The following is a 243,793-nucleotide window of genomic DNA, read 5'->3' as shown; positions in this document are numbered from 1 at the left end:
TCTGGGACCCCACTGCCCCGCCCTGGAAAGGGGACTCTACCTGAGCACAGAACTCCTCCTCGGCATGAGGCACATGGAGCATGCGCACCAGCGGCACGTGCCAACAGGGTTTACACACGCGCAACGCCGGAGGGCACTCTGCGCAGGTGCACAGCCAGTTAGGCGGGTTCAGTTTGCACGGCGCAGGAGGTCCAGTTGTCTATGCTCCTAGGGGCGGGTAGAGCGTCGTCTTGGCACTGAGGCAAAGAGCAGGCCTCTATGACTGGAGGCGGGGGAGCGTGGGCTCCCCCCCACCGAGGCGGAAGTGACGGCAGACGCACAGCGCCGTGGAGGCGGTGGTTCCCGTGTGCGTCGGGGTCGGTGTGCAGAGTAGCTCCAAGAGAGGCGGAGAGCGAGCCGCGGGACTCAGGTGGGGGCGGCTCCCCTGTCCCTCAGGAGTGGGCAGCGCGGGGCGGGCACGGCCTCGGCCTCGGCCTGTGGGGCGCCAGCCGCGCCGGCAAGGAGGGGGGAGGCTCCGGGGGAGGAGCTGGGGCTCCAGCAGGGGCGGTCCGTGGGAGGGGCCCCACTGAGATGCATGGGGGAGGGGGACCCCCATTCCTGGGCAGTTCCCCATCCCGACTCTGCCCCCGTGCACGGGCGCAGCCCCCTTCTTTAATTCGTTCTCCTCGTGGCTCTTCTCCCTGTCAAGGAGTCGGACAACCTGGTGCATTTCAGCGGGGCAGCTGTTCTGCCTCCCCCTCCCTTTCGCCTCAGCAGCCCCAGAGCTGCTGCTCCGGGGGCGGGGGGGAGTTGAGTCCCTTTTCCTGTTTTTGATGAGCGCCGAAGGCTCCTGTATTTCCCCGTGCCCGTTTGAAATCTCCCACCATCATAGATCCGGGCCTGAGTGCATTTTTTTGCTTTCAAGGGAGAGTGATTAAAAACAGGCCTGTCTTCTCCTGGATGAAGATGTAAGTAAGCATCCACCCATGGGATCCTAGTCCTCCATACTCATAACACACACATAATGAGGTATCCTGAAAGCAAACCATCTCCGTTAATGAGAAGCACTGTTCTTTAACCTTTGCAAGCAAACTGGAGCAGAGTTCGTGTCTTGCTATGCACTTGTATAGTGGCTTGTGCAATGAATTCCTGCTCCTGATTGGGCTCTCTTGCCATTACCACAATAAGAATAATAAATAGAAACTTTGCTGTTTCATCTGGTAGGCTGTTCTCCTGAATGCTAGGAGTAACTGTGTTCCCTTGACGACCACAAGACTGTGTCTACACTGGCACAAATTGCCTTTTGAACATCTTTGGGAAAAAGGCAGGACATTTCGATGTGAGTTTTGGATGAGGCCAAGAGTGTAACAAGATTAAAAAAGGGATTGGATATTTATAGATATCAGGAATATCCAGAATTGTTCTAATTATTACCATGATTTTGGAAGGCATATTAAACTGCATGCTTCAGGGTTTATCCCAGTGCCTGACTATTAGGTCTCATCCTGATCTTTATGTAGGGGACAGGTTATTCCCCACCTACCTACTGTGCAGTTCTTACACCTGCTGTAGCATCTGGTACAGATCGCTGTCGGAGACAGGATATTATACCAGATGGACTTTGAGCCTGATCCAGTATTGCAGTTCCTATAAGCTTAGATTTACAAGTATTATTCTTGTTCTAAAATAATAGGGTGGAGTAGACCAGTGGTTTTCAGATTGCGGGTCGCAACCCAGTACTGGTTCGCGGAATGGAAGACACTGGGTCTCGGCGGCTCTGGTCAGCACTGCTGACTGGGCTGTTAAAAGTCCCGTTGGTGGTGCTGCCTGGCTAAGGCAGGCTAGTTCCCACATGTTCTGACACTGCGCTGCGCCCTGGAAGTGGCTAGCAGCAGATCTGGCTCCTATGCAGCGGGGGCAATGGGAGCTGGGAGGGATCGGTGCCTGTGGGCGAGAGCTATGTGAAGCCGCTTGCATGCCTCTGCCTAAGAGCTGGACCTGCTGCTGGCCACTTCTGGGGCACAGCGTGGTCCATGGTGCCAGGACAGGCAGGAAGCCTGCCTTAGTACTCTCGCGCTGCTGATCGGGAGCTGCCCAAGGTAAGCCCGAGCCCCTTCCTGCACCCTAAACCTCTCATCCCTGGCCTCAGCCCAGAGCCTTGACCCCCTCCCACACTCCAACCCCTTGCCCCAGCCCTGAGCCCCCCCAAACCCAGAGCCCTCTTCTGCACCCCAAACTCCTCATTGCCAGCCCATAGCCCCCTCCCACACACTGAACCACTCATTCCCGGCCCCGCCCCATGCCCCAACCCTCGGCCCCAGACCTGAGCCCGTACCACACCCCGAGCCCCTCATCCCCAGCTCCGTTGGATTGTGGGCATTAACAATTTTCTTCAACTGGGTTGCCAGAAAAAAAGTTTGAAAACCACTATAGTAGACACTTGAGCCCTACTTATAATGGGAAAATGAGCTGTTGCGGAAAATAACTTTGTGATGGGTCCCCCTGAACTGGTATTGGAAACTGCTTTAGTGTGAGTTTAGACCACAAAAAAACACTTCCAGATTTATTTTTGAAAGCTGATTGAGGCTTGGAATTTTATCCTAGTCTTTAAACTGTTTTCAGTTCCAGTTGAAAGAGAGTTCTTTGCCTAAAATCATTTGTAGCAACAGTTCAACTTCCACCTCTAGACAGGGCAGCGAGTGGCTTTGGTGCATCTACACCGCACCTGGGAGCGAGCCTCCCAGCCAGGGTCCACAGACTTGTGCTAGTAGTCTAAAAATAGCTGTGTAGACGTTGCGGCTTGCGCTATCAAGCTCATGCCCCAGGAGTCAGAGCCCAAGCTGCAGCGTCTATACATCAATTTCTAGAGTGCTGGTATGAGCCCCACAAGTACTAGTTTGTAGACCTGGGCTGTGCGTGTTGCTCCCAGATGCAGTGTAGAAATGCCCTTAGTGGCTCTTTTTCTCAAAAGAGCTCAAAGTGCACAGCAAAGATTTTTTTTTTTCCCCATGTGATAATTTAGCATTTAAAAAATATTTATGTACTAATCGCCTAATGTTTTTTGCCAGCTCAGAGCACTGTATAAACATTAAGTAAACTAATCTGCCAGACCAACCTGATCTCCTTCTTTGAGAAGATAACTGATTTTTTTAGATAGAGGGAATGCAGTAGATCTGATCTACCTGGGTTTCAACAAGGAATTTGATACAGGTCCACTTGGGAATTAGTTGAATTAGTTAAATTAGTTTGAAGAAGGTGGGGATTAATATGACAATTGAAAGATGGATAAGGAACTGGTTAAAGGGGAGACTACAATGGGTCGTGCTGAAAGGTGAACTGTCACGCTGGAGGGAGGTTCCTAGTTGAGTTCCTCAGGGAACGGTCTTGGGGCCAATCTTATTTAACATTTTTATTAGGGCTGTCGATTAATCGCAGTTAACTCATGCAATTAACTCAAAAAATTAATCGCGATTAATCGCAGTTTTAATCACACTGTTAAACAATAGAGTACCCATTGACATTTATTAAATATTTTTGGATGTTTTTCTACATTTTCAAATATATTGATTTCAATTACAACACAGAATACAAAGTGTACACTGCTCACTTTATATTATTATATTTGATTACAAATATTTGTACCGTAAAAATGATAAACAAAAGAAACAGTATTTTTCAGTTCACCTCATACAAGTACTGTAGTGCAGTCTCTTTATGGTGAAAATGCAACGTACAAATGTAGATTTTTTTTTGTTACATAACTGCACTCAATAACAAAACAACTCAAAAGTTTACAGTCTACACATCTACTCAGTCCTACTTCTCCTTCAGTCAATCACTAAGACAAACAAGTTTGTTTACATTTATGGGAGATACTGCTGCCCACTTCTTATTTACAGTGTCACCAGAAAGTAAAAACAGGCATTTGCATGGGACTTTTTTAGTTGGTATTGCAAGGTATCTACGTGCCAGATATGCTAAACATTCATATGCCCCTTCATGCTTCAGCCACCATTCCAGAGGACATGCTTCCATGCTGATGACGCTCGTTTAAAAAAATAAGGCGTTAATTAAATTTGTGACTGAACTCCTTGGGGGAGAATTGTATGTCTCCAGCTCTATTTTACCCACATTCTGCCATATTTTTCATGTTATGGTCGTCACAGATGATGACTCGGCACATTGTTCATTTTAAGAACACATTTGCTGCAGATTTGACAAAATGCAAAGAAGGTATCAATGTGAGATTTCTAACGATAGCTACAGCACTAGACCCAAGGTTTAAGAATCTGAAGTGCCTTCCAAAATCTGAGAGGGATGAGGTGTGGAGCATGCTTTCAGAAGTCTTAAAAGAGCAACCCTCTGATGCAGAAACTACAGAACCCAAATCACCAAGAAAGAAAATCAACCTTCTGCTGGTGGTATCTGACTCAGATGATGAACATGAACATGCGTCGGTCCGCTCTGCTTTGGATCGTTATCGAGTAGAACCCATCATCAGCATGGAAGCATATCCTCTGGGATGGTGGTTGAAGCATGAAGGGACATATGAATCTTTAGTGCATCTGGCATGTAAATATCTTGCAACGCCGGCTACAGCAGTGCCATGCGAACACCTGTAATCACTTTCAGGTGATATTGTGAACAAGAAATAGGACTGAATGGATTTATAGGCTCTAAAGTTTTACACTGTTTTATTTTTGAATGCAGGTTTTTTGTACACTATTCTACATTTATAAGTTGCACTTTCGTGATAAAGAGATTGCACTACCGTACTTAGGTGAATTGAAAAATACTATCTTTTTTTACAGTGCAAATATTTGTAATCATAAGTAAATATAAAGTGAGCACTGTACACTGTATTCTGTTATAACTGAAATCAATATATTTGAAAATGTGGAAAACATCCAAAATATTTAAATAAATGGTATTCTATTATTAACAGTGTGATTAATCATGAATAATTTTTTTAATCACTTGACAACCCTAATTTTTATTGATGATCTTGGAACAAAATGTGGGAGCATGCTAATAACATTTATGGGTGACACACAGTTGGGAGGTATTGCCAATACAGAGGAGGACCGGAATATCACACAAGAAAATCTGGATGACCTTGAAAACTGGAGTAATAGAAATGGGATGAAATTTAATAGTCCAAAGTGCATGGTCATGCACTTAAGGACTAACAACAAGAATTTTTGCTATAAGCTGGGGACTTATCAGTTGGAAGCGACAAAGGAGGAGAAAGACCTGAGTGTATTGGTTGATCACAGGATGACTATGAGCGGTTAATGTGTTGCAGGTGTGAAAAAGGCTAATGCAGTCCCAAGTGAGGTATTTTCAGTAGAGACAAAGAAGCGTTAGTACCAGTATACAAAGCACTGGTGAGACCTCATGTGGAATACTATGTGCAGTTCTGGTCTTCCATGTTTAAGAAAGATGAATTGAAAGTGGAACAGCTGCAAAGAAGGGCTACTAGGATGATCTTAGGAATGAAAAACCTTCTTTATGAGGGGAGACTCAAAGAGCTTGGCTTGTTTAGCCTAACCAAGAGAAGGCTGAGGGGAGATATGATTGCTCTCTATAAATACATCAGAGGGATCAATACCAGGGAGGGAGAGGAATTATTTAAGTTAAGCACCAATGTGGACACAAAAACAAATGGATATAAACTGGACATCAACAAGTTTAGCCTTGAAATTAGACGAAGGTTTCTAACGATCAGAGGAGTGAAGTTTTGGGACAGTCTTCCAAGGGGAGCAGTGGGGGTAAAAAACCTAATTCACTTCAAGACTGAGCGTGATAAGTTTATGGGGGGGGGGGGATGGTATGATGGGACTGCCTACAATGGCATGTAACTGATCTGCAACTGCTAGCAACAAATATCTCCAATGGCCAGTGATGGGATGCTAGATAGGGAGGGCTCTGAGTTACTTCAGAGAATTCTTTCCCAGGTGTCTGGCTGGTGGGTTTTTCCCAGATGCTCAGGGTCCAACGAATCACCATATTTGGGGTCGGGAAGGAATCTTCCCCCAGGTTAGATTGTCAGAGACCCTGGGGGGTTTTGCCTCTGCAGCATTGGGCAGGTCACTTTGCAGGTTTAAACTAGTGTAAATGGCAGATTCTGTTACTTGAAGACTTTAAATCATGATTTAAAGACTTCAGGTAACTCAGCTGGAGGTTAGGGGTCTCACATCTCCACACATGGAAAGGCATGCACAGTTACTTCAATGTGTTGATTGAAAGTTGCACTTCCCTGAGACTCTAGAATTATGAATTGAGGGGAGACTCATGGATCAAGTGTTTAAATAAACACACTGTTTGTATTTATGAGAATGTTTACCCTTTGAAATATACGCAGTAACTGTCAAACAAAGTAACTTACTAGTTACTTTTGAACTTTGTTTTATGTTAAAACTTATCAATTAGCTAATTGTGGGATTGATAATAGTATTTTATGGTGAAATTCTGGCTTTAGTGAGGTCAGGATTTTACCCTATATAGCTATAGCTCCATCCTTCTGTTCCACTATCACTACTCAAGTGTTTAGAATGGGAAGTGAAGACAAACTTATGTGACTGAAGCTCCAGGGAGAATGTAGGCTGGCGGAGCTAGATTCTTGAACTGGAATTTAACCAGAATACCCCTGGAAAAGTAGTTAGGGTTGGAATGCGTTACAGAAAATTACTGGTGTTTTTAGATTACAGCATTATATGGAATCTGGTTGTGTGAGACTAAGTTTTAGCAAGTATTATTTATGTAGGAACAAAACTGTGCTAGGTTCTTTACAAACAAGCCTACAGGCATGGTCTCTTTTAAAGGGTCTTACAATCTAAATAGGATCTTAAAGTACGTATAGGTATTATCCCTGTCCCACTATGAAAAGACAGGCCACCAAAGTAAGGGCCTAAGATGTGGTCTAGGACCATGGCATGGGGGGATATAGCTGATGCTAATTAGGTTTGTCAATCTCCTGATTTCTTTTTTTCCACCTAATCCTGTCTTCATTTTACAGTGATCACTTGTCAGAAATATGGCTACAGACTGGCTTGGAAGCATTGTGTCCATTAACTGTGGAGACAGCCTGGGAGTCTATCAGGGACGAGTGTCAGCTGTGGATCAGATCAGCCAGACCATCTCCCTGACGCGGCCTTTCCATAATGGGGTCAAGTGCCTTGTGCCAGAGGTCACCTTCAGGTAAGTGTCTGCTTCTTCCAGGCAAACTTTACATATGACTGAAATTGGAGCATTTTGCTTCAAACCTCATTACTGCTTATCCTTGGCTGTAAAGTGCCTCTATTGTTAGGCTCTATACAGAAAGCAAGAGATGCTGTCTTTTGGGCTTTTTTTTGTCTGGGTTACGATGTGAACACAGATGTTGATCACAATTGGAACACATTGGTAGGAGCAAAGAAAATGGTCACTGTGTATTACCTGTCATCCAGTTTACGGTTAGATCAGACATTTGGCAGGAATTTTTGCCAATGGCAAGTTTAATGTTTGTGTTTGCTAAAGCATGATTGAAGTGAAAGTGGAGCTGTTAATCATTTAAATTAGATCCTTGCCCTGAATAAATCCGTTTTATGGCTCCAACTGCATATTTATCTTCAGATCTGTCTTATCTTCTACCACTTTCTTTTCCTCCATCTAGATAGCTCTTGATATTCGTCTGGCAAGATCTCTTTTCTCTTTGGCACAATAATCTTGTTCTATAATTCTGAAGCCAATTGGTGCAGATTGGCCTTGGAGACACATACCAACAGCATCCGAAACTTCCTACACAGCAGTAGGCTTGTTAGTATTGCTGTTCTTGTACTAAATTAGCTGCCCTCCAGCTCTGCCCCCAACTCCCCTGTTACGTTATTGGAGAAGAGTAAAGATTAGTCACCAAATATTTTTTCTATCATCAGTGCAAATGGGCAAAGTTAATACACAGATTTAAATGATTTCCACAAATACACAGATTTAACTATTTTATTACTAAACAAAGGTTAAATAGCTACCTTAGGGAGTCTCTCTTCCTTAGGGCTTGTCTACATTATTCGCTGGATCAACGGGCAGCTATCGATCCAGCAGGTGTTGATTTATCGTGTCTAGTCTAGACTAGATGCAATAAATCGACCGCTGAGCGCTCTCCTGTCGACCTTGGTACGCGAGAGGCTCAGGCGGAGTCAACGGGAGAGTGTCAGGCATCGACTTACCGCAGTGAAGACGCCGCGATAAGTAGATCTAAGTACGTCGACTTCAGCTACGTTATTCATGTAGCTGAAGTTGTGTAACTTAGATCAATCCCACCCCCAGTGTAGACCAGGCCTTAGAGAGTTGAAACAAGGGGCGGAGGGGGAGAAATAGAGAAGGAAGGATTCATGTAATGCTGATAAAGGTATTGAGGTCCATGATGCATTCAGTCTTGGTAACAACATTATTTTTATATCCCAGTATAATAGATTCATTCTGAAGTTTGATTATTCTTCATAAATCTAAAGTCAAAGACTGTATCTTATAACCACTCTTTCCAGAGTGACTAGTTTACAGCTTGCACCCACTCCTTTATTACATGAAAGTGTGGATTATTTCCAGTACTGCACTGTAGTTTTCATGACCTTCAAAGGAGCCTTTAAGTGCCATCTCTCTGAGTTTCGTTATTTTAGCGATTGCTCTCAATAGAAACAGACTATGGTAAAGGGAAGTCACCTGAAAAATAAGATTAGTCATAGCACCTATACTCTTCTAGAATCTATTAACTCAAGCAGATTTCTACCCAACCATTTCCCCCCCACACTTCTGACTAAGCACAGAGCCAGTGGGATAAATTGCTATTTGGGGTTCAGTTCTTTCCAGGACCAGAAGAGTCAGATGTATTGTCTGAGGAACATTGCCTTTAAGTGTGTGTGTTCCTAATAGGCACTGTAATCCATGTTAGTGGGTTTTTTTCCCCCTTGGATTCCAGTGAATTAAGAGAAAAATGTCATTCTGATGCTGCTTTAGTCTCTAACATACTAGGGGCTTGATTTCTGTAGAGCTGGGTGCCAATGTTGAATCCCACTTTGTTTTGTTCTCTTTCCTGTCTTTAGGGCAGGTGATATTACTGAGCTAAAGATTCTGCAGATCCCAGGTCCTGGGGACAGCAAACAGAGTGGGGACCTGCAGCATACCGAACTGGGCATTCCTGGCGTTGGGTGCCAAGTGGGTACCAATCAAAACGGCACTGGCAAATTGCTAAAGAAGCCTACCTCTTCCAGCAGTGCCCCCCAGGCTATCCCAAGGAGAACGGACATGAAAAATCAGGAAGTTGTCATCTCCCCACAACAGCAACAGTGCTCTAAGAGCTACATGGACCGACATTTGGAATCTGTGAATCAGTCCAAAGGTTTCCGTCGTAGACACAACTCCTGTGAGTATATTGCCCATTCAGCAGCTTTCCCTTCTCTTTAGCCCGATGTTCGTGGGCTCTGTCAGTCTAGTCCACTGCTTCATTGACTGCTGTTCTCAAATGGGTATTTAATATAGCAATTAAAATGGTGCTGGAAAGACTTTAAAAAATAGTTTGTTACTGGTATTCTTGTTTCCACACCATTAATTTCTCCACCCTGTTAAGATATTTGGGAAAATGCTACAAGCTGTCAAATATTTTTTTACCCCAAAAAGTTTGATTAAATGTAGATCTTAAAACTGCCAGCCACTTGTCTTAAATCAAGTGTGATTTAGTGATGGCTTTTAGCTATATCAGGGGTCGGCAACCTTTCAGAAGTGGGGTGCCGAGTCTTCATTTATTCACTTTAATTTAAGGTTTTGTGTACCAATAATACATTTTAACGTTTTTTAGAGGGTCTCTCTCTCTGAGTCTCTATATTATATAACTAAACTATTGTCGTATGTAAAGTAAACAAGGTTTTCAAAATGTTTAAGAAGCTTCATTGAAAATTAAATTAAAATGCTGATCTTATGCTGCCAGCCTGCTGCCAGCCTAGGGTTCCGTTCACCTAGGCTGGCAGCAGACTGAGTGGTGCCGGCGACCGGGACCCCAGACTGGCAGGGGGCTGAGCGGCTCAGCCCGCTGCCAGTCTGGGATTCAGTCCACCGGTTCTGGTCTGGGATCCCGGCCCTGCCCACTTAGAGTAGGTATCTACCTTCTCTCTGGTTCTAGCCCACTCTCTTCCCATCTCTCTCTCTCTGCACTGAGCTGAGGGTGGGAGTGCACTGAGCACAGGGCTGGGGGTTGGGGTGCAGGGTCTGGCCAGGAGCTAGAATGAGGGAGGGGGTTCAAGGTTGGAGCAAGAGGTTTGGGTGTGGAGTGCTTACCTGGGCTGCTCCCATTTGGTGTGAGGCATGCAGGTGGGAACGTGGGAGGGTGCAGGAGCTCCTGTTAGGTGTTCAGGGTGGGGGTGGGAATGTGGGGGGTGCAAGAGTCAGGGCATGGGGTGTGGGGAGTACTGGAGTCAGGGCTGTGGTCGTGCAGGGGTCAGGGCAGAGGGCTGGGTGTGTGTGAGCGGGGTGCAGGGCTCAGGGCAGGGGGCTGAGGTATGGGAGGGATGTAAGGTGCAGGGATCAGGGCAGAGGGTTGGGGTGTGTGTGAGGGGGGTGCAGGGATCAAGGCAGAAGGCTGGGGTGTGTGGGGGGGCAGGGATCGGGGCAGGGGGCTGGGGTGTGCGGGGGGGGCAGGGATCGGGGCTGGGGTGTGCGGGAGAGGGGGGGCAGGGAGCTGGGGTGTGCGGGAGGGGGGGGCAGGGATCGGGGCAGGGGGCTGGGGTGTGCGGGAGAGGGGGGGGCAGGGATCGGGGCAGGGGGCTGGAGGGGATATGCCCTGATTCCACCCCCCTTCCCCAAGGTCCCATCCCCACCTCGTCTCCGGCTCCTCCCCGGAGCAGTGAGCGCACTGCACCTCCTCTTCTCCCCCCCCCACCCCCCAATAAGGGCTATCAGCTGATCGGCAGCAGGGAGGGGAGGAGGATGGGTAGGAACGAAGCATGCTGGGGGAAGAGGCGGGGGAGGGGAGAGCTTGCCTGCCCTGCAGCAGGAGCCGGCAGGACCAAGCTTCTTCATCCTTCCCCCGGGGAGAGGGGGGAGCGGGCCAGGGCTGGCAGGATTTTTAATGGCACACTGCTGCCTGCCGGGGTCCTGGCCTGGGTTCGGCAGCGGGCTGAGCGGGGCTGGTGGCTGGAACCCAGCAGGCAGCAGTGTGCCATTAAAATCGGCTCGCGTGCCATCGGTTGCCCTGAGCTATATTAATAACAACATGAAAAACTGATGACAAAATCTAAATCCGTAGTTTCTCTGAGTGGACAACTGCTGTTATGGCATATCTAATTCAGGATTCATTTTGGTCAATTTCACACTCAGAGGATTTTAAAAATTGTAAATGATTTCAGATATTTAAATCTGACATTTCACGGTGTTGTAATTGTAGAGATCCTGCCCCAAAAAGAAGTTGTTGGGGGTTGCCAGGTTATTGTGGGGCGAGTTGCGGTACTGCTACCCTTACTTCTGCGCTGTTGCTTGTGGGGTGCTGCCTTCAGAGCTGGGCACCTGGCCAACATCTGCCACTTTCTGGCTGCCCAGCTCTGAGGGCAGCACAGAAGTAAGGGTGGCAATACTGTGACCCCTCCTTGCGATTCCCCTGCAACTCTCTCAAATTGGGGGTCCTGACCCAAAAGGAACACAGGTCTCCTCCCATGAAATCTGTGGAGTATAGGGTAAAAGCACACAAAAGATCAGATTTCATGGGAGGAGACCAGATTTCATGGTCCATGATGCATTTTTCATGGCTGTGAATTTGGTAGGGTCCTTACTGATGGGAGAGATCATGCACATCCCACTCAGGACTGGCTTCGCTCTGAGTATTCTGCACTGGGGTATAAAATGCTGTTACGCTGGCCCTTGGGTTGTTGGGTGGAAGGGACTGGATGACCTAATCTGTCACTTCCATTTCTAACTTTTTTCCCCCCTGAAAGTAAGGTTTTATTGCTCTTTCTATGAGTGTCTGGGATACACTGGCAAAAAGCCAGGTGCGTAATGTATATTCTACACAAAATAGCTTCACATTATGATATTATCCAACAGCATAGACAAAAAAGTCTTTCCATCAAATCAATGCAGGTAACTGGGAACTCTTTTAAATAAATTCCAGGTCCCTTCCATCTTTAACTTCTTTTCAGTGGGCATATTTCTTAGCTACAGTTTAGAATTCCTAACTGTGTCGGATTAGAGCCCTGCAGTGAGACTGGGATCCAGTAGATCTCTGAGAACCGGCCCCCATAATGGGGGGGTAAAAATTCAACAAACAATGCGGGTGGGAGTGGGTGTTGCAGGATGTGACAGAAGCAGATTAAAACAATAGTCCTGCACTAGGTTCTGTGTCAGACTTCTAAGTTCTCCATGTTTGGATCTCTCTTAATTGCTTTTGCTGTGCTGATGATTGTGTATAATGGCTATCTAATGTAGGTGACTGTGTGTATCTTGGATAGAGATTAGCAAGATCAGGCAGCATGTCTGATTTCAGATTGCTAGATGTAGCCTTTTTATGAGGTCATCTGTAACTAAGAAGTGCATTAACGCACTCATATCCAGGTACGACATTTCTGATTGCAGCATAGGGAAAAGTGTGTGTTTATATATGCATAACTGCTTAATTGTGGGTGAATAAATATTTTCTCCAAATCCTCAAAAAAAAAAAATCACCTCCAAGCTGAGGGAAAGCTTGGAAAATTTCAACCTGAAAAGAATTAGTTTTATTAAGTAACAAATACCAGAAATAAGTGAATTAGAATGGGTATCTTAAACCAGTGGTTCTTAACCAGGGTACGCAGAGGTATTCCGGGAGGTAATCAACTCATCTAGATATTTGCCTAGGTTTACAACAGGCTTCGTAAAAAGCACTAGTAAGTCAGTACAAACTAAAATTTCGTACAGACAATGACTTGTTTGTACTGCTCTATATACTGTACACTGAAATGTAAGTACACTATTTATATTCCAATTGATTTATTTTATAATTATATGGTAAAAATGAGAAAGGAAGCAATTTTTCAGTAATAGTGTGCTGTGACACTTTTGTATTTTGTAAGCAAGTAATTTTTAAGTGAGGTGAAATTTGGGTTATGCAAGACAAATCAGACTCTTGAAGGGTACAGTAGTCTGGAGAGGTTGAGAGCCACTGTCTTAAACTATAGTATGTGCTATCCTCACATGCTGCTATAAAGCATTAGAGGGAACAATAGGATGCAGACATTCTTAGAATAAAAATCTGGGGCCTGCTACGTTTAGCAGAGTTCTTAAACACATGCTTAACTTTAAGCATGTGCGTAGCCGTATTGATTTCTGCGGGGCTGCTTATATACTTAAAAGTTAAGCATGTGCTTTGTGAAATCTAGGTCTGAAAGGCTGCTTGTATGGCTATTAGTATTTACACAATACAACCAATAAAGTTTAAGTCTGTAGGCATCCTTTGAGCTGGCTTTTATGATGTCATTGTTTGACCATAAAGGCTTACTAACACTTACAGGGGTTGTGGGCAGACATTTCTGTTTTCAAAGTGCAACTGCCCAGAGCAGCTTTCAGAATCTACATTGGCATAGATGAGAAGAGGCTAAGTATGAAGTTTTATGAACTATATGCTACAGTGCAGGACAACTTCTTATGGAATGGTGGTAGCCTCCCTAGAGTTAAGGTTGAAACTAGCTTCTTGCTATAAATCTGACTTTAAATCTTTTCTCCAAAAGAGTGCAAAAAGAAACCCGTGTCTCTAAAACTTTTAAATGCTGCATCTCGTCTCAAGCTTTTCTTGTAGTCTTAGTAGAATTCAGAAAAGTTAAAAATAATTTTCCTGTCATTCACTTGCAATCACCCAAAAGTAGTTAGAGATTTTTTATTTTCAAGATGGTTTGGGCTACATCAAATTCATTTTGATTTTTGTTCACATTGTTGACAAATGCCAATTTTGCGTGGGGGGGAGTGTACCATAGGGGGAGCATTTCACTGAAATAGTTATTTTTAAGTGTATATAGAGCAATATTTTAAAAAGTAGACTGACCTCATCCTGGCTTCAGGTTCTGCTGCTGTTGTCACTGACCTTAGCCAGAGGTGAGAGGTAGGACAGGGATGAGAATTTAGGAGGTGGCATGGAGGTGTACCTGCAATGAGTATGGGGAGAAAAGGAGCAGCAAATGGCAAGTTGAAAGCAGGGAAGAGTTATGTAGGGGTACTAAGACACAAGTGTTGTGTGTGTAAGGATCTGGAAGACGTATGAGGGGGCTTGTGCAGGGGACTATGGAGGTGATGGAGAATTCTGGGGAAGATAAAGGGGTATGGAAATGAGTGCAAGGTGTTGGAGGGCATGGAAAGCAGGGTCCACGTATGTGCAGGGGACTGGGTTGAAGTTATTCTGATTGAGCTATAATTCCTCTACATTCCACTTTTTAAATATAAGTACTGTATTTGCCCTTCTCCAGTACTCTGGATTTCACCCATCCTCCATGAGTTCTTGAAGATAGTAGCTAATGGTTCTGAGATTGCTTCATTTGGTTCCTTAAGTACCCTAGGATGAATTTCATCAGGCCCTGCCAACTTGAATACATCTCACATATTCTTTAATCTGTTCTTTCCCTATTTTGGCTTGTGTGTTCCTTCCTCTTTTTTGATAATATTAATTGTGTATCTAGTCACCATTAACCTTTTTAGTGAAGACTGAAGCAAAATAGGCATTAAGCGCCTCAGCCTTCTTAAGTAGAGGATCTTTGCTTTCCTTCGTCTTTCCGTTGCTACTAGTGTATTTAAAGAACCTCTTCTTATTGTCTTGTATGTCCCTTGCTAGGTGTAACTCATTTTTTCCCTTAGCCTTTCTGATTTTGTCCCTACATGCTTGTGCTATTCTTTTGAACTCCTCCTTAGCAATTTGTCTGTTTCCTTTTGATTTTAAGGTAAGTAGAGCACTCCTAATGGAGCCATATTGGCTTCTTACTATTCTTCCTATCTTTCCTTCACTTTGGGATAGTTTGCAGTTGTGCCTTTAATATTGTCTCCTAGTGAAACTGCCAGCTCTCCTGAACACCTTTATCCCTTAGATTTTCTTCCTATAGGACCTTACTCTGACGGGTTGGACCCCTGGGATGTCACCTGGTGTGCTGGGCTAGGCACACTGAGGTAGACTATTCTGCCAGCCTGGGCCCCCTTTTATCTGGTGTTGCTCAGCTAGGCTTTCCAGCCAAGCACACAGTCAGCACAGAGAGACAGAGATCCGCTCTGAGAAGGCTCAGCCTAAGGGGCTTGCCACAGCACCCAGATGTCTACTCCACCTTGGAATACAAACCCAAAATTATATGAAATGCGCCTTTTCCCTCGATGTGGAGGAGGGTATGCACAACTTCTTCCCCCCCATTAGAAATCACATAAACTGGGTTATATTGTAAACCAGAAATAAATGTATTAACTATAACAGGTGTATTTTAAGTAGTTAAGGAGGTAGCAGACAGAACAAGGCAGATTAGTAAGAAAATAAAACAGAGCACGCAAACTAAGCTTAATACGTACACTAAAGAAACTGGTTAAATGTAACTTCTCACCCTAAATGTGGTTCTAATAATCTTCTTCACAGGCCAGATGTGCTTCCAGCATGGGTCCAGTTCTTTCCCCCAGTTCAGTCTTAGTTGTTTCCAGCAGTCATCTGGGGTGGGGTAGGAGGGGAGAACTGATGACCTGGATTACCTCACTCCCCACCCTTAAATAGGATTTGCATAAGGCGGGAGTCCTTTTTTCCCTAATTTGACATGCTCCCCCCCCCCCCCCGCCCTTGTGGAAAAGTACAGAATTCAAGATAAGTTCCAGTATCAGGTGACATGGTCACATGCTTCTGTAGGCGCCCCCACCCCCAGCCATTCTTCACAGGTTAACCAGCACATGCGCAGGAAGACTAAGCTCTTTTACACTCCATTGTCTCTTGCTGATGGGCTATCAGCAGTGTCAGGCTTGTTTGTTGTTGTTGTCCCTGAAGTGTTAGCAGGGGGGCTTCACCCAAAGAAACATAGTTGAAATATAGATACATAGTCAATATTACTAGCTTCAGATACAGAAATGATACATGCATACAAATTGGATAATCACATTCAGTAAATCATAACCTTTCCAGTGATATCTCACATGAGCCATCTTGCATAAATTATGTCTGTTATGTCATATTCATATCATAAGCATATTTTCATAAAGAATATGGAGTATAATGTCACACTTACAGTTCTGAGTTTTAGTCTGCTTTTTTGAAGTCCATTGTCCTTATTCTGTTGTTTTTACTCCTTCCTTTCCTTAGAATAATGAAATCATTTCATGATCACTTTAACCCAAATTGCCTTCCACCTTCAGATTCACAACCAATTCCACCCTGTTGATCAGAATCAAGTCTCAAAAGGCTGTCCCCATGGTTACTTGCTCCACTTTCTGAAACAAAAAGTTGTCCCCAATAATTTCCAATAAATTCTTGAAATGTGTGTGTAAAGTCCCAAATTACTACCAGGTCTTGTGTTTTGGGTATTTGTTGTTTGTTCTAGAAATGCCTCATCTGCCTCTTCTTCCTGACATCACTCTGTCTCTCACCCCCGCTTTTTTTTCTTTTCTTTCTTGACCCAGACTTCCAACTTGCCTGTCTCTTGCCTTCTTTTGGACTTCAGCGCAAGTGTATATTTTCTTGGTGTATAATGCAACACCATCTTTCTTTTTTCCCTGCCTGTCCTTCCTGAACAAGCTCTATCCCCTATAGCAATATTCCAGTCATGAGATTTCTCCCACCAAGTCTCTGATGTCAATTAAGTCATAATTTAGCTTGTGTACTAATACTTTCAGTCAGGGTTGGCAATTTCCCAGGAAAAAACTAGTTTAGTTCAGAGTGCTGGTAATCGTGGTTTAATCCGGGAAAGTGGAAAGAATAAAATTATTATTAAAATAAACTAATGAAAATTAGGGACAAATATTGAGCAATTTGATATTAGTTTTGCAGTAATATGGTCCTTCTAATTTTAATTAAAGGAAATAAAATAAAAACAAAATAGAAGCTGTATGCTGTTGCCTTGGCTACCTCAAACAGAAACTGAAACTTTGGAACTGGGGAATTCCCCTTCTTTGTTCAGCAGTGAAAATGAAGTTTGTTTAGCAAACAATGAAGGGGAATTCCCAGATTCAGAAGTTTGTTTCTGTTTGAGGTAAACTGCCAAATAAACTGTCCAGTCCGATACTTGATCTGATTGGCTGGAGTGGCAACTGAACTCAGTGTCTCAAGTCAAAATATTTCAATATGAACAAATGTGAAAAACCACTTGATCCAATTCATGGCTATTTTGAGAAAGGTTTCAGAGTAACAGCCGTGTTAGTCTGTATTCGCAAAAAGAAAAGGAGTACTTGTGGCGCCTTAGAGACTAACCAATTTATTTGAGCATAAACTTTCATGAGCTACACCTCACTTCATCGGATGCATACTGTGGAAAATACAGATGTTCTTATACATACAAACCATGAAAAAATGGGTGTTTACCACTACAGGAGAGTGATCACTTTAGATAAGCTATTACCAACAGGAGAGTGGGTTTGTGGCGGGGGGTGGGGAGAAAACCTGGATTTGTGCTGGAAATGGCCCAACTTGATTATCATACACATTGTAAGGAAAGTGATCACTTTAGATAAGCTATTACCAGCAGGAGAGTGGGCTGGGAAGAGAGAAAACCTTTTGTAGTGGTAAACACCCATTTTTTCATGGTTTGTATGTATAAGAACATCTTCAGTATTTTCCACAGTATGCATCCGATGAAGTGAGCTGTAGCTGACGAAAGCTTATGCTCAGATAAATTGGTTAGTCTCTAAGGTGCCACAAGTACTCCTTTTATTTTGAGAAAGTTCATGAAGATGGCAAAGAGAGTCTTAGATGCAGAAGTTGCAAAGAAAAAGTAAGTGGGAAGGCAGACTGTATGAGGAAACATTTTGCAAAATGCCGTGAAAAGAGCAAAGAGACACCGGAACCACTGACTTTGGCTAGATGTATGTGAGTATTAGAATCAGACTGAAGATGAAGGTACTTGCCATTGCCAAGAACGTCAAAAGAAAGCCGCACCCAGGTCAGCCAAAGACAACGAGGAGGAAATGTCACAGTTTTTCATCCACAAATGGGTGTGTGTGTAACAAAAGCAACTCCAGAATTGAAACAAAATGTAGACTTAAAAATTGCAGCATTTTTTTTTATGGATGTAAAATTCCCTTTTCTGTTATCAAGCATCCAGTTTTTCAAGCAATGATCATCTTCCTAAGGCCAGACTAGAAAGCACCCGTCGAAAGCAGGCAGCAGGTGAACAGTTAGATTCAGTTACTAATGGTTTAAAGGTGGAAGCACTCAACAGATTACATGGAAAAGCAGTTACATTACTTCAGTCATCTAGTATTAATATGCACAATGATCCAGTGATAGCTAACTGTGTTTTCTGTATCAGTGATTGATATTGGAAGCAGTAAGAAAACTGGGAAGTACCATGCTACACTGGAAACAGAAGCCAAAGCATTAGCAAATGAACTGTCATTGTGTTAAGAGCTACCTGACCGACAATGAGAAAAAGATGCGAAGTATGAGAAGTGATTTGGAACAAGATGGCAACACTTAGATTATGTATGTATGGATGTGCATCGCATTTGTCGAGGTAGATTTAGCCAGACCTTTCATGAAGTGCTTTGATGAAACATGCTATAAATTTGCAAAGTATTTTCGTAATACTGGTTAAAAGAATGCCAGGTTCTGTTAAGACTCAAATCATGGTGACAGACAATGGAAAAGTCAAATAACATGTCTGGAAACACAGAATTGTAGGACTGGAAGGGACTTCGAGAGGTCATCTATTCCAGTCCCCCACACTCATGGCGGGACTAAGTATTATCTAGACCAGGGATGGGCAAACTTTTTGGCCCAAGGGCCACATCGGGGTTGCAAAACTGTATGGAGGGCCAGGTAGGGAAGGCTGTGCCTCCCCAAACAGCCTGGCCCATGCCCTCTATCTGCCCCCTCCAACTTCCTGCCCCCTCAGAACCCCCGACCCATCCAACTCCCCCTGCTCCTTGTCCTCTGACTGCCTCCCCTGGGACCCCACCCCCTATCCAACTCCGCCGCTCCCCGCACCCTGTCCGTCCTGACCCCATACAGGCCCCCTGGGACTCCACCTGTCCAACCCTCCCCCCCGCCCCAAATCTCTGCCCCATCCAACCCCCAGCCCCTTACCATGCCGCTCAGAGTGGCAGGAGCTCGCAGCTGCCTGGCCGGAGCCAGCCATGCCACCCAGAGTACTGGTGGCGCAGTGAGCTGAGGCTGCGGCGGGGAGAGGGGACAGCAGGGGTGGGGTTGGGGGCTAGCCTCCTTGGCAGGAGCTCAGGGGCCGGGCAGTACAGTCCCATGGGCCGGATGTGGGCCTTAGTTTGCCCACCTCTGATCTAGACCATCCCTGACAGGGACGACTGTTCCTTCATATTTAGCTTGTGATCCACTATCACCCCCAGATCCCCTTCCGCAGGACTCCTTCCTAGGCAGTCATTTCCCATTTTGTGTATGTGCAACTGATTGTTCCTTCCTAAGCAGAGTACTTTGCATTTGTCCTTATTGAATTTCATTCTATGTACTTCAGACCATTTCTCCAGTTTGTCCAGACCATTTTGAATTTTAATCCTATCCTCCAAAATACTTGCAATCCTTCCCAGCTAGGTATTGCCGTAAACTTCATACATGTACTCTCTATGCCATTATCTAAATCATTGATGAAGATATTGAACAGAACTGGACCCAGAACTGATCCCTGTGGTTCCCCACTTGATATGCCCTTCCAGCTTGACTGTGAATCACTGATAACTACTCTCTGGGAACAGTTTTCCAACCAGTTATACACCCACCTGATAGTATCTCCAGTTGTATCTAGGTTGTATTTCCTTAGTTTGTTTATGAGAAGGTCGTGCGAGACAGTATCAAAAGTCTTAAGCCCTGTCTACAGTGGCAAGTTTCTGCACAGTAAAGCCCCTTTCTGCGCTGTAACTCCCAAGGTGTACACACTGCCAAGTTGCAGCGCTTTAAAAAAACCACCCCAACGAGAGGCGTAGAGCTTTCTGCTCCAGGGCTACAGTGCTGCGGTGCCAGTGTAGACACTGTGGTGATTCCAGCGCTGGGATTGGCCTCTGGGAGGTGTCCCACAATGCCTGTTCTCGCCTCTCTGGTCATCGGTTTGAACTCTACTGCCCTGCCCTCAGGTGACCAACCATCATCCACATCCTGTAAATTCCTTTGGAAATTTGAAACTCCCCTTCCTGTTTGCTCGGTGACGTGTGCAGTGGTCTCAACGAATCTTTCCAGGTGGCCAGGCCTGCTCCACACACCAGGTGATCCCCCGTTAAGAGCAATGTCGAGCTGCTTGACTTCATCAGCGTTTGAGGAGAGGAGGCTGCCCAGTCCCAGCTGCACTCCAGCTGTAGGAATTATGATACCTACAGACAGATTTCACAATGCATGACCAAAAGGGGCCATGACCGGGACACACTGCAGCGCAGGGTCAAAGTGAAGGAGCTGTCGAACTCCTACCACAAGGCGCAGGAGGCAAACCGCTGCTCCGGTGCTGCCCCCACGAGCTGCCGGTTCTACAAAGAGCTGGACGCGATATTCAGTAGTGACTCCACCTCCGCTGCGAAGATCGCTGTGGATACTTCGGTGGCTTGCGTGCCACTCGAGAGTGGACTGAGCCAGGAGGAGGAAATCTTGGACAAGGATGTGGAGGGGGAGGGGAACCCAGAGGCAGAGGATGACTCAGAGGCCGGAGATACATGCAGCCAGGAGCTCTTTTCTGCCCCAGAGGAGGCTGGTCAGTCACAGCTGTCAGAGTTTGGCGAAGCGCAAAAAGGAAGGGAGGCCCCTGGTAAGTGGATCTGATTTTGGGAATCGGTGAAGTGAGTTGTTGGGGGCGGGAAGGCTGCAGAAAGCAGGCTTGTCCCCCACCGCGTGCCTAGTCTGAGCAGTGGAACAGGCTGTTGATTGACTCCCTCACTTCATGGGAATCTCCCTCAGAGATCTCCAGGAGACTCTCATGGAGATACTGGGCAATCTGCTGTCGCATGTTCTTCAGCAGAGCTGCTTTGTTTCTTGCCCCATTAATGGTAACTTTCCCGCGCCACTGTGCTGTCATGCGTGGGGGGGGGGGGCATTGCTGCACAAAGGCGAGCAGCATAGGGGCCAGGGCAGAAGCCACAGATTTGGAGAAGACCCTCCCTTGATTCCCTGCTCACCCTCAGCAGTGAGATATCTTCCATAAGGATCATATCCTGTGGAAAGTGTGGGGACAGGAATGATTATCAGGCCCCACCTGCGGTGCTGGCTCTCCCCAAGAGCCATGTGCCCAGTGTACAGCAGGGTCAGAGAAGAGTGATTTACCCTGCCCCTGCATCTGCTCACCATTCTGGGGGTCTTGTGGCTCGTGTGCTTGCCTGGGGTCAGCCAGTTCGTAACAGGTGTATGAGTACTGGCTGTGTTTTAAATCACTGAATCAGTGTTCTGTGTTGCAAACAATACTGCTTCTGTAAAATGTTGCGTTTAAACTTCACAGAGATGATCTTCGGAGCCCAGCCTCCCCTTTTTTTATTGGCAGCCGAACAGCTGCACAGAATTAGAAAGCTACCATAAAGAACTAAGGAGGACTTTCTGCGTGAGGTTATGATGCACTCAGCCACTGAGAAACAGGAATTGAAAGAGTGGTGGGACAGCGAGAAGAGAGACCGAAAGGAGTATGCAGCACGCCAGAATGAAGCCATGAAGTGGCACTTAAAGATTATGGAGCGCCAAGCAGACACGCTCCAGGTGATACTAGCTCTTCAAACCGAGCAGCTCTGCGCCCACCCTCCCCTGCAGCCACTGTTGCAAAACTGTTTCCCATGTGCCCCCCAGACGCATCCAACACACTCTTATTAACCTCCTGGCTCCAGTCTATACCAGCGACATTCCACTCCTCCCCCCTCACAGTCCAGCACTGTGGACTCCCACTACCGACTGCACTCAATACCCATCCCTCTGCAGTTTGGCCCTCCTGAAGTACAGTACCCACTGCACTGTACTCCAAAGGAGAAGGTTGGATATAATCCCTGGACATACACAAATCTTTAGCTGTCCTGGAACCCCTCCTCCTCCTGAGACCTTCCCATCCCCCTCACTGCTGATGGTTTTTTTATTTGACACTCTCCTCCGGTTGTCATCTTTTTAATGAAAGAATTGTGTTGGTTTGAAAGCAATCTTCATTCTATTAACTGAAAGCAAAAAGAGCCCTGCAAAGCAACATACAATTATGTTAAACCCACTTATTGCACTGTCTGCACCAATCACCTCCTAGTATTACAAGCACTGCACTCCCAAGCATAGCAAAAATATTAGTGGCTTTCAGCTTCAACTTGCTGCCTCAAGGCATTCCTGATCCTTATGGCCCCACTCTGTGCCCCTCTAGTAGCCCTGATCTCTGGCTGTTCACACTCAGCCTCCAGGTGCTGAACCTCTGAGGTCCAGGCCTGAGCGAAGCTTCACCTTTCCCTTCACGAATATTATGGACCATATAGCACATGGTTATAAGTATAAGAACGTCATCATTGGCCAGGTCCAGCTTCCCATGGAAGCAACGCCAGCGGGCCTTTAAATGGCCAAAAGCACACTCAACAGTTATTCCGCACTTGCTCAGCCTGTTGTTGAACCACTCCTTGCTGCTGTCAAGCTGACCCGTGTATGACTTCATAAGCCACGGCATTAAGGGATAGGCGGGGTCTCCCAGGATCACAATGGGCATTTCCCCTACAGTCTGGGAAGAAAGTCCCTGCTTGCAGCTTCCTGAACAGGCCAGTGTTCCGAAAGACGCGTGCATCATGCACCTTTCTGGACCAACCTGCGTTAATGTCTGTGAAAAGCCCACAGTGATCCACAAGCGCATGGAGAACCATTGAGAAATACCCCTTGCGATTATTGTACTTGGTGGCTAGGTGGCCCGGTGCCAGAATTGGAATATGCATGCCATCTATCGCCCCTCCACAGTTAGGGAAGCGCATTTGTGCAAAGCCATCCACAGTGTCATGAATGTTGCCCAGAGTCAGGGTCTTTCAGAACAGGATGCGATTAATGGCCCTGCTCACTTCCGTCAACACGAGTCCAATGGTAGTCTTTCCCACTCCGAACTGATTAGCGACCGATCGGTAGCAGTCTGGGGTAGCCAGCTTCCACAGTGCAGTCACCACGCGCTTCTCCAACATCAGGGCAGCTCTCATTCTCATGTCCTTGTGCCGCAGGGCTGGGGCGAGCTCATCACACAGTCCCATGAATGTGGCTTTCCTCATCCGAAAGTTCTGCAGCCACTGCTCGTCATCCCAGACATGCATGACTATGTGATCCCACCACTCAGTGCTTGTTTCCTGAGCCCAATAGCAGCGTTCCACTATGGTCAGCACATCTGTGAATATCACAAGCAATCTCGTGTCGTAGCTGCTACGTGTGGTGAGATCAATGTCACACTCCTCTTGCCTTTGCAGTTTAAGGAATAACTCTGCTGCCACTCATGACGTGTTAGTGAGAGTGAGCAGCATATTGGTCAACCGTTCGGGATCCATTCCTGCAGCCCGAAGAGGCAGGGCACGCAGTACACAAATGGTTGAAAGATGGTGCCAAACGTGGATGGAAGATTGCTGCAATGTGAAGCAATGCATCACGGGGCATTGGGACAAGACCCAGGGTGCCCCGCAACCGCTTCTGCTTTCCCACAAGTCAGTGGCAGAAGAGAAAGAGGTGCTCTGTGGGACAGCTGTCCAGAGTGCACCACTCCGAATACCGCTGCAAGTGCCACAAGTGTGAACATGCTATTGCATGGGCAGCTGACAGTGTGAACACCCAACAGTGATTTCTCTTCAATGCTCTCTGAGCGGCGCTGTAACTTTGCCAGCGTAGATGTGCCCTTACTAAAGACAAGATATACCACATCTATCGCTTCCCCCCATCCACAAGGCTTGTTATTCCTGTCAAAGAAAGCTATTAGGTTGGTTTGAGAGGATTTGTTCTTGACAAATCTATGCTGACTGTTACTTATCACCTTATTCTAAGTATTTGCAAATTGCTTAATTATTTGCTCCATTATCTTTCTGGGTATTGAAGTTAAGCTGACTGGTCTGTAATTCCTGGGATTGTCTTTATTTCCCTTTTTATAGATTGGTGCTATATTTGCCCTTTTCCAGTCCTCAGGAAACTCTCCTGTCTTCCATGACTTTTGAGAGATAATCACTAATGGCTCAGCTGTCTTTTCAGTCAGTTCCATGAGTATTCTAGGATGTATTTCATCAGGCCCTGGTGACTTGGTGATATGTTTAATAATCAGCCACGTTATCTCAGGATTGTGAGTGATCATGAGGCAGAACCTGAAGATAGGGTGGTCAGTATAATTGATGATCAAAGTATTTACCAAGAGGGAAATAACTTAAGTCAATTGAAACCAGTTGCAGTGGCGCTTGACGGACTCCAAAGGAACACATCAATAATTGCTGCAGTGTGCAAAGTATAGCTGGGTCTCCTGATAAATGAAGATGTTGCACCATGCAAAGTAAAAGTGCAAAAGAGATTTCCTGAGGCATGGCCAACCTCCTTCATGCAAAATATGCAGGAAAGAAATTTGTCAGCTGAACAAGAAGAAATTGCAAGACAGTGGTTGCTCAGCAAAAATCCTGACTTTCTGCCATATTTACTTGCATTTAAAATAGAAGAATTGCTGTATCCAAAATCAATGTTTTCTTCCGCCATCAAGGAAAAAGCTTTCCCTTTAATATAGTGGGGAAAAATCTAAAGAATGCTGATATTCCATCTGACTTCATAAAACTGGTAGTACAATTGCATGTGTCTCAACTTCAGCAAGCATAAAACAAATCTTTTCAACTTTGGATACATCAATGGGCGGGGGAGGGATAACTCAGTGGTTTGAGCATTGGCCTGCTAAACCCAGGGTTGTGAGTTCAATCCTTGAGGGGGCCATTTGGGATCTGGGGCAAAAACTGGGGATTGGTCCTGCTTTGAGCAGGGGGCTGGACTAGATGACCTCCTGAGGTCTCCTCCAACCCTGATATTCTATGAATTCAAAACTGAGGAATCGGCTCAGGCTATCTGCTTCATCAAATTTGGTCTTCTGCTACAGAATGCTGTGTGGCCAAATGGACCTGGACTTGTAGTCTACAACTCTGCATGTTTCTGATTGCTTAATGCTTCAAACCTACTGCTCTGGATTATTGTCATTTTCATATAATTGAATGCTTTTGACTTTTGTTTACATAATATTGAAAATATGAAGTGAGTCATGACGTGCGACTTCCTTGGAAAAATATCCAACCAAAATGTATACAGACATCCTGACATTCAATATTATAACAACATACATTAGTATCACGCTCACTGCAGTTTTACTTTTTATTTGTACAACGCTGAATTAATCTCTTGATCTATTGCCAGGTAACCACAACTTGAATATGTAACTAAAACTAAGTGTAATGTGTGTGTGCATTAATGTAACAATTTTTAAACTGGAAAATGCCTTAAACTGGGACTAGCTGGTTTTTCCTGAGGTGGTAAAAACCACCTCTGGAAAATACCATGCCACCCTTGTTTCCAGTTCTTCCTGTTTGTTCCCAGTACTCCTTGCATTTGGGTATAAACATTTGCCATCTTAATCCTGTCTAGTTTTTAAATGTTTCATTTGTTGGTACTTCCATCACGTCCCTTCCATAGTCTCTTAAATCTCACTTAATAAGTTTCCTGAATTTTCCTTAATTACATCCAACCACTCCAAGTTATATCCCCTTGGGCATCTCTCTCTGAAAGTCCTTCTTTGAACTTCCCAAATATAGATTTATCCAGCTGTAATCTGAGATCTGCTTTGCTTTGATCTCACTGACTGAAGCCTGTGTGCCAGTTGCACTAGTTAACAGCACTTCACTAGCCTTTTGGTAGATCTGTAATTAGCAGAGTGCTTTAAACCCCTCCAATTAGTCTTTAAACACAAGAGACAGAAAACAGTTATTTTGGGGTTTTTTTCAGAGTATGTCACTGATTTGACTTAAAACTGTCTGAAATCTTTGGAAACCAATGAAACATATGGCAGGCTTGAGTTTGAGAAATCTACAGGTATTGGATCTACGACTTTATTCAGTCATCTTCTCAGTCCCCCACAGTTTTGGTGGAGAGGTCTTGGACCCTCTCTATTAAATGTTTGTGAGTCCAGTGCATGACAACTTGGATTGCAAACAGGTCAAAACTCCTAACCTCTCTGAAATGTGTAGGTTTGGGGGATGTGTGAATCTATCAGCAGTGGGATGCAAGAGATGCAGGGTGTGGGGGGGCGATTAAGAAGTCCATGGAGGAATGATGGAGCTTTCTCTCATAAAGTATAGTGGCTGGGGTTAAAGCAGCTGCAACTGACCTTTCAATGACCTTTAGCGTGTTAAGTCAGGGACATAGTTCTCCCTTTACAGTGCTTGTGTGACAGCAATCAATAAGCAACAAATGGCAGTGTGGGTTACACAACAATGAGTTATGTGCAATGGTGGCACTGTGCTCATGCATGCTAGGGTTGGTAGTAAAAGCTCCCCGAGGGATCTTACAGGAAGGCAGCCAACCCACTGGAGACTTTATACTTGCTTGAGTGTTTATAATTGAAAGGTAAAGAAGTTTGGGAATTATTGTTTCTTTTCCAAAGGAAGTGCTTTTTTTGTATGTGTGTGCCATGGCAAACTCCCAAGTTGATGCCAAGCCACACATCTTTCACTTTAATAAGCTGAACAGACAGACACAGGAGGCTGGCTAGCAATGACTTTTCTGGTGTGTTGGGAGAATGAATGGGCTGGGAGTGGAGAATTTGCTTGTGTGTGTGTGTGCACGTGTGACAAGAGTGAGAGAATTGTATGCTCATGAATGAGCTGGATTGAAAGCCCTGAACACGCTGTCTTCTGATTATCCACAGAACAGGTATAGCAAAGGCAACAGCAGTATATGTACCGCCATCAGTTAGGGATCTCGGGCACTACTGATCTGCATTAGATTCAAGCCAGTGCCCTAGAGGGGAACAGCTCTGCATCCTATTAGTCTTCTGAGTTAACCATTTCCCTCACCTCATCTTTACTTTTTTTTTTTCTTATACTCTCTCCTTGTTTTCTTTCTTTTCCCCTAGTCTGTGTGGTTTATTACCCTTTTGCTTTATTCAGATCACAAACCATCCACAGAAAAGGCTCTGAACAACTCTGTGACTGAAGGTCCTGTAAAGACACAACTCTGATCTGCTTTGGCGACCATGAATTATGCAAGTTTTGTTGTTGGGGTTGTAACGGACTCATTACACAAGAGCTAACTCTGGTGGTCAGCAGTATTTCAGAGCTGGTGACCATCAGTGTGGATTAAAGGGCTGCCCTCCACAATTGTGTGTGTTTAATTTTGACGGGGCATGGTCTTGGCTCCCATTCAATATGACTGCAGGGGAGCCTGGGGGAGCTTTCCCATCATTGTTCTCTCTACTTCTCTAATGCAGTTTTCTATTCTGTCAGCATTTACACTCCATTCACTTCAGTGCGCTCTATCCCCTGGAACCACCACATGGGGATGCTTCTATGTCCATGTTTGTTTTTCAGGGCAACTGAAGAGTAGAATGCCGTTGTTTTCAGAAGAATCTGGCAATGAGTGTAAAAACACTCATTTGGTAACAGGAACAGACTGGATTGGAGTAACAGCTGACACTGACGTGAAAGGCAGACTTCTCTTGACACTGTTCAGCGTAGGCTCTGTGGCTTATTGAGCTAGGCTCTTCAGGAGTGCTGCAGGGAATTATTTGCCTAGTTTTGGGTCTTTGAATGCTTTCCTGGAAGCTCTCTGCAATGTTACTGTATTGATCTAAGCAGAGAGATTGGAAGTGAGGTGTAACTGAAACCTTTCCCTCCCCCACAAAACTATACAGATAAATGACTGCTGAGGGGGTTGGCATGCACATTCTGTATGTTGCAGTTCCAGGTGTTACAGTTCTTCTTGCTTGAATTCCTTATTTATTCCTGTTTCCTAATCTTTTGCATTTGCATGTCATCTGCCAATTTTTTTGATTCCTTTATCAGTGTGAAAAATATATTCCTCCTCTCTGTGTAGCTTCTTTAATGTAGAAAAATCTCTTGGTTCATCTCATTTTCATCTTCCAATTGCAGTAAGATGACAGCTTTAAAGGACACTATCAACTTGAAAGTCACACTTGTGTCTAAAAATCAACTGCCTGCTCTAGTTACAGATAATCTTGGATAGCTATACTGGAAAGAAATTGAGTAGAAAAATCTTTTTTTTTTTGTACAGGTAACACTGTGTATAATCAATTTCACTGTCCCTAGTGAGCACCTGTATACCATTATGCATCCATGCTGTGTGTTGTGTTTGTACAGTTCCATTAAAAAAATCATATCCCTAACCAAAATGTCTATAACTGTACAAGAATTGTGTATAGGTCTGACCTTAGATTTTGCTGGAGCTGCCATATAAGTAATAGTATTATGTAATTAATCCTTTCCCTCTAGTGTGGCATACAATTTTTTACTTGCCCAAGATGAAGAGAACTTTTTTGACAAGTTAATAAATTTCCATTAGTCTCCATCTGGACAGGCAACTAGATTTTGTGCTTTAGCTGGTAAACTTTCGTGGCAAGTTTCCACAGCTGTGTGGCAGTGTCAGGCTAGAAGAAGTCTTGTGGGTGGGGCAAACGAGACTTAAGTGCTCTGATTTTATAGAAACCTTTTAACAATCATGCCGTTTCCACAATCACTTGTTCAGAATGGCTTTTATAATACAAAGAAATAAATGCATTTCATTTAAAAACAAAACAGGTTCTTCTCTGACAGTAAAATTCTCTTACGTCATCGCCACTTTTGAATTTTTTAAAGACAACCTATAATGGAAAAAAATAGTGCCCTTTTCCCTTGTTTGACTAATGAAGAAAATTCAAGGGTATCTGCTTGTTTTTTTTAATTTTAGAAATACCAGGCCTTGACTTTCCTGTGTTTGCGGGAGAGGTAGTGTGTTCAATGGGATACTGGAAGCTGAGCAATTGTGGAGAAGAGCCTTTTAGTCAGAATGCTTAAAACTATTTGGTTTAACTCAAACATCTGACACATACTTAAGAGGAAAGTTTTGTGAAAGAGTCAGCATCCCTTTCAGTGGAGGGCTGGGAAAGCACTCTCACTCAATCATTTAGACTAGTCCTCCAGCAAAAACAAGGAACACACAGATTTCTAAAATAAAAAGTAAGCGAGAACCTGTCTCAGGGTATGTGCCTTTTTACATAAACAAAGGGCAAAATCAAATGACGCCTATCACCACTAGCACCCCCCAATAAGTCAGACTTGTTATTCAGTGAGCTCGTTTGTTTTCTAGAGAAAACTGTTTAAGACGCAGCTGTCTGGCATGTGTGTCTCAGCAGAACTTTCTCTATCCAGAAAAGGAGTACTTGTGGCACCTTAGAGACTAACCAATTTATTTGAGCATAAGCATCCGATGCATCCGATGAAGTGAGCTGTAGCTCACAAAAGCTTATGCTCAAATAAATTGGTTAGTCTCTAAGGTGCCACAAGTACTCCTTTTCTGGATAGAGAAAGTTCTGCTGAGACACACATGCCAGACAGCTGCGTCTTAAACAGTTTTCTCTAGAAAACAAACGAGCTCACTGAATAACAAGTCTGACTTATTGGGGGGTGCTAGTGGTGATAGGCGTCATTTGATTTTGCCCTTTGTTTATGTAAAAAGGCACATACCCTGAGACAGGTTCTCGCTTACAGATTTCTAAAATAAAAAGTAAGTGAGAACCTGTCTCAGGGTATGTGCCTTTTTACATAAACAAAGGGCAAAATCAAATGACGCCTATCACCACTAGCACCCCCCAATAAGTCAGACTTGTTATTCAGTGAGCTCGTTTGTTTTCTAGAGAAAACTGTTTAAGACGCAGCTGTCTGGCATGTGTGTCTCAGCAGAACTTTCTCTATCCAGAAAAGGAGTACTTGTGGCACCTTAGAGACTAACCAATTTATTTGAGCATAAGCTTTTGTGAGCTACAGCTCACTTCATCGGATGCATCGGATGCTTATGCTCAAATAAATTGGTTAGTCTCTAAGGTGCCACAAGTCCTCCTTTTCTTTTTGTGAATACAGACTAACACGGCTGCTACGCTGAAACCTTTCTCTATCCAGTGAGCCTATTGCCAGGGAGGGAAAGGGGATAGTTTGCTTTATGGCCATCTATCTTACTGGAGGCTATTCTGGGATTAGCCACTGGAGCTTAAATTGTAAACAGGTTGAGGCACTTACACAGATCTCTCCATAGATATTAACTTCGCCTTCTGAATTTATGGATTCTGTTCATTGCTAGCTTGGCTAAAAATGGCTCGATGTTCTTAGCTGCTTCTGAGTAAATATAGCAGTTGACAGCTGTAGTGAATTAATGCACATGTAGAATCAGCTTAAAATTTGATGTTCTTCCTCTGCTAAACAGGAACCTGTACTTTTTAACGGAAGTGTTTAGTGCTATGGTAGGGGAGTGGGATTTCTGTGAAGGGAGTAGAGGATCCAACACACAGCACGCACAGAGACTTTAAGAAAGTTCAAACTTTCTGCAGATTGACCTTGTCAGGTAGAGCTTGACAAAGTCTTTGATCCCAGGTGACTAATTTGTCTGTCCAGACAGAAAGAACTTGCCTAGACAAGTCTGGGGACAAGTAGCTTTGCAACAGCTCGCAACAGCTTTGCAACAGCAGAAAATTCTGGCAGTTCTGTAAATCCTGTTACCTCTGTAACAGAATCATAGTTATTCGTAGCTTGTCTTGTATTTCCTGCTAGTTGCAAATGGGAATTGGGGTACAATAGGGTAATAGCCAACTTTATAATTGGCTATTCAAGGGTTAATATATTGTATATTTTCATAGCACTTCTCGCCCCAAAGGTTACAACAGCAGCTTACAAGATACAGTGATGTATGCACATACAGCACCCCTGAAATGTGGACACATTTGTCTTAGAAAGCAACAACCACCTCAGCAACTAGTATACTGCACAGCAGTATGCAAGGATGAAAACGGGTTGACTGAGGAAAGCAGGACAAAGCCCTCTTCTCTTAAAATGCCTTGGCATCCTTTGTGTCCACACAGACCAGACTGGAATTCCTGTTTTGTTTTTGGGGTTTTTTTTGTAAATCTTTCTGAAAGCTCCCCTGCACTCGCGTTCTGTCAAGTTTTTAATGTTGTGGCTGGAGCATGTTTAGACTAATCTGTAAGTGAAGGGATTTTAAATTCATAAACAGTGGAACCATAAATTTCATAACATGATGGAAGAAAATAATTGTGAGAATATGGCATTTTGGAAAGTGTTCCATGGAGTCTGATCGGTACAAGTGTACAATCTGGGGGCTGGACTTTGCCCACAAAGACCAGCACATACAAGTCCTATTAACAGTAATTATGGCACTTTGGGGTGCTTGTTCCAGTGGGTTGCAGTAGTTCTGTGAACTACCATTTCCAAGTGTCTCATACAGTGAATTTTTCTTCATACAAGAGCACATAGTGTCAATCACTCTTGTCATCTTGGATGTGGTTGCAGTGCTACTTCCAAATAGGAAGAGATTCCCAAAGCAGGACAGACAGTCTAGAAGGGAACTGGAATGAGCTACCACTAGCTTATTCAAATAAACAAGTAACTCTCCTGTGAGCAAGCCAGGTATGGTCTGAGTTTGCCACTTCCCTGCAAAGAAAGCACTGCTTTACAGATTAGTTAACCTCTGTAACTAATTGGCAGTGGTGATGTCAGCATGTCTCTTTGCCAACTTGGAATCCCAACTTGTCCCTATCAATTGATTATTTTCTGTTTCTGTAAGGACTCAGAGGGGTGGTAGCTGTGGCTAATATCATGATTGTGTTGAGCACCGGTAGCATGCTTAGAATTGTCCAAACATAAGATGCTCCTGTCTCATAGAGTGTGCAGTGAACTAGCCTGTTCAATGAATAAGTGTGAGGCCATTGATGATAGGGGTTTAATGCAAACCTTTTTCCAGATCTGAAACTCTAGCTTCAAATCAGTCTGGTCACAGTGCAGGGGTGCAGTTGAAACTTTTGAGCTGAGGGTCACTGTACTTTCTCTTGCTGGAAACAGTGATAAAAATGGAGGGATGTCTTTTTGTGGGTGGGGCAGCAGGAGATAAAGGGGGAAATGAAATAGCAATCTGAGGTACTGTTTCAAGCTTTACAATGTAAATGCAGAGGATAACATTTTGTCTGCCATTTTGAATACCTTACATACGGACATACGGAAAGCCCCACTTTAAATGCTCTTTATGTGACTCTTGCTGCCCGTCAGCAGCTCAGTAATACTTCTTAACCCTTAACTTTTTCACTCTGTCCAGGCCAACTTTCCAGTTCAGCCATGTGGAGCCAGAAGCCTTTGATCAGATCAGAGATGAACACCCAAATTCCCTGTATTGGTGGCTACATTGCTTTCAAGGAGGCATGTAGTCACCAGCACAAGGAATTCTGAGGTACTTTTGTGATGGGAAGTCTTGGTGTTGCTCTGTGGGAAAGAATTTCTACCCACAGACATAAGGGATAACGGGGAGGCAACCTAGATGAGGCTTAAACGATTTTCAAGGGGCCGTACAATAAATGTACGCACACTACTGCTGCATAGCTTGATTCTTCCTTAGAACTGGGTGAATGGGAGCGTCTGCCTAGTCTCCAGTGGATTTTTGTCTACTGCACAACTTGCTATTGTTGGCAGTCTGTTTGTAAGAGGGAGTAGCAGGTCAGCAGGATTTGGAGGTGCACTAAAAGTGCTGTGTGGGAAAGCCAGCACTATGCCTGTCTACACCACCTGGCAACATGCACTTTTGCTAATCATTCAGTATCTTGAACACCCAACTTAGATAATTGTACAAAAGGAGGCATCTGAATGAATGTTTGTGCCACTTGTGACTTGGTTTCAACCTGTTTTATTTTTTGTTTAGGGTCATCCAGTAGCCGCCACCCAAACCAGGTGACTCCAAAGAAGAGTGGCCTGAAGAACGGTCAGATGAAGAGTAAAGACGATGAGTGTTTTGGAGATGACATTGAGGAAATCCCAGATACAGATTTTGATTTTGAAGGGAATCTGGCTCTTTTTGATAAGGCAGCAGTGTTTGAAGAGATTGACACTTATGAGAGGAGGAGTGGCACTCGCTCCAGGGGTACCCCCAACGAGAGGCCAGCTCGCTACCGGCATGACGAGAATATCCTGGAATCAGAGCCCGTCGTCTACAGACGGATCGTCGTACCCCAAAATACTAACAAGGAATTCTGCACTGGTATGCTGGTCCTTTTACTTCTGAGGATGCTTATTCCATGGCTCCTCCAGGAGATAACTGGGAAGTGTTCCCACAGGGGGCATCTGTCACCTTAGTGCAACAAGCATGGCTATTCATTTACAGAGACTTGGATCCATGCACTTTACCACAGTATTTACATTATAACCCTCTTTATCTGCCATGTTTCAGACATCAAAAGCATAAAGGTAAAAGGGGATAAGCTTACAGTAGGGAACAAGGCCAGGATTTGGAGAAAAGGAGTTACAGTGGAACAGAGTTGTCTTGTGAACTATCAGACTAGGTTCATGTGACTTGTGACAATTGGAACCAAGGCTTAGCTCTCAGTAGCGTGGAGAGCCTGTGTGGATTGACCCCTAACTCTCAAGAGGGTTTGTCTCAGGATTCAGTACATGTGACCATCTTGGCACTTTTGGTATGTTGCTTGTGATATGAGGCAGTACAGTTCATGAGCTTCTGATGTTCTGCCTGGGTTTGAATAGCATCTGCCAGTAAAGCTGCTAACATGCTTTATTGTTTAAAATTTGAAATCTAGTCAATTTAAAATGGTGAGTTGAAAGTAGTTTAAGGTACTACATGTATTCCTGAATGTCCATGTCCAAATGTTGTAGTTTTACAGTCATTCTCTTTTTTTAACCACTTTTGCCTGTTGCTGTGTGAAAGGTCCAGACAAACAGGAAACTGCATGTAGTGCTGTTAGGGGCACAAAACACATTTTGATAACTAGGGAGATACATCCCTCCCCGCTCACGTCCTCCCCGTTCTGTTTAAAGTAATCTGAGCTGTTACAAGAATGTAAAACTTGATTTTTTTTTTTTTTAAGCGGTGACTGTTCCTTTAACTTGAAGTTTTCATCATGTAAAATCCTGTTGACGAACCTATTAATTCCTTAAGTGGCCCAAACAGTGGATCTCAAAACTGCCTGCAGCACTCCTACGCTTTCCGGTCCTGTGCAGCGGTTAATAGCACTGTTTAGTGCAAAGCATAGTATAAGCAGTTATTGTGCAAGTTTTCCCCAACTTGTGAATGCACCCCTGCAATTCCAGTACCAATGCCTTCCTAGCAGACAGCAAGCTGTCAGACTGAGGGGTTGGTCATGTATGGGTCAGTGAGTTATATTTGATTGTTAGTAGTTGTGGAATCTAAATATAGAAAATGTTTGTGTTAGGCCATCTAGTCCATCTCCCTGAGGCAAGTGTAGGATTGTTCCCTACTGCACAAAGCACTAGTAAGTGTTCAACTGGTTTTAAATACCGCAAGTGACGGTACTTCCAGCACTACCTCTGGGAACCAATTCCTCAGGCTAAGAGATTTCACTATTGGGAAGCTTTCCTGATAATCTACCCTTATTTAGCGATAATTTCAACCCATTGCCACTCTTAGTTATACCCCCTTTTACTTATATTAAATAGTTTCTTTCCCTTTTTGAGTGTACACGCTTCAAACGTGTGCGGACAGAGTCTTCTATACCCTTAATTGATGCTTAGCTAAATGATACATAGTTATAAACGTCTTAATCTTATTTCCTCCAACCTCCTAATCATTCTTGTAGTTCTTCCTTAAGTACATTGGTATTTTTCTGGTGACGTGTTTAACAGAACTGAACACAATATTCAGAGCCCCCTAGACTATTACTTTCCTGTTGTTTGCCATGCCTTTGGATTTGTGGCCCAAAATTTCATTGGCCTATCTTTGTTTTGCTATCGTGTTACCCTCCAGATAAACTCTGTCCGTGTGTCGTGTCCCCCCCCCCCCCCCCGAGTATTTGTTTTTAGGGATATCAGGAGCAGGCCACCTTCTGCTTCCATGTAGGGAGTCAGTTGTTGGGGATGGAGAGATTACATGCAAGAGCAGTGTTAGGTGGGAGGTGCCATGGCCTGAATCACTTCTTGCTGCTGGGAATGAGTCTGCCAAACCTTATCTCTTTGTCTGCCTAATATAAACAAGTGGAGAGATGGAGAGAATTTTCTCTTTGCCTGATCAAACTGCTGACACATCAGCTAGCCCTCACCTCTAGCATGAAACCAGTTAATCACAGAATTCAGTTTCAATCAACAAACTTGTGGTTTTAAAAAAAAAAAAGAAGCCTGAAATGAATGTGCTGGACCTCAGCCAAGAAATTGGATCAGAGTTTATTTTGGAGCTGTAACCTAATGTGAAAGTTAAGCAGGAGTATGTATAAGAGACATATAATCTAAAGGCCTGAATTTGAAATTGACAAAGGTTGGATAAACAGTTATTCTAACATACAGAGCTTCTAGTACAGGAGGTCCTTGTTTCTTGTTGTGCTGTTTATTTCCTTCCTTATTTCTACTAAGATGTGTACAAACAAGACTTGTATTTATATTTGTCCTGGTGACATCTTTTAATTCAACTAATGAGGTAAATCTCCCACATCTTTTGTAAGAATTGTATCTCCTAGAAGGCTATATCTTCATAACCTAATACTCGAGGGAGAAGGGTGGGGCGGGTAAAAAGAGAGCAAAGCCAGAGTTTGGAAATGAAATCCTCTTCTCAACTTGGCACTCTCCTACCTCAGAACTGTTTTTGGCTCGTCAAGTGCTCAGTATGTTAAACTAAGTAATGACTGAAAGGGGATCAGAGCAGTAAATTAGCTGCTCTTTTTGTTGCAATGTTGGGCAGGGGAGAGGATAAGTAATTCTTGTCTGTATAGTTTCCATAACGCCTTAAAGTCTAGGATGAAAAGTAGTGTATAAAGCTAAGGGATGGATCGTTCTGCAGGGTCTTCCTAGCCTATATAGCTAACTTTCTGATGAGTCTTCCAGATGGAATTCTACCTTTGTTTGCAAAAAAAAAAAAAAAAAAACTGTCACTATACAGTAGGAAATCAATCAGACATTGAATTCCCTGTTTGTGCTTACTAGGGCACATCTGCAGTCCCTTGGGGGGTGATAGAAAAGTTCCACTTCTCAGGGGTGGCAGGTTTGTAGAAATTTTGGTGGTGCCCAGAACCCGCCCCCCACCTGCCTAGGGCTCTGGGAGGGAGTTTGGGTGGGGGGAGGAGGTCTAGGGTGCAGGCCTTGGGCTGGGGCAGGGGATTGGGGTGCGGGCTGTGGGAGGGAGTTTGGGTGCAGAAGGGGTGAGAGGTTGGGCTCTGGGAGGGAGTTTGGGTGGGGGGCGGGGTATGGGATGCAGGCTCTGGGATGGAGTTTGGTTGCTGGGTGCAGGCTCTGGACTGGGGCAGCAGGTGGGGGTGCAGGAGGGGGTGAGGGGCGCAGGCTCTGGGGCGGAGTTTGGGTGTAGGCTCCAGGCTGGGATGAGGGGTGCAAGCTCTGGGAGGGAGTTTGGGTGTGGGAGGGGGTGCAGGGGTGAGGGTTGTGGGGTGGGGCTGGGGATGAGGGATTCATGATGCAGGAGGGGGCTCAGGGCTGGGGCGGAGGGTTAGGGTGCAGGTGCTGGGGAATGAGGGCTCTGGCTGGGATGAGGGGTTTAGGAGGGGCTCAGGGCTAAGGCAGAGGGTAGGGATGCGGGGGGGGGGTGAGGGCTCTGTCTGGGGCTGGGGATGAGGGGTTTGGGGTGTTGGAGAGGTTCAGGGCTGGGGCAGAGAGTTGCGGTGCGGGGGGCAGGTGGAGGGCTCTGGCTGGGGTTGCAGGCTCTGGGGTGGGGCAGGGCTGGGGATGAGTTTGGGGTGCAGGCAGGTTGCCCCGGGGCCAGAAAGGAGGACTCCCCTCAGCCCTCTCCCCACTGGCAGCAGTGAGCTCTGCCTACAATCCTACAATTCCCCTTCTCCCCCACCCAGCAGCACACTCACCCCACACCACTGTCACTGCACATGCTCCTAGGGCCCCTTTCAGGCCCAGGAAGCCCCCTTGCCTCCCCTCTGGTGGGTGCCGGGCAGGGGCAGGGGGGCTGCCATCACATGTGCACTTACTCCCCTGCTGCTGCCCCTCACTGTAGCCTCACTGGGGTGGGGGGTGGGGCTGCCCCTTGCCCAGTGTGGGCAGGAGTGGTGACTGCGGGCAGGGGGGCGCCCTGTGCTGGTGGAGGGTCCCACCGGAAAAAGGAAGGGTCCGAGGCAGAAGGGCAGGGTCAGGGCAGGGCAGGCTGGAGGGGGGCGCACTAGGGCTCTGCAGCGCAGCTTGGAGCTGCAAGGGAGAGGCAGGATGCTCCGGGACCCGGGGGAGGCACGTGGGAGCAGCAAGTGGGGGCCGGGGGACACTCGGGGGAGGAGTGGGGGGCGGCAGGCGGGGCTGGGGGAGAGACCTGGCCCCAAACATTGGTGGAGCTGGGCCTCCGGGCCCTGAATATTGCTGGAGCCAGTAGCATAGCTGGGGGGGAGCAGGGCAGCGGCCGCTCTCCCACAGAGCAGAAGTGGCGCCTTTCAAATTTTTTGGTGCCTTTTTAATTTTTAGTCACCTGGCAGCTCTCCGGGTCTTCAGCAGCAGCTCAGGCGGAGTCATATGGGTCCTTGGTGCCTGGGCTCCAGCCAGTGGCATAGCCAGGTGGAGAAAACGGGGGGAGCGGAGATAAAAAAAAGGCGCCACCCGCTTGGACTCACCCGGCGGCTCTCCGGGTCCTTCACTCGCTCTAGTCTTCGGCAGCATTTCAGTGGCGGGGGGTCCTTCAATGCCCCCGAAGACCAGAGGGTCAACCCTCTTGATCTTTCTGCAAGAACAGTGGATTTAGTATCTTTGGCCTCTTCCCCTCTCTCTCGGCACAGATACAGAGTGCTCTGTGGGTAATAATTATCTATTTAAATGATTGTGATTTCCTTCTGTTTAACTTGGTAACTTCTTTCTAACGATTAAAGGGTAGCAGCTGCTGGAATAACAGGAAGGGAGGGAAGGTTCAGAGTGACAAACCCCTCATTAGTGTTAATGGGACTGAAATCTATTATTTCTGGATATCTGTAACAAAGAGAACCCGAGTCGTCGTCATTTTCTCTCATAAAGGCTCTGTCTGAACTCATTAGTGAATCTCTAGTTGGGAAAGCAAACTTTCTAGTTATACAGGAAACCGCTACTTTTTAGTCATTTCTTTAATCTAGTCCTGTCTGTCTTGGCTACGGATTGCCTTGTCAGAGCTCAGCATTGACTGACAGTGATTGGTCTGTCTGATGAATGTAATAAGAACACAGTCACAGTTGCTGTGTTGATTGACAAGTAGTTAATGTCCAGCTCTTGCCATGCCTGAAGCCGGGAAGCTCAGCCATTTGGGTGTGAATCCCTGCAGGCTCCTGCCTCTTACTCTGACACATGGCCCAGGGAATAACTTGGAGTTTTTTGAAGTGGTATCATGACCGCAAAGATCAGGGGACTGGACAGCTGTGTGATGGCACTAATTCTTCAAAAGAAACTCTAGGTCTGTCAGTGCATTTTATTGCCCATTAAATCAGTTCATCTATATAATGGGGGTGGTTAAGCACTGGAATAAATTGCCTAGGGAAGTTGTGGAATCTCCATCATTGGAGATCTTTAAGAGCAGGTTAGACAAACACCTGTCAGGAATGGTCTAGAATAGATAATACTTAGTCCTGCCATGAGTACGGGGGACTGGATTAGATGACCTCTCGAGGTCCCTTTCAGTCCTATGGTTCTGTAATGAACACAAGGCTGGACAAATCCATTTGTAGCAAAGCAACCCAATGGACTACTAGGAAGTATTGTTTGGTAGCCCAACTATTATTATAGTCAACTGTATGTTTCAGATAAATAGTCTTAAATCGACCCATGACTCCTAGATCTTTTATTGCCTTTGATTCAAAATCCAATACCCCGAAGGCTAGATGAAAGTGGCTGATGTTCCATTGTCAGTTCTGGTCTCTCCTCCACGGTTATGCTCACCTATTTTTTTTAAAAGGTTAATTCTATTAACCTGTCTCACTAAAGGACAGGAGGATGCTCTGAATCTAGCAACCTTCACCCAACAGAGAGGAGCTTTTGAGATTGTTAGGGCCCAGCTCTCCAAACACTGTTCTCTTAGGGACTTGCAATATTTTATTCACTGGTTGTTCCCTGACCATTCATGTTCTGCTGAGTTTCTTCTTCATTTCTGCCCTCTTTGATTAGACAGCAGGTGAAATGAACAGATTGGGTTTTCTCCTTTGTCTCCTAAGTGACCATCTCTGTAGACTTTGGTTAAAGTAATTGTTTTGAAATGCAAAATACCCTGGCAGCTGTTTGCCTCCTGTATCTCATAAATTGTTGAAGTGAGACCTAAAGGCGGTCAGGTTGTCATCTGAGGTCAGAGGAGAAGATGATGGACTTCCTGGGTTCTTCCACCTCCACTCCCAAAACAAAGATGGTCAGGCTTGCAGAAAGAACACCAAGCATGGACATGGGTGTCATTTTGTGATTGTTAGTGTGAAAATCTGATTCAGTTCAATTCAAGGGGACTTTTTTGGCATGACAAGCTATACTAATATGACTAAAGTATAAGAAAAACACTGACTGTTAGAGGCGGCTGTGCTGTGTTTTATTATAACTTGTGCTTTTATAGAGGCAGTAGGACTTCTGGGGGGGGGGGACCAAGAATGATAGTGGTGAAGAGGTGGTATATTTTCTTGTAAGCTCTTCAGAAATGTAGCAGGAGCATTAGAGTGGAGAAGGCAGACTGCAAAACTGGGTCTGTTCCAGAGGAAAAACGAACACTGAAGCTAGTACAGTGCTTATCATGTCTTCGATCATCACTTATTTGAATCCATCCCTGGGGCTCTGCATGTGAATTACCCCCCAAATATATAATTAGCATTCACTCCTTCTGGCTGGCTTCTGTTGATCTTCCTCCTTTTGTTCCCAATTATACAATACTTAAAAAGAAAAGTTAAGTGTTGACAACAACAAAAATCTTGACTACCAAGAAAGCCTAGATGCCCTATTTATGAGAACAACAGGGGAGCAATTTGCGTGCTTTCTACCACACCTGCCCATCTGGAGAACTGAAGTGCACCAAGAATTTGGAGACCACTGTCATGTCCCCCCTCCTTAATCTCTTCTTTTCCAAATTTAATGTACCCAGTTCCTTCAGCCTTTGCTCATATGGCTTGAATTCCATCCCTTTGATCATCTTTGTCACTTACTTCTGGATTCTTTCCAGTTTCTCTATATCCTTTGTATACAGTGGCGGCCTAAAATTGGACACAGTACTCCAGCTGAGGCGTAACCAGTACTGAATAGAATGGTACTATCACCTCTGTTAATGCAACCCAAAATTGCATTTGCTTTTTTTTGCAACAGCATCACATTAGCTATCCTCTAGTCACCTGATAAAGAGGCTGATTTGAGTGATGATAGGTTATATACCACAGTTAGCTCTGCAGTTTCATATCTGAGTTCCTTAAGAACTCTTGGGTGAATACCATCTGGTCCTAGTGACTTATTGCTGTTTAATTTATCAATTTGTTACAAAACCTCCTCTATCAACACCTCAATCTGGCAAAGTTCCTCAGATCTGTCACCTAAAAAGAATGGCTCAGGTGTGGGAATCCCCCTCACATCCTCTGTGAGGATGAAGACGGATGCAAAGAATTCCTTTAGCTTCTCCGCAATGGCGTTGTCTTCCTGAGTGCTCCTTTAGCACCTCAATTGTCTAGTGGTCTCATTGATTTGTTTGTCAGGTGTCCTGCTTCTGATGTAGTTAAAAATGTTTTTGCTGTTAGTTTTTATGTAGAATTTAAGCTTTAATTTGTAGAAGAATTAAGGTGTTTGTTTTTTTTTTTTTAGTTAAGGTTCTGAATCAAGTGTAAACCAATGTAGTACTGTCTTCCTGAGTCTACAGACAGATGTCTTGAGAGCCTCTGTCCCTGTTCATAGCTTTACCAGCAGCAGAATGAAAAACAGAGTCTGGTCAGTTTCACGTTTGCTACTCACAATCCTTGTGTCCTACGTGAAACTGACAAGAATTATACAGATTTCCTAAAGCTGCTCCTGCTTAGGAAAGCTGAGCAGCAACAGAGGTGGAAACTGAAGCGATTCATGGCGGTGGAGGAGCTAAAAGTAGAAGCTCCGGAGAAGGAATAGAACAAGACACAATGCGCTCTCCGTTGCAGTTGTCAGAGGCTCTGGAAAGGGGCAGAGAATTAGAGAATTTCCCTGCGCACCCCTGACTGCAGCCAAAAGGCTGTGGATTTTGGGGGTGGGGAAGAGACAGCTCGTCTTTTGCTTTCCAAGAGCTAGACTCTAGAGGGTGTGTGTGAAATTTCATATGTCAGACCTCTACTAGCCAGAGGCCTGTACAAAAGGTAGGGCCCAGGAACAGCACTCTGGTAGCAATCCCATCACCCTCCGCCCTTCTCAGCAGTTGAGTAGTAGAGGTTGGGTAGTAGGACTTCTCATCTGGACATTGCTCCTGGACCTTGCTTTTTAAAGCCACCATCCTCATTTCTTGTATGTACTTCTGATTAGTGAGCTTAGCCCTTTGGGTAGTGGATATCAGGTTTTTTCCAGCCCTGTGTATCCTTTGCATATGCTGTGTGGTATAGTAATTGATTTGAATGGGTAACTTGTTCATAGGTCTGTGCCCAGTATGGAGTGTACTTTAGAAATTATTTCTACATTCCTTGGGTTAATGAGGATTTAGTGCTGCTGTGCATGTTAAGGAATAGTTAATTATATCTGTCTTTTTTTCATGGGCAGCTATAAAATATATATTAATATTAAGGCTTAAGCTGACCTATTTTATTATCTTGATCGCTGAACAATAAAGATCCACCTTCCAACCCAAACATAATTAAGCTTGGCTGGAGTTCAATTCTGGTTACAGTAGTGTTATTGTTTGTGGGTTTACACGCTATCTCCTTGATTGCTTTCCTCCAGAGTTTGTTTATCTCCATCAGCTTGTTTTAGATAAACCAGTCTGACTGGTTGGACCTTGCGTGAGTGCTAAGAAGGGAAATTTTCTTGGTGCTTGCACGCTCCGAGAAAGAGCAATTAGGACAAAGTGTAATACTGGTTCAGGCCTTGCTGTTTGCATGCTATGATGCTGTGTAATCTTACCATACCTTTCTGTCAGCTCCAAGTAATGTCCCTTGCATTAACCCATTAAGGGTATGTCTACACAACAATAAAAACCCCAAAGCACTGAGTCTCAGAGCCCACTTCAATTGACTCAGGCTTATGGAGCTCGGGCTGGAGAGCTAAAAATTGCAGTGTAGATGCCAGGCTGGAGCCCAGGCTCTGAGAACTATCCACCTTGGAGGATCTCAGAGCCCGCATTCCAGCCCAGGCCTTAATGTCTATGCTGCGATTTTTAACCCTGTGCGCCCAAGCCCCACTAGCCTGAATCAGCTGACCTGGGCCAGCTGCAGCTGTGTCACAAGTCTTGTATTGCAGTGTAGATGTACCCTAAGTGTTGATGGTTGCCAGAGCTATCAGACTGATGGAGTAGGCACGCATTGTAACTTCCAGCATCTGGAGAGGGTGCTGCTGGCTTAGCACCTCTTTGGTTGTAATATGCCAAACTAGGTTGGTGTGAAATGCAGACCTGGTGTCCCAGCCCTCTGGTTAGTGAGAACGTTGTGTAAACAGGGAATCCAAGGACCCTGTCCTCCAGCTTAAAAAGATCTGCATTGTTTAAAAGCAATTTGGGAGTCACAAGCCCCAGGTCAGAGAGGGGAGTGTATGTGAAATAACAAGTTTGGAGAGACCCTGAACTGAGGTCACTCAATCCTACCTCAGGCTAGAGAAACAAGATCTGATGAATGAGCAAAGATATGAATGGGAATGAGCTGTGGCTGAACCTTGTATGACTTTGGAGGGAAAGAGGGTGTGTGAACACTGACAGGTGCGTGACTAGTTTGACAGGTTTAAGATCGTTAGTGGCTTAGGACTCTGAACGTTCAGCTTTTTGAAGTTGCTGCTATCAACTGTTTAATTACTTCTGATAATACACATGTTTGCATATATGCTGCATATAATAAAAGCTTGATTACAGAAAAGTCTTTTAATCAGCTGTTAACATGCAAGGTCAAGTGGTCAAAACTGTTTCACGTCTCTGTAGGAGTAATGTGTCTAGTTTGTTTCAACACATTCCTAGATGTTAAGGCCGGAAAGGACCATTAGATCATCTAGCCTGACCACACAGGCCATTGAATTTCACCAAGTTACTCCAGCATTGAGCCCAATAATTTGTTTGACTAAAGCATATCTTCCTGAAAGGCATCTGGGCTTGAAGATCTTGAGAGATGGAGAATCCACCTCTTCTGATGGTTTGTTCCAGTGGTCCATGACAAGGGCTCGTGGATGCTACAGGAATACAAATGATCACCTGCACTGTTAACAAATTGTGTCTTGTTTCTAATTTGAATTTGGCTTTAACATCAAGCCATTGGTTCTTGTTTTTCCTCTCCACTAGATTAGAGCCTTTTAGTAGCTGGTATTTTCTTCCTTTGAGAAGGCACTTACTTATAGACCGTGATCGAGACACCTCTTGAGCTTCATTTTGAGCTCGACCTGTTTAGGTTAAGTCTCTCACTGTAAGGCATCTTCTCCAGCCCTCAAATAGTTTTTGTGGCTCTCTTTGCACCCTGTTTTTCAACTTTTCAACATCCTGTTTATAATGTGGACATCAGAACTGTACATAATATTCCAGTCCCCTCTTCGTATATCTACGAATTGCATTTGTCAGTTTTGTCATAGCATCGTACTGGGAGTTCATGTTGAGTTGCTTGGCTACTGTGACGCCTACATCCTTTTCAGAGTCACTGCTGTCTAGGAGATAGTTCCCCATTCTGTAGGTATGGCCTGCATTCCTTGTTCCTTGCAGCTGTGGCTATATTGAAACCATTTTCTTTGCATGAGCCCAGCCCACCCAGGAATCCAGATGACTCTGTATGATTGCCCCATCGTCATTATTTACCACTCCACCAGTGTTTGTGATCTGCAACTCCTTAAGGATAGACAAGGGCAAACCAGGGGGTTTACATTGATTGAGCTAAGGGGAACCTGAACTAGCTTTCTTGGCGCAAACTCTGACTTGCCCTTGTTGGTGCTTGGGAGTCGGCACCAGTGCAGCTGCACCACTAGCTGAATTGATGCTGTTCCTGAGTTCATATGTAGCCTGCATCTGTAACTGATACATGTGTGAAAATGAATCAGGATTGATGTTTGTGACTGATGCAGAAGTAGGACAACATTAATGAAAGTACCAGATTTTTTGGCACTTTAGTCAGGCCCTCTGCCTGGCACTTCATGCCATGCCTAAGCTGTGAAACAGAGCTTCATCTTCTCGTGAGCGATGTACATTTTTTTTATCTGTAATGTATCCTCAACATGCTTCCTGTGGCTCTCACCTGCCAGTCCCACAAAGTGACAACAGACAGAATGTTCAACAATAAATCCCAAAGCCTTCACCCATTTGGAGGCTGCTGATTGTTCCTGAATGCCTCTGGGCACTGCTTGTTCAGTTCAGAGCAGTGTATCTGAATTAGCCAAACAGAAGTGAGCCAAGAACTTGCCTGCCTGCAGTCATTCCCCCTCAAGCTGTGATTATCAAATATCACGAGCTAAGCAGAATTGAGCTGTGCTGGTATGTGGATAGGAGACCTCTAGGGAAATCCGGGTACTGCAGGGTGGAATATTGAATGAAGAGTATCCTATATCCCTAGAAAAACAACAAGGAGTCTGGTGGCACCTGAAAGACTAACAGATTTATTTGGGCATAAGTTTTTGTGGGTAAAACACCACTTCTTCAGATGCACGGAGTGAAAATTACAGATGCAGGCATTATATAATGACACATGAAGGGAAAGGAGTTACCTCACAAGTGGAGAATCAGTGCTAACAGGGCCAATTCAATCAGGGTTGATGTAGTCCACTCCCAATAATAGATGAGGAGGTGTAAATTCCAGGAGAGGCAAAGCTGCTTTTGTAATGAGCCAGCCACTCCCAGTCCCTATTCAAGCCCAAATTATTGGTGTTAAATTCGCAAATGAATTTTAGTTCTGCTGCTTTGAAGTCTGTTTCTGAAGTTATTTTGTTCAAGTATAGCTACTTTTAAATCTGTTATAGAATGTCCAGGAAGATGGAAGTGTTCTCCTACTGGCTTTTGTTTGTTACCAGTCCTGATGTCCGATTTGTGTCCATTTATTCTTTTATGTAGGGACTGTCCAGTCTGGCCAATGTACATGGCAGAGGGGCATTGCTGGCATATGATGGCATATATCACATTAGTAGATATGCATGTGAATGAACCTCTGATGGTGTCACTAGAGTAAATATGGGGACAGAGTAGGCAACGAGGTTTGCTATAGGGATTGGTTCCTGGATTACTGTTTCTGTGGTATGGTGTGCTGTTGCTTGTGAGTATTTGCTTCAGGTTTGGGGGCTATCTGTAAGCGAGGACTGGCTTGCCTCCCAAGCTCTGTGAGAGTGAGGGATCGTTTTCCAGGATAGGTTGTAGATCGTTGATAATGTGCTGGAGAAGTTTTAGCTGGGGGCTGTACGTGATGGCCAGTGGTGGTCTGTTGTTTTCCTTGTTGGGCCTATTCTGTAGTAGGTGATTTCTGGGTACCCATCTCACTCTGTCAGTCTGTTTCCTCACTTCCCCAGGTGGGTATTGTAGTTTTAACAATGCTTGATAAAGATCTTGTAGGTGTTTGTCTCTGTCCGAGGGATTGAAGCAAATTCGATTGTATCTTAGGGCTTGGCTATAGACAATGGATTGTGTGATGTGTCCTGGATGGAAGCTGGAGGCATGTAGGTAAGTATAGCGATCAGCAGGTTTCCGGTATAGGGTGGTGTTTATGTGACCATCACTTATTTGCACTGTAGTGTCCAGGAAGTGGATCTCTTGTGTGGACTGGTCCAGGCGGAGGTTGATGGTGGGGTGGAAATTGTTGAAAACCAGGTGGAATTCTTCAAGGGCCTCCTTCCCGTGGGTCCATATGATGAAGATGTCATCAATGTAGCGCAAGTAGAGGAGCGGCGCTAGGGGACGAGAGCTGAGGAAGCGTTGTTCTAAGTCAGCCATAAAAATGTTGGCATTCTGTGGGGCCATGCGGGTACCCATAGCAGTGCCACTGACTTGAAGGTATACGTCGTCCCCAAATCTGAAATGGTTGTGGGTGAGGACAAAGTCACAAAGCTCAGCCATGAGGTGTGCCGTGGCCTCATCAGGGCTACTGTTCTTAACAGCTTGTAGTCCATCCTCATGTGGAATATTGATGTAAAGAGCTTCTACATCCATGGTGGCCAGGATGGTGTTTTCAGGAAGATTACCAATGAATGCATTGTAGTTTTCTCAGGAAGTCGGTGGTGTCTCGAAGATTGCGAGGAGCGCTGGTAGCATAGGGTCTGAGGAGAGAGTCCAAATAGCCAGATAATCCTGCTGTAAGAGTGTGGATGCCTGAGATGATGGGGTGTCCAGGGTTTCCAGGTTTATGGATCTTGGGTAGCAGATAGAATACCCGGGGTTGGGGCTCTGTGGGTGTGTCCGTGTAGATTTGTTCCCGTGCTGTAGCAGGGAGTTTCTTGAGCAGATGGTGTAATTTCTTTTGGTGGCACTCAGTGGGATCAGAGGATAGTGGCCTGTAGAATGTGATGTTGGAGAGTTGCCTGGCAGCCTTCTGTTCATAATCTGACCTGTTCATTATGACTACAGCACCTCCTTTCTCAGCCCCTTTGATTATAATGTCAGAGTTGTTTCTGAGGCTGTGGGTGGCATTGTGTTCTGTACGGCTGACGTTATGGGGCAAGTGATACTGTTTGTTCACAATTTCAGCCTGTGCACGTCTGCGGAAGCACTCTATGTAGAAGTCCAGTCTGTCATTTCGACTGTCAGGAGGATACTTGATACCATATATCCCCAGAGTTTGTACTGAGCCGTTATTCTAGCACAGCGCTAGAAGGTGCTGTATTATTTGAGAACTTTTGGTTGAGATGTTAAAGGTCTTGACCTGTGTGGTCAAAGATCCAATGATATTTTGCAAGCACCTTCTTCCTACCTGATTATCCATTCCAAACTTCCTATCCTAAACAGTTATGCATTGCTGTTGTGTGCCGTTTTATAGCTGTTGTGTTCCAACTCAAAGGGGTTTGCCTTTCTGTGGCAGGGAAGTGGATTTTCCAAAATTAGTAAAGACTGTAAAATTCTAGGGGTTCATTACATGAAAGGTGCCCCATTAGTGCAAGATAATTCTTGCTTAGAGTTGGAGAGGGGTAGAGAATTGGGTAGTCATAGCTCCAAATACTTCAAATAAAGAATCTGGCTTGTTTTACCTGTTGACTTCTTGGGATCTCACTGTAGAAGTGAGAAAACATCTCTGCGCTGCCAGCAGGGTGTTATTTTCAACACTCCAGTCCTGCTGATCCAGTCTTTTTTTCCACTCGAGAGTTGGAGCAAGTCCTGGTGTGTTAGAGAATGGTGTTGCCAAACAACACACAAGTGTCTGAGAAACTCTGAGAAATATATATTATTCTTGTGCCCAGGTGATCCTGGCAGAAGTTCTGTCCCTCTGGGATTTTGCTGTGTGGAGAACTAGAGCAGATCCTGTAATGATACAGTTCTTGTTGGGCCTTGGTGTTCTGTGACCAGATTTCTAGAGCCCTGCATGGATACAAAATTTGTATCCGCATCCAATCCGCAAAAATTGTTCTCGGATATCCTCATTTGCGGATATCTGCATATTTGCAGGGCACTACAGATTTCCCACAAAGGGCATAGCTGAAGTGACTGTGACAGCTATCCTCCATTAGCTCAAAGATATTTGTTTTTATGTGACTTGTGTTAGGGATAATGAACTTTAACAGATAGTGAGGATGGATTGAGCAAAATGTGTAGAGGTTGGTGGTCTCATCCTTTGGAGCCTCAGGATCCTTTAATCTGGCTGGTCATTATTGTCAGGTGAAGGTATAATACCTTACCTCTCTGTGGGGTGCTTCTAGGTCACAGTTTCTGTTCCCTGGCTTCCAGTGCCACTAAAGTCTGTCACAGCCATGTGCACATCCCTTGTAATGAGTTTGGAGGTGGTTTCTTTGTGTTCAGTGTGTCATGGAAGCCCCTGGTAAAGAATCCAAGTAATCTAAAGAATAAGAATGGAGTTTGCAGACTATAAGATCTTTTCCCCGTAAAGGAGTTCTCTCTGGCCAGAGAAACCTAAGGTTCGTATGATCCTTCCCACATTTATGATGATCCTCAAAGCCATGGGCTGCCCTTTGGATGGATGTCTGCAGTATTATTCTAAGCCCAGATGCCCTGTGGGCTGTCTGGTGCTGTGTAAGTACTTGAAGGATGGCTCTCATGGACTTGCAGAAGATGAGAGCTGTTAATAAACAGAACTAAAATAACTGCAGAATGCAATTGAACCATTTAAATTTCTCAGCCACACTCTGCAAAGGGCTGGTTCTTAGATTGAGATGTGCCATGGTAAAACTGCCAGTCACCAATCAGAAGCCTTTGAGCTGTTTGCTGCCTGATCTATGGCTGGATTATTCAAAGGGTCTGGCAGGAGGTAGGTCCACAAATACCATTGCAAAAACTCTTGAGAATCCCACCCTATATAGTTACAGGGCTTTAGTTGCTATCTTTCTGAGTTTAGAGGTATGGATTCCTGGCCAGGAAGCCAGCACCGCCTGCTGAGTTCAGATCACTTCAGCCAGAGAAGACATTTGGGGTCTTTTGGAGGTTGCATAAAGTCTGAGTTGGGGTGGCACAGTAGAGTGGGATTGTGGGAGACACCCTTTCATTTCTTCTGGTGGTGATGTGAAGCCGCTAAGATTTAGGGGATTATAGGTGATGTGAGTAACATGGTGCCCTTGCCAGCTATATGAATAAGAAGTTAGGTTGATGGAGGAAGAAAGCTTTGTTTTGAGACTTGTGAAGTAGGTAAACTGGCTGGCTTTTATACACTATTTGCCCTCACCAATTTATCTATCCATGTATTCCACTCGCTGCACGGGGCGATTCCACCCTGTGATTCCAGGGCAGTCTTCAGGCTCTGGGGCACTTTATCCTAGAGAGTCTGTTTAGAAACAATGGGTTTCAGAGTAGCAGCCGTGTTAGTCTGTATCTGCAAAAAGAAAAGGAAGACTTGTGGCACCTTAGAGACGAACCAATTTATTTGAGCATAAGCTTTCGTGAGCTACAGCTCACTTCATGCATCTGATGAAGTGAGCTGTAGCTCACAAAAGCTTATGCTCAAATAAATTGGTTCGTCTCTAAGGTGCCACAAGTCCTCCTTTTCTTTTTTTAGAACCAATGTAACTGCTGTCTCATTAAAGAGGGAAATGCTAGTGCTTGTGGTAGTGGTAATCAGATAGCACTGGGTAGGACATGGAGTAAGCAGGAGTTTGGGGAAACCTCCTTCCCAAAGACTCCTCCATCTAGAATTCCCACGCTCCCCTTGCTATCCTGTTCTTGAACGGAGGTTGCTAGTTGGCGAGGAGAGGGGTCTGCTAAGACGAGGTCACTTCTGCTGTTGAGCTTCCAGGATTAAGCTACTTTCGAAGAAACCTCTTTTTTTTTTTTTTTTCCTTTTCCCCCACGTTCTGGGCATGCTTGCAGTAATAACTAAAGCCAGGAGGCCCCTTTCCCAATTAGTAATTGTGGTTTGTCCTCCAAATTTGTTTCTTAGGAGCCTAGAGGAGAATGCAGGCTGTAGTGCAGCAGCCATTCTCACACCCCTTAAAGAAATAGTTTCTGTGGCAGCATGTGGAGTAAGTGCCGCAGATGTAGCTAGCTAGTTGAGAGTCAAATGGCTGCCTCTTGAAGGGAGCTGGAGCCTGCTGGGAGCACAGTTGCTGATCCAGCCTTTAGAGATAAGGGGACCTCCTGTAGAGGCAAGTAGCCTCTTCGTTATATTCATTTAGGAGCAGTCTGTCATTTAGTTTAGAACAGATCTTAACCCTCTGGATGTGAATGATTATTCTGTCCTTCCTTCCCCTTCTCTTTGAATTGCAGACTCTGGGCTAGTCGTCCCAAGCGTTTCTTATGAACTGCACAAAAAGGTGCTTTCAGTAGCTGAGAAACACGGCCTGACTCTGGAGCGCAGACTGGAGATGACTGGGGTGTGCGCCAGCCAGATGGCATTGAGTCTGCTCGGAGGACCCAACAGGTAAACAACCCCTGCTGTGAATCTCCCCATTTGCCTTGTGAATGGAGTTTACAGAAACCAGCTTGTTCATCAAAGATGTGGCCAAATTAAATTGTATAAAATAATCTCCAGTGAAAATCTTTGTAACTGTCACAGTTCAGGACACTGCACCTGTCCAGCAAGGGCACCTGCTCTCAGGTGTCTGGCTCCCAGCCAGTGCCTTTCTTTGGTAGAGCCTCCCTTCTGACCCAGGTGCATCCAGGCTGCACTGTTCCCTGCCTTCATTGTTCTCCCCAGCAGAGACAGGCTGCCCAAGCAGACAGTTGACAGGTGTAATTGTTAACAGCTATGAGGTACCACGCAGCATTTCCTATGCAGGCCTACTTTATTCTTAAGATAAAACTCATTAAAGAGAAAACATTAAATGTAATAGAAGAACCTATACAAATGCTAATAAATTTACCAGAGTTAACCCCAACTCTAACATGGAGTAGTCCTTCAGCCCCCGCTTCCTCCCTCCCCAATCCAAGGATTATAAATTCATCACAGCTTCAGCTCAGAACAAACACTGTCATAGCATTTTTAGTCTACCCTCTGTACAGTTCAGGGGTCTTTGATTTGGAGTTTCCAGGAGCAGGTAATTAGCAGACAATGGGTTTTCCCCTCCGGGCATAATTTGAAAAGGGAGGATTTGAAGTGGGTCATTTGCATTCCCTAGGTACTTCCTAGGAAATCCACTTCACACCTATTTTTCCCAAAAATCCTTTGAAATTCCTAATACCTTTCAGAGATTGCATTGGTCTGTCTCCTAAAGAAGGTACACACATAGGGCCTGTCTACACCGGCAACGTTAAAATGTTCTACAAAACCCCACCTCCATGAGGGGCGTAGCTCCCAGTGGTTGGGCACGGTCTATACTGGCATGTTACAGCACTGAAACTTGCAGCGCTCGGGTGTTTTTTCACACCCCTGAGAGAGAAAGTTGCAGTGCTGTAAAGACAAGCCCATACAGTTCCATGATAATACATACACCGTTGCATGTTTAATATAATGGACCCCAATAATGTTAAACTTAATTCTATAAAGTTTCATTTAATTCAGAAAATTCATTCAGGATATTGCAGGGTATTGTCAATTTATCACAGTAACTACTATGTAGTACATATAGGGCCCTGCTAATCCAGATGGCCAGATGTGGCTTTGTCTCAATGCTTGCCCTCCTACTCTGGACATAGAAGCACTATTCTAGCCTGTTATGCAAACCCCACACTGTATTCATGAGTCAGTCCTCAAATGACCATGAAAATGAGAGAGTAATCCAAATTACCTAAATGCCAACCAAAGGAAGAGTTTTGCCTATAGTCTCACTTCCTTATTGTCTCTCCCTCTACATTGTATGTATATAGAGAATCAGGAAGCCCTCTTGGAGAGACTGTCCTTGTTCCAGTACTCTGGATGTATTGATTTACTCATGGCTTCGCCTGGGTTTCTATATCCCAGAACCAGTAATGTCCCTCGGTCAAATACAAAATCAACAGAGGAGGGAATAAAGAATAACTCAATTCCTGGTGGAAACTTTTTCAGAGATCTTGGGGAAGATGTAACCCAAGAAAGATGAAAACACTTTATAATTTTGGATTAGCTGATCCTTTGCATGAATAACTAAACCCTTCTTTTGGTATGTATTTTAAATGTAATATTTTTGAAGGCAGATGCCAATAAAAACAAAACTCAAGAACTAAGAGGAATTGCACCATCTAGTCACAATGTCACTTAGATTTTTTTTTTTTTATACTTAAATCCCATTTGGAAGTCTTAATCTTTTCCTGGGGCCTGATTTGACAAGAGGTCTGATATGCAGTTGGTCCTGTGTGCATGCACACACCCCTTGTGTGAGCAAAAACCTGCCTTCAGTGTGCAGTCACTAACTAGTCAAGTAGACGCACAATTGCGATACACTTTTAAGCCTGATTTACCTGACCCTAATATTTTAAGGTATCTTCATCCCACTGGAGAGAGAGAGCATTAACTCCCTCTTCTGTTGTGTAGATAGTACTGCACTTCAATCCAATGTCTCACAAAACATTGTCTACACAGCAGCAGCGCTTTCCCTAACAATTTCTTTTGATGCTTGCTTATGCCTTGAGATAATTCATGAGGCTGCCTTGCTGGATAGAAAGTAGACGCAGCCACTTAATCTGTTATTGTATGTGAAACTGGTGGTGCATGGAGGTAATGGGAGGGCTTTAAAAATACAGTAGTATGAATTGTTTTCTACCTTTAAATGTATCTGATCGGTCTGAGGTGAACCCTAAGTTCATGGTGGTATTACTATGCTTTAAAAAGCTCTTATTCATTCATTCCTTTCTTGGGTTCAAAACAAGACCATTGGAGAGGAGCAAAATGACTCTTTTAGAATCATAGACTTTAAGGTCAGAAGGGGCCATTATGATCATCTAGTCTGACCTGCACAACGCAGGCCACAGAATCTCAGCCACCTACTCTTGTAACAAACCTCTAACCTATGTCTTAACTACTGAAGTCCTCAAATCGTGGTTTAAAGACTTCAAGGTGCAGAGAATCCTCCAGCAAGTGACCTGTCCCCCATGCTGCAGAGGAAGGCGAAAAACCCCCAGGGCCTCTGCCAATCTGCCCTGGAGGAAAATTCCTTTCTAACCCCAGATATGGCAATCAGCTAAACCCTGAGCATGTGGGCAAGACTCACCAGCCAGACACCCAGGAAAGAAATCTCTGTAGTAACTCAGATCCCACCCCATCTAACATCCCATCACAGGCCATTGGGCATATCTACTGCAAATAGTTGAAGATCAATTAATTGCCAAAATTAGGCCATCCCATCATATCATCCCCTCCATAAACTTATCAAGCTTAGTCTTGAAGCCAGATATGTCTTTTGCCCCACTGCTTTCCTTGGAAGGCTGTTCCAGAACTTCACTCCTCTGATGGTTAGAAATCTTCGTCTAATTTCAAGTCTAAACTTCCTGATGGCCAGTTTATATCCATTTGTTCTTGTGTCCACATTGGTACTGAGCTTAAACAATTCTTCTCCCTCCGTGGTATTTATCCCTCTGATATATTTATAGAGAGCAATCATATCTCCCCTCAACTTTCTTTTAGTTAGGCTAAACAAGCCAAACTCCCTGAGTCTCCTTTCATCAGACAAGTTTTCCATTCCTCAGATCATCCTAGTAGCCCTTCTCTGTACCTGTTCCAGTTTGAATTCATCCTTCTTAAACATGGGAGACTAGAACTGCACACACTGTTCCAGATGAGGTCTCTCCAGTGCCTTGTATAACAGTACTAACACCTCCTTATCTCTACTGGAAATACCTTGCCTGATGCATTAGCTTTTTTCACAGCTGTATCATATTGGCAGCTCATAGTCCTCCTGTGATCAACCAATACTCCGAGGTCCTTCTCCTCCTCTGTTACTTCCAAGTGATGTGTCCCCAGTTTATAACAAAAATTCTTGTTGTTAATTCTTAAATGCATGACCTTGCACCAGATCTTCCTGTATGATATCCTGGTCATTCTCTGTATTGGCAATGCCTCCCAGCTTTGTGTCATCTGCAAACTTTATTAGCGCATTCCTGCTGTTTGTGCCAAGGTCAGTAATAAAAAGATTAAGATTGGTCCCAAAACCGATCTCTGAGGAACTCCACTAGTAACCTCCTGACAGTTCACCTTTCAGTGTGACCCGTTGCAGTCTCGCCTCTAACCAGTTCCTTATCCATCTTTCAGTTTTCATACTGATCCCCATCTTTTCCAATTTAGCTAATTCCCCATGTAGAACAGTATCAAATGTCTTACTGAAATCGAGGTACATTAGATCCACTGCATTTCCTTTATCTAAAAAATCTGTTACCTTCTCAAAGAAGGAGATCAGGTTGGTTTGACACGATCTACCTTTTGTAAAACCATGTTGTATTTTGTCCCAATTACCATTGACCTCAATGTCCTTAACTCCTTTCTCCTTCAAAATTTTTTCCAAGATCTTGCATACTACAGATGTCAAACTAACAGGCCTGTAGTTACCTGGATCACACTTTTTTCCCTTTCTTAAAAATAGGAACTATGTTAGCAATTCTCCAGTCATACGGTACAACCCCTAAGTTTAGATTCATTAACGCTTTTATTCTCGCTGTGTTGCATTGTATGCTACTATAGACCAATGGTCTCACAGCAAAGCCTCAGAAAAAGAGAGCCAAACAAAGAAAAAGGTGAAACCATAGAACTCAAACCTGCTTGAACTGCAACACCTTCTAAGCATCCAGTGGAAGTGCCCCTTGTTTTGAAACAGAGCCCGTGTGGACAAACGTATTGATGAGATGAATAGAATAGTGCTGCAAGGTTCCAGAGTTTTGCTGTCTGTTTTACCTTTTGAGGGAAACCCTGAAGTGGAGCAGGTAGGTCATCAGTAATTTCCCAGTGCTTAAGTGCTGGACAGATTGAGATGCTGTCACCGCATATATACGTGTCTTTCCAGAGCAGGAGGACTCTGGGTTCCTCATCTTCAGATTGTTAAACAGCTTAGGGAGATTTCTGGGACCTCCATGCTTTAGATTCCATTGTCATCACCTTCCCACGGAAAGAATGCAGAAGACGCTTGGGTTTTAATGGTTTCCCCCTCTCTGTGTTTCAGGTTGAATCCTAAAAATGTTCACCAGCGACCCACGGTGGCTCTGCTGTGCGGCCCCCACGTGAAGGGGGCCCAGGGAATCAGTTGTGGACGGCATCTTTCCAACCATGACGTTCATGTCATTCTCTTCCTGCCCAACTTTGTCAAGATGCTGGAATCCATCACTAATGAGCTGAACCTCTTCAGCAAGACCCAAGGCCAGCAGGTGTCCAGTGTCAAAGGTAAGCAGTGTTAGGCTTTGGTGAAAGCTGGGTCTGAGCTGAGACGCTGAGCAACGTGCAGAAGCTCATGCTGAAACGGGTCCCACTTATGAGAGCAGCACTGAAGGCCTGCACCATTGTAGCATCAAGTTTTCCTTCGAGTGATTGTGCACAGAAATGTTCCGCTGTAGGGGTGTGTGCATACAATGCACTCACGTCTCAGTGGAAAGTATATGTGCACAACACATCCCGAAGAACAATGGTAACTGTACAGGTGAGTAACCCATTTTTCCTGTCTGTCTAATTGAGCGTGTTTATTCTAACACTGTCGTGTATTCTTAGTTCAGTGGCACCACTTGGTGGTCACCAGTGGCATTCCCTCCTTTTACATACCTATGGATTATTTGTAGGGCTGTTGATTAATCGCAATTAACTCACGCGATTAACTCAAAAAAATTAACTGCGATTAAAAAAATTAATTGCGATAAATCGCACTGTTAAACAATAGAATACCAATTGAAATTTATTAAATATTTTTGAATGTTTTTCTACATTTTCAAATATATTGATTTCTATTACAACACATAAAGTGAGCAGTGTACACTTTGTATTCTATTATTTTTATTACAAATATTTGCACTGTAAAAATGATTAAAAAAATCGTATTTTTCCATTCACCTCATACAAGTATTGTAGTGCAATCTCTATCATGAACGTGTAATTTACAAATGTAGATAATTTTTGTTTGTTACAGAACTGCACTCAAAAACAAAACAATGTAAAACTTTAGAGCCTACAAGTCCACTCAGTCCTTACTTCTCGTTCAGTCAATCGCTAAGACTAACAAGTTTGTTTACATTTATGGGAGATACTGCTGCCTGCTTCTTATTTACAACGTCACCTGAAAACGAGAACAGGTGTTTGCATGGCACTTTTGTACCTGGCGTTGCAAGGTATTTACCTGCCAGATATGCTACACATTCGTATGCCCCTTCATGCTTCAGCCATCGTTCTGGAGGACATGCTTCCATGTTGATGTTTGTTAAGAAAATTATGTGTTTATTAAATTTGTGACTGAACTCCTTGGGGGAGAATTGTATGTCCCCTGCTCTGTTTTACCTGCATTGTGCCATCTATTTCATGTTACAGCAGTTTCGGAGGATGACCCAGCACATGTTGTTTGATTTACGAACACTGTCACTGCAGATTTGACAAAATGCAAAGAAGGTACCAATGTGAGATTTCTAACAATAGCCACAGCACTAGACCCAAGGTTTAAGAATCTGAAGTGCCGTCCAAAATCTGAGAGGGACGAGGTGTGGAGCATGCTTTCAGTAATCTTAAAAGAGCAACACTCTGATGCGGAAACTACAGAACCCGAACCACCAAAAAAAAAAAAAAATCAACCTTCTGCTGGTGGCATCTGACTCAGATGATGAAAATGAACATGCGTCGGTCCGCTCTGCTTTGGATCGTTATTGAGCAGAACCAGTCATCAGCACGGACACGTCCTCTGGGATGGTGGTTGAAGCATGAAGGGATGCATGAATCTTTAATGCATCTGGCATGTAAATATCTTGCGACGCCGGTTACAAGGGTGCCATGCGAACGCCTGTTCTCACTTTCTGGTGACGTTGTAAACAAGAAGCGGGCACTATTATCTCCTGCAAATGTAACCAGACTTGTTTGTCTGAGCAATATGCTGAAGGAGGACTGAGTGGACTTGTAGGCGCTAAAGTTTTACATTGTTTTATTTTTGAATGCAGTTATTTTTTTGTTCATAATTCTACATTTGTAAATTGCACTTTCATGATAGAGATTGCATTACAGTACTTGTATGAGGTACATTGAAATATACTATTTATTTTGTTTTTTACAGTGCAAATATTTGTATTAAAAATAAAGTGAGCACTGTACACTATATTCTGTGTTGAAATTGAAATCAAAGTATTTGAAAATGTAGAAAACATTCAAAAATATTTAAATAAATGGTATTCTGTTATTATTTAACTGCACAATTAATCGTGTGATTCATTTTTTTGATTATTTGCCTTAGAGCCTGTCCTGTTGATATTGGACTGATGCATCTATGTCAGCGTAACTATGCTGGTACAAATATCACCAGTATAGGCATGCCCTTACTAGAGTCATTGCGAATCTGCATCAAATCTTTAGTTCACTTCAGATCATCATCTTTTTCTTATTCATTACACCAAAGTTGCAAATAACTGAAAATAAAGTTAGCCTGAGTGTTGGTCGTAACAACTGGAAGCTGAATGGTCTCAATCATCTTACCCCTGATGTCAGCTAAGTGCAGGCCTTTTAGTTTCCTCTGATGTCAGCTAAGTGCAGGCCTTTTAGTTTCCTCTAATATTATCTAGGGCTGTCAAGCGATTAAAAAATTAATGGTGATTAATCGTGCAATTAACAAAATTAATTGCAATAAATCACATTGTTAAACAATAATAGAATACCATTTATTTAAATATTTTTGGATGTTTTCTACATTTTCAAATATATTGATTTCAAATTACAACACAATACAAAGTATAAAGTACTTTGTATTTATTTTTTATTACAAGTATTTGCACTGTAAAAAACAAAAAAAATAGTATTTTTCAATTCACTAATACAAGTACTGTAGTGCAATCTCTTTAGCATGGAAGTTGAACTTACAAAAAACTGCATTCAAAATAAAACTGTAAAATTTTAGAGCCTGCAAGTCCACTCAGTCTTATTTCTTGTTCAGCCAATCACTCAGACAAACAAGTTTGGTTACACTTGAAGGAGATAATGTTGCCCGCTTCTTGTTTACAATGTCACCTGAAAGTGAGAACAGGCGTTCGCATGGCACTGTTGTAGCCGGCGTAGCAAGATATTTACATGCCAGATGCGCTAAAGATTCATATGTCACTTCATGCTTCTACCACCATTCCAGGGGACATGCGTCCATGCTTTTGACGGGTTCTGCTTGATAACGATCCAAAGTAGAGCAGACTGATGCATGTTCATTTTCATCCTCTGAGTCACCAGCAAAAAGTTTTGTTTTGGTTTGGTTTTTTTTGGGGGGGCGGGGTTAGGTGGTGGTTCGGGTTCTGTAGTTTCCGCATCAGAGTGTTGCTCTTTTAAGATTACTGAAAGCATGCTCCACACCTCATCCCTCTCAGATTTTGGATGGCACTTCAGATTCTTAAATCTTGGGTCAACTGCTGTAGCTATTGTTAGAAATCTCACATTGGTACCTTCTTTGCGTTTTGTCAAGTCTGCAGTGACAGTGTTCGTAAATCAAACAACCATGTGCTGGGTCATTCTCCGAGACTGCTGTAACATGAAATAGATTGCATAATGCAGGTAAAACAGAGCAGGGGACATACAATTCTCCCTCAAGGAGTTCAGTCAGAAATTTAATTCATTATTTATTTAATGATCATCATCAGCATGGAAGCATGTCCTCTGGAATGGTGGCTGAAGCATGAAGGTGCATACAAATGTTTAGCATATCTGGCATGTAAATACCTTGCAATGCTGCCTACGAAAGTGGCATGCAAATGCCTGTTCTCACTTTCTGGTGACATTGTAAATAAGAAGCAGGCAGCAGTATCTCCCATAAATGTGAACAAACTTGTTTATCTTAGCAATTGGCTGAACAAGAAGTAGGACTGAGTGGATTTATAGGCTCTATAAAGTTTTACATTGTTTTGTTGTTGAGTTATGTTATGTAACAAAAAAAAAATCTACATTTGTAAATTGCACTTTCAGGACAGAGATTGCACTACAGTACTTTTTCATAGATAGATTCATAGATATTTAGGTCAGAAGGGACCATTATGATCATCTAGTCCGACCTCCTGCACAATGCAGGCCACAAAATTTCACCCACCACTCCTAAAAAAGACCTCACACCTATATCTGTGCTATTGAAGTCCTCAAATTGTAGTCTGAAGACCTCAAGGAGCAGAGAATCCTCCAGCAAGTGACCCGTGCCCCATGCTACAGAGGAAGGCGAAAAACCTCCAGGGCCTTCCAATCTGCCCTGGAGGAAAATTCCTTCCCGACCCCAAATATGGCGATCAGCTAAACCCTGAGCATATGGGCAAGATTCATCAGCCAGATACTACAGAAAATTCTTTCCCGGGTAACTTGGATCTTACCCCATCTAAAAACCCATCACAGGCCATTAGGCCTATTTACCATGAATATTTAATTACCAAAACCATGTTATCCCATCATACCATCTCCTCCATAAACTTATCGAGTTTAATCTTAAAGCAAGATAGATCTTTTGCCCCCACTACTTCCCTCGGAAGGCTATTCCAAAACTTCACTCCTCTGATGGTTAGAAACCTTCGTCTAATTTCTAATCTAAATTTCCTAGTGGCCAGTTTATATCCATTTGTTCTTGTGTCCACATTGGTACTGAGTTTAAATAATTCCTCTCCCTCTCTGGTATTTATCCCTCTGATATATTTATAGAGAGCAATCATATCTCCCCTCAACCTTCTTTTAGTTAGGCTAAACAAGCCAAGCTCCCTGAGTCTCCTTTCATAAGACAAGTTTTCCATTCCTCGGATCATCCTAGTAGCCCTTCTCTGTACCTGTTCCAGTTTGAATTCATCCTTCTTAAACATGGGAGACCAGAACTGCACACAGTATTCCAGGTGAGGTCTCACCAGTGCCTTATATAACGGTACTAAAACCTCCTTATCCCTACTGGAAATACCTCTCCTGATGCATCCCAAGACGACATTAGCTTTTTTCACAGCCATATCACATTGGCAGCTCATAGTCATCCTATGATCAACCAATACTCCAAGGTCCTTTTCCTCCTCCGTTACTTCTAGTTGATGCGTCCCTAGCTTATAACTAAAATTCTTGTTATTAATCCCTAAATGCATGACCTTGCACTTCTCACTATTAAATTTCATCCTATTCCTATTACTCCAGTTTACAAGGTCATCCAGATCCTCCTGTAGGGTATCCCTGTCCTTCTCTAAATTAGCAATACCTCCCAGCTTTGTATCATCTGCAAACTTTATTAGCACACTCCCACTTTTTGTGCCCAGGTCAGTAATAAAAAGATTAAATAAGATTGGTCCCAAAACTGATCCTTGAGGAACTCCACTGGTAACCTCCCTCCAACTTGACAGTTCACCTTTCAGTAGGACCCGTTGTAGTCTCCCCTTTAACCAATTCCCTATCCACCTTTCAATTTTCCTATTGATGCCCATCTTATCCAATTTAACTAATAATTCCCCATGTGGCACAGTATCAAACGCCTTACTAAAATCTAAGTAAATTAGATCCACTGCGTTTCCTTTATCTAAAAAATCTGTTACTCTCTCAAAGAAGGAGATCAGGTTGGTTTGGCACGATCTACCTTTTGTAAAACCATGTTGTATTTTGTCCCATTTACCATTGACTTCAATGTCCTTAACTACCTTCTCCTTCAAAATTTTTTCCAAGACCTTGCATACTACAGATGTCAAACTAACAGGCCTATAATTACTTGGATCACTTTTTTCCCCTTTCTTAAAAATAGGAACTATGTTAGCAATTCTCCAATCATACGGTACAACCCCTGAGTTTACAGATTCATTAAAAATTCTTGCTAATGGGCTTGCAATTTCTTGTGCCAATTCTTTTAATATTCTTGGATGAAGATTATCTGGGCCCCCCGATTTAGTCCCATTAAGCTGTTTGAGTTTCGCTTCTACCTCAGATATGGTGATGTCTACCTCCATATCCTCATTCCCATTTATCATGCTACCATTATCCCTAAGATCCTCTTTAGTCTTATTAAAGACTGAGGCAAAGTATTTGTTTAGATATTGGGCCATGCCTAGATTATCCTTGACCTCCACTCCATCCTCAGTTTTTAGCGGTCCCACTTCTTCTTTCTTTGTTTTCTTCCTATTTATATGACTATAGAACCTTTTACTATTGGTTTTAATTCCCTTTGCAAGGTCCAACTCTACTTGACTTTTAGCCTGTCTCACTTTATCCCTACATATTCTGACCTCAATAAGGTAGCTTTCCTTACTGATCCCTCCCTTCTTCCACTCCCTATATGCTTTCTGCTTTTTCTTAATTACCTCTCTAAGATGCTTGCTCATCCAGCTTGGTCTACAACTCCTGCCTATGAATTTTTTCCCCTTTCTTGGGATGCAGGCTTCCGATAGCTTCTGCAGCTTTAATTTAAAATAATCCCAGGCCTCCTCTACCTTTAAACCCATAAATTCTTCAGTCCAATCCACTTCCCTAACTAATTTCCTTAATTTTTGAAAGTCAGCCCTTTTGAAATCAAAAACCCTAGTTGCAGATTTATTTTTGTTAATCCTTCCATTCAGTTTGAACTGAATTAGCTCATGATCACTTGAGCCAAGATTATCCCCTACAACCATTTCCTCTATGAGGTCCTCATTACTCACCAAGACCAAATCTAAAATGGCATCCCCTCTAGTCGGTTCAGCAACTACTTGCTGAAGGAATCCATCAGCTATCGCATCTAGGAAAATCTGAGCCCTATTATTATTACTAGCACTCGTCCTCCAGTCTATATCTGGGAAGTTAAAGTCTCCCATGATCACACAGTTTCCATTAGTATTTACTTTATTAAAAACATTAAAAAGGGCTCTATCCATATCCAAATTAGATCCCGGCGGTCTATAGCACACCCCAAGCACTATCCCAGGGGAGGCTCTAATAGTAATCTTCCCCAATTTAATTGTTGCCCAGACAGACTCAGTCATATCCATTTCATCGCTTCTTATTTCTTTACATTCTATCTCATCATTGATATATAGTGCTACTCCACCACCTTTACCTTTATTTCGGTCTTTCCTAAACAGCACATACCCTTCAATACCTGTAGCCCAGTCATGACTACTATTCCACCAGGTCTCTGTTATGTTACTTGTATGAGGTGAATCGAAAAATACTATTTCTTTTGTTTATCATTTTTACAGTGCAAATATATGTAATAAAAATAATATACACTTCGATTTCAGTTACAGCATGGAATACAATATATGAGAAAATGTAGAAAAACATCCAAAATATTTAATAAATTTCAATTGGTATTCTGTTTAACAGGGTGATTAAAACTGCGATTAATCACGATTTAATTATTTTTAGTTAATCGCATGAGTTAACTGCGATTAATCGACAGCCCTAATATTAACTGCTTCAACATATTGTTTCAGGGATCTGCTCGAATCTAGTGGGGGGAAATTGGATTTTCAGTGGTATTGGCTCTAAGGACACAAGTTTTTAAAATTTATTGTGTGGTGTTTTTTTTCCTCTTCTGGAAGAAACAAACCCTAGAACGAAAACCATCTGTGAAATTATTTATATTACTATAGCACCTAGGGACCCCTGCCATGGATCAGGTCTCCACTGGGTGCGTTCAGCACCTAACGCACACATGTAACAAAGAGTTTGCAATCCAAGTTTAAGATGAGACAACAGGTCAATACAACAAACAGATGATGTGGGAGAAGTACAAGAAAACGACGAGGCAGTACTGATCAGCGTGACAAGCAGCGGTTGCACCACACCTGCTGCCTAACCAATGGCAGATTCTCCAAAATGCCCTGTCCTTCCCTGTTTTCTACTTCTCTGGCTGGTAAACCAACCTCCCCCCGCCCCCCCCAGTTTTTTAATGGATCGTTAGTGACAATGACATACCACTGATACCTGCAGAGCTGTGGTGGCTCAGCTGAGCAAATCATATTTTTGGGGTAGGGTTTACAAAAGCGTTGGTGGTTTTATAAGATTTCCTGGCAGTAGTTTCAATTAGAATCCAGGGAACTTTCCCCACCAAATTAAAGCATGTTTAGAGCTTGACAAAGGTTAGACCTAAAACTCATTATGTGGGGCCCTAGCGGGCAGGAGGAGAGGAATAGTGGCACACCAGTCCCCAGGCCAGGCTTTACACAACAAGACACTCCACATTAGAACCTGGTGTTACACTGCAGGTACTACCATGTAATCAGACGTTCAGTGATAGAGCTGTTCTGGAAGGTGGCCTCTTCAGAGGGCCAGCTGGTTCATTGAAGTGATGTCTCTCCGGAGGCCTGGGTTCAAAACTGATCAGTCTCAACCACGTCCATCCCAAAAGTGCCACACTTCAGCATGATGAGCAGAAATTGCCAACCTGCAACTCAAGCCTTTGAGTTCCATTGGCAGACGGCTATGGGAGAGTCTATATCTAACTGGCAAAGTCTGTTGTTACAGTGCTGCTTCTGAGCGCTAAAATGGGCCACCTCTAGGCCTCTTGCTCTGTAGGGAGATTGGAAGAATTCTCCTGGAGATGCAGGGCGGGAGGTAGGAGTACGGTTCTTTGTAGGCCGCTGCAGTTTCTGTGGAGGGGAGGTTCTCTCTTACGCTGGTCCTGGATGCACATTAAAACACGCATGTTTCTTTCAGATCTCCCAGATACCCCTGTTGACCTGGTGATAAACTGCCTGGATTGTCATGAAAATGCTTTCCTGAGAGATCAGCCTTGGTACAAAGCAGCTGTGGACTGGGCCAACCAGAACCGAGCCCCTGTCCTCAGCATAGACCCTCCTATGAGTGAAATGGAGCAGGGCATTGATGCCAAGTGGTCACTGGCCTTGGGCCTGCCCCTGCCCCTGGGTGAGAGGGCAGGGCGAGTATATCTGTGCGACATTGGCATTCCGCAGAAAGTCTTTCAGGAAGTGGGAATAAACTACCACTCACCCTTTGGCTGCAAATTTGTCATTCCATTGCATTCAACATAGAGCAGACCCTGCAGTGTATCAGCCCTGGAGGGGGAGATGGGGCGGAGTCCTGCCTAGCAAGCTGTATAAAGGATCCTGACAAGTAAACTCTTGACGCCTTAAGGATGTGAAGTGCTGGAGTTTTCTTCCAGAAGAAATATGCGTATTAAAAACAAAAAAAAACTAAGGGAGCAAATGTTACTGCAAGATGCTTTCTCTCTCTCCCTCATGCCATTGGATGAAGGAATGTGGAAGAAGCTGGTATCTAACACTGGGAAAGGCAGCGCCTGCTGCCCAGCACCTGGTCACCAGCCAGAGAATGGTTAAAGTGGGTGAGAGGGTTTGTTTACAGATGCAAGCGACTGTCCGACAGCTTGGAGGTTTACAAGATGATGCTCTGTTTTTTTTAGTACTTCTTTGGGGAGGGGGGGGAATTTGTGCCCAGCAAGGGGCCCCTTTCAGGAGCAGTACCCCTCAATGATAATGTAGAAATGTCTTTGTTGCAGTTTTACTGTTTTGATTTTGTTCTTTATTTTCTTTTATGTTTATGAGAGCAATTATAGTTAAATCTCTTCCTGGAGCTGCCCGGCCCTTGTGGATGGGGCTCCCTATTTAGAAAGCGGGTGTAAAGCTTTTGTTCCTTGACTGCTTGCTGAGTGAATGCTGCCCGGAGTGAGGTGTTTACCATGGTGTCCTTCCACCAGACAGTGCTTTGGGAAGGGCATTTTCCTAAGGTGGGTTTTATTTCTCCAGCGAGCTGAGTAACCGCAGTGATTCGGAGAAGATGCGAGGGGAACAGGCAGATGTTACCCTCTTTTCTTTAATACCTTGTGCTCAGCACAGGTAGTGTTTGGATATATTATTGTAGAGCCTCAGTGGCCACCCGCAGCACACCCTGCACCTGAATGCCATGCTTCACAAGACATATAATATTCCAGTCCCTTTGGGAGCAACAGCCACGTCTGGGGGAGGATTCTCCCTCCTAAAAAGCATATGTGCTTTGTTCTAATGCACTGTTCCACATGGATCTCAATGGAGTCAGTGGAAATCATAGGGCACTTGCCTCCCCTGGTTATGCAAACTGTAAAGATGAGTCAAATGCTGTTTGTCTTAGTATACAAAGACAGCCGCGCGCGCGCTCTGCGTTAGGGGTGTTATGGAAGGCTTATGTTAACTCGTTCCTCCAGGCCCGCTTGTCAGCTCCGTGTAGCACTACTAACTGTAGGGCCTCCTGGGCCCAGATGATGATGGTAGTACTACAGTGAATGCTACTGTGCTTGGCAAGCTGCTGTGTTAGGCTGTATTGCCCCTGCATGCACTAGTGCACTGAAAGCTGGGCCCCTATACCCCAGGCATCACCACTGGTAGTGACCACTGTTGTAGCATGCGGCTTTCAGAAAGCTTTAAGCTTTCCAGTGACATCACACTTGAGGGGAAGGTCAGAAAACTCTGACCTGAATTACTGTAGGTAGTCTCACCCTGTTTAGTTTGCTAGCTGGTTTTGGGCGGCTGATTTTTTTTTCCTATATGCTGCAAGGAAAGCATTTGTCTTCATGGCACTGCCTCGAGTAAGAAGTGATTTGATGAAGCTTTGGGTGGCTCTGTAGATCTATCACGCTGGACCTTTTCTTGTCTCTAAAAGTGCCAAACTATCAGGGGCTAGTGATGAGAAATATTAAACTTGGACCAAAACAGTGCTCTCTGCCTGAGGGTTTCCTGTAGAGGCAGAGAAGAGAGAGGTGAGGAATCCTTGAGCCCTGTCCTAGCAAAACAGAGCTAAGTTCCTCTGCTACTGTTTGCTGGGAGCATAGGCTGTGCTTAAAGTTCAAAGTTCTGCCTTCAGCATGGGACTCTACTGGTGTGGTAGGTCTGTCTGGCACTGACAGACTTCAAAGCTTCTGCTGGTGCCTTTCCCAGGGGAGGGAGATCTTCTTTTGCTGAAGTGTAGAGCAGCTGTTCTGTGTGAAACAATTGCAGCTGCTGCTTGGGTATTCAGTAACTGAACTCATGAAGAAACTGCATGCAGAGCACCCTATTCAACCAGCTGGGTTATGGGGGGATACAAGTCTGGCACTTGAATAGTGACAGGATTTTTAACATAAATCATAGAATAGCTGAGTGCACCAAGCAAGGTAAAAAAAGAGGGTGGCTGGGAAGAGACTTCCAAAGGAAATAAGATTGTTTACCTGAGCAGTGTTCCAAGTTACTGAAGTATGAGAAAATACACCAGCCTAATCTGCAAAGCACTATTGAATGGACCCTGGGGGAGGTGGCAAGCTTTCATTTCATCCCACAGGGTTTGGGCAGGGGCCTCGGAGAATAGCCCTGCTCTTATTCCCTGGTACATTTGGTATCTAGGCAGCTCTCTGCTGTATAAGGTCTTGTTAAAGGACTTCCCATGCCAAACAGCACAGAACTCATCTACCTCATGAGGATAAAGGGCCTGTGGTTCAGCACATTTCTCAATGCGGAGGGTTAGACTACTAAACTGTGTCCACTGGTTTATGCTTAATGGCCTTAGTGCTAACACAGATTCTCAATGACTAAACTCTTCCCTAACATAATTGGGTGTAACAGGCTGTGGTTGTGTGGGTTTCTCTGCAAGGCTTCGAGCACCTATGCCTTAGGTAAAACACTAGTTTCAGCTTAATGCAACAGCATTTAATAAGGGATGGCACTTGCCTAGCAAGCAGTGCTGGTTAGTGACAGCATGGTGAGGGGTTATCCTTTTAAAATAAACACAACCCAAGGTTTTTCTCTGCCTTTCTCCTGTAGATCAAAGAGCTGCTGCAGCCAGCTTTAGTTTAAGGTACTGAGGAGGTAGCAACTGCCTAATCCCTGTACCTGTAACTAACTGCCTTGTTTTCACTTTCCTTTATAAAAGCAGAGCTATCACCTGTAAGAAAACAGCCTGCTGTTTGTCTCCTCTCCTATATTAAACTTGTCCAGCTTGAAGGCTGGTTATTCAACTCTGTCCTTTGTGAGCAGGGTATAAGTTTTGAAGGGGGTAAGAAGCACTTAATTTTTTCTTACAAGTGTGCATCAGTGGCTAAGGTCCTACCAGCCATATTAGAAGGGGTAGCAAGAATTGCTCAAAGGTTATTTTTTAAATAAAGAATTAAAGTAGTCATTGTTATTACTGCCACAGCACTTGATGCCTCTGGGCAAGCGACAGGATTTTAAGTAAGGGTGCGGGCATTGACAGATTCTAGATTGACTCATCTCAAGCACAACTAAGCAGCTTTGGGACAAGTTTTGTGTGTTACTATGCTAAACTTAATAATACATTCTCCCTTTTAAGTAGCACAAGGTAAGGGTGCTTGCTTTTCTTCTGACAAGCAGAGCTGTATTCTTGCTCGAGGAATGAAATCACTGGCCTTGTCCTAGACCAGATGCATTTTGTTGCACATCCATGTGATCAAGTCTTTAGGATTCTTGGCCCTTTTATTGTCACACAGCTACTGCAGACCTGGATGCAACAGACAACAGCAGGAAGGGATACAGCCTCCCCTTGCCCTATTTGTCAGAGCTCTTTGTTAAGATGCAGGCTTTAAGGGATGTTAACTTTTAGTGTTTGTCACGATGTGACCATTTCCACCAGTGTGTCAGGACTCAGTGGAGTAAATACTCAGGAGCTCACTTCCCAGGGCCCAGGAAAAGCAGCTGCCTGTAAATAAGCACTGGAATGGACTTTGCTTTTCCAGAAAGCAGAAATGCAACTTTCACTGCTCTGTAGTAACCAGCAGTAGATTTAAGTTCTGCATCATTCCCTCACAGCTTGTCATAAGAAAACATGCACCCTCTTTTCAGCAGCCATGGAAAAAGCCCTGGCTTCAGGCACCCAGTTCAAAGACAACTGCACCCTAACTCTGTGTAATCGAGTCAATGCTTCAGTCATATCATCATTACAAACACTGTTGTTTCATAATTCATGCAGCAGCTGGGGTAATACCAGCCTTGAAATAAAGTGCAACTATTCCCATGTGTTCTGTGACTTATGTATATGGGAAAGGTTTGCCCCCACCTGTAAGAAAGAGCCATTCTGCACAATTAAGCCAAACCCAACATGCATTCTACTAGTTACTTCTGAGTAAGGTGCTTCAGGACTCCAGCCAAGCACAACAGAAGTTACAAGTGTTTTGAAAAGGGATTTATATTTCCCTGGCAGTTACTGAAGGACTAGCAAACCATCAAAAAGTTGCCCAAATCCTCCCCTCCAATACCACAGCCAGATGTGAGATTAACAGTGCAGTACCTCTTTCTTACAACCTGCTACACACTTGCTAATGGAGGAGAAGACAAAGCAAGGTTAGTCCAATCCATGCTTGGAAATGGACTACCTAGAGCCAGCAAAGCAGTAATGTCACATTCATAACAATGCCATTTTGTGGAGAAATATAAAACCACTTTTTATTTAACAGAAAAAATCTGGCAGGGTGGGATCAAAAAAATAGCTGGACACATTCATACAAGTAAATTATCAAACAATAAGAAACACTTTATTTTAACTTTACAACATATAAATATGAGACATCTGTGCTTTCCTTGTAGCTTTCTCCTCCCCCCTCCCATGCCCAGGGTCCATATCACATTGCACCAGTACCTCTGAACTCTCCGCTACAGGAGGGCTGCGTGGTGCCTCTACAGCAGAGGTCAAACTGATCCAGGAATATGTTCAAATCCAGCAGGCCTCACCACCCACCCATCTGTCATCTGCTCAGGTCACGGTTTGAGACTCGACTACACAGCAGCCTTTCCTCTGGAGACAGGCCGCTAAAGAACGGATGCAGCAGAGCATCAGAGAATGTGATCCTCTTGGAAGGATCAAACTCTAACATCCTTCTCATCAAGTCAAACAGCTGCACATGGTCCGGTGAGTCATACAGCATGTAGCTCTGAAATAGAATAGTACAGATTCAGCTGTGGAAAAATGCAGGCAAACATCTGGCAAAAACTAGACACGACCCTCCACACTATGTATCTTGAGAGCTGGCAACACTGCTACAGATAGGGCAGGGTGCTACACCATCAGACCTTTATTCCTGAAAAAAAGCCAAGGGAAGTTAAGAGATTTTGGGCATTTGAAGAAAGTTTCAAAGGTTGTCCTTTACTTCCTCCGCGAGCAGACAAAGCTAGGGATGGTAGAACCCTGTGGCAGTGGCGAGTGTCTCCTCTATTGGCTACAGCAGCAGCTCGAAGAGAATGCCGAGGGAAGTGTCACTGTTCCCCTATCAACAGTCCCACGTTTTTTACGGGGGGAAAGGAACAGACTCATGTGATTGTCTGCCAAACTGCAGGCCCTCCTTGCAACATCTGTTGAGGTGAGAGCCACCTCTGGCCTGATGTGGCCAATCTTGAAGCCCCTTCCATCTCTCCCACATTCCTGCTGCATCCTTGTCTATTAGATTAATTGTTATCCAGTAAAAACACCAGGCAAATCTCTGATGGTCTCCCCTGGGTGAGAAGTCATAGGATGCCCAGTCCCGCATACATACTACTTCCCCCTTGTAGGGAGAAATCCTTGGAGTGGAGGCTCCATGTAAGGGTACATATGATGGCTCCCATCACCACAGTATCTGAGCATCTCACAATCTGTACTGTATTTATCATCACACCTCTTGGGAGGTAGGGCAGAGCTATCACCCTCATTGGGCAGAAGGAGGAACTGGGGCACAGTGAGGCTAAGTGACTTCTCCATGTCACACAGGAAGTCAATAGCTGAGCAGAGAATGGAATCCAGCTCTCCTGAGTCCCTGTCTATGGAACCAATCTTCCTCTGCCCTGTGATGGAAGGTTGGGGTCCAGCTTGTGCCCACAACAGACAAAGCCAAGGCTGCCATGCCCAGATGCAGTCCTGCACGGATCCCCTCAGCCTTCCCTGCCTGGAACAGTTTGGAAGATTAGATTCCCTGTAAGCTGAGGGTTCTCCCCAAGTCCTTTCAGTGAGCAGCAGCCACATGAGAGGGTTCCCTGTCCTGCCTCAAAGGATAAAACTAACCAGACATGAGACAGACATGTCCACAGCTTCCCTTAAGAATAAAGGCAGAGTAAAAGTAACCAGCACATCTTTCTATGATGATTTTCACCATCCCGGTCCCTATTTCACAGCTGGGGAATTGGAGGCACCCAAAGAGACTTGCCCCAGGCCACAGCAATCCAGTCACAGATCCAGTACAGAACCCAAGGCCCGAGTTTCAGAAGCGAAGCGCATCCACAGCTCACACTGAAGTCAACTGAAGCTGGAGTGCTCAGCACTGTTAGAGATCAGGCTCCCACTCCTCATCCCATCTATGGGACTGTGCTACCACCATGGAATTCTAGGGGCTTGCTCATCTATAGAACACAGCGTATGGAGCAGTGCTGAACTGGCTGGAGGAGGAGCTACGTGGCCTAACAATTCCATCCCTAATTTCTGATTCTTACCAAGCCACAGTGACACAAAGTGAAGTCTTTACTAACTGCGACTACAGCGGATTTGGGAACAGGATCTGGACTGATTGTAAAGCATTGGTTAATAGGCTCTGTAAAAGCTAATACAGCTTAAAACAATTCTGTTGGGACAGACCAGTCACTCTAGTCTCGGCAAGGTTTTGTTTTTGTGCCAAGGTGCTCCCTGCATATACGGAATGAAGCTATGTGTCTCCCATGTCATTTAGATACTGACAGCAGCACCCCCATTTCCATCCAGTGTCATCTCACTCCAAGAACGTGCCAGGTGACACTGTGGAAGCTAGGAATCTCAGCATCCACTGCAGAGCCACCTAAGCTTTCTGTATAAATCAGAGCAGCGTCTCATACCCGCAGTGGTTTGCAGTTCTCTTGGACGTATCTTCCATCTGATGTGTTCTCATCCCATACCAGTCCCCCCTTGTGGAAGTACTTCTGTTTCCTGTACAATAAAAGGAACTATTCAAGAGTCCTATCTGCAAGAGACATCTGGGGGCACACACGTATGGGGTACGCGTAGCCTCACTGCAAGGCAAGACATTGGTACTAGGACTCAACTACATTACATATAAGCCAGCCAGTGCTATCAGAGGACGCTGTACCTCTTTTCCAAAGCACTTCAGAAAACTATATGCTGGGTATTCTTACCAGCCCAACCAGCAATCAAGGTGGTCTTTAAAAGCTGAGCCTGGTTAAAGCCAAGCTAGATGATTTCTAGCAGCCAATACTTGGGGTTTGAATATAAATCTCGTATATAGCACTTTTCATCCACGGAATTTCAAAGCACTTTACAAAGATACTGAAGTATCATTCCCATTTCACAGATGGGAAAAACAGGCACAGAGAAGAGAAGTGACTTGCCCAAGGTCAAATATTAGGGTCAACGGCAGAGCAGGGAACAGAACCCAGGTCACCTGACTCCCACTGTAGTGCCTTAGCCACTGAACCATGCTGCCAGAAAACGACAGACATTTCAGATTTTGATGCTGTTTGCATGAAAGTTCACTGTCAGGAACGGTGGCCCTGTCTCTGCAAAAGCATGGAAGAAATCCTAGGCAAGGCCCTCTTAGTGGTATAGAACAACAGGGTTCCATTATCTGTAGGCTGCTTGGCCAATTTTCCCAGCACCTGTACTCAACATTACTTTTATTTCAAGTTCAAGTCTTTTCTTGACCCTACGACCTCCACCCAGAACTACAACCCTAGCATTAGGATTCTGATGCATGGCCTCTCTGCATCAGAAATGGTATCCCGCCTACTCCACCATCACCAGAACAATGCAACAGCCAAGTCAGCTGCTCAGAGCTCAGAATCTGGTTCTTACCGGGTTTTGTGGATCATCTGAGATGGGATTGGCCCAAGGATTTTTTCCATCATTACAAGGTGCTCACGATTCTCATGAGTCTGCAGAGGAAGAGCGACTAGGTTATTTTCTTAGCCTTGAAACAGTTACACAATGAAGACAGGAAGGTCTAAACCCACCCTTCCAAGGATGGACTAGTAGGATAGTCTCCTCATGGTACCCAGAAAAATGTAGGCCCAAATCTACAAAGGTATTTGGGCTCCTAACTTCCAATGAGTTCAATGAAAATTAGGAGCATAAATTCCATTGTCGATTTGGGCTTCACAATTTAAAAAGGAAGGCTAAAGCTTACACAGTTCAGTCAAGGGCATAAAGGCATTACAAAAGTGTACCTGAAAGAGTGTGAAGCCACGGTAATACTCAAATAGAATGCAGCCAATACTCCAGACATCACATGGCTGTGCCCAGCCCAGCTCTGCAATGAAGAGGAGAAAAAATGACAGCTTCCAGTGACAAACGTGGAGCTTGCACAAATTCCTTGCTGGTGGCCTCTAGTTTCCTTTAAAACTGGAGAGACCTAAAACTCAACTACACGCCCAGTGGATTTCTGTGGTGAGATGACTGCTTAGTCCTCTGGGAGTCAGAGTCCCGGAACAGAAAGATGCCCCCTTTTCAGTCTGTGCGCTGAAGTGGTTATTCTCTGATTAACTCAACTGCGATACCTCACACAAGCATCTCAGATCTCTGCCATCCCACATCTCTGGGCCGAGCACTCCCCCAAAGTTCTGGGCACGTATTTACAGACAATATTTTGCATATAAGAAAGCGTCGTCTTTGTTCCAGGCTTTGGACGTGATGCAGACCAGGTGTGCTGCCTCAGCAGTCCTAATGCCCCATCTGCAGCACCATCCAAACCTTTGCTCCCAAGAGACCCATCACAGCAGCAGGTTTAACTTTTTGTCTAAATAGGCCAGTGTAGATTGTCCCCTTTCTCCACTCCAGAATCAGAGATTTTTCCAGTCTGTTCTCTCTTGTGAAGCCCAATTCTTACCCTAATGCATCCCGTGGCCCATGCCCCACAAAGCCATCAGTAAAGACAGAAACGTAACTCCACTCACCCAGAATCACCTCTGGCGGGCGGTAATGCCGAGTAGCAACAATAGTAGTGTGATGCTCATGGTCAAAAGTGGCACTTCCAAAGTCGGCCACACGGATGTTTGTGTTCCTAATAGATTTCTCCTCACAGTTCTGCAACACAAGAAATAGCTATAAGGAACCTGGAGAGGGGGTTTCAGAATAGAGAGGGGTTCCAACAGGATCCCTCTATCCCAATAAGATTTCCTTGCCCATGTCATTAGCAGTAAAAATGGCCACAAAATACAGAAACATTGCACTTGTATAGCACCTTCCATCACAGATCTCAAAGCTCTTTAACCCAGGTAGCCAAGTACTCTTCGGGGTTTTATAGATTGGAAAAGTCAGGAATAGAATGCAGGCCTCCTGACTTTGTCTCCCATGTCCAAGCCACTGGAGATGATGGCCCTCATGCTCAACCAGAGAATGGGAAAAAGGAAAATCTTTTTCTTGCAGAAAGAGGCAAGGAGGTCAATCATTTCACCCTCTTTCTCAGAGGCACAACCTACCTTGGTCTCATTGTACATGGTGTCGAAATCAGAATTCACAAAGAGGATGTTTTCAGGTTTGAGGTCAGTGTGAGTCAGCTGGTTGTCATGTAAAACTGCGGAGAGGGGTGGGGAGAGAAGAGAGAAAAGTTTAAGAATCAAGCGCTGGACCTTCCGTACAGTTATGTCTGTTACATAGGCCCCCTGCGAACACATGCTCCCTTGCCCCAAAGGATGGTACTTTGAACCAGAGTGCAAGGTGCTGCACCATGGCCCATGTCAACTGTGTATCAAACAGCTTCATTAAGCTACACAGAATTATCTTATTTGAAGCCAGGTTCTTCACTATATGTCATCACATTTTAACTGTTAAATATACATTTCAGTCACCCCATCGCGTTCGCCACATACAGGCAGTAAGTCTCGTCTGTGTGAAGCTTACAAGGTTTAGTTTCCCCCCTCTTTCAGGAGGAAACTGAGGTGAATCTAGAAGCCATGTCCTCAATCCACCTCCCTTCACTGTTCTCCAAAAACATCGGAATCGCTCACCTGATTTTAAACTCTTCAGACTGTGAAAAGTGAGACTAGCCAAAATGTTCAGACACTATTAACATGCATGTAAAAACAAACTGACATTTCTCAAAGAAAACACTAGCTGGCGAGTAGAACTCACCTCATTGCTGCAGACAACCGTGGCAAAGGAATCTGGGTAACTTACATCTCAAGGCATGGCAGAGCTGGTATGCCATGTGCCGGATCTGGGGGAGGGGATATGGCTGAAAGTTATTCTCCTTCAGGAATTCAAAAGTGTTCTTGCCCAGAAGCTCAAAGGCGATGCACATGTGGCCATGGAAATTGAACCAGTCGGACATCAGGACACACAAACTGGACAGAATGGATAATAAGAATGTTATTGGCCACACAACAATCTTCCAAGGAAGTAGTATTTCCATCCCTCCTTCTCCTCAAGTGACTAGCACACACACACACTCAGTTTTCAGACACAGCCCAGCCATGCTTCTCCCTAAGCAACCTGGGATTCACCTGCTCAATCATCCAGAGATGCCAAGGACATAGATATCCTAGTGTAAGCAGCAAAATTCTTACACTGAAGGGGGTGAGAAGCGGGGAATGTTTCACTATAAAGAACTGTGTTTAGTTAATAGGGAAAGCTAAATTAACCCAATTCCCAGATATTTAAATGGTCAATAATTACATATTCAGGGACCTAGGAATAAGTCACAATTCATACTAAAAAAAGCCCCTCTATATTCCCAATCCCAGAGGGTGGACGAAGGAGAAGACAACACCATTTTCTAGGTAGACGGAAAAGACAGGCATTACGTTTTCATGCTCTTATCTCAGGCTCTCCCTCACACTACCTTGCACCGACCACCCTCCTCTCCGAGTAGATACGTTGACAGCACTAAGCAGCAACAGCTTCTATGCAAGATATCAAACTTACTATTTGTTGTCCTTGTCTCTCTCTCTAATTTTCTTTAGGACATTAATTTCCAGTCTGGCTGCTTCTCGGTACTTTCCCACATTTCTAATAATTTTCAGCGCCACCTGGGATTTACCTCTGCAGAGGGGAAGATGACACAGGAATGGGTCAGAGGTGGAGTGGCCCAGACCACCTCAACAAATAATTGTCCCTAGGCAAAAAACAATTCCCAGTTTCTGAGATTCTTAACCCAATTTCTTTTTGGATGGAGAATGAGAAAATGTCTCTACAATAAATCCTGGGATGAGGTAGGAGACGCTGACCATTTTTCATCCCCTCCCCAAATTGGCCATACAGTGGGAGCAAACCACAGCTGCCTATCACTGTATTAGTAAGCTATGCCCTGCTGTTGACTGCAGCATGAAACTGGGAAATGCAGCTTGGGAAAAGCCAGGATCAAGGAGAATCCATCACCCTCGCTTCATCTGCATATTCTTCCACCAGAGGCAACTAAAACCACTTTGTAGGAATGGTCCCCAGTCACCATCCCAAGGCTTGCTGGGGGCTAAGGCACTTATCCAAGTGACACCTTACTCCGCAAGTACTAAGGACTGGGGAGCCCCTCATATATCCACAGGATGGGAGAGGTGGAAATAATCCCCATATGTACTGCTGGCCACACCCCTTTGCTTTCCTCATCCTCCTCACTGGCCTCTGAGGGATTATCTCCAGTGCACCTCCAAAGGACTTAAGGAGTGGGATTTCCCTTCTCCATATTTTACAGTGCACAAGAGAGGGACTCCACCCCCACAGACCTCAGGAAGGGGAAGAATGCTTTCCTCCTAAAGTCCTGTGCTCTCTTCAGCCCCATTTATGACTAAGCTCTTTGAGGCAAGGACTGTAGTTCAGAGAAGTTTCTAAGTAAACACAGGGCAGTCATATAGCAGAAACACTGACAGAAAGAGGATAATATCACTTTGGCAAACCCAGGATGGGCATATAATTGAGTGGAAAACAAGGCCAGCAAAGTAACAGCTTGGAATTTGATGATCTGCCCATTCTTGTCTATAGCAAAAGATGATACTGAGTGGAATCCAAGCTGAGGCAAACTAATACTGAATAACTGTTTCTAACAGAACTGCAGAAAGCCACAGAATACAATGGCCTCATGTTGTAACCAAGAAGGTCACTCAAGCATCTCTCTTCTCTCCCCTCCCACTTTGCTAGGAACTTTTTTTTGAAGGGATAGGAAGAGCACCAGGTAGCGATCAACAGCTCCATGTCTAGTTGGCAGCCGGTATCAAGTGGAGTGCCCCAAGGATCGGTCCTGGGGCTGGTTTTGTTCAATATCTTCATTAATGATCTGGAGGATGGAGTGGACTGCACCCTCAGCAAGTTCGAAGACAACACTAAACTGGGAGGAGTGGTAGATACGCTGGAGGGTAGGGATAGGATACAGAGGGCCCTAGACAAATTAGAGTATTAGACCAAAAGAAATCTGATGAGGTTCAACAAGGACAAGTGCAGAGTCCTGCACTTAGGATGGAAGAATCCCATGCACCGTTACAGACTAGGGACCGAATGGCTAGGCAGCAGTTCTGCAGAAAAGGACCTAGGGGTGACAGTGGACGAGAAGCTGGATATGAGTCAGCAGTGTGCCCTTGTTGCCAAGAAGACCAATGGCATTTTGGGCTGTGTAAGTAGGGGCACTGCCACCAGATTGAGGGACGTGATTGTTCCCCACTATTCAACGTTGGTGAGGCCTCATCTGGAGTACTGTGTCCAGGTTTGGGCCCCACACTACAAGAAGGATGTGAAAAAATTGGAAAGCGTCCAGCGGAGGGCAACAAAAATGATTAGGGGACTGGAACACACGACTTCTGAGGAGAGGCTGAGGGAACTGGGATTGTTTAGCCTGCGGAAAAGAATGAGGGGGATTTGATAGCTGCTTTCAACTACCTGAAAGGGGGTTCCAAAGAAAATGGATCTAGACTGTTCTTGGTGGTAGCAGATGACAGAACGAGGAGTAATAGTCTCAAGTTGCAGTGGGGGAGGGTTAGGTTGGATATTAGGAAAAACTTTTTTCACTAGGAGGGTGGTGAAGCACTGGAATGCATTACCTAGGGAGGTGGTGGAATCTCCTCCCTTTGAAGTTTTTAAGATCAGGCGTGACAAAGCCCTGGCTGGGATGATTTAGTTGGGGATAGGTCCTGCTTTGAGCAGGGAGTTGGACTAGATGACCTCCTGAGGTCCCTTCCAACCCTGATATTCTATGATTCTACCTAGACTAAAACAGGCCCACAGACTCAGCACCAGATGCTGAGTGTGGAAGAGCTGGGGAATGTGTATCAGCATCTAAGAGAAAAGCGACAGCAACATCTGAAGAGGACAGGACAAATCCACCCCACCTCATCCATGTCTGAACTGACTGGTACATGATAGGTAAATCACTTGGAGACCAAGGATAGCATACCTGGCATGGTCCACACACTCCACAACTTTGCCAAAAGTGCCTTCACCTAGGCTGCCGACAATCTCATCTAGGAGAGAAAACAAGAGCTGATGTGAGCTTCGAGAACCTGAAGGGCATGAGGTCCTGCAATTTCACAGCATTCACATCTCAAAAAGGTATCTCCCTGCTACACTCTTTAAAACAGAAATGTCTATTGTCTGCTTCAGGCAATTACTGGTCAGCCCATTTATAAGCAATAAACACTAGAGACCCCTCCAGTACAATAAGAGAGATCTTGTCTAACATGGGGATAGAAAGTAGAGAGGTAAAGTTTTACGAAAGGTGGCTGTACATCGCTCTTGGAGCCAATCGCCGATTCTGCACACCAGGTGACCTTCCTTGTCATCTTCCACGCTCCTGCTGCGTTTACTGCTCTGTTGGCTTCTCTGCACACACCGCCCCCCGAAACGCCATCCGACCAATCGCACACAGCGGGCAGTTCCGATTGGCAGATTGAGTTGTCATTCAAAGGTGGAGACGACGATGCGTCGGTGGTTGGATTTTCCAGATCCCCGCATTTCATAAGGCACACAGCATATATAACGATAGGGATATTGCAAGGGACACGTCAAGACACAAACTAACTTCAAAACAGAAAAGTAAAAACAGCTACAGGTATGTAAAGAACTGTCTCATTAGCTACAGTGTCTGATGAAGCTGCCTCTTAGCGGGAAGTGCCACCCTCTTCTCTGGCAGGGAGCAGCAGCTGGGATGCTCCAGTCACTGGGTTCGTACAAGCATTCCCCCCATGTTTTGCCACAGAGGAGCAGATTCCTCTATGTGAATAGAGGATGCTGCCAGTAGCGCAAGAAGAGCGAGTGCTTTGCCAGTCACGTCACTTTCTCCAGTGGCAAGTGTGCCGATGGGTAGAGTACACAAGTCAGGTTGGTCAGGCTGTCCAGTAGAAGCCAGATTAGCAGTTCCCCCTTTGTGGAGTCTGGCCCGCTTTCCTTTGTATGTTTATTAATAAACACCTCCAGGTATCCCATGGTCTTGTCCCACCCTTGACTCGATACTACTCAGCCCTTCCCATCCTGATGGAACCAACAACAGAATTGATCCTATATCTGCAAGCCTGATTGGACCCATATAGGGCCAGTGTCATCGTCCTTCTTCTGCACAGATTTAAAACTTGAAAGAATTCTAGGAGCAGGAGAGTTAAGTCCCTCGAGAGCCTTATAGCTCATAGCTCCAGGTGTGCTATAGGTAAGAGCTCACAATCAAGCCCATTGCTACTAGCTTCTACTGGAAAACCAGCCAAACATTCCTGGAGGTTCCTTCCCGCTAGCAGAAACACCCCCACCAAAGCCAACAACTCTTCTGTCCAGTGACTGAACTTTTCTATTTAGTCCCTCAAACAAAACAAAGTGTAAAATTAGTTACATTCTATCTAGTGAGAGATTCCGTAACAGGGCTCTACAGTTCCATGTCTGAACTTCCTAATATGTGCTGCGCCATATTCCTTTCCCCAACAAGTCAAGAAGAATGAACTACAGACAAAGTTTAAGAGATCGTCTGAACGGAGAAAAAGTTTCAGAGAGCACTTGAGATAGCTGCGGTGAGACTTCACAACACAGAGTAGAGATCACAACAACCAAAACCTGCACAGTACCACCACACGCACAGTTGTTATTGGAGCATTTCAATCATTTAACCGTGGCATTAAAACTCAGATAAATTCGGCTGGAAAAAAAAGAAGGAAAGTGATGGGCCATTAAGAGTTCCAAACCATGCAAGTATCCAGTATAACCACAGGGGTTAGGAATCAATCACTTTGTTTAAACTATATGAAAGCAACAAACTTGAGAACTGTGAATAGTAACGGATCCTTACTACAGTATGACAGAGGCGGTAAAGTTAAGACATTTGGATGAGTACCTCACAACACTTCCAAGTCACTCCATTGTCCTGGGATAACCCACCTCCCTTTTGCCACAAGTTGATTATTAATCATCACTAACTAGGAGAGGGAGGTTGTAGTTCACTCCAGTCAGAGAGAGAACAAGGACATTCTCAAACAAAACTTCAGTCCAAGGAAACTAGTGACAACAGGGCACCTCTCCCGAGTATTGTGGGGAAGTGGTTGATAACCAGAGTGCTAACAGTTCTGAAGAATGGATTTGACACAGCTGACTCGTCCTAAAGGGTACAAGATACTGACACAACAAACATGGAGTATCTACATTGGAGTATCTTATGCTGTCACAATGTAGCAGTAACAACTCAGGCAGAAGTTTCAATACGCAGCAGAAGTGGAACCTTCAAGCGAATAAAAGAGGAGGACACACAACCACAGTGGATGCTGCAACAGTGCAGGCCTGCATCCAGGAGTTCCCCTTGTAATTGTGCAGACAAGCATTCCATCTGGTTTCGCTGCACTCCCCCTGCACCCCCCATGCCTTGGGAAGCTAGGCTTTATTTCCAGGTGCTAGGAATCGTCTGTCAAAATTAACAACTATTAATGCTTCCAGTTTAAAGAGACAGTGAAGTGGAACAAAATCAAGAACAAAACAGAAGAGGGATTAGAGGTACTCACCCAGTGTATTCAGAGCTACAGAAAGTAAAAAGTTAAAACCTGAACAATCCTGAACTCATCTGGATGCTACTCACCGATGAGGCACTGCTACAAGACCTGGTCTTGCGCTTCCGGCAGCGATGCTGGTGCTTCCTTGTTCGGTGGTGCTCTCTGTCCCGTGATCTCCGGCAGTGGTGTGAGCGGGTGGAGTAATAATCCTCTCCAAAAGAGGGGCTTCTGTCTTCAAACCTGTAGTTATCACTCTCCCGTCTGTCTCTATACCTCCTTTGGTAAGGCATCCTCTCGTGGCTGCATTACAAATAAGAACCCACTTATAAACCTGGGAAGGCAGAGCACACTGCACAAACAACAGAGCACTGCTGCACGCAAAGGCAGCCTGACTACACATGTTCTTGTGCCCTCTGCAGGGCAGCGAGGAACAATGGCAGCAGATCTAGTTCTGAACTGAATCCTGATCTGGGAGTTTGCACCATATCACAGGACTTTTGGCCAAGTAGTTCAAACGGATCAAATGGAAGGGATGTCAAAATATGTGGTATTCTCTCCTTTATGGGAAAGGAGGCTTAACGTGCAAATTTAGATCTGGGAAGGACTAGATTCTATCTTTGTGCCTCATCACCACAGTATGCAAGTACTTTCCTCACAACCCCTCACTTCCCCTATGCAGCACAGAAGCTTTTTTGTTGTGTTTTTTTAAACAGATGGGGAATTAAGGCCCAGAAAGACTAAATGATTTGCCCAGGTGAACAGAGAATCCCAGGGTAGCACAATGGGAACTTAAGTCCACCACTGCCTTAACAACCACACCATTCTTCCTCTCATTGACAGCCTGAAGATTAGAGTCCTTCATTTAATTACAAAGCAGGTGCTGCGTGTTCAACACAAGCATCCTCCGTGTTACTGCACATCTTGACCAGAAAGGATTACCTCTGTGGGCCAAAAGGACCATTCAGTCTCTATAGTCAGTCCCTGGTCTCTGATGACTGGTCAATAACACCAAAGTTATACCTAAAGAAGAGCTATGTGTGGCTCGAAAGCTTGTCTCTCCTACTAACAGAAGTTGGTCCAACAAGAGAGATTACCTCACCTACCCTGTCTCTCTAGTCTGGGACTGACCAGTTATAACATTACATAAAGTTATACCATGTTTAGAGTAAATTTTAGGCCAATTTAGTAACATAAGCAGATTTTTATACTAAGTGCCAAAGGATGCCAGACCTTCCACCTTTATCAGCTACAAACTCCTCTTCCACAATTATTTTTTAATTGAAGCCTCAACCTCAATACCAAGTGCTTCTGTTTTTAAATATAAATGTAATATAAATGATGTTACTACTTTAAAAAAAAAAGGGGGGGGGTCCACAAATCTGGTCAAGCTTCTCCTGTTAGATCAGACCACTGTGATCCAAACAGTGAATCCCACTGTGACCCGGGGCCAGAAAGGATTAAGGAACTTGCAGGCTAATTGACCCAGATTCAACCTTTAGAAACACTGATAGATAATGTTTGTGTTTTTGTGTGTTTACTAGGGCTGTCGATTAATCGCAGTTAACTCATACGATTAACAAAAAAATTAACTGATTAAACAAATTAATCACAATCACGCTGTTAAACAATACCAACTGAAATTAAATATTTTTGGATGTTTATCTACATTTTCAGATATATTGATTTCTATTACAACACAGAATACGAAGTGTACCGTGCTCACTTTATATTTTTTATTACAAATATTTACACTGTAAAAATGATAAAGGAAACAGTATTTTTTAATTCACCTCATACAAGTACTGTAGTGTAATCTTTATCGTGAAAGTGTAACTTACAAATGTAGATTTTTTTTTTTGTTACATAACTGCACTCAAAAAACAAAACAATGTAAAACTTTACAGCGCACAAATCCTACTCAGTCCTACTTCTTGTTCAGCCAATTGCTAAGACAAACAAGTTTGTTTACATTTACGAGAGATACTGCTGCCTGCTTCTTATTTACAATATCACCTGAAAGCGAGAACAGGCGTTTGCATGGCACTTTTGTAGCTGGGGTTGCAAGGTATTTATGTGCCAGATATGCTAAACATGTGTATGCGCCTTCATGCTTCAGCCACCATTCCAGAGGACATGCTTCCATGCTGATGATGCTCATTAAAAAAATAATGCATTAATTAAATTTGTGACTGAACTCCTTGGGGGAGAATTGTATGTCTCCTGCTCCAGTTTACCCGCATTCTGCCACATATTTCATGTTACAGCAGCCTCGGATGATGACACAGCACATGTTCGTTTTAAATACACTTTCACAGGAGATTTGACAAAACACAAAGAAGGTACCAGTGAGAGATTTCCAAGGATAGATATCTGAAGTGCCCTCCAAAATCTGAGAAGGATGAGGTTTGGAGCATGCTTTCAGATGTCTTAAAAGAGCAACGCTCTGATGCGGAAACTACAGAATCCGAACCACCGAAAAAGAAAATCAACCTTCTCCTGGTGGCGTCTGACTCTCATGTTGAAAATGAACATACGTCGGTTCGCTCTGCTTTGGATCGTTATCAAGCAGAACCCGTTATCAGCATGGACACAGGTCTTCTGGAATGGTGGTTGAAGCATGAAGGGACACATGAATCTTTAACGCATCAGGCACGTAAACATCTTGCGATGCCGGCTACAACAGTGGCATGCAAATGTCTGTTCTCACTTTCAGGTGACATTGTAAACAAGAAGCAGGCAGCATTATCACCTGCAAATTGTAACCAAACTTGTCTGTCTGAGCGATTGGCTGAAGTAGGACTGAGTGGACTTGTAGGTTCTAAAGTTTTACATTGTTTTATTTTTGAATGCAGTTACTTTTTGTACATAATTCTACCTTTGTAAGTTCAACTTTCATGATAAAGAGATTGCACTACAGTACTTGCATTAGATGAATTAAAATATACTATTTATTTTGTTTTTTACAGTGCAAATATTTATAATAAAAATATAAAGTGAGCAGTACACTTTGTATTCTGTGTTGTAATTGAAATCAAAATATTTGAAAATGTAGAAAACATCAAAAATATTTAAATAAATGGTATTCTATTATTGTTTAACAGCGCAATTAATCGTGATTAATTTTTTTAATCGCTTGACAGCCCTAGCGTTTACCTATATACTGTTAGACAAGAACTGTTTGATTATATTCTATCGCTGGATTCTCTTAATTCAGAGATTAAAAAACGGTTACCTACCTTTCGTAACTGTTGTTCTTCGAGATGTGTTGCTCATGTTCATTCCAAGTAGGTGTGAGCGCACTGCACGCACAATCGTCGGAAGGTTTTTCCCCTAGTGGTGCCCGTCGGGTCAGCTGTGGAGCCCCCTGGAGTGGCGCCCTTATGGCCGTGTATATAGGTCCCTGCCGACCCACTGCCTCTTCAGTTCCTTCTTGCCAGATACTCCTGTGTGGTTCTTGGAATGGACATGAGAACACATCTCGAAGAACAGTGACAAAAGGAAGGTAACCATTTTTTTCTTCTTCAAGTGATTGCTCATGTCAATTCCAAGTAGGTGACTCCCAATAAGTACCCCAGACCAGGGGTCGGAGTTCACCGAGTTTCAGACTGAAACACTGCTCTACCAAACGCAGCATCATCTCTAGCCTGCTGAGTAATGGCATAGTGCGACAAAGGCGTGAACCGATTACCACATCGCCACCTTGCAGACGTCCTGAATAGGGACCTGAGCCAGAAATGCTGCAGAGGATGCTTGAGCTCTTGTGGAGCGTGTCATCAACGGTGGAGCCAGAATCTTTGTCAAGTAATAGCACGTCCTGATACAGGTCGTGATCCAAGAGGAGATACTTTGGGATGAGACAGGAAGACCTTTCATCCTCTCGGTAATGGCCATGAATAGCTGCATCGACCTTCTAAACAGCTTTGTCCACTCAATGTAAAAAACTAGCATGCATCTAACATCCAGGAAATGGAGCGTGAGTTCCCTGCTGTTAGTATGTGGTTTGTGGCAGAATACCAGCAGAAAGATGTCCTGATTCACATGAAATTGCGAGACTGCCTTTGGGAGGAAAGCCAGGTGTGGTTGTAACTGCACCGTGTCCTTATAAAACATGGTACAAGGGGGCTCAGATATCAGAACTTTGAGCTCAGACACTCTTCTGGCCAATGCTATAGCCACTAGGAATGTTACTTTCCATGAAAGGTACAGGAGAGAGCAAATTGCCAGGGGCTCAAAGGGAAGGCCCATCAGCCTAGAGAGCACCAAATTGAGAGCCGGGGGGGGGGGGGGGAGAGAATCAGTTGTCGTACTTGAGAGTACAGTCTGCCTAGACCAGAGGTGGGCAAACTATGGCCCGCAGGCCACATCCGGCTCATGGGACCGTCCTGCCCGGCCCCTGAGCTCCTGGTCTGGGAGACTCAGCCCCAGCCCCAGCCCCGGCCCCTCCCCTGCTCTGGGCAGTGGGTCTGCAGAGCCCGGCCTGCCAGTCACTGGTGCTCCAGGAAGCAGAAGGGGGCAGGGAGTGGGGGGCTGGATAGAGGGCAGGGGAGTTCAGGGGGTGGTCAGGGGTGTGGATAGGGGTCAGGGCGGTCAGAGGGCTGGGAACAGGGGGGTTGAATGCGGGGAGGGGGGGGACAGTCAGAAAAGAGGGGTTGGATGGGGCGGCAGGGGACAGGGAGCAGGGGGGTGGATGGGTCAGGGGCAGTTGGGAAGGGGGGGTTGGATGAGGCAGTGGGGGGCAGTTAGGGGCAGGGGTTCCAGGGGCAGTCAGGGGACCAAGAGCAGGAGCGGTGGATGGGGCAGGGGTCCCCAGGGGGCTGCCAGGGAACATGGGGGGTTGGATAGGGCAGGAGTCCCGGGGGGCAGTCAGGGAGCGAGAAGCAGGGGGCGTCAGAAGGGGGTGGAGGCACGGTCATGCCTGGCTGTTTGGGGAGGGACAGCCGCCCCTAACCAGCCGTCCATACAATTTCAGAAACCCGATGTGGCCCTCAGGCCAAAAAGTTTGCCTGCCCCTGTTCTAGAGCTTTGAGAAAATGGCCTATGCTAGGGTTAGAAAACACTGAGTGGCCCACTGACCCAGGGTGGAGAGCCAAGATGGCAGCCAGGTGAACCTTTATTGACGATACTGTCAACCCCTGCAGTTTTAACTGGCGTAAATAGCCCAGGGTGAAGGGAATTGACGACTGCAATGGAGGAGTGCCCTTCTGAAGCAACCAAATTGTAAACCTCTTCCACTTAGCCAGGTAAGTGGCATAAGTGGAAGGTTTTCTGCTGCTGAGGAGAACCTTCCTAACTGAGTCTGAGCATGCAAGCTCCAACGGATTTAGCCACAGAATTTCCATGCCGTGAGGTGGAGAGATTCCAGCTTAGGTTGCTGGAGGCGGCTGTGGTCCTGGGTGATCAAGTCCAGAACCAGGGGCAGAGTTAGAGGTGTGTCCACGGAAGGTCCAGCAGCATGGTGAACCAGTGTTGACGTGGCCATGCTGGAGCTATCAAGATTAACGACGCTTTGTCCTGTCAGACCTTGAGAAGGACTTTGTGGATGAGAGGGAATAGTAGGAATGCATACAGCAGGCACCCTTTCCGGGAAAGGAGGAAGGCATCTACAAGCGAGCCCTGGCAGTGATTCAGGAAGAAGCAGAACTGCTGACACTTCCTGTTGTGTTGTGTCACAAACACAACCTGGGGAAAGCTCCAACTTTGGAAAATACTGACTGGGACAGCCAGGCAAAGAGACCACTCGTGGCCATGACAGGACCTGCTGAGGCGGTCGGCCAGTTTGTTCCGCGAACCTGGAAGGTATGAGGCCTCCAATTGTATTGAGTGGGCGATGCAAAATTCCCACAGCTTGAGGGCTTTCTGACACGGGAGAGGAGCAAGCACCACCCGGCTTGTTTATATAAAACATGACTGTGGTGTTGTCTGTCAATACTGACACACATCTGCCCTGAAGATAGGTTTCAACTGTCTGGCAAGCAATGCGCACTGCATGCAGCTCCTTGATGTTGATGTGCAGCAAAAGTTCTGCCTAGGACCACAGACCTTGAGTCCTGAAGTCGCCTAAGTGTGCTCCCCATCCCATTGCCAATGCATCTGTGACTAGTGACCGTGTCATTTGAGGTTTGGAGAAGGGTATTCCCACACATACTGTTTGTGGGTCGAGCCACCACTGGAGGGACTTGAGAACCGGAAAGGTAAGAGTGACCAGTTTGTGCACGTGGTCTTGGTTTGGCCTGTAGACCAGGACCAGCCAAGCCTACAGGGGATGAAGCCGCAGTCTGGCATGCTGTACCACTTACGGGCAAGCAGCCATTGGTCCAAGTCATTTTAGGCAATTCCGCACCGTTGTGGTGGGGAATCTGCTGAGATAATTTATGATAGCACTCATGGCAAGGAAACAAACTTCCAGAAGAAAAGCCCTGCTTGGGTGGAGTTTAGGGCTCTGACAAACTCTATCCTCTGAGTGAGGGCTATAGTTGACTTTGCCACATTCAGAATGAGGCCAAGCTTGAGGAATGTCATACGCACCAGACTCACATGGTTCTCCACTTGGGCCTGAGATTGACCCTAGATTAGCCAGTCATCCAGGTAGGGAAATACCTGCACCTGCTGTTTCCATAGGAAGGCTGCCATAACCGCCATGCACTTGGTGAACTCCTGAGGAGCTGCTGAAAGATCAAAGGGGAAGACTGTGAACTGATGATGGATACTGTTTATCATAAATCAAAATCTTCTGTGGGACAGAATTATGGAGACTTGAAGCACGCATCCTTCAAGTCGAGGGCGGCATACCAGTCCCCCAGATCCAGAGAGGGGATGATGAAAGCCAGGGAGACCTTGTGGAACTTCAACTTCTTCATGAATCTGTTGAGGTTTCGCAGGTCTAAAATAGGCCTGAGCCCACCCTCGGCCTTGGGAATTAGGAAATATGAGTAGACCACCTTGCCCCTGAACTCCAGAGGGACCTCCACTACCGCCCCGAGAAGTAGGAGCGTTTGCACCTCCTGCTCTAGAAGTTGCTCATGAAAAGGGTCCCTAAAGAGGGACGGGGAGGGAAAAGAATATCCCAGTTGTACCGTGCTCAGGTTATTTGAGCCTAAGCACAGTAGAAATGGGACAGACAGTTCACAAAAGGTGGGAAGGATCCAGGATGTGGACTGGTGTGCCACCCATGAGGTGTGCCTTTTAAAAAAAGTTCTCTTAGAAGCTGGAGACTGCCTCGTTGAGCCATGGCTCTGATTCAAGGAGTAGTGCGGAGGCCTTTGCCTATTACTCCTACCTCGTCTCCAGCTATAGTTCTATCTCTGCTGAGAGGGGTAGAAGTGAGGCACGGGCTGAGGCTTAAAACTGTTCTTCTGCAGGGCTGGCATGTGGAGGCCCAGTGACTTTAAGGTTTCCCTAGAGACTATCTGTTCTGTGAACGGACCCGAGCCGTCAAACGGCGAGTCTTGAATGGTCTGCTATACCTCTGGTGGGAGGCCCAAGACCTGCAGTCACCAGCTTCAGCACATAACAATGGCAGCGGACATTGTGCAGGTGGCCAAGTCCACTGCGTCCAACGCAGCCTGCAAGGAAGTCCTTGCAATCGCCTTACCCTCCTCGATAATAGCTCCAAAATCGAAATGGGAGTCTGTTGGAAGGAGCTCCTTAAACTTGGACAGAGGGAGCAGCTGAGCACCGCTTGCTGACTACCATTTAGAAGCTGAAGCCCCCTGGTGGAATAGACCTTATGGCTGAAGAGGTCCAACTTCTTTGGATTTTGACACAGGGCCTTGCTGCCCTTGCCTTTCCTTGGTATTGGCCACATCCACTACCAACATGCCCAGCTGAGGGCACGTGAAGAGGTATTCATACCTCTTGAAAGGTACAAAGTATTTCCTTTCCACCCCCTTTGCCATGGGAGGAATGGAGGCAGGAGTTTGCCAGAGGATCTTTGTGGTATTATGAATGGTCCTGATCAAGGGACAGGCCACACTTGACGGCCCTTCTGGGGGATGGCCCACCATGGGATCTGTGTCTTCTGACACTTCTGCTGCCTGAAGACCTAGGTTTTGAGCTACTCTTCTGAGCAACTCTTGATGGGCTCTATTGTCCACGGCTGGCAAAGAGGTAAACACTACTGCCTCGTCTAGGAGGAAGATGAAGAAGCCCCCATGGGCACAGGTTCCTCCTGACCCTCCAATTCACAAGGTTCCTCCCCCCAGTGATGCCATCTGCGTGGTGGCTGGCACGATACCAGCTGTGGTGCTGGGCTCCGATCCTTTAGGGGGTTCCCTTACCATCGAGGCAGATGGGGGGTTCCGCCTGTCTGAGGCAATGGACAGGGACCTGGAGCTCAGCCCCTGGGCTTGATGGTATGCTCAGGGGGTCCAGAATGGCTATTGCGTTGGAGCTTGCCATTGAGGAGGCCAGGGCATCATAGGGACCTGGTGTGCCTCCTCCCGCCGGGAACAATGAGAATGGTGCCGGCTCTGCCTGGACATATAGGACTCCAACTTCAAGGCTGAGTCTGACGTTGGGGACCACGAGGGTGCTGGAGAGCAATGCCCCAATGAGGGGGACTGCTGCCGAAGCATGGCTGGTTTGCCCTCAGAGAGAACTGGCCCCTTGTGCGGTGCCAGTTCCAGAAACTGCTGTGCCACCATCTCCATAAGGTCCCTTGTGGCCTCAAAATGTATCTGGGGTAGATGGCTTGTCCAGCTCCCCCATCTGGCTCTCTTGTGCTGGGGAGTCCAACAGGACTGGACTCAACGGTTCCGCCTGTTCGGCCGGAGTCAACAGTGCCGGTGTTGCTTGAGAAGGAACTGAGTGTCTCCGCGAGCCCCATCACACTCCACTGCTCTGTTGGCGAACGCCCCCTCTCGGCTCTTCTTTGCTTCTTATGCGGCACCGGCAAGCGTGATCAGTGCCAAGAGGCCGCTGAAGTTGTCTTCAGTGCCGGAGAGTGTCGGTGCCGTGAGTCCCTGGGTGCCAAGTCCTTTGCCAGCACCGCAGCATCCCTTACGGGGGCCAGTGTGCTCCGCACCAAAGTGCTGGATTTCGGCGCTGACATAGGCTGTGCCAGCTGTGGGCAAAGAGCCAACTGCATAAGAAGAAGTTTGAAGTCCCTCTCCTTTTTTGTTCTTGGGTGGAAGCTCCTGCAGATTCTACACTCTGATGGGCTTCCCCCAAGTACTTTAAGCAGGAGTTGTGAGGCTCTCCCCTGGGCGTAGGCTTTTGACAAGATCCACAGGATCTGAAGCCTTGACACCGAGGCATACCCCTGTCCCCAAAGGTGAGAGTGGGGGGAAAGGGGGGAAGGCCCTACAAAGTCTTAACTAAAAACTATAAATACTATGCTAATAAAAACTATTTACAAAACAAAGAAAGGGAATGCTAGGGAATCGCTTGCCCGAGGCAAGAGAAGCTTACTGACATGGACAGTAAGAAGGAACTGAAGAGGCGACCGGTCGGCAGGGACCTATATACACTGCCATAAAGGCACCACTCCAAGGTCCACAGCCAACCTGATGGGTACCGCTAAGGGAAAAACCCTCTGACAACTGTGGATGCAGCGCGCACACACCTACTTGGAATGGACATGAGCAATCACTCGAAGAATAAAAAGATATTAACATTTAAATGAACTATAAATATAGGGATATCACTGTCTCAACTTCTCTTTGAAGTATGTAGCAAATAACCTGCAAATGGCGGGAGATAGGCAATTGCCTTATGTTAAACCATGTAGCTAATTACCAGTGAGAAAATAGACGGTTACTTCAAAAGCCTATTGTTCACCCAAGGACTGGTGCTGTCAATAGGCTGCAAAAAATCTCTATACAAAAACTCTTAGGACCAGATCCTTTCATCTCAGATCTACTTAAGCTTCATTCAGGGGAAGTTTGAGGTGTAAGACTCCAGTCCCATCTGGACCACCCAGATATTGAATATTTGGACACTGAACTATAATATTTGATTCTGAAAAGGACTCTTTGCAACTCTGAAGCTCACCATCTCTACTATAAAACTGACCTAAAAACTATTTATACCTGTAATGTATAATGATCTTTTAACCAATACATTGTTTTATTTTTTAATAAATGTTAGCTTAGTTGATAAGAATTGGCTGTAAGCATGTATTTGGGTAAGATCTGAAATATTCATTAACCTGTCCAATCTGTTGGGACTGGCAGAACTTTTTATATGATGAACAAGATTTTCAGTAAGCCCCATCATATTTGACTTGGCTGTCTGGGCGGGAACCAAAGACTGGGTTGCTTTAAGGGAACTGTGTTTTTGGCGTCTGGGTAACCAGTACAGCATTATGGAAGCTGTTTTGTTGCTGGCTTGGTAAATCTAAGTATCAGAATAACCACCAGTTTTGTCTGTCACATTCTTTGCTCAATTTGGGCAAACTGTAATCTCAGTGTGGCTCCCCTAGGACCTTGGTCAAACGCACATTCCCTTAGCTAGCTGGGGCTGGGCAGAGTTTAGGCACTGACCCAGGCTCTACGCACATACTCATGATGCAGACCTCATGTTTGATATCCCTTTTGGCAGAGGCGATGCCATGGTCCAAATGCCTGCTAACCCCCACTCCCACAACAAAAGCAAGACCATCTCTTCTCTGGCCCTTGTATCTGAGTCCTGAGTTTAAGTCCCCTACCAACACCTGTTCTGCTGGTGATGATTTTGCACCTTCCACTTCATCAGCCCCCCTGAAGAGAAATTTGGTCAAACTGGTTTTCCTGCTCAGGCAACCTCCTTAGCACACCCATTGTCAGATTAGAGCACAATTGTGAAGGTTAACAACTCCATTTATTAGGTCTAGGAAAGACCTGCTATAGTACTGTCAGCAAATGTTTGCTTCCATATCCACACAGAGGCATTCCATGATAACAATTTCATATCAACCAGAATTCATAAGTTGTACATACAGATTCCCCATATGGTCACAGTGGTGTATGATACTGAATGAGAAGGCAGTGTTTATGTAGCAAAGCCTGTAGTTCATAAAGACAAAGGTCAGTTTATTGCCCTTTCACATTCAAAGTGAGCGTCTTATATTTTAAGATTGTCTGAAGTTTACTTTATATATTTATTTTTGATGTGCAGTTAACCACAACCTGACGCCATTCGATAGTTACATAAGAGCAACCAGTCATATCTTTAATCAAAATTTTGGGAGCTGCTAATGTTCCAGTTTGTCAAGTCTCGATTTTCTTCATTTTTCTCCCTCTTTGCCAACCAAGGGGCCAATTGTTGCCAGGCAGGATAGTGATTTCACTTGATCCATTAGATGCCAAAAGAAATCTGATGAGGTTCAATAAGGATAAGTGCAGGGTCCTGCACTTAGGATGGAAGAATCCAATGCACCGCTACAGACTAGGGACCGAATGGCTAGGCAGCAGTTCTGTGGAAAAGGACCTAGGGGTGACAGTGGACGAGAAGCTGGATATGAGTCAGCAGTGTGCCCTTGTTGCCAAGAAGGCCAATGGCATTTTGGGATGTATAAGTAGGGGCATAGCGAGCAGATCGAGGGACGTGATCGTTCCCCTCTATTTGACATTGGTGAGGCCTCATCTGGAGTACTGTGTCCAGTTTTGGGCCCCACACTACAAGAAGGATGTGGATAAATTGGAGAGAGTCCAGCGAAGGGCAACAAAAATGATTAGGGGTCTAGAACACATGAGTTATGAGGAGAGGCTGAGGGAGCTGGGATTGTTTAGCCTGCAGAAGAGAAGAATGAGGGGGGATTTGATAGCTGCTTTCAACTACCTGAAAGGGGGTTCCAAAGAGGATGGCTCTAGACTGTTCTCAATGGTAGCAGATGACAGAACGAGGAGTAATGGTCTCAAGTTGCAGTGGGGGAGGTTTAGATTGGATATTAGGAAAAACTTTTTCACTAAGAGGGTGGTGAAACACTGGAATGCGTTACCTAGGGAGGTGGTAGAATCTCCTTCCTTAGAGGTTTTTAAGGTCAGGCTTGACAAAGCCCTGGCTGGGATGATTTAACTGGGAATTGGTCCTGCTTCGAGCAGGGGGTTGGACTAGATGACCTTCTGAGGTCCCTTCCAACCCTGATATTCTATGATTCTATGCTGGGCCAAGACCAACTAATTTAACACAGGCTGCCAAACAGATAGCAGCAACTGTAGGTCACTACTGACCTTGGTTGAAACTGAAATATAGATCTCAGATTCCTAGACTTTAAGGCCAGAAGGGACCATCATGTTCATCTAGTCTGACCTCCTGCACATTGCAGGCCAGTAGGCCCATTATCTCTGGCTGAATTACTGAAGTTTTCAAAACTTGATATAAAGACTTCAAGAACAACAAAAAATAAAAACCAACAATGGAAAGGTTAAAGAATGTAAGGGTCAGCTGGATACACTTTTTATTGCCTTTGCACTAGCAAACTGCAGTTGCAAGTTGAAACACGCAGACAACACCTGTGCAAGCTGCTATGCTGACTAGCTATCCTGTTTCAGATGCACAGTGTACCACATTGGCATGCAGCACTACTTGCAAATGTTACAGTTCCCAGCACAGTTCCCTGAAGCAGATGCTTAGTGCCTATGCTAAATTTATTTGCACCTATGCATTATTTGGTTTATTCCAATGGATGCTTTGAACAAGGCTGGAATTTAAGCAGGGTCAAATTAGGAAGGATCACATATAGCTGAACTAAAAACAGCTCTCTTTTTTAAAATTTTAGGGTAACACTTTCACTCTACCCTAACTAACTAAATCTGGGCAGCAATTTCAGAAGACAACTTGGTTTGACATTAGAGATTTAATTCACTCCTTGATATCAGTACTGAGAAACACTGACTCCAGGGCAGGGTATTTCATCAATACTTAACGTATCTCAGTATTTTAGAAAGGAGACGTAGTTGGATATGGAGTCAGAGATTTAACAAGAGGCTCAGAAACAAACCCATTTACTTCCAATTTTGAAGCTATTAGCCATGATCAGGAAATGCTGATAATGTTATCACCACCCAATTCTATCCCTGAAATCTGATTAGAATCTTAGAGGAGAATCCCAGCCTCCGATTAAACCAGCTCTCACCTTCTAGACCGTGATCTCCTTGGAAGATCCCTTTGAGGCTGGTATCGCAATCTTCCTTCATATTCTCTGCTGTGAGACCTCCGTCTCTTCCATTTGTGACTCATGTAGGTCTCCTGCTCAGGGGATTGATATCTCTTGCAGTGATGCATCTAGGGACATAAGAAAGGCACTTCAAGTAAAAACTGTCATTTCCTCTAGGGGCAAACATTTCTAGTTTCCTACACCCAGGTCCCCACCAACTTCTACACAGAGTTCAGGAGCGCCAATATTCTCTGAAACTTATTGTTCACATTTTACTGACTTTTTGAAAGCCTCATACAGCTCACTGCATAGTAAGCAAAAAGCATGAAAACAGAAACCATGCCCAAAGAGTTGGAGGAAATTCCCATAAAAGCCATCCATCACCAGCAATATTAATAATTAGAAGTTATAATTTTAAAAAGGCTTCACAAAGCAAGCAATGCATGTAACCAAACCCCAAAAAACATTACAGGGACACCATCAACATAAAAACCACTTTTTTTCTAAAAAGTTTTATACCCTCTTTTGTTACAAACACCTAAAATTATTGTAACTGAAAGAGGCTAGGAAAAACTTTTCCCTGTATTTTTTTTCCAGTTTATTTGCTTTACAATAAACTGGAATCTGTTTCACTGTTTCCTCTGTATACCAGTTAGTTTACCCTGTTTCACAAAAGCAATAAGGATGAGAACACACTGTTAAACAGGAAAAGTGATTGTAAAACTACAGAAACTGGCAGGGAGACTCAGGAGCGGATGTAAGACTTGACACTATTTTAACTTTTTAAAAACTGACTATATTAAATAAAGTGTCCCTTTAATACAAAAGAGCACTGATGCTCTGTTTAAAAAAAAAAGATAAATGACACCTAAATAATCAGACACAAAAGAGACGTGGATGGCTCAGAGTATCTGTAAGTAAAGACAGAGCCTTTCACTTCTTGATCATAGTTAGAATCCAGACTATATTAATATGGTGTGAAAAAAATCAGTGCTTCCAAACAGCTTTTCACTGACATGCAAAATGGTGTTCTTGGGCCAGTTTCTAGTGGACTGGAGTCCTTATTTGCAGAACAAACAGTATCTGTTAGGGAATCTTCCACACACACGTATTCAAAAGACAAGTGAGATTTAAGAATGCAGTGGCCAGAGTAGAGATTGATTATCCAGTTTCCTCTCACTGCTTTGCCCTGCTCCAGTGCAAAGCAGCCATAAATCCTGGTTTAAATGGCCTCAGGAGGATTCCCTGGCATAAGGAAAGCCTCTAGTGGCATAAAGCAGTCATAGCAGTTCTTACACCCCTCCCCCTCAGAAAGAGGCCCGGACAACCTGCACAATGACACTAAGCTCCTCAAAGATCCTTGTTGGTACTTCATGTAAGACAGTAGCCTGAAGGCTACTCTAGCTTGGATCACCCTGGGTGCCAGCTCCAGGATCAGGGAGCATCTGAGGACAGCTTGGCCAGTTTAGAGAACATGGGCCAGATCATCTTTTAAGTTAACAATGAAATTAACTATCACTGTTACACTGGAAGCTGGAACAAACTATAAGCCTCTTAAAAAGCCACCATCAGATCAATTTAGGGCCAAAGTGTAAGTTATAACATTTTACTGTTTTTAAAAAAGCAAGACCAACCATTTCCATTTCCCATTTAATCAAAGTGATTTAAGTCATCAATTTTAATCTTGTTTTGCATTTGTATTTTTTAGTTATTTTCCTAAAGAAAGGTTCATTCACATCAATTGGTATAATCATGAAAATGAGCTGATTTGCGACCAAATATAAAAATTTAGTGTAAGGGCAATACTACTTTTTGCTATCCAGGGAGATATGCTATATCTATTCACATTTATTTAACCAATTATACATCTTAACATACATTTATTCAGATTCTTAATTTCTACACTTTCCTCTTGGTTCTGTACATAATTTTTTAAAAAAGAGCACCATTTAATGCATTAAAATTTGAGGAGGGCTCATTGATGCAGCATTTGGGTTTATTTACATGATTTTAATAGATTAGAATAAGTTTAAGCATTACCATGGTTAGTAATTTCTAATTTAATTTCAACCATATTTTAAAAGAAAATGTATTTTAAATAAAATCTGATTTAAATAAAAACAATTTTTTAAAAATTAAAAATAATTGATTTTTATTCTCTCAGTATCCCTTGCAGTATTCACAACTCAAACGCCACAGAACTGGACTAATTCATGAGAGCTAGAAGAGAAAATTAAGTCTATTTTCTTTAGTAGAGAAATGCAAAATGTAGACATAATTGTGGAAAGCCTGTCAGATTTTGAAAGCCCTCAAGTCTGGTTAAAAAAAAATAAATCAAGTTTTAAAAAAAAAGCTGATCTTGAACTAATAATGCCCTAGAACAAAGCACTCATTCCTGGTTTCTCCCTCATCTTGTATGGATTTTCTAAATCTCTTCTGCTGCCTTATTTCTACTTTATCTCCATTTACTGTCTGAGACACCTTAAGTCCCATTCTTTTGGGGTGGAAAGCCTTAACCAGCGGCGTCAATGGTTCCTCCTACCATATTCTACCATCCCATCACGGTGGCCTCACATCTACCTGAAGAGATCTAGACAAAACTTCAATTGGACCCATCAGCACAGCTTGTTTCTTCAGACAGTGAAAATGGTGGCTAGGGAACAATGCAAAACACTACTTCCCTGAAGGTGTCAGCCTCGTGACTGAGACACTAAAGTAGAACCCACAAAGTATTCAGCCTCTAAGACCACAGGTGAACATTTCCCCTCCCTTCATCCGTTTGACTCCCCAATCTGTGTATCCACTTCTCTCATCTGCCAATCCAGCTAGACACAGAAACAAAACATCTCCCAAACCACACTGTGACAAAGGGGTTTCCAGTTTCTGCTTTAACAAAACCCCGTAAGAAACACAGTGTTGTTCCTCAATGCAGCATATTACAAAGAAGGGCACTTGGTCATTATCTCAGAGTTGCAAAAAAGGACTTTGGCCCCTTTGCATCCTTCATGTGATCATAGCAATGAAAATTTTTAAATGGACATAGAAGGGTTTTAATTTTGGATTGTCAGCTATCTCACCCAATACAATTATATTATTTCTACATCATCTTCATCAGCAGACTTTCCAAAACCGGGGCTCAGCTGTGAAAATATTTGTAAATTTCAAACCCCCCCCCCCATCTCACAGGAGCCAGCAGAGGAACTGGTTCCAGACACACACGCTACAGCATAAACAAAACAGGCCCAGAGGCGGGGGCAGGGAAGGGGGGCGCCCCGGGACCCTCGGGGGGGGGTCAGCCCCAGGGGCGGGGGACAGGCGCCCCAGGACCCTCGGGAGCTGAGGGGGTCAGCCCCAAGGGCGGGGGGCAGGGAAGGGGCGCCCCGGGACCCTCGCGGAGAGGGGTCAGCCCCAGAGGCGGGGAAGGCCCGCGGAGGGAAGCGCTCAAACCTGGCGTTGGCGAAGCGCGTCTCGGCCCTCAGGCCAAGCCAAGCCAGGCCCGTCCCGTGCCCCATCCGGGTCTCCCCCCTCCCCCACTCCGAGTTCCCGGATGTTCTGGCCCCGCTCGCGCTCCCCGCCTCCAGGGGCTGTCGCGGCCGGGCGCCCAGCACTCACCGTCCCGCACCCCCTCAGAGCTGCGCTCGGCGGCTCCGCTCAGGCCCTGCACCGCCGCCACTGCTTCCGCTTCCGGCTAGACCTACGGCGCGAGCGGGCACCCTGCGGCCACCTCCTCCAACCACGACACGAGCTGCGCGCGCACCGCCTCCCTACTGACAACCCGTCACGCCGGCAAGAAGGGCTCCTCCGAGCTCTACCTACGCTCCTGGTTCCTCTAGCCACCCGCTCTATGCTCTTGGAGGACTCCTGTGCGGAAAACCCGCTTCTTCCTGGGGCACGTGGCGGCCGGGCGGGGACAGGCGGGGGCTTGGCGTACAACAGGGCACCTGTGCAGCGTGCTCGCGCAGAGAGCGCAAAGCCCCGGGGTATTGCATTTGCTTTCCTTGGTTAACAGCCGTGAATGAATTGTATTCGTTGCCAGGGGGTCGCTTGGCACAAGCTCAGCCCCGCCCCTGCCACGTCCCCTGCATTCGCACCCCGCCTTCTGGAGCGCTCCGCCTGCCTTTAGCCACAGCCCTGCTGCAGGTTTTCACTGCACCGCCCAGGCCGCGCCTCGCTGCAGGGCTGCGGAGTCGCGCCTCTCAGGGAAAAGCCAGGAAGCGCTTGGGCCCTTAAGGGTCTCACGTGCAGGGAGCAGCTTGCGGGAGCCGGATCACCTCTGTGGGATCTTTAAGAGATCCTCTAGAATTAATTAATGAACAGGAGGACTCGTGGCACCTTGGAGACTCACCAATTTATCTGAGCCTGAGCTTTCCCGAGCTACAGCCCACTGCATGGGATGCATCACGAAGGCTCATGCTCAAATAGGTTAGTCTCTAAGGTGCCACGAGTCCTCCTGTTCTTTGTGCGAATACAGACTAACATGGCTGCTCCTCTGAAAGCAATTAATTACTAGCTCACCTTACCTGATCACTCTCCTTACAGTGTGTATGGAAACACCCATTGTTTCCTGTGTATATAAATCTCCCCACTGTACTTTCCACTGAATGCATCCGATGCAGTGAGCTGTAGCTCACGAAAGCTCATGCTCAAATAAATTGGTTAGTCTCTAAGGTGCCACGAGTCCTCCTGTTCTTTGTCCTCTAGAATTGTGTATCAGGGATAGAATTCTCTCTTAAACGCCGTAAGGAGGTTTAAAATTCCATGCAAAGGATCTCATCTATACTAAAGGGACTCTATTAACCCAAATCTAGCCTACTGAAAAAACAAAACGAGAAATTTCAAGTTGCTACACGTGGCCCTGAGAACCCCTGCCATTTTTTGGCCTACATCTTTTCCTCCCAAGGGATTCAACAAGGATTCCCTTGCTTTGTCTTGTCAAGTGGGTCAGGGTTTCCCTCACCCCATATACAGGCAAGGATGGTGGGTCCCCAGGATTCAAAGCATCTGCAGGCTGCTGGCTGTCTTGACAACTGCTATGCCCCCAACTTCTGCTTTTGTCAAGACCTTCTTCTAGCAATTGTTCCCCTGATCTGTGAGTGGGATCAGGAAAGAACCCTAAGTGTGTATAGTACAGTATCTAATGCTTGAGACAGGAACTTCAGTTTAAAGGGCCTGGGGCTCCGGCCACCGCTACTGCCCTGGGGTAGTGTCGGTAGCCGGGGCTCTGGCGGTGATTTAAAGGGCCCGGGACTCCCAGCTGCCGCTACCGCAATAGAGCCCTGGACCCTTTAAATCGCTGTCCGAGCCCCGGGGCTCCCGGCCACCTCCGTTACATGGGGGCTCCGGCAGCAGGGCTGTGGTGTCAATTTAAAGGGCCTGGGGCTCTAAATGCTGCTGGGAGCCCCAGGCCCTTTAAATCGCCAGCCTGGGGGAGCCGGTCCGGACGGCGCACCGGCTCTTGCCGGTACGCCATACCAGACCAGACCGGCTTACTTTCACCTCTGCCCCAGGGATACTGCCAGTGTTAGCTGGGCTGTGTCCTCTGTCCTAGCATGTCTGCAATGAAGAGTTTCAGAGTAACAGCCGTGTTAGTCTGTATTCGCAAAAAGAAAAGGAGTACTTGTGGCACCTTAGAGACTAACCAATTTATTTGAGCATTAGTCTCTAAGGTGCCACAAGTACTCCTTTTCTTTTTGCAATGAAGAGCTGTTCAGTGAAGTCATGTTGTCACTCCCTGGGAGTTGTTCTGCTGAGTTATCTAAAAACAGTCACAGCTTGCTTTTTCTGTGAAAGGAACCCTTGATCGGGCTGTTATGGGGCGCACGTGTATGTGCATGTGTGGTCACTGAGCCAGATTCATCCCTGGTCCAGGGACAGAGAAGGGGCTAGCGGCTTCCTTATTCAGGACCTGCTGAGGGCAGGTTTGGCTCCTGGTGTAGGCTAAGGTAGCTCTAAGCTGCTCTAACTTGCCTGCTGCACGGTTACAAAATCATTGGGGTGCAGCACTGCCACCCACCTGCTATGAAGTGCTCTAGCTCGCTCCCCCCATTCTAAAATGCTCCCTTCACTGGGGCCAACTGCGGTGCATGTAGGTGAACCGCCCACCTCACCTGCTCTGAAATGCCCCAGCCCCCACGGCCCTCAAAATGCCTCCTGTGCTGGGGCTTCCTGCAGCATGGGGGAGAAGGGGCGGGAGAGTTAGTTCTACAGCTCTGTCAGAGAGCCTCCTGTGCCATGGGTATGCCTTGGGTGGGGGCTTACAGCCTGTGTGCTCGCTTACCTCTGGTCACTCAGTATTGCCAACCCTCGTGATCTGATCACGAGTCTCACAATATTTGGTGTTTTCCTTAAAGCCCCAGCTCCTGGAGTCATGTGAGTATGTGAGACGCTCAGCTTTTGTTTTTATATAAAGCGTATTGCCCTCATGGTTGCAGAGAAATGCTTGAAAAGTCTTGAAGAAAAATACAAAGAACCCAACATGTATTTTAAAAAAAATCTCATATTTTTGCAGCCTGACTCATGAGTTTGAACGTGGAGGGTTGGCAGGCTTTATCCCTGGATCTGGGAATCCCTGGCATGGCTAGTTTGCCAGCATTCAGAGGGGGGTTGGATTCCCAGCCCCCTTTCCCCCTTTGAGTGCAAACATGAATGTCAATGAAAAGCTAATAAAGGGATCAGTGGTTGCTGCTATTAATAGCCGGTGAGTCACGTACAGTATGTGAAAGAGACTTGATGGACGTTTTGGGAGGTAATTGTTGTTGGAAGGCTTGTGCAGGCAGTGGGGAATGTGGAGTGCTAGGTAAATGGTGTCTGTAAAGGGATGTATAGAATAAGTGGCAGGTGGAAAGGCAGCGCACCTATAACTGCAAATGAACTAAGAGGGGATTGAAAGTAAACTGACACAACAAAAAAACTTCAAATCCAGACTCCAGCGAGAAATTGCTGAATTGGAATTTATTTGCAAATTGGATACAATTAACTTAGACTTGAATAGAGACTGGGAGTGGCTTAGTCATTATGCAAGGTAGCCTATTTCCCCTTGTTTTTTCCTACCCCCCCCCCCCCAGACATTCTTGTTAAACCCTGGATTTGTGCTGGAAATGGCCCACCTTGATTATCATACATAATGTAAGGAGAGTGATCACTTTGGATAAGCTATTACCAGCAGGAGAGTGAGTTTGTGGGGGGGGGGGTGAGAAAACCTGGATTTGTGTTGGAAATGGCCCACCTTGATTATCATACACATTGTAAGGAGAGTGGTCACTTTAGATAAGCTATTACCAGCAGGAGAGTGGGGTGGGAGGAGGTATTTTTTCATGCTTTGTGTGTATATAATAAGATCTTCTAAACTTTCCACAGTATGCATCCGATGAAGTGAGCTATAGCTCACGAAAGCTTATGCTCAAATAAATTGGTTAGTCTCTAAGGTGCCACAAGTACTCCTTTTCTTTTTGCGAATACAGACTAACACGGCTGTTACTCCGAAATCTGCCACATAACAGATACGATTTGCTACCTGTTGCATTTCGTTATCGAGAAAAGTAAATTACTCAACAGAGATTTTAAGCTACTTAAATAGAATCTTTAAAATAATTAAAAACCAAATACGAAGTTGCCGTCTTTCCTTGCTTCACCACTGTTCTGTCGTGTGGCCTTGGGCAAGTCCTTAATGTCTCTCTGCCTGTTTTCCCTCTAGTTAGATTGGAAGTATCTTATTTTTTTTATATTTGTGCACTTTGCCAGTCATGAGTTCAAGGCTAGATCAGATTTCTTTGTTTTAACCAGACAGTTACTGCAGGAAGGCAGAGCCAGAGAAATGAGGTTTGCTTTTTGTTCTGAAAGCAGAAAGTTTAGCTGTGGAGGAGGGTTTTGGCTGGGGGATCTGGTTAGTTACAAATTCACTGTCTGTGGTGACCCTCACCCCCCACTGCTACCAGGGATGGAGCCCCTCAACGCCCAGCTCCCTCACATGGGATCGCAGCTCCATCACCACGATTCCACTATCCCCGGGGCCCAGGATGGAAGTGGGGGAGGCAGGTTTGGGGCAGTTTTACTTTCATTCCCAGGGAAGTGCTGAGCATAGAGAGAGAGGGACAGTGGCAGGAGAGGGGCCCAGGGTGTGTGGGGAAGCGTGGGCCTGCTGCGGCTGGTGAGTAACTCTGCCAGGTGCCCCTGCGGCTCCCCCATCATAGCCGCCTACGCGTCACAATCGGAGCCAGTTTATCAGGAGAGGGGGAACAGGCACTTTGAAGCTTGTTGCCATCTCGGTTGCCGTGGCAGCAGCAGTCCTGTGTTTCCTGACATGGGGAGAGGTGGTGAGTACAGCAGCTGAGCTGAACGAAGAGACGCCCTGGAGATTCAGTCGGACGGGGTCCCTGAGGGCCTGCGGGGAGACTCGCGGAGGGGTAAGTCACTTACCAGTGCTCTGCTTGTACTCTCCCCAGTGCCTGCGTTTCTCCTGGCCAGAGCTTGGAGCAGAGGGCGCGGCCACTTCACGTTCCCCAGGGCTTGGTCTTTTCTGATCACACACCCTGTGTTGGCAAATGCAGGGCATTGTGAATAGAGATGGGGTCCAGTTTGGAGCTATAGGGCCAGCTGGGGGAAAAGGTTCCTCCTTCGGACTCTCCCCATGTTGGGAGCTGACGTTGCCAAGGAACCACCGAGCCTTAACTGCCCACTCATGTTCTTCTTCCAAGTCCACGGTCAGAGCCTCCCGCCTCCCTCTGCAGCATCGTTGCCTGTGTCACTCACCTCCACAGGGATGTTTGCTGTGGGATTGACCAGGTGGGCTCTGTGACTGGGAGGGGAGAGTGGCCTTCAGCCTTGCAACTGAGGTGGGATATGGGCGTTCCTGGTTTTGAGCTCATTCGGGGAGTCACCTCCGCGAGAGGAGATGCAGCCATCTGTCTGTGGGTTTATGCCGTGCTCAGCGCTGTGACATCTGAGAGAAAACACAATGGGTTCTCAATGGCCTTCACCTCCAGTGCGGCTACCAGCACAGTCCAGGGGAGAGGTTGGGGTTGCAAGCCTCCTCCTGTTCCCTCTCTTCAGTGTCCTGACTATACAGATCTGCCCAGCCGATTGCAGCCAGAGGATCTGCCCCATAGCGCAGTGTGCCGATTCGCACGGCACCCTGGGAAATGGAACAGAGGATTCTGGGATGTGCTTGGAGGTGGCGCAGTAGTGAGTGACATTGCAGGGTGAGGTATCCCATATGAATTCCCTTGTTGGGTATCCACTGATTCTTCCTTTTGCTGCCCTTGGTGACAGGCCTCTGGCACTCAATGCCACAGCTGGATTGCATCTTCTCCATGTCCCATAGATCTGGATCTGTGAGATTCCCCTTGGAAGCTCCAGGGAAAGTGCCGTACGTGAAGCAAATGTCAGTACCTGAGACTCAGCTGCACTGATGACCCTTCGAGGGAGGGCACCCCCCCCCATACCACTGGGCCATAAATGTCCCACCAGAAGCAGAGCCGCTTTCCTGGCCTGCCGTCCCGATACAGCGGTGATGGATGCTTCCAGCATGGCACTGACACAGGGGTCTCAGGTTGGGGTTGCCAGGATCCTGAGAATAGTAAAAGAAGCCCACAGGCATCTCGACCCTGTTCTGTGTCGGAGCTGGAGAGGAGCTACACAAACAGCTACCCCTCGTCAGAGGTCCCCTTCCAAGGAGAGGTAATGGGACCAGCTTGACTTTCGTGCTGGGGGACCAGGCACCTTTCTGGGGCTTCATGGGATTCCTGCAAAGGGGTCATGTTCCACCCCTGGCCTTCTGCTTATCATACCATGTGGCTCCTAAGATAAAGCAGGCTGATGTCCTGCTGGTGATGGGTCTGGGACTCGATTCCTTGGCACACTCAAACTGCTCAGAGGGCAATATGCCAGCAATCCCCCGTGATCTCACCTCTGGCACAGAGGCCATGGGCATTACCTCTGCCACACCCCAGATTCCCTCTCCCTCACAAGCTGAACTGCGTTGCCATGAGCGTTCATGAGGTGGCTGGGTGGCAGGGGTTGTTAGTGACTGCTCCCATGATTCACTGCCTTTGTTCAGGCAACATCGCTGACATTAATGGGGAGTGATTCCAGTGGGGGACGGGCAGAGTGAAAAGGAGAGAGTGTGAGTGTGTGTATCAAGGGGGGGATCAAGATGGAAGTGGCCCATCCCTGTCCTCTGCATCAGTCTTTTCTTCCTCATCTCATTCAGAACCCTCTGAACGGGACGCCAGGACCCCGGGAGCCCAGCCACGCAAACAGCACATGGAGAGAGTCCAGCAGGGGCTCTCTTAGCCCCAAGCACATCGAAAGAGCCAGGTCCATGAGCCCCTTGCGAGGGATCCACTCCATAGATAGTGGGATGTAAGTTCAGTTTTAAAAGAGCTTGGGATGGGAGGGATCCCGTGGGAATCGAGTGGAATTGTTTGTGATTGAGGGGTGCAGAAAAGTTGCTTGTTGGGAAGATTTGCAAGGAATCTTTCTTATATAAGTACAGTTTAGGTGGATGGATGGAAGGACAGAAAGAAATACTTACAGAGCAAGTCAGATCCTTTTCTTAAGCAATAAGTTACAACCGGAACTCCCTGCTGCTGTGTGTTATTGGATCAGCTTGCTTAACACATTTCAAAATGGATCAGACACTCACAGCCAGACAAATAGCATCTGCAGTCACACCAGGTAAGACAAAACAAGGGCTGTTCATCCTCAGGCTTCAGGCCAGAAATTGATCACCACTTGCAGCCAGGAAGAAATTTCCCTGCTGGGTATAGCCCTGCACAACTCGGTGCCTGAAGAGGTTTTCTCCTTCCTTGAAAGCATCCCGCATGCAGGGGACTGGATTAGATTTATCATTGGTGAGTTTCAGGCAGGCAATTGCTATGTTCTTACACCACATATCTGGGGTTGTGAATTACTGGGCAGTAAGTTGTTTCAATCACATGAGTTTAATTGCATCAGCTGTGGAATACTGCAGCATAATTCATACTCTGGAGTGACTGTTTTTGGTTAATTTCCTTTTAAAATAAGAAATGTGTTCTTCCCCTGAGAACTATAATGGGAAAAATGTCCCTAAGATTGATTGATCTATCAGTTGATCTGTTCATCCCCATACGTATCCATCCAAACAGTCATCCAAACTGGTGGTTTCACTAACATTCCTATAACTCTGATTTTACCAAAGAAAGCCCCTGAGCAAAGAGCAGAGGGGAAGTAGAGTCCAGTCCTTTAAATTTCCACTTGCCCTGCAGAAGCAGCAGGGTTTTTTTAGTAGAATCTCAGTGTAATTCAATGGAATTCACCTGTAGGACACCAGCAGGACTGGGGGTATTTTCAGGTGTCAGGACTGCAGGTGGCTGCCTAGGGTACTGCCTCTCAGGAGTCACTGGAATAGCACAGGGACCATAATGATCACTCAGCAATACTTTTGTCCCCTGCTGCTCTTCCCAAGGGGCCTGATCCTGACATGGGCTAAGTATCAGCAATTCCCACTAACATCAGAGGGAGTTAAAGGTGCTTGGTAGCTCTCGGAATTAAGCTTCGGCAGTGAAGTTTATGCCTGCTCTAGTCCTGCTCACTCCCACCAGAAAGGAAGGCCATGTTTCTGCTCAGCCATGTGTAGTGGCTGCATTTGGCTCTCAGATTTCACCTCTCCCTCCCACCATGCCTCCTTTGAAGCAATGCTGCACTTAGCGCGGTGGTTTCTGGGACACATTTGGTAACAGACATCTTGTCTTCCCTGGATTTGCCTGAGGACTCCCTGGAGGTATCAGGTGTTTACTGTTAGCTTTCTCAACCATTCATTGAAGGAACTGGGGTGGGTATTGAATCTTTAACAAAGAGAGGTTTTCTTCTAGCTGTTTATAGGGCATCTGAGTTACATAGGAGTTATCCCTTCTCCTTTCAGTCATTCGGGTTTCATTTACCTGATACTTGGGGTGACATCATCCTATTAGTTCTCCAGTTGTCGATAGAGTCTTCTAGGATATAGAGGTTGGACAAGACATTTTTCCTAATTATGCCCCAGAATCCATTGCACCAGGTAACCTTTAAAGACAAGTGGTATGACTAATGAGTTGTGAACAATGGTTTAAGGATCATCTTGTCATCATTGAGGTCTCCTGTTAGCTATCCTCATTGCTCTGCCTTCCCAGGCCTTTCAATCAGTTGTTAAAATTAAAAAGGATGGATCTCTTTCTTGGCAGAGTTTTAACCAGTGACATGGAATGTGCCAGGAAGCATTCCAGCCCACCACTCAGAAGGAGGCATTCTTTATCTCGTCTCCCGGACTGGGGCACAGAAGAATATGGTCCCATGCGGCCACTGGCTCGAAGGGTGTGGAGTGGATTGGAGCTGGACCTGCGGGGATCTTCACCAGAGAATGTGCAGAGGACAGCGGCGCTGGGGCCCTCTCTGCAGGACACTCCTGGGGTGCTAGAGGGCCAGGCAGAAGCGCTGCAAAAGCTGGAACTCAACAGGGTGAAGTTTGAGCTACTTTCCATTAAACAGAAGGTAAACTGGAGTCTCTCCAAAGCCTGGGGAGTTTGTGAGGACCTGTCTGATTGGGACACAGGAGGAGCTGCTGGTTCTAGTCCTTCTTCTAGACACTCACCTGACTTTGGGGCTGACCCTGAGACATGCTAAGCACCTGCACCCTCCATTGGTTTCAGTAGGAGCTACATGTGCTCAGGACCCCTCAGGGTCAAGCCTGATGAGTCTAACCAACTCCAAGCTTCTCAGATGCAGCACATTACATCTCAATGGTCTGGGCAGGCTGCTCACTGGTTTCCATTGGGATGACTCGAGCCAGTGTGTGCCCATCCTTCAGAGGGTGAATGCAGTACAGTGAAGCGGGATGGTGCTGTTCACACTCTCTGTGCCTGCGTGCTCAGTGCTTGCTGAGATCAATGGAAAGGTCCCACTGACTTCCGTGGGCTTTGCACTAGCTAGGCTGTGTCCCCTAGCATGTGCTCTCATTTGAGGAACTAGAAGCTTATGATCCTGGAGGTTAGAGATGCCTATCTGGGAGGCTGGAGCAGCTTCTGGCTTATCGCTGTTGGGAATAGTCTGGCCTCTGTCATGGAGAATAGAGAGTGGCACTCCTCTGGCATTGTTCTCTTCAAGGTTTAGTATAAAATTAAGCTGCTTGCCTTTGAATTCTCTCCTGACCTCGCCTTTCCCACAGCAGATGGAAAGCTCCCTCACCCAATTAGAGAAGGAAAAGAGCTGGCTGGACCTGTCCCGCTATGAAGACCAGAAACAGAGAGGGGATCTGCAAGAGAAGTACGTGAATTGGGGGCGGGGGGGGTTGGAAGGCTTTGGGTTAAGAAGTCTAGACAAGGAGTACGTAAGATGCAGGCAGCTGCAACAGGGTCAGAGGTACCATACAGAGAGAGACAAGGGTGCACAGTGGGTTGGCGAAGACGGCAGCTTAAGGAGCTTCTTGTTTAGCATGTGAAATCATTGAGCTAGAGTGGAGGTTTTAGGCATACCTAAGGGAGTTAGGCACCTACCTGCCTTAGGTGCACCTGGAAATCCTAGTCTAAATCTTTCGGTCAGCACCATATTACCCTCCCTCAGCAGCCTGCATTCTCAGTGGGGCAGCTGCCCCAACCCAGGAGACTAGGTGGCTCGGGACTGGAGGTGGAGAGTGCCCCTAGGCATCCATGTCCACTCCAGCCCTGGCCAGTGGGGAGTGAGTGAAAGTTCTTCTCACTTGAGAGCTGTTTAGTGGCTTGTGTGCGATGAGTTTCTCTGTAGAAGGTCTCAGTCCAGTCCTAGTGGACTAGTGTCCACACCAGAAACGCAGACCCCAGATTTGGCCGTTGCTGTCTCCCTGGCTGCAGAGAGGCCAGGGTTTGAATGAACTCCCCTCAGGTCAGGTTTGGTGTGTGCCCTGCTCTGTCCCTTGTACCTGTTCTCTGGATAAGCAAAGGACTTCAGTGTATAAGTCAGCCTGGCACCTTTCACCAGCACTGAACTCACCAACGTAACCTACTCTTCTTCCTTAGGGAAAGGGGTTGTGGTGGGGACAGGGGACAGTGGCTGACAGTGGTTGGCCCAGAGGTTGGGAGCGAGCATGGGGGTTGGAGCAACCTGTCAGTTTGGGTCTGGGGCATCTCTAGAGGGGGCACAGGGAGCAGCTGTTGGACAAGGGGTCCATTTGGAGCATGGGGGTGGGGACAGCTGTCAGGTAGTGCCCAGCCAGTGGACATGGTTGTTGGAAAGAGGGCAGGGGGAGGGGCAGTTGGGAAAGTGACAGAGAGATTGGGATGTGACGAATGGAAGCAGGGTGGAGCTGCTGTCTGTCTGTCTGTTTTTTAGGATCTTTAATTTGGAGATGGAGGTGGTGAAGGCCAAATCCTGCTTGAGCAGAATGAGCTGCCACTCAGTCTCCCCAAGTCCCAGCCAGAGGTTGTCTGTGGTAAGGAAGGCCTAGCAAACCCCAGTGGCTATTACCTGGGGCTGGGCCCAAACATTTCAGAGAAAGCATTGCACATAGTAGGGGATGGAGCCCTGGCATCGGGCAGTAGCACCATCAACTGCCCGCAATAACGATTGTAGCACTGGAACAGGGCCGGGGCACTTGCAATTGCATGCACTAGGATGCTGCACTGGTCCAAGGCTGCAGCCCTTGGAATTGCACAGCAGAGGTTGCAAGATTTTGGGGCAGTGGGAAGACCAAAGGGTTAATATTATGTGTCCTGATTCCTAAAGTCCCTGCAGGCTTTTTCAGGCTTGCTCTGGAGCCTCATTCCCCTGCACATACCCAGGGTAAATCTTTGGGGGATGAGTGCAGGAGTTGCCATCCCGTGTGCTCTGTGTTGGGCTCTGCTGTGTGATTCTCCCTGTTTGCTCCTGGACTCGGGACACTTGGAAATGTGCAGCTCCCAGCCAGCAAACCCACAATTAGAGGACTCTCAGGAGCTAAATATAGCACAGGGCTGGGGGAGGAGGGGAGCAGTGACCATCAGGCTCCCTGCTGTCAGTGGCCTGCGAAGTCTGGGCAGACTTTGAAAAGCCTTGCTCCCATGGAGCAGTGGGATGGGCACTGTGATCAGAGCGCAGAGGTTAAGGGGAGGCTGACCCTGCAGCTTCCATGGGAAGGCAAAAAGATCTGTTTGCCCTTTTCTTCCCCGCCCGGCCTGCTCTGCACACAGGCTAGGTACAATCCTAATCTCTGAACTCAGCGTGTGTGCAGGGAGCAATCTTCTTGAAAGGAGGCAGAGGGGGGACGGTGCTACAGCTCTGCCCCTGTCCACGCTGACTGGCTGGCTACCGAAAGGGGAACACTTTGCAGAGGTGGGGATTCAGGTGAACCCCTCCCCTCCACCTTGTATCTCAGGGATTGTGCCCCCTTCCCCCAGTAATCTTGCGCTGGGGAGTACAGCTCCACACTGCCCCCAAGGCCAGGAGTAATTGGCACAGTCTGTCCCTTAAAGTGACAGGCACAAGAGTAATACTTCCAGCAGATAGACATGCTCGTTCTTTCTCCCTTGGGCACAGGCTAGAGGCTAGAGCTGGTCGTATTAGCCATTACAGGCAGCACTTGTTAGGGATTGAGCCCCGTTTTGGTTAGCAGATCACAGTATGGCCAACCCCATGTGTTCCAAAATCATGAGGCTGACTTAATATTCATGGCTTTTTTAAAGAAAACCCAACAGTACCTGGGTTCTTTACCATCACCTCCTGATTACAGAGCCTTTGAGTAACACCTGGGTCAAGTATTCCAGCTTTTCTCTGCAACTATGAGTGGCAGAAACGTACTTTTTTTAACAAAGGAAAGGTGGAATTCTCCTATAATAACATGAATCCAGCAGCTGGGGCTTTACGAAAAGCACTGGGTATTGCAAGACTCGAGGTCTAATTGTGAGTTGGTCACACTAGGATTGTTCATGAGCCGAACCTGAATCCTGCGAACAAACGTTTACCCAATCACTTCCAGCCTGGGAGAAGGTTCGCAATCTGTTTGCGCTGAATAGGCAATGCTAGCTATTTGTGAGGCGTTACTGGTCACCATACTTGCGTGGTATTTCTGCTGCCTGATTGGTTGACTGATTCTTTTTCAAATAGCAGAATGATGACCAGGGAATGTTTGTGACACTCTTGCTAATGTTTGCGAAACAGTCAGGATTTGTGAATATTTTCACCAACGCCTGGCAGTCCTGTGGAGGCTTGTGAAACAGTCAGTCATGTTCATCAGAAGGGATGGGTTGGAGGCAGGATTCACTGGGTGAGATTCTCTGGCCTGTGCTGTACAGGAAGTCAAATAAGATGATCATTATGGTCCCTGCTGGTCTTAAAAATCTCTCTTTTTTGTGATTGCAGCGAACCAAACTGGGTGGCTTTTATTCCCAGATCAAGTTGTTTACTATTCACCCAGCTCTGTGCATGCTAGGGGGTGGTTCGTGACTTTGGTGCCTCATCCTAGCTGGCTGATGTATCCATTCTGTTGATTTGTAGGAGAAGGAGGAGCTGAACCGAGAAATGACAGCTCTTCAGGAAACCCTGAGTGGTTACAAGGAGCACATGAAGGTTCTGGAAGCAGAACGGGATGAAATGACCCAGCAGCTGAACTCAGCCAAAGAGGTTAGTTCCTTGGTCCAATGTGCACAATCCCCCTGTCACTGTCTAGGGATATGTCTACACTGCAATAAAAAACCTGTGGCACTGGGTCCCAGAGTCCGGCTCAACTGACTCACGAGGCTCGAGCTGTGGGGTTAAAAATTGTGGTATAGACATTCAGGCTCGTGTTGGAGCCTGGGCTTTGAGACCTTTCCCCCTCATGGGTTTCAGAGCCCTGGCTCCATCCCAAGCCCGAATGTCTACACTGCAATTTTTAGCCCCACAGCCCAAGCCCCACAAGCCTGAATCAGCTGACCCGGGCCAGCCGTGGCCATGCTGCAGGTCTTCCATTGCAGAGTGGGTGTACCCAAGTGGGCTGGAAAAGGATTCACTGCACTATTTAGGCACCAATGAGTCCATGAGGTCCAGAAAATAGACACAATTAGAAACATCACATGTTGGAGCTGAGACTGGACTCCTCACTCCTTCCGCTCCAAAACCACACCTGCTACTGCCTGGACTCAAAGCAATCGCGTTTAAATTGTGTCTTGTCAGCAGGCCTGCAATGTATCAATTCACTCCGACACTCCAAGCCTGTACGTTACAGTATATACCCTCACATGCTTCCTGTCCTGTCCACTCGCCTCTGTATCCTCACTGCACCCCACGCTCCTTAGGGACGGGTGAACCTCAAACCATAAACACACCAAAATTTGGATGCTTGTTCTCAGTCTACAAATGAGGCTGCTTGAGCAGCTGCCCCACCCAATCACTGCAGAGTTCCCGGAAGATGTACAAATAGTTGCTCCCACCCCTACCTGGGTGTCCACACATTTGCTCCTCCCTTCTTCCAGCTTCTCTCCAGAGGAGAGATGGGGCTTAGCTACCCCAGAAGTTCAGGCGTTTAGGTTCCCTATTTCAGAGGTTCCCTTGTTCCTTTTGCTTCCCAGGGGCAACAGCTGGCTTTCAGCCAGACCAACGAGGCCAACCAGAGAGTGACGGATTCGCTCCAGGCGACAAAAGCACTGCACAAGGAAATTGGCAGACTCCAAGGGGCTTACAACAGCACCAGCCGGGTATGGGGATGGAGGCAATGTGTGGGTCTGAGTAACGAACAGCCTGTGATTGAGCTCCCATTGGTAGCATGTAGAGCAAGGTCTCCCCTTGTACTGCTGGCTGATGCACCATGAGTACACGAAGGACAAGCTGTTTCGAGTACGGGTGTGATGCGTATCTGTGTCTGATGGGGGTGTCATGCAATGCAGTGACTAGTGTACACATGCGCTAGGGGGCTCCTTACTGGCTGGAAAGTCAACACGTTTAGGCATTCGTGGGCTCCCTCTCCCCCTTGTGGCTGACCCAAGAAGAGGCTAAACTGTTGAGTGCTCCAGGAGTGCACTTGTGGAGTAGAAGACCTAGATTTCGGTTCCCTGCGCTGCAGTGCTGTGGTCTGGCTGGCAATCAGGATGGCTGCGTTTTCTATTCTGCTCTGTTCTGTGTAGGCTTTTATTCTGTGCTCATCACTGTAGTGTCTGAGCACCTTGCAGTAATGCAATGTGACTGCACATCTGACACATGCTGGTTATTCGCTCATCCTCTCCCCAGAGGGAGAAGCGTGTGGATTGGAGGGTCTTGTTTTGGTAGGGTTTTTATTTATTTGTTTCTTTCTTTCTTTGGGGGTCTTTTGTTAAACAGACCTGTGCTCTGTGTTTGTATTAGAGAAGGCAGGTCAAAGAAATGTGCCCCGCACTTGGAGCGGGAAGCGGTGAGGTTTGGGATGGTCCTCAGTTCCTGGGGGAATTCATTCCCCTGTATTGGATCACCCCCAGAGAAGGTTCTGTTTCCTGCACAGATGAGCTTGACCCATGTTGCTGAAAGTTCCACTGTGCCAGAGGAGCGAACCAGGAGTCTTCGGCCGGGAGCTTTAAAAGGTCTTTTCGATACCCTGGGCGCAGGCCATGGAACGCTTTGAAGATAAGGACTGAGACCTTCAACTTGCTTTGAAATGCTACAGATTGCCAGGGAAGAGAGCATGTGCCAGGTGTGATGTGCTTATGGTAGCCTGGGTTGCTGAGGTGACATGCTACGCATTCTGTATTAGTTGAAGTTTCCTAAGTGCTGAAGGTTTCACATCTAGGGATATCGCAGTGCTGTAGGCCAGCTGAGAGGTGATGAAGGCATGAGTAACTGAGGCCAGGATGGGACAGAGTCTCCTAGCCAACCAGAGATGGTAGAATGCATTACTCATGGCAGTTGCAATGTGAGAGCTCAGCATCAACAAGGAATCCAAGAATACTCCTAGAATATGCACTGAATTGATCAACTGTGGGCGTGAATCTTCAATCAAAGGAGACTGCTCCATGACTGCAAACTCCTCAAAATACTCTCTTCTGTTTTGCTTGGCTCAGCATCAGCTAGCGGTTCTTCATCCATGAGATGATTTCATCCAAGCACTGGGCCATCTTTGTGGTGGTTGCGTGGTCATATGCGGTGAAGGGTGGGTAGAGCTGTGTGTCATCTGCATGTTGCTGGCATTTGAGTCCATGTCATTGGGCCAATTCACCTACTGGCTGCGTGCAGATATTGACAAGGACCAGAGAGAACTGATCCTCATGGAGGCTCACAAGTGGTGGAGATGCAGTTTGCCGTCACTACTCTCTGGGTGCATCCCTCCAGGAAGAGCTCAAACCATTTTAGTGTGTTACTCTGGACTCCAGCCAACTCTGTCAGGCTAGACAGCAGCATCTCATGGTCAGCAGTGTCAAACACTGCAGAGAGGTCCAGGAGAATGAGAATAGATGTCTGGCTTCTATCCGTTGACAGGAGGAGATCATCTATCTGTGCTACTAAAGCAGTTTCAGTTCTGTGTCCTGGCCTGAATCCAGATTGTGCCGTGTCTAGAACATTAGCTTCAGTTAGATGTGCTTGTAGCTGGCCTTTAGCTAGCTTCTCTATGAGCTTCCTCAGGAATGGGGGGTTTGACACTTGGGTGGTATTGGCTAGAACTGAAGCTTCCAGGGTAAGTTGGTTGGACTGTTGAGTGTTAGAAGGAGGACAAAAGATTCCTTCCTGAATGAGGCCTTAGCTATTTGGCTAAGGGTATTTGCCCCAGTTGTTCATGGCTTTCTGTCACATGCCAGGAAGGATTCACAGACCAGTTACAGTCTATAAATATGATTTGTTTTTTCTCATCCTGATGTGTAATGTTCCTGGGCAGGAGAAGGAGCTGCTGTCTTCCAAGGTGGCCAGGCTGGAGGAGAGAGTATCTGAGCTCACCATGAAGCTGAAGCCTGCCCTGTCCGACAGGGAGAGGTTCCTAAAGGTATTGAGTAGGCGCAGGCAAATGAGAGAGAGAGAGAGAGGATGGGGAGTGGTGGGAAGAGAGGCAATGGGGAGTGGTGGGGAAGAGAGGCAATGACACAAGAGGAGGAACAGAGTGGGAGAAAGGAGAATGCCGGGGAATCCAGATCAGCCCTGGGTGCAGAGAGGCCATTGGGAAAGGTGACTGTCAGGGCCAGCTCCAGGCACCAGCTTTCCAAGCAGGTGCTTGGGGCGGCATGCAGAATGGGGCGGCAGTCTGTGTCCCGTGGCGGCAATTCGGTGGCGGCTCCGCTTGCTCTTCCCACCACGGTGGCTTTTCGGCGGCAGCTCCGCTGCTCTTCCGGGCTCGGTGGCAATTTGGCAGCAGCTCTGTCGGCAGCGACTGCTTGGGGTGGCAAAATTGGCAGAGCCGCCCTGGTGACTGTGCTGCTTGGCTTTCAGGAGAAAGTGGAGCTGCACCAGCAGGTGCAGGATCTCACCTTGCAGCTGGAACATGTGCAGCGGAGCCAAGAGGGCTTCAACGGCCAAGTGTCAGACCTTCACCTGGAGCTGGTGAATGCCAAGGCCCAGGCCAACCGCCAGGACCAGGAGAAGATCCTGATGAAGGAGGAGCTGGTGACCCTCAGACAGGTGACTCCTTGAGTGACTCTCTGAGCTGGGTGGGGGAGCCACGAGTGGACTCTGCGGGCATCACCCGCTCTGTGAGCACTGCTTCCAAACCCCACCCTTCTCAGTGAAATGAGGGCCCTAGGGCCCCTGCCCCCTAAGAGCCAGTAATAAGCTGCTTTACTAAAGTGGGTTTCCAAGATGCTCCCTCCATTCCCATATTCCCAACCACTTGCCCTACCCCACCAGCCACCCTAGTCTCAGGTACAGTGTTAGCTTGTGTGCGTGCCCACCACCACCCTCTGCTGGAGGACTGTAGACCTTCTCCTCTCCAACAATCCCCTCTACTATCTGAACTAGCACTGAGGTGCTTGGATCCAGGTGCCCTCAGCTCCTGTCTCCTTGTCGCCTCATGACATTCTTGTCATCTATCCACTGCAGCTTGGTGCCCAGGCTAGACTTTCCAGGAACTGGGGTGAAGCCCTGAGGCTCTATTTTGAGCTCATGGAAAAGATCTAGAATTTGTAGGGCTGTCAAGCAATTAAAAAAATTAGTCATGATGAATGGTTCAATTAAAAAAATTAATCACGATTAATTGCACTGTTAAACAATAATAGAACACCATTTATTTAAATATTTTTGGATGTTTTCTACATTTTCAAATATATTGATTTCAGTTACAACACAGAATACAAAGTAGACAGTGCTCACTTTATATTATTATTTTTGATTCCAAATATTTGCACTGTAAACATGGTAAAAGAAATAGTATTTTTCAATGCACCTCATACAAGTACTGTAGTGCAATCTCTTTATCGTGAAAGTGCAATTTACAAATGTAGAATTATATGCAAAAAAATAACTGCATTCAAAAATAAAACAATGTAAAACTTTAGCACCTACAAGTCCACTCAGTCCTACTTCAGCCAATCGCTCAGACAAATAAGTTTGGTTACAATTTGCAGGAGATAATGCTGCCCGCTTCTTGTTTACAATGTCACCTGAAAGTGAGAACAGACGTTCGCATGGCACTGTTGTAGCTGGTGTCACAAGGTAATTACATGCTAGATGCGCTACAGATTCATATGTTCCTTCATCTTCAACCACCATTCCAGAGGACATGCATCCACGCTGATGATGGGTTCTACTCGATAACGATCCAAAGCAGTGCGGACTGACGCATGTTCACTTTCATCATCTGAGTCAGATGCCACCAGCAGAAGGTTGATTTTTTTTTTTTTTTGGTGGTTCGGGTTCTGTAGTTTCTGCATCAGAGTGTTGCTTTTTTAAGACTTCTGAAAGCACGCTCCACACTCGTCCCTCTCAGATTTTGGAAGGCACTTCAGACTGTTAAACCTTGGGTCGAGTGCTGTAGCTATCTTCAGAAATCTCACATTGTCAAATCTGCAGTGAAAGTGTTCTTAAAACGAACAACATGTGCTGGGTCATCATCCGAGACTGCTATAATGTGAAATACATGGCAGAATGCAGGTAAAACAGAGCAGGAGACATACTATTCTCCCCCAGGAGTACAGTCAAAACTTAATTAATGCATTATATTTTTAACGGCGTCATCAGCCTGGAAGCATGTTCTCTGGAATGGTGGCCAAAGCATGAAGGGGCATACGAATGTTTAGCATATCTGTCATATAAATACCTTGCAATGCCAGCTACAGAAGTGTCATGCGAATGCCTGATCTCACTTTCAGGTGATATTGTAAATAAGAAGCCAGCAGCATTATCTCCTGTAAATGTAAACAAACTTATTTGTCTTACTGATTGGCTGAATAAGAAGTAGGACTGAGTGGACTTGTAGGCTCTAAAGTTTTACATTGCTTGTTTTTGAGTGCAGTTCTGTAACAAAAAAAAATCTACATCTGTAACTTGCACATTCACAATAAAAAGATTGCATTACGGTACTTCTATGAGGTGAATTGAAAAACACTATTTCTTTTGTTTATTATTTTTACAGTGCAAATATTTGTAATTGTGTTGTAATTTAAATCAATTATATTTGAAAATGTAGAAAAACATCCAAAATATTTAATAAATTTCAATTGGTATTCTATTGTTTAACAGTGCGATTAAAATTGCCATTAATCGTGATTAATTTTTTTGAGTTAATCGCGTGAGTTAACTGCGATTAATCAACAGCCCTAAGAATTTGTAACCTGAACAGAGTCATTTCACGGGTGGGACATGCCTGAACTCCTCATGTCTCTGAGCTGAGTTGGTCTATTTCTGTAGGTCATTTGGTGTCAGTTGGATCTCATGGACCAGAATCCAAGATCCTTGCCATCTTGTCATACACAGCTTCTAGATTTCACTTGCTGCTGTCCTGTGCATGGACATCACTGCAGTGAATTAGGCCAAGTCTCAGCTATGCACATGGGTTCCCACTGCAGGTAAATGAGAAGCTCTCCTCTGAACTGGGTCAGAGCCACCAGAGACTGGAGACCTCCCTGGGTCAGCTCCACCACCTGGAGGCTGAGAAGAAGATCCTGAACAATAGGATCCAGGCCCTGGAGACTGAGCGCATGCAGCTGCTGGGTGAACAGGAGGCACTGAAGTCAGAGATGCAGAGGGATGCTGGAGGCCAGGGAAATGATGTGGCAGCTCTTCAAACGACCTGCGAAGGGCTCAGGTACCCGAATATTGGGAGCAGGAAAGGTAGGAGACAGGAACAGAGAGGCACAAGGAAAGAGAATGAATCCCCTAGCTGAGCTCTTCATGCTACTTCTCTGCTTCTGTGTCTAGAGTGGAAGCATTAAGGGTCAGGGCCAAGATGGGAAGGCATCCTTCAGTCCAGCTGCTGCACAGCTCATCCTGGCTGTTAAATAATCTGTAATCTGATGAACTGGCTTCTCTTTGCTGCAGTCCAGCCCAAAGCTGCTGGGTGCTGTCTAGCACCTTTCACATAGTGTGTATCCCATAGGCTGCCCAGAGCGAAATGATTCCAGGTGGCAGCGCGTGGTACAGATGGCAGAAAGGATGCTGGAGTGGGAGTTCCATTGGCCCCTTGGGTCACTGGGGAGGGGGCAGTGGAGTGGTGAGAGAGGTTTCTCACTGGATTTGGTGACGGAGGTGGAGGGAGGGAGGCTGTTCCAGGCAGCCGCAGAGGGGAAGGCTTTCTCACCAGCCATGCTGAGCTGATACGGAGGGCCAAGGAGATTGCAGAGGTGGGAGTGGGGAGCAGGTCTGTGGGGAAGACTGGGTAGGAGAAGCCCATGCAGCATCAATGGGTGCATTAGCCAGGCCCAGCGCTTTGCAGCACTCGTGCTGTTTTGCAGGGCATCGCAGTCCCTGTTGCAGGCGGAGAAGAAAGCCCTGCAGGCTCGCTGCATGGAGCTGGAGGCTGTCCTGCGGCACAAACAGGAGGAGTTGTGTGGCCAGCTCGCAGAGCAGCAGCAGGTCTCCCAGCACTGGAAGGACAGATGGAACCAGGTGGCCGTGGCTCTAAAAACCAAAGAGGAGGAACTGGAGCAAGCACATGTGGCGCATCAGAGTTTGTCTGCCAAGGTGGGTCATGGCCAGTGAGCCCCAGGCCAGTTGCTGCCTCTCTGTCCCACCTGGCAGCCTTGGGATTGCACCATCTTTCCACCCCTGCCCCAGCTCTGCACTCAGCCACTTGAGTCTCCTTTCTCGTTCTCTCATCTACGCCCCAGCTAGTGGGTCACTGAGCTCAGGAGCTGGGAGCTGCGAGCTCCTTGGTTCTAATTCCACAGCTGCCACCAAGTCAGCATGTGACTTTGGGCAAGTCACCTCCCTTCCATCTGCCTCAGTTTCGCCATCTGAAGAACAGGGAGAAGGATACCTCCCTCATAGGGATGGTGGGAGGGTTATATATAGATCCACATACTCTTTGCACCAGTTTAACTACTGTGATTTTAATTTGATCTAGCTAAACCAGTGCAAGTTTTCTAGTCTAGACAAGACATTTGAAGCAAGAGGCTCAGAACCCCATGGTCAATACCCCCACCCAGCCCACCACCAAAACCACTGATTATATGTCAGCTTTGTACTGAGCTTCATCCTGATGTGCCCTGGAATGTAGCTAGCAAGGTGGCCAGCTTCTGGATCCCAAGGTGAGGAGCCCCTTTGACATACCTAGAACCGGACGGAAAAAGAACACAAAAATCACATGACTTTCTTTTTCTGGTTTCTTGAAATTTCTGAATTTTTCCAACCAGCTCTAGAAATACCTGGGATTGACAGGGAGGTGGGGAATGGGGTGGTTCCTTTGTCTGTCTTCTGAAGGCTGGTTATGTGCTAACATTGTGTCTGTGGCAGTGGATTTCAAGGCTTGCTCCTTCATCGGGGATTCCTGGCATGTCCCTGGGCTCTCCTGTACCCATTCCTCCTGAGGTGTCCCCAGGCACTGGCAGGGGGTCCTGGCACTGCTTAGTCAGGCCTAACCATCCTTCCCATGTGCCTTTCAGCACACTGAGCTCCTGGAGGACTGCGAGCTGCTCCAGGTGGATGCGGAGGAGCTGGCCGAGCTGAGAGGCGCCGTGCGCAGGTAGGGGGTGAATGGTCTCGCTCTCCAGCTGTTATTTCCATAGGTCCTTTTGTCTTGCTGCTCTGATCCCTGCATTTATCCCCTTTCCTTTCCAGCTAGGGCCACCCTGCAGTGTGGTTTCCTCTCTCTTATCAGAAGGTTTTTTTTCAGACACACCATCCTGGATGCCTTGGCACAGGGCAGCCACCTTAAAAATGAACTGGAGCATTCCTTGCATGCTTCCCTCCCCACTCGCCTTTAGGCTGCAGCTTCCTCTGGGCTCCAAGGACATACAGAGAGAGGCAGGCAGACGGCAGTGGGCAGAACTCCTTAGGAAACCCTTTTTCTCTGGATCCATTGCAGAGGAATCCTGGACAGCTCGCTGGCATAAATGGAGTTGTGCCCGCTTACATGACACTGCAGCTGCATTTGGCCAGTGGAGTTCTCTCCCTGACATGGCACCAGCGCAGACTTGGCACTTGATTCTGCTCCCATGGATTTCAATACTGGGGTAGCCGTAGTCGAGTGAATCTCTCCCTGCCTAGCCTCTAGTACAGACTGTGCCGCTCCTGGGTGAACTGCAGTCTCCTGCCCGCGTGACACGGCCTAGCAAAGGCTTCACCCTGTGTCCCTGGTTTTGCATTAGCAGAGTCACAGCTGCATCGACCCAGAGACACGGCTGCTGGTGCCAGGAAGTCTCTGGTGAGGCTGGCATGCTGTGTCCCCATGTATACACCCAGGGTCCAGTTTCAGATTTGAGTGCCCAGGTCTGGGATTGGGAGCTCAGATTGGCACCGAGGTGCTGAAAATGGACATGGGTATATGTGCCAGCCTGAGGTCCCAGATCCCCAAACTTGGGGGCAGGGAGGATGGAAAGATAGTGAAAAGCTTGCTGGGTCTGAGCCCAGTTGCCCCACTCTACGCAGGGTTGCCCGTGCTTCCGGCCCATAATGCTGTCATCTTCCATTCATTAGAGGGCAGTGGGGTCCCTACCCCTAGGGGGATGATGGCACTACGGTGTGGGTGTGCTGCACCATTCTGATCGGGCAGTGTTTGACCCTTTGCCCTCGCTTTGCACAGGAGTGAACGACTCCCCAAGGCTCAGGACAATGGAGATTTGGGCCCCTGCAAGCCACTGAACCCAGCTGAGTCCAGGCTCCGAGAGAAGAGCCGTGGTGCTCTTCGTGGGACTTTCCAAAGCCCCTAAGTGACTTAGGAGCACACATCACGGGCAAAGTCAATGGGATTTGTGCTTCTGAGTCCTGTCAGGCATTTTGAAAGTCTCACCCCTAGTGTAAATTTACAACCCTTTTTATCCCCTAGCCTGAAGGAAGAAAATGGAGATTTAATGAGACAGCTGAGGGAGCAGCAACAGGCCACCCAGCTGCTGCAGCTACAGCAAGAGCTGGCTACAAACACAGTAAGCAACAGAGAGATGTATGCACCCTTTTCCTCCTCCAGGGAGAACTCCTAGACACATTGGTCTGAGGGCCAGAAGGGATCATTCTGATGATCCAGTCTGACTCCCTGCATAGCCCAGCCCAGAGACCCTCACCTAATAGCCAGTTGCTCCACTCCTCTCTCTCCCTCTCATCTCCCCTGTCCTGAACACAGTGTCCAGTGGTACATCTGGGTGCCCACAGTGCTGCAGAGACACCAGTCAACCCCTGCCTCGCTTTTATTTTCATCTCCCTTTTGTAAGCTGCATACAGTGTCATATCTCACCACTTGATCCGGGGATGTAAATCACAGCCGTTATCAGAGCAGGCTGGAATGAGTGAGCAGAGTTCTGGCTGAAGCCCTGGCACATCCCGTTTCATACTTTCTTTAGCATCTGACTCAATCGTAGCAAAACAGGTCAATGGCTGTTCAGGGCAGCGCCACAAGCCAGGGTTCAGCCTCAGTACCATTGGAAGGAATGAAAAAGGTCTTTGGTTAAATACAAGCTGCTGTTCTGGCCAGTTCCAAGCCTGGGGGCTGGTGGGTTCTGGGGAGGTGAATGATTGGTTGATAACAAAGATGGAACCAAGCAAAGGACATTATGGACTCACTGTGATAGATCCTAGCTCTCCATGTGCCACCCACCCCCCAAACACACACAAGGGAGGCAGTTGCTTTGGGGTAGGTGGGTTTGTTAAGGTGGGGAAGGTGCCAGATCAGGGATGAGGGAAGCCAACACCTCAAGTTACTTGAAAAACCTCTTATATTTGTTCCTTCCAGTCTGTACCGGGATCAGGCTCAGAGAGGACTTCAGAACAAGAGGCCCTTTACAAAAAGATCCAGGAAACCCAGTGAGTTCTTGCTTATCCTGTCATGCTACAGAACTACTAGATTGACTGGCTGGGAAGTCACTGGCAGGTGACGGCAGGGAGATTTCTTGTTAATTGAATGGCTCATCCGCCATCCTGTTGGAGGCAGTTACAAGCCAGGACTTCCCTTTTGTATAAAACTATAAGGAAGACTCTAACAAAGAGAGATCTTGGGTCCCTCGATATTACCCACCAGGCCCGAAGAAGTGTAGGGTGATGATGGGCTGTCTAGTCAATGTAGGCATCTGCCTCTTTTCCAGGCTCCTGCAGACCTAATTCATTCCCTGTGTAACTCTGCTGATCATGGAGTTGCTGACTTTGGATCCTGGTGCTCACAGAGTTGACCAGACTTTCTTTTAAGGATCCTGTGCCATGGTTTAGGACAGTCTCTTATTAATTGGCACACAAGTAGCAATCTACCCCCAGCTGTAATGTGTGAAATGTTGGCTCTCCTGGACCACTGAATTCAGCAGCAAAATTCCATTGGGTTGCTATTGCCAAATAAAAAAGACTGGGGCTAAGATCCTGTTTATGACACTGGAGATTTATTGGTTTACTTCTTGGTTTCGTCCGTCCTTTTCTCAGATTGGCTTCCAGGGAGTGGAGATTGTGGAAATCTCTGGTTTCTCTGGAAAATAACTGGGTTCCCTGCATTTGTTTCTTGTTAGCGACAGGATGAAGAGGCTGGAGAATGAAAAAGTGGAGATGAAGTCTGAGATCAGGAAGCTGAAGGTAGGAATGGCTTTGTTCCTATCTCCATGTGCCCGATTCGTGGCAGGGACGCATGATGGTTTCAGTTACAGTCTTGGGAGCCTGGTGGAAATCTTTTCTGCTCCCTAGAAACCCAGGGAAATATCTTCTGCTGGGATCTGACTCCGCTACAGGGATACATTACAATTAGGCCATGCATTCACATGTTATTTCTACCCTCAGTCCATCTGGAGCACCCTCTCTTAGTGTTGGCTCTCATGATACCCTGGCATGATGGATGGACTTTCAGGTGATTCTTTAGTGGACTAGGTCTTCCCCTCCAGGAATGGCATCCTTGTGGATACTCAGGCTCCTGTACTCTCCGCAACATCTGCCCTTTAGGGGTCCCACTGTCACATCTTAAGAGCAGATGGAGGTGGTACTTTTGTTATGGTGTGGAACCCCCTTGGCCTCCATCTTAGCTCATTCCTCCCCCTCCTTGACTTTCCTTTTCCAAAGGTATTTTGAGTGAGATTCTGCCTTGGGTTGGATTTCTCTACAGTCTGCCAGTCTCTAAACTACAGCAAAGTATTTCCATTTATTATTAAATTGGGGTGCCAAGGAGCCCCAGCCATGGCCCAGGACCCCATTGGGATAGGCAGTGTACAAACACAGAACCAAGAGACGGTCCTGCCCCCAAAGAGCTTATGACCTAAATAACCAGTGACTGAAATGTATGTGTCAACTTCTGTATCATAATTCTGCTCCCCAGCCCTCAGAGCACACTGGCAGTGGGGAATGCGGTGGACACAAAAGGGTGAGTTCCTTCCTTGGCTCTGGTCCCCCATCTGTTCTTTTCCAGCCTTGAGATCTGCCTGGTGTGTTGTAACAATTGCCCGTTATCCAGGGGCCAGCCATGCTGCTGTGATCCGCGTGCACTGGTGTCCCACCAAGCATGGCTTTCAGGGCGGGTGGGCATCGGGAAGGTTCATACACATCTTGCTTTCTTCCCCCTCTGGCAGCTGGACGGCGCTTCCGTTCTGCGGATTGAACTGGACGCCTGTAAGCAGCAGCTGGAGCTGGAAAAGAGCCGCAGTCAGGCTCTGAATGGCAAAGTGCAGCTGCTGCAGTCCAGGCCCTGGGACAGTGCTACTCCCCACCATGAGGTCGGTACCGTTCTAGGTGTCTCCAGAGCAGGGCTGGGTGTTGTACCCACATCTGTGCCATGATCTCTACTGAGCTATTTTCTATTGCTTGGTGCTGCAACCTCCCTAATGCTCAAGCGACATGACGGTGACTCCATAGCGATTTCATTGTACATTTAAATACCCTGCATTTTAATTGTGCTCCTCAACCCTTACAGCATCCAGCCCACATGGGGCTGATCCGGCTTTGTCTCTGATCTGGCCTAGAACCTTAGTATCTCGTGACCACGGTTGCTTTTCCACCTGTTCTGTTCAGTGTTTGTATTGGAGCCGTGCAGAGTGTGTGCACATCTGTGCTTTGAATTTTGGCTGTACCCTGGTAGAACTCTCTGCTTAGCTACCAGCCAGGTGACGGTAACAGGATTCAAACTCAGTCCTTGCCACTCTGACTACAGAAGCCTCTGTCTGTTAAGCTAAAGAGATAACACTGTTCATTCAGTTGGTAGAAAGGACTGTTACAGATGTGCCAACCCTGCCTTCCCCGGTAGAGGGCAACGGTACACGTGCTACTATATCAGACCCTGTCTGACTTAGGCCCCAATCCTGCAATAGACTCCATAGTTGCAGATCTTCATGCCCCCGCTGACTGCACAGGCCTATGGTAGCAGATCCTGATGCAAGATCAGGGCTTTAACCACTTCCTGGGAGTGATTGTCTGGCATAGAAATGCAATGGAAATTGGACCCTGCAGTGTCCCTGTCCAGTCTGGCTCTAGCTGTGAGCTGCAAATAACCTCAGAACACACCTGTAGAATTAACAGATACTGAACAATAGTAGCCAAGAAGCCAGGGCTTGTGGCTAAAGCACAACCCCAACAGGCAGGAGACCTGGGTTCTGTTCCTGGCTCATTTGCTGACTTGCTCTGTGACTGTGGGCAAGTTGCAGCACCTCTTTGTGCCTCAGTTTCCTTTTCAGTAAACTGGGGTTAATGATACTGACCAACCCCACTGGGGAGCAGTGGGGCATTGACGTCACTGTCTGGGAGGTGATGTTGATGTGCTTCCGCTGCAGCAGGAGTCCAGATTCAGCCACCTCTTTGCAGAGGACAAGTTGCGAGCTGTGTGCCAGGGAGCAACAGGTCTGAGCTGCTGTTGCCTAGGTGACATCTCTGTGTGTATTTTCCAGCAGATCAAGTTCCCAGCGACCTCCAATACCACAGCAACATCTGGCTTAGAGATGGATTGTCCTGTGTCCTCTCCAGGAAGGTGAGTGTCCGTCTGTCTCCTGAAAGTCCATCAGTCCCATCCTGCATGCTGCCCTGACATACCCATATTCACTATGCCACATATCCAGCAGCATGTCTGACTGTCTTTGTGCTACTCACCTTACTCACCCCATTCTCCAGGCTGTATGTTACCAATGGCCAGCCTTGCGGGATGGCCATCCTGCTGCTTGAAAAGGGGAACAGGAAAAGGGAGACCTGGAAGGAAAGTGAACTTGGATCAGACTTTTATCTGCATGTGGGCTCTTAAAGTGATGATTTTAGCCCCTGGGGGCATTGGAGGACACCCTAGAAAATGCTGTAGAGCAGAGTGAAGGTCCTTCCAGAGACTCTGCTGAAATGCGGATCATGTCCACTGATGGTGAACGGCATCTGCTTTGTATCTCAGTTCTCAGATTTCTAGTCCTCAAGGAGAACCGTTGGCCACGGAGAGCCCTCAGGGCTTGATGGCCTCAGGGGACCTGTCTGAGGTGGAGAGCCTGAAGCGGAAGCTCCAGAGGGAGACTGCATCCCAACAGGAAAAGGAGGAGCTGATCTGGACTCTGAGAGAGGTGCAGGCTGGATGTGTACTTTACAGCTGTTGTGTGTAGAGACATAGGAGGTGATGGAGGGGGAGGGTAGGAATCCCAGAGTGCTCTTCAGGGGACAGGATGGGTATCATGGAGTGTGATACCTTCTCTTTGGTCCCTTCCTGCTGATGAGTGCCTCCTTGGGAAGAGTCTGGGGGCCAGATTCTACTGTTACGCCAGGGTGAATCCACGGACAGTGGAGTTGCTCTGGGCTCATCCTGGCTAATGGAGAGCACACTCTGTTCCCATGTGGCTAAGGAACTTCTCCTAACTATGGGGTTCAGGGGGTTCTGCAGAGCCCAATGACAGGAAACTAGGACTGAGACACTTGGCAGACGATAGTTACACAAAGGAAATACAGAGAGCCCCCCACTGTGGGGATGTACCAGGAGGGGGCCAGCCTCAGGGCATGGTGGGAATGAATATGTGCATCCCTGTGGGGGATGCCAAGAGATGAGGACACATGAAAACCAACCAACCATCTTCCAGGAGAAGAAAGTCCCTGCAGGCAGGCCTGGGAACAGCATGAGGAGGGCACCTAGGAAGAGAATGGGCACGGAGGCTAAATCTCCTTTCTTTTACTGTTAGGAATTAGAAGAACTGAAACTAAAGCAGCCAGGAGACATCAAGGTGAGAGGAAACACCCTGACGTCTTTACACTGTTAGAGTGACTTGGTACAAGGTACAACTGCAGCCGTGCCAGTGGCATTCAGTAACCCATCTCGGCAGGGGTGGCCTGCAGGCTCTCAGAGCAGCCAGTTCTAGGGGTCTGATGCCACAGCTGAACGAAGCACTTATGCACATGCTTGATTTAAAGCCAGCAGAGTTGAGTAGATTTACACCAGCTGAGGATCTGGCCCTGGAGCGCTTTGTCCTTGGTCTGTTGTTTTCCTTAGTCTGAAATAAACAAGCCCCTGTTTTGCTCTGTGAGTCTGGCAGAAGTGTGGTGCACGGCTTGAGGTTCTTATCTGCTCCTCAGTACTGTGGTCTCTGAGCACCTTGTCATCTTCAAGGTATTGCTCTTCCCAGCCCCCCCGTGTGATAGGGCAGTGCTATTACCCCGTTGTACAGCTGGGGCGCAGAGAGGCTGAGTGATGTGCCCAGGGTCACACCAGAAGGTCTATGCTAGAATAAGGAATTGAACCCAGCTCTTTCAAGTCCTGGGCTAGTGCCCTAACTACTGGGCGACCCTTCCTCTCCAATGGGGAAGAATGGCAGGGTCCTGGGGAATGGAAGGTGTTGAAATAAATGGAAATTATTATTAAATGAATATAGCTGCTGCTAAGCCAAGAACATGGTGACACTGGCCATAATAATCACACGCAGTGTAGAGCCTTCCTGTGTTTCCCAAACAAGCTAGGAAACATGCAGAAAGCCTTGATAGCGGGGCTCGATCCGGGAACACACTGCGTCCACTTCTTTCTGTAAGGAATACGCTGCATTTCAAGGGTCTGAGTGTTATTCCATGTGGCACACAGCTTCCTTCCCACCTGTCCAACTTTTAGGCCACCATTTGGTTGAGCATTTTGGACTCTGACCTTCCAAGAGAGCGGCATGCAGGCCCAGGAGATCTCATTGTACGATCAAGGCCTTGGAGCTATGCAGTACATTTGGGCAGGTCTCTGACTCAGTCCTGGGAACTTTTGGAAGAGTTCTAAGAGGGTCAAAGGTTTTGCTTGAACTTGAATTCCATGGCTGGTCTATGCCTGGCACTGTGTCAGGACCCATGGACAGGGAGTGGGTGAGATACCCACCCTCATCTTCCACTGGCATCACTTCTCCTCGGTGTTGCCATGTAATGAGTATTGTTGAGAACTGAGGCGACGCATTCAAACTGTCACTCGGCCATGGATTAGCCCCAGCATGGCTGTGGAGTTTGACAATACTCCATAGGCTCACGCTGGCTTATGTGGACATCTTAAGGCTAACACCTGAAGCTGGTTGCATCCCATAGCTGGGGCTGGTGTAGGATCTGCTGATCTGGTGTGCGGCAATACCTGCTGAGTGACCTTGGCTAGAACAGCCTGTATCTTGAGATCAGGGAATGCGGCTGGTTTTATATTACATCCATTTCTAAAGCACCCATCACTGTCGTATCTGGAAGCGCTTTCATAAATGTGCTTGGAAATGGAATACTCCCTAATGGCGTCTGACTCTCTGCTCCTCCTCCACAGCTTATTGGCAGAGGAGACTCACGCCGATTTTTCTCTCTCATGCTTCAGGCCTCCCTGGAGGAAGTAGACACAGAGTTAGCGCTGGTCCGAGAAGAGCTGCAGAAGGTTTGGGACATGCTGAAAACACGCGATACGGCGCTGGAAGAACAACACCTGGAGTTAGAATCGGCCAGGAGCCAGGTACCAAACTTGTCTGAACATCCTGCAGAGACATGCCGGGTTATTACACTATTATTTGATTCCAGGAGCACTTAGAGGCCCCAGCTGAGATCAAGGCCCTGTTGTGCTAGGCACTGTACCAACTCAGAGGATATGTCTACCGTGCAATCAGCAGGTGTGATTGCAGCATACCTGCGCTAGCTTGGATGGAGCCACTCACTAAAAATAGCAGTGTACCCTTGGCAGCATGGGTGATGGCACAGGCTGCCCTAGTTCTTAACTGATCAGGATTGTACACAGGCTGCAATTACACCTCCCAATTGCAGTGTAGACACAGCCAGAGTGAGACTTCCCCTGATCTAAAGAGCATCCAGTCAGAATAGACAAGCCAAAGGATGGCATGGGAAGGGAAGTGACTTGCACGTGGTCACTCCATTGACCAGCGTGGTCTCTCGAGTCCCAGGCCAATTCCCTGTCAGTGGAACCAGGCTGCCTCTCCCCTCAGACGGACTCATCTCAAAGCGGTGTGTGTTTCTGTGCCAGTATGTGTCCATTGGTTGGATCAGCTCCCTTAGTGGTTCCCCAGAGTTCACTGCACATGCCTGGCAGGTGGCTGGATTAGTCCCTGGCTGTTTCTGGAGATCTACCTCAACCCCAGTCTGAGCTGCCTACCCCCTTCTCTTGAACATCAGCAAATTAGATTGACCAGCAAAGAGCCCTCCCTACTCTGGTGTCAGGCAGGGGGTGACTCCCTGGGATAAGAATACAGCCCAGAACCAGCCATTGTACTGTCTGTGAATAAGGAACACCAGCGACAATATCAGAGGGCTTGTCTGGGCTAGCTGCTCATCTGGGGTAACTCAAATAGCCCTTGCGTAAGTAGCTAGCAGAGAGCAGGTGCGGCTGATGATGAACTAGGTGACTTCACTGAGTAATGCTAACCTGCATCCTCTGTCTATTGCCAGTACACTGAATGCAGCTCAGAGAAGCTGAGACTGGAACAACTTGTCGCCTCTCTGGAGCACCAGCTGGCGGAGAGGTACGGAGCTAGCAGGGATTCAGTCCTAGGGCAGTACTGAGCTCTGGGTGCTTCATATGCCGCCCCTACCAGGGAAACCCCAGGGGAGGCTGCGCTGTCTCCAGTGCATGGCACAACTCCCCCGCCATGTAACTTTAAAAGCTATGCGCCAGAATCCTCCCTGGTGTAACTCCGGAGACTCCAGTGGAGTTGCACTGGGAATGAGCCTGGCCCTGTGTCTGTGAATAGAACAGCCATTGACCAGCAATGTGATGAGGTGGTGAGTGCAAATCTAGTAGATCTGTCCCCTCTAACATGTCTCCAGGTAGACCAAAGCTCTGCTCCACTAGCCTTTGGGAAGTTCCCAGGGGACACACCACCCCCATGTGGAAAGTGGAGATGCACGTGGGAAAGAAACAGTTTATTGCTTTTCAGGGGGGCATTTCTGTGCCTCTGCCTGGCTGCTGTAGTCACCTCATTTATAGCAGCGGCAGCAGAGGAGGCCCAGTGCCAGAGATGGTGACGTACAGAGAGATCTGGGTCCAGCATTCTGGAAGAGGGGGGCAGTTTGGGTCGAGAGTTTTGGTTCAGACCCATCTCTAGCAAACGGTTGTCTCAGCTGCGTCGAACCCCGCTCCAGCCACCAGAGAGAGGGATTGCGCTAGTTATTAAAGGGAAACGTTCCTCTTGGGCATGTGCCAGAAACTTCCTAGATGCCGCAATGTGTGGCAGCCAGCATTGAGGCCAGGACAGCCTGCCCCACAGTCAGCCCTGGGAACGCCAAACATCAGGAGCATGAGAGGCACTCCTGGTTCAGGAGGCAAGTTCTCTCTAGACCCACCAGCCAAAAGCTGGAGCTGGGCCATATCCCTAAGGTGTTCACCAGCTGGGGTCAGCACAGCTGGATCCCGAGCCATCTGTAGTACAGTGATAACATAGGTAGCTGCGGATGAGTCACCTATCCAGGCCCAGGAGCCCATCCCGGGCCAGGAGAGTGGTTTGTTAAAAACCTAGTTATAAAGCAAGCCCTTCCACCATGGGGTGAAGGCTGCCACAGGCAGGTTCTGGCAGGCTCCCCACATGGAAGCCCTATGCTGGGAGAGCAACTGAGAGCCAGTGTGTCCCTGTAGAGCTTAACTGCTGCGCTGGGGTGGAGCTGGGCCCCAGGTCTTCCAGAGCAGAAGGGAACTGATGGGAGCCCTTGGAACTAGATTGATAGGGCCCCTTTCAGCCAGAAAAGCCAGACTGAGGGCTGGATGGCATGGAGCTACGGCCCCATGTTGGGAGTGGGATCGGCCAGGGAGAGGGGGAGGAGCAAACTAGGCTCTGCCACTTTGGGAGAGGATAGCGTCGGCCATGGCGCTAGCTCCTTGTACTGGCCTGGGTCATGCCGTGCAGTGGGGAAAACCATGGGAGACGGGCAGGGATGGGCTTTCCCTACAAGCTGCCCCTCATAATGAAGTGAGCTGTATTCTTTTGGATGAACACATCCGATGAAGTGAGCTGTAGCTCACAAAAGCTTATGCTCAAATAAATTGGTTAGTCTCTAAGGTGCCACTAGTACTCCTTTTCTTTTTGCAAATACAGACTAACACGGCTGCTACTCTGAAACCTCACAAAGTGTTATCCTGACTTTTCCATAAGGCTTCTCTCTCCACCCTTAGTGGGGGTGGGGCTCCCTAGGGATCTGCTAAAGGCCCTTATGTCTCTCCCCTGGCTCCAGGACACTTCAGCTTTCTCTGCTCCTGGGAGAGCTGCACCGCCAGGCCTCAGGCTGGACTACCTCTCCTGCATAATCCCTGTAGGTTTCCAAGGGGAGCACCAGTTCCACCCCTGTCCACCCATCCCTCCCCACACGCCCTGCCTGGGTTGAGGGACAGGGCAGGGATGCTGCTGCAAGGAGTGGCTGATGTTTTCCCATTGCTCATAGGACCTGTGCATGGAGAGTCCTTCTGTGCACTGATCTCTGGGGCACAATCTGACCCCGCGAGCACAGTCTCGTGGTGTGCTTCCTCGTCCTTCCTCGCTACCTACATAGTAGTCTGGGCCTGCATGTGCATGGGTTTATGTCACCCACCTCTGTTTAACAGGGAGCAGGTTGGTTACCAATGGGAGAAGCCCACCCCTTATAGCATCTTGAGCTCCCTGCTTGGGGCTCTGCTCAATGCTCTTGAGCCACGAAACCTTATGGGACCGTGTGGAGCTGCGACAAGAGCAGTATGAGTTACATGCGGCTGGAGCCTCTCAAGACCGGACAGACCTCCAGGCCCCTGGTTACAGACTCTGCAACATAAAAGATGGTGCAACAGTGGGTGGACCGGAGGGTGGAGGCTCTTCCAGAAAACAGGCAGTTTCACTAAAGCAGGGACTTGTGTCCACAGAGAACAGGCGTTGAGGCACCTTCGACAAGCAAGTGAGATGGAAAAAAACAAGCTGGAGATTCAAGCGTCTTCATTAGAGCTGAAGGTAACGCCTGAGAAAGCTGTGCGTCCGTGTCCCCCCTCCATGCAAGGGCACTCCAAGGAAAGGCTCATATGATTTTGTGTGGGGGGTGTCACTAAATTCGTACTGTGATCGTAACACAGATAGGGCCAGATCTTCCTTTCCAGCTCCATCTTACCCCATCTGCACAACAGCGTCACACTATGGCTAGGACTTTCCAGAGGACTCCGCGGCAGGTCGGATTTTCGAGTGCTTGGCCCCCACAGGTGGGGCCAGATTTCCAAAAGAATCCAGCAGCCAATGTGCACCCAAGAACACGTGGCTGATTCTGAACAGCACACTCGAGAAATCTGGTTATAACCTCAATCCTCTGGAACATTGTGGCCATTGCGTGAAGCTCTTGGGATGATCAGAGAGGACAGGGCTGGAGAGAACCTCTTGTGCCGGAAACTATCCTTTGTGCAGCTGCACAGGTGTGTCCTAGGCCTATGTCTCCTCTAGTCTGCCCCTATCTCCATGACATCCCTGGGCAAGTTAATCCAAATTGTCTAGCTGCCCTAATTTACATTTTCCCCTCACACGCTCCGGCTGCTACTACTTGTTCCATGGAGAGGATGGACAGGGGAGGATACCCAGGCAGGCTGGGGAGTGGTTGGCGGGGAGGATACTAGGAGAGGCTGGGGAGTGGTTGGTAGTGTGAAGCAAGAGAGCTAATTAGCACTGACGGTGGGTATGAAGCCCTGGAAATGCTCTCTGCACTCACCATCCCCTCCCAACATCTAGCAGGCTGGAGTGAATGCTGCCGATGAAGAGCAAGGATGATGTGTGATTTTATCGCGGGGGTCTGGATGGCTCAGGAGACTGAGGCTGAGATGTGGAGCCACCGGTTCAAATCCAGCCCCGCTCCTAGGGCTCTTAAAAGCTGGTGGCAGGTTGGCAGCCACCATGAAAGGAGATTGGGGTTTTGGCCTGGCTCCTAGGGGATGGAGGTGTCTGCATTTAAAACCGCACCCCCACAGCCGGCATTAGTGCAATCCCTGCTGGCAGTCGCAGCACAGAGGACAAGGATCAAATGGGCCACGGGGACTGAACTCCACACTCCTCCTTGTGGGGCTCCCACTAGGTCAAGAGAGAGGCACATTTGCAGTGTGGTGGAGGAAAGCTGGTGCGGCTGCTGCCTGTGCTATACCTATGGACAGAGGTCGTCGCTCTCCCATCCCAATAGGCTATGCTATCCCTTAGGCCAGAGCCTCTCTCCCACTGGAAATCCTGGACAGTCTGTGGTTGTCTCAGTGATTGGCCCATGCGCAGGTCACACATTTAAATGCTCCTGTCTGACCTCCCCTTTGCATCCTGACTAGCTGGCAGAAGTGGAGGTCCTGAGAGATGACGCCCACCGACGCCACCAGGCATCCGGCCCCACAGAAGTACAGAACTGGGGCCTCAGGCAGAGCCGTGACAGTCACTCCCAGGGAAAGTGCTCCCGGTGTGATGCCTTTCTGGCCCAGCTGAACAAGATGATTCAAAGTAAGGGCTTCTCCCTGTAAATAAAAGCTGCTCTGACTCACGGAGGTTAGGAGGCTCAGTTCATCAGCGTTTGCAGAGGGCCTGGAGATCCCTGATGGCAGGTGCTGGAGAATCACTAACTGGACTCTGAGTTCCTTCTTACACAAGTGTGGTGACTGTCACCTGCTGGTCCATTCTTTCTCCCTTCCCTACATGATCACCCTGAGTCTAATGTCCTCTGCTGGTTTGACTTGCTCAGCTGCTCTCTGCAGGGGCAGTGGTGGCATCTTGGTCCCTCCTGTTCTCTCCATTTGGCCCAACAGTGCAGTTTCCAGAGGACTGAAATACTTTGACTGAAGTCTTGGGCTTAATCTAGGGGGAGCTGGGTGAAATTCTCTGGCCTGGCCCATGCAGGAGGTCAGACTAGATGATAGCTCAGTGGTTTGAGCACTGGCCTGCTAAACCCAGGGTTGTGAGCTCAATCCTTGAGGGGGCCATTTAGGGATCTGGGGCAAAAATTGGGGGTTGGTCCTGCTTTGAGCAGGGGTTTGGACTAGATGACCTCCTGAGGTCCCTTCTAACCCTGATATTCTATGATCTGATGGTCCCTCCTGGCTGTTAATTCTATTGGCCCCCCGGACCTGAGCATGATGGTTAACAGGAAGGCTCTTTTTTTGGGGGGGTGGGGGGGTGGACAAGGCACTTGCTGGCTGAGGAGTGCTGGACTCAATGTTTGCAGCTGCTGCTATAACATTTTCCTCACCCCATCTCTCCTTCACTGTTTGCTTTGGCTCCAGGCTGTACAGAGAAAGGGGCTGTGCTGCAGGAGGACCAGGCCTTGACCTACTTGTGTGACCTGCAGGGGCTCCTCAAGGTGAGTGACAGTAGAGGCCCCCTGTGGGACAGCACAGCTCATGCAGGGGTTTTAACATCCCCTGAAGGAACTCCAGTCCATTTCTGGGTCCGTTTCTGTCCCGGTTCTGCCTCCAAAGGGCTCCCACCGGGAATGCAGGGTTGCCGGATGCTGCTGCAGGGATGTGGAGAGCTGCTCTGTGTGCCATCTCAGTTGTGACCCTCAAATCTGCACCATGTGTCTCACTGTAACAAAGTCGGAGAGTTAGGGGCATGTTCAACAACCCCAGTGCCCATCAGTGGCACCCTCTGGGCACAGAGACCTCAGACATAGCCTTGCCTAGGACTTTGTATCCAACCACCTAGCTGCTCCTTTAGTATTTTTAGTATGGTTGTGAGGTCCCATTGTGCTAGGCGCTGTACAGAGACTAGAAAACAGTCCCTGCCCTGAAGAGCTCACTTCAGTTTGCTTCCTCATTTCTTTTCCCGTTTACACAGAGGTGGAGGGCCCACAGTTCTCCTTCGGATCCATGGCACTGGTCTTAGAGTTCCAGCCCTTTTCTTTCCATCGTATTGTCAGTCTCCCATGCCCTTTCTTGCCATCCTCTTCCTCCCAGGCTTTCTTTGCTGTTCTTCTCCCGTTCCTATCACACGGCCAGCCCACCACAAACATGCACTTTCCAATCTATCTATCGCTCACAGTCCCAAGTTCATCTTCCCCCTAATTTCTTCCATGTGCACACTGTCTACCTGCCACCTGCCTGCCATCCTCCTCAGTATATTATTTTCTACTGCCTGTATCTTCTTTTCTCCCATCTCCGTAAGACCCATCGTTTCAAACCAGAGAGCAGGCAGGGACAAACACACACAGCGTACGCTTCTCATTTCAATTTGTGCCTTAATTGCTGATCCCACAGTACTCCTGCCACCCATGCACATTGCTCTTTTAATTCTCCAGCCCTCTCCCCAGTGGCACTAATGTAAGTAGGGGAATGGTTCCGCTATTGTGGGGAACTTTCCTGGCTTATACACTACGCTGGTGAAATGAGATAGCGAAAGGATGAGTCCTCACTCCCACTCCTTTTACCCAGAGACCTGCCTGACCTAGAGGGCTCCCCTTCCACACTCCTGTGTGGCAGAGTCCTCATAACCCCAACAAGGCTGGGCCCAGGATTCCTGGCAGGCTTTACCCCCAGTCTTATCATGATCACTTCGGGTAGAGGCTAAGGTGTCCCCACTCCGGGGTGCTCTCTCCGCACTGGACACTTTCCTGACCCACTGATCATTGCCTAGAGTTCAAAGCAAATACAATTTATTAAACAGCAATCAATTTTTAAAAAATAAGGAAAAAATGGGAAAGGTTAAAGGAAAACACATCACCCCGTTCTGCAGCACGGGGACATCACAACCAGCCGTGGCTGGAATGTCAGGGCAGTTCACAACCTGTTCCTCTCGTCCTAGGCCTCATGCCCAGGCCCTGGCTGTGCTGCAGGGATGCTGCGGGTTGGACGCTTGCTCTGGCAGGGGCCACACACCTTCAGGCTCTAGGTGGCAGGACCCTTCTTCCCAGCGTCAGCCCCCCGTCAGGGTTACGATCCCCCTCCAAGTCTGGCCAGCAGAGCCTCTTGGCTGGGGGCATCTCCCTGCACTGGGCCCACTGCCCAGCGTCCCCCTCGCTCTCCCCAGCTGCTCACCGCACCCAGCACCAGACTGCCTGAGCTCCAGCTCCAGCCCCACTCTGCCTCGACACCCCTAGAGCTTTGCCTCCTGGGCTGCTCCTCCGGCCCCTCAAGCTCCTGCTCTCTCCTTAGCTCTGCCCCTCTGGGCAGGCAGCTCCAGCTCACATGGAGGACAGGACGCCACACTCCCGACTCCCTTATTGGCCTCCATGTGTTGTCAATCAGGCTGACCTAGAGCATTGGCCTCTCTCCATTGGCCCTGGGGACTGTCAGTCTCAGGGTCTTGATTTCTTATCAGCCCTTCTCCTTTCTAAAAGGCCCCATTAAGTTCCAGTGAGGGGCCAGCAGTCCCCTTACACTCAGCGTACTTCCCAAGTACACAAATTCTTTCTTCCAATTCAGCTTCTCTCCTAAAACATCAACCAACAGCGCTTCTTCCACTGTCCCTGCTTGCATAACTCCAGTTCCCTCTGTGTTTCCCTTCAGACCATGGGCTTCAAACACAGATGCCTGCTCTGCTACTGTATTACCAAGCTAAAAGACAAGGCAGACAAAGAGAAATAGACCCATTGTTGCCCTGTCTCCCATGAGACCTATCTCCCCTCTGGTTGGAGTAAATGCTGCAAATTAACCTCCACACCCCCTTGAGTTGGTCCTAAACAAACCAACATTTTACTGGCTATGGTCCAGAAACAGAGAGAAAAGCAGAGAGGCTGGGTAGTGGTTAGAGCACCAGCCTGGGGCTTGGGGGACATGAGTACATTTCTGCCCTCTGCCTCAGTCTCCCTGTGGGACCATGGGCAAGTCACTTAGGGCCAGTTTTCCAGAAGGATCTAGGTGCCCGATGCAGCTAGGTGCCCAGTGGGATTTTCAAAAGCCTATTGGCATTGTTAGGTGCCTAAATCCCTTTGAAAACCTGCCCTTAATTTCTCTAGTCCAGCTCTCCAAAGGGAGTTAGGTGCCTAAATACCTTTGAGGATCTGGGCCTTTGAGCCTCAGCTACCCATCTGTATAATGGGGTTGGTAGCTCTGTGCTGCCCCCCAGGGGTGTGTGAGGATAATACATGAAGGCTCTGGAGGCACTCAGTTCCTGTGGTGCGGGGAGCCAGGTGAGTCCTAAGACAGTTAGATATAACAGCAAGACATACAAACACCATGGACTGCATCACTCAACTGGCCCTAAACGTGGTAACAAAGCACCACAGGGCACATCCCTTATCAGAATGTCGCTCAGTCAGGTTGCTCCTGGCCAGCTCGCAAAGTTGCACCCTCTTTAGGACACCTGCTCCCCAGCCTCAGCCTGGGTCAGTCTTGCCTACTGCTTAGCCCATGAGATATCCAGATGTAGGAATGCTCCAGGCTGTAAAGGCACAACCTGCCTTTCTGGGCCTCAGTTCCCCATGGGTACAACATAGCTAATGCCACTCCTTTTCTCCTGCACTTTAGCTGGCTGGTCTGTAACATCTTTGGGCCAGGGACCAGTTCTAGTACGGTGCCAGGCACAATGGGGCTCTGATTGCGCATGGAGCATCTCAGCGGAACCATGATACAATAGTCATTAAGTTAGTAACACCATAGTGATGGGACAGTTCTGAGACCTTCTTGGAGATCTAGAGAAACTGCCCTTTCCAGGGAGACATGGGACAGCCCCTAATGGGCTAAGCTCTGACCACTAATCCATTCAGAATCCCTGCATTGTAGATGGTTCGGCTTCCCTGAACAGTCTCCAGGGTGCCTTTTTGACCCCTCCACCCACTGGGACGAGGAGATGGAACTGAAATAGAACAGAGCGAGAGATCCGAGTCCATTCATCGCTCCGCCCTGCTCATGTGGGTCTGTTTCTCCGCAGAGGCTGAGTCACTGCGCGGCCGACCAAGTCACAAGGAGCCCCCAGGAAAAGAGCCAAACCCTGGAACAGCAGCATCGGCTGGTGACCGAGCAGGTAACAAGCCATGCATTCGGCTTTGTCTCGGGCTCTCTGACTCATCATAGTCTTTATACTTCTCTGAAGCGGGCAGGTGGTCTCCGAGGCAAGGGAACCATCACAGGCAGAATTCTGCTGTCAGAGCAGCTGTGTGAGCATGGGCTCTGGCATGTGGCTGCGTGAACATGTTCACATTGAGGGGAGGTAGCCAAAAGCCCTGACTGAAGTTGCATGAGGCATTTGAGATTACAGGGATGGATGGAATATCCCAGCTAGCTGGAGCAAGGCACAGGAAGGCAGGGGTGGCTACAAGGAGCTTGGGAAAGTGTGGGGGTATCCCAAGGACCCAGAATGGATGGAAAGTAGAACAAGCTTCCTAGTTACTGTCCAGAGCTTCTTGCACCTGGAGATTTAGGCCAGTGCCAGTGGGGGCTCATAGAGCCCCTGAAATTCACTCTCTGCTGCTCCAACAGCTCAGGGGCTTGTTCAGACAGAGGCAGCAGCTGCAGTCAGGGCACAGGAAGCTGTCGAGAGACCAGAAGGACAAGTGCTCAGTGGAGCAATGGGTGAAGAAATCTCAAGTGGTAAGAACTGCCTACCCCTGTCCCCGCCCCACATTAGTCCAGCTCCATGCAGCCCATCTTCACACCCAGGAGGCGACTGCAGTAAGGCTGGTGCTGGTTTGGGGTGTTGGGACACAGGCAGCAATTGGGAATGTGGGAGTCGGTTGACTCTGAAGGGCTGTCAGGTATGAGTCACGAACCCAGCAGGTACTCCTGGTATCTGCCATGAACCCAGCAGGTACTCCTGGTATCTGCCATGAACCCAGCAGGTACTCCTGGTATCTGCCATGAACCCAGCAGGTACTCCTGGTATCTGCCATGAACCCACTATCGTCTTTGGTCTCATGTGGTTTCTACAGAACACAAGAGGAGCCATCAAGCCGCACGGGAAACCTCCGCAGGAGCTAAAAGAAAAGCAGCAGCCTATGCCAGGAGATCTGGGCTTCTCCAACAGCACCGATGAAGCGCAGAGCCTCAGGCTGCAACTGCAAGAGAAAACAGAAATGGTATGGCCCTGCCCTGCCCCAGGGAACGCACCACAGCTCAAGGGCAAGCCCGGTACTGAGTGGGGAGCTGTAGATCTGGCTCTCCTGAGGCAGCATCAAGCTGGCCAGAGGCTGCAAATCAGTTTGAGCATCAGTGCAAACTCCTCCTCTGCCATCCACCTTTATGGAAGGATCCCCAGGCCCATGTGCTGCAAGAGCCCATCATGCTCTGTGCATCCTACTCCACACCGTTATCCCTCTGTATCAGATTCTCTGTCTGCCTCTTATGGAATCTGCCATTTTCATGGCCTCCCGCTAAAATATGTAGATGTGCAAGGGGCCATCCAGGCAGCATACCCACCGCACGGTTTCTAACAGAGCTGCTCTGCATTGTTTCCAGATTTCAGCCATGGCCTCTGAGATCCAGGGACTGCAGCAAAAGAACGAACACCTGATGAAAGGTAGGGTGGCGGCATTGCCACGGCACCAGACTGCTGCTTGCAGCTGTACTGCAGGGCAGCGGGAATGGGGTGCTGGGCCAGCGGAGACCGAGGTAGGCTGCTCATTTAAAAACAAACAGTAAAAAGTGAAAGCTCAAGGCCTTTCTGCAGACTAGGGCCTGATCCTGGGAGATGCCGAGTGCTCTCAATCCCACCTGGTTTTAATGGGAATTGAGGTCGCTCAGAACTAGATCCTCAAAGATGTTTAAGGGCCTAACTCCCATTGAAATCCATGAGAGTTAGGAGCCTAAATATCTTTGAGGATCTGGGCCCCAACGCCTACATGAAGAGAGACAATCTCTCTCCAGATTGAGGCCTATGTTAGGAATCACCATGTCTCTGAACAATCCAACAATCCTCCATGTCTAGGATCCTACATCTAGTTTCTGGATGCGTCAGAGGAAGGCAGAACAGCCTCCAGGGCACACAGCGCAAGCACAATATCATGCCATGACGGGAAGGCATGTTTGAGCTGGGATGTTAATAGCCTTTGATATTTTTACCCTAACATACGTGACCTCAGCTGCTGCTATTTTATAGACTAGATTTCAGCATTTACCCAGCCGTTTGCCTTAGTAACATCCTGTGGCAGTGAGTTCTGCAGCTTAATGCATATTCTGCAATTTCAACCTTACCTTTGGCAGCTGTAACTGGTTTGCTTTATAATTCCATTGAGTTTCCCGCTCCCTTTCCTGCTCTTTGATTGGAAGAGGTGACTGGGGGTCTCTGCTTGACCATTCATGGTGTTCCACTGGGAGAGCACAGTCCATCCTTGCGAGAACCCATGACTGCAGCGGAATTGCAGCAGGAGTTAGTCCCAGTGGTCTAGCACTCCTTGCTGAGGCCGTTGAAAGGAACTGCCGCCTAGAGCTTTGCAGTGGAATTGATCATCTGATGCCCGGTGACAATCTCCTTCCTCTTCTCCTAACAGCGAAACTGCGGTTTCAGCAGCAAATCCAGGACATCCGCAGCCTCCAGCAGCAGCGACAGGAAAGGAGCGCCTCAGACCTGCTGGTTCCTAGGCTCTCCAGCCGGCAGGAGCTGGAGTTGGGGCTGAGCCAGTGGAGTGAAGGCTCTGCACCTCCGTCTGGCGGTGATCCCCATGCTTCCTCCCTCTGCCCCCTACACAGCAGAGCAGCTCTGTACCTAGCCAAGCTGCCTGAGGCAGGAGACGAGCTGCGTTGCTTCAGTTCTGAAAGCAGTGGCAGTCAGTCCCACAGGTCCCAGGCAGGGTCACAACCACCAGTGCTACCACTGAGCAAGCTCCCTGCTGATCCTGTGACCGGGAAGCTGCCTCCCCCTTCCACGCTGCCCCTCCCAGCCTCCAATTCCGCATCTGGCAAATCCTCCCCTGAGGCCCGCTCCTCCCCAGTGAGCCCCCGGAGTCAGCCTGGCAGCCAAGAGTCCTCGTACACTCCCAAGGGAGCAGTGCTGCTCTCGCCGAGACCCTTTCGGGCACAACGACTGGGCTCGCCCTTTAAATTCAGAATGAGCCCGGAGCCCCCAGGGGAAAGCTGTGGCAGCTGAAGCACCCTATCCGTTGAGGTCAGACTAGATGATCACAACGGCCCCCTTCTGGCCTTGGAATCTATGAATCCTGCATGGCTGGGTACACGTGGCTTTGAATGATCTGCTCTGTGCCCTCTCCTTATCTTCTGAGCTGTTTGCCGTAGAGCCTGGCTGGTAAATGAATGAACATAGCATGTTCTCTTGGAACTGGCTGTTTCCCCCTCGCAGCGGGGAAGGGTGGTCTCCTGACCCTTTGGGTTGGAATTCAGATTGGGGGCATTACAGGGGAGGGGCTGTTCTTGCACTAGTTGGGCAACTAAGTCCAACAGTCCTCAGTGCCCCGCACACCTGGGCCTCCTGGAGCAGGGAGCCACCAGCGTGGTCTGTGAGCAGCAAATGGTTCGATGTACGCTACAGGTTCTTCCCCTGCCCTCCTTGCCTGAGCATCTGAGCACCTGCAGCTCATGCGTTAAGGGATTTGACTCACTTTTGCCATGCATAGTTCATGCTTTCGCTCGTCTTCTCCCCAGGGGAAGAACTGTGTGCTGTGGAGTGTTGGAAAACATACCCCCTGCTCTGTGTTTATATGGGCAAGGGCCGGTCAGAGGGGTGCGCCTGGCACCTAGACCATGAGGTGGGGAGGGTTGTGACGGTCCTTAGGTTCATCCCACAGTCTGAGGCTGGCCCCCAAGACAGCTCTGCCTCCTGCACAGCCGAGCTTTACCCTGAAGTTAGGAAGTGCCTTGGTGCCACAGGAGCAGAGCCCAACCAGGTCCCAGCCCAGAGCTTTAGGTGATCTTCTACATAGGCTAGGCCTCTTCTATTCCCCTGAGATGGGAAGCTTGCTTTTCCTTCCCTGGACAGCTCAACCTCCAGAGGGAGAGGAGGCTATAGATAGAGTACCCCAAGCTATGCAGGCTCAGCTGCTGCATTGAGGAACAGGCAGCAGAGCGGGCCCATGTAGCTCACTGCCTCCAGTTCCCTTCTCCCTAGCAGCCCTGCCTTCAGAGCCATCAGGCAATGATCACTCGGTGGGCCCCCTTTTGCATTGTAAGCAAGATCTCCCCTACTGCTCACTGCTGTGCTGCCATAGCCCTTCCAAAGCACCAGAAGACTTGGTGGAGGGGGCAGGTTCCCCACTGGCAGTGTTTGGGTTTCCCGGGGAGGTGGGTTTCAGTGGTGGGCAGCTAAGGATTGTCATCATAGTCACAGATGGATTTGATTTTTGTGAAGGCCTGATGCCCTCTAGAGCAGGCCTTGATCCTCTCCCCCAGCCCTCCATGCAGCCCTGTGCTTGCTGTGAAATCCCCTTGGCATCGGGCACCGATCGCTGTCCCTGCAGCTGATTTCTGGGGTGGGAGCAAATCCCCACCCTCATTATTCTGCTTCCTGTGTGGATAACGTGTCTGTCTTCCATAAAGGACTGGAATGTGCTCTGCTGCCTCAGACTGTTCTTCTGCTGCGCCCCCAGGGACGGGAGGCTGGGCATCAAGGCTGACTGGAAGATGGCCAAGAAGCTAATAGCAAGGAAGCCTTTTTACTTGAGTCGGGCAGGAGTTCTAGATCTAGGGGGAGGAGAGCCAGGTTCTAGTTCAGCCCATTGCTGTACTAAGGGTGCAAGTAGGCTTCCCAGTGTTTGGCGTATGAGGAGGGGGGGGTTGGCTTCCTTTTCCAGATGAGGACACGCTGCCGATGAACATCTCACAGTTTAGTGCCCTGTGATTCGCTCACTGTTAGGGGTTGATCCTGCCACCCGTCACCGCCGCATCTCAGCCCCTTTGGTGTAAAATCAACAGCAACTGGAAGGAAATTAAACACCTTGTTCCTCCTCAGCTTCAATATCGCCCACATTCTGCCCTTCTCACGAGGTCGCCAACATGGGCCTGTGTCAGGCAGGCCAGATGTGGCACAAGGACACCATCTCCACCGGCCCAGGGACCATGGCCGTTTGAACCTGCACAGCGACGGCAGAGCTGGAACGCCCACGCCGCGCACAGGCCACAGGAGTTAAAGGCGACTCATAATAATAGAGGGCCTATGACACACAGGTGAGCAGTTCTAAACCCAGTAAGGAGAGAGCAATGCTGCAGCTACACAACAGCAGTTCCTCCGTGTGTACATACACACCTACAGTCTATGTACATGTACAACAAGCCAGATTATTTAACAGCACCATTCACCACCGAGATTTGGGAGTTTAATAACAAAAGCCCAAGGAAACCCCCTTAATATTGTTCTGACATCAATACAGTCGCATGGCAGGAAATGACATCATGGAGGCAGTGATACACTTTCAGAACAAATTCCTTTTATTTATTTAAAGGGGAAAAGTGGATGGAAAACACAAAGGTTTGAGCCAGCAACCAGCTGTGGGGCTGCAGGCCTGGGCCCTGCATGATAGTGATGGCTCCCTTCCCAATGATGTCACTTCCTGTCTGGCATCTTGGGAGCCTAACAAGCCTCTATGGAAAGCTGCTGTGTTTTAAAAATAAGTTTCCAGGCTAGTACCTTCTCATGTCCCTGGGAGGGTGTATTATTCATTGACTGGGGACTGTGTTAAGTATCCGACTGCTATGGTTGCAGCTTGGTTTGATAAGAGGACATGAATGAAGAGATGCTGAGGTGATGGGTTGGCCTTTGGAATAGGCATAAAATTACAACTGCATTTGGCAGTAACAGCCCAGCAAGCTGCAGCTGCTCTATGCCAAGCTGGCACTGCCAGCATTACCTCAGTGTTGTATCGGAAGGGGACCACGGCTTAATAAGGGATTCCCTCTGAAGATTCAGTGACATCAGCGGAATCACAGGAAGATGGGCTCTCCTGGATCCACCTGCAGAAGCTCGTCCCTGCAACCTTCCTTTTTTCACGTTGTAGCCCGGCCCTCCAGCAGCAGCTCTGAACTCCAGAACTGTAGTTCCAAGTAAAGTGGGGAGGATTATGCACCAGAGGGATGCATCCAAGGGCAGGTCCAAGGTGAGATGTGCAAGAGTTCGACACTCCATTTTGAAACAATGAGGTGGGAGAACGGGATGGAATCTTGTATTTTATGCAGGAAGTTGGGGATAGGCAAAATGGCCTTCCAGCCCTTCTGTGACCTCTTCCCTGCCCATGCTCAGGGCAGATGAGTTCCTCCTTCACAGGGACCCCACAGATCAGTGCTCTACACAGTACAGCTAGCTTGGGCTTTCTTACACAGAGATCTAGAAATCAAGGCTGACATTTCATCCACGTGTGGTCCGGCCATTCCCTATGAGTGGACTGGAACAGACTGGAGGTTGCTCTGACTGTAGCACTGATTGTACCTATTACGCTGCACAGAATTCACATAAATGCAGCAGGGGCCACATCCAGCCCAAAGGAGGTGTAATTCTACTGACTTCATAAGAGCATCAAGCATGGGGTAAGTGGTCATCATAACTACAGTGAAGTCAATGAAGTTGTGCCTGGTTATCCTCAGGCTGGATGTGGGTCAGGGCCTCCAAGACTGTCTTAAATTTGATCACAGGTTACTGTCTTGGTTTGGGGAGAGGGGACAACAAGCTTTGTTGGTGTGCCAGCCTGGAATCCTGAGCAAGCCTGGAACATGTGAAGCTTGCTCCTTCCATCTGTCAATGCTCTTTCCTCTCCTCTCCACGCTCTGACTTCCCTCTGCTCCCTTCCCTGTCTCATGTCCCTGTGCCCATCTCCTGCCCTCCTTTTGATGCTACTGCTGCCAGTGCTCCTTTCCCCTGGGCCAATGTCCCAACAGCAGCCAGGAGCTGACAGTGGGGCTCTTTCCCTTTAATTTCAGATATATGCTCTCTATCAAAGATACTTAACAAGGAAAGTCTCTGGCTTTGCTTCGAGTTCCTTGCTGCTCCAAGTCTTGGTGGCCTCGAGGCCATCCAGGGCAGCACAGAACAGACTCGCACCACGTAGGAGACGAGACTTCTGACATGACTGCAGTTCTTAACCCAGCTGCACAGCCAGCAGGAATCACCCGCTCGTGCATTGGCACTGACTTCCCCATCCTGCTCCGACTGAGGAGCTCCAATGAGACACCTGCCGACTGGCCGTAGGGAACGTCAAGGGGAGAGACTGAAAGCATTCGGCTGAATCACATGCCACCGTGCAGATTCCATGTGCCCTCGGCGGCACATCTCCTTCCAGTGGAGCAGCCCTGCCTCTGGGACGTGGGGTCCAATCAGCACTCTGCCCAGGGTACAGCTGCGCGTATAGAGACGAGTCTTTGGGGAGGAAGGGGAAAGGCAGCATGAGGCAGGGAGGAGTCAATGGGAGAAGCAGCCAGAAGGCTCGGCAAACAACCCTTCCCCTGGAAATGCCATCGCATTCCGACAGCCCCTTGCAGACAGCAAATAGTCCCAGCATCTCCTCCACAAATACCACCTGTGCCAACACCCCCCATAGTCCCTTCCAAATGCCACCATGTGCCAACCCCCTACAAGTGCCAGCTGCCTTGACAAATCCCTTAACATTCCACTGAGGAGCCAACCTTACCACACCAAAAACACTTCCCTGGGGCACTGAGTGCCTACTGGTACCAATCCCCCTGAAAATGCTCCTGAGCATGAACCCGCCCTAACAAACCACCCGGCTCCAACAAACCTCCCTGCATATGTCACCACCCATTTGCCAGCCTGCCCCTACAAATGCCCCACTATCACCTGCCTGCTCTGGAATTGGTGCCTGCACTGATAAATACCCGCCCCCGCCCCCTTTATGCCCTGCAGCATGCTAATACACCATCTGATACACACTGGTCCCCACTCCCACTCCTGTCCCTCCGACCTGCATGATGGTGAACTCCAGGCACAGCTGCTGCTCCTGGATGTCTCCTTCAGGGATGCTGAAGAGGAAGGGCATGTTCCACACAGGGTTGTAGCCGGCTATGGACTTGGTCTCCTTCGTGTCCATGACTCGCCCATTGTGGTAAAGGTGAATGACAACGTAATGGTCTGGGAATGGAATTGGAGAATAAGGAGACTGCCGACAGCGCGGGATCTGCTGTGAACAGACACAGATTTGTTCTTGGACGCAGTGAGGCTCAGGAGGAGGTAAGTTGGGGCATCTGAATAGGTGTGTCCCGTCTCCCAGAAGCTCTGTGTCAGACCCTGTGGATCTATCAGGATAGAATGGAGAGAGCTTTGAAGCACTGGACACTCCCATCAGTGCTGGTCAGAGGGCCCCGGGCCTCGGAAGGTCATTTAAACAACAGAAGGCCTCTGAGCCAACTACTCTCTTCACTAGCGGCCTGCAACATTGGCCTGGCTAGAGGATTCACAGCCCTTGGGCTTGGGAAAGTGGGATGCAAAGAAGGGTTAGAACAAAGGGGCAGAGAGGACCCGTGCCTGCCAATAAGGGGGTGGGGGAGAGGGAGGGCAGCCGGCTTCAGCAGTGTTACTGAGCATGCTCAGTATAAGCCAAGGAGCAAAGGGGGGGGGGCACATGTCACCTCATGCCCGCCCCCCCGCCATGTGTCACCTCTGCGAGGGAAATTGGAAATCCCACAACTGTGATTTCCCCCCCATTCTGGATCCCTCACTTTAGCCCACATCTCCCCTGTACCGAAAATATCTTCATTTTAACCATGGTCCCAGGGGTGTCACCATGGGCATGCTCCTCATAGTGTTAAGTGTGTGCTGTACGGGACATTGGGTGAGGGGCTGATAGGGCCTATAGCAGAGATGCCCGGACTCCATGGTCCAACTAGTCTCTAACTGAGAGGGGCATGTGCCATAGCAGATCCTGGGGACTTTTAAATGATTGGTCCCTCCAAAGTCCTTCCTGCTGCCAAGACCTATTGAACCTGGTCTGCCCCTCAGCCTTTTAGAGGGGTTCCCTTTGCACCTCCCTACCTGGTGCCCCTGGCATGCGGGTGAGCCGACCCAGATTCTCTGCCTTGCGGACCAGCACCTTGATACGATTGGCCAGAGCCTGGTACTGGAGGAGAATGAAGAGCTGGCCCAGAGACGTGGATTGGGAGCACGCAGCGCCATAGCTCATGTCCTGGGTGCTGAGACACTGAAACAACATGGACAGCAGGGGACAATGAAATACCTTCCAATCTCACCTCCTCCCCCCAGCCTCCACGGCACCTAGCAGCCACCGAGCCAGAAACAAAGGTCAGGCCCATCCAGGAGCTTCAGGATGGCAAGTCCTTCACGTTCTTACCACAGCCAAAGGATTCCCCACCCGCTTTCCCCTATCACATATGCCCTCCTGCCCAGCTGCTCTCCTTCCAGCTAAGGCGGACTTAGCTTCACCTTGAGCTAAAGGAGGAACTCTTTGGACCTGCGGCCCCTACAGGTTGCATGATCAGACATGAGCTGGCCTAGTATCCCATCTAGCAGAGGGAAGTGGTGATACACCCAGTCCTCACTTGTCCCTCAAGGGGAATTCCACTGAATGACAGAGAGGTTCTGTAATGAAAAAGTCCTTCCCTTGCATCCTTACGGGTGGACCTTTAAGTCTCTGGGGCCCTGGAGACCTCAGCCAGCACTATCCCCACTGGGTGCTAGTAGTTCAGTGACCCAGTCCTGACCTTTTTGAGTTTGGTTTTGGTGGTTGACAGCTCCCGGGTGTAGCTGGAGGCCACCTCGGGGTTCCAAGTAACCTGAGCACATGGGAACATCACTTCCCCGACGAAGGAGTCCCTGAAGCTGTGAAACTCCTTCATGTAGACAGCAAAGCGCAGGGTGAAGCCCCTCAGCTCCTCCAGGTGGTAGCGGCCGAACTGGAACTGCTCTCGGAACTCGGGGTTGAGGCTCTTCCTGCGCACGGCCGTGCGGTGGGGCTCGATGAACTTGGGGAGCAGGTACACCTTGACGTAAGAGTCCCGGCTGCTCCGAAAGCCCTTGGGCAGGTGGGACACGCTGATCACCGTCACAATGAGTGTGGCCTCGGGCTGGGAATAGAACAGGATGAAGTGGAGCTGGGGCCGCTGCTTGCGGCCAGCGCTGGAGAGCCTCCCTGGCATGGTGGATGCCTGGCGGACGCTGGCTCCCAGAACGGGAAGAGTCAGCAGGCTGCTCTCGTCAGTCTCCCCAGAGATGGTGAACCGGCGCTCCCAGCCTGGCTCTGTCTTGGAGAACAGGTCAAGCTTCTGGGAGAAAGGGATGCTGGGTAAAGAGGCCCTCCCACACAACATGTTCCGTGGCGGGCTGCCAGCCCTAGGAGAACCCTGCGAGTCATTCCCTGCACATTCCAGCACCTCTCCCTCTAACTCCACATACTGTTGCTGGATGGGCACGGCGGTGGTCTGGGAAGGCAGAGCAGGCCCCAGCTCCACCAGGGTGTGTGTCGGTACCTGCTCTTTCCTGTCGCTCTGGTTGTGCCTCTCGCTTCGACGCCAGCACATGGCACAGCTCAGGAGAAGGCAGAAGCACAGAAGAGCCAGCCCCACTCCGAGGAGCACCTGCAAATACACTGAATGGAGCAGAGAGGAATTACAGCATGAGCATATGAAAGGGGCTGCAGGTAGCAGAGCTCCTGCATGAGCAGAGGCATTTGGCAGAAGGTGACTAGCCAGTGGGTGGGAAATGTGATTAAGATGTAGCAGTTTGCACCTGTGTTCTACAGCGATGGGCCTATTACAAATGCCATAGCTAGACTGATTGGGCAGGTACCTCCCTCAGCTCTTCAGAAATCAGCAGTTCACATCACTACGCCAAGGATGAAGTGATCAGAATCATCCTTTATAATAATAATACCCAGCTCTTTCCAAAGGAGGTCAGCACCAGGATCACCATTTTACAGATTGGTCAACTGAGGCACAGGGTGGTGAAGAGCCCAAAGTCACCCAGCAAACCAGTGTCAGAGCCAGGTATAATGATCTTAAGATCTATCACACACACACACACCCCAGAACAGTCAGAGCCAGCGGTCCAACTCTGTGCTGTTACTAAACCAAACCTGTCAGCCCCTCTCCCATCACCGCACAGGACGTGCCTGGAAAGATTAGTGCGTAATGGTGAGCGATAGAGGAAGGAGCGGGGTCAGAGAGCTGTGCTGGGGGCATCAGCATCTGCAGTGCTCCATTCTCTCCAAGCACCATTCCCGAGCAGAGCTGGACTTATTACATCAGATCAACACATCAGTCACAAGACTAAAATAAACCCAGCCTCACCCTAAACAAGATAATGGCCATGGAAAAAAACCTCCTCTTATCAGCCCCACAGCCGCGTTGACGCACTGTTTGTGTAAGACACATTATTGACTCCAGTCAAACGTCCAGGGGAAAAAAACCAGAATCCTCTCTTTGGCCTTCTTTCCAAGTCAGTGGGTCTGAGGCTTCGTTGACAGCCGTGGGGTGACCCCACATGTGCTAGAGGAAGGGCAAACAGCCTGGAAGTGGAGGTGTCCTGACACAGACAGCAGCCAGTTCTGTGTGGTGTGGCACGTGGCACTGCTAACACAGCATGCATGGTAGGATCATGATGGTAAACTCAGCCTTGCCATTGTCCCCTGACTCACAGAGGACTCTCAAGGTTACCTCAGTGCCCCAGTGATTTCCCATCCTGCACTCACCCCCCCATCGTGCTGTCCATGCCAGCCTAGGAGAGCTACATGTGGCTCCCCTCACTACCCATCCACACTTATCTTACTGTGAGTCACCACATGAGACACCTCCTCCCACCCCCAGTGTTTGAGCATGATGGCCCTAACCTCCTCACTATGGCTGTGGGGCCAAGAGTGAAGGAACATGCTGACATCCTGACCTCAAAGCCTGGCGTGGGAAGCAGGTTGCAGTACCCCTGGTGTGGGAAGCAGGTTGTCGGAGCTGCAGTACCAGCCTGTAGCAGAGCCAGAGCTGATCCACCTTGGATGCCATAGTAGATCTGGATCAATAGGATCAATAGGTCAACCCGGGTGTCAAAAGTCACCAAGCTTCCAATCCCCTATGTGGAGTAAGCAGGACAGGGGACAATCTGCCCTAAAAAACAACAAGGAGACAGTGGCACCTTAAAGACTAACAGATTTATTTGGGCATAAGCTTTTAAGGTGCCACTGGGCTCCTGGTTGTTTTTGTGGATACAGACTAACATGGCTACCTCCTGATACTCAATATTTAAGGCAGTTCCCATACTCTTGATCTTTGGATGGAAACTTGGATCTTTAGTCCTTTAGTTCTAGTACATGGTTTGTTTCTTTAACAGCACGAAATGAGACTGAAATTTTGAATCAGAAAACAAAACGGATGCCAGGATGCAAGACTAAGGAGACTGCTGCCCTGCCAGTCTGAGAAGACTGGGCATCCGTTCAGGCCTTGGGGAGGAGACCGAACGTAGTCCATCTAGGCCATTCTCTCATGCCCCTTCCCCGCAATGGACTCAGGCTGAGGACTATCTAAGGGGTTTGTGTTGCACCCCAGGGTGCCTAAAGCAAGGCCTATCGTTTCAAACTTGAGTGGCTAAAACCTGATTCAGATAAAAGGCCTGAGCTGAAGAAGTGCCGCGTCCCCAGAGCCCTTGTAAGCTTCAGCGGGAGCTGCAGGTGCACAACACCGCTGAAAAACCAGCCCAGACTTGTAGCTAAGAGCCTATGCCTGGTTTCAGGAGCCCGACCTTCAGGCTCCCAAACTGGAAAATTTTGGCCTGAGTCCATCAGAGAGTCTATTCAGCTCAGTCGACAATGTTCCCTGGGCTCAGTGCCAACAAGCCCCGGTCTAAGTGGCAGAGGAGGTGTCAGTCCATGGCGTTCCAGCTGCAGCATGACTCAGAGCAGCTGCATTATGGCTGGTTTGCATCTCAGCAGCCTGCAGGAGCGACCGATGACTTTCCTCTCACTACTGGGAGGATGGCAGCGGATTAGGGAGTGAGAAGGAAGGGGAAAAACTGGGATTGTGCAAACACCTCTGTCTAGCTCTAGGTCACAAGGAACAAAGGTCCAAACAGATCTACCAGGCTGGAGAGCGACATGGCAAGAGACAAGATACAAAATCCATTTACCCAGGGAAGGGAGGGGTGGGGGATGGAAAGAGATGAACCTTGCTGATGTTGTTGAGCAGGACTTGGATGAGCAGCCAGAGGAAGAGGATAGCCACCACCCCTTCTCTCATTCCTTTGCAGAAGAAGATGGACTGGCAAAGGGTGAGAGCTGGGTGCTCGGGATCCACATACGCCATCCTGTTGGCTGCAGAGGGAGCAGGAGCTCTAGCTGGTTGTCGGAGCTGCGGTACCAGCCTGCAGCAGAGCCATCAGGCGGAGAGTAGATCCCAAAGGCTAAGGGAGAAGATCTGTAGACTGGGTTCCCATTCAGGGGAATTGCTTTCCTCCTGCTGAAGATTTCTGCCCTGGTAAAGCATCCTCAGGGCCTTGGGTGGGAGGAGGACACAGTCCAGCCTGCCTGTGTGCTAAGCAAGAGCCAGAGCAGCATTGTTCACCAGCAGAGCCTATGCTTCGCCAGCTTCTGGTGGGACCCAGCAGGCAGACGGCATGAAAGCACAGCCCCAATCCCCCAGCAGGCTGCCAGCTATCCAGCAGCCCCCAAGACCACCTGCCAGTGCAGATGTCAGTGGCCCTCTTTAAATAGTTCCAGGGACAGATGCAGAAGGCAGGGAGTCCTCTCAGTTGCCGTTAATAATGAGTGTGGCTTCTGCTCCAGTCAGTCCAATCCAGAGCCCTCCTCCCTGCCAAGGCCCTGCCACTTCACATCAGCAGCGACAGGCTAGCCAAGCAGAACACAGCTGCTTTTCAGTTGAATTGCTCATACAACATGAGCAGCCAGAGGATTGGTGCCCCGTCGTGCTAGGTGCTGCACATACACAGAGCAGGGTGCAGTCCCTGCCCCGGAGACCTTCTGAGCCAATTTAAGACTGGGGGGAGGGGAGGGAGGGAAGGAGCATGCACTGCGTGGAACAGGAAGGACAGTGAGGGCAAGAGACATTGGTATAAGGTCACAGATTAGTTACATTCATGTTTGTACTACATGTAACTTGTTACATACATGTAACTAGTCTATGATTTACTGCTGCTATCTTTGAATCCCCCATTCCCTCCACTCCCCCACACTCGTCACATCCGTACTTGTTACACTCATGCACCTTTGTTTATTAATGGTATCAGGATTCTGACTGGCCTGGCCGTTCCCTGTTGGTAATTTACCAGACTTCACCACCTGGACTCCATCCTCTCTGCTGCTCACTTCGGGAGCCCAGCGGGGTGCAGCCCCTTCCTTTCTTGCTCTAATATTTCTGAGATACTTGCCTGAAAACCCTACCTATTTCTGAGACTTACTGACCCTGCTTTTCCTCTCTCTGTCATCACATGCCCCAAACCCATCCTGGACCTTTTATAGATCTGAGACCAGACCATTGTGATCCTCTAGTCTGACCTCCTAAATAACACAGTTTACAGGACCTTCCGGGATTCATTCCTGTTTGAACCAAAGCAGATCTTTTAGAAAAACATCCAGCCTTGATTGAAAAATTGCCAGCAATGGAGACTCCACCACAGCCCTTAGTACGTTGTTCCAACGGATCATTACCCTCACTGTTAAAAATGTGCATCTTATTTCCAGTCTGAATTTGTCTAGCTTCATCTTCCAGCCACTAGATTTGTTATGCTTTTGTCTGCTAGATTGAAGAGCCCTTTATCAAAGTTTTGTTCCCCATGTAGGTACTTATAAACTGTGATCAAGTCACCTCTTAACCTTCTCTTGGTTATAGACTGTATAGACTGGCTCCTTGACTGTATCACTATAAGGCAGATTTTCCAATCCTTTAATCATTCTTAAAAAGAAAAGGCGGACTTGTGGCACCTTAGGGTATGTCTACACTACGGAATAAGGTCGAATTTATAGAAGTCGGTTTTTTAGAAATCGGTTTTATATATTTGAGTGTGTGTGTCCCCACAGAAAATGCTCTAAGTGCATTAAGTGCATTAACTCGGCGGAGCGCTTCCACAGTACCGAGGCTAGAGTCGACTTCCGGAGTGTTGCACTGTGGGTAGCTATCCCACAGTTCCCGCAGTCTCCGCTGCCCATTGGAATTCTGGGTTGAGATCCCAATGCCTGATGGGGCTAAAACATTGTCGCGGGTGGTTCTGGGTACATATCGTCAGGCCCCCGTTCCCTCCCTCCCTTCGTGAAAGCAAGGGCAGACAATCATTTCGCGCCTTTTTTCCTGAGTTACCTGTGCAGACGCCATACCACTGCAAGCATGGAGCCCGCTCAGGTAACCGTCACCCTATGTCTCCTGGGTGCTGGCAGACGCGGTACGGCATTGCTACACAGTAGCAGCAACCCCTTGCCTTGTGGCAGCAGACGGTACAGTACGACTGGTAGCCGTCATCGTCATGTCCGAGGTGCTCCTGGCCACGTCGGCTGGGAGCGCCTGGGCAGACATGGGCGCAGGGACTAAATTTGGAGTGACTTGACCAGGTCATTCTCTTTAGTCCTGCAGTCAGTCCTATTGAACCGTCTTATGGTGAGCGGGCAGGCGATGCGGACTGCTAGCAGTTGTACTGTACCATCTTCTGCCGAGCAGCCATGAGATGTGGATGGCATGCAGTCCTTCTGCACCGTCTGCTGCCAGCCAAAGATGTAAAAGATAGATGGAGTGGATCAAAACAAGAAATAGACCAGATTTGTTTTGTACTCATTTGCTTCCCCCCCTCCCCTGCCTAGGGGACTCATTCTTCTAGATCACACTGCAGTCACTCACAGAGAAGGTGCAGCGAGGTAAATCTAGCCATGTATCAATCAGAGGCCAGGCTAACCTCCTTGTTCCAATAAGGACAATAACTTAGGTGCACCATTTCTTATTGGAACCCTCCGTGAAGTCCTGCCTGAAATACTCCTTGATGTAAAGCCACCCCCTTTGTTGATTTTAGCTCCCTGAAGCCAACCCTGTAAGCCGTGTCCTCAGTCGCCCCTCCCGGCATCAGAGCAACGGCAAACAATCGGGCATCTGAGAGTGCTGTCCAGAGCAGTCACAATGGAGCACTCTGATGGGGCTAAAACATTGTCGTGGGTGGTTCTGGGTACGTATCGTCAGGCCCCCGTTCCCTCCCTCCCTCCGTGAAAGCAAGGGCAGACAATCATTTCGTGCCTTTTTTCCTGAGTTACCTGTGCAGACGCCATACCACGGCAAGCATGGAGCCAGCTCAGGTAACTGTCACCCTATGTCTCCTGGGTGCTGGCAGACGCGGTACGGCTTTGCTGCACAGTAGCAGCAACCCCTTGCCTTCTGGCAGCAGACGGTGCAATACGACTGGTAGTCGTCCTCGTCGTGTCCGAGGTGCTCCTGGCCACGTCGGCTGGGAGCGCCTGGGCAGACATGGGCGCAGGGACTAAATTCGGAGTGACTTGACCAGGTCATTCTCTTTAGTCCTGCGGTCAGTCCTATTGAACCGTCTTATGGTGAGCGGGCAGGCGATACGGACTGCTAGCAGTCGTACTGTACCATCTTCTGCCAGGCAGGCAAGAGATGAGGATGGCTAGCAGTCGTACTGTACCATCTTCTGCCGAGCAGCCATGAGATGTGGATGGCATGCAGTCCTTCTGCACCATCTGCTGCCAGCCAAAGACGTAAAAGATAGATGGAGTGGGTCAAAACAAGAAATAGACCAGATTTGTTTTGTACTCATTTGCCTCCTCCCCTGTCTAGGGGACTCATTCCTCTAGGTCACACTGCAGTCACTCACAGAGAAGGTGCAGCGAGGTAAATCTAGCCATGTATCAATCAGAGGCCAGGCTAACCTCCTTGTTCCAATAAGAACGATAACTTAGGTGCACCATTTCTTATTGGAACCCTCCATGAAGTCCTGCCTGAAATACTCCTTGATGTACAGACACCCCCTTTGTTGATTTTAGCTCCCTGAAGCCAACCCTGTAAGCCGTGTCGTCAGTCGTCCCTCCCTCCGTCAGAGCAACAGCAGACAATCGTTCCGCGCCTTTTTTCTGTGAGGACGCCATACCAAGGCAAGCATGGAGGCCGCTCAGCTCACTTTGGCAATTAGGAGCACATTAAACACCACACGCATTATCCAGCAGTATATGCAGCACCAGAACCTGGCAAAGCGATACCGGGCGAGGAGGCGACGTCAGCGCAGTCACATGAGTGATCAGGACATGGACACAGATTTCTCTGAAAGCATGGGCCCTGCCAATGCATGCATCATGGTGCTAATGGGGCAGGTTCATGCTGTGGAACGCCGATTCTGGGCTCGGGAAACAAGCACAGACTGGTGGGACCGCATAGTGTTGCAGGTCTGGGACGATTCCCAGTGGCTGCGAAACTTTCGCATGCGTAAGGGCACTTTCATGGAACTTTATGACTTGCTTTCCCCTGCCCTGAGGCGCATGAATACCAAGATGAGAGCAGCCCTCACAGTTGAGAAGCGAGTGGCGATAGCCCTGTGGAAGCTTGCAACGCCAGACAGCTACCGGTCAGTTGGGAATCAATTTGGAGTGGGCAAATCTACTGTGGAGGCTGCTGTGATGCAAGTAGCCCACGCAATCAAAGATCTGCTGATATCAAGGGTAGTGACCCTGGGAAATGTGCAGGTCATAGTGGATGGCTTTGCTGCAATGGGATTCCCTAACTGTGGTGGGGCTATAGACGGAACCCATATCCCTATCTTGGCACCGGAGCACCAAGCCGCCGAGTACATAAACCGCAAGGGGTACTTTTCGATAGTGCTGCAAGCTCTGGTGGATCACAAGGGACGTTTCACCAACATCAACGTGGGATGGCCGGGAAAGGTGCATGATGCTCGCATCTTCAGGAACTCTGGTCTGTTTCAAAAGCTGCAGGAAGGGACTTTATTCCCAGACCAGAAAATAACTGTTGGGGATGTTGAAATGTCTATATGTATCCTTGGGGACCCAGCCTACCCCTTAATGCCATGGCTCATGAAGCCGTACACAGGCAGCCTGGACAGTAGTCAGGAGCTGTTCAACTACAGGCTGAGCAAGTGCAGAATGGTGGTAGAATGTGCATTTGGACGTTTAAAGGCGCGCTGGCGCAGTTTACTGACTCGCTTAGACCTCAGCAAAACCAATATTCCCACTGTTATTACTGCTTGCTGTGTGCTCCACAATATCTGTGAGAGTAAGGGGAAGACGTTTATGGTGGGGTGGGAGGTTGAGGCAAATCGCCTGGCTGCTGGTTACGCGCAGCCAGACACCAGGGTGGTTAGAAGAGCACAGGAGGGCGCGGTATGCATCAGAGAAGCTTTGAAAACCAGTTTCATGACTGGCCAGGCTACGGTGTGAAAGTTCTGTTTGTTTCTCCTTGATGAAACCCCCCGCCCCTTGGTTCACTCTACTTCCCTGTAAGCTAACCACCCGCCCCTCCTCCCTTCAATCACCGCTTGCAGAGGCAATAAAGTCATTGTTGCTTCACATTCATGCATTCTTTATTCATTCATCACACAAATAGGGGGATGACTACCAAGGTAGCCCAGGAGGGGTGGTGGAGGAGGGAAGGAAAATGCCACACAGCACTTTAAGCACAGCACTTTAAAAGTTTACAACTTTAAAATTTATTGAATGACAGCCTTCTTTTTTTGGGGCAATCCTCTGTGGTGGAGTGGCTGGTTGGCCGGAGGCCCCCCCACCGCATTCTTGGGCGTCTGGGTGTGGAGGCTATGGAACTTGGGGAGGAGGGCGGTTGGTTACAGAGGGGCTGCAGTGGCAGTCTGTGCTCCAGCTGCCTTTGCTGCAGCTCAACCATACACTGGAGCATACTGGTTTGGTCCTGCAGCAGCCTCAGCATTGAATCCTGCCTCCTCTCATCACGCTGCCGCCACATTTGAGCTTCAGCCCTGTCTTCAGCCCGCCACTTACTCTCTTCAGCCCGCCACCTCTCCTCCCGGTCATTTTGTGCTTTCCTGCACTCTGACATTATTTGCCTCCACGCATTCGTCTGTGCTCTGTCAGTGTGGGAGGACAGCATGAGCTCGGAGAACATTTCATCGCGAGTGCGTTTTTTTTTCTTTCTAAGCTTCACTAGCCTCTGGGAAGGAGAAGATCCTGTGATCATTGAAACACATGCAGCTGGTGGAGAAAAAAAAAGGGACAGCGGTATTTAAAAAGACACATTTTATAAAACAGTGGCTACACTCTTTCAGGGTAAACCTTGCTGTTAACATTACATACATAGCACATGTGCTTTCGTTACAAGGTCGCATTTTGCCTCCTCCCACCGCGTGACTACCCCCTCAACCTTCCCCCCTCCCTGTGGCTAACAGCGGGGAACATTTCTGTTTAGCCACAGGCAAACAGCCCAGCAGGAATGGGCTCCTCTGAGTGTCCCCTGAAGAAAAGCACTCTATTTCAACCAGGTGACCATGAATTATATCTCACTCTCCTGAGGATAACACAGAGAGATAAAGAACGGATGTTGTTTGAATGCCAGCAAACATACACTGCAATGCTTTGTTCTACAATGATTCCCGAGTACGTGTTACTGGCCTGGAGTGGTAAAGTGTCCTACCATGAAGGACGCAATAAGGCTGCCCTCCCCAGAAACCTTTTGCAAAGGCTTTAGGACTACATCTAGGAGAACCACAAATGCCAGGGCAAAGTAATCCTTTCACATGCTTGCTTTTAAACCATGTATAGTATTTTAAAAGGTACACTCACCAGAGGTCCCTTCTCCACCTGCTGGGTCCAGGAGGCAGCCTTGGGTGGGTTCGGGGGGTACTGGTTCCAGGTCTAGGGTGAGAAACAGTTCCTGGCTGTCGGGAAAACCGGTTTCTCCGCTTGCTTGCTGTGAGCTATCTACAACCTCCTCCTCATCATCATCTTCTTCGTCCCCAAAACCTGCTTCCGTATTGCCTCCATCTCCATTGAAGGAGTCAAACAACACGGCTGGGGTAGTGGTGGCTGAACCCCCTAAAATGGCATGCAGCTCATCATAGAAGCGGCATGTTTGGGGCTCTGACCCAGAGCGGCTGTTTGCCTCTCTGGTTTTCTGGTAGGCTTGCCTCAGCTCCTTCAGTTTCACGTGGCACTGCTTCGGGTCCCTGTTATGGCCTCTGTCCTTCATGCCCTGGAAGATTTTGACAAAGGTTTTGGCATTTTGAAAACTGGAATGGAGTTCTGATAGCATGGATTCCTCTCCCCAAACAGCGATCAGATCCCGTACCTCCCGTTCGGTCCATGCTGGAGCTCTTTTGCGATTCTGGGACTCCATCATGGTCACCTGCAGCTTGCCACGCTGGCCAAACAGGAAATGAGATTCAAAAGTTCGCGGTTCTTTTCCTGTCTACCTGGCCAGTGCATCTGAGTTGAGAGTGCTGTCCAGAGCGGTCATAATGGAGCACTCTGGGATAGCTCCCGGAGGCCAATACCATCGAATTGTGTCCACAGTACCCCAAATTCGAGCCGGCAATGTCGATTTAAGCGCTAATCCACTTGTCAGGGGTGGAGTAAGGAAATCGATTTTAAGAGCCCTTTAAGTCGAAATAAAGGGCTTCATTGTGTGGACGGGTGCAGGTTTACATCGATTTAACGCTGCTAAATTCGACCTAAAGTCCTAGTGTAGACCAGGGCTCTGAGACTAACAAATTTATTTGAGCATAAGCTTTCATGAGCTACTGCTCACTTCAGCGGATGCATGCAGTGGAAAATACAGTAGGGGAATTTTATATACACAGAGAACATGAAACAATAGGTGTTATCATACACACTGTAACAAGAGTGATCAGGTAAGGTGAGCTATTACCAGCAGGAGAGGGGGAAAAAAAAAAACCACAAAAAAAACCTTTTGTAGTGATAATCAAGGTGGGCCATTTCCAGCAGTTGACAAGACCATGTGAGGAACAGTGGGGGTGGGTGGGGGGAATAAACATGGGGAAATAGTTTTACTTTGTGTAATGACACATCGACTCCCAGTCTTTATTCAAGCCTAATTTAATTGTGTCCAGTTTGCAAATTAATTCCAATTCCGCAGTCTCTTGTTGGAGTCTGTTTCTGAAGTTTTGTTGTTGTAATATTGCCACTTTTAGGTCTGTAATCGAGTGACCAGAGAGACTGAAGTGTTCTCTGACTGGTTTATGAATGTTATAATTCTTGACGTCTGATTTGTGTCCATTTATTCTTTTATGTAGAGACTGTCCGGTTTGGCCAATGTACATGGCAGAGGGGCATTGCTGGCAAGTGATGGCATATATCACATTGGTAGATGTGCAGGTGAACGAGCCTCTGATAGTGTGGCTGATGTGATTAGGCCCTATGATGGTGTCCCCTGAATAGATATGTGGACACAGTTGATAACGGGCTTTGTTGCAAGGATAGGTTCCTGGGTTAGTTGTTCTGTTGTGTGATGTGTGGTTGCTGGTGAGTATTTGCTTCAGGTTGGGGGACTGTCTGTAAGCAAGGACTGGCCTGTCTCCCAAGATCTGAGAGAGTGATGGGTCATACTTCAGGATAGGTTGTAGATCCTTGATGATGCATTGGAGAGGTTTTAGTTGGGGGCTGAAGGTGACGGCTAGTGACGTTCTGTTATTTTCTTTTTTGGGCCTGTCCTGTAGTAGGTAACTTCTGGCTACTCTTCTGGCTCTGTCAGTCTATTTCTTCACTTCAGCAGGTGGGTATTGTAGTGGGTAATGTAATTAATCATTCTTGTGGCTCTTCTCTGAAGCCTCCCCAATTTCTTAACTCCCTTCTTGAATTGTGGACACCAGAACTGGACAAAGTATTCCAACAGTGGATCTTTCCTAGGGATCTGCATCCCTCTCCCCCCACCCAATGGTCATAAATATATAACCCTATGTCATAAATATAAAGGGAAGGTGAACCACTTTTAAATCCCTCCTGGCCAGAGGAAAAGACCCTTTCACCTGTAAAGGGTTAAGAAGCTAAAGATAACCTCGCTAACACCTGACCAAAATGACCAATGAGGAGACAAGATACTTTCAAAGCTGGAGGGGAGGGGGGAAACAAAGGGTTCTCTCTGTCTGTGTGTTGTTTTTGCCCGGACCAGAGCAGTAATGCAGGTCAGAACTCCTGTAAAGGGCTAATAAGCAATCTAGTAAGATATGCGTTAGATTATATTTTGTTTAAATGGCTGATAAAATAAGTTGTGCTGAATGTATATTCCTGTTTTTGTGTCTTTTTGTAACTTAAGATTTTGCCTAGAGGGATTCTCTATATTTTGAATCTGATTACCCTATAAGGTATTTACCATCCTGATTTTACAGAGGTGATTCTTCTACTTTTTCTTCAATTAAAATTCTTCTTTTAAGAACCTGATTGCTTTTTCATTGTTCTTAAGATCCAAGGGTTTGGGTCTGTGTTCACCTATGCAAATTGGTGAGGATTTTTATCAAGCCTTCTCTAGGAAAGGGGGTGTAAGGTTTGGGAGGATTTTGTTGGGGGGAAAGACGTTTCCAAGCAGGCTCTTTCCCTGTTATATATTTGTTAGACGCTTGGTGGTGGCAGCAATAAAGTCCAAGGGCAAAAGGTAAAATAGTTTGTACCTTGGGGAAGTTTTAACCTAAGCTGGTAAGAATAAGCTTAGGGGGGTTTTCATGCAGGTCCCCACATCTGTACCCTAGAGTTCAGAGTGGGGAAGGAACCTTGACACCCTATCTCTTTCTTAACCATGCACACACATTGTTCCCAGATCCCCACAACACTATCCATATCCCTGACCTCAAAAAGATCAACCCAGACCTCCACTGGTTCTGCATTTGCTCTCCCTCCCTACACACATGCCAAAAACCCCGCTGTCTTCACCGTTGAGCCACATTATTTTTGAGCTCAGAGCAGATGGATTCCACCTTATCAAATGTCTTACTGGAACAGTTACACACCTAATCATACCAAAGTTCAGAAGCGTCCAAGACAAGGTTGCATGTGGAATCTTAACTCTGCCCCCTTGGGCGTATGTATTCTTGCAGTAGCATTAAACCATGTGATCGTGCAGTTCTCAAACAACACAATACAGTACAACAGTTTTCACAACACATGCTGTGTCTTGCAAAGTTTTAATTCCTTGCATTATCATAATGGCCCAGCATACTTTTATTGTTTAATTCTTTTTTACATACATCTTTATGGTCTCTATTTTAACAACTTTGTCAGCACCCATCTGCTGTACATTTTATTTTCAACAATTAATTATGAAGCTAACTTAGCTGTGCATTTAATTACCCTATCTATATTCCAGCAAGATGGCAGTATTATGCTAGCTAGGTACTTACACAGACCCATTACTGATGTAGCTCAGAATATCTGTGCTACGATGTGCTATGGTATTCTGGGTATGTATGATTTTGTGTGTATTCTTCATATCTGTGAATTTCATGGACTCCAAGTGGCACACACAGAACACTACACAGCACTACAACATGCTACACTTGTGGATCTAACATATCAGGAAAAATTAGATATAACATGTGATCATGTAATTGAAAGGTGGTATCATAGAAGCATGGGCACAAGGGGGCAGAGTTAAGGTAACACATGCATTTCCTCAATCATTTCCTGACTTTTAAATCCTTACCTATGCAACCTTAATGTTCTATTAACAACTTTTTGGGGGGGGTTTTAATAGCGTTTCCTAGGTGTTTTTTTCTTGAAAAGAAAGAAAATGCACAGGATGCACTCCAGGACTTCAAAGCTGCATTGCAATGCAAATAGCACAGGTAAATTCCATAACCAGGAACTCTGGCTACGTGCCCCCTCTGATATATCTCCCACTGCAACTCCCATTGACTTCACTGATGCAGAATCAGGTCCCTTCGGTGCTCTGAATTTGGGTAAGACTCCAGGTAAATGGATTTCTCAAGCGCCACCAAAGCAGAGGCCTCTCTGATTCAGAATAGGGCTGCCAGGTGTCCGGTTTTCTACTGGAACCCCTGGTCGAAAAAGGACCCTGGCGGCTCCCGTCAGCACTGCTGACGGGGCCGTTAAAAGTCCGGTTGGCAGGACTGCCTTGGCTGTGCACAGCTCCCTGGAAGCAGCCGGTATATCCGGCCTCTAGGTGCAGGGGCAGCCAGGGAAGCTCCGTGTGCTGCCCCCACCCCAAGTGCTGTCTCCACAGCTCCTATTGGCCGGGAACCACAACCAATGGGAGCTGTGGGGGCAGTGCCTGCAGGTGCAGGCAGCGTGCACCATACAGTGCCGCCTGGCCATGCCTCCGTCTAGTGGCCGGACAAGCCATCTGCTTTAGGAAGCAGCAGGGAGCCTGCCTCAGCCCCGCTGACCGGTAGCCGCCTGAGGCAAGTGCTGCCTGGCCAGAGCCCGCACCCTGAACCCCCTGCCCCAGGTCGGAACCCCCTCCTGCACTCCAAACCCCTCTGCCCCAGCCCAGAGCCCCCTGCTGCACCCCAAATCCCTCATCCCTGGCCCCATCCCAGAGCCTACACTCCCAGATGGAGTCTACACCCCCTCCCGCACCCCAACTCCTTCCCACTGCCCACAGCCCCCTCCTGCACCCTGAACCCCTCATTTCTGGCCCTATCCTGGAGCCCTCATCCCCTCCTGCACCCCCATTCCCTGCCCCAGCCCAGTGAAAATGAGTGAGGGTAGGGGAGAGCGAGCGACGGAAGGAGGGTGTAGTGAGTGGGGGGCAGGGCCTCAGAGAAGGGGCAGGGCAGGGCCTTGGGGCAGGAGTCGGGGCCAGGGTGTTCGGTTTTGTGCAATTAGAAAGTCGGCAACCCTAATTCAGAGCCCTTCTTCAGCAACTATGAACCTTACGAGTCTGGTTAGAATCCTCCATCAGACCCACTTCTCCCTACCAATTTGTGGCAGATTAGCCATTTCACAGCAAAGCTACTTGTCAGCTGCACATGGACAGAAAACTGAAGTTTTACCAATGGGACACTGATGCAGAGTGATTAGGTGACTCAGCCAAAGTCACTCAGCGAGTCAGGGACAAGCGCCAGGACTAGGGCTCAGGAGCGCCTGGTTCCCAGGCTCCAGCTATAACCTCAAGATCAAGGGCAGATCATGTCCGAAGCTGAAAGCACGCCGAGTGCTGCGTACCTGCTATCTGAAGCAGTGCTAACGCAGTTAAGCAGAGCTGGCAATACCCCATAGACCTGCACTGGTTTATTTTTGTTTCACTGAGACTTGACGATAATGCCCTGGATAGCTCACGAAAGCTCATGCCCAAATAAATTGGTTCGTCTCTAAGGAGCCACAAGTCCTCCTGTTCTTTTTGCGAAGACAGACTGACACGGTGGCTACTCTGAGCCCTGGATACTGATTGACAGGCTTTGTTAGTTATTAATTCTTGTTTCAGCTGCCCTGATATGGGGAACTGGAACTGCTCCAGTAAATGGGCTGGGAGGTTTGCCTCATTTTCCTGTGGTCTCTTAGCTAGCGTATTAGCCATGTCGTCAGCTAAATCGCTGCTTTCAAAGCACTGAAGAATCACAGCAGATATGCCTACGTCACCACCGTCAGAACAAGACGGGCGGCAGCAGCAATCCACTCACGGCACGACAGCCTCTCATCTCAGGACACCACTAACCTCTGTGAGACAGATACCAAAAGGTCCTGCACTTAAAGCACAGACAAAAGAATTATGCCTCTGACTTTTATCTTGCCCTGGAGGTTGGAACAAATGGCTCCAGAAATCGCAGTCATTGGAAACAAATGCACCATGGGTGCTAACAGATTCCAAGTACTCTGGGCCAGATCCCTAGCTTGTGTAAAGTGGCAGAGGCTGCTGCTGATTTACAGTAGCTGAGGATCTGGCCCTCTCGTTCTACAATCCTAAGTCACGGAGACAAACCCTTCGCAATCAGCCTTGGTCCTTGTTCTTCGTAGTGCCGCTTTCCCCTGTTTTACTCCCTCACAGGTCGCTAGATGGCAGAGAGAGAAAATAAGGGGACCAATATTTGCTTAGGCTACAGAGTTGTAGCTATAATAAACATTTGACATTCTTCACCTGACACTGCCAATATAACTTCCTCGTCTCCTTGCCCAAAGTCAGCTTGGAGGCCCTCCCAGGTTTTACACAGCAGGAAGCACTGGTAGTTAAAGCCATGCAGCGAGTGTCAGGACACAGGGGTTCTATTCCCAGGTCTGCCCCGAATCACTCAGAGAGTTACTTTGTTTCTCTATGCCTCAGTTTCTTCCCCCTGTGGGTAATGTCTGCCTACCTCACGGGGGTTTGAAGGGGCTTAATTTTTAATGACGTGATTGAGACCCTCAGATGGAAGGCCACACATGGCAGTATGAAACAGGACCTTTAATAAGGCAGCAACCACCTTCGCCAAATCACACTGTAGATAACTAGCCAGGGCAGGGGATGGGCCCATCTACACTCTAACTGTGATTCAAGCAGTCATCTTCCAACCCAGACACAACATGGTTCCTCAGGGTAATAGCTGTGATCCTGAATGATATTAAACCCTTGACCATTCAATTCCTTAGCGTACCTTGAGGGTGCAGTTAAAGTCCTTTCTGTAGCTCAAAATGGAGCCACATTCAATAAATGGCCAAGCCTAGTACCTAGATAGCACTTCTAGTCTGTAGATCTCAAAGCATTAGCCCTATTTTACAGATAGGGAAACCAAGGCGTTAAATAGAACCCAGGTGTCCTGACTCCCTGCCCGATACTCTGTGCACTGGACAATGCTGGGCACAGCCCTCCAGCAAAGCTGTTCTAATGAGATCCAAAGGCTGGCTTTATACCACACATCACAAGTGAGAAAAAATATCCCTGTCTGCAAATGTCTGGGAATTACATCTGCCTCCTGCCCTGTTAGTAGCAATAGTTTATTCTTCCGCGTAAGGATCTTAATGCACACATAAATGAACTGAGCCTCCCTGAGGTAGGAATTACCCATGAAAAGTGCGCTAGCCAGACACCTTCTTTAAACATGGCTGCTGGCAGGACAAGTCTGTACCTCTGCCTGATCCCCCGCACAACAACAGCTCTGGGGCATGAGGCTCCAAGCCCTTAGGAATGGGTGCTGGTTGTGTCTTTCTGGGGCACCATCCTGGAGCTGATCTTCCCAAATGCTGCTGGGAGCCCTGGCCTAGATCCTCAGAAGTATTCAGGCTCCTAATTCCCATTGATTTCAGTGGGCATTAGGAGCCTAAATACCTTTGAGGATCTGGGCCTCTCATCATTCTAGTGCAAAGTGCTAGAAAGCAAAGCATTCCCCTCCCCCACTACTCCTGCCACCCCCTAGAGCTCGCAATGAGCTAAAACGAAGCTGAAAGAGGCTGAGAGCTGAGGGAGCAGCAAGCAGGATTAGAGGAGGTGGCAGAAAGCCCGCTCATTTAGGAAGGACTTTGCTTGCTGGCATCAGCCCCCACCCAGACATGATCTCTGGGTCCACAGCATGGACGCGATCAGCAAAAGCAGCATTTCCTGAGAGGGGTCGAATTAGATCACACAGATTGTTCATTCTCTTTATTTGCAATGGAGCTGTCAGTATTGGTTATCAGCTATCAGAGTTGGTATGGCAACCCCCATTTTTTCATGTTCTCTGTATATATATATATATCATCTTCCTACTGTATTTTCCACTGCATGCATCGGATGAAGTTGGTTTTAGCCCACAACAGCTTATGCCCAAATAAATATGTTAGTCTCTAAGGTGCCACAAGTACTCCTCGTTCTTTTAGTATTGGTCTGTCACTCATCTTGGGCTTGGATTTGAAACACTCTGCTGAGGATTTTGGGGGAGGCTTTAACTGTGAATACTATTGCAGAGAGCTGCAAGCCTAAGCGTGTCACAATGAATGTAGGAATGAACACAAATCTGGGAGTCAGGAACTCCTTCAATCTAGCCATGGCTCTGCCCCAGGCTTGTGACACTTTGGACAATCATGCAAGTTTTGTGTCTCCGTTTCCCCCTCTGTAGAATCAAGATAGCACTTACCGTATAGGAAGCGCTGCTGAATGATGAAAGGAAAATCAGAAGGAAGGAAACTGCACCACTCATTGCTTAAAAGCACCCCCACTGCCATCTGTACCTGCTCAGGAGATCACACGCCATCCTATCAGACATACATCTGGCCACCATTATCCATACATTGGTGACTGACACTCACTTCTGGGAAATGTGGCCATGCACCCTTGAAAATACAACACCCAGTGGCCCATCCAGCTAGCGACAGGTCAACTTTGGGGTTCCTCTTTCTGTGCAGACTCCCTTTTGGTGGATACAGAGCCCTTTGTCTTGACAGTCCAAGCCCTCCCTGGGATCAGCTCTTGGAAACTGCCCCTCCATTCGTGGCCACAGACCTCCCACAAAGCAACATTCCAGCAGAGCAACCAACCCAGAAAAGGTAGGCTTGCGTGTGCACAAGACAGATCTGTCCCAGGAGCTGGACCTAGGCTATGAAACTCACTCCTGCAAGCGGGAAGAGTGAGCATGGACTCAATGTCTTTTCACACACACACACCCAGCCCCCACCCCGAGTCTCATTTAAAGTGCCCTGAAAATGAGGACCGACCTGGTAGGATGCAGGTGGGAAAGTGTCAGATTATTACAGACCTCATTGGCCAATGCAAGAGAAGCTGCAGAGGAGAAAGGATGGCAATGAACTAGTTAATTCAAGATGGGACTGGCACTCAAATGACTCCTTCTGGCATAAGCTTTCCACCTATTTGTTTTGGTCATGTAGGGTATAATAATGACATCATCACGATGCTGAATCCCATTGTTTGCTTCTTCACTCAATCCTGGATTAATAGCCTTGGAAACTGAAGTTCTCTAGGTTTATACCAGGCATCAGCTGTGCAAGATTCCCCCACAACAGCCTGTCAACATACTTCAACCCTGAGAGGGGACATCTACCACCAGGATCCAGTGACTCTCCCTGATTCTTGGCTGAGATGCCTAACAAGGGAGACAGTGCTAATTGTGGTGCGTTTCAAGAAGTGGACACTCCACTGGGCTGATCATCAGATGATGACAGTAAACAGAGCTCTGTATATAATGTGATCACTTGGCCATGCAAATTCCATGCATGCATGGCTGCCCGCCTTTCTGAAGCTGCTACAGAATTTTCCTCCAGAATCCAAGTCTAATTTAAAGAAGAGAGTAACTATGGGTAAAGTTTTGACCTAAGTGATTTTGGAGGCCAAATTCCATTGAAAGACAATGAGACTTAGGCTCCTAAATGTCCACATCACCTTTGAAAATGAAACTTCAGCTCCTAACTCACCTAGGAGTTTTAGAACATTTTATATGAAAAAGCCCTCAGAACATAAACGAATGCAGCAAGATCTGCCTGAGTTTACAAACAGCCTGAAACAAAAGCTCTGAAAAAGGTGTGAGCTGCACCATTCAGCTCAGTATCTTGATCACCAATTTTGTAAGGCACCCAAGTCCCCATTTAGTAAACTTAGTTGGGCTGCTTGGGGAAGGCCAGATGCAGTGGAGCCATCCACTGAGAGAGGCCAGAGAAAGTCCAAACTACAGGAGAAATGGTGGATACAGTAAGTGCGCTAAACACCTTGATCCAAAACCTCACTGAAGTCAATGCAAAGACTCCCACTGACTTTTATAAACTTTGAATTAGGCCCTAAGTGAGGAGCTATGTAAAGTCTGATTCTGGACAGAGCATTGTTAGAGGCTGAGATTGGTCTAAGACCGATACAGGGGATCTTAATGTTAGGAGGGGGGAAAAAAGCAGCGTCTTATACTGTGGGACTGTGCTGAGTCGGGGTTTTAACATGCAGGCCTTTTCATCTGCACTGAGCTATCTTTAGCTCCTTTGTTATTTGTGAGGAGACCAAGCAGCTTTTGAAGACTGGGTTCCTGCTTGGCTGAACAGTGAATGGCCTGTATTAAGAAGGCGAAGGGGGTGGAGGGGGGATCAGTGATGTGCAAGGTTTTATATTGCAGTGGAGACCACAGAAGTTAATACCCAGGGCTTTCAAGTTCTGGGAATGCGAGTCAGGAGAGCCAGAATATGCCAGGTGTGGATTCCCTTGCTGTTTGTGCTGTATATCAGTGCTGATACACTGGAGATAATGGGAAAGGTGCATCAGTGGCATAGGGGTTAGAATCTCCTCCCATTCTAATAGCTTTCCAGCTATACTAAGTAACCACCAAAGCCACCTCTCCTGCCCAATCACAGCGTGCTGTGCTGCTAGTGGGGAGATTCTCTATAGGTTGAGTGGACTGAGGGCTAAATTCAGCCCTTGCATAAGTAAGTACAATTCTTTCCAGGGCTGATTTTGGTCCCCAGAGGATACTAGAGTAAGGAGTTGGCTTCGTGGGGAAATTGACCAGAATACCTATTGCCAACTATTCCAGAATAGTTCTCTGTATAGACAAGGCCTCCGAGCAGTATATGACCGGTCTGCCCAAAGCTAACAAGATGGAGCGGAAGACGAACTGAATACACCAAGCAGATCAGGTACAGGATTGTGTACACCACATGTGTAACATTTCACATTGCAACACCCCATGTGCATTGACAGGGCAGAAAGTGGCATCCTGCACTCAGTGCAGTAGAGTGGAGTGTCTGGGAGATGCTTACATGCATTAAAACTTTACCCAACACTGAATCAAAGAGTTGAGCACAGTGTGTAAAACAAGCCAAGGAAATGGCCAGTTGAACTGCAGAGGGATGTGCCAGATAGCCCGGATTCCACTGAGTTGTTGCTAAAAGACGCAGACGGATGAGTGCAGTGGAATAAGGAAAAAATGAAATGCACTTTTGCACCTCTACACACTAGGGGATCTGGGGGGGGGGGGAGGAGATTAAAAACCACACAGAGTACAGTGTGACCCTGAGAAAGGACTATAAAAATGGTCCCTTTCTACTCAGCAAATCTGCTGTCTTAGAAAATAAGCTCCTGCTCCTTTTTCCTCCCATTAACCCTGCAGAGCCAGGAAGTCTATAAAGAAGGGAGCTAGATTCTATCCCGGCTCCTGTATCATGATAGATTTGTTAAGCAAGGCCCAGTTGCAGAACTGATGTTGCTAGCGATGCGCGAGCCAGAAAACAACCCAACTCAGATGCAGAGCTTTTATGGCCAGGAGGGACCATTCTGATCATCTGCATAGCACAGGCCAGAGACCCTCGCCCAATCGTTAATGCATTAGCCCACTACTCAATGTTTAGACTCCCATTTGCAGAAAAACTGTCCCTTTACTGGTAAACAAAGCACTGTTGACTTGAAATTAGCAAGAAACACTAAACACAGAAGCCCATGATGCCATTAGAGTCTTCTTTTTCCAACAGAACCACCCCAAACAAACGAACATTTAAAAGCAGCAGTCAAAGAACTGGTAGGATGTTCCAGCTTCCTATGACAGGCCAGGTGGCACAAGGATGAAGTTAGTGATAGACCAAGCTGCCATTGTTGAAGTTCTCAGTGGTTTCTTTAGCTCAGTCTGATCCTGCACCGCCCTTACCATGGATTCCAAGGTGAGGTTTTACCTGACTGAGGAGGCCAGGGCCCCAAAAGAGCAGGTTATAACTTGTGTCCACAGACAGAAGGGTTAAAAAACGTTACACTTCAGTCATCCAGCCTGACTTCCTAGATCAGAGGTGGGCAAACTACAGCCTGCGGGCCACATCCGCAGGACCCTCCTGCCCAGCCCCTGAGCTTCTGGCCCAGGAGACTAGCCCCCGGCCCCTCCCCCGCAGCCTCAGCTCAGCATAATGCTCTGGGTGGCAGGGCTGCAGAGCTGCGGCTGCCTGTCCTGGTGCTCTGGGCAGCGTGGTAAGGGGGCAGGGAGCAGGGGGGTTGGATAGAGGGCAGGGGAGTTTGGGGAGGGTCGTCAGGGGGTGGGGGTGTTGATAGGGGGCGGGGCAGTTAGAGGGCGGGGAACAGGGGGATTGAATGGGGGCAGGGGTCCGGGGGGTAGTCAGGAAGGAGATGGGGGTTGGATGGGGCAGTCAGGGGCAGCGGGTCCGGGGGCGGTCAGGAGACAGGGAGAAGGGGTGGTTGGATGGGGCAGGGGTCCCGGGGCGGCTCAGAAAGGAGAGGGGTGTTGGATGAGGTAGCGGGGGGCAGTCAGGGGCAGGGGTTCTGGGGACGGTCAGAGGGTGGGGAACAGGGGGGTTGAATGGGGGCAGGGGAGCAGTCAGGAAGGAGTGGGAGGTTGGATGGGTTGGCGGGGGGCAGTCAGGGGCAGGGGTTCCGGGGGCGGTCAGGGCAGGGAGGAAGGGGTGGGTGGATGGGGCAGAGGTCCCGGGGGGCAGTCAGGAATGAAAGGAGGGGTTGGATGGGGTGGTGGGGGGGCAGTCAAGGGTGGGGGTTCCGAGGGCTGTCAGGGGACAGGGAGCAGGGTGGGGGTGGATGGAGCAGGAGTCCTGGGGGGGCCATCAGGGAACGGGGGGGTTGGATGGGGTAGGAGTCTTTGGTGGGCTGTCAGGAGGCGAGAAGCAGGGGGAGGGGTTGAATAGGGGGCAGGGGCCGGGGCACACCTGGCTGTTTGGGGAGGCTCAGCTTCTCCTAACCGACCCTCCGTACAATTTCAGAAATCCAATGTGGCCCTGAGGCCAAAAAGTTTGCCTGCCCCGTCCTACATCATCCCCACCTCTCCCTTATCTCCCGCAAGCTGCTGCTTTAACCCTTTGTCCCACAGCTTGCAGGGTATAGATGAGAGGGCGCCAGACTGTTCCCAGCTCTGACACTGACTCGATTTGTGCCCTCAGAAGAGTCCCTTAGGCTGGGATTTTCAAAGGCACCTGAGGGAGTTGGGCACCTAATTCTCCTTAGATACTTTGAAAATCCCAGCTTTAACCCCTCTGTACCTCAATATCCCCATCTGTAAAACAGGGAGACTGAAGTCCAGCCCAGCTCTGTAACGTGCATTGAGTTCTACAGTGGAAAAGCGGCTAACGACTATTACTAATGGCTCTGTTAAACAACACTGACTTTTATTCCACCTCCAGCTCCTGACCCTAGCCCTGGCATCTTGAGTTACTCTAACGCCCTTCCTTTCTATTGTAACCTCGAAAGTATTGATTCGGATTAAAAACCTGCCAGACACTAGTTGGCACATTGTCAGTCCTAGAGATGGTAAGATTGCAATCCTGTTCCCTCCGCCACTTTGTCTCCTCTGAAGAGCTAAACCAAGCTGTCCCAGGCCTGTATCCTGTCACCTGTATAGCACTTGTACTGCCCTTTTTTTCTAGGCTCTTTTCTTACACAGTAGGGCCCAGACCACAAAACATCCAAAGGCCTATGTAATGCAGCACTATTGCACCGTATACATTACACACAAACAACAAACTACCTTAGAGAAACAAGACTGAGACTGCAAAGTCAAGCCCTCAAAAATTAGTAAATGCAGAATTTAGGTTGCCTATGCAACCTTAATTCCCCACCCCCCCTTGTGCATTATAATAATCTACAATATATATGATCACACGCTTTTTCCCCCAGCCTCTTTCAGTACCCAGCATGGACGGTGCTAATTGAATGAGCAACTTTCCAATATTTTGTTTTATCTTTACTGCACCTGTGTGGCACCAGGCCTTATTTATTGTCCACTATTTATTGCAGGCTGCTCTGAAGGTAAAATTATTAATTTCCTCATGGGCTTTTCTGTGGCATTCATTGCTATAGTACCTGAGTGCTTCACACACATCAATTAATTTAGCCTCACAACACCCTGTGAGGTGAGGGGCGGTTGTTATGGGGAATGCAGGCCCAGAGAAATTAAAGTCAGAAGTTTCCACTAATCTTGGGTGCCCAATTTGAGACACCTATGCCCTGATTTTCAGAGTCCTTAACTTTCTATAGTACTTTATATGTTCACCACACAGTCCCACAGACTTCAGCTGTGGCCAAGAGTGCCCAGCACTTCTGCAAATCAGACCCCGGGGTAGCAAGTCAAGTACCCAGAAAATGAGGAATACACAATGAGTGACCACCACCTGTGAAGTATGGTTTAAATGACTTGCCCAAGAATCACACAGGAACTCTGTGGCAGAGACAGGGACAGAATCCAGTCTCCAAGGCAGCATTCAACTCCCTTAACCATAAGACCATCTTTTCTCTTCCTGCAGCCCCCTGCCTCATTCACTATGCAGAAGTCGGCAGGGGCAACAGACGAGACAGGTTCTTGTAGTCAACAGCCTCCTTCGCTACATAACCCTGACGCATCCCTGAAGGAGGTACCCATCCTGTGCACTAAATGAGGCAGGGGTCCTGTGGAAAAACAGTATATGGTCATGCAATTAAAGACTGCATGATAATGCACATGCACAAGGGGGCTGGATTAAGATTGCACAGACAACCTTAATTTTGGCATTTCCTAACTTGTCAGTGCTTTTCTTTTCAGACTTAATAGTGTTCTTTTAACAGAGGAAATTACACCCATGCAAAACCCTGCTTTTATAAAAAAACAAAGCAAAACACCTTATTTTTCCCTAGCCTCATCCTTGGAAATGGCGGACCCATTTTCACTGAAATTTCCCACAGAAAATCAGCCAGACACCCAACATGAAAAATTTCAGCCCAAATGGTGAACCTTTAGCAAAATAATAAGCAACTCAAAACAGGGTTTTATAATGGAAAATGTCAGGTATCCTTAATAATATACAGCAGCCCCATCTATAATCTCTGAAGACAACACAGCAGCTTCACATTACAATATCCTAGTTCTTTAATCCTGTCTTCTCAGGGATGCCAGATTCTGCTTTCTAGATGGCTATCCACACCCCAGCTACAGTTGCCAACAATAAGTGCCTCTTCTAAGATACTAGGACTCCTCTATGTTGGTTAGCTAGGGTTCCAATGGGCTCCTCTCCAAACCCTGCTGCTGCACCAGCACGCTGGCTCCTACTTTGGATCCAAGCACAGGCAATCATCCCTGCTCATATGCAGAGGCTGCAGCCAGCCGAACGTACAGGAGGTTGTTCACTCTTGCTTCCCGAGTCCGCCTTACCTGCTTCATCGCTCAGGCTTCTGAGGTGAGCGGTGAAAACTGACGAGTCCTGAGGTGACCCCAGCAGGGCTGACATGGGGAAGTCTGTATGCAGTGTTGTCACCACGTTGGTCCCAGGATATTGGAGAGACAAGTGGGGGGGAGGGGAGGAGGGAGAGGTAATCTCTTTTATTGGACCAGTTTCTGTTGGTGAACGAGACAAAGCTTTCGAAGTTTGAAAGGAATGAAATGAAGCCACCGAAGGACACTCCTGTGCAGGGCAGGCAGGGGGGGAAAGAAGAGAGAGGACTCTGCTTTCAGTCGCTCATTGCCTGGAGAGGCTGGGATAGCAGAAAGCAGGTGAGTCTGGCAGCAGCGGAGAGCTCTGGCAATCTGCGCTTGTCTGATACGCAGAGGCCAGGAACTGCTCCAGGCTGGCAGAGCTGAGCAAACAGATGAAAAATTCCACCTGTTTACTCCCCTCTGATTCCAGGGGAGGACAGGCTGCTCTGTCCTAAGGGCAGCAGGGGAGATGCAGGGATAGTCCCCAACACAGGAGAGAAAAAAACTGGCCTGAAGCACTTTGCTGCGGGGTGCTTCAGAGCCCATCTGAACTCTGCCAGGATTCTTGGTGGGAGTGGACAGGAGAGCAAAGCTTGTTGGGATGAAGCCAGGAGAGCCATTCTAGGCTGGGGTAGGGCAGAGCATCCACTGACACCTTGGGCTCCTGCTGAAACGGGTACTGGTGGAACCAGAAGCCCATCTCCCCAACAATCCTCATGCCTTTACTAGTTACCAAGCTGCAAATGCTTCCCCAGCCTCATAAATGGGCAGTCTGAGCTCTTCAGCCATCCGGTGGGTTTACCACAACTGGACTGGAACTCAGGAGAGATCCAGATTCAAGTCTTGGCTCTGACACAGGTTTCCTGTGTGATCTCAGGCAAGCCACTTACTATCTCTGTGCCACAGTTCCCCAGCTGTAAAATGGAGCGAATGCTTCTTTTCTCCCACAGTTTGGTGATACTACAGACCTTGACAGAGACCCTTGGGTTTGACAGTCACTATGATGGGCCTGGTATCAGAACCTACATAGATAATTTTAGCTCAAGGATGCAGAATTTGAGCTCATTGTGCACCTGCCCTAACACTGGTGGGGGAGGAGTGACCTTTACATAGCATCTTCCATTCACAGATCCCAAAACACTCGACAACCTTCTATTGACAGTCACTTCACCCGCCACTTGGAGCAGCAGACATCGAACAGCAATGCTATGCAACAACTCAGGTCAGAAAGCGAATGCCACTGTCCCAGCCAAATACTCACAGAGCCTCCTTTCTCTTGAAATATATCCATCCTGCCTTAATTAAAAGGGGAGGAAAAGGAGCAGATCTGAGGAAAACGAGGAACAGGTCAGTTGCCTGACACTGCACCATCCAAACCAGGAGATTTAGCTTGGGTGCAGCAAGATGCTGCCCTGTAATGAGACTGTCCTGAAAGACATGAGAGAGGAGTATTATAAGTATGCTTGAAGGGGTGTCTGGTGTGTGCAGGGCACTGCTTCAAGTGGTCAGCAGACTGCCTTGTCTCACATACACACTTCACTATTACCAATGATGAAGCAAGATTTTTTGAGAATTCTTCTGGGCTAAAGAGAGAGAGGTGGATTGGTTGCATTGACATCAGCCAGGGCAAGAAAGAAGGGTCTTCTTGTTCCATTACCATTAAGATGGTCCTATCCAACGGCCAGAGGGGCCCCACATAGTGTAACTCACCTCAGGCCTGACACATTGACCCAACACGCTGTTGGCATAACATGTACCTCAAAGGTGTCGGGTAACGGATCATAGGTAAACCAGTGACACGCTGGTCCTGAAAATCATTGCGTGATATGTGTAGAGTTACAGATGCGTGCTGAAAATATATTCTTAAAATGTGTTTGGGAGGCAGTGTGTAAAGTCAGTCCCCCCTAGACAAGGGAATGTGGATTTATTTACCTGTCTGACTGGCTTCATTGAAAGCAGAGGACAATGAAAGTACATTTACATCTAAGGTAAACAAAGCCATCAAGCTAAACAATTGGGGAAGAAAACCCTTCAATGACCACATCAGCAGATAAAATCTGCACCCCAGGAAGCCTTCCTGGCTCTTCAGGAAGAGATAACAGACTTGAGTAATATAACGGGGGCAAAATGACATTTTAGTTCCCCACGAATGTGGAGACAAAGGGAACAGCCCCTAGTCTGAAGGGCCAGGGATGTTGGTAACTTCATATAAGAAAACTGCTTAGGCAAAGATTGTAACTTGCTAAAATAAAGTGTTAGTTACTAGAAAGTGTGTTTTGTTTTGTTTGTAACCAGACCTGCCTCTTTTATTCTTGCTTAGTATCACTTAAATCTCTGTTCTTTGTTCATAAAAAACTTTTTCTTAGTTTTTCTACAAACCGTCTCACTGTTATTATACTGAAGTGAAGTGTGCATCTCCAGCTGGTGTGTGCACTGTCTTTTTGGAGGCAACGAACTTCATAATGTCTGTGATTGTCCAGTGAATGGAACTGGATATTGCAGGGAAATATCTCTGGGGAACTCAGGAACTGGGATTCACAGATTGTTACCTGCAAGGCAAGTTTCAGACTGGCAGAGTCTTGACAAGCGGGCAGGTCAGAGAACTGACACATAGCTTAGAAGCAGCAAAGCTCTCGTTCTTGGCTAAGGCAGAGGGGTACCACAGTGGCTCATAGTTCTGGGCGTCCTAAGCAGGATGTCACACCACCCTTCTCCTCATTTCCCATATTCAGTAACACTTGTCCAACCAGGAAGCACAGCAGTGCCCATATTTCAACAGCAAGTCGCTGACATTGCATCCATCTAGTGGCAACACATGAGAACTGAAAGCAATTGGAACTTCTGCTAGGCCCAGATGCTCAGAGTCTGGAGGGAGATCCAGGAAAGAGCTACCCAACTCTTCCCACTAAGTGCAGCAACGGGGTTCACATGGCAGGAACTGTCTTGGAGCATGCCTGCTCCAAGATGGATTCTGTATCTAAAGTTCCCAAGGAGGGGGAGGGAGCCTGCAGAGTGGTCTAAGAGGGTTGTAACTAGGAGTAATGAAATGAAACTGAGCAAGAGAGAACTTGAGCTGGATGGTAGGAAAATATTTCCCAACTCTAATATCTATTTGCCTGTAGAATAGTGTCCCAAAGGGAAATGGAAACCTAGTGCTAGACATTTAAAAGTGGATTAGAAAAAGCACTCCAGATAGGGCTTCCTTCTGCAGTGTTCTGAGTGCCCTCAACTCCCATTGGCTTAAATACAAGGAGCTCATTGCTTTGCAGGACTGGGCTTCTTGTGAAAGGAACAGTCCCACACTGAACCTAGGCTGACCAGACAGCAAGTGTGAAAAATCGGGACAGGGATGGGGGGGGTAATGGGAGCCTATATAAGAAAAAGCCCCAAATATTGCGACTGTCCCTATAAAATCGAGACATCTGGTTGCCCTAACTGAACCAGAGGGGGGTGGGTAGGGGAGATCAGATGGCACCCAAGAGGTATTTTCCTTCTCTGGTTTCTATTATGGAAGTTATGTATTTGTGCCAAGTGCCAGAATGAGCCAACTTCCAAAGCAAGGCCATCACTGGTGACAGGTAAACTCTGATGTGAAGGAATCGGAACTAGTTTCCATCCAACTGCCAAACTGGTTCAACAACTGGAAGAACAACTCTGCGGTCTCCTGAGTAACCAGAAAATAGTTGAAGTATTATAAGTTCTTATAATCACTGAATAGTACAGTTGGAGGGATTTGGAAACCAGTTCCTGCCTCCTACAGCTAGTTCCCACACTACATGTGTCACAAATTGATACTTTTCCGGCTCACTGCCCCCCAGGAGACTCTAGGGCTGATCTAAGAATACCTTGCAGATCATCCCAGGATCTCCAAGCACTTGACAAATCTAAGCCTCCCAACCCTGCCACAGAAGTAGAGGACGATACCCAGAAATCACAGAATTCTGCAGTACACTAAAGCCCAATTCTGAAACAGCAAACGTCAAGTTGTGGCCCAGCAACATGCCACTTAAGTCATCTCGTAAAATTCCACTCAGAAGTGAGTATGAGCGAAACACATTTAAAGTTACCCCAATAAATTAAAAATTAACAAAACAAATTTTTGTTCATTAATTTATTGGGATAATTTTGTGTTAATTTTCAATTTACTGGGGTAGTTTTAAAATGTTGCTCAATTCATCCTCAAGTGCCCTACTATCATGACACGGGCAAGGCTGCATCCTCTCTCAATCCACATACTCCACTGTCAACAGCAGAGACTTTTCAAAACCAGGCCCATCACTCCTGATAGGTGTGTGAGTCTGAGACAAAAGGACCATCACCAAGAGGATCTCCCAAAGGATTGGATGGAAACGTATATATGACAAGCTCCAACCCTGAACTGTAACGAGATAAAAGAACCCTTCGCAAAACCTAGGGACCATCAGACAAAGAAAATGAAAAAGAACTTGGCAGATTCGTTCAGGGATCAGCCTTGACACTTACAGATCCATATCTGTAAGTGTTAGTTTACTTCCATTTTAGTCTTTGGGGGTACTTCCCCCACACTAACAGGTGCAGAGGGATAATAGGATTTTCATCAGTGTACATCTAGGACCTGGAATCCACCCAGGATTAAATTCCTAGCACTTTATGTTAAAAAAACATACCAAATTCATTTTAGCTCTCTAATATTCTCTAAAACTGGATAGGAAAAGGGCTAAGAACCCCAATACACAGCTTTGGCATATATTGCTGGAGGTAGTTAGGGGTGGGTGGGTGGTTGTGTGCATATGTCCTTCTTTCTCTCTCTCAGAAGGAGCCATCTCACACTGGGATGGGGTGCGCCTGCTGGTCAGAGCTGGGAATCGAGTGGCAGTACTCAAGTTCTATTCCTGGCTTTACACTGATGTATGTGTGGCTTATGGCATGTCACCTTGTCTGTGCATATTCATTTAGCCATCTGTAAAATGCAGATAATACTCATTTGGCTCAAGGCTCCGACGCTTAATGTCTGCCAAGTGCTTGGAGATCCTCTGATGAAAGGCATTATAGAAGTACAAACTGTTACTGGTATCTGGCCCCTTACCATGCACAGATCTGTAATGGGAGGCTGTTAGCTGCAAGGTCATAGGCATAGTGGCCCATAAAACTACTGCATCTTCCATTTGTGTTTAAAAAGTCAGCTTGAGTCCAGAAACCTGGAGTGGCAAGTTTGATTCCCAGCCCAGTCAATGGAACAAAACATATTTGCAGGGTCATCATATGAAGAGGTAGAAGTTTATTGGAATATAAACATTCAGATAACATGTAAGATAGAAAAACCCAACAACAACATATACAGACACTTGTTGGAAGCAGACGTCTGAGGTATTTATCCACTGCCTAGGCTATCACATTTTTTTTAAATAGGTAACAAAACTAGTAGCAAGGCTGCTGCTGTTCAGTTAAAATGTCTTCTGGTTTGAATCCATTTGGAGATCATACGCAGCAACCAAAGGACTATGTGACACATTCACATTTGTTCCAGGAGCTGATTGCGAACAGCTCCGCCTGTGCAGTTTGAGGCTTGTTTCTGAGCTGGACTCCATCCTTTCCATCTTCATGTACTACCAGAAAACACTGGTATTGAATGTAAGAGGACAGGAGGTGGCTCTCTGTGTGGACCTGGTTTGGAAACCAGACAGCACGTCTGCACCCACTTCATTCTGAAAACAGAGCGCTAGGCTGCTGCTGCTGGCCCACTGCACCTTTGCCTCCAGATGGCCCCTTTTAGCTGCTTGTTGCGAAACCCTAATTGCTCTGGAGTTTCAAGGTGATTAGACACACTGCAAAACGGAACACTTCACACCAGGAACAGTCCTTCCTGCAATATCAAAACCCCTGAGTGCCATACAATCTTCAATATTCTGAGTTAAATGGATTGGAGCTGAGGAGACACGCCCCCACTCCCAGCCCTCCACCCTGTATCTGCTGCTGGTTTCTATACCTCTGTCCCTAAAACCTGGCAGCTCAGCAGGAATATCTGGATCTAAGCAAAATGTGCATCAAGCCAAGTGCTAGTATCAAGCTCAGGCTAGGGAAAGGGTTAGTATTCACAGTCTGAATGGCTGATCCTTGTAGCCAGCTAATGAGAGAATAGTTTATTGTTGCAGCTTATTTTACTGAGGTATCTGTTACACGTCCCAACTTTATTCTTTCCCTGAATTTGATAAAAAACAATCTGTTAGTTCCTGTCTATTTCCAGACTAGCTGTGTAAAGCTTATAAACATTAATACTCTAGTAGTGTCAAAGCAGTTTATCGGTTCAGTGATTCGAGCAGCTTTCTGTGCAAGAAAACACAATGGTAGCACGTGATACGCAAGCAAAACACCCAATATTAACCTCTGCTCCCCAGGACAAGAGAATAAAGCATAAGGAAAAGTAGGTATTCCCTAGCCCTATCCTTGGGAAATAATCCCCACCCCCACCCCCAAAAAAGAAACAGGACAATTATAAAGATCCCCGACTCTGGAAAAAAATCTCAGAGTTTGAGACAATGAAATGCCCTGGAGGTCTGCAAGATTCACAAATGCATCAGGGCCAAAGTCTGGTCCCCACAAATGCATGGGTGCATACAGCTTCCACTGAAGGCAATAGGAGAGAGGACACCCCAAGGCAGAACCTGCCTCCGGACAGGTGCATTATAAATAATTTGACTGCCTGTTAAAAAGAAGTCACAGTGTCTACTAATGAGACCAGCTAAGCCATATAATATAAACTAATACACACGGGCAGGGGAGCGTCCTACAGTAGGTACCTCCTGAGGCCTAAAACGCCACCACAGGCTCAGATCCACTCTCACTGGAGCATCAAGTTGGGGAAAAAGCTTGTCCATTGCAGGGTTTTATTGCTGATGAACTCAACCAGCAAGTGATTCTTATTCACCATCAAGCCTGACTGACTGTGAGGGATGGGTGTACTTAGTTTTAAATTGAAATTATTCAAAGCACATTCATTAAATTTGTATATGCAAATCAGACCTGGCCCTTGGGCTTCTAAGTCTCCAGCCTGGCCTTTACTGTTCAGTGTCTGGTCACCTGTTCTATTGTACATGCTCTTTCCATGAGTGGTAATGGATCATATCACAAAGAAGCAGAGAATTCTGGGACTAAGGGGACGTGCCGGTGCCCACAAAGGCACTGCTGCTGCTGCTTCTGGAGGACAGAGCTCCCTGTCTGAAGCTGTGATACGTTACACAGTAGATATAAAAATGGAGCATCATGGTTCTCCTGGAATATTTCACCAGGAGAGAAATTACCATTTCACCAGCCAGTTAGGACACCCTTCCTCTTGGAGCCATCCGCAGTGATTGTTACACTGGGGTTATTTATTGATTAGCCACCTATCATTGGGAAAATACTCTTTTAAACAATTTGTTATAAAGTTACCGCCAGTTTTTTATAATGGGCCTGATCCAAAGTCTACTGAGGTCAGTGGAAAAACTCCCTATTAGTCATAGAATATCAGGGTTGGAAGGGACCTAGTCCAACCCCCTGCTCAAAGCAGGACCAATCCCCAATTTTTGCCCCCGATCCCTAAATGGCGCCCTCAAGGACTGAACTCACAATCCTGGGTTTAACAGGCCAATGCTCCAACCACTGGGCTATCCCTCCCCCTGGAGGGATTAGCTTCAGTGGGCTTTGGCTCAGGCCCAGTGTGCATCCCCCACACTGAGGTTAAATGCTGTTGATGTTAGAAGGTGCTTTGTTCACAGTTCGGAGCTTGCTCCAGCAGCCTGACCCGAGACTGGCTCCCAAAGTGGTACCTTACAATTTCAGTACAGAGAACCTCGGATCAGTTTATAAGCTCTTACTTAAATGTACTTTCGGACGACGGGGAGGCATCTGTGACATTTATGGGCTGGAGAGAGGGGAAAATGTGCAATGGCTTAATTTCCAGCTGTGCAGGCAAGCTGACTTGAGGTAAGTTATCCTAGTATTACAGTCCATCAAACCTCTTAATGCAGTTTGATCTTGCCTCGAGGTGTTGGGTGTTCTAACAATGTCACTAAGCTGTTCGGTTGCCCCTGGGTTGAATTCTCATCTCAAACTAATTTTATACTGGCTTCAATTGAGTTAACTCATAATTTACATCCAGATAAGTAAGAGGAGAATCAGGCCCCTTGCCTTCAGAGGGCTGTAATACCAATCTGATAAGATGGTTCTGTCCCATCTACACAGGCAAGAGCCAATTGAGTGATAACATGGCTAGGTGACTGTTAGGCCATCCTCCAACACTGACTGCTTGCCTGTGTAGAGCAGAGAACCCCTTAGATTCTTTAGACACCGAGAGCAGAACTGGGCTAGTTATGACCATGTAATGCGTGACTGTTGCTAACAGGGACTGTTGCCTTAGAACTATGATTGAAAACTGTCCAATAGATTGCTGAGGGGGATCAGTCTGCAGCAGGACTCTCTGAAAAACCACTGCCCAAAGAAACTGTGCTAGAACCCTGCGAGCAATAACCTTTCACACACATGGTGGGAGCTAGCACGGCTTTGCTCCAAGTACAGACAGATCTGAAAGGGCACTGCACGCTGCGTGTTTCAGTGGGTAACATGACAGCCCAACAGACCATGCTATAACAAACTAATTTCAAGCCAGCTGATCATCTTGCCTGTGAAGAGAGTTACAATGTCGATTAGACTTATGTTACCAAATTGTATTTCAACCCCCTAAATATGGGGATGGTTGCAGAGTTTGGTAACACAGGCCTTTACAACATAAGTGAAAGCAGAACCTAGAACACATTCCAGTATTTAGGTCCTGTCTGCTCCATGAAAAGCTACCACAATGCACCATTTGGGTACAATACGGTAGCACACAACATGGTTTGGTCTCATCGCATAAACAGGACTCAGGTGTATTTTTATCTGTGTGACCGAATCCTACTGGTAAAATCCAAAGCTGCAGCACAATTCAGGTGTTTGGTCCTGCCCACACTGGAAGAGTGAACTGTACTTTAACACATCAGGAGGCCTAGCAAAATCTATAGTGTAGACAGGATTGTTATCTTCAAAGCTGTTCTACTAAAACTTGCTAAAAATAAGCCCAGTACTAGATCACAGAGTTCTGTAACACACATTGGGACCACTTGAACCCCACTGGGGACACCCCACCGTTCACTCTGAGGGGAAATCCTGAAACTCAAGCCAGCCTGAGAAATAAAACTGCCCTCTTTTCCTTCTCTACCTGCATCTGTCCTCCTCTATTGCCCTGTCCGCATGCCCAGCTCCTGGGTCAATGCTGCTGGAACTGTCTCCAGGCTATGCTAAGGACAGGGAAGCCACCTGCTCCTTCACTCAGCTTTGTTGTCTTTGGTGCTACAATAAAAAATAAAAATTAAAAACAAAGTCAGCAAAACACATATAAAAACAAGCTTTAAGATATGCCAATACTTCCTGAAGAGGTAACACAATAACAAGTCCATATCTGAGGTATTTCATCTGCTCAAAAGAACCTGACTCAGGCCTGCATGATGGAAGAGACATCACCAGGGCGGGGGCGGGAAGGCTCAGATCCACAGACTGTGAGAACGTCACAAGGGCAGGGAAGAACCTGTCCTATGTGCTGCGGGAGGGGAGAGGACAGCACGGGTGCCTGCGTGCGGGGAGTGCAACAGCAAGGAGCTGGGTCAATGGAAGTGAGCCAAGGAACTAACTTGGCTGACAAAGGAGGAATGATGGACTAAAGCAGCCCTTGCTCCCCACATCGGGAATTTACTGGGAATGGGTGGAGATTTTCTTCCCTCTCTCTGCAACCAGAGGCCCATGTCCTCATTCAACTGGGATGCACCCATGTGGAGCTGTCCCAGGTCTGGCTCTTCTGTCCCTTTAGCCCAGGTGAGCCTTGTGAATGATGGCTGTGATTTGGAGTATGCTGCAAGATACCTGGCAAGAGCCCAACTGAAAAAAGTGTGTAGTACATGAATAGACATAAACACACAGCTCAGCAGATTGCCAGCATCACCTCGTATCTCCTTTGGGTGACAGTGGCCCGCAGCTGATGTGTCTGTGTGGGGACAGGATGGAGAGGCTAATGAAACACACAGGAGAGGAAGCGCTGCACGAAATCACCATTTGGTGCAAACCCAGTTCTATCAAGGGCCAAGGGGCTAGAACTAGGAGCAAAGGGATGACATCAAGCAACAGAAAAGTCAGGATGACTATCAAGATAAAGGCTGCAGTGGTGAGTTTATTTAGCCTGTCCAATGCTCCCGCAAGGGAAGCAGTGCAAGGGCCATTGGTGGGGCATTTAAAACTAGGCGGGGCAAAGGCCTGGAAAAAACAGTAGGGTCCAGGTTTGCACTGGCCATGGGAGATGACTAGCTGGACTAAAGACCGTATCCATCTCGGTGTATCAGATACAGAGGTGGGAGAGTCCTCCGTGTGCTGCCAGGACCCTAGAGAGGTAGATGCCAAAGGAGGAAGAAGTCATGCAAGTCTCCTGTGAATCCAGCATTAGTGACCATTTGCCCTTCAGCCTAGTCTAACACACAGGAGACAGCATCAGGAGGCTGAACACAGTGGAGACAGAATGGACGACTAGATGAGACTTGCTCGCTATCAACCTGCACAACTCCTCTGCAAGCGACCGCAAGAGGGAACAAATACAAGGTGAAAAGAGACCAAAGTTGCTCTGGGTGTAGGATTGTCAATACACTATGTTATATTAGGGAAGTCCACGCAGCTGTTGATTAGAGAACAGGAACCCTTCCCTCACCCCAATTACTACCTCCTTGCTCCTTCCTCCTGCCATGATGATGTCTCAGTCATCTGCAAACCCACAGCCCCTAGAGACAATCCCTGATGGAAAAATGCCGCATGCCCCCTTCCCTTCGCCCCAACCCCGCAGCAGGAACACAGTCAAACCTGAAAAAATAATAAAAAAAGCTGGACAAACAGGCAATGCAAACTCGCCAGCACAGAAGGTTTCATCGTCTGGCCATTGACCAACCGCAGAGCAGGTTCCTTGAGATGAGGTAATCTGTGCGACTCCTTCCTGGCTCGCTCTCTGCCTTGAACGGAGAGGGCAAAGCTGCCTGAGGCTAATGAGAGAGACAGCCCGCTCCCCCATCCATCAGAGAGACCAGCTGGTTGAGGGCTCTGCGCTGGGGGTGCCCCTGGACGAGGTTGGGCTAGGAGAGCAGTGGGAGCTGCTGCTGCTACTGCAGGTGCTTTGAGTGCTGGATCCTGCAATTAGATGGACGACGGGCTTCTGGGCAAACAGAACTCCTGCAGGACAGAGACGGATTTGGAATCGGGTTACTAAGACACCAGAACAACATAGTGCTTAAGGAGAAGCAACTGGCTAGCCCACACCGATGTACGTGGCTGGAGAGGAGAAGAGTCTACCAACCCCAGAGATTTTAGAACAGGGCTCAGGGAATTCTACCAGCGAGAGTTAGCCCAATCCAATCACGCAGGTTCAGGAAGCTGCAGCAACAGTGCAACTGGAACGAATACAGCAGAACTTGCTTAGAACAAAGGCTGATAGAGTGACGCTTTGCTTGAAAATCCCCAACAGCTTCGATGCCGTTTTCAATACACTTTCGCTCCGCTAGAACTGAGTTCCACTGAGCTACGCCACTGGGAATGCAGCACTCTGCACCCACCTAGAGAAGTGTTAAATGTGGCCTTCAGAGGGGATCACCACCCAACTGAGCAGGAGTGAGGAATGTAAAGAGAAATTGACACTCCTCAGAAGGGGGTGAAGAGAAGCTAGTCTGGTTAAAGCTGCTTCTCAGCACGAGGAGAGAGAGATTCCAAAAGTTCCCCTTCACTCAGGGCTGGCGGTATCTCCTATAGCAGCAAGGGACGAAAGGCAGCCCTGGTACCACTCTCAGGGTGAAGGTAGGGAGGGATGTCTTGCTAGATAGTTCTTTCTCGCATTACAGTGAAATGCTGCTTGTACAGAAGCTCTGCAATCAAAACTACTTCACTCTATGGGTGTGTCTAACCTGCAATCAGGAGATGCGGTTGCAGCACACGTAGACAGACCTGAACTAGCTTTGATCTAGCTAGCTCGAACAACAATATAGTGAAAGCGTGGCTGCATGGGCAAACCCCACCCACCCAGAACCCTGTGTATGCACTTGAGCAGCCACAGCCTCGGCTGCCATGGCTTCACGGATATCGTTACTCAAGCTCGCTTTGGCCTCGCTAGACCCAATCTAGCTCAGGTATGTCTACACGGGCTGCAATCACATCTCCTGACTGAAGTGCAGATGTACCCTCAGGCAGAGGACCAGTGTACACAGAGATCAAATCCGAAAACTGGGCAAAGTGATCAGAATATCTATAAACAGCACACACAAAGGCGGAATGGCCAAGCAGTAGCATTTAGAAGGATCTTGAATATATTAAAAAAAACATAAGAAGGGGCCATCTTGACAGAGCGGTGCAGAGGACTGTGGAAAAGCAGCTCCTGTGTCAACTCAAGGCTCTCTCAAAGCAACGAAAGTTTTGGGTTTTGTGTTTGGCAAATTTATATCCATTAAAAGTATCCTGCATTCAAACAAGAGCTGCTTTCCCCTGCTGCACCACTGCTCTGGGCAGCTGTTGCTTTCTCACCAGCATAGATTGTGCCGTTAATCTCCACAGACATGTTAATACTCCCAATGCCGCTGGGTGACAAATGCAATGCCGCAGCCGCCGCCGCCGCCGCGGCATCTGGTTTATCTTCTGTTGGGGAAAGGAGAGTTGTGAGTTAGGTTGCGCTGGGTCTCCACTGCACTACCCAGGGACAATCTAGTGCTTAGAGGGTCCTTCTTTCACCTCCCCTCTGCAGTGAAAACTGAACCAAGCCCTCCCTGCCCCCCAGTCCCACAAGGCCGACTCATGAACCGGTGGCCTGCTTTGTGGGGGGAAGGACTCTGAAATTTGGAAGCACATCGCTCCCGCCTGCCGGCCGTGAAGTACACTGGACTGCTTACAATCAGCTTCTATTAAATGACAAGATTTCAAGAAAAGCAGAATGCAGGAAAGTGTTACGTAAGGTTTCCCCGTACAGCTCTGTCAGTACACTCCCTCACGCCCAGAGTAGCGAGTCATAGGGTGCTGAATGGAGAAAAAGGCTTTTGTAAATGTGAAGAGCTGTCTGACGTTTGACAATACTAAACTTGTTTCATTTGTGACCACTGCCAGATCCCAACCCTGGCCCTTCAGAGGTAACTGGTTAGAAACCCACTGATTATTTGATACATAGGTAGCATGTAGCTTTATTCAGCTTCATTCTGAAACCTCCACTGCTCTCTCGGCTCTCGCCTGAGCCTGAATATCTACACTGCAGTTGTACAGCACCGCAGCTCAAGCCTGAGTCAGCTGCCACAGGCCAGCTGCAGGTGTGTGCCTGTGTTTTATTGCAATGTAGACATACCCTCAGTTAGCAATGGCTAGGCTGTAGTACCGCTGCCTGCCAGCTGAGGGAGCAAAATCTTCTGAAATACCAGACTCAGGAGAGGAATAAGAGACAGAAAGAGACATTGGTCACCTTTAGAACAGGTCACACCTTGTCCTCCCTTGATGAACATACCTGGGGACCCCTTTTTAAGCTGCTGCACTAGAAACTAGATACATTACAATTCTGTGATATCTGTGGAAAAAGACATGGGATTGTTCCCCCATCACCCGGCTTTGTGGGACATCCCCTGGCCCTAAAATCCTGCTCAGAGTTTGTGAAGCAGCAGCATCACATCGCAATGACCTCTCACAATGAGGTGCTGGTTTTGTGTTAGTGTGCAAATGCCAAGTAAGGACAGAAGAGTTTTTCCTGTGGAAATGCACAAGGGTGACACCTCAGACTAAAATCTTCTGTGTAAATCTTACACGTTTTTCCAGTTCCCATCTGATGTTGCATTCCTTCTGGGATATCATGGCTGCTGTCTCAGCAAGGACTGCTATTGACATAACTAGTATTTAACCCAAGAGTGGTTCTTAAGATAATAGGAACAATCCCTAGCTTTTCTATAATGTTTTTCGTCAGTAGATTTCAAATCACTTTACAAAGGAGGTCAGTACAATTATTTCCATTTTACAGATGGGGAAACTGAGACAAAGAAAGAAAAAGTGAATTTGCCCAAGGTCATTCTGGCAGAGCCAGAAATAGAAACCATCTCCCTTGAATCCAGTCCAGCGGTCTATCTACTAGGCCACATTGCCTCCATCAGCGTGTTTTTAGGTGTAGAGGCTACAACTGCATCTTAATGCCAGAAGCAGTGCGAGGAGAGATAAGGGAAGGACATTAGCAAGGTGGAGAGGATTTAAGGCATACCACAAAGTTTGCCCTTCCTCTCACACACTATTCCTTTTTAAGGAAGTTTAAGTGTGAAATTTAAGTAGGTCCATAGTCTTAGGGAAGCAAAATCTTGGTCCAACTGAAGCTAGTGACAACGCTTCCATCAGCTTCAGTAGGACCAAGATCTGTCTGACCTCATGCCACATGTATTTCTCTCAACCAGAGCTTCACACTGCAGCACTGCTCCTGTTGAATAAAGTGCAATGGCCAGCAGAACAACCCTTTCCCTTCCCCCACTCAACGTCAACCCTTTGTGGCCTAGTGTCTGCCTCAGAAGGTGCAATTAGATGGAGCTTGAGCTCTTTAATTTAAATGGATCAAAACGTTTGAAGAAGAGAAAACAGCTGTTGGACTGAAATCTTCTGAGACACTGCTAGCTTCACTCTCCATCTAACTGCAGCCCCCAGGGCAGATAGGTGGAAGTGCTGTGCTGTTTAATCAGCTTTGGAAGTCACATTAAAATTACATTGATTCTGACAAGTGACCTTTAAGGATGGAATCTCCACTTACCCAGTACTTTCAGTGGTAGTTTCCCCTGGCCATGAGTGTGGCTTACACTCAAACCTCTAACTCAGCCTGCAGGGGCCTGGAGGCTATGATTTGGGGCAGTCACCTCCCAACAGAATGCCAGGGGCTTTTCCCTGGAGGCTGGGAGCAGGGCAGTGGCATATTAATCTATACTAAGGAGAAGCAGGGTCCTCTCTCCTTGGAAGCAGTTACTGGCAATACCATCGCTAGCCCCAACCTTATCTGAGATGTCACGTGACCCTTTAAAAAAACCCAGACTCAGCTCTGGATAATAAGTAGGGCCCTCAAGCAACAAATGCAGATCCCCATCCAGCTTACTCCCCACCTATGACCTGGGCTTCCTACACACTGTATACCCATGACATCCTAGCTGCCTTCTGAAATCTGTATATGAAAAGCTGCCGCCTTTAGTGACAGGGAAGCTAAGAGGTGGTGCCACACCTTAGTCTCCAAGACAGGCGCAGCAAAGGGAAGTTTGGGAATTCATGCCCTGCGGCAGCACATTGGCACTAGAATCAGAACAGACCAGGGTAAGGTACTCTGGCTGATGGGCTGGGTGGGCGCACCCAAAAGAGTGGGATAGGTTGCATAAGTGCAAGGGTGCCACCGCCTAAAGTCCTGCACTGAGGTGAAGCCCACATACCCAGGGTTTAAAGAAAGACTTCCTCTCTTTGGGGGTGCTCACTCCAGCACACAAATCCCCCCTCATTTAGCATGGGAGCCTCCTCACCCCTGCCATTGATTTTGATCTTCATGGGGATCTGCCGTGCCACACTGAACAGGTTGCGCTGAAGTGCCTGCTGGACAAGCCGCTGCTCCTCCTCTGTCATCCGTGAGAGTTTCTTCTCCGGCGGCTCTCCAGCCTCCAGCCTCTCCCGCAGCTGTTCCAAAGTGGCCGTCCTTGCTGCTACAGTTGCCTGCTGGTTAGCCAAGGTCACTGGCATGGCAATGCGATTTGGCATGGACACAGTCAGAGGGATGCCATCGCCTAGAAAAGCAATCAGTCACTCAAGCTCCGCACAGAGTTTCCCAGTGCAAGCATTTAGCTTTTGAAGCCCAGTGTGGAAGGGGGACAATGGGACAACAATGCTGCTCTGACAAACCAAACACTACTAGTCCATTTCATGGCAGCCTGTGGCCTGTTCCCACTGTACGGGACTGTTTCTACCAACATCAGCTCACGCTTCCAGGGCACAGAAATCCCGCCATCATTCCCAAATGGAACTGCTACTCCTCAAACAGAATTACCTTCCTTGCTCTCTTTGCTGGAGTAATCTTAACTCCATTTTGGTGTAGTCTGCCTGGCCTAGATCCTCAAAGGTATTTAGGCTCCTAATAGCCACTGAAACCAATGAACATCAGGAGCCTGAATCCTTTGAGGATCTGGGCTTCTGAAACTCCTTCGGAGACTTGCACTAAAGTGAGCAGATGAGACACCCCCTGCCCTTTCTTTTTTCCTCTGAAATTTACCAGAATATTTCCAATCCGCCCCCAAGATGGGGTGGCTGCTTATTTTCACAACCTCTAATAGCATCACTCACACTTCCTAACAGGATTTAGCACTTCCATCACAGTTTTGACCTTCACACAACTAACAAAGATTAGCTAATTAATCTCCACCACATTGCTGGGAATTACCCACCATTTTACAGATGGGGAACTAGGGATGCACACAGGTTAAGTGACTTGCCTAAGGCAGCAGAGGAAGTCAGACCTGGAGCTGGGTCTAGAGTCCCAGTAACTCCTGGTTGATCCCAGTCCTGTCCTCATTCCTCTATCCTTCCCTCTCTCATCCTGCTCTGCAGTCCTGGGTGATTAGTCAGTATCAATGACAATGCTGCCGCTACTGACCCAGCGCATACGTAAACTGGTTAACCTGGAGCTTGATGGCTCTGTATCCCTGAGCCATCCAAGTCCTCTCACTGTCCCCAAACTTTCTTTTACCCAAGTTTGGCCAGACATTGAAATTGAATTTCACCCACTGCCTACTCCCCCCCCAGACATTCTCTGTCCTGCACAGAGGTCAATAGCAGACCTTTCCTGAGAGCTGCCGCTGGAGAGAGACGGGAGTTGCTGGTTCCACTGCCTGGGGTCAGGCCGATGATCGGGAAGCGGATCTTTGGAGGAGACAGGAGGGAAGGAGGCCCTGTGGTGGTGGGTGAATAACTGAACAAGGAGGAGCTGTAGCTGGGCCGTCTGCCTTCCCGCCTGTTGCCATCGATCGCAGCCTGCAGCTCAGCAGGAGAGCTAAGGGACTTCTTCTCACATTCGTAGGCATATAAGTACTTCATATACCTGAGAGAAACACATGGAGAGGGGAGATCAAAGCAAGTGTACTCAGCAGCACCTGAAAAAAGTAGATTATGGGAATTCTCATGGTACTAAGCATTGCTCAGGAGTGCTTGCAGGACTGGGCCCTTTGAAGGCCTAACTCTGCCAACCACTATTCATTTTTGCTTTGTGGTCTTATGCTTAGTCTGCCACCAGCTGTGTAGTTTGGGTGTCAGGTGTCGTTTTCAAACAGATGACTTTCATGGACTCATAGTCCAGCCTTTGCAGAGGACAGCACCCTACTACATGATGCTACATGTGTAACTCTAAGGAAGTTGAAAGAAAGTGTGTGACATAATATTGTCTTTAAGAAATTTTGCATGGTCATACAATTAAAGATCATTATTTGAATGCTTATGCACAAAGGGAAGAGTTAAGGGATCAATTCTAACTTTCAAATTGCTTGACTCGAGTGATAAGCTGTACAACCATAATCATCTCTTGGTTTTGCCCCCCTCTCCTGGAATTTCTTTGGTGGGTTTTAGGGGTTTGTTCTAAGTAAATTACATAGAAAAGAAAAATAAAATAGAGCAGGCACCTCACTCTCTGAGACAGCAAAGCTCTTCTGATTGGAAGAAAATTGACATAAGCAACGTGAATTCCCTTATCTGAACTTATGTGACTAGATTACTGGTGCTCCCTTGGCCCAAGCAACTGAGGAGGGAGATGCTTTCCTGAATGGCCGTAGGGAGGGTCACTGGAGAAATTCTCCTTTCTCTGAGCCCAAAGAATTGCCAAGCTCCCAAGGTGCATCAGAGGAGGGCTCCCACCTAGGCAACTGATCTAGTGCACATTAGGGGTCCCTAGCCCTTTTGCACCTTCAAGGTTCAGAAGGATAGGGGCCAAAGCTCCCATGCAGCCCTTGCCAGAAGCCAATTTATTTAGTCACAGACCTAGTTATAGATTTAAGGGATGATTTGATTACAGTCTCTAAATATCTACATGGGGAACAAATATTTATCAGCAGGCTCTTCAGTCTAGCAGAACACAATCTAATGGCTGGGAGATGAAGCTGAACAAATTCAGGATAGAAATAAGGTGTTCTTTTTTAGCAATGAGAGTCATTAACCACTGGAACAACTTACCAAAGGCTGTGGTGGATTCTCCATCACTGACAATTTTTAAATCATGACCTAAAACCTCAGCTCTAGGAATTATTTGGGGCAGTTCTCTGGCCTGTGTTATACAGGGGGTTAGACCAGATGATTACAGTGATCCCTTCTGGCCTTGGAATCTATGAATCTACACCTTCAGTATATTTTTCACTATGTTCCTAAATTAGTTGCACAGGGTCCAGCAGCACCTTCTTTCTCTGTGTGCTTTAAGAACATGGTGAAAAATCCCATATTAACTGTACTAGGCATGCGATTTTTAAACCTGGGCACAACTAAATTTGACTGAACACTCACAAGTACTTATCCTCACTGAGAGCTGTTTCCATGCCACATTTCAACTTTCTATACCCAGCTGTTTTGACTGTTTGAAAAAACATAATAAAACTCCCAAACTCTTCTTGTATTCAAAAGAGGCCGAACATGGTTTGTCCAAGCTTTTAAAAAAAAAAAAATCACTTTGGGAAGAGGCCACGCCTGGAAAAGTGTAGTGAAAAGGCACGTTCCAAGAACTGCCAAGCTATGGAGAAGCAGTTTAGAATGAAAAGACTTTACTACTCTCCTGCTCCAGTGATAAGACCAGCACACAGCTCTTATCCAGCACTTTTCATGAGTAGATCTCAAAGCACACTCCAAAGGAGGCCAGTATCATCATTTTCATTTTACAGATGGGAAATTGTTTTTTACCCTTCTATAGAGCCTTTTCCAAGGCTCTCAAAGCACTTTAGGAACATCAGTGAAATATGTGAGTATCTCCATTTTACAGAATGAGAAACTGAGGGATGGAGAGGTCACATAATGAATTCGGGACAGAGCTGGGAATCCCCGAGTCCTGATTCCCAGTGCCCTGCTCAAGTCACTGAACCACACTGCCTCTTAGCCTGAACAAAAATGTTAGGAGCCACCTTTGCCTGCCTCCATGTTGCCAGTTCTATTCCTCTCTCCCTAGGTTTAGTGCTATCCTATCTAATCTATATTAAGTATTTATGGGGCTGGGAGCAATTACCACAGTATCTAGGTGCTAAAACACAAGTTGGAAACTCAGAAGACTATTTGATTATTATTATTTATAATGTTTACTACACTAGTATCTTAGGCCAACCATAAATGGGCCCTCATCATGCTAGGCACTGCACAAACATAAAGCAGCAGATGCTCCGTGCCCCAAAGCTTACAATCTACCAGACCAGACACAGGGTGGGGGAAGGGGTAACCATGTGATTGCAACAAATGGCATGGTCGTTCCATGATTATTACTTTTGGAGGGGTGGAGGCTGATTTAGTTTGGAGGGGATCAGCTAAAGAGAAAGACAATTGAAGAGAGAGGGATCACTGAAGAGAAAGGAGGTGAGGGGGCAGAGCAGGGGGAAAGAAGGTAAGAGGCGTTGGTGTGGCGCGAAGCTGAGGTGAAGAGACTGTGGGGAACAAGGTGGAGGAAGGTCGAAACAAACAGCCAATCAGGTCCATTCTTGCCATAGAAGGGGACAATTTGCTTATTTCTTTCCCCTCATCCCCCCTCTTCCTTTCTCCTCTCTACTTTTCCCCCTCCCCACTTCCTACTGTTGCATGCAGGAGGGCTCTATACTTACTGGGTCCGAAGTGTAAACGCTGCACTGGTGATGGAGGTGGGCAGGTTAAGGCCTTTAGTGATCTCCCGCCATATCTTCTTGTTTATGATTTCCACCAGCCCCCCTTTCTCAGTCACCAGTTTGTAGAGCATATAGAGATCCAGGATCTGCTTCGCCATGATGGGGATCCGATTGATGGGAGTTCCTGCAATATCACAACAGGACGGCAGGGAGGGGATCATGGAGACAGAAAATGAGGACAAGAAACAGTCAGGCAGGTTGGAGCTATTGATCTTCCCGCTAATGAGAAATGAAGGCAATCTTGTTTGTAACCTGACCAGAATGCGCTCTGTAGGCAAGAAAATGAGAGCAACTTAGCTACACACCAAGTCCTGTTCATGGAAAATCCTTTCCTGCAGGCAAAAGCAATTACGAGACAAATCAAAACATGCAGCTAGGCAGCAACTTGTGGAATAGGCAAACTCAGGGGAGGGGAAGTAGAGGGCTTTTCAAGTCAGGACCGGAGATGTGAAAGACAGCAGAGGAGCAGCACAGAGGTTTGCTCTATGTGAGCTTCCCAGTGCACTACTAGACACAACAATTTGTTTCATTCATGCTCATGAGGGAGCTGAAGAACCCACAAAACAGCTCCTGGCAAAGAACAAGACCTGCTTATGCATCAGGATTCTCTGAGTGGTTGTCAGAATATTCTCTTCCTCTTTTATATTTTCTGTACTTAATATGAGAGAGCAGATGTGGAAGGGAATGATGATATTTTGGCTAAGATCTACTCTCCCCCTAGCCACACTCCCCTTTTGCAGTTTCTTCTGCTCACGCTCTTAGTACAGTACTTTTGGTCTTACTCCTGTTTCCCCTCCCTTGAGTGATCCTAACCCCCTTCTCCCATTTTAAGCTCTTCTCTCTTATTCCTTATTTGGTGCTGACACTCTCCCTGGCAGAGGGAAGCCAGATTACAGCTGCCTCCAGAGTCCATCAGAACTGTTCCTGCATAAGCCAGAGAGGGTGAGTGGATGATCCCCCCACTCTAATGCTGTCGCTGCACTGCTTCCAGCCTCCCCACCACCACCACCACAAGCATGGGGAAGCTGAATTCTGATACTCTGTATTACTATGTCACCGCTGCCCCCTCTCTTTTTGGGGGGAGAGGGGTAATTAGGGAGCGAGAGGAGTTTGGACGCTTACTCCAGCACTCTGTCTCCTTCACCTCCAACCACAATTTGGCTATTTTATGCATTAGGAGCACATTTGCAAATGGTAAGTCCCCCGACTCCCTCCCGCAGCTTGTGTTTAAAGGGACGTTGTTGCCCAGTTGATTTAGAGTCAACATCTAGGCGTTCTAAAATTAGGTTTAACAGAAATTGAAGATCAACTGAAATCTGATTTCTTTTAAAAAATTCAGTTTAAGTGGGTTTTCTGGAAAACGTTGCAGACCTTCCCTTGCTGCATTTGCAATCCGAATACACTAGCAAGAAACTAGTGCCTGAGAGCCAGAAAGTGAAACTAACTAATCCATTTTCATTGTCCAAACTGAGTAAACAATCAGCATACAGAGTGAAATGTACATTAGATTTCAGACTCTAGGCTTCCTTTTGCAGCGTGCTGTGGGACAAACTTCTGTTCAGTTTTAGTAAACTCACAGGTTAACACAGGTATGAAAATCTGATTTTTAACCAGCCAGTGCCCCTTTCCCAGAACTTAAAAGCAAGAAGCAGCGATTTCAAAGTTGAAACTCATGAAATCTAGCTAACAAGAAAGAAAAATGTAGGCATGGCAAATATTTCATTACATAGAAAATGCCATACTGGATCAAAGCAATGATCCATCTAATTTCACTGTCCTGTCTAGGACACAAGTCAGTACCAAAATCTTTACAGGACGGAATAAGAAACTCAGTAATGGACAATTGCGAAATAATTAGTACACAGAGGAGATTTCTTCCAACACCCAACAGTGGCATATGGTATACGCCATAGAGCAAAAGACTTTATGGCCCTTATAAATGGTTTTTATTCTGCTTTGTGTAAGAGTCCATCTAAACTCCACCGACATTCCCAATGCCCCAAGTGTGTAATCTTTTTTTAGAATCCTGTTATGCCTTTTCCCCTCAATACCTGCTGGCACGGAGTTTCACCAGTTAATTATATGCTATATAAAAGACATCCTTTTGTTAGTTTTAAACTTGCTATCTTTCAGTTGTACTGAGTTGTCTCCTTGTTCTTGTATTATGGGAGAAGGTAAATTGGAACCCTGGACTGACCATTAACTATTCTGTATACATCTATCATATATCCCCGTTTAGTTGTCTTCTTGCCACAGGGGAAGCACCTGTAAAGCAGTAATGCCAGCCTGTTATCTATCAGTGGTATCTCATCTGCCGTTTTCATTTTGCATCCTATAGTTCCCTCCAGGACCAAGACTGTAATCATTCCCAAACAATGTAAATGTGTTTGGTCCCCATTCACCCTAATTAGCCAGTCAGAGTTTAAACCAAGGGCTGGTCTACACTTGAAAATTATGACAGTATAAATGTGTTGGTTAGGGTGTGATTTATTTTTTTTACTAGTATAGTTCCACCAGTACAACTCCTAGGGTAGATGCAAATATACCAGCATAAATATGCCCTATACCAAGATAACTTATTCTCCTTCCCATACGGCAAGCACCTTTATACTGCTAGAACTGTGTCCACATAGAGGGGTTATACCACTTTAACTATAACAGGATGAGTAAAGCGGTACAATTTTCTAGTGTAGACAAGGCCTAAGTCAGCTTGAACTGTGTTAAGATTTGTAAAGAAGTTCACTTAGCATGGTTAAAGGTTCCGCGCAGACAGAGACAGCATTTCCATATAGAAAACTCTGTAGGAACAGTCTGGCAAGAGCATGTGCTCCATCTTCTCGCCACAGCCCTCGTTTAATAGAGCTGGTGGCTTATGTCAATGACTTGTTCGCTTATTTTCCTTGGAGGACTTGCAGACACTGAACTCGGAACTTTCAACTTCTCTGCAGGGCAGGGTGTGTGAATAAAAGTCTTATTTAACCCTCTTTCATCCCACCCCACAAATAGGAAGAGTGTGTGTTTTTAACCCCTTTACTGCTGGATATTTCTGACAAGATGGCCACTTTCAATGGATGCCAGAGTGTTCCAACAAAGTAGATAATTACAAAAGTTGCACTGATGATGCTACGGTCCATATCAGAGCCCAGTTCTTTGGTCAACAATGACAGGGGAGGGCACAACTGGAGCACTCCTCCCACTTCTTTCCTCCTCCCCCGAGACCATCTTGTGTTGCTCAAAACCATCCACTCTTCCCCAATCCAATTTAGAGAATAGTATTAGCTCGCTCATAAGGGACTTTCATCCAGCTATGCTTGGACAGTGGCCAGATGGGACAGCTGGAACATGAAAGAAAGGGCCATTAATAAGGTTCCTCAGGAAAACAAGGGGTTGGCAAGGGGAAATACTGAGATATTACAGATTTTTTTTTTAAACAGCTTTAGCCAAAATCGCAATTTTTCACCCTCTCTAGCTCCTCTCAACCCATGATCTCAAAGTACTTTACATATATTAATGAATTCATTCACCTACCTCACAGAGGGATTGTGAAAATATTATCCCCATTTTACAGATGGGGAAACTGAGGCACAGAGTAAAAAAGCTAGTGGAGGAACAGAACCCAAATCTGCCTTCCCATACTCAGCTGTAACCACCAGGAAATACCCTCTTCCTCGGGATAGCTTTTAAAAACAGGACCCTTATAGAAAAAACGAGGAGTGCAGTGGCACCTTAAAGACTAACAGATTCATTTGGGCATAAGCTTTTGTGGGTAAAAAACCCACTTCTTCAGATGCATGGAGTGAAAATTACAGATACAGGCATAAATATATATTGGCACATGAAGAGAAGGGAGTTGGGAGTTACCTTCTCTAACTCTAACCTAACTCCCTTCTCTTCATGTCCCAATATATATTTATGCCTGTATCTGTAATTTTCACTCCATGCATCTGAAGAAGTGGGTTTTTTACCCACGAAAGCTTATGTTCAAATAAATCGGTTAGTCTTTAAGGTCCCACTGCACTCCTCAGTTTTTTTGTGGATACAGACTAACACAGCTACCCCTCTGATACTTAGGGCCCTTATAGGAACTTCTATAAGAGTCTATTAAAAAATGACTCCAAAAACCCACAGAATGAGATTTTTAATGGATTTTCTTTAACCATCCTGCAGAGTTTTACAAGAGAGACACCCTCTCTGTTACATTCTGTAGGAAAGCTAAAACCACAGCATAGAGGGAAGTGGTCATGTTCTATGAAATGCTACGGGACTTTCCATAAAAGGAGAACGTTGAGTAACATTCTCTTAACTTGCATGAGCTAGGGAATGCAACAGGGGTTGTGTTTTGGGTTCCCGTAAGCTCTGGATGCTCTCCACTGCTTTTGTCAGCCAGAGCAAAGCACATTTCACAGGAGCGGATTACGAAATGCAGACAGTAAGTGAGGAAAGGCTGCTCTTTGAGCCCCTCCCCCAGTCCTTTCAGAGGAAGGGAAAGGTGATAAAGTCTTTATTGGAAACCTCCAGCTCTGAACACAGAAAGGCTGAAAAACAAGTAGCATCACGGGACAGGAGGAGGCTGGAGCAGAGCGGATCCTTTCACAGTCGGCTGCAAGCCTTGTCAGGGCCAATGATGGATTACTGTCATCTGGCAGCATCAGGATTAATGATCTGGAGGTCAGAGGGGAGAATTCCAGAGGGAAAGGTCACCGACCTGGGGCACAGCATAAGACTTGTTGCTGTTTGATGGCAAACTCATTTTACTGTACTTTCCAGCCTGTCTCCCTCTATTCTACCAGCTCACAAAAACGCCTTCTGCAGCCACTACACTGGCTTTGGGGTCTCCTTCAAATCAGAGAAGGGGTGGTAGGGCTCCTCTCCACACTGTTGCTGCAGGAATTACTACCTTTTCCTCCCTTGAAGTGAGCCCACTATACAACCCCAGGCCACCTCACCTCTGATACCAAGTAATCAGAATCAGACTGGGGCCTAGGCACTATAATAAACAGCAGGGAGAAGCATTTGTATCCCATGGAAAAGGGTTGCTGCTCAACTGACATGATGGGATTCTGAGGAACACAAATGTCTACATACTGCAGTCGTGACCAGAGGCCCCAATGAAAATGGGGGCTCTGCTGTGCTAAATGCTGTACAAACAACCAGGCAGATTGTCTCTGTCCTCTAATATGACAAAGGATCAAGGGCAGGACAATGGGAGTCAAGATTTTAAAATGGCTCAATATTTTGTATATATTATATTTTAAAAGAAAGGTTAGATCAGTTTTCCCTGACTACCCCACAACCTAGCCATTACTTGTAGGGATCACTGCAGAGGTGGGCAGGATTTACAGGATAAGATAGCTCTTCTAGATCAATCCAGCCAGGGCGCTCCTGGAGCAAGCTCGTAGAAAGCATGAAAATGTGGGTGGGAGAAGTAAGCAAGCTGGGGGCTGAGTCAGGTATCTCTGGAGATGGATGGACAAATAGGTAGGGGCAAAGTTGTTCCCACTTTCAAAATCCTCCGCAAGACACCTGAATTTGAGGATATGAAAAAAGGAGAAGCCACCGAACAGCCCGTAGGCAGGTGGATTTTGTGAAGGGGAGGAAGTTGTAATTACAGTTGGGGTTTCTTGAAAAAATCATGACTGTAGTTATGACTGAGCCACCTTTGCAGCCCCTTCTTCCCAACCATACCATTCCCCTCTCTGAAAGCCTTCTTTTACCTTCAAGAGAATGTAACTGAATAAATACACAGAAGCTTAAAGGTTTTATTCTGATGGTTTTGAATGTCTCCCTTGTTTGAGAAGCATATGGGGCTGAGTAATTGGCTTGCTCTTTCCTAATTTTGGAGAGGTGTGTGGGGAGTGAGGAAGAAGAGAACCTTGGAAGTATTCTTTTAACAGGTTTCAGAGTAGCAGCCGTGTTAGTCTGTATTCGCAAAAAGAAAAGGAGTACTTGTGGCACCTTAGAGACTAACAAATCTATTTGAGCATAAGCTTTCTTTTAACAGGTATTCTTACAACTGGAGGCCAGGAGTCTACAAGGTCCAACGGAAAGAGCACTGGTGAGCGAGTCAGAAGACCTGGGTTCTTTGCTCTCCTGCCTTTTTCCTGTATGACTTTGGCTAATCACTTTACTGATTTGTGCCTCGATCTTCCCATCTGTAAACTGGGGATAATGTAATTTATCCACGTGTTTCAAGACCTACATTTTGGAACAAAATATTCCCTCCTCCCGCCCCTTACACATGCCTCAGGATGGCTGGTCTTTGTGGGATTTTAGCCTGGGACTCAACCAGAGCAGCGACCTATCCTTCTTCTCCTCTTTACCCTGTGCCAACACTTCTTTGAGAGATCGTTTCTCGGCCAGGTTTGGGAGTTCTAACCTGGTTTGATTAAAGAGAGGTTATTACCCTTCCTTTGTCACAGCGATTCCCTGGGCAATTTCTTCACACTCTTCCTAGTGATGTACTCTTTAAATCTCTCCCTCATACCTCTTTAAAGATTCCCTTTCTAGAGAGACACACACTAGATAAGGATGCCGCCATGCAATAACATTTTTCAGAATGTCTTTCATACAAACTTTAACAAAATGCTTCATAGAGTTAGAGAGAGAAATGAATAGGTAAGCAGAAGACCATTGTCAATAACTTGCCTACAGATACAAGATGAGGGAAGAGATGCTATTCGAGACTTCAGAATCGGCGGGGGAGCAGACCAACAGTGCGTGAAGGGGTAGGACAGAAGCACCAGAGATCAGAGGGAATGGAGAAGGAAGAGGGTGAGGCCTGTGAGGCAGGCTGGAGCAAGCCTGTGGAGATTTTAAAAAAATGAGGAAAGCAGGAACTGAATCTTGAAATGAAATGAAAACTAAATTAGTTGGGGAGGGAAGGAGAATGCGGTTGTACTTTTTACATGTGCACTATCCCTCTGTTATTCCTCTTCTCTCTAAATGGAGTCCATTGATTAAATTAGTCAGCAATATGCAATTAACATTAGAAGTCCCCATTCCAGGCTCCTGCTTTACTTGGAATCATCTCCAAGCACAAAATCCAGGGTTTTAAGCAGGGCTGGTTATGCTGAACCAGGGACCATGCATGCAGCAGTCATTCAAACTGTTCCCAGTTCCTCCACATGAAAGGCTCCGTTGTCACCTCTATTGCGTAAGCTGCCGACGTTAAAATGAGAAAAGCAGCTATGGGGAAATGAGAATAAAGGATCTCTCTCTGCCAGCGCCATCACTGATCTAATCTCTCCCCAGGTTTGCTGCATTTCCACAGCGGGCATTCTCACCTCCCAATGGGAATGTCACCACCTGATCTGCAAGCCTGCGGATCATCAGAAACTCCTATCAAAGCAGGAGCTGGGACTGAGGGTAATTAATCATGTTCTATTTGACAGGAGGCCCAGTTCTTATCTAGACCCCTAGAAATGCCATCGGTCTCTGCTTCCCTCCTCAATAAGTGAGACTGACAGTTAGCGGCCCCTTATCAGATTTCAGCTGCTGAGCCGGAGGCAGCCTAACTGGCATGTGCACACACTTTCCCAGTGACCACAACCCTAGTATACTGACCAAGCCTCCAACCATTTTAAGTTTCAGGGGAAGGGGGCTACTACATCCCAGTGTCAAGTGCACTCCCATCCCAGTCGAGGTCCCATGGAAATTTACTGCTCCTCATATTAAGATCAAATAAAGTCCCACTGTTCAACTGCTACTGACACAGCTGGGTCCAATAGATTTGCTATTCCCCATTTCTCTGCCAGATGTTGAACAGCTTTGCAACTGGTGGGGTTTCCACCCCTACGACCTTTGGACTAACAAGCAGAGGTGGGAGATGAACTCTTCTTCACCAGTCAAAGAGGACACATGAATACGTTTGAAAGAAATGCAAAGGAATGAAGGAAGCGGAACAGACATACAGCCACAACTAGGCTTAGCTGGGCAACATAAGGCCAGCTGCTTACGGATTGTGGCAGAGGGTCTAGAATGCATGCCAAACAGTTCTGCCTTTTTGTATTTGCCTATGTACCTGTAAGGCCCTCATCACCACAGTATCCAAATGGCTAGGTTTTGAGTTGCTTGAGCACAGCAAGAGTCATTAATCACTTGATTAGAAACAGGCTGCCAAGGCAGCTAGGAAGTCAAAGAGCCCAGAGCATCCGCAATGATTAGGAAGTTCCAATATAAAGAAGATCTTTGGGAGGAAAGGATTTGGAACACTAATATCCAGGTTATGCGACAATAGATTAACTCTTCACAAAATCTAAATCCTCATGGCTAGGTAGGAGTGAACTTTACATCCTCAATTCTGCATTCCAGGGAGAAGCTTAATAGGGAGTCCTTAAATTGGTTATTTTAGGAGAAGACTGATGTCAGATTGGCATATTATAGGGAGGGATACAAAGCAAACTATGTGGAAACACATTCACACCAATTAAGAGGAGTTATTCATCCCAACTCCAATCAGTAAATATTTAAAGTTTTAACAATTAGTTACCTTAACTCTGGATAAGTTTAAAAACAAAGTCTTCTAGAGTCCAGCAACAAACAAACTTCCACTCTAATTTCCTATTAATTATAGGTAGAACTGGTAGCACTACTATGCAAATACTCAAAAGTTCCCATTGTAAGACCCCGTTTTCACTTGCTTATAACTTTTTAACCTTTGACATTATCCATGCTGGGTGTTTGCCTCAAGCTTTTTTTTTTTTTTTTTAAAACAGCTTCAGGCTGTTCCAAGATTAGGGAAAAAACACATTTTGCCAGTATTAAAAGTTAATGTTTCCCTGCTTTGGAGCAGGGGACTTAATATTTGGCAGGGGGTCTCTCATGTCACAGCTGTGCCTTTTATCAGCCGCAGGAAAATTTGGCCAAGTTAGAAGTCTCTGAAAAATCTCTGCTCGGGAAAGACTTGTCCGAGTTTGGCAGCTAAATTCTCCAACGAGCAGGACTTTCCCAGCAAGTGCTCCACCCCGTTACCAGGCTCCACTGTGATGCCGAGCACAGACATATATGAACACACATGCACAAGGGGGCCGAATTAAGGTTGAATGGGTGATTTTCATTCTGGAATTTCCTAACTTGAGTGACTAACTCTGCAACCTTAATGAGATGAATGATGGTGCAGTAGCTAGGCTGTTAGCTTAGGACAAGAGAGATACAGGTTCAATTTCCTGCTTTGCTACAAACTCCTTGTGTGATTTGGGGGTTAAACTAGATGACCCTTGTGGTCCCTTCTAGCCCTATGCGTCTATTAATATCATATACAGTGCGATCCTTCCCTCCTTAAGTGCTCAAGGCCCCTATAAAAGAATGCAATATAAATAAAAGCATATACAACTAACACACAAACAAGTAATCAATAATGGGGAGAATAGTGAGTAAATGATGTGCCCTGCTTCACACCTATCCATCATTTTACACAGGAACCCAGTTACCACAGTTCTCAGCTCCTTAAATCAGATCAACTGGCCAAAATAAGTAGCCCATTCAGTGATTGAAATAAATCCTGAAGTGAGCTTTATACAGTTCAGGGTCCAGGTAGCATAGAACAGAGGTTTGTTAATTTAATTCAGAACATCCACATGTTTTATTCTTTATTTGCTCACGAATCATCTCTCCTGAGAGCAATGACTGAGAACTCTTCTTTCTGGAGTAGCATGCTGAGGGAGATTTCTTCACCGTGGAACTTCTGCTTTCGTGCTAGGAGACACATCTGCTCTAAAATCACTTACTCTGTCTGCTTAACAGTGACAACAGGAGTGGAGAGTTTACATCCAATTTAGAGAATTACATTATTTTATTCAGAAAACAAGATATCCTTGCAGGAGCAAAAGAAACTTGTGAAGTTGAGAAAGGGCAGATGGAGGGGGTATATCTTGGACATGTGTATGATAAGCACCAGTGTTGCCTATAGATAAAAGAATCCATCAGTAAATGCTTTTGTCAATACCATGTATTTGCCATGAGTATTTCCATATCTAAAAGGAAAAAATTAAAACCACATGCTCAGGCTTACAAAGTCCCTCCTATGTATATGCACATCAAAAACAGAATGGTTTTCCACCTGGGAAAACCAAGGTCACACAGTAACCTTGACCAGAATTAGCAGAGTCGTACCATCAGAGAGGGTTTATGAGATCTTCACAAAGGCAGTACTTTAAATGAACAAAACAGCCTTCCTTCAAAAGGAGCCTTTTCTGATGTGCTAATACATGCAATCTCTTAGGCTGCCTCAGAGTGTTACACCACAATATTCGGTTAGTTCTCTTCCACACACAGTCATTTCTCCAGAGTAACTTCTTGCAAAACGCTAGTGATAATCCCAATAGGATAGTTCCATTATACTAGAACACCTCCAAGAAGTTTTGATGGCAACATGGTGAAAACAGGGAAATGGGGGGAGGAAGGAGGGAGAAGGGAGAGGAGTGTCATGAGGAAGACCATCACTGTGTACCTAATGCAAAGTCTGTGACTGCATCAGTATGACCAACTGGGGTGGGTTCCTTAGCACTTACCTACACTAAATGTGGACACACCCAGTGTAAGGCATGCACTAAGAGGGTTCTGAAAAAGGTAAAATATACTTCAGAGTGCTATCCGAGTATATTTCATTGGTCAGTGAAACAAAATTCCAACAGATCCAAGAGGAAAGCATAATGAGATCAATCATGCAGTGAAAGTGGACCCTGAAGATGCTAAAGATTTCATACTAGAGCACAGCCAGGAAATGACTAAATGGGGGGAGGGATAGCTCAGTGGTTTGAGCATTGGCCTGCTAAATCCAGCGTTGAGAGCTCAATCCTTGAGGGGACCATTTAGGGATCCCGGGCAAAAATTGGGGATTGGTCCTGCTTGAGCAGGGGGTTAGACTAGATGACCTCCTGAGGTCCCTTCCAACCCTGATATTGTATGATTCTATGAAGTTCAGAACAAAGGCCCACAGAAATAACTATTTCTTTTACTGGACCAATTTCTGTTCGTGGGGGAGAGAGAAGCTTCTGAGCCACATAGAGCTCTTCTTCAGGACCCGAAGAAGAGCTCTGTGTGTCTCAGAAGTGTGCTTCTCTCACTAACAGAATTTAGGCCAATGAAAGATATTACCTCACCCACCTTGTGTCTCTCGTATCCTGGGACTGACTCAGCTATAACTACACTACACACACGTTTCTTTTGCCAGCCTTTTCTACGCCTCCATCTCCTCCCCTCTAAAGTAAAAGAGGAGGAATTGTAGGTGTTTGCAGTTCTCTGGAGAACTGTTTTTTGGATTCATTTTAAGTTGCAAGTGTGTTTCAGAGGGGTTAGGTCTAAAACCGACTGCTTTGTGGATGTTTATCCATGCCACAATACTTCTACACAATTTGCTAGGATTATCATTCTCTGCTAAGGACTGAGATGCACTAGCAAAACTATGTGAGAAGGCTTGCTCAGTGCCATACTTAGTTGTATATGAACATTCACATCCCTAAAATTCTCTCCTTTTGCAGCAGAGCTGGAAGTCATGCCCTTCCCAACCTTTCACCCTCCCACAATGAAGGGAGGTGGAAGATGCAGTCTAGAAGGGGAGAGTGCGAGGGTGGTGCAGCAACTTAAAGCAAGGTAAAGATAAGGGCTTGTCTGTATGGGACATTCGTGCATGGCAGGTCAGTGCCTGACTTTACAGTGCATGCTTGCTACACAGTAATGTCCCACATGGACACTTCGAAACACAAATGTATCCAAGAGCACGATGGAATTTTTAGTGTGCTGTAGCAGTGTCCATACAGGATGCTACTGTGCAGTAAGCTAGTGCACTGTAGATTTACACCCAGGCTTGCCATGCACTAATGTCTCATGTGGACGAGCCCCCCAAGTCAGTAGACTGGTCACATTGTTGAGCCAGTTCAAAGTTTGTTCTGCACAACAGTCACCCGGACTGTCTGGAGCCCTCCCATGGGTCACAGCTATGGAGAGTACAATTCACCTAAATACATACCCAAAAAAATCTCCCAACAAAGGAAGAGTTACAGCTTTCCCCTCATTTCTCTCTTCCATCATTACTGCAACTGAAGGACCATTTTATCACTTGCAGCTGGAGTATTCTGTGACAACCTGCTGTGCTCTGAGGCTGATGAGACCTGCACATTTGATCTGCATTAAGCCCATTTCATGGCTTCACATTCTAGGTACATTTCAAGCAGTGGCACTAAGGGCCAAGTCTTTTCATGCTCAGAGCTCTTCAGTAGCTCCTGGGAAATCTGCTATTTGTTTTTCACATCAGGCCTCCAGTATCAACGTTAGTTACCAGTCTGCTGTCATCCCCCCCGCCACCAACACCAAACAAGGGCCAGCATTATCCAGAGTCTCTGTAATAGGGCAGGAAAATACCCATCATTATACCAATGATGCTGACAAAAAGACCTGCATTCACTCCCACTTGGATTTGAGGTATAAATTAACTGGACAATGACACACACGGACGGACAGGGACAGAAACATAGCAGTTTGTTCTCAGCTCCCAGGTGCATTAAAGCCTCAGTTTGTCAGTCTCCTTCTGGTGGACTCTTTCTGAACAAGGTGTTTATATTTAATGAGAAAGGAGATTGATTTGTGTTAGGTGGGAGCGCAGAGGGGAAAAAGAAGTATTAATAATAATCTGTGTGTTCACTCTGCTGTGAGTGACTAAATGTTAGGAGCATGCCAGAGTCCATTAGCATGTGTAGAAATATGTGCATGTTTGCCAGATATGCACCAACAGGTGACTGCTCCTACTGCTGCTGTTAGCAGTACTGAAGGCATCACAGGAAAATACTAGGGTGACAACTCACTGTCAGCAGGACACCAATCTGAGAACCTGAACTCCACAGAGTCTCTCAACTGACTTTTTAGGGAGCTGCCACAGGAGCAATGGCTCCCAGGCAAATACCACTCCAGCCATATGACTCGCAATCTAGCTTGTTCTGCATAACAGCAGTAAACGGATGTCAGCCGTAGGAGTTATCAGAAACATTGGAAACAGCACTCTAGAATTTAACTCCCACTATGGGTAGCGCTCTTAACATGTCCTCTTAAATATCGTTCTGGAAAACAAGAGCTGCAAGAAAAGAAAAAAACTGGCAATGTACAGCTGATTCAAAGCTATACTCCTACAACAGTCAGCTGGTGACTGGCTCAGCCTCTGCACTGGGAACATGTTGCTGGTTAATAATTAAACAGTAATTGGAAGGAGGCAATGAGGTAGTGAGCAGATTTCTCTCAAGGTAACAAGAGGTTTTCATTGCTGCCAGTCACACTCTTCTAGGACTATATTCTTGTTTCTTCACTTAGACTGAAACATGCAGCTCAAGATAACAGTCATAAATACAAACTAATTAGGACTTCTTAAACCTTTGCCCATGGAGGACCCAGAATCAGTGAAACAGGGCTCAAGCTTTTAAAATGCCACAAGAGCAAATCCCCACACTGCTGGATGTGGAAGCCCTAGCAGTGTCAGAAAGGGTGTGGCATGTTACAGCCAAGCTGTGGAAGCCAAATGAGATACAAACCATGCAGCAGATGTGCCCACAATTAGCTGGAAATCTGACTGCAATGGGGGCCACCCTTTCCCCCATCCTCATCATGTTTCAGCAAGCCTTTGAGATTTTCAAGAAAGGAACGTGCCCCAGAAATACCATAGTGAAACATCAGACCAAGTGGAGGTGAGGCCCAAACTCCAGTGCAAGGCAGTTAAAGGGCAATTGGCTGCTCTTCAACTTCAGAAGACAGATGTTTCCCACAATTCCTTACCAGATTTCCTGAGAAATAAGCTGGGTAGTGACCATTTCTATAAGAGCCCTAAGGAAAGTGAGATGGTTTCCTAGGTCTAATGCACTGTCAGTTATAGAACATTATACTATGACAGGAATAAGCAAAGGGCAAGGTATTTCCCTCTTACATGTTAAATGCTCACTACGCCTGTTCCTAGAACCCAGCAGATTGAGACAGTGAAAGGAGCAGAATGTGGTGTCGCACTTTTCATCTACAGAACTTCTTCACAGCCAGCCCATAGTCCTTTCGGCATGTCTAAAGAGGCCACTATCTTTCTGTTCCAATGACAGATCTGCCTAAAACATAACAGACAAATTGACCACAGTTGTCTAGCAAAGGAATGTTATTTCAACTGTGCTGCAAAAGAGGTATTAAGAGGGTCAGCCTGCCAATTTTTTACTAACCCCTGTGGGGGAAAAAACATTTGAAAGGAAAATTCATTTCAGCCTCAGATTTGTGATGGTTTGCCCCATATGACCGGGCAACAAAATGGCAGATGAAATTCAATGTTGATAAGTGCAAAGAAATGCACACTGGAAAACATAATCCCAACTATACACGCAAAATAATTGGGTCTAAATTAGCTGTTACCACTGAAAAAGAATCTTGGAGTCATTATGGATAGTTCTCTGAAAGCATCTGCTCAATGTGCAGCAACATTCAAAAAAGCTAACAGAATGTTAAGAACCATTAGGAAAATGATAGAAAAGAGAAAATATTATAATGCCTCTATATAAATCCATGGTACACCCAGACCTTGAATACAATGTGCAGTTCTGGTTGCCCCATCTCAAAAAAAAGATATTTGAATTGTAAAAAGGTACAAAGATGGGCAACTAAAATGATTAGGGGTATGGAAGAGCTTCCATATGAGGAGAGATTAAAAAGACAGACTGTTCCTCTTGAAGAGGATACTAAGGGGAAGCATGATAGAGGTCTATAAAATCAAAAATGGTGTGGAGGAGAATAGGGAAGTGTTATTTACCCCTTCACATGACTGACACCCCTGGTTTGTTTGTTAAATTGATAGGCAGAAGGTTTAAGACAAACAGAAGGAAGTATTTCTTCACACAACACACAGTTAACCTGTGCAACTCATTGCCAGAGGATGTTGTGGAGACCAAAAGTATAACTGGTTTCAAAAAAATAATCTGATAAGTTTAGGGACGATAGGTCCATCAAGGGCTATTAGCCAAGATGGTCAGGGTCACAACCCCATGCTCTTGGTGTCTCTAAATCTCTGACTTGCTGAGACTGCATGACACAGGACAGATCACTTGATAATGCCCTGTTCTGTAATTCCCACTGAAGCATCTGGCACCAGCCACTATCTGAAGACAGGATACTGGGATAGATCAGAGGTGGGCAACCTACGGCCTGCGGGACCATGGGCGCGGCTGCATGCTCTGGTGCAGCTGCGCCGCCAGCCACTGGTGCTCCAGGCAGCGCAGTAAGGGGGTGGGGGTGTTGGATAGGGGTCAGGGAACAGGGGGGTTGAATAGGAGCAGGGGCAGTCAGGAAGGAAAGGAGGGGTTGGATGGGGCAGCAGGGGGCAGTTAGGGGCGGGGTGTTCGGGGGGCAGTCAGGAAGGAGAGGGGAGGTTGGATGGGGCCGGGGTCACCAGAGGCGGACAGAGAGCAGGGGAGTGGGGGGAGTGGATGGGGCAGGGGTCACCAAAGGGCCATCAGGGGGCAAGAAGCCTGGGGGGGGATTGAAAAGGGGGTGGGAGCCAGGCCATGCCTGGCTATTTGGGGAGGCACAGCCTCCCCTAACCAGCCCTTCATACAATTTCAGAAACCTGATGTGGCCCTCAGGCCAAAAAGTTTGCCCACCCCTGGGATAGACGGTAGATAGTCTGACCCAGGATGGCCATTCTTATGTTCTTGTATCTGTAGGCATTTATTAATCATTCCTCTTCAACTGGTAGAACTATACTTAGAAAGATACCTATAAAATATTCTAGCGGAGCAACTCCACCCCCTACTTCTGTCATCAGAAAAACTTCAAGTGGTTGATAGCAAAAAGAGCGTGACAGTTTCCTCTCAGCTGTGTTCCTGGGCTCAGCTGAACAGAATGATATGAAATAGAAATCCAGGTCTAAGAAACGCAGTGTGGTAACAGGAAAAGAGTGCTTTGTATCTCTTTTCCAAGCCCCCATATTGCAGATTCTAGGCATTAGCATGAACACCTACTTTATATGCAGATCTTGTCCAACAGAGTGGGTGTTCACACACATCTTCCATGATGTATAGCATGAAAATAAGACACCAGGGGCTTCTTGTGGGTGATCAGTGTCAACACAGCAGCTTATTCTGAGACAGGGTGTAGATTTGTGTGAATGTTTCAAAAATTGGTTTGTTGCAGGATAAGAAGCAGAAATCAATTGTTCCAAAATGGATCTTAGAGTCTGCTTTTTTTAGACAAGTGAAAGGAAGGGTAGGGAAACTGGTCGTGCCCTTATAATCCAGGATTCAAGGACAGGACAGTTCTTTGCACAGCCCCTTTACTCTCAAAGCAAGTATCTCAGGTCATACTACTGTTCTCCCACCTGATCAGCAAGCTCAACTGGCAGCTTCATTCTCTTGAGCCAGCTCCCAGGGCACTGTCCCATTTTATATTATCCAAATAAAGCAGATGGCTCACTCACCCCTCTTTTGCATAAAGATGAAGAGGTCATCCAGGAACTCCTTCCGTTCAGGGTCACTATCCAGTTCGTACAGCTGGGGAATTAAGAAAAATAACGGTATAACCCATGCTAGGGCAGACAGAGAGGGTAAGACCACCATATATTATACTGGGCCTCATGTGATGGTGGGACAACATGCTGCCACAGAGGTAGAGGCAAATCAGTTGTAGAGTTCTGGTCTCCTCCACTGACCAGGCTGAAGTGTAGCAAGCTGAGCCCCTTTGGCGGAATTGGGAACACTCTGTACTGATCTCCCGGGGATTGTTCAGGCATGGTGCAGACTGTGGTTTGGGAGGAAGCAGGGTTGAACTCTGCCAGAGGAGTGCTGCTATAATGCAGGGCTATTGGGAGGAAGGAGTAGAAAAGAAAGGATTCCAAGGATCCAACCTGGGTCAAAGGGGAGAGAGAGAGAAACTACTGCAACAAACAGAAGACCAGAAAGGAAAGATGGGAAAGCCAAAAGAAATGTAAAACTCAGGTTATGTCTACACTAGAAATGCTATAGAGGTAAAGCGGTTGCACTGCAGCTGCGCCGCTGAAGCATAGACACTTACAACAGCAACGGGAGGGGTTCTTCCATTGCTGTAGTAAATCCACTTCTACAAGAGGCAGTAGGTCAACGGAAGACACCTCGCAGTGTCCACACCAGGGCTTAGGTCAGTTTAATTACATGGCACAGGGCATGAAGTTATAGCTCTGAGCGATATAGTTAAGATGACCTAACTCTATAGTGTAGACCAGCCCTCAGAGTACACTAGCTCCTCCAATTCACACCTTAAAGGCACAACGGAGGTGCAACTTCTGATCCTGTTATTCCTTCCTTTGAGTTTTCCACTTATGTGACAATCCCTGAAATGCCTTGAAGGGAAAGGTGAAAGAAAAGATATAGATCTTTCAAATCGTGCTAACAAGTAATGCCTGGTGGGAGATGCTCCTCTGAAATCAGATGGAAAGTACTCTCACTCACCTTGGCAATCAGCCTAGAACCAATGTTCTGAAGACATATTTTGGCAAAATGCCTTCGAGATCCAGTGTTTCTGATTACATATTTCTGAAAAGTTTCATATAAGATTTATTCAGAAAACAAATTCTACTTCTTAGCATCACCCTCTGACATTTCAGAAAAGGCGAAGGCAGGAGAATCATGCAACTGTTCCATAGTGAATCCAATTTTCATCTCTGGCGGACACTGGGGGCATATACTGTGACTGGCTGAAAGACACAATGCCAGTACTGCTAGCAGAAATATTCACAAGGAACAAAAACTCCTGCATGTGGAACAGAAATGAAGTCCATGTAGTTGTGGAAATCATTTCTTCTGCTGGCCATAGGTGCTCTCTTAGGGAAGGATATCAATGGAAAAGCAAAGCCTCAATGAGATAAACGTGTCTGTCTTTCTCTCAAGACATGGAGTTAGCTACTCAAAGTCTGTCTATTCCACAAGAAAATGGGTTTATTGGGTCATTTCCTCTGTTGCCTACCTCTTCTCACACACTGAGCTATTGGGAAGGAAATGCATCACTGGATTTGCATAGCAATTAGTTACACTCCTTCAAAAAGGGTTAGTTTAAATTAAATACGTTGTTTATTTGTCTGACAGGACACAAACTGCTGACAGCTCAAAATTGCTAATCAGTTTCGGGAAGCTGAATCCTGTACTGCCAGCTGAAGAAGGATCCTGATCAAAAGTGTTAAATATCATAGCTGACAACTAGGAGGCTTTACTGAAAGCTGCCTTTTAGCCATCAAAGGCAATAACATGGCCTAACCCAACCGGTCCCCAGACACAGAGGTTGCTAAGTGAATTTCAGTGTACACAGTCCCTATTTCACATTCCCACAAGCTGCAACAGAACAGTCTGGGATTAGCAATCCCTCAACAAAACAGCGGGGAGGAACATGCTGAAAGTTATCTCTCCCAACCCCAGCTTCACATACAGTGAAATCCAATGATCAGACAGGCTTACCTTGGCAAAATCTCGAGAGATTTCTCTTCCTCGGCCTCCGTCAGCTTCTTCGCTCCAAGTCAGACTTCCATTCTAAGGGAACAGAAACAAGAGGATGACTGGACTATGGGGAGAGTGCCCTTGCTCTATGGGTGGCAATTCTAGACAGGGAGTACACATACGGGGGAGGGCACTTCTGGTGTAGGGAGCACAGGGATGGAGAGAAGTATTTAAGCAGAGAATTGTATCGTATTTTAATTAAGCTTCCAAATATGTGGCCACAGAAGCTGGCTGGAAAATAGAAATCTCTTCCCACAAAAAAGTCCGTGTTTTTTAAAATAAAATTTATTCTTAACTGTATGAAAAAAGTCAAAAATGCAAAATTTTTTGCAGGACAGAACTTCCAGAGAAATCCCATTTGGGAGCCCCAAGGCACAATTTTTCAGCTTGCAAGCTATCTGCCTGGAAGACTCTTGTCAATTTTACTTCCTAACTGCATGCCAGAAACTGGGTACCCCTGGTCCCCTCCAGCCAAGCTGCTGGAAAATTCCTGACCAGCTCTAATGGGCACATTATTCCACCTGTTAAACATCAGTGATCTAACATTTGAAGTGGGGGATCTCTTCATTCACTGTAGCCAGGTTCACTTCATTGTTCAAAGCCAAACAAGGAGCAAGTTCAAGAATGAAGCTTCTTACTGTCTGACCATCCTTACACAGGTGCATTTTTTTTTATGGTCTCTAGAGCCAACATTGAAAGCAGCAGGTGTCAAGCATTCTTGTCAACTTGATCATGTTGAGCCTCATCCTTTCTGTTAGCCATCTGACCAGCACTACCATACTTCAGGATGGGAAAACATGCAGCCTGGCCTCCTCTAGTGTTCTGACATAAGCAGCTCTAAGGATAGGTCAAAGGGATGGGAAATAGGGGATAATAAGGTTGAGACCCTGCGCAGACCTCTCTGTACCAATCATGGTATGCGCAAGCTTAGGGAACTGTTGTACTCGGATCTCCTACACAGAGATAGAAAGCTCAACTCTGTTGGATTAAGGCTTGCACTTCTCATTAGGCATTATAGGGACACCACTTGGGTCTATCTTGCTCAGCAAATCACGACAGAGAAATAGTTAGCAGAACTGAAAAATAGCAAAGGCAGATCTGGCTATTTCTCAGTTGTGGGAACAGAAGGGTGATAAAACATATTGTGTAGCCATCTTCAAACCACAAACACCATAGAACAACAGTAGCCACTGGTACAGACAGCCACCCAATCAAGTGCTCTGGTAAATTATAAGTGGTACCTGCCATTCTGGTTACAAATGCACTGCACCTTATCTGATAGGAAGACACTGAATATGTGAAGAGATTTCAGAACAAAAATACATTTTAATTAGAGTTGCTCTAACATCTGAAATCTTGGAGTCATCTGGTAGTGATGCCAAGTGCTCTTCACCTTTGTAAAAGACAGACAAAGCTACATTTTCCCTTTAAAAACAGCAGTGGGCTGCTCTAATGCCCGCTGATTTAGTTTGAGCCAGTAATTCCTGCTGGAAAGTCAATTATCCAGTGAGTCCCATCAGCTGAAAGATATTTAATTGGAGATTATTGCCACTTCTGTTATGTCAGCTGTTTATTCCAGCAGGTCAATTCCCCTCCCTCTCTAGGGAGAGGTCTGAAGACAGGTTTTGTTCACAGGAGGATTCATTTGGGTGTCCTTGGCTAACAGAGATTAAAAACACATATTTTTGTTAATTATGATAACATCCAGCTGCTCCTAACATCCTGCTGATAAGAAGCCAGAAAACTAAGAGCAACTAAAAACCTGGATGAATAGTGAGAATAAAACACACATGCCAAGATCTTCAAAAGTGACTAGTGATTTGGAGTGCCCAAGCTGACATAACTTAAGGGAATCTGTTTTTCAGACAGTGTTAAGCATCCACCTTCTGAAAATAGACCCCCATTTAAAGTTGGGTATATTAGAATCAAAGCACCCAAATTCACTATAGGCACATTTTAAATACTTGGCCATACCTGCTGTACCCATTTTTCTCTTTTAAATACAGGAGGGGAGAGGGCAAGAGAACATGTATAAATTCCCCCAGGCAGAGAGGAAGTGTGAAAAGCAGATTAAACCACAAATGTATTTTATACATAGCACACATTAGCCAACAACTCTCCACTGAGAACAGTTTACAACCAGGAAGGAAGAAAAAAAAAAAAAAGAAAAACCTACTGTGGGAAAACTGCATGGAGCATTAAAAACACACTCTTTACTTTAAAGAAAAATATACTTTTCATTAATTTTAGAATTATGAAGTTTAAATTCTTTCATCAGAGACATCACCAAGGAGATCAAAACACAAAGAAGTAGTACTTATGTTCCCCTTAATCGCTAAATCTCAAAGCACTTCAAAAGGTGAGAAAGCATCACTACTTCTATGTTTTTTAGTGAAAAGAAGATAAAGGCCAGCTGAACTCTGTCATTGCAATGTTTAACCGTGTGACTGAGTGGCTGGATGAAATTGGCATCATTTGGCATAGCAAGCAGCAGTGAGACAAAGGTACTGAAGCTCCCAGATAATGAGACCTGGTGAAATAAAAGTACACCGGATTCAGGGCACAAGGCATGCTTCTTTTATGATGAGCTAGATCAAATTCTTACAACTCTCCCTTACATGCAATCAGGGCTGCTTCTGGGTAGCAACGGAGTATAATCCAGTGCAGAGGTGAGGGACAAGGAGACTGGAGTTAGTGGATTTCTGGCTAGTCTAGAGTACCAGGTAGACTTCATTCTCCAGTATTGTTAATTTATCCATAGAACAGGTCCACAGCATGGACAACAACAGACAAACTTCCCACTGTCCACATGTCTTGACTGTGATCTGAAGGGACTACCTTCATGACCTATCATTCTGTGGCCTCCCTGCCAAGACTACCAACAATGATACCAAATAGTGACAACTGCAATGCCAGTTTTGTGAGGTCAGAAACCAGTTCACTGAGAAACAGACCATGATCCATCAACTGATTTCACATAAGCCATCAACAGCCATCAGAATTTCACAGTGTTCCACTGCTAGTGACTTGAGCTCAAATGAAACGTGCAAGACACAGAAGGAAGAAAACAAATAGCTACCCAATTACAGATGAGAATGCTGCACAATTACTGACATATGTAGGATCATTTATTTATTATATAAAAGCTTCTTGCATGGAGGATATAGCTCTCTGCATAAACTTCAGCATATCGAACTTTCACTCTTTCTCGGAAAACATAATTACTCTATGCTGGGAGACCCTTCTCTCCATTAACAGCAGGAGCTTGAGAAATCAATATCCCTTCCACCAGGCATCAAAAGGGGGTTTTATAGGTCAGGAGATGTTTTCTGCTTCCTTTCTGTACTATTTAAAATTAATATCAAGGAATATGCTACTGTTTTCTCCCTCATTTTGTAGCAAGGAAATTTACTTGATGTTTGAGAAATAATCATTTCCATAGTTACCAACCGGGATATCGCAAACAAGAATTCACCTGAAACTTCTGACATCTGAAAAAAATTAAGCTACCCCCTATGTCTTGGCTCAGCTCTCTGACATCATGTACCAGTAGAAGAAAGCCAGAATTCTGTAAATAGTTCCTGCCCTGAGAAAGAACTTTCAGCCTGCAGGCTGTCCCCAGAAGCTGCCTGCCCCATTCCCTTTGCCCACATCCCCAAACACACCTCTGAAGCTCATCTGCTATCAAAATGTTCTGCTCTTCCCCAGAGAGGATAGGCCTGACTTTAGAAGCAATTAGAGCATGGGCTATTTTAGGATTACTTCCTAACCACCTGGAATATCTTATTAAAGCAGAGCTCAGATGTCAAAAGCAGTTTCAGTTACCACCTACAAAAGCCATAGTTAACCCTTTCCTCAAAAATAAGTTACTGGAACAGGTCACTGACAATTACAAACAACTTGTTTTTCATTCCAGCCTCTTGAAGCCCCAAACCTCCAAATTATTCATCTAAAAACTCCTATGATTGAGCTGTTTAGAACTTGAGTACTAATATTCCAACTCTCTGTATAGTGGCCAGAGTCTAATTTCCCCAAGAACCAAAATCCTGTGTCCAACTCAAAGGGTCCAGGATGTAAAGGTTCACCACTAAAACTCAAAATATCTGCACCTCAGGCATGAGCCTTGCCTCATGGAAAAACTCTCAAAGCTTTAATATAGCTTTGTTATTCAAATATTTTAATGAGACTCAGCTGAGGTCTGGTAAGGTTTATGAGACTATGAAATTGGACTTAAATCTCATTTATTTATTGTATTTATTCTGGGTGAACCTGTTGAAGTTTAGGATTCACAAAAAGTGAGGAGGCATTAGCACACTTGGAGCCTCACCTAGGTTTGCCAATGTACCTCAAACTTGATGTGCTTCCTCCATCACTACTATTTCAGTCCTAGTGTTTCCAGATAGATACTTGTCACTGGGCAACCACCATAATGTTTGAAGTCTATCTACACACTAAGCTAAATGTTGCTGTGACAAACCCTTTACTACCCTATCCCACTAGCTTAACAGCAAACACTGAGTTAATGGGAAATGTACAAAGGGGGTGATTTCAGGATTATCAGAGAATCAGCAGAAATTCCTTTTGTGGGTGGGGCTGAGCCCTAGTAAGTGAAACAGATGCCAGTATAAAGAAAACTGTTGTACTACAAAACACCGATAAGATTGGGATTACTGCCCTGAGCTGCAAACTCTCAGGCACTGTAAGAACCAAGTTATAATTATCACATACACACCTTCCGTTGTCTGGTAAAACTTTGTAGGAGCTGAAAAATCCTGCCCACTCTTACTAGCAAGACAGCACAATTCAACATCTACGGCTTTAGAGGTGCTTTTGATTCTAGTGATCTCAAGATTAAGTGGAGAAAATAAGAAAAGAAAGGACTGAAATGCATGCATTTGGAATTCGTTGGTTACACCTTTTAATAAAGATTCCTTTAAAACTCTCTCCCAGCTGTGCAGCTACTGCAATTTCCTGATTCCTAGTGGCACAGGAACCCAATGGAAGCCAAGAATTTCACAGTATTTGGGTACTGCTGAATCGGGCAACTGAAAAAAGTAAACCAAAGTCTGGGCGATGCAATTTCACAATGCTGATTGTATTTAATTTTCAAAGAAATCTGTGCTTTGTTGTGTGGCTGGGCAGACAAGATTAGCACTGGTATACAGCAAAGTCATTCCCTGCCAATTTACATTGGGGATAGACTACAGGGGTCAACTGGAGAGCGATCTGCTGTTGATTTGGCGGGTCTTCAGTAGACCCGCAAAATCGACTGCTGGTGGATCAATCTCAGAGCTTCGACCCGGGCTGTAGTGTAGACATAGACCTACTCTAACTAGTACACCTGTAAAGTAGCGCTGGAACAACAAGCTACAGGCATTTTTAGAGGCAAACACTTGAGCCAAATTTGGAATTTATAATCCCACGCAGATGGAGTTGCATGGGATATAAACCAACACCAAATCTGCTCCCTGGAAATTGGATCAGAGCATTCTAATTAAAAAATTAAACCCCCTTGCCTTACACTTCAAAGATAACAGGGCCAACAGAACAGTGAAGACAAAGATACATGGATTTCTCCTAGATAATTTTAAAGGGATATCCAGGGCCAGAAATTCAAGATCAGGTGAGCACAACTGTACGCACATTAATTTATGCATGCAATTATGCTTGTATATTGGGTATATCATTCTGTCATTGAACAGGCCACAAACATGCACAAATACCTGATTTTGTGCATGATCATCAAGTACTAGTGCACACAGATTTATCCAGATATGTGCACGCAACTGTACACACCCAATCTTGAAAACCTGGCCACAGAGTAAATTCCATTTATTTTTCTGAGACGTTTATCTGCTCTGGCTGCTTATTTCCCATTTTAAGTTACAATTTCAATGGTGACCTCAGCCATGATGCAACATGAGTCATCTGCACAGCTAAGAGCAGATAAGGAATTCAGATGGGGAATAAATGAATTCAAAGAAGGAAAAGCAGGTAAGTTCTTAAGAATCAAAGAATTTGTTTTCATGCAAAAGTTCTTTGCAATAAAGAGGAAATAAACAAACATGTGATACACACGCAGTTGCTAGTAGAGAAAATTGTTTTTCATTATATGACAGCTTTTTAAAGGTGACCCACAAGTGGAATTAGAAATCCATATTAAGAAGTGCACTGAGTTTTTCCAAATAAGGGGCAGGGCATTTAGCATGTAAAACAATTCATTTGTTTTCATGATTTCCAATCCCTTTGGATTACCAGGTATCCCCTCTGAATAGTACCACAGCATTGATTATACTTAAAGCATCACAGCAGCCATGGAACTTCTGCCGCCCTTTCCCAGAGCCAGTTTATAGTGATCACTCTAAGTGGGCTTCTCTTTGCCAACACATATCAGCTTTCTAAAAGTTAGGTCATGATTTTGAAGAGTTACTAGTGGTTTTGGGTACCCAACCTGAGACACCCGATTTTTAAGAAATACTGAGCACTAACCCTCTGAAAATCAGGCCCTTTTGAAGTGTTTTAAAAAGAGTTATAAGGCACCCAAGATCACCAGGCACTTGAAAATCTTGGCCTTATTATTTATAGCCCATGAAGGGATAAAAGTACTAATGTATATGCTTTGATATCTACAATCAAAGTTTTGCAGTGGTATAGCGTGCTGCTGAGCATACCAGCCTGAGTTTGAAGGGGATTCTCTGGAACCTGAACTGGAAAGGCAGCAGCAGAACTGAACTGGCTGCAATCTGCTCAGCAGTGAGGTTATTCCCAGTAACCAAAGAGACTGCCAAGCTATGCTTAAAACTAGATGAACTCACACCCAACCGTCTGCTAAAAGCAACATTTTCACCCGCAGAATTAAAATCTCATTTCTCTTCAGATGAAGACGGGCAGCCCACATCTCCCTTTCTGCAGGCGCCGTGGGAAACCTCAGCTGTCGGAGAGCTGATGGATTTACACAGGATTTGAGCAGTGCTAGAAGAGACTGAGCCTACTGCATCCGTCCGCCCTTCTTTCAGAACTTCAACCCCTTGACAAGCAGCTAACACTCCCTCGTTGTTTTGTGCTGACAGGATTCCCACCGCCCGTGTCAGAAGCTGAGCCAGCTCTTTTGTCTGATGGCTTGTTCTACAATTATTTACTTGGCTGTCCAAAGCTGAATAGGTCTCTAAAAGTAGCCAGACATCAATGCTGGTATTCATCTTTCTACCGCCCTAGTATTAGGTCCCTTCCAGAGGATCTCAGTCTTATGCTACGAAGTCAACATTTTTCTGGAAGACCTCATTTTTAAAAGAAAATCACTATCAAGAGAAGAAATACAAATGACTTCCCATTCCAAAATTAATGGCAAAAACCAACTAAATATAACCTACAAATATCATGAGATTGTCACAAAGTTTACCCCCAAAATCTGATGTGGTGGTGAATGTTCTGCCAGGCTCAACATCTGTACAGTATTAAAACAGAAGATAACATTTTCAAAATGCACATAAGTGACTTTTGTACCTAAGTCTCATTGACAGTCAATGGGAGTTGGGTACAATTTTCAGAAGTGCCTATTATCTGCTACTTTGTTGTTCAGTTAAAAATACCACTGCTAAAATCTGTACACATTTTAAAAACATTTGGACTCCACAACCTAAAAAGTTGTTATCCCTGCTTGCTGTAATCACAGCATCATTTAATCAGCCACTCTTCCTAATGATGCTAGTGCATAAACAAGCAAGCAAAACAAATCTGAGCTTGAACTTACATCTTTAAAAAAAAGTGTGTGTGTGTGTGGGGGGGGGGGAAGAACATTTATAAATGTTAGAGGATGAAATGAGGACATTTAATATTCTGAAGCTTCTAAAAAGGGAAGCACAAATCATTTTAAAAGCTACGTATTAATTAAATAAAAAGACACAGATGTGTGTCTTTTTAAGGTATTTTACCTCACCAGGAAAACAAAAAAACTATTTAAATAGCAGAAGAAAAATGTCTGCCTGCTCTTTCTTGCATTCAGAAATCACCACACAAGCTACTTGGTACTGACTTGAACCTATTTCATTTGAAGTCCATTGTAAAACTACTAGTATCTTAAGTGTGACTAGCATCAGACAGAACCTACCATCTTGCAGTTAAATTTTCACTCTCCTGCATGGAGACTCCAACTGAGGGCACAAACAAATCAACCTTTGATACTTACCCATCCCAAAGCGAGCATGATTCACCAGCAGTATTTTATACAACCATTGTGATTTTCATCTATGCATGTCAAAGTGCTTTACAAACACTGGGCCACATTCATGCATGCAGCAGAGATCCATGCAACACTACAGTCAGGAAGGCCACGGAGGTGGGGAGTAAAGTTAGTTGTAAACCCCTTTTTACACTTCCTGGATTCTAGAACAAACTTGGCAGGTCCAAAACCACATTAGGTTGCAACAGACCCCAAAGGGTCACACAGCAACTGAAGACAGCTGAAGTACAACACCAATGAGAGCTTGCAAGAATGTAAGCCAGAGTGGAGCTGTACCAATATCTCTATACCACCTGGGGAATCTTATGCCAGAGGTATTACCTGAGCACCAGAGCTGGCAAGTTGGTAGCCCTTACAGTTTGTCAGAGTGGCATAAAGGGGTTGCTATGGGGCTGTGAATCAAGCCTATTAACTTACAAAGCTCCATAATTCCTTACAAGATACGAAAGTATTATTCTGAAGCACAAAGAAAGTCACAAGGCACTGGCCAAGCCAGAAACAAAAACAGTCTTCTGAGTCAACATGTAAATATAAGCCTCTACCTCACCATGATCAGTAGCTACTACAAAGGAACCTACAATTCCACATTTTCCATTTTTTTAAGGCCACTACAATGTGCCACCAAGCCTTACTGTGCTTTCAGCTCCCTGACTGCTATGTTATATCAAGAGACTGGAAAAAGGGGAGTAGTCTTCCCTTCAGCCACTATACTCCCGTTTAGAAAGCCCATCAAGTTCTGAAGCAATTTCTCCAAAGACCTAGTCACCTGAATGACACACCCACCTAGTTTCCTGAGAATAGTCTGAATAACTCCTCACTCAAACTAGCCACTCTTGAGGAACAGGCATTTCAGAGTATCAGCTGGCAGGCTGCCAAATCCTACAGTCGCTTAGTTAGTGTGCTCACCAGCATGGAGTCAGGAATCCCATTTACCACTGACTTGGCAACTTTCACAGAATCCTGCCAAGTGCATCAACATGGAAGCTAGCGAATCAGGATATGAGTTTGATGATATTCCATGAGCTGGGTCATGTTATGCCAGTCAAATAAGAATCTTTCCCCACTGAAAAAAAAACAACTCATGATGGTGTAAAGCAAAGCCCTCTTGTCTCTGACCCACAGTATCTAGGGGACAGGCTTTGAACTGTGAGTGCTCACAGCAAACACTCATCATTGGCCATCACTAAGGAGTTCCAATCTTCCCACTTATTCACAGGATTTCCAAGGGAGAAACTCTCTGTCAATAGCCAAAGATACTTCCACAGCAGAGTTAATTCAACCCACACCTTAACAGCACCTAATGGAACACTTACCCAAGCTCACCCACACTATAGCTTGTAGCAAAGAGCAGCTAATCCCAACCCCCAAACTTAAACCTTAGGGCCAATCTCAACTCACCTATGGGCTGTTCCTATACCTAACGGAGCTAATCTTACCTCTATAAAGCACCCTAGCACTATACTAAAGAAATGCCCATTTATGATGAAGCACACAGTAAAGTGAAAAGCTCTTGGGCGTACTGGCATATCGCTTCAAGCACTGGTAATTATAGATTCAAACCCAATAGTAACATCCTACTGTAACCATTCAATAAGCAAGTCAGCCACTTTCCATCCACTCATGAAATACAAAATGGCTGCGCTGCTCAGATGATCAGGAACAGGATATGGACTTTTTCCCCACTAGGACAGAGGTTCAAATTCTGTCCAAGTTCATAGCGACTAGAAGGGGGTGGTCTATGTGAAATAAATTAAGTCAGTTACTAGCAGACAGGTGCCTATAATCAAAATTCATCACAACAACAGGTACTAACTGGCCCCATGCTGAGAGTCTCAGCAGAAAGGTGAAGGAATGAATGAGCCACAAAGACCAAGCTCCTTTTCCATCTTTAGCAGTGACCCTTGTTGATCAGGGTTGACACATGTAGATAAGGGGCTTTAATTTACCTCTTCTTTGTACAGTTAGAGAGCTGCACCCCCAGAGCTGGAAAATATAGCCCCTTTCACAAGTACTAAATTCACTTTTGAAAGAAAGAGCTTTTGTTCAGAGAGAAGAAATGTCAGCACTGACCTGCTTGAGCTGCTCATCCATTCTCCAGGTCTGCCGCCCAGATGGGGAACCAGAATACGATTGTTTAGTAGTGTCTTTACCCTGTTCCTCCTTTCCCTGCTGTCCCCGCTGAAGTCCTGGGGCTGGAAGAGTAGACACCACTCTTTGGTTGTGATGGGCAACTTTTTGAGAATGAAAATACTTCAAAGTAGAACAGGCATCTTTCCCAGTCATTTCAGTGTCCTCCTCAAGATCTCCATCTTCCAAACCCTCTTCCTCTTCATCCTCTTCCTCCTCCTCCTCCTCCTCCTCCTCCAGCTCCGAGGTCACACTGCTCTGATCAAAAGCTCGGGTGGCCCCAACTACAGGTGGGACTTTGGCCAAAGGACCAAGTGCTGTGCTGCCCGAAGCCCTGCCAGATGTGGCTGCTAGAACAGCCTGCTGTGCTGCCAGCTGCTGAGTATAAAGCTGCTGGGCTTCTCTCATCTGCCTCTGCTGTCTCTCTCTGGAATCCATCTGCAGAGGACCTTGCTGCTGTTGCTGCTGCTGCTTCTGCAGCTGCTCAACAACAGCCTCCAGCTTCATCCCGCAGTTAGCATGGCTGTGAAAAGACAGCTTTTCTACCCAGCAGGGCTCAAGCCCCAACCTTCAGAGATCAATAGAACCTAAAAGATAGATAAATATTTGTATGAATATAACACACTTTCATCTTCTTCCCTGTCGGAGGATAAGCAGGCTGCAAAGCCAGTCCTCTTTCCAGTCCAGGAGACCGTAAAATAAAACGCCTAGAGTTTCGCAGCCTCAGGCTCAAACTTGCACTCCATTTTCAGTGTGTTTAATTGTATTTTCAAACTGAACACACGACAGCATAACCTCAGTTTTACAAACTGCAAACTGCTTACCTGCCCCTGCCCTAAGAGCATATTCTTCACTGACCCTTCTCCCACAAGTTTTACTAACTACCTTTAAAGCATTAGATTTTAAATTTAGATTTCAATCTCACTCCATATACTATTTTAAGGAACTGCACATCATAATAATTGCACTGAGTGCATGCCCTTTAAGTAAATGTATTTATAATCCTGTACCAAATACTATTGTCTTTGCAAGTTATTTCCTGACCTCATGATTTTACAGAAGTTCCACATGCTCCTTGAGATCTTAGTAAAAACAGGGCTCTTTTAGCACTTGTTACTCTGAGTAATTTGGATGCCATGCAAGTAAAGATCATCCTACCCCCAAATAGCTAGTCACCTGGAAACCTTTACCCCAGCTTCTTCACACACAGCTCTGCCAATGCACCTAACATCCCAAGCTGGGACACTCTCCGTTACTCTAACTGGAGGATGCACAGGACTTTGTTAGCACTCCATTTTGATGTACAACATCCCCTACTCTTCCAGCATTAGGCACCTCTTGAACAGAGACTAACACACCTGGCTAGAGCCAGGTATACTGTTGAGACATACTAGGCAAATCCTGGGAGAACAATGGTGCTCCTAATTTCCAAAGGCTAAAGGAGAATGTGCATTTCCAGGCATTATGACAGAAACCAGAAATGTAAGTTGAACTAACTTGCTAAGTAGCTGCCCTTCGAGACTTACTAGTAAATCAAAACACAGTCAATAATGTACGAGAAACAAAGGAAAGGCAGCCAGCAAACAAACTAAGGAAATCCTCCTTCCACCCACATAACCAGTGCTGTGGTATGCAATCTAACCAACACCAGGTCCTTAAAAAGGAGGATAGTTTGCTAATGCTTTATGATCAAACACAAGAAAACACACTTCTGTAGGTAAGTCAAATACACTAATTGACCTAATTTCCATAAAATTCCAAAATAAGAAAAGACCTCAAATGTCCCTAGATTCTCCTTGAAGAGATTCAACAATATTTTCTGCAAACATAATACAATGGAACTGATTTTAAATTGTGCAAGGTATAATACTAAAGACATTTTTCTCTGTATTAAGCAACTATTGTCATAAATAAAATCATTCCAATGACAGGTCTATCAGCATTCTTAACTATCACACACCAATATATCCTTTAGCTTAAAAGTGAAGCAACACACAGTTCGAATGTCAGTAACAATCATACATCATCTGGCATGTGATTAGGGCATCAAACACTCCTCAGGCACAATATACAGCCTGGCATTGGTGTTATAATACATACACATCTCCCTTGTACAATAATAATGAACTGGAATGTGGATTCTAACATTAAGCACAAAGCAGACTGCGTATTACTGTGCCTAAGGCATGTGTCTACAACTCCCACAACACATCTTATTGTGTAGTGCCGCACCTGAGGCGTGTTAGGATGTCATCATACCTCATATGTAGCAATACACAAGAGGGTGTGCAATTAATACATGTCTCATGTACAATACAATAATAAGTGACTGGTATGTGATTAAGGTCAGGTAAACACACCTCAGATGCAGAAACACAAGCCCTGGTATGCAGTTCCAGTGTGTCTCACACAGCTCTGATACAATAATGCATGAAAGGTTATACCAAGATTTATACATTTCTCCTGGGTGCTGTGATTAGACATGAATGTGAAATATAAGGGCTCCAGGGAAGTTGGACTAGATGACCTCCTGAGGTCTCTTCCAATGCTAATCCAGAACCAAAGATATAGTAACCACACCCTGATTAGGTATCAATGTGATTATAAAAAGATATTCAACATTTGAGTGTTTTAAGTAAATAAAGATATTTAGAACAAAGAGTATAAGATCAGGATAATTTTTTTTTTTTAAATTCTCCATCTAGGTTGCTATTACTACTTGAGATAATTAAAAACAGTTTTAACATCTGATTTTCTTTTCAGCATTAATATCTGCTTAAGGGCTTAGACTACACTGGCAACGCTAAAGCAGCGCTCTAAAAAACCCACCTCCACGAGGGGCGTAGCTCCCAGTGCTGGGGCACTGTCTACACTGGCGCTTTACACCGCTGAAACATGCTGTGCTCAGGGGGGAGTTTTTTCACACCCTTGCGTGAGAAAGTTGCAGCACTGTAAATTGCCAGTGTAGACAAGCCCTAACTTTTTGAACTACAACCAACTCTGGTCAGTGAAACTACTCAGATTAACTTTCACATTCTCATGCAGTAACCCAAGCTCATGTGGATTTCCATCCTGGAAGAGCAGTTAAAGAAAAAGCCATCCCATCTGAATTTTTAAACCTTCCTTCTTTGTTTTAAAACAAGCTAATTATTGCAATTAAACCACACTGGTAATGTTCTTCTGTCAGTTTTGGGTGGGGCTATAAAAAGGACATTTTGAAACAGAAAAAAACACCGAAAAGTATACAATTCAAGCTCCTCTGAAAACAAATGAGGGGTTTTAGAAAGGAGTAGTAAGCAAAACTGTGAATGCTCCCTGTATTCTCAGACAAGCTCCACTATGGAATGTTCCTGCTCCCCCAAGCTTTATTATCTCCTCTACATCTAGTTCTCACACCAAGCCACTGTAACCTACTTCCCTAAACCAGCCCCCTAACTAACCGCTTTCACCCATAACCTGTCACCTAACCAACTCCTCCCATCATAGTCACACTAATCAATTCCATAGTCTGTCCCTCAAACAAACCAAATCCCCCTCCCCAATAAGCAGCCCCAAACAAATCCCACTAACCCAGAGCCAGTCATTCCAACTAATCCCACAGCCTGCCCCCAACCAACCCACTCCTTCTCAACACTCATAACCCCCTCCTCATAGAGCCCCCCAACTAGTTCCCTCAGCCTCCCTATAACCAGTCACATATCCTGCCCCACAAAACCAACTCTGCCAATTAGCCCCCATAACCACCCCTTCCCCTCCCATCCAGACTCTTCAAACCACCTATAACTAGCCCCCCATAACCAACCAGCTTCTCCAAAACCTTCATAACTAGCCCTTCAACAACCCCACAGCCTGCCCTCACCCCCAGTCTCCAGCCCTACCGCTACCACACGCATCCCCAGCCCCTACCCCCATCTCTACCTCTACTCTCAAACCCACCCCCAGCCTGCCCTCACCCCCACCTCTACCCCGCCCTCGCCCCCAGCCCTACCCCTGCCCTCGCCCCCAGCCCCCGCCCCCAGCCTGCCCTCACCCCCCCCACCGCCTGCCCTCACCCCCATCTCTACCCCTACTCTCACACCCACCCCCATAGCCTACCCTCAGCCTCCACTCCCAACCCTCCCACCAGCGGGAGCAGAGGGGCCATTACCTCCTCCGGAGCGAGGGGAGCGGGTCACTGCAGGCCCGTGCGCAGCCACTCGACTCTGACCGTCACCCCTCCCCCGCCCCCCTGAGCAAGACCGGAAACGGGGCCGGGAGGAGGGAGGGGGCGGGGTGCATAGCGGAAGCTGCGCCACTAGCCTCCCCTCCCCTCAGCAAGAGCGCTGACCGGAAGTAGCTGTCAGGAGGCGGAGTCAGCTAGCGGAAAGTCTTCGGGAAAGGAGCGGAACTGGGGCGAGGAGACGGGCCGTTATCACCAGCAGCCAATGGGCGCGCGGGGCTGGGGCCGGGTTTCCGGTTCCGGTGGTGATAAAGCGGTGCTGGGCGCGGGCGCTACTGACTGCCGCGGGGAGGAGCTGAGCAGGGCCGGAGCGTGTGGGGTTGCAGGTGACGGGGACGGGACGGGACGGGGAGACTCTCCGCTGCGGTGGTGGCAGGTGACTGGCGGTGTCCAACCTGCTGGGTGTGGCAAGCAGGGCCTGCCGCCCCCGCGGGCGCCCCCCCCACCCCGGCAGGAAGCTGCAATTAGCCGAGCTAAATGGGCGCAAACCCCTCATGTGAACACGCTTAAACCACGTCGGTATTGGCGTCACCTGGTGCTACACGGGGGTAGGGGAGAGGCTGGGAATGAGCCTCGGGATTCCCAGACTCGCCCGGCGCAGCCATTGTCTGGAGTGCAAAACTGCGCCAGTTTAAGTAGCTCAGACTTAAACTCCCCTGCCTAGGCTGCTGCCAGTGCCTAGAGTACAGTCGCTTAACCTGGCTGAGGGCTTGTCTCTCTGTGCCTGGCTGGCACAAGGACCAGGTCATGTGAGCGGCTGGGATCTCCCTCAGGTGAGACAGCCTTATGCACCTCCCCATACAGGCCTGCAGCCTTGCTCTCATGTTAGTTTCTAACCATGGATCCTTGGCCTCTTGCCTGAATGGTAATCTAAGTAGGATTTATGGGGAGGCCAGCCAGATATTGACAAACCTTCGTTCTCTGTCCCCCCCTCACTGTCTCTCTCAGATTAAATCAAAATGGCTGATGAAGAAATCGCCGCCCTCGTTGTTGACAATGGCTCCGGGATGTGCAAAGCTGGCTTTGCTGGGGATGATGCCCCTCGAGCCGTGTTTCCTTCCATCGTGGGACGCCCCAGACACCAGGGTGTCATGGTGGGCATGGGGCAGAAAGACAGCTACGTGGGCGATGAGGCCCAGAGCAAGAGAGGCATCCTCACCCTGAAGTATCCCATTGAGCATGGCATTGTCACCAACTGGGATGACATGGAGAAGATCTGGCACCACACTTTCTATAATGAGCTGCGGGTTGCCCCTGAGGAGCACCCTGTCCTGCTCACTGAAGCCCCCCTGAATCCCAAGGCCAACCGAGAGAAGATGACACAGATCATGTTTGAGACCTTCAACACTCCAGCTATGTATGTGGCTATCCAGGCAGTGCTGTCCCTGTATGCCTCTGGGCGTACCACCGGTATCGTCATGGACTCTGGGGATGGGGTCACCCACACAGTGCCAATCTACGAGGGGTACGCCCTGCCCCATGCCATCCTTCGTCTGGACTTGGCTGGCCGTGACCTGACCGACTACCTTATGAAGATCCTGACCGAGAGAGGCTACAGCTTCACCACCACGGCCGAAAGGGAAATTGTGCGTGACATCAAGGAGAAGCTCTGCTACGTCGCCCTGGACTTCGAGCAGGAGATGGCCACAGCCGCTTCATCTTCCTCCCTGGAGAAGAGCTATGAGCTCCCTGATGGCCAGGTGATCACTATTGGGAATGAAAGGTTCCGGTGCCCAGAGGCTATCTTCCAGCCTTCCTTCCTGGGGATGGAGTCCTGTGGCATTCACGAGACCACTTTCAACTCCATCATGAAGTGTGATGTAGATATCCGAAAGGACCTCTATGCTAACACGGTGCTCTCTGGCGGAACCACCATGTATCCTGGCATCGCTGACAGAATGCAGAAGGAGATCACGGCCCTGGCACCCAGCACGATGAAAATCAAGATCATTGCCCCACCGGAGCGTAAATATTCCGTCTGGATTGGTGGCTCCATCCTGGCTTCTCTCTCCACCTTCCAGCAGATGTGGATCAGCAAGCAGGAATATGATGAGTCTGGCCCATCCATTGTCCATCGTAAATGCTTCTAAAGAGGGTCTCAGCAGGTGTGCTCAGCCTCTGCTGATGGGGTTACTCACAGTAATTGTCAGGGCAAATGTATTTACCAAATTGAGTAGTTACTTGTAAACTTTGCCCTTGAAAAGCCTTTCATGTTGGACCAATATTGTTTGATTTACTCACCACCTCTTATGTTTAACTTGACTATTCCTTTGATGTACTGTGTAGTAACTATACCCCGTGCATCTTAAGCTCTGTTACAGGTTGCACATGTGATGAAGGTTACAGTTAACTGTATTAGTGGAGAGTGAGAGAGCACGCTACCTGTTAAGCTTTAGTTTTCCTGTGGCTGACTAGTGACCCTTTACTTCCCCTGCCTTAGCTATAAATTCCCAGGGGCTGGAGACTAGACTAAGGGTGGTTGACTTTACTATGTAACTTTGGTGTAAGGGGATCTCAGAAGTAGATTTGTAACTAACCCTAAAGGTGATAACTGTAATGTCACTGACCACTCCTTGTATAAGGCAAACTAATAAACTTCTGTGGTTTAAAAAGTTCTCATAATTATATGCTTGGAATCACATGGTCTGCCCACTAGGCTGAATGAACCTGGTCATCTCACTTTTCAATAAAACCATCATATATTGGCTAAATCATAATTCTAACTCTTGCATGCCAAATTTGTGATATACAGAAGGCTGATGCCTCATTAGGAACAGTTGTGCTGGACACATGTACTCTGCCACTCCAAAGTGGAGAGAATAAATGTAAATATTAAATTTCTGGTGATGTGATAGCAGAGTTATGAACCTCATACTCAGTTTGTAGATGGTTCCTTTTACGTGTCGTTCTCTGACATTGAAAGGCATAAAGTAAGAGAGAAGGGGGGAACAAAAGTACTCTAATATCTTGATTCAAAGGAAGCTAACACTATTTCTAATGGTGTTGCAAGTAGGGAGATATCTAAAAGCAAAACCAGTGTAATATAATGCAGTTAACTCATATATGGCCTGATTTTTTAAGTGTACAACTTTGCTGTTGTATAAAGAATACTTTCCTCTTAAGGTAGCTGAATGGCATTGGGGTGGAGTGTTTTACTGCCTCCATTGTTGGCTAGCTGAAGATGGCTTTCTACAAGGCTAACACACCAGCACAACCATGCAAAGTTGCACTAGCTGTCCTGGGAAGAGTAACTTGCGAAGAAGATACAGAATTTCCCTACATATAGTAAAAGGAGACCTTAACCATGGTTTTAAAAACTGCCACTTTGACCTCCTTCTGGAGTTGTCTTGGGGTTGCGGAAGGGAAGATACTAGAGCAGCCAAACTTTTTGGCCTGAGGCCCATATTGGGTTTCCAAAAGGGTAGGGAGGGCTGGTTAGGGGAGGCTGTGCCCCCTGAAACAGCCAGGCGTGGCCCAGCCCTTGCCCCCTGATGGTCCCCCTCCCCTGGGACTCCTGCCCCATCCACCTGTCCCCTGACTGCCCCTACCCCATCCACCTGTTCCTCCCATTCCTAACTGCCTCCCAGGACTCCTGCCTCATCCAACCATTCCTTCTGACTGCCCCTGGAACCCCTGCCTCCAGCTGCCCCATCTAACCCCCCCTCCCTGACTTTCCCCCAGGACCCCTGCCCTATTCAACCCCCCTGTTCCCTGACCTCCCTGCCCCCTATCTACACCCCAGCTCCCTGACCACCACCCTGAACTCCCCTGCCCCCCCTTACCATGCTGCCTGGAGCACCAGTGGCTGGCGATGCTACGGCCACCACCCGCACAGCACAGAGCACCAGGTCGGGCCGCGGCTCTGCCACTGCGCTGCCGCCCAGAGCATTGTGCCGGTGGCCCAGTGAGCTGAGGCGGTGGGGGAGGGGGAACAGCTGGGGAGGGGCCAGGGGCCAGCTTCTTGGACCAGGAGCTCAGGGGCTGGGCAGGAGGGTTCTGCGGGCCGGATGTGGGCCGTAGTTTGTCCACCTCTGTACTAGAGCTGAATACTTGCAGTTTCCTTCAAATTCTCTCAGTAGCCTACTACAGCATAGCACAGTGTGAATTTCTAAACAGTTTAGCAGCTGCCTCTATACAGGAGATCAGGACTGACTCCTCAATCTCCCCCAGTCCTCAATTATGCAGTTTTGTATTTTAAAATGGTCTTGTTCTGTAGGTGGGCAGGTAGGGGGAAAATATTGTCCTCAAACATCAAAATCTGAGATCAGACCAATTGATGATTACCTCCCAGCTTCAGGCTGCCCCAAAATGACCTCCAGTGTTTTTAAAGACAACTTATTTGTGGGTCTTTTCTATTCTAAAGAGATCACTGAAAGATGATTACAAAAGCACAACGTGGACAGAAATATTATATTGCAATATTAGCTTGGACTGGGATCCTATGTGCTAGATGCTATACAGATAGAAGAAACAGATGGTCCCTGGCCTCAAAGAGTTTGCACTCTAATCCAACTACAACACTAACTCTACAATATCTTGATTTTTAATAAGGCTTTGGACACAATCCCGCATGACATTTTCATAAGCAAACTAGGGAAATGTAGTCTAAGTTACTATAAGGGGGGTGAATAACTGGTTGAAAGACTGTATTCAAAGAGTAGTTAGCAAGGGTTTGCTGTCAAACTGGGAGGGTGTATCTAGTGGGATCCTGCAGGGATCAGTCTTGGGTCTGATACTGTTCAATATTTCATAAATGACTTGGATAAGGGCACAGAGTGTGCTTATAATATCTGTAGATGACATCCAGCTGGGAGGGGTTCTAAGCAGTTTGAAGGACATGATTGGAATTAAAAATGACTTTGACAAATTGGAGAATTGGTCTGAAATCAACAAGATGAACTTCAATAAAGACAAGTGCAAAATACTTCACTCAGGAAGGCAAAATCAAATGCACAACTACAAAATGGGGAATAGCTGGCTTGGCGGTAACACTGCTGAAAAGGATCTGGAGATTATAGTGGATCAAAAATGAATGAGAGTCAACAATATAATGCAGCTGCAAAAAAGGCTAATGTCATTCTGGGGTCTATGAACAGGAGTGTCATACATCAGAGACAGGAGGCAATTGTCCCGCTCTGCTGCACACTGGTGAGGCCTCAGCTGGAATATTGTGTCCAATTCTGGGCACTATAGGAAAGATGTGGACAAATTGGAGAGAGTCCTGAGGAGATCAACAAAAATGATAAAAGGTTGAGAAAACCTGATGTAAGGAAATGTTGAAAAATGGGCATGTTTTGTCTTGAGAATAGAAGACTGAGGGAGGACCTGATAATAGTCTTCAAATATGTTAAGGGCTGTTACAGAGAGGACTGGGATCAATTGTTCTTTGTGTCCACTGTAGGTAGGACAAGAAGTAATGAGCTTAATCTGCAGCAAAGGGGATTTAGGTTAGATATTAGGAAAAACTTTCAGACTATAAGATGGGGCGGGCAAACTTTTTGGCCTGAGAGCCACATCGGGTTTCCGAAATACTATGGAGGGCCGGATAGGGGAGGCTGTGCCTCCCCAAACAGCCAGGTGTGGCCCGGTCCCCGCCCCCTATCCAATTCCCCAGCTTCTCACCCAAAACAGCCCCACTGGGACTCCTGCCCCATCCACCCGCTCCTTGTCCCTAAACCCCCCCGCCCCATCCAACCCTTCCTCTCATTCCTGACTGCCCCCCTGGGACCCCTGCCCCATCCAACCACCCCTTCTCCCTGTCCCCTGACTGCCCCATCTAACCCCCCCTCTCCTTCCTGACTTTCCCCTCAGGACCCCTGCCCCCATTCAACCCCCCTGTTCCCCACCCTCTGACCTCCCCGACTCCTATCCACACCCCCACTCCCTGACCACCCCCTGAACGCCCCTGCCCTCTATCCAACCTCCCGCCCTGCTCCCTGCCCCCTTACCGCACTGCCTGGAGCACCGGTGGCTGGCGGTGCTATAGCCGCACCACCCAGAGCACCAGGACAGGCAGCCGATGGAGCCAGCCACGCCACCTGCACAGCACAGAGCACCGGGTCAGGCCGCGGCCCTGCCACTGCGCTGCTGCTCAGAGCATTGCGCCATCGGCACAGTGAGCTGAGGCTGCGGGAGAGGGGGCACAGCGGGGGAGGGGCCGGGGGTGAGCCTCCCAGGCCAGGCCAGGAGGGTTCCGCAGGCCAGATGGTGGGCTGTAGTTTGCCCACCTCTGCTATAAGAGTATTACAGCTCTAGAACAGACTTCCAAGGGAGGTTGTGGAATTCCCATTGCTGGAGGTTTTTAAAAACAGTCTGGACAAACACCTATCTGGGCTGGTCTAGGTTTACTTGGTCCTGCTTCAGCACCAGCAGATGGACTCGATGATTTCTCAAGCTCCTTTGTAGCCTGACATTTCTATGATTCTAATTTGGCGCAACATTCCTGATGTCATGACTCAGCCATCTCTGAAGGTCACTGTCCTTCCTGGGCCCCTGCCTGCCTGACCCACTCCTCACTACCTGCTGCCCTTGGACTATGACCACTCACCAGATTCATCACATTGTGCTGCCTTGCAGGAGATGGGTCAGAATCCAATCCCAGCCTCCCTCTTCCCAGGCTGGCAGGGATTGTGTGTACCATTGGGCTAGAAGCCAAATGAAGCAAAGCCAGTGGCAGAGGCAAAGCAGCCCTGCTTGCTGGCATGTGCTGGATGTCAGCAAAACAAATGAGGTTGGGAAAAACTCCATTCTGTTCTCATTCACAATGCTGGAAGCAGAGCACTGCAGGTATCCTAACCTGTCCTCCACTGCAACCCTGCCCCATGGCAGGTACCTTCCCTAGTCCCGCCCCTTGCTCCATGGCAGGCACCATCCTCACACTAGAGCTGGAGCTTGCGTCAGCTCCAGCCTATGACAGGAACCTTCCCCACTGCACACACCTTCTGCACGTAGGTTTCAGAGTAACAGCCGTGTTAGTCTGTATTCGCAAAAAGAAAAGGAGTACTTGTGGCACCTTAGAGACTAACCAATTTATTAGAGCATAAGCTTTCGTGAGCTACAGCTCACTTCCTCAGATGCATATCGTGGAAACTGCAGCAGGCTTTATATATACACAGAGAATATGAAACAATACCTCCTCCCACCCCACTGTCCTGCTGGTAATAGCTTATCTAAAGTGATCATCAGGTGGGCCATTTCCAGCACAAATCCAGGTTTTGAGAAAACCTGGATTTGTGCTGGAAATGGCCCACCTGATGATCACTTTAGATAAGCTATTACCAGTGGGGTGGGAGGAGGTAAAGTGATCATCAGGTGGGCCATTTCCAGCACAAATCCAGGTTTTCTCAAAACCTGGATTTGTGCTGGAAATGGCCCACCTGATGATCACTTTAGATAAGCTATTACCAGTGGGGTGGGAGGAGGTAAAGTGATCATCAGGTGGGCCATTTCCAGCACAAATCCAGGTTTTCTCAAAACCTGGATTTGTGCTGGAAATGGCCCACCTGATGATCACTTTAGATAAGCTATTACCAGCAGGACAGTGGAGTGGGAGGAGGTATTGTTTCATATTCTCTGTGTATATATAAAGCCTGCTGCAGTTTCCACGATATGCATCTGAGGAAGTGAGCTGTAGCTCACGAAAGCTTATGCTCTAATAAATTGGTTAGTCTCTAAGGTGCCACAAGTACTCCTTTCCTTCTGCAGGTAGCCACCCACAATCCCTGCTCCATGAGAGGCGAGTGCCTCTTAAATCCAGGCCTACAGGAGTATCCTCCCACAAAATACCCTCATCGAGCAACAGCATTATAAGGAAAACAAAGGGCTCTGCCCTTTCCGTTCCTCACTCTTGGTGGGTCTGTCCCGCTTCATGACACCCACGGCTGTTTTTAAAACAAAAACTACCCTGCTTATAAGTTTGGTCCACATCCTCAGTGGTATTTACACTTCTAACTTCCATTGATTTCAGTGGGAGTTAGGAGCCTAAATATCTTTGCAGACCTGGGTCTTTGCTGCAGGCTGGCCCAAGGGATGTTACATTGGAGGGGAAGTAACAGGAGCAGAAACCACACCATGGTGGTAGCTATTGGAGTAAGGACAGGTGAGAAAAAGTGGACACAGTGCCAGGTGCCTGAGAATTCAGATAGCATTAACAGTATTGCTTCTCAAGACCTTACAGCCTGCACCTCCTATAATTTGTGCCTTTATTGCCTCTGTGTAGGAGCTGGGCGCCATTGTACAGCACACTCATACTGACTAAGGCCCACACTTATCAGCTCATAATATTCCAAACCTACTTTGTCATAAGCTCCCAGGGTTCCTCATTATATGAGATACCAGCTGTGTGGACATTGGCTGCAACCTGGATTTTGGCTGGATAGAGATGGGTAAATATAATTTGCCCTAGATCACAGGCAAGCACATATTTTGCTGTGGCAACTAACTTTGCCATATCAGTACCTGAAAGTGATAGGGACAAAAATATTTCTGAGTATTGTACAACTTGGACTTCATACTAAAGTTTGATAAACTAGAAACCACCTGTCCAGCACTCTCCCGTGTTCAGTACTGTGTGACACCCTGTCCCCAGGCTAGTTGGCCTTTGCTTATGCTAGCTGGACATTCCCATGCAGAATACATGTAGGCAATGAAATGGGGAAGAGCTAAAACAGCTGCTGGCAGCCTCAAGGAATGTGATTCAAACCAGGGCACATACAGAAACAGCACATAAAATTACTATTTTATGAAATTAGAACATGTGGTAGTTTTTCCCCTGTGGAGTGATTTTGCTTGGAAAGGGAGAGAGGTAGGCAAGTTTTACCACCAACCCTTAGGACCAGATCAAGAAGGTATCCTATTTAAAGGATACCACCACTTCATCTTGAATTCATCCTTAAGACAGTTTAGCTTCACATTAGTTTTCAAAGTGAACTGAAACAGAAGCCTACCAAAATCTGACTTAAGAAACACTTCTCCAAAAAGGCTGTCCAGCTGAATACAAAACTGCTCCTCCTCCAAGACTCTAGGGTGGAGTCAGTGTTTATTCTTTTGGAGACTGAGTACTGAAGGCAAGACAGGGCAGTTCTGTTTAAGATAATTATACTGTTTGGTTTACTCTCCTCTGACTGAGTCTTAGAAGTGTATGACAGTTTTTACTAGAGTTGAGCATATGTTTGAGTTCTTAAGGTCTAAAAGTAGTCCAGAAGATATTTTTAAAACATCAGAAATGATATGTCCAGTCTTCCAGGCAGGACATGTTGGATACTGGAGTGAATGTTATTGTGGGTTCTTGTATCTTACTTAAGCAGCAGAATGATGATCTTTAAGCCAAAGAGTAAATTCCCAGAAAGTTACAAAAATTCTTACAGTATTAAAAGAGGGGTTTAAGCAGCTTAAAAACCCACCCCAGCTTCACTCATTAGGTGAATTTCCACTATTTCTCCAGTCAATTCTCAGGGGCAGAAATTGTCCTCTTCTACAGCAGAAAGAACACTTAACACTCGGGCCTTCATACAATCTATTTCCCCCCCCCCACCCCCTCCCCCAGTCCATTTCTCTTGCCCATCTTTAAGAGATGTTTTACATGCAATTTTCCCCTCACTGAACAAAGTTAGTGGTACCCAGCAATAGCTAGCCATGCTTTGCTATCTGAGTCGAGGGCTCTTCAGGACCTAGCTGAAAATGCGGGTCAAAATTTCTTCTCTGTACACCAAAATAGAAGTGAGACATGTTAGGCAGGTTTTAGAAGTCCCCATGGCATTTTCTGGGCACGGTGTTTAGATTAATCTGGTAGGCTGCAGTATAGACTTGCAATTTAATTATGCAAATTACTATGGAAAATGCATTTCTATTAGTACTTTTCAAAGAATAATTAGCTTTTCCATATTGATCAACCCAGCTACCCTGAAGTAATTGTACAACACATTTTAAATTTTAAACCACAGAAGTTTATTAGTTTGCCTTATACAAGGAGTGGTCAGTGACATACAGTTATCACCTTTAGGGTTAGTTACAAATCTACTTCTGAGATCCCATTACATCAAAGTCAACCACCCTTAGTCTAGTCTCCAGCCCCTGGGAATTTATAGCTAAAGGGGAAAAAAGTAAAGGGTCACTAGTCAGCCACAGGAAAACTAAAGCTTAACAGGTAGCTCTCTCTCCACTAATACTGTAGGTTAACTGTAACCTTCGTCACATGTGCAACCTGTAACAGAGCTTAAGATGCACGGGGTATAGTTACTACACAGTACATCAAAGGAATAGTCAAGTTAAACATAAGAGGTGGTGAGTAAATCAAACAATATTGGTCCAACATGAAAGGCTTTTCAAGGGCAAAGTTTACAAGTAACTACTCAATTTGGTAAATACATTTGCCCTGACAATTACTGTGGGTAACCCCATCAGCAGAGGCTGAGCACACCTGCTGAGACCCTCTTTAGAAGCATTTACGATGGACAATGGATGGGCCAGACTCATCATATTCCTGCTTGCTGATCCACATCTGCTGGAAGGTGGAGAGAGAAGCCAGGATGGAGCCACCAATCCAGACGGAATATTTACGCTCCGGTGGGGCAATGATCTTGATTTTCATCGTGCTGGGTGCCAGGGCCGTGATCTCCTTCTGCATTCTGTCAGCGATGCCAGGATACATGGTGCTTCCGCCAGAGAGCACCGTGTTAGCATAGAGGTCCTTTCGGATATCTACATCACACTTCATGATGGAGTTGAAAGTGGTCTCGTGAATGCCACAGGACTCCATCCCCAGGAAGGAAGGCTGCAAGATGGCCTCTGGGCACCGGAACCTTTCATTCCCAATAGTGATCACCTGGCCATCAGGGAGCTCATAGCTCTTCTCCAGGGAGGAAGATGAAGCGGCCGTGGCCATCTCCTGCTCGAAGTCCAGGGCGACGTAGCAGAGCTTCTCCTTGATGTCACGCACAATTTCCCTTTCGGCCGTGGTGGTGAAGCTGTAGCCTCTCTCGGTCAGGATCTTCATAAGGTAGTCGGTCAGGTCACGGCCAGCCAAGTCCAGACGAAGGATGGCATGGGGCAGGGCGTACCCCTCGTAGATTGGCACTGTGTGGGTGACCCCATCCCCAGAGTCCATGACGATACCGGTGGTACGCCCAGAGGCATACAGGGACAGCACTGCCTGGATAGCCACATACATAGCTGGAGTGTTGAAGGTCTCAAACATGATCTGTGTCATCTTCTCTCGGTTGGCCTTGGGATTCAGGGGGGCTTCAGTGAGCAGGACAGGGTGCTCCTCAGGGGCAACCCGCAGCTCATTATAGAAAGTGTGGTGCCAGATCTTCTCCATGTCATCCCAGTTGGTGACAATGCCATGCTCAATGGGATACTTCAGGGTGAGGATGCCTCTCTTGCTCTGAGCCTCATCACCCACGTAGCTGTCTTTCTGCCCCATGCCCACCATGACACCCTGGTGTCTGGGGCGTCCCACGATGGAAGGAAACACGGCTCGAGGGGCATCATCCCCAGCAAAGCCAGCTTTGCACATCCCGGAGCCATTGTCAACAACGAGGGCGGCGATTTCTTCATCGGCCATTTTGATTTAATCTGAGAGAGACAGTGAGGAGCACAGACTCCGTTAGGTGCATGGAAGCTTTCAAGGAGACGCGATCGGCTTCCTCCCCCCTGCGCCCTAGGGCAGGGGGACGCTGCTGTTGTCTGGACCGGGATGTGGGTGCAGCAGGGCTCAGCCTACAGAGCTCCGACCCACAGGCCAGGCCCAGCCCGGCGCTGCCTCCTCGCCCCGCCCCCTCACTAGGCCCGCGGACTCAGCGGCTCCGACTGGAGACGAGGGCGGTCGAGCGTGACCCCAGCCCGGAGCGGCCAGCCCCCTCCCAGCAGGATCCGAAGGCCGCCAGCCCCGCCCTCGGGACACAGAGACCGACCCACCCGTTACCTCCAGCAGCTCAGTCACGTCCGGAAACCGCAGTAGCCTGTGTCTCCTTCCGCAGGCACCACGCGCGCAGCTTTATCCCCACCGGAATCGGAAACCCGCCTCCGGCCCCGGACGCCCATTGGCTACTGTGATGATAACCCGCCCCTCCCCACCTTCCCAACTACCTATCAGAACGTCGCTGGCCGGACCAGTCTTGTTCCCAGCAGACTTTGCGGCAGGGAGTCCGAGCCGCACGCTGGGAGCTGTAGGCGCTCGGGGAGCGAAGCAATGGCTGGTCTCGTCTCGTCAACTACAATTCCCAGCATGCGGCGCATGGAGCTCGCCGGCACTTCCTGTTTCGGGGATGGTGCTCCGGTGACTGTAAACAACATCAGGTGGGGGTTGTGGAGCCCTTCGCCGTGGCCACTGCGGGGGCTGGCCTGGCCTGGCCTTGACTCCCGCCTCGGGGCAGGGTTGGATCAGCATCGATCCGTTCCCTAGGTCCCTCTCGCCCCTAGGCTGGGCCCTAGGGTTCGGCCTGGTGTGGCTCCGTCTCCCGGCGCTGTGGTTGGGGTCTCCGGCACTCGGATCTGGATACCCGGGCAAGGCTTACCATAGACCCCACCCCTAACCCGGGCTGGGGACCAGGAAAGGCCTCGCCTAGAACCTGTCCACTCGCCGAGCTGGGCTCTGTGGTACGGCCTGGCAGAGGAGCTCCTCTCCGCTCTATCAGGGATTGGGACCAGGGCATAGGCCCACCCTTCGGTGTTGGTGACTAGGGCAGGGACTTAATGTATATATCCCCACCCAGAGTTAGGGACAGGCTATAGCCTAGTGTAGATCCATTCCAGTTATGTGGCCAGCTGAATCAAAGTTGCTGGGAGCGTCTCATGTTGGTTTGTTTTGTTCCCTTCACAGCCTCTCCTGGAGCTCAGAACTGGGTTTCTGAGGCTCAGTTCCTCTTGATGATACAGTTACAATGTCTTTGTCAGAGTGGCATATTGCGGTGAAGCTGGCAGATCAGCCATTGGCCCCCAAATCCATCCTGCGGCTACCAGAGACTGAGCTTGGAGAGTGTCCTTTGGGTGGGTGCAGCATCTCCTACCTGAAGCAGCTTATCACTGGAAAGCTGCAGGAGTCAGTCCCAGACCCAGAACTTATTGGTGAGTTACTGCTTTTACTGCAGGGTTGGGCCTAGTCAAGCCTGGGATCATGGTCAAATTTCAATTGGGTAATTACATACAGCAGTTTCAATTGGATATAGCTTCTTTGCTTCCAGTGTTGCTGTGTATAATGTTAGTTATTATGGAGACTTTAGCCATCCCTATTTTCCAGGTTTGCTTTTAACAAATCCTTCTAACAAAGCAGGCTAGTAGACACCTATTTCTGCTATGAGATGTACTTTGTGTCTGACACCACTAGAACTCTGTGGGGTTGGGGCAGTTCTTTTAAACCGTGTAGTTCTGTGAGAGGATGCACAGCCAGGCTTGTGTCCTACGCTTCAAGGTCCCCTGGAATTTAAATGTGCAAGTGTTTATGCCGCTGAATATTTAGGAGTTGCCACTTAAATAGCTACATCATGTGGCAGGCTGATAGCATGCCTGGAAATGTACTTATCCCATAAAGGCCAAGCAATAGACCTTCCCACAGGAATACCCTCTGTTACAGAGCTGTGCTTTCTCTCTCTCAGATCTGATTTACTGTGGCCGCAAGCTGAAGGATGACCAAACCCTTGACTTTTATGGCATCCAGTCAGGCTCAACTGTCCATGTCCTGCGGAAGTCATGGCCCGAGCCGGATCAGAAACCAGGTGAGAGAGAGGATGCCTGGGTTAACCCTCTGGAACTCTTAAGTGTGTGTATGTGTGGTGCTGATCTCTTGGGGTTGAGATGGGGACACATACTCCTACTTGCCTGTAATTTTCAGGGACAGAGGTATAGTGGAAGGAGGTGAATTCCTTGAGATTGATCTGGTGTCTTCTGTGAAACCTCCAATGTCGAAGGGGAGCTCTCTGTGTCTGTTTCATGCTGACATGGGAACTGTGGAAGGAGCCCCATGATACATGGAGAAAGAGCCCCTTAGCTGAGTTCCAGTCAATTACACTGGTGCTGTTGAGGACCAAAATCAAATCCCCACTCATTTTGATCCATCTTTATTTTGCTTTTGGAGTGTTCTGTGGTCAGCATCAGACCAGGTAAATTAAAGCAGTGGCACTGGGATTGCAGATTTGGGAATGCTAGCACAAAGGTCTTTAGATTCTTCCCCCGCACACACACTGCTCTGTCAGACTGGGTTTGGCTTTCTTGGCAATGAGGAAACGGATGACATAAAGGACAGGCAGAATGAAACTGACCAATAAAAGCTCTTGATTTTTCTTCCCATCCCTTTCTGAACGTCTCCTCTAGAACCTGTGGATAAAGTGGCTGCAATGCGAGAGTTCCGGGTCCTGCACACCGCCCTTCATAGCAGTCCTGCATACAGAGACGCAGTGAGTGTGGCTTATTCTTCACCCCTAAACGTGAGTCATCCACCATGTGTGACTGAACAAAGGAGAGGGATGGAGAGCCCCAATAACAGTTTAGTTGGGCTACCCCAGTTTTAGACTGGCCTCGTTATGTGGCGTTGCTGATCTGTTTTGATTTCTTTGGTAGGTCTTCAAGATGCTGGGGAACAAAGAATCACTGGATCAGATCATCGTAGCTACCCCTGGCCTCAGCAGCGACCCTGTTGCTCTGGGTGAGTTCAGATGTGGCCAGACAGTGTAAAGGACATAGTAAATAGGGATGGTCTATGGAACCTATTAATTCCTCACATGGGAGAGGGAGCGTCAGGCTCCAGGAAGAACAGGAAAAGGCAGTTTCTGCAGAGACTTTCCACCTTTGAGATGGAGAGGTCTGAATCTGTCCGGGAGTCAGATTTTACTAGTGCTATCTGTTGTTGGTAGCTACACTCGACAGGGCAGGGGCTGATCGAAGGACACTCACTTCAGCTGGAGCAGGACTGGGCCATAAGGAAGTGGAGGGAGGGAGGTGTGTAATGAATGCATCTGCTTTGCACTTGCCCTTTCCAAGTGCCACAAAGGATTAATTAACTCTAATCCAGGCCCACCTGGCCTAGTGAGCTAGCAGCATCTCTGCATGGCCATGTGCAGATTCTAGTAGGACTCTGAGTTATTGCTTCTCAAGGCCCTGAGCCCAGAAGAGCAGATAGCTCTGAAGAGCAGAAATATTGTATGATGCTCAGCAGCAACCATTGTTGACTCAACACATGGTCCTTGTGCTTGGGAGCTGATGGTCATGATGCAGAGCCTTGTAGGAAAGAGGTGGAAACATTACAAGAGAATAACAGTGGAGAGATATCGTCTGGAATACACATTGCTCCACTGCCCAAGGAGTAAAGCTGTTCCAGGAACTAGTGACTTTTGCTTGTGTTTTGGGTCACATTTGACAGATGTGCCTTTTGTTTCCTGTCCCTGATTCAGTACGTTTCCTGGTCTCTTTCAGGTGTCTTACAAGACAAAGATCTTTTCTCTGTCTTTGCTGACCCAAACATGCTGGACACGTAAGTTTCGAATGGCCAGTGCTGGGTCCAAGCCACCACACCACGCAATGCCTGTTTGTACAATTGCAGTCTGTTTTTCTTTAGGTGGGAGGAGAGGGTTACTCCAGTTCTCAACTACCGGTGTGGACATGCCATTCCATTGGCGTAGGCTGGGTCGAAGGCTTTCCCGTCCCTTCTTCCTGCTTCCAACCCCTCTCTCTTAGTAATAGTAGTCTGAGAAAAGACTGAGGTGGGGTGTCTGTCAGTGAGCTTCCCCTGCTGCACTTTACCGGGAGGGATGGCTCAAGAGATTTGTACTTCAATGTAGGAACTTTCATCTCTGCTTCCTGAGTTCAAATCCAGTCTTTGTTGGTTGTGGCTGACAGTTGCAACCATCTGATTGTTGCTCAGTGCCCTGTGCAAGTTGAGGTGGGGAATCTTGTTTTTGGTCCCAGTGGGCAGCCTGCATCAGAAATAGAGTAGCCAACTTTCTAATCGCACAAAACTGAACACCCTTCCCTGGCCTGTTCCCTGAGACCACGCCCCTTCCCCTTCCCTTCTCTAAGGCCCTGCCCCTGCTCACTCCATCGCTTGCTCTCCCACACCCTCACTCACTTTCTCAGGGCTGGGGCAGGGAGTTGGGGTGCGCGAGGGGGTGAGGGCTCCAGCTGGAGGTGCAGGGTCTGAGGTGGGGCTAGGGATGAGAGGTTTGGGGTGCAGGAGAGGGCCCTGGGCTGGGGCTGAGGGGTTTGGAGTGCAGGAGGGAGCTATGGGCTTGGGCAGAGGGTTGGGGTGCAGGAGGGGGTGTGGGCTCTGGGAGGGGGTTGGGGTGTGGGAGGGGTGAGTGGTGCTGGTTCTGGCTGGACGGCGCTTACCTTGGGTGCCTCCTGGAAGCGACTGGCATGTCCATTCTGTTGCTAGACTCAGGGGTAGCCAGGTGGCTCCCTGCACTGCCCCTGCCTCCAGGCACCACCCCTGTAGTTCCCATTGGCTGTGGTTCCCAGCAGAGTTGGAGCTCGGGGCGATGGAAGCATGCAGAGACCCTCTGGCCACCGCAGTGCCTAGAAGCCAGACATGCCGGCCGCTTCCGGGAGCCACATGAAGCCAGGGCAAGTAGGAAGCCTGCCTTAGCCCTGCTGCAATGCCGATGCAGACTTTTAGCAGCCTATTAAAATCTCCCAGATTGCTTTCAATAGTCACTGGGAGATTGATGCCCGATTCCATTAGACTCCTGGCCAGTCCGGGAAGGTCGGCAACCCTAATCAGAAACCCATTGCCAAAATGGGATCGAACTGGCCCCTCTTGTTGGCCAACTCAGCAGAGTGTGTAGGATTGAGTGGGCCAAGGGGAGGGCACTTCCTTCACCTAGAGATCGTCCTTCTGTATCATGAGATACATCAGCCAGGGGAGCTGGAACTGCTGTGACCTATGCTGTACCTGTTCGGTGGATAAAGAGAGGATTCCAACCTTTGGGGATGTCAAACGTGCCATCTTTCACTAGCATCAAATCCACTTAAAAAAAGAAGTTGGAGCTTGACTCCTGGGCTGGTGGCAGGATTATTACTAGACCAGGTGGACTGGAGAGGTTACATCATCTGGCTGCCAGAGCTGGGATCGGAGATGGTGGTGAAGCATAGCCCACTGGGAAGCCTGAAATTGCTGCTCCGGGTGCTGTGGTGGCCTCCCTTCCCTTCCTCTGGTGCCACCTCCAGGTTTCTTGTTTTGTCTCTGCCCAGGCTCATCCCAGCTCACCCTGCTCTGGTGAATGCCATCATCCTGGTTCTGCACTCGGTGGCAGGCAGCACGCCTCTCCCAACTCCGGAGACCTCCTCGCGCAGCATGCCCTCCAGCTCCTACAGGGACATGCCAGGTCAGTTTGCCTATGTGAAGCATCCAGCTGTGTGTTCACATGGGGTAGATGAACTGCGGGATCTACAGACTAATCCAGGCCGTAACTGACCCTGAGCCTTCCAGGGGCAGGTGGAGCAGGAGGCCTGGTTTGTTGAGTTGGTAACGTGCATCTGTTCTGGGGGTAATCTTTAGGGCAGAGAGAGAGAGAGAGAGAGGGATTTTCCTTCTCCTCTGACATATGCAGCACTAAGTAGAACTCATGGAATCTTCCAATTAGAGTGCAATAAATGAGTTGCTGGGTGTGTTAGGCCTGCAACCATGACCCTTCAGCTGCTGTAGGTCTTGTCAGATCCTAAGTGGGATGGAGCCTCTTCACCACTTGGGTGGGAAACCTCCAAGGAAAACCTAGGATGCTGGTGATTCATAGGTAGCACTCTTTCCTCTGGATCAGAAGTAAACCAGGGTCCCATGTAGCGGTCCTGGCCCTGTGCTGCTGAAGGCTGTGCCTTTTCCAAGGAGCCATAAAACACTTTTGAATTTTAAAGATCCCATAGTTTGTTTGCATGAGAAGAGGTGTTTGCTCCGTTGTCCTAGCTGTATTCTAATTTGGGTAACTATGCTGCTTCCCTAAATTCCCTCCGTACTTTCACTAGGAGAAGTTATTTTTCACTCCCCCATCTAGTGCTGTAGGCACATTAATGTCTGCTGCATTCCACCCCAGAGATGACTGCATTTTAATGGTGAGTGGGCAATCCTTATAAAACGCAGTCCGTGAAGTGTCTTTCCCTTGGAGGCTGAGTGTTGTCTATCAGCTGATTTGACCTCTCTGAAGGCATGGGCGATCTAACAGTCTCTGCTGGGAGGGTAAATGGGAGCTGAGATTTTGCGTTGTCTGTGGTTTGGGAGCTTTTTTCCATTTGAATGTGTTCTCTTCTCTGGCCAGGTGGCTTTTTGTTTGAAGGTCTCTCTGATGATGAAGATGATTTTCATCAGGTAATGTTAGTGGGGCAGGTGAGGGGTCTGGGTTTGGGGGATGGTTGCATTTAGAGGCACAGTAAAATCAGAGAACCTGGAGCTGCACCCTGGGCAGGGTGGTCTTGCAGTCAAAGCACTGGATTAGGGTTTGAGAGACCGAGGTTCAGTCCTTGGCTCTGCCAGAGCCTCCTGTGTGACTTTGAGCAAGTCGCTTCTTCTCCCAGTGCCTCAGTTTCCACATTTGTATTATCTAGGGATAAAAATTCTGTCTAACTCCCCCAGACTATTATGAAGCTCAAGGTATTAATGATTGTGAGGCGCTCAGATACTACAGCGAGAAGAGCCACAAAAGTACTTAGTTTAGGCTCACGTAGTAAGAAATCAGTCGGGCCAGCTCAGGGAATGGTGCTTCTCTGAATGTCAGCACCAAACAGCATAGGAGCGGTGCAGCACCTTGCCTGGATGTGAAGAGTGGGTGATGCAAGTACTTCTGCTTCAGGGCAGTGCTGCAGGTTTCTTTGCAGAGGGACAAGGTCTTGGTGGGTATGATTGAATATTCAGCAATGGGTGGGGAGGGACACCCTGCCTGACAGGGATCATTAGGCTAAGGCGATGTCCCAACCCATGGCCCGTTGACAGAACCACTGGGGAACCTGATATTGGCTAGTCAATCATTCCCTCCGTATAATACATCCAGTAACTGCAAGTGTCGGATCAAAGCCAACTCCCCTGACCCCCAACCCTATGTTTTCTCTTTGTCTCCCTTCAATTTGCCAGCAATGATCACTGGATGGCCCCGTGATCACTAGATGGCCCAGACTGCTGGTGGCCCCAGCCACCTCTGAACTCTGGGTCTCTGTCACATTGTTTGAAATTACTGACACTGCTGCAGCATGATCTTCCTTCGCTGCATCTCTACAGGGCTTCCAGTGTCTCCATAACAGCTGTGATTAATACTGGGAGTTCTTAGCCTGGTGACTGCGAAGGTTAACGTTGAAAGACAGGGGAGCTGGCAGGCCGAGTTGTGCAATGCTAGTTCTAAAGGTGGTTCTGATGGTGACCTCCTGGAATCCTGAGCACGCCTTGAGTTTCTTTGTGACATAGACGTTAAGTCATGGGTTTTCTTCCATCCCGGCAGAGCACAAGGTCCACACCTTCCAGCAGCACTTCTGGGTCCCGCCCAGCATCGCTTGGCTACACTGGGGCTGCCGGACCCCGGCCAATCACACAGAGTGAACTGGCAACTGCGCTGGCCCTGGCCAGCACGCCTGAGAGCAGCTCACACACTCCTACCCCTGGCACCCAGGTAGGGTAACAGCACAGCATCAGGGAACCCCTCTCTCAGGTCACAAACTGCAGCGAGGTACTGACTGCTGAGAGCCAGTCCCAGCTAACGGCCCTGGGACCTGGAACTGGGCTAGCCCATTATGGCAGGAGTCTCTTCTGTACAGACCCCAGGAGGGAGAATGTGGGGTTGGGGAGACCCTTGTGGAGGAGGCATTGCCCTGAAGGTCACTGTGGTGGCCAGTTAACATTACAGCTGTGTGTGGATCCCACTAGCACTGTCTCCTGTCTTCCAGGGTCACTCATCGGGCACCTCTCCGATGTCCTCCAGTGTCCAATCAGGAACTCCCATCACCAACGATCTCTTCAGCCAGGCCTTGCAGCATGCCCTGCAGGCATCTGGGCAGCCTGCCATGCAGGTCAGTAACTCAGTCTGGTCATTTCAGGGCTCTGTGACCCACCTCTCTCTACCCTGACTCCAGCAGCTATCGCAGGACAGGAGTCTTTCACTTGAAGCCCCGCGTTGCAGGCCACTCAGTATCCAAAGGTGGTTCAGTGGCTGGCTGGAGCTCCCAGCAGGAGGTGCTGTAGGGAATGATGCAGAAACACTGGAGGTGGAGGGTATGGGGCAGGACCGTGGGGTTGCTCCCAGCAGGAGGTGCTTAGATCCCAAGGTGACAGAGGCATAGAAATGCAGTAGGGAAATGCTGCAGCTTTGGAGACCATGGAGGAGGGTGGGGAATAAC

The 243,793-nt window shown here is 47.2% G+C and overlaps 8 protein-coding genes and 1 long non-coding RNA gene across 23 annotated transcripts in view; 5 read left to right on the top strand and 4 right to left on the bottom strand.

The window, feature by feature from the left end:
* Positions 1 to 216: 216 nt before the first annotated feature.
* On the top strand, positions 217 to 68,741 carry EDC3 (enhancer of mRNA decapping 3). 3 transcript variants are annotated; one of them, XM_073363277.1, is made up of 8 exons: positions 217 to 409; positions 1,204 to 1,318; positions 6,998 to 7,179; positions 9,057 to 9,376; positions 33,029 to 33,364; positions 50,237 to 50,390; positions 55,033 to 55,250; positions 63,657 to 68,741. In XM_073363277.1, exons 3-8 carry the CDS (start codon positions 7,016 to 7,018, stop codon positions 63,989 to 63,991), a joined length of 1,527 nt encoding a protein of 508 aa, XP_073219378.1. In that variant the 5' UTR covers positions 217 to 409; positions 1,204 to 1,318; positions 6,998 to 7,015; the 3' UTR covers positions 63,992 to 68,741. The 3 variants fall into 3 exon arrangements, with proteins under 3 accessions (XP_073219378.1, XP_073219377.1, XP_073219379.1); XM_073363276.1 differs by lacking the exon at positions 1,204 to 1,318; XM_073363278.1 differs by lacking the exons at positions 217 to 409; positions 1,204 to 1,318 and adding an exon at positions 907 to 1,008.
* On the bottom strand, positions 68,444 to 96,680 carry CLK3 (CDC like kinase 3). Of its 2 annotated transcripts, none has more exons than XM_073363279.1 (13): positions 96,510 to 96,680; positions 92,877 to 93,025; positions 79,909 to 80,122; positions 77,591 to 77,684; positions 77,260 to 77,326; positions 74,808 to 74,924; positions 74,061 to 74,227; positions 73,364 to 73,458; positions 72,839 to 72,968; positions 72,113 to 72,195; positions 71,742 to 71,821; positions 70,769 to 70,859; positions 68,444 to 68,865 (listed from the first exon to the last, which is right to left on the bottom strand). In XM_073363279.1, exons 2-13 carry the CDS (start codon positions 93,023 to 93,025, stop codon positions 68,680 to 68,682), a joined length of 1,473 nt encoding a protein of 490 aa, XP_073219380.1. In that variant the 5' UTR covers positions 96,510 to 96,680; the 3' UTR covers positions 68,444 to 68,679. The 2 variants fall into 2 exon arrangements, with proteins under 2 accessions (XP_073219380.1, XP_073219381.1); XM_073363280.1 differs by lacking the exon at positions 96,510 to 96,680 and adding an exon at positions 96,345 to 96,445.
* Positions 96,681 to 101,116: 4,436 nt separating this feature from the next.
* On the top strand, positions 101,117 to 140,118 carry LOC140918559 (uncharacterized). 7 transcript variants are annotated; one of them, XM_073363270.1, is made up of 30 exons: positions 101,117 to 101,299; positions 102,217 to 102,572; positions 103,105 to 103,256; positions 105,095 to 105,401; positions 106,075 to 106,172; positions 107,214 to 107,313; positions 109,353 to 109,478; positions 110,405 to 110,530; positions 112,672 to 112,776; positions 113,217 to 113,405; positions 115,787 to 116,025; positions 116,672 to 116,900; positions 117,821 to 117,900; positions 119,203 to 119,299; positions 120,100 to 120,170; positions 120,857 to 120,920; positions 121,651 to 121,695; positions 121,901 to 122,044; positions 123,209 to 123,288; positions 123,694 to 123,856; positions 124,463 to 124,504; positions 126,097 to 126,228; positions 127,173 to 127,246; positions 129,607 to 129,691; positions 131,029 to 131,194; positions 131,971 to 132,047; positions 135,554 to 135,646; positions 136,551 to 136,697; positions 137,077 to 137,137; positions 138,108 to 140,118. In XM_073363270.1, the coding sequence occupies exons 2-30, from the start codon at positions 102,351 to 102,353 to the stop codon at positions 138,701 to 138,703; spliced, it is 4,110 nt and encodes a 1,369-aa protein (XP_073219371.1). In that variant the 5' UTR covers positions 101,117 to 101,299; positions 102,217 to 102,350; the 3' UTR covers positions 138,704 to 140,118. The 7 variants fall into 7 exon arrangements, with proteins under 7 accessions (XP_073219371.1, XP_073219374.1, XP_073219372.1 ...); XM_073363273.1 differs by having other exon boundaries at positions 102,165 to 102,572; positions 105,095 to 105,368; positions 106,078 to 106,172; XM_073363271.1 differs by having other exon boundaries at positions 102,165 to 102,572; positions 106,078 to 106,172.
* Positions 140,119 to 141,009: 891 nt separating this feature from the next.
* LOC140918558 (synaptotagmin-5-like) lies at positions 141,010 to 146,108 on the bottom strand. Its single transcript, XM_073363268.1, has 4 exons — positions 145,228 to 146,108; positions 144,542 to 144,707; positions 143,475 to 143,641; positions 141,010 to 142,912 (listed from the first exon to the last, which is right to left on the bottom strand). Exons 1-4 carry the CDS (start codon positions 146,041 to 146,043, stop codon positions 142,751 to 142,753), a joined length of 1,311 nt encoding a protein of 436 aa, XP_073219369.1. The 5' UTR covers positions 146,044 to 146,108; the 3' UTR covers positions 141,010 to 142,750.
* Positions 146,109 to 175,746: 29,638 nt separating this feature from the next.
* Positions 175,747 to 223,625, bottom strand: ARID3B (AT-rich interaction domain 3B). The gene is made up of 10 exons (XM_073363265.1): positions 223,424 to 223,625; positions 219,220 to 219,863; positions 208,872 to 208,943; positions 206,867 to 206,939; positions 190,384 to 190,567; positions 187,387 to 187,646; positions 186,082 to 186,339; positions 183,101 to 183,211; positions 181,448 to 181,762; positions 175,747 to 179,851 (listed from the first exon to the last, which is right to left on the bottom strand). Exons 2-9 carry the CDS (start codon positions 219,781 to 219,783, stop codon positions 181,608 to 181,610), a joined length of 1,677 nt encoding a protein of 558 aa, XP_073219366.1. The 5' UTR covers positions 219,784 to 219,863; positions 223,424 to 223,625; the 3' UTR covers positions 175,747 to 179,851; positions 181,448 to 181,607.
* On the top strand, positions 189,996 to 221,304 carry LOC140918557 (uncharacterized). 4 transcript variants are annotated; one of them, XR_012161231.1, is made up of 5 exons: positions 189,996 to 190,141; positions 191,322 to 191,385; positions 196,445 to 197,214; positions 197,695 to 197,808; positions 215,788 to 221,304. It is a non-coding gene; the product is annotated as an uncharacterized lncRNA (long non-coding RNA). The 4 variants fall into 4 exon arrangements; XR_012161229.1 differs by lacking the exon at positions 215,788 to 221,304 and adding an exon at positions 198,198 to 198,625; XR_012161230.1 differs by lacking the exon at positions 215,788 to 221,304 and adding an exon at positions 198,198 to 198,625 and having other exon boundaries at positions 189,996 to 190,169.
* A 34-nt stretch (positions 223,626 to 223,659) lies between the features above and the next one.
* LOC140918556 (actin, cytoplasmic type 5) lies at positions 223,660 to 226,107 on the top strand. Of its 2 annotated transcripts, none has more exons than XM_073363266.1 (2): positions 223,660 to 223,821; positions 224,444 to 226,107. In XM_073363266.1, the coding sequence occupies exon 2, from the start codon at positions 224,455 to 224,457 to the stop codon at positions 225,583 to 225,585; it is 1,131 nt and encodes a 376-aa protein (XP_073219367.1). In that variant the 5' UTR covers positions 223,660 to 223,821; positions 224,444 to 224,454; the 3' UTR covers positions 225,586 to 226,107. The 2 variants fall into 2 exon arrangements, with proteins under 2 accessions (XP_073219367.1, XP_073219368.1); XM_073363267.1 differs by having other exon boundaries at positions 223,660 to 223,871.
* Positions 226,108 to 233,416: 7,309 nt separating this feature from the next.
* Positions 233,417 to 235,531, bottom strand: LOC140918554 (actin, cytoplasmic type 5-like). The gene is made up of 2 exons (XM_073363264.1): positions 235,419 to 235,531; positions 233,417 to 235,069 (listed from the first exon to the last, which is right to left on the bottom strand). The coding sequence occupies exon 2, from the start codon at positions 235,056 to 235,058 to the stop codon at positions 233,928 to 233,930; it is 1,131 nt and encodes a 376-aa protein (XP_073219365.1). The 5' UTR covers positions 235,059 to 235,069; positions 235,419 to 235,531; the 3' UTR covers positions 233,417 to 233,927.
* A 111-nt stretch (positions 235,532 to 235,642) lies between these two features.
* The window catches only part of UBL7 (ubiquitin like 7), an 8,822-nt gene continuing 671 nt past the window's right edge, over positions 235,643 to 243,793 (top strand). The window contains exons 1-10 of one of the 2 annotated variants that reach the window (XM_073363262.1): positions 235,643 to 235,792; positions 236,316 to 236,560; positions 237,088 to 237,207; positions 237,803 to 237,915; positions 238,049 to 238,133; positions 238,901 to 238,958; positions 240,674 to 240,807; positions 241,732 to 241,781; positions 242,902 to 243,069; positions 243,344 to 243,466. In XM_073363262.1, the coding sequence (XP_073219363.1) occupies positions 236,377 to 236,560; positions 237,088 to 237,207; positions 237,803 to 237,915; positions 238,049 to 238,133; positions 238,901 to 238,958; positions 240,674 to 240,807; positions 241,732 to 241,781; positions 242,902 to 243,069; positions 243,344 to 243,466 (1,035 nt within the window). In that variant the 5' untranslated portion in view covers positions 235,643 to 235,792; positions 236,316 to 236,376. The remainder of the gene's footprint in view (positions 235,793 to 236,315; positions 236,561 to 237,087; positions 237,208 to 237,802; positions 237,916 to 238,048; positions 238,134 to 238,900; positions 238,959 to 240,673; positions 240,808 to 241,731; positions 241,782 to 242,901; positions 243,070 to 243,343; positions 243,467 to 243,793) is intronic. The other variant, XM_073363263.1, reaches the window with a different exon arrangement.

This window comes from Lepidochelys kempii, chromosome 10, assembly GCF_965140265.1.
Source record: "Lepidochelys kempii isolate rLepKem1 chromosome 10, rLepKem1.hap2, whole genome shotgun sequence".
Lineage (NCBI taxonomy): Eukaryota > Metazoa > Chordata > Testudines > Cheloniidae > Lepidochelys > Lepidochelys kempii.
This window is presented reverse-complemented; position numbering and strand designations above follow the sequence as displayed.

Bases quoted from the DNA above. Each gene is read 5' to 3' on its own strand.
- EDC3 (XM_073363276.1), top strand. From the start codon at position 7,016: ATGGCTACAGACTGGCTTGGAAGCATTGTGTCCATTAACTGTGGAGAC. The intron at 9,377-33,028 runs GTGAGTATATTG...TTTTTTGTTTAG, and splicing joins CCGTCGTAGACACAACTCCT to GGTCATCCAGTAGCCGCCAC. The intron at 33,365-50,236 runs GTATGCTGGTCC...TTTGAATTGCAG, and splicing joins TAACAAGGAATTCTGCACTG to ACTCTGGGCTAGTCGTCCCA.
- CLK3 (XM_073363279.1), bottom strand. From the start codon at position 93,025: ATGCATCACTGCAAGAGATATCAATCCCCTGAGCAGGAGACCTACATG. The intron at 73,459-74,060 runs GTAAGTTACCCA...CCCTCTCCGCAG, and splicing joins GCTCTGCCATGCCTTGAGAT to TTTTACATGACAACCAGCTG. The intron at 71,822-72,112 runs GTACACTTTTGT...CTTCCTCTGCAG, and splicing joins GTGGCTTCACACTCTTTCAG to ACTCATGAGAATCGTGAGCA.
- LOC140918559 (XM_073363270.1), top strand. From the start codon at position 102,351: ATGTCCCACCAGAAGCAGAGCCGCTTTCCTGGCCTGCCGTCCCGATAC. The intron at 121,696-121,900 runs GTGAGTTCCTTC...CCCCTCTGGCAG, and splicing joins AATGCGGTGGACACAAAAGG to CTGGACGGCGCTTCCGTTCT. The intron at 135,647-136,550 runs GTAACAAGCCAT...TGGTTTCTACAG, and splicing joins ATCGGCTGGTGACCGAGCAG to AACACAAGAGGAGCCATCAA.
- LOC140918558 (XM_073363268.1), bottom strand. From the start codon at position 146,043: ATGTGCTGGCGTCGAAGCGAGAGGCACAACCAGAGCGACAGGAAAGAG. The intron at 144,708-145,227 runs GTCAGGACTGGG...ATGTTGTTTCAG, and splicing joins CCAAAACCAAACTCAAAAAG to TGTCTCAGCACCCAGGACAT. The intron at 142,913-143,474 runs GTCGGAGGGACA...TCCTCCCCAAAG, and splicing joins TGGAGTTCACCATCATGCAG to ACTCGTCTCTATACGCGCAG.
- ARID3B (XM_073363265.1), bottom strand. From the start codon at position 219,783: ATGAAGCTGGAGGCTGTTGTTGAGCAGCTGCAGAAGCAGCAGCAGCAA. The intron at 187,647-190,383 runs GTAAGTATAGAG...TGTTTCTCTCAG, and splicing joins GCGTTTACACTTCGGACCCA to GTATATGAAGTACTTATATG. The intron at 183,212-186,081 runs GTGAGGAGGCTC...TTTCCCCAACAG, and splicing joins GATCAAAATCAATGGCAGGG to AAGATAAACCAGATGCCGCG.
- LOC140918556 (XM_073363266.1), top strand. From the start codon at position 224,455: ATGGCTGATGAAGAAATCGCCGCCCTCGTTGTTGACAATGGCTCCGGG.
- LOC140918554 (XM_073363264.1), bottom strand. From the start codon at position 235,058: ATGGCCGATGAAGAAATCGCCGCCCTCGTTGTTGACAATGGCTCCGGG.